This window comes from Malania oleifera, chromosome 11 (genome assembly GCF_029873635.1).
Source record: "Malania oleifera isolate guangnan ecotype guangnan chromosome 11, ASM2987363v1, whole genome shotgun sequence".
Taxonomy (NCBI): domain Eukaryota; kingdom Viridiplantae; phylum Streptophyta; class Magnoliopsida; order Santalales; family Ximeniaceae; genus Malania; species Malania oleifera.
The window spans coordinates 29,368,144-29,651,933 of NC_080427.1; the positions used below are offsets into that span (position 1 = coordinate 29,368,144).

Sequence of the window (283,790 nt, forward strand, 5' to 3'; positions counted from 1 at the left end):
AGATGAAGTCGCCACGCTGGATGTCAAACGTTTCCGCCAGGTATGCATCATCAAAATGGATATCTGTCTCCAATACCCTGGTGTAGTACCCCTGGCCATCTTGAGCAAGATTGCCATAGAAGAGCCGGATGAGCAGCAGATATATCCCCCCGGGCTGAAAGGCTATGAACTCGTACCATCCTTGATATCGAAACATGTTAAGGACATTATTGAAGTGAGCTTGCATGAACTCGATATCAAGGATTTTTCCCAGAATGGGATCCTTGAGGCGAAAGACCCTCTCATATTTGATTCGCTGATCGGGCGTAGGAAACCACTATTCCAAAGGAACACTCGCGGCCACACGTCTCTGGTCTCTGGCCATAGAAATAAATCTCACACAAAACTAGGAAGGATGTGGGAGACAAAACTAGGAAGGCTCTTAAGGAAATGGAAGAAATGAATTGAAATTCGCGAAGAACCATATATATCAGCGCGGTTCGGGCGCCTAAGCCTTGGTTCGGTCGCCCGAACAACTTTAATTATGAGGGGTCACTGAGTTTGTTTGGCAGCCTGAAGCCAGGTTCGGTTGGCTGAATTTCAAGCGCCATTTTGTATTTTCGAGGGTCGGCCGCCTGAATAGATTTTGAACTGAATCAATTGGTAGCTCGAAATGCTCAGATCGATAGCCCGAATATTTATTTGGGGACCCGAAGACAGTTTGGCAACCCGAACAGATATGAACACGAAGATTCAGCCGCCCGAAATATGGTCAATGGCTTGGTCAACCTTCTGGTTCGGTCAACCAAAGTACAAATGTACTTAAGGGTTTGGTCGCCCGACTTGGGTCTATTTATTCTTATTTGATCTGTTTCTTGAAGCAAGAGATTCTATGGATTATTTGTAGGGGTTAGGACAATGAAATGACTTCAAGGTAAGATTGGGATGTGATTTATGACTTTAGTTCCAAATCTTAAGGCTGAACAATGGACTGATTATGCTTAACGAAAGATGTTCATATTTGAGCAAGGGTTTAAGCAATTTGAAGTTTAAATGCAAGGCACTCATGCCATGTCAATTTAGAATATAATTTTTATTTAAACAGCCAATGATATATATTTAAACCAACAAGAATATTTATTTGGGACAGATTGGTTTTGTGCTTCATTTAAAATATTGGCTTAATTTTCCAAGATGCTTGGTATGCTTTTGAATAATGAAATTACAAGATTTCATATTAATTAGTCCCAAGCCACTACCTAACCCTTTAGAGAATGCTACCCCCTACAGCTAATCCTAACTACTAAGGAAGAGTTATGTGATCATATAATTCCAGTTTGAGCAAGTCCTTCCTTTTCTTTCTTAACCATCGATACCATTTTTCTTCTTTTTACTTTTGAGGGGTTAGGAGTTGGTGATTCTTTGGCTTTCCATACTTGTTTAGGTTTCACGCTGTCACGCCCTGAACCCGAAGGTGGGTCCCAGGTGTGAATTTAGTAACCTAACCTGTCTATGTATCAATTTAAAACATACATGATACAACACAAAAAAAGGGTCCGACCCTGGGGGGTGAACGGATGCCCCATATGCATACACATAAACATCCATACTCATCAAAATGCGTAGCGGAATATGGTCTTTTTATACATATATAGTATCATACCAGAGCCTATACAAGCTAGGATATACATTCCCATAATACCAAGCATACCCCAGGTGTCCACAAAATCATCCCGACAACTTGAATGCCAAAACTTGTACCTAACATATACTAGTAGTAGCTAACGACACCCTCGCTTCCAGATGCTAGGATGCTAATTACGGCTACCCGAAGGACCTAAAAAATATTGTACGTACATTCGGGGTGAGACACCTCTCAGTAAGGAAGAAAGCAGGTTATATTAGTGTCTGGCATACCAGTGTTATTTTACATACTTCGTAACACTATAAAATACGATACAGTTCGAAACATTTCCATACAGTTCCAATATTTTTACAAAACCATTACAGTACATGCGATACCCAAAACATACGGTCAGTGTCATCACACTAGTACGCAACTACACAAGGTCACCTAAGTCTCACAGTGATTACATTGCTACATACACAACTACGCTGCAACGACCGAGGCCCACAGTGATTACATTGCTCTATAGGCAACTACACAAGGTCACCTAAGTCTCACAACGATTACATTGCTACATACGCAACTATGTTGCGACGACTGAGGCTCACAATGATTGCATTGCTCCATACGGTGTAGAACACACCCATCGGTGACCAGTCGGAACATACTGGTGATATTTCACACCCCGGATATAGAGTCGGCCACTCTCGCCCACGGTAGTTAACCGATACATGGCGCAGCGTATGGTAATTAGCCGTCACATAGCTGTTTTGACGTACGGTAATTAGCCGCCCCTAGCCGATTTCACAAAACCTAAAGTCATTTTGGAACTCACGTTCCTATACATTTCAGCATACGATAATTGGCCGCTACATAGTTGTTTTACAAATACCTGGAACAATTTCATACAACCATACATACCAAACTTATTTGGTTTACGGTAAATCATATTGTTTTCCATTTCAAGTATACAGTTTATGCAAAGATGGATAATAGTCATCTCAATAATACAGTTTAAACAAAACGAACTGTTTTCCAAACAAAGTAGAGATGATACCTGAAATCCCCAAATTTTTTCGAAAACTGTAACCCGAAAATCCTGTATTTTACCCAGTAGATTTCCCCAAATAAGTTACCAAAACATACATACGATCTTAGCCTACAAGCTTACCGATCTCGATTTCAAAAATAAACTGATATAAACAGAATCCCGTTACCTTAACTTGAATTCCAATTACGAATTCTACGGTCCCCAAAACTACGAACCGAGACTCCAAAACCTACAAACCACAGTACAATACATGCTTACAATCCATACTACTACACATATTCTGAATCAGAAATGAAAACCAAGCCTTACGTCGATTTTAGCCCGAATTTCATTCCGATCTGCGAGAAACGTAAAGAATCCTTCCTTGATCCTCGCGGTAACGTCTGATTACGAATCAGGCGGCAAATGGCAAAGAAAACGAGGAGAGAGAGAGAGAGAGAGAGAGAGAGAGCTTCGAGTTTTAGAGAGAGAGAGAGGGGATTTCCAAATCTTAGCCAAGAAGCAACCCCAAAATATCTTTTAAAGGCCTTTGACCCGGGTGGATTCGTCGACGAATTGGCGTCCTTGTCGATGAGTCCGCCATTACTTTTGTCGACGAAGAGGTGGCCTCGTTGACGAGCCAGATATTTCCAATTTCTCCAAACCTCTCGGCATTCCCACGTTGACGAGCATCTGAATTTCGTCGACGAGGAGCCTTCAACCTTCGTCGACCAATGATGGCCTCATCGACGAAGTCTGTACAATTACCTTTTTACACTTCTTTCCATGTTAAACCCACATACTACAGTTTGGGTTCTTACACACACCTTTTCTTTTAAACGGGCAATCAAATTTTGTGTGCCCCCTCTTTTTACATAAGATGCATGTAGTGTGAATGTATGGACTAGAGGAGGTACTGACATAGTGTTTCAATTCTTTTTCAAAGTACCCTATGTATAGGTTCTTTATTTTCTTATTTTTAATCCCATTATAACCTATACCTTCTTTATCTAAAGTCATCTTTTGTGCACCTAGCAGTTTATCAAAGTTTTCCTTGCCTCTAGTGAACGTATAAATGATCTTAGATTGGTCTTCTATTTTCTTTTCTAGATCTTCAATTTTTTAGTTTTCCAAATTTTTGCAAACATTCTGAAGTTTCAAAAGTTCTTTAGCCATGTTGTTTGCTTTACTTTCAAGATCTTCTATCAGGTAATCTTTATTATCATCATTAGAAGTTTTAGATTTCAAAACAGTTAACTCATTTTCTAATGATTCATTCTTGCTTTCTAGTCTATTGATTTTCAAAGTATTTTCTCTTTCAGTAAGAACTTTAGAGTCACATTCTTTCATGCATGCTTCATACTTGTTTTCCAAAACAGAGTATTTCTTATTACATTTAACAAGTAACTTATGAGTCCTAAGATATTCAATTTGCAATTCCTCATAAGTAGGCATGCTTTCACTATCAGTGCTATCATATGATTCAGTATCAGATGTAGTATTTAAATCAGCACATGAATCATGCTCATATTCATCTACTAAGACGGAAGGAACTGAAATGACCTCATTATTGGTTAAAGCTACATAACACTGGTTACCTTCCTTAAGATCAGTGGAGCCTCAGTCGCATGGAGGGATGACTCCCTTTTGCATGGACGCACCATATCTCCACTCAAGTTCGTCCCTGAGGTCCGTGTAGGTCCCTAAAGTTGAACTATGGTCATTTTGAGCATACCTACCTACCATGCATGATGCAAATTATTACAAGCCATACACGCGCACAGTTCATAATAAATTACACCCTAGAATGAAGAAATAATCAAATAAATACAAAAATACAACACATAAATCTTCATTCTTCGGCAGAAACACCTCACGCCATCATGATATGTCTTTCAGTCCTAAAGCGCGTACAAGGTGAACATGCATGCAATTCTCAGTACAATCATCAGTACCAAAAATATTTGTCATAATCAAAACTGGGTGTGACCAATGAGGTTAACAACGTGTCCGACACCCTAACTACTTGGTCTACCGAACTCATAGTTCAAAATAGCCTTGGTTGACCAAACCTCAAAGATGGTCAACCAAACTTTGTCTTGGTCGACCGAACCCATTAAGGGTTTGAAAATCGCTCTGAGACGATCAACCAAATCTGTAGTTCAAAATTGACACGGTCGACCGAACCTATTAATATGGTCAACCAAACCTTTTCTATAGTCAACTGAATTTCTTGGGTGTCGAATTTTTTAAGGACTTAAATGTAATTAACTTTTAATTAAACAATTTGGAAAATACCCAACGTGTCCCCAACGGTCAAAATTTTTAAAAAATCTATAAATACCCCCTCATAACTCCAAATTAGTAACGTTGATTAGCAAACTTTTTCTCCGAAATTTTTTACTTAATCAAAGTTCCCCCACATACTCTTTTATTTCAAAAATCATTTCAGGGTTAAAGTTTTCATACTCTCCAACTCTCTTTGTTACATTCTTTGAAATTTTTTTTAAAGAGAGTATTTTGTTTGGGCATTTTTTTTTTTTTTGTATTCATTGCACAAATATCTCTGAACTTAACTCCTAGATTCTCCAAATATTTTTCATTTGCAAAAATCCTTGTTTGAGGACATAATACTTATTTTTCATATATATTTTATTTGTGTTAAAACTATGTGAAAAGCAAACCGTATGTTCTCCTACTTAGTACTGAAAATATTTTTTGGAGAAGTATTTTATTAGGGTTCAAATCTTTGATGCATTTTATCATATATATCTTTCATCAAAGATTGAAATATTTGTTGTACACCCTTACTCTACTGAGCACAATTTCATTTCATATTAGAGTGTGCATTTTATGAGCTTAAATGTGTACATCCTAACTTATTTTTGAAGTATGTTATATGTATGAAAATTATTTTTATTATATCGGTTGGGTTTAACTTGGAATTAAACTGAGGAGACTCAGCCCGTAAGTGAGACCGATTGGGTTCAGCCTAAAAATTAAAGTAGGAAGTCTCAACCCCGTAAATGAGACCAGTTGGGCTCATCCTTGTAATTGAGCTGAGGTTTACCTCGCCCCATAAGGAGTGGTTGTAACGGCTTCTGCTCTGCCTGTTTAAGTGAGTAGAGTTAGTGTAATCCTTGGGGGGTATTGCCAAGGCGAGGATGTAGGCTGGTTTGGCTGAATCTCGATAACAAATATAGTATGTCGCTCTCTCCTTATCTCATTTAATTTATGCACTTTAAATTCAACATATGTTTGCTTGTTCATTTATGGTTATAACAATTTGCATGCACACATTTATTTTAAATGAGATACACGTGTATGTCTGTACATATTGTTTATTTAGTTTTTACATACTCTACCATAATTTAAATGAGATATGATATGTGGTGAATCAGCTAAATGTTTAAATTAGGCAAAATGTTTTAAAACCCAATTCATCCCCTCTTGGGATCACACCAATTCCAACGAGATGGTTGCAAGAAGATATTGAAGAGATATTGAAGGAGAAAGTTAACTCATTTGCATCGATTGATATTTAATCCACATACTACAAAGACCGCGTGATTCAAATCCTTTGAAAATTAATGGATTGGTATAGAAGATGAATAAAAAAGGAAAGTGGAGAGATTGGGGAAGGAATCCAATGTGTTATTCAACTAGGCACATCCATTTATAAAGGAGTTGCGCCGCGCTACTATTGGGGTCCTACAAGCTACGAAAAGAGATGAGAGACACCACTTAAAGTCTAAGTAAAGGGGCAGAGCTAAGAGGCGACTAGTAGGGTTGCAAACGACTGAAGGGGCAAATTAGATTTAGGGTTTTAGTTTGAACTTTCAGTTTAAATGCTCAATACAACAACATCATTTGCAATTTGGACTAGGCTTTTAGATTTCATATTGGACCTATTGGTATTGTATAGTCGTATAGGCACTTGCCGGTTGGGCTTCAGCCAACCTTAACCCTTGGCCTTGGGTTAGGCTTAGCCAATTTTAATTATAAATATAATAATTATTTATTAGTGAGTTGTAATCAAGCCTATTTATGAGCCCACTACCGAGCCTCTTAACAAACTCATTTGAGCCTATAACCAAAATGCTCACTAGCCGAAATGAGCTGAACCCATTTATGTTCACACTCAGATCGTTTATTAACCGGGCCTAAAAATTGGGTTTAGGAACCAATCATAAAGATAATGAACAAGCCTAAATGAGTCCTTATCAAGCTCTTGAGCTGAGCTCCTGAGCATTTTGGTTGTTTCACAACCCTAATTGTAGTATTCTTCTTCTTCTTCTTCTTCTTCTTATTTAGCTTGTAAATAACTTTCCTCCAGGTGAGAAGTGGGTCAAACCATTGTGAAACCTAAGGTGTAGTCCCAAGAGGTGGGGTGAATTGGGTCTTTTAAAAATTCCTTAGATCCTTTTTGTTCCTTTTTATAATCTTTTAAGGCTTTCTTGTATTCTTGTTAACCGGGCAATCCACACAAACTCTTATTTCCTTTAATTAATCAACAATCACAACAACCACAATCAATCAATCAACTATTCAAGCAAAACAATCATACACCAAGAAATCAATTTGGAATATTTAGCGATCCTGTATATGAATGTGAAGTTCCTGTATTTGGCTTTTGAATTTGAATATTAAAATGAAATCCACACACCTTTTTAATATCAGAATTTAAATAAACCTTCAGCTAATAGGTTTTGGGATGTTAACTAATCAACGTACTTCCTTTCGGTTTTAGCAAAAGATCAATTAACCAATGTACTCCCTTTCGGTTTTCGCAAGCCCAAAAACAAATTAAACTTTGGGTTTACTTAATTTTTAATATGCGTTATTTTATGAAAAAATATTAAAACATCCACGCAGGTTATATCGTTGCTGAAATGTAAAAAAGAGTAAGGGAAAGAGAGTGACACCACCACTTTTACAAGGTTCGACTTACCCTAGCCTACGTCCTCGCCTTAGGTCAACCACCTAAGGAATTCACTATACCTTGTTCCTTCCAGGTGGAACAAAAATCTTACAACAATTACCCTCTTTTTTATGAAGAGAAACCTCTCCAAGTAACAACTTATGTTTGGTCCAACGATCCAATAAACCTTTGAACCGTCAAAGATCAAGATGAAAGAAATATATCTGCGTACAAAAACACTCTCACAATTCAGAGCAGGTTGTACAAATTAAATTCTAAATCGTACTTCAAAAACCAAAGTTAAATAGAAAATGTGAAGTTTTAAAAGTTTAGAAGTCACCAATGGTTCTTAAAAAAAATTGAATGCAACTCGGAAACAATCTCTTGTTTGTCAATCCACCAATATCATATAGTTTTTCTCCAGCAAAATGATGTAAGCACACAAAAACTTTTAGGAGAATTTCAGTGTAGGGATCGTATATAACTTCGACGTATTGCTTGTTTGATCTTTTTGCTACTTTTGCTTATGGATTTTTTCATTGCTCAAATGAGGTATTTATAGACTTTTTCAAAGAAAAGTTTTCTCATTTAACATGAAGCATTTAGGTAACTTTTCAAAAAGTATTAAATTATAGAATTAATTTTGAAAATTAAATTATAAAATTAATTTTGAAAATTTTCCCACAAGTTTGAAATTCAAAGATTTTTAATTTTGACAATCTTCCCACAAGTCAAAAATTCTCAATTTTGACAATCTCCTTGCAAGTTTGGAATTCAAAGATTTTTAATTTTGACAATCTTCTCGCAAGTCAAAAATTCTCAATTTTGACAATCTCCCCGCAAGTTTGAAATTCAAAAATTCTCAATTATGAAATAAGAATGACCAACATGAAATATGATATTGAATTTTGGCATGATTGAGAAGTGTGTGATTACATTTTCTATTTAGCTTTGGTTTTTGAAGTACGGTTTAGAATTTAATTTGTACAACCTGTTCTGAATTGTGAGAGTGTTTTTGTATGCAGATCTATTTCTTTCATCTTGATCTTTGACGGTTCAAAGGTTTGTTGGATCGTTGGACTAAGCACAAGTTGTTGCTTGGAGAGGTTTCTCTTCCTAAAAAATAGGGTAATTATTGTAAGATTTTTGTTTCACTCGGAATGAATAAGGTATAATGAATTTCTTAGGTGGTTGACCTAAGGCGAGGACGTAGGCTGGGGTAAGCCGAACCTCGTAAAAGTGGCGATGTCACTCTCTTTCCTTACTCTCTTTTACATTTCAGCAACGATATAACCTGCGTGGATGTTTTAATATTTTTTCATAAAATAACGCATATTGGAAATTAAGTAAACCTAGAGTCTAATTTGTTTTTGGGCTTGCGGAAACCGAAAGGGAGTACGTTGGTTAATCGATCTTTTGCGGAAACCGAAAGGAAGTATATTAATTGGTTAACATCCCAAAACCTATTAGCTGAAGGTTTATTTAAATTCTGATATTAAAAAGGTGCGTGGATTTCATTTTAATATTCAAATTCAAAAGCCAAATACGGGAACTTCACATTCATATACAGGATCGCTAAATATTCCAAATTGATTTCTTGGTGTATGATTGTTTTGCTTGAATAGTTGATTGATTGATTGTGGTTGTTGTGATTGTTGATTAATTAGAGGAAATAGGAGTTTGTGGATTGCCTGGTTAACAAGAATACAAGAAAGCTTTAAAAGATTATAAAAAGGAACAAAAAGGATTTTAGGAATTTTTAAAAGACCCAATTCACCCCACCTCTTAGGACTACACCCTAGGTTTCAATTGGTATCAGAGCCCGATTATAGCAAAACCTAACAAGTAGTTATATAAATATCAAAATGGCACAAATAGGAGTAGCTCCCTTTGGTGAGGGTCAATCCTCAACTAGGCCACCCATTTTTTGTGAATTAAATTACACCTTTTGAAAGTAACGAATGAAAATTTACCTTCAAACAATGGACTGGAAGACATGAAATGTTGTCACAAATGGAAATTTAATCCCCACTAAACTAGTTGATGGAAAAGAAGTACCTAAAGAAGATAAAGAACTAAACAACTCAGATTACAAAATGTTGCAAATTAACTCTAGTACAATAAATGTCTTATACTATGCACTTGATACAAATGAATTCAATAGAGTAATGACGCGTAAAACAACCAAAGAGATTTGGGATAAATTGGAAGTAATTTATGAAGGCACGGTAGATGTTAGGGAAAGTAGAATCGATATGTTAACCAATGAATACGAAGCTTTTAGGATTAACTCCGATGAAAGCATAACAAGCATGTATACTAAGTTCACACATATCATAAACTCACTAAGTGCATTAGGGAAAAGTTATTCTACCCATGAGATGATCTGCAAAATTTTAAGAGCACTTCCACTTATTTGGGAACCAAAAGCCACGGCCATTACAAAAGGGATAAATCTTAAAACAACTTCCTTAAATGAACTCGTAGGATCTCTTCTAACCTATGAAATGATGTTGAAAGAAAGAAGCACTGAAAACAAAAATAAGAAGTCTATAGCTCTAAAAGTTTCGAAAGAATATTCAAGTGAGGAAGATAATGAATCTAGTGAATTAGAAAATGAGGACTTAGCTCTCATAATTAAAAGACTTGGAAAATTCTTAAAAAGAAACAAAAAAATCGCTAGAAAATTTAATGGATCAAAAGCTGAAAAGGGAGAAAGTAATAAAAAAGAATATAAAAACAAAAATGATCCTCCCACTTGCTATCATTGTAAAAAGGTCGGGCACATCAAACCGGAATGCCCATAACTCAAGAAGAAAAAGAAGAAAAAGAAGCTTGCAATGAAGGCAACTTGGGATGACACTAGTTCGAGTGAATCAGAAATTAAGTCAAGTGATTGAGAAGTAGTAAACATGTGCTTCATGGCGCATAACGAAGAGGTAAACTCTTATTATTCTCTCTCTGAAGATTCGTGTAATGAATCTTGTAGTAATTCGTGTGAAAGTATGCCTTCTTACAAAGAACTTCAAGCTGAATTACTCTTTCTACATAACAAGTTTATTAAAGTCTTAAAGAAGAACACAAGCTTGAAACAACAAAACGAAGCACTTAGAAATCAACTTGAATATGCAAAACTTGTTAAAGAAGAAAAAGACTTAAATATTGAAGAACTTGAGAAGAAAGTAGATAACTTGTCTCAAAAATTAGCTAAGTCTCAAGTAAATGAAGATAGTAAAAATGTAACGACCCGAATAAAATGGTAGTTAAATAATAAAAGAAAAGGGATATGGAAACCGAAAAAAGAGGAGGCCATTAACTTAGTTGACAAATGCTTCGCGTTCGTCGACGACATTAAACTTTGGAAGGACTAAAGGAAAGGGGGTCAGCAGGGCTTCGTCGACGAGAAAATATCGAGAGGGGTTCTGAGGCAGCCTGAATTTCGTCGACGAATATAGGGTATTGTCAACGAAATTTGTGAAGGACTCGTTGACGAAGAACGGGCTCGTCAACGAAATCCTTTATTTTATATATATGAAAATCTGAATTTTTTTATCTTATGAAAGAAGCCATCACTCTCTTCTCTCTCTCCCCTTCAGCTCTCTCTCTCTCTCTCTCATCATTTTTGGGCCAAATATACGTCGGATCGACAATCCGAAGTCACCATGACGCTCCTGGCGGAGTTCTCTCCAAATCTGCTGGAGCGCATCGTGGGAGAAAGTTAGTTGGAAATCATCCCAGAGTTGAGGTAAGGCTTTTTAAGCCATATTTGGTCTTGCGCTAGTTATAAGAAATGTTGTGCGCATGAAAATACTAAAGTTTAATACTGGGGGTTTTCAGTTCCGGAGCATTGGTCGGGGAACCCCTCAGGTGTTAAACTTGAATGCTTTTGGGTGAAAGCTTTCTACTCAATATTTGGGTTTTTGGCAGTTGAGGAAAATATTGTATGCTTCGAAATACTGAACTTTAACTCTAGGATTTTTCATTTTCAGGGTTTTGAGTTAGGAACCCTGCGGGTGCGGGGCAGTGTTATTAGGGGCTTTCCAGGAATCAGGTAAGGGGATAAACTAAGCTAGTATTGTTTTGGAAAATGCCTATATATATATAGTTATCATTTGATTTATGGAAAATGTATATGTTTATATATATACGTTTTATATTTGCAAAATACTGTGAAAATGATCATATGTAGAATATGTGGAAAATCTACTGTGTGGCATGAGTAAAAATGTTGTGAAATGCTGATTTTCAGGAATGTGGATGATATGAATTTTTATGATGGAAAATCGGTGTACGGGCCGAGATGTTTATATATATATATATATATATATATATATATATACATATGTGGATATGTTTGCCGGCGTACGGGTCGTGCTATGTGGTTTGCCGGCATATGGGCCGTGCTATGTGGTTTGCCCACATACGGGCTGTGCTATGTGGTTTGCTAGTGTACGGGCTGTGCTAAAATGTGTAATACCGGCGTACGGGCCGATGATTTTCATGATACATGTATATATGTGAAATAATATGATTGATATGAAAATAAATTATATGAGATATTTATATATCACGATTTTAGTATATGTATATGATATCAGAACCTGGTTGGCTTGGTTTATGCTAGCACTTGCACGGTACCGTAGCTATGTGTCCATGGTCTTCGTGATCATGATATTTGTGTTAACGCCGCTGTACGGAGTGGTGTGAGATTGGATAGTCGATGTGGTTATTTTCAAAAAGTGTGCTGTTATCGCCCCTAGTGTAAGGAACCAATCTGGGTAGACCCATTAGACCTACAGACTAGACTATTGACTTGGCAGTGGTCGGCTAACCATTGTTAGGTCCCGCCTTCGGGCCACACAATCCAGTCATGTGGGGGTAATACATGACAACAACCAGCCAACCTACCAGGATTGTTTTATATTATTATTATTATTACGATATGAGATATGAGATGAGATATGTTATGAAAATGCAGTATGTTCTGCCATGTTGATTTATATATATATATATATATATATATGTTTTCCCAGATTTGATGAAATAGTACTAAATGTGTTATATATGATATATGTTGAACACGAATTACTCATGTTGCCACAAACTAGTATTAGTTTATTTCCCTTACTGAGAGGTGTCTCACCCTTACATCTTATTAACTTTTCAAGAGCCTCGGATAGGAGAGCGGGAAAAGCCCCGCAGAATTAGTGTTGTTCATCTGCCCTCTGTGAAGGGTAAGTTTTGATAGGGACAGTCAAATTTTTGTGGGAATTGTCCCTAGATTTATTTTTGGGATGTATATACTGAGAGATAGTGTTTGTAGTACTCTGGTATATGTTATGCATATTATGATGAGATGTATATGATTTTATACTTTCTGCTGCGTAGACCTCTGCTATAAATTCTGTTATATCCCTGGTACCCACGGGTCTAGGTGGATGGTGACCTGCTGAGTTGGAGTGTATGATGTTGATTTTTATTGATTATAAAAAATATATATGTGAAAATGGCCAGGTCGTTACAAAAAAAGTGCAAGAAATAAATGATCTCAAAAACCAAATTCAATAGAAATAAAAAGTCATTTACAACTTTACCAAAGGTAAAGATAACTTCGAAAAGATGATAGGACAACAAAGAATGGCAAACAACAAAGAAAGAATTGGTTATAATGGAACACTAAACAAAAGAAAGAAAAACTTGCTTATGGGATATTTTGTAAATCAATCTAAATATTATGCAAGCACTTTATCAACGAATATTTATGAGCACACCACTTGCTACATGTGCAAAAATAAAGGACACAAAATGTTTAATTGTCCACTTAAGAAAAAGTATATTAAAGTAAAGAATGAGTGGAAGATAAATGCTAAAACCAGGCAAAATTTAAAGAAAGTTAAGAAGGTTTGGCTTCCAAAAGTAACAACTTAAATCCTTTCTTGTAGGTTTGTTTTAGGACCACTCCATCTAAGGATAAATAGTACTTGGACAGCGGATGTTCAAGGAATATGATAGGAGATAAATCTAAGTTCACCTCTCTCACTCAAAAGGATGGAGGATTTGTAATCTTCGGTGACAATGCAAAAGGCAAGATCATCGGAATTGGTAAAATAGGTAAAAACTCTTCACTTACTATAGATGATGTCTTGTTAGTAGATGGTCTAAAGCATAATTTACTAAACATTAGTCAACTTAGCGACAAAGGATTTGAAATAATGTTTAAGAGAGACATATACATAATTCAAATTTCTAAGGATCAAAAGATATTATTCACTATACTTAGAATGAACAATGTATATTGCATAAACCTTGATAGCTCGATCTCTCAAGAGATAACTTGCTTAGCAGCCATGAGCGAGAATAGTTGGCTTTGGCATAGGAGGTTAGGACATGTAAGCATGGATCTTATATCCAAGCTCTCTAAAAATAATTTAGTTAAAGGCTTGCCTAACACCAAATTTGTAACGACCCGGATAAAATGTGGAATTTAGATAATAAAGAGGGAGGAAAAATGGAAACAGGAACAGAAGGAAGCTACCAAGCTTCGTCGACGAACACAAGGTTTCGTCGACGAAGGCTTTAAGGATTTCATCGACGACAAGGCTTCGTCGACGAAGAAATACCGAGAGCCGGTTTGGGCTGCTCTGAATTTCGTCGACGAACACAGGGCTTCATCGACGAATTTACTGAAGGATTCGTCGACGAAGTGACGTGTCTCGTCGACGAATCTAGCAGTATAAATAGTGAAAAACCAGGATATTTTGTCATTTTCAGTGCCTCTCTCTCTCTCTCTCTCTCTCATCATTTTCGGGCTAGATTTACGCGGGATCGACAATCCGAAGTCACCACGACACTCCTGGGGAAATTCTCTCCAAATCTGCCGGAGTGGATCGTTGGTGAAACAATATCGGCACGAGGCCGTATTTATGTTATCGGCACGAGGCTGTAATTATGTTATCGGTACGAGGTCGTATTTATGTTATCGGCACGAGGTCGTATTTATGAAAATGAATAGCTCGAGGCTGCTATTATATCATTTATTATATGTTATTAGAACCCGGATGTTAGTTTAGTTTAGTTGAGGGACACGATACCGTAGCTAATAGATCAGATGTTTATGATCAGATTAGTGCTAACCGCCCCACAAGGGGGTGGGAGATGGATAGTCGATGTGGCTTTCAGTAGAGTGTGGATGTCCACCTGGCAGTCCGGACCAGGGTGTGGCGGGCCCATCGTACTTGCAGATATATTTGACTCGGTTGTGGTTGGCCAACCATTATCGGGTCCCGCCTTCGGGCTGCACAACTCGTCATGGGGGGTAATACATGACATCAGCTAGCTATTCATCCTGGGTATATTTTCAGTATTACAGTTATAACAGATGTTTTATGTATGTTATGATTTATTAACAAATATGAAATTATATGATTATCCAGTATGATATGATGAATGTTTACAGAGTTATGAAATGTACTATATACGTATAAGTGCCTTAAATATTCATGTTGCCACACAACTGTATTTAGTTTATTTTCCTTTACTGAGAAGTGTCTCACCCCCGAACATTAAATAATTTTCAGGAAATCCAAAGAGACCGGCGGGTCAGGGCCGCCATTGAGTGATTGGAGCTTCCCTACTAGAAGGGTAAGCATTGAACTAGAATCAAAAGTTTTTATTATATGATCCTAGTGTTATTTTGACTTTTTGGAGGTTGTATATAATAACATTATTTTGATGTTATAGTACACTCTGGTATTATGTTTTACAGTTGGATGTTTGAGGTTTTTATATTTGCTGCTGCTTAGGTTTCCGCTGTGATTGTCAGGTGTCCCTGTTACCCACGGGTTCAGGTCGACTTTTCTATTTATTATGTTATATTTCTTATTAAGAAATTGAGGTCGCTACAAAATTTTTCAAAATGAAGTGTGTGATGTTTGTCAATTTGGAAAACAAATCAAAAAAAGCTTCAAAAAGAAAAAACATATATCAACTAGTAGACCCCTAAAACTCATACACTTAGACTTATTTGGTCCTACTAGAACCCAGAGTTTAGGAGGAAAACAATACGCCTTTGTAATCGTTGATGATTACTCAAGATACACATGGGTGTTGTTCCTAACTAATAAAGAACATATGATCACACACTTCCCTTGCACTCTTTTACATTTCCCTTTTTGAGCAATACAACATAATTATGAGCATTGGTAATATTGTCATGATCTTGGTTTTTGAATGATGTATTATGCATGACAAATGTAATTTTTTTAATTTTTTTTTCACAAATATGAATGTTAGACACCATATGCATTATTGAAAATTCAAAGATGTCACAACACACATGAAATAAAAATGCCAAATAAGAAATATGATATTGAATTTTGGCATGATTGAGAAGTGTGTGATCATATGTTTATTTGAATGTTTACCCTTTTTGATTGATGTCAAAAGGGGGAGTAGTGTTTGAGCAAAAAATTTGGCATGATTGAGAGCATGATATTGAATTTTGAGCATGTTGAGCATGATAGTGAAAAATCATATTTGAGCATGTTGAGCATGATAATAATGAAAAATTGAGCAATGAGCATGATTGGTCTCGAATCTACTAATTGTTAAAATAATGCTTATTGTAAGGGGGAGTAGAATAATGCTAGTTGTAAGGGGGAGGTGCTCGATTGATCTTTTTGCTACTTTTTCTTGTGTATTTTTTCATTGCTCAAATGAGGTATTTATAGACTTTTTCAAAGAAAAGTTTCCTCATTTAACATGAAGCATTTAGACAACTTTTTAAAAAATATTAAATTATAGAATTAATTTTGAAAATCTTCCATTTAGGTAACTTTCCATAGAATTTTGTTTCCTAAAAAACCAAAAAACTAAAGATCTTCCTAAGAAGTGGCATGTGCCACTTGTGTTTTTTCTATCTATCTTACAACCGGCATAGTCCGCATCTGAATAACTGATCATTTCAAAACTGGTGTCTTTAGGGTATCATAGTCCTAAGTCCATAGTGCCTATTAAGTATCTTAGGATTCTATTAACAACTATTTGATGTGATTCCTTAGGTGCTAATTGAAAACGTGCACACATACACACACTAAATACTATATCGGGTCTACTGGCTGTTAGATATAATAGAATTCCAATTATACCTCTTTTGTGACGACTCGAATAATAATGGTATTTAAATAATAAAGAGGAAGGGAAATGGAAATAGTAATAGAAGGAGGAAGTCGACTTCGTGTTCGTCGACGACATTGTACTTTGGGAGAAATAAACTGAGGAAATTTATCAGGTCCTTGTCGACGAACACAGGGGATTCGTCAACGAGGGTATAAGAGGGCCTCGTCGACGAAGACTAATTTCGTCGACGAGAAGATACTGAGAAAGAATTTTGGGAAGTCTGAAATTCGTCGACGAGGGTGTAAATTTGTCGATGACCTTCTTACAGGACTCGTTGACGAGATGACATGTCTCGTCGACGAATCCAGCCTTATAAGTAACCCAAAATCTGGATTTAAACGTAAAAATTAAGAAATCTCTCTCTCTCTCTTTCCCTTCGATTTCTCTCCCTTCTCTCCTCAATTTCGGCTCCGTCGCTTGCCGGATCAACGATCTGAGGCCACCATGACGCTTTTGGGGAAGTTCTCTCCAAATCTACCAGAGCAGATCGCTGGTGGAAGCTAGTTGAAATTCATCCCTTGGTTGAGGTAAGACTTTTTATACCAAATTTGGTCTTACTAAAGTTATAGGAAATGATATTCACGTAAAAATACCGAAGTTTAGTTCTGCGAGTTATTGTTTTCAGGGAGTTGAACAGGGAGCCCTGCGAGTGCAGGACTATAAATTTTAGGGGGTTTCTTTTAGTGTCAGGTAAGGGAATAAACTAAAGCAGTGATTTTTCCATGCAAATTATTATTATTTATTAGTAAATTAATTTTCAGGAAAGTCTGTATTATATCTGTATATTATGAAAGAAATGCACATTTAGAAAAATACTACTATTATGTTGAAATGTATATATATGTATGAGATGCCAAAAATTATGATTTTTAGAATACAATGTATGATTTTATACAGAAAATGTGGGGCATGAATATTACTTTACGTGAGAAGTATTACGATATGACTATGTTACGAATGAAACATGTTTTCAAGAATATGAAATATTACAGTACAAAATGATGTTGAAAATACATGATAATTGATTTATTATTTAGAATGATATGTATGAGATATTCGGTGCAAGGCCGTGATTGATAGCCGGCGCAAAGCCGTGTTTTATGTATGATTTCGGCGCGAGGCCGTATTTATTAAATGTTTGGCACGAGGCCATATTTATGAAATGTTCAGCGTGAGGCCGTATTTATGAAATTATAGAAATACTATCAATCTATTTATGTTAAACGTTATATTATCATGTATTATATGTTATCAGAACCCAGATGTTAGTTCAGTGTAGTTCAGGAGCACGATACCGTAACTTATAGATCAGATATCTATGATCAGATTGGTGCTAACCACCCTAAGAGGGGGTGGGAGATGGATAATCGATGTGGCTTTCAGTGTAGAGTGTAGACGTCCACATGGCAGTCCGGACTAGGGTGTGGTGGGCCCATCGTACTTACAGACATTTTTTACTCAACAATGGTCGGCTAGCCATTGTCGGGTCCCGCCTTCGGGCTACACAACCCGTCATGGGGGGTAATACATGACTTCAGCTAACTATTCATCTTGGGTATGTTTTCAGTATTATTAGTTATAACGGACATTTCATGATCAATATGAATTATTAGAAAATATGAAAGTATATGATTATTCACTATGTTATAATGTATGTTTTTATATATATGAAATGTACTGAGTATGTATAACTACATTAAATATTCATGTTGCCACATAGTTGTATTTAGTTTATTTTCCCTTACTGAGAAGTTTCTCACCCCTGAACATTAAATGATTTTCAGGAAACCCAGAAGGACCGGCGGATCGTGGCCGCTGTTGAGTTTAGTGAGTTACCCCGCTAGGAGGGTAAGTGTTGTGCTAGGATCAATGGTTTTTGTTGTATGATCCTAAGAAATACTTTTTGGTGGTTTTGGGTATTTTGGGTGATTGTATATAATACAGAACATGATGGTTTATAATTAACTTTGGTATTTTATATTTTATGGTTTTGAGAATGTGATTTATATTTACTGCTGCTTAAGTTTCCGCTGTGAATGACAGGTGTCCCCATTACCCATAGGTTCGGGTTGACTATTTTATTTATTATGTTTCATTTTATATTAAGATAAGCAGGTCGTTGCATCTATAGTTCTTTGTGTCTATGAATTTTCCCTTTTCATCTTTTTTTTTTTTTTATTTATCAAAATGGGTAAATATATTGATAAAAGAATAAACACTGTACAAAGGGGAGAACCCCTATCATGAATACAAGGTAACCTGGGCATACCTAGGGGCCAAACTGGCCATCCAAAAGTAAACATCCAAAGTACAAGCTAATCCTTACTCATAAGTTCTCTAGTTAACAAACTACAAGCCATATTTGTCAAAAACAATTCTAAAGACATGTCTTTGGATCACCCTGACCAATTCCTCATTGGATATATCAACCCCTTCAAACTTCTTCCTGTTCCTAAAATGCCACAAAAAATACACAAAAGTAGCAAGTCCAACTCTCCTTCCCACTGCCTGGTATCCAGTTCCTTTTATCTCTTTATGGAGCCATTTAACAGCAGCTTTAAGAGAAGTCATAGCTCTTTTCAGTCCCAGCCACTCTCTAATCCGATTCCATACCATTGATGAAAATTTACACTGAAAGAAAAGGTGGTCGCCTGTCTCAGCTTCCTCACGACAGAACAGCAAGCGCTATCAACCTCATCGCCAACTAGTTTGTCATTCGTGTTCAACTTCCCTTTTAATCCCAGCCATAGAATGAATGCATATTTGGGTGTGCACCCACTCTACCAGACTTCCTTCACCCAAAGAAACTTAGTTCCTTTAGTTCGCCAAAAGTCATAACACTCTCGGGACCTATTAGCCAAGCCCCAGCTCGACAATACTTTGATAGCCTCCTCAATACCTCCACACTATTGCAGCAGCAAGCACTTGATTTCCACCATCTTCTTAAAAAGTGGAGAGTCACCATGTTTAGAGGTAATTCCCCAAATATCAGACTTTGAAAGGTAAATCTGGTGTATCCATTTTATCCATAGCGAATCCTTCTTTGAATGAACATTCCAAAGAGTTTCGTAAGAAGAGTAAGGTTCCAAGCATTCAAGTCAAACACTCCTAGCTTTACTTCAGATTTAGGGAGGCAAACTTCCCTCCAAGCAACCATGGGCTTCCTTTTCCCACCCCACAGGAACACCCTACAAAGTTTCACTATCTTCTCAAGAACATTCTTTGGAATAGGAAATATGGCAAGCTAGAAGCATTCCACACCCTGGATTACTAAGTTAATTAACTCCAATCTTCCTGTATATGAAAGTGTCTGTCCAGGCCAACCTTTAAACAGGTTATCAATTCTACTCACTAGCGGAGCATAATGAGTACAATTTAGTCTAGAGGCAGCTAATGGGATAACCAAATATCTGAAAGGAAAAATCCCATTACTCATCTTAGATAACTGTAACAGATCCTCTAAATCCTGCTCCTTCACTCTAGCATGGAACATATTTGATTTCAGCCAATTTACAAATAACCTAGAGCAGCAAGCAAACAAATTCAGACATTCCATTAATAAGCCAACAGAGAACTGTCCCCTATTGAGAAGAGCATTACATCGTCTACAAAAGCCAAATAAGTAATTCTCAGACTTTCACACTTCGGATGAAAGTGGAACTCTGGTTTCCTTTCTACCACTTTCAGCAGTCTGGAAAGGTACTCTAGACAAATGACAAACAGGAGTGGAGATAAAGGATCCCCTTGTCTGAGACCTTTTTTTCCTTTAAAGAAGCCATGAAGCCTGCTATTCAGGGAGATAGAATAGGCAGTGGTAGTGACACACTCCATAATCCACCATATCATAACAGAGGGGAACTTCAGCTGCAGCAGTGTATCATTCAAAAAAGACCAAGAAATAGAATCATAGGCTCTCTTGAGGTCGATTTTAAACATACACCTAGGGGAAACCCTCTTTCTTGCATATCCCCTAACAAGTTCTTGAACTAAATAAATTATTTCGGCCATACTTCTTTCTTTAACAAAAGTAGCCTGAGCAGGATTTATAATTTCCTCCAAACTAGGTTTTATTCTAGCAGCAATCACCTTCGAAATCACCTTATATATCACATTGCAACATGAGATTGGCTTCTAATCATTAACCACAGCAGCATGGTTTGTCTTAGGAATAAGGGCAATGCTGGTATGGTTGATCTGCTTAAGTAACTTTCCACTTTCAAAGAATTCCTTCACTGTATCTGAGAAATCTACCCCTATGGTGCCCCATGATTTTTTTTAAAAAACCTATAGAGAAACCATCAGGTCCAAGAGATTTCTCATCTCCAATGCTGAACAAAGCCTCATTAATTTCCTCATCAGTGATAGGAACAATGATTTGGGCACTCAGAGAATCACTCAGTAGAGTGATGGTGGCACTCATAGGTGTGCCTATGGGTTTACTATTTTCCATACCAAATTTTTGTATCATTTCTTTTTTGGATTGACTTATAAAAGTTCAATTCTTTGCTTGTTTAATTTGTCAGACCACCAATGTCAAATAGTTTTTCTCCAGCAAAATGATGTGAGCACACAAAAACTTTTAGGAGAATTCCAGTGCAGAGATCGTATATAACTTCAGCGTATTGCTCGTTTGATCTTTTTGTTACTTTTGCTTGTATATTTTTTCATTACTCAAATGAGGTATTTATAGACTTTTTCAAAGAAAAGTTTTATTATTTAACATGAAACATTTAGGTAACTTTTCAAAAAGTAATAAATTATAAAAATAATTTTGAAAATATTCCATTTAGGTAAATTTTTTTAAAAATATTAAATTATATAATTAATTTTTGAAAATCTTCCATTTAGGTAACTTTTCAAAAAAATATTAAATTATAAAATTAAATTTGAAAATTTTCCCACAAGTTTGAAATTCAAAGTTTTTTAATTTTGACAATCTTCCCACAAGTAAAAAATTCTCAATTTGACAATCTCCCCGCAAGTTTGAAATTCAAATATTCTTAATTTTGATAATCTTCCCGCAAGTCAAAAATTCTCAATTTTGACAATCTTTTTGCAAATAAAAAATTCTCAACTTTGACAATCTCTCCGCAAGTTTGAAATTCGAAGATTCTTAATTTTGACAATCATCCTGCAAGTAAAAAATTTTCAATTTTGACAATCTCTAAAACTTTAGTTTTCTTGAAAAATTTAATTGGAACACTTTAAAAACATTTTTAAGAGTTTTTCAAATAATGATATCTGGGTCTTTGATTCTTAAGGAGTTTCACATATCTAAATAGCATTGACTTTAAAGTACTTACAACAATCATTCTAATCATGGTTTTCTTAATCACTAAGTCCTTCAACCTCGTTTAGCCTCTCGAGGTTCACTTTTGACTTTAAGATTTGCTTGACCTTTAACCTCTTTATTTGTCGTTAATTACTTCAATATTCTGAAAAGTTTCCACTAAATTGACACTGATCTTTAGTCTATCAACCATGAGTGTCCTTTTACCTAAATCTGAAATCAAATCACTCAACATCACATGTTAAAGCATAATTTATTTTATTATCATCAAAATAAGATTGAAAAGTCCAGTTAAGCTAACACATTACAAAAAAGTCCATAGCAGAGAGCTTTGATTAGCTGGATCATGGAGACAAGCATAGGTCATGTTTTTATTATACTTAATTTATAAATATTTATTATTAGTTAATATTTTCAGTAGTCCTTTAATTTTTATTTTTAATTTTCTGCACATATAATTATATTAATATATATTTTAATTATGTATTATAGATATATGTACATTATCTCCTTCCCCAATGCCGCATCACAATCGCTCGCCTACCATCTGCTCAATTGATCACCCTACGCACATTGCATATTCTTCTAGTTATAAAAAATTGACATAATGTATTAATATTTCGACAAATTTTATGAGTCTCATCTTTGTCCATGTATTAAAAATGCGAACAACTTCATCACTTATTCATTTTTATTTTTTTGTAATCATTATTTAGTAAAAAGGTTGAAAGTTTTGTGGTAGTTTATATAAATTAAAGAGTCGTATCATTGTAAAAAATTAGAGAAACAAAAATAAAAAATCAAAAACACAAATTAAATACTAAAAATGAGAAATTAACAACTTATTTGGTTAATGTTTATAAAACTAATATAAATTAAAAAATTAACTAAAAAATATTCATTTCCATATTTAAATCAAAATATTATAAAAATATAATTAAAATAATAAAATTACAAATAATATACATTAAAATATTAATATAATAAAAATAAAATTTATTATAATTATTTTACTTAATTGTTCAATTTTAAAAATTTACTTTATAATAAAAATTTTACTAAACATGATAATTGAAAAATAATAAAAGTATTTTGTAATTGACTTTATTATTATTTTTTAAAATTTATGTATATATATTTAATTATATTTAAATTATATGGTTATTTAATTTTAATTTTGAATTAAAAGTTAATAAAATGAATAATTTAATTCAAAAAAATAATTTATGGATATTAAAATTTCTAACAATAAATTGTCAAAATAATTGAAAATCATAAAATCTAATTTTAAATTTTTTTGATAAATAGTTAAATATCAGCAATAAAAATAAAAAAATTACAATAAAAAAAATATTTTTATAATTTATTTTTTTTACAGTAAAAAAAATTGAAATGAAAAATAGGAAACAACGAACGAACCGAGGGCCGGGGCAAGTTCAAAACGACTGATGGTGTTTAGCTGCATTTTATCCTAAATAATAAAATCGCAGAGGTTTTATAAAACCCTAAAGCGTCCAGCTTCTTCCCCCTCCCGCGATAACTTCTTGGTTCCTCTGGTTCTTTTACTTCCTCTTCACTCTTCAGGGTGTGTCGGCGGACTCGCTCTCTCGCTCTCGCCCAACTTCCAGAAAGCTTGAGTGTTCATCTGCGTGTGTTGTAGGTTGTTCCTCGACTGACTGTCTCGCAGTAATCTGCCATTGCTCAACTGAACAGGTCTCTCTTTCTCTCTCTCTCTCTCTCTCTCTCTCTCTCTCTCTCTCTCTCTCTCTCTCTCTCTCTCGGTTGCTTAAGAGCAGTTCGAGGGTCCTATGTTTGTGTGTTGTACATGTTTGCGTAAATGTCTGAGTGAAGAAACACTGAGCAATACCAGCATATGAGTGCATGTCTCTCTCGTTCAAAATCTGTTTGAGGGTTACCCTGTTTTATGTAGTTCCCCTTTCGCTATCTCTCTGTACAGTAAATTTTCCTTCGGTCAGAGTTTTATAGGACCATTCACTACAATTTTCTTTTCTTCATTTGCGTTTTTTATTAGCATCGGAAAACACAAAACAATGTGTTACGCGGCCCCTTTTTTTTTTTTTCCAAATGTAATTGCAGAAAAATAGACTTTGGAATTCTATCTATTATTTTTCTATTTAGTAATTTTCTTTATTTTAAAAATGTGGTTTTGAAATTCAATTGAAACTCAAAAGTGCCTAAATCTGGTTGAGTGGTGTATTCAGTATGGTATGCCACCTCACCAGGCATTGTAGATGGCCCCAACGGATATCCAACCAATGCATATGCATTAATCTTGCTGTAACATTTCCACGGGCTTTGTTTTATTTTTCTACTGGAATTTTTAAGTCAAAGTTTTGAGCAGGAGAAATTTCAAGTAAAATTAAATCTCTATCTTCTCCTTTGTTTTTTTATTATTATTGATTTAAATTTTTGTTGATTCATTTATATTATTCTTTATAATTTTATTAATAATTAATTCTTAAAACTTTTCAATAATTTATAGGGAATTGTTATGCATGATCTGGACTCTGGTGAGCAGTTATTAATTGGAGTTTTATTTGCTTTGTACCCAAAATGCACGCCTTCCCATTACCCCCTCAAATTAATTTTTATTTTTTTTTCTACTAAATTTTTTTCATATAATATTACTGATTTTTATTTTTTTTTTTCAATTTTTTTTTATTCTTAGGACTTGTGTGGGCTTGTTCAATTAAAAAATTATTCTTCGTATATTATACTATTATAGACCTATGTTGAATTCAAAGAAGTTGTTGCCACTCATTGTAAACTTACAAAGTTGAATTATATTCTTAGGATTTAGAATCTCCAAATCTTGTAGTAAGGTGCATTTATGACAAGCTTTCCCCAAAAGGAAAAATTGATTTATTCCTTTCTTTTAGTATTTTCTAGCTGGAACTTTGAATTGGAAACATTACTTTCCTGCAATTGTGATTGGTAAGCTTAGAAATGTTGCTTTGCAATTTAGGTATTGAGTTGAGTCTAAGAAACAAAGTATGGAACTTAATCATTAGAATTTTTTATTTCTTAGCTTTCCCTATGCAATTCCAACAATCAAAATGAACATTCAAAAATGAGAATTAGGGCAGTCTGTAATGCTATAAGTTTTATGCTCAGGGTATTGAAAAATTGGGTTCTTATATTTGATAATTATTGTAGTTAGTGTTGCCACATTGCCATGGGAAATGGATATGCTGAGAATGCGCTAATGGTTAGTTAAAAATTAACTTTGAGCTTGACTGCTTGTATTCAACATCTAGGGTTTCTATCTCGCCAGTTGTCATCTTTTGGGCCGGCCATTGAGGGTGCTCATTCTCAACTCACCATGTGGGCTCTTCGTCAAGCTTCAAATCCTGTCAGGTAACCCTCTCTATCCCTTTTTCTATCTTGTCCATTAAATTTCGTTTCTTATTTTTATTAATCTCCATTGGCTTGTCATATTTTCCGCATTTGTTGATTTTTCACCAAGGAGTTGTTCATTTGGCATTTCCATACTGCTTTTTTATGCTTTTGTTAAAAAAATTGCATTCGTTTTAGCTTTTAAAATTAAGCAAACAACTTTCACATGTTTGACACATAGTGCCCAATCATATATGGTAAGTTTTGAGGTTGTGGTTGTGGGTGTGGGTGTGGGCATGGTGGCTAGCATGCTATTTTAAATATAAATTTTAGAGGAAAGGCGTTTGGTCGCATTTTATTTTATTTTAACTGAACAAAATGAAAATAAGATTGTAAGAAACAAAAAAGAAAAGGAGCATTTATAAGTAGGAAATGAAAATGACAAATTTCTAAGAACATGATTACTCTTGCTCTTGTTTGCTTGTCTCCTATTTACTTATATTTTTTTTTATTTAGCTACATATTAATGTAGTGTATTAGCATAAGCTTTTCTTGTGTATGTGTGTACAACATTGTCATATATCAGTTGCTTAATAACTTAACGTTCCATATAATTGTAGAATAAATTATGTTTGTATTATTTCAAATCCATAGAAACTCACGCAAGGCCAAGCTTTGAGCCTTGACCAATGCCCTAAGAGTCTAAGATTGATAAAAAATGGGAGCAAATAGGTAGGTTTGCTAGCTTCTTTGGGAGCTTGATATACGCTATATTGTGTACTTGCCATGACATTTGTTTTGTTGTGGATTTGGTAAGTTGTTACCGTAGTAACCTATGCACTACTAATTGGAAAGTTAATAAGGTATGCTGATACTTACATGATACTTAAATCTTGTCGTCTCTTGTCTCAATAGGATTGGTGTCTAGAGTAGGAGTAGAGATGAGTGCATTTTATGATCACTCACAAACATCAGGAATAGAGATTTTCAACTATTAGTTAAGCATCAATAGAATACCACCCTGTAGTCCAAAACGTCAACCACTTTGTAGAGTGTCACAAACATCAAGAATTACATTATGATCATTCACAATTTTTCCACTATGCCAGTTGGAAACGACTACAATCCTCTGTTCTTTGCAAATTTGAAGTGGAGTAATTGTATGTTTGAAGGTTTACTTATTTCTTTCTTTCTAAGCACACCAAAAGATGGCAAGAGGGATGGGATTCAAAGGCTTTAGCTTTTTCTTGATGGATTTGATGCCTTCCCAAGCCCAAATCTCCCCTCCCATAGAATTTGTAATAACCCATCGATATCTAGTCAAGGACAGAGCCATGTTTCCCACATTTATTGTCCAGGGGTAGTGGAAAATGTTGACCCAAGTGGCAACCTAAGAGGGTAGGGGAGTGAATTGGGTATAATGAAAATTAATTGCTTGATATCAAATTTAAAAGCAAACTAAGCAAACCAATCAAATACACAAATATACATCAATAAAAATAGAGATTAAGGGAAGAGAAATGCAAGTGATTTTTATAGTGGTTCGACTATCCCTACCTAAGTCTACTCCCTCAAGGTTAACCATCTTGAGGGTTTACTACTATCCTTGCATTAATGGTGGCAAGGTCACCAATTACTACGAGATTTTGAATACAAAGAGTTATTCCTCACAAGGAAAGTTTTACAATTTGAAGCACAAAACAAAATCTCAAAGAATATTCAAAATATAGGTACAAGAGTATTTTAAGACTTTCTTTCAAGAATGAGCAAATTAAAGCTCAAATATATTTTGAGAGAGAGGAGCGTTTGAGCTTTTGAAAATTCAAGATAGATAGCTTGGCTGATGTTCCTTGGACTCCGAAGGACCTATTTATATAGTTAGGAGCAAAACTAGTTGTTTTTTGCTTGTGAGATTCAATTTTTAGCCCGAACCGTTCAACATGTCTCATAGGCTGGTAGATCATGCACTAGCCCTTAGATTGCGAAATTGACCTTTGGGGTCTTTGAAAAGTTGAACGGTCAATTGTTGACCTGGGCCAGTCAATTGCTCAAGCTTTTTGCCTAGGTTAATTGATCTATCTCCATTGAGTGGTTGATTGCCTGGGTATTCTGCCTAGATCGGTTGACTGTTCCATAGAGACTGGTCAACTGCCCTGGCAGGAGACTGAATAGTCTTCTATCTTTGTTTGCATTTTTCTAGTTTTGAGTTCTTTAGTGCCAAGACCCAAGTATTCTAAGAAATATACAACTTAAAGAACATTACAAATGAGATAAATAAATACAAATACAACAAACAAAATTTTCAAATCTTCTCTCAAATCTTCACACCTAATGGTATAACTTGTTGAATCACAACTTCAAATACAAAGCCATTAGTGCAAAATAGTTTGTTATCATCAAAACTAGGTTAATGAAACCTTGAGGCTAACGTAGTAGAATGTGGTTGACTGATTTTGCATCAGTCATACAAAGAAAACATCTATTTGCAACTGTAAGCCCCCTTTTCTGTTGATTGTCTAAGGTTAAAATATTTCCATGTGTACCAAACAAAAAAGACAACCTTCAAAGGGGCTGCTGTCCTCCAAATATGAATCCAAGGGTTGTCGTTGCAATTTATTCCCATTAGAGAGAGCTTCTAGTGGAAAGATCTAACAATGAAAACACCATTTCTGTTCAAAGCCCATTTTTGGTTTGTTGGGGATATTTTGGTATTGCATATTATAGAGCTTGCTGTGAAAGTCAGAGAGTGTATGAAGTTTCCATTCTACCACATTCCTAGTGAAAGGAATATTTCAGAAAATCCCCTAATCAATGATTTGGAGATGATGAGTGATGATGGCATCTTTTGTCACCAGACAAACTTTAGATGGAAGCAAAGGTAGCTCTAAATTACCGTTTTCATGCCACGTGTCATGCTAGAAGTAAACGTTGGCCCTATTCCCCACTTAAAATCTCACATATTGGAAAAAATCATCCCATTTATTGTGTTATCTAATCATTATTCTCTAGCCCATATTTAGAAGCTATAATTTATCATCATAAGTCTTTCTCCTTCATGAACCTTTACAACCATTTCCTGAGGTGGGTTTTATTGAAAGGTCCCAAACCCCTCAAACATATGGGTTGTTTAACCACTCCCCATCTAACAAGGTAATATTTAAACTCCTCCTCTAAGCTTCCCAAAGAAATCTTCTCAGTATACCCTCTAGTCTCCTAGCAATTGAGGTTGGTAAGGGTAGGAGGGACATGGAATAGACCAGAAGATTTTTCATTGTGCTTCTAATCCCATCTCACACCTAGAAGACCAGCAAGGAAGGATCCCCCCCCCCCCGCGGGGCCAACTCCACATGTTCTCTCCAATTGGGATGGGCTCACTTTTGCCAAGGCTCACTTGCAAGCCTAAGACAACCTAAAACCCTAACAAAAATGCATTAGAGGGTTGAGGATATGATGAGACCATCTTCATTAATGATTGTATCATTTGCAAAAAGGAGATAAGAAACTTCTGTTAGCCTTCCATTTTTGCCCACCTTGAGACCTCTAAAATCCCTTCTTTAGTAGCTTTCATCAGAATAAGGCTTTGCACATTCTTCTCCAAAATAAACATAAATGGGGACAAGCGATCCCTTTGTCGCAGGCATCTTGAGGAGCAAAAGAAATTAGAAAGGCAGACATTTATGATCCTTGTTTATCCTCAAATTTTTAAGGATAATCAATCAAATATTAGAAGTGCATATGTAAATTGTTGCCTAAATGAGAGTCATAACTATGTTAATGATTTGCATATGAATAGTGCACAATTTTTTGATTATTCTCTGGACATGAGTCATGAGTCTTCTCAAAATAAGGCTTTAGACTTGTATTAACATTGTTGGTGCCTCTAGGCTAGGCATGAACCTTGACTCGTCATGAAACTTGATTGTTGAGTCATGCAATGAACTTCAAGATGAGTTGCCATATGCCAACTATTGGGAAAGATACATTTGCAAATGACCTTGCTCCTCAACCTCAATTTTCCATTTCTAATTCAAAGAGTAAAAGTTTGTTGAAATTCTTTAATCATGGATTCTATTGTTGAAAATCCCCTTGTGATTGTTTCTTCTCCATCGAGTGAACTTGTGTCTACATCCCTTGCAACTTCTCCTTCCACATCTTCCTTAACCAATTCTAGTGAAACAATTATCCATCATCCTAGTATATGGACCGACTGCATATTTCCATGAGCTGCCAATAGATTTGCTTGGTTTCTTGGTTGGAGTGCTTGTTATTTTATGAGAGGACATTGCAGCTGTCTATGGTACTTGCAGTTGGACGATCTTGTAGATTCTGATGGGGATTGATGATGCAAAGCAGATCGTGCCTCTGCTTTAAGGTCATTTTTTTTTTTAAACAAGTGGGGTTTGATGGAGAACACCAATGGAGAAGTTTAGATGTTTATTTGGTAGGGATTTTTATTATAGGTTGGGAAAATTTCTGTTATTTAGAAATTTGACTTAGTTTAGGGTTGTTTTGTGTATTTAAGTACTTCGTGGTTGTTTCATAACTTCTTTTTTTATTGGGGTTTTTATGTTGGTATGTGTTTTAGCTAGTAGTGGGTTTAAATGATGGGCTTGAAAGTTATCTGGACAGTTATCTGATTTTACTTCTTTTCTGTCCAGTTTCCCTTTCTCTTTTCCTTCCTTCTTCTTCCTCCTTCTCCTTCCCTTCTCTTCTGTTCTGTTCTGTCATGTCGCCAATCCTCTGCTGCCCAGCAGCATTCTTTCCTCTTCTTTCTAATTCTCGTCCATGAATTTCTCTCTCTCTCTCTCTCTCTCTCTCTCTCTGATTTCTGAATTTCTCTTGCTGTCCTACATCACCTTGTTAGACAAATAATGTAAATGTGCACAGTGGTCTTTTTTGACTTCATTGTCATATGGCTTCTTGTTAGGTGTTGCAGGTGGGTCTGTGATGTTGATCAAAGGTCTCTATTCTTCCTTGTTCATTTAGTACATACATGTTGGATCTTTCTATGCCAAATGTTATAATTTGATCTTTCTTCTCTCTCCCCCCCCCCTTGATTAATCTTCTCTCTCTCTCTCTCTCTCTCTCCCCCCCCCCCCAAACAAACAACAAAAGCGAGTCCTATTGCAGTCATTGATGCCATGTTTCACTAAATTCGTTGGGGAAGGGGGGGCATTTGGGCATTTAGGGCTAGTTCCATATTTTGTTCCACTCTACACAAAAAGTTTTGCTACCATTCATCACTAGTGAAAAGACTACAACATTTAAACCCAATTAATACCAATTTCATTCCCAAGTAGTTTACCCATCAAGGTTAAAAGGGACCATCCTTTTTATTCCACAATTTTTATGAGTCAAAATTTATCGATTCATTTAAGCTGTATGATTTGCTTTGTTTCCTTGAAGTTGTATTGGGTTTCTATTTGCATATGCAAAGATAAAATCCATTCAGCTTTATATAAGAAATAGATGATTTGATAAAGTTTCTTAAATGGAATACATTATCTGATTAGGAGGCTTCTCCTTCAAGCAAGCAAGCTGCTACTTGGGTTGATGATTAAATGAAGAACAATGTTCTTATTAGAGTTGGAAACAACGATTTCTCTTCCCCTGAGGTAAAGGATAGAAATATTCTAATCAATCTGGTTAGATAAGGCTCCCATTACTAGCTTAGATAAGAACCCTTAAAATAAAGGTTCTTCATAAATATCTATTTTGAATGATATTTCAAAGAGAAGGGGTAAGGATATATTATAATCTCAGTCAAAAGAAGATTCTTGTGTCCATCAACTGAATACTAGAGCATTGAGCAGATTATGTAATGTAGGCCATTGGAAGGTGGCTCAGCCGCTCAAACCCTGTTATTCTTTGGAAGTCAAATCCAAAAAGAAAGAGAGGAATAGTAGATCTCAGGGGAAATGTGAACCTAATTCCAATTCCAATTAATGTCAATGTCAGTCTCATTGGGGCACTGGAATATTAGAGGTTTGAAAAAATCCCATATGCAACATGAAGTTTCCTCTGATCAAGTATAAAAAGGTTTAATGACAAAGGTCAAGTCTGTGAACTGTGAACTTCAGCTGAATTACTTCTAAGCCTGTGAACTGTGAACTTTAGCTGGATTACTTCTATCATAAATAAAGGTTGGATATTCCTTCACAATGACTGTAGTGATCATTCTACGGGCTGGCTCTAGGTGGGCTATGGTCCTAAAGTGTTTGTTGTCTTAGCTATGTATCAAAGTTCCCTATAGTATTACAGTCTAAAATTTGGTTTGCCTTGCTTTTGGGTAGCTTCCACTTATGATTCTAACTCTGTTTGGGATTGGAGGAATCTCTAAGGGCTATTTGAATAATTTCTTATTGTAGGTAAAGGATTTCTGTTGACTTTGGTGTAATCCCAAGAGGGGGAGGGGTGAATTGGAAATTTTAAAAATTCTTCCTAGGTTTAGCTAAGTAATACACAACTTAGGGTCTGTCTAAGCTTTTCCTAATATCACAGAAAAACTATTGAGCAAATATTTAAACAAATAAACCAATCTTAGTATTACCCAGTCATTCAAACCATGTATGTAAAATAATCAAGACAATAAATAATAGCATACATGTAAGGAAATTGAAGTGCAGAAGACAAGGGAACACACCATATGATATCGGGGTTCGACCAATACTGTCTACGTCCCCGCCTCAAGTTCACAAGTAAGAGGATTCCACTAATGCTCACTTACCGGGTGGAGTGACATCGGTTACAACCTCCTTTCCTTACTGGGTGAGGAAAACCTCAGGTCAGATTAACAGGGTTGACCCCAACCTTTACAACCAATCCTTACGGGTTAGATCAACACCCACTCAGGCCACGCCTAGAATACAACAATGAATATAAAATTTGTGTAAAATTCAAATGCTTCTCAACAAAGCAAATATGTATCAGCAATAAGCACAATATGATCAATGCACTCAAGTATGATAAGGAATTAATGCTCATGTGAGTATGTCAATTATATCTCTCAATCAAATAAGGTGTATGATAATGTGAGAGATGCAAATAAATAAGTTCCTTGATTCAAAATAAGATGCACTCCAAATATTTATCAAAACACAATATTATATCTACTACAAATATATTTTTACAATGAAGTATGGGTAGCTGTAGAGATTAGCTTCAAAATAATTCTTCAATAATCAAAAAATGAAGTCTTTGAGTCTTGCAATGAAAATGCTAAGACACCCAAGCTATTGAGAGTTTTTCTCAAGAGAAATAGATGTATCACTTAAAATCAATGGGAAGAACTTTTAGAGAATACTCTCAAAAGGATTTTAAAATATTTAGTATATGAGTGATGATTTTTCAAACAAAGATTTGAAGTACACAGTGAAACCAAATCAAATTCTTTTCTATCTTGCAATTAATTTGCATGAGAGGATTACTCTCTTTCCAAAATGATTTTTGCAAATAAGAGTTTGAGAGAGTATGAACAAATAGACTTGAAAAAATTATGGAGTATGAGCAAATAGGAGTATAAAAATTTGAGAGCGCTTTTGGTAATCTATTTGCTAATCTTGTTGCTAATCAAAGCAAATGAGAGAGTATATATAGGTAGTCCACAAAATATAACCGTTGGGGACTCATTTGGTATTTTGAAAAAGTTTAATTAAAATTTTAACCCCAATTACCGTAGTTAATTTTCATGAACCTGAGAGGTTCGGTTGCCCGATTCATAGGCCGATTGTCCAAACAGACAAATTCCATTATATTGGGTTCGGTTGGCTGAGAACAGGACAGGTTGGCCAAGCCAAGACAAAAAACCAAACCTTCGTAGATTCGGTCGCTCGGGGATTCGGTCTGCTGTGCTTAACAATTCGGTTGCTTGGGGTGATTTTGAACTATAAGTTCGGGTGGTCGGAGCTAGTAAAAAGTGTCAACATTAAGGTTTGATCGACCGTGGAAGTTTAGTTCAAATCTCGACCGGTCGCCCGAGCCAAGTCAAAGTATTGACTTTTTACTAGTTTGGTCGGCCGAGGCTTTTTTAACGCCCTATGTTCGGTCAGTCGAAGCCCTTTCAAAGTTCATTTTAGGTTCTGATTTTTATTAGAATTCACCCCTGTTAATAATGGTATAACTCTTAAGTTACAGAGGATTTTTCATGAAGTGTTTATGGGGACCTAAAGTCAATCTATGGTCATTGAGCATTAAAACCCTATCATGCATGTAAATGCATTATTACAGACCATATTAATATTACAGACCCAAAATAAAATGCAATTACAATAAACAAATGGTCTTCATTTTTTTGTTCTTTTACCTCTTTGCCCTTCAAATGCCATATGTGATGTGGTCTTTGCGTTCCTTATGGCTTCCTTGTGTTCCTACCCTTAGTGCATGCAAGGGATGATTTTGTTCAAAGAACTTAGTGCACAAGTAAGAACCATTGTATTTGTCATAATCAAAACGGGAAGGACTCATAGAGTCAACAACTTCCCCTGGATTGTTCTTGGGGATTTAAATACCATAGGGAATTTATCTGAATGCCATGGTTCCTTCTCAACCACCTGTCTTGCAGGCCTTGGAGATTCCAATAACTGTCTTTTAGCTACTGGGCTTAAGGATAATCCCTTTTAATGCTCCCTTATTTATTTGGTCAAGCAAAAGAGAAAGGGTTTCTTGTCAGCAAACTTTATAAGGTGATAGCTTCTCCTGTGTGGTTTTGTTTCCTTCTCAGGCATGCTGACTGAATTTCTTTCTCCTCGTGTTTCTGACCACTCTTGCTGTTCTGGTTATTGGAAAGGATTCTGTTGCAAAAGGCTCAAAATTTCCCTTCAATTTCCTTAATTGCTGGACTTGTAATCCTGAGTTTGAGGAAGCTGTAAACATGGCTTGGAATCCTTGTGACCCCGTCAGTCACTCCCATGTATAGATTCTGCATTTAAAGAGGTGAAAAATTCCCTCAAAGATTTCCACAGAAAGTATTCTGTTGGCCTTTGGAAAAGGGTATATCAAGCTAAAGAGAAAATGGAGCCCCTTCAAAGAAATTAGCTTTTGAACTCTTATCCCTTTTCTTTAAGGATGCCAATAATATCCAACTTGACTTCATTAAAATCCTCCACAAGGAAGAAAATTTTTCGAAACAAAAATCCAAGGCTAATTGGCTCAAACTTGGAGATAAGGACAATAAGTTTTCTCAAATGTTGTTAAAGATTGACATAGCGGAACTCAGATAAAATTTTTTCTTCAATTTGATGGCTTGAAAATAACCTTGTACGATGATATTAAGAAGGAGCTGATTAATTTCTACTCTGATCTGCTGGGAAGGATGAATGAAGAGGTTATTCCTTGAAACCCTTCCCCCCCCCCCCCCCCCCCCCCCAACAAATCTGCTTCCTTCAGTTGGTCTGAAGATCAAAAAACCTCTCTGGCTAAGCAAGTTGAAAGGGACGAAATTAAGAAGGTTGTTTTCTTTATGTCTGCTGATAGAGCTCTTGATCGAGATGGTTTTAGTGCTAAGTTCTTTAAATCTTGCTAGAATATCATTGGGACAGGTCTAATTGAGGCAGCTTCTTTTCTCTTCAATGATTTGAGGCTTCTCAAGCAGACTAATGGCACTGCATTATCATTGGTCCTAAATTTCCTATTCTGATTTACTATTTTAAAACAAAATCACTAATTTCTAAATCTTCAAATGAAATATGATGATTAAGAAAGTGATCCTCCATCACAGGGGGAAGGGGTGAAAGAGAAATTAAGCTGCTGATTGCTGAATGTGCATCCAACAGATTCATCTAGTTATGCTTCTGACAGTTGCTAAAACCTATATTCAATTTATTATGTAATTTTTGGTTCTAAGTTCTACGATTTTGTTTGGACTTTGGAACCTTGGAAGTTTATGCATTTGAGTAATTTTTTGTTGCCTGGCTGGATTTCTGGGATTTTGTTCTGCAAAATCTGCATTATTCAGCTCTATTCTGCAGTGATTCTTATAACTTTGCTTATGTGTGGACTATGAACTATGATGCAATTATGCTACCCTATATTGAACCCCCTTTTAGGCCTGAATTTAACCATATAAAGTTTATATAAATTTATGTATTTGCTCTTCATCTGGGATCGGATCAATTATAATCTGAAGAAGTTGTTCCTCAATTTGCTTCTTGTGAACCATTGGGAGAAGCTGGGAGGCAATGTGGGGCTGGAGAGATTCGTCAGATATAGCCAACTGACTGATGCAATGCATGCACTCTGAAAAGCTTGCCAACACATCACATTCACTTTGAAAGGAGGGACTACAGATAATGGAGAGGGACCAGGTGCCATCTTTGTATCTGATTGCAATGACAATCCAAGATTATAGCAAGACTTCAAGACTGAAAATTTTTATGCTCAGAATAAATTACTCAAGCAGATAGCCTCCAAGCAAGAAGACCTCTCCTGAGAAATTTATGTAATTTATATTAATTATATAATTTTTATTTCTCTCATTTATAAATAGGGGAACCCTAGCCCTAATTTAAGCTAGGTTTCCATAACATATTTGGACACTGTTAAGGCTTATCCTAGCATTTAATGGAGTTGGAAAATACTCCTGGCTATGATGCCAATGCTGGAGAAACTAGTGGAAGTTTCCTTGAATGTTATTAAAATGGACATCTAAAATCCGTATACTTGCAGATGTCATTTGATATTCTTGAGTCTTGAACTTTTGTTATAGCTCCTTTGTGCAATCCAAATAATCTTCAATGATGCTAAGAGGGCTACTAGAGTTCTTTTTTGTGTTCCCATGATGCATGGCCTAGAGCATTCCAATGGTGGCTCAAGGGGGCAGGGAGGAGTGAGAGAACAGCCAAAAGGGGGGGGGGGGGGGGAGAGTGTGTGGGGAAGAAAGAGTACATGGGAAAGCTTCTCAAACTCAATAACATGTCCTTTTAGGGCTTTAGTTTAGTTATTTATAAATAGGGGAACCCTAGTTTGAATTTAAACCATAACATTTTTGGAGACAGCCTTTTGGATAAGAGTTATCTTAATTAAGGATCAACCCAATCAAAGCTTATTCTGGAGGCTTGACATCGAGGATCCACAGCCGCCCAATAACTGGATCTGATTTCCTACACATACCTTCAAGTTGTGAGGAAAATGGCTTCTTTTGTATCCACATACTCGATGGTGATTTTTATTTCTCTTTGCTAATGTTAATCAATTAAACTGCATAATTTATTTTTCTATGCTTCAAATTACAGATGCTTTACCTTCAACTGCCAAATGTGTAGTTTGCAAGATAATTGCCAATGATTATTTATTTTAATAACCTAATAATCTAAAACTATTCTTTATATAACTATATTATATATAGCTATTCTTTGTATAACTATATTATAGATAGCTATTCTCTATATAAGTATATTATGTATTAAAATATTAATACTTTTATGAACATCAGGAAAAGAAAGCTTTTTTCCAATTTTTTCTTCTGCTGGGAGCACAATTTGTGGTCTGAGTCCTCTGGTGACACCACGTTGATTAAAATCTTCTGTCATTTGCGTCTTATTATTGACTCCATGGGAAGCATGGGCTTTTGACTTCCACAGGATCACTAGCTTTTCCAATTGTTAATCTAATATGGCTTACTTTTGTTTTTTAAATTCATAAAAATATTTATTTGGGTAAAATCCCATATGCAAATAAATTCTCTTGCTCCTTTTACATGGTTTCACTCAATATTCTTTGCAGGCTAAAATTTACTTGTGGCATTTTCAGGAATCGTGTTTTTAGCATAGGAGCTTCTCGAGTTTGTTGTGCGAAGTCAGAAATAGCAAGTACTTATTTAGATGACAAGGCAGACATTTCGGAGCCTTCCCTCTTATTATTTGATAGATGCTTCTTGTTGAAGAAATATTACCATGCTACACATGCTTTTCCAAAGTTCTCTGTGTGGAGGCACCATTTTTCTTCAGAGGCTAGTGCAAAAAGCAGTGGAGAGGAAGATGGCTTGGAGGATGGGTTTTCTGAGCTTGAAACATCAGCTACTGCTGATGTGGGTCGAGAGATCACAGATAATGGGAATGAAGATGAGTTAATTTCGGAACCTGAATTTTCTTCTGATGATGAAGTTGAAGGTGGAAACTTAGAATCACGTTCTCAAAACGAACTGGAATTATCAGATACTGAGACAGTTGTAAGTGAGAAAAAACCAGATAGTAAAAGGGTTCCTTCAGAACTGTTCAAGGCTGTTATGGCTGCTCCTGGCCTATCTATTCATAATGCCCTTGATAAGTGGGTTGAGGAAGGAAAAGAGTTGAGCAGGGCAGAGATATCGCTAGCCATGCTCAATCTTCGGAAGCGTCGGATGTATGGAAGGGCCTTGCAGGTGTTTTGACTTGATACTTTGTTGCATATATTTCATTAACTTTATCCTTTATTTTCACTTACACATTTTATTTAGCTTAGCTTAAATATTTTGCTGTATTGTGTAAGCTTCACAGCTTTTATTTATGAATTTTAGTTGTTTGTAAATATGCATGTATGACTGAGGTACACTTGCTATTGTTTTTTTTTTTAAAGGAAGTCCCTAAAATTGAATTTTGGAAGAGTACTGATTCCATATTTTCAAATTTTTCTGGTAGAGAAGTTCACGTTTATGGAAGCTTTGCTTATCAGCTGAAATGATGCCCTTTTCATCATGTGCAAGGCAGTTTCTCAAAGCTAGAGTTAGCGTGTTGTCCTGTTATCTAATGGATGCTAGCGATTAATTATTTTTGCTCTCTTGTTCGATCTATCTTTTGAATATGCTGTACTATGATTTAATTTTAATGAGGTTTAGGGAAATGCAGAAATATGCCTATGTGAATTTCACTTGTCACGAGTCACTAATGCTTCCTGGTTTACTACAAGATTATATATTGTAAATCAGCATATATAACTTGCTCTTGCTTCTTTAATAATAATAATAATAATAATAATTATTATTATTATTATTATTATTATCGACTTGATATTCATGGCTTTGGCAAGTTTTGCTGACCTCAATTTGCATGTTTTAAAATAGTAATTTTTTGAAATTTCCTATAGCTGATAATCTGGGACATAAGTTGAAACAGACAGGTTCTTCTTAATGAAAACTTTAGTTGCCAGATGTTTCACTATTTTATGGTTACTTTTTGGGATAAAAAAAAATGAGATAAAAAAAATATGGGTGCTTTATAACTGCTTCCAGAAGATTTGTAGTGCAATTCTTTTGCCGTCCTAATGAATTGTATTTTGTTATCTTGTTCACCCTTCTTTGTACCATCTCCTATGAATTTTTCTAGAACAAGCATTTAGTCAGATAAGTGGTATTTGACACTATTAACACTGATCTCCAACTCTTGTTTCTTAAAATGTTTCTGGAGTTTCTTTTTTCAAATACCCCAGCAGCAGGGTTCTATTGTTGATTTTCTCCTTGCACCTAAGGCATTTGACTCTCTAGTTGTAAAGAATATCTGTGTCGAGGCTACAAGCACCATTGAAACTTCAAGCCAATGGCGAATGATAGATCATATAGAAGACATAATGCAGGAGACCTTGGTGCAAAGATGCATGACATAATGGTTTGGGAAGCTTGATGGTATTGTGACGTTTGTTTTTGGATGCAAATGTTTTTATTAGTTAAAGAATCAGGATTACCTGGCCTTTTTATCCCTGGGGGTTTCTCCTAGCATTTTCATGACTTCTTTTTGGGGGGACATGCTTATTATTCTCTTTTCTTGTTTTATTTTTACAAAAATATGCATTTCTAATGAATCTCGACCCTTATTTATCTGTTCCTATTTGCTTCTGGTGTCTCCTAATTTTAATACTCGCCTGTTACTTTCACATTTGAATTCTGCTTATCATTATCCTTGTTTTGGTAAGCGAAGGTATAGCCTTTTTAAAGAATATCCAGTTTTGATTATACTAAATTTTGTTTTGCAGCTGTATGAATGGTTGGAGACAAATAAGCAGATTGATTTTGTTGAGAGAGATTATGCTTCTCGTCTTGATTTGATTGCGAAGATTCGAGGTCTGCAGAAGGCAGAGCAGTACATTGAGAAGATCCCCCAGTCCTTCAGGGGGGAAGTAATCTATAGAACCCTCTTGGCTAATTGTGTTGCCACCAGCAATGTGAAAAAAGCAGAGCAATTGTTCAACAAAATGAAGGATCTAGAATTTCCAATCACATCCTTTGCTTGCAACCAGTTGCTTCTCCTCTATAAGAGGATTGACAAGAAAAAAATAGCTGATGTGCTATTATTAATGGAGAAAGAAAATGTGAAGCCCTCTCTCTTCACTTACAGGATCTTAATAGACACCAAAGGCCAATCCAATGACATAACTGGTATGGATCAAATTGTTGAGACAATGAAAGATGAAGGGATTGAACCTGACATAAGCACACAAGCCCTCATAGCCAAACACTATATCTCTGGTGGGCTTAAAGAAAAAGCTGAAGCTGTTTTGAAGGAGATGGAAGGAAGCAACATAAGAGAGAATCGTGGGGCTTGCCGCGCCTTACTTCCTCTTTATGCAGCACTTGGGAAGGCCGATGACGTGGGAAGACTTTGGAAGGTCTGTGAGGCTAACCCTCGGCTTGATGATTGCATGGCTGCTATTGAAGCATGGGGAAAGCTGAAGAAGATAGAGGAAGCTGAAGCAGTCTTTGACAGGATGGTGAAAACGTGGAAGAAGCTGGCATCAAGGCATTACTCGGCACTCTTGAAAGTTTATGCCAACCATAAGATGCTGACGAAGGGGAAGGATCTTGTGAAGCGAATGGCAGATAGTGGGGCCCGTATTGGCCCATTAACTTGGGATGCACTTGTGAAGCTGTTTGTGGAAGCAGGAGAGGTGGAAAAAGCTGACTCAGTTTTGCAGAAGGCGGCCCATCAAAATCAGTTAAGGCCAATGTTTTGTTCATTCATGGCGATAATGGACCAGTATGCAAAGAGGGGTGATGTCCATAACTCTGAGAAGATCTTTCACAGGATGAGACAGGCTGGGTATGTAGCTCGGGCCCGTCAGTTCCAGGCTCTAGTCCAGGCGTATATAAATGCCAAGGCTCCTGCTTATGGAATGAGGGAAAGGATGAAGGCAGATAATATATTCCCTAATAAAACTTTGGCAAGTCAGCTGGTGCTGGTTGATGCATTTAGGAAAACAGCTGTGTCTGATTTGCTTGATTGAAGAGTTTGATAGCTTCCCAGAGACGCTTCTCCTGATTTAATTGAGTTGTCCCAGCAAAGAAGCTTAGTGAGATTATCTGGAATTTGTCAAGTTGTCCCAGCACAGAAGCTTAGTGTGACTATCCAGCGACTGTTATTTAGAATTAGCTTCATGATTTATGCATTGCTATAATCAGTAGTGTTTGGAGATGAATTATTTTTCGTTGCTATTGTTTCTGTTCTTTTTTGCTCTCAGCATTTCCACCTGTTTGCTTCAGTGGGATAACACTCGGATGTATTATTCTGGTCAACTTTATCTAGGTCTTTCTTTCCAACCACACTACCTGATTGAAATGCTCCAACCAAAGATGCGAAATATAAAGGCAAATAGTATTTTTAGCTGGCAACAAACCATTCCTTTGCTTTTTAGTTGAATTCGGTTAGGGTAAATTTGGCAAATGAAGCTATATGTTCTTTTTGGTGTTTGGTTAGAATGAAAAGCTGACATTTTGCTCAATTGTTGAACTACACAAATCTTCTGCCCTGGTTGCACATTTGAACTGTTATAAATTGCCCCATTCATTCTTTCCTCTTATCTGTTCTTATTTAATTATTGATATTATTTTGGTTCCCTATGGAATGCAATGCTAATTTCAGTAGGGCAACTTTGTGGAGTTATTCAACACTATAGGATTTGTTTTCTTTGTTTGCTATTGTTTTTGCTTTATTGTTTGCATCACATTAGAGAATGCCAATGGAGTGAGAATTGCCAGTCAAATTGGGCAGCACTCGTATTTGCTTTTGCTTTGGTTGGTGTTGGCTTCATTTCATTTCTCTACTGAAACAGTACTAGTTCGGTGTTCATAAGAAAAAATTAAGAAAACCATACGTATGAATGAAAACTAGTAATGGGTTAAAAACCAGGCCTTGTTCCATTAGGTTGGTAGGTAGGGTTTGCACAATTTATAACTTGATTATATTCTAAGAATATAAAAACAAATAAAAAAAATCAATTGTTTTCATTTTTTCATTGAATTAAATGATAATTATATCATTATAATATTTGTTTTGTTATTTATGTAAGAGTAAGATTAACCTAAAATAATTAAATGAATAAAGATGTCTTTATTTTTCAAACGGAAGATCAAACGTTCTTAAAATTAATTAAGTTCAAAGACAAAATGATGGTATCATTTAGATAAAAAAATATTAACAATATTAAAATTAAGAAGTATTTTTCAGATTACAAGTGATAAATTTATTTGTACTTGTACATAACTCACTAATTGGCCCTAGCAGAATTAGTATCTATAAAGATCTTAATTAATAAATAATAAATGTTTAAACTACTTTTGCTTTAAAAAGGGTTTTGGATAAAAATTATTGCATTATATTTGTAAGACCATTTATACAATATTTAACGTATCAATATTATGCAAATTTGGTGATGGATAAAGTAGAAAAAGGGATCCCTTGAGATGTAAATCAAGGAAATTAAAGAAAAGATTATCCGAGGACCTATAACCACTAAATAAAGGGGAGTACAGGGAAAGTAATTCCCACAACTTTTTAAAGGGTATTTGGTAGTAATGTTGCAACTATAGTAGGACTTTAGGAGGGAGGTGATGGGGGACACAGTTACGAACTCTCTATAATATTCCCTATTTCTCAGTACTTCTTTGATCTTGACTGAAGTGTCTCTAGAGATCATTGGAGGTCTCCCAAATTTTCTTTTTCTTCTTAGTTGCAAATGATTCGTGTTGGAAATGTGACTCATATTTTGACTGAAACGCAAGCATCAGGAGAAAGTATCGTGAAGTGAGGAACAAAGAGAGAAGGATGCAGGAGGTAAACCGTCGACAATTTCAGGTAGTGCTGCATGAAATTCTTCTCAACTTCAAACCATCGACGGTTTATGCTTGTAGACGTCATTTTCGAATCGGAAATCAGTAGATTGAGAGTTTTTGGAGGATTTTTCTTCCAGGGGGATTGCTATAGAAGTGTTTTAGATATTGTAGAAGTCTTTTGTACACGTAGGATTAGTATTTAATCATTATTATGCAACCCTAGTTTGATGAGCTTCTTGTAAGCTTTATTGTGATAGTGAAAAACAGTTGCTGCTCTTGTGGACGTAGGCAAATTTCTGAACCATATAAATTCTTGTGTCTTTGATTGTTGCTTTTGTTTATTCTCATTGTTGACTGATTGATGTAGGTCATGATTGGTCGACCTATGTCCTATGTTTCAACCCTCACAGAAGTACATACACTCAAAACACTTTAAATTAAGAATTTAATTAACCAAACGTAAACACTATAAATCATGAAATATTTCACATGTTCAAGGATTTTGAAAAGGTGTATGACTTGTCCAACAATTAAGTCCCAATTGGTTCTTTCACAAAGGAATCAAATTTTATGCTGAAAAGTTGCTATTTCAAAGATTCAAGAATATAAGTTCTATGTTAGCAAACTAACATTCATCTAATTGATTTAAGCTAGCAAGTACCAATGTTGCAATCTATGGATTCAAAGGGTTATTCAAAGATGTGATTTAATTTACTAGCAAGTGTTCACAAAATATTGCAAAGGATTCAAACACAAGTGCTGAGATTACCAATATAATTGTTCGGATGGCTTGACGTTGTTCAACACAAGTTAGATAACGCCAAAGTCCTTCGTACAATCTTTGAATCACCAATGTAAACGCATCAATGGAGTGGGGGAATAGTGGTCATGTGGGGGGTATTTTGGTGGTGGCCGTGTGGGCGACTGGGGAAGATGAAGATGGAGTCGATGGATAGAATAGTGGTCTCTTACCACTTGATTTTCGGAGAGAACACGTAACCTCACACTACACAATCAAAATGATTGGACAAAGCTAACAAGCTTCACAAAGGAATTTCCTTTCAATATTCAATATTCAAAACTTAGCTTCTTTCTTACAATGATACAAAACATATATAGACTTAGCAAGGGGAAGGAGGAGACAAGACATTAACTTCTTAGCTAGCATGGGGGGAACAAACCTTTAAACACACTTGCACTTCTCACACAAGCATGGGAGACAAAGGACATAAATACACACAACTTACTAACACATTAAATACTAAGCACAACTTACTAACACACACATTAAACATTCTCACATGCAAGCTAAGCTTATATGTCTTGCATTTTACAAGTTAAATATAAAACATATGTCAAGGGAGACCCAATCTGTGTGAGGCCCACATGACCATGTGGGGCTCATATGGTTCTTGGGCTCGAACTTGCTTCGGCATATCAACTGGGGTCTTCACGCATTGAAAGTATTCACGTAATCCATGTGTACTTACAAAATAGTTACGAACCGAAGTGGACATTGGGAGGTCTTCCATGTGTCATCATGTCGGCAAAGGAGTGGACATCGGGAGGTCGTCTACGTGTCATAATGTTTGCAAAGAGAAAATGGGCAGGGTATGTTGATCCCCATTAGTGATTGCTTGTTGAGTATAGTTCATCATTGAGTGCTTGCTTTGCTTGTTCCATTGATTGTTTAGAGAGTTTGTGTGAGGTCATTTGCTTGCACACTCCGCACCAACAATTGGTATCAAAACGCCAGTTGTTTACAACAATTGGTATTAGAGCTATTGGTTCATAATGGCTGGGGTTTCTTATGTGAGGTTCGAGGTTGGTAAGTTCGATGGAACGAAGAATTTCAGGCTTTGGCAGAGGAGGGTGAAGGACTTGCTAGTGCAGTAAGAGATGGTGTAGGGTTTATACGGAATGAAGCTGGAAGGCATGGATGACACAAGTTGGAAGGAGTTGGAAGTGAGAGTTGTGTCCACTATTAGGTTATGTCTGGTTGATGACATGTCGTATCATGTCATGGATGGAGAATCATCGACAGTGGTTAGGCTGAAACTAGAGAGCCGCTACATGTCCAAGTCATTGACAAACAAGTTGTATCTTAAGTAAAAATTATATTGGCTTAAGATGACATAGGGTTCGGACTTTACTCAGCACATCAACACATTTAATCAAATCATTAGTGATCTGGGGCGAGTTGATGTGAAGTTTGAGGAAGAGTTAAAAACGTTGATGTTGCTAAATTCTCTACCTACATCGCCTATGTACGAGAATCTGGTTACAACGTTGACTTGAGGGAAAGAAACCCTAGAGTTAGAAGACATCATAAGTTCATTACTAGGGTTCCATCAAAGGAAGAAGGCTAGCGATGAGGGTTCACATGGTGAAGGGCTCGTGCAAAGGGTAATCAGGATCGTGGGAGAGGCAAGTCCTGGAGCGGATTAAGTGGTAATAAAACTCAATCATAGTCTAGGAGGAGGAAAGATGTTTGTTGTTTTAAGTGCGGGAAAATAAGACACATAAAATCAGAGTGCTTAGAGTGGGAGAAGGGGAAAGCAAAAACTCAAGAGGGTTCATCAAAATCCGTGAATGTAGTGGAAGAAGGAGAGTCAGGGAACAGTAATTGTGAGATGCTTTCTATTTCATTAGGTTTAGAACACCTCATGGATTCTTGGATCCTAGACTCAGGATTTTCTTTTCACATGACGCCCAACAAAGTCTGGATCACCACTTATATATTGGTGAATTCTGGTTCCGTTCTAATGGGAAACAATGCAATCTGCAAAATGTCAGAATGGAGGATATCAGGATCAAGATGTATGATGGTGTGGTAAGGATGTTATGTGGTGTAAGACATGTACCCGATCTATGGAAAAATGTGATATCATTGGGCACTTTGGATTGTAACGAGTATAATTACAAGTCTGAAGGTGGGACAATGAAGGTGTGTGAAGGTGTTTTAATGGTGATGGAGGGACATGGGATAGCAGTGAATCTCTATACACTGCAGGGTAACACCATTGTAGGTGGAGTTGCAGTTAAGAGTTTTGAGTAAGATAATACCATTTTGTGTAACACAACCACACACAAAATAGAGGGTATTCTTAACTACATTGTTTTGGATTTTGGGGACTGATGAGGGTACTATCATGGGTCGGACATAGGTATTTCATGAGGATATCACGAAAGGTCTAGGGGTATCTCATGCGACACAAGTTGGAGATATTTGCCAAGTGTATCTTGTAGCTGAGGTGGAGTACCAGATTGGGAGCGAGTTCCTCAGGTCAGATATTGGAGCTGAGTACGCTGGTGTTCAAGGAGTTTTGCGAGCATGACATGGTGTATGTAGGGCTTGCAAGGAACTTTTTAGTAAAGTCAGCAAGTATAGCGTGTTTATCGTTTAATCGATCGCCAAAGGTATCTAGATGGGAAAGTCGTAGGAGAGGCTTGGACAAGTTATGCGGTAGACTTCTCTGGTTTGAGAAAGTTTGGAAGTCCAACTACGTATGTTTCTAGTGAGGTGGGATCTAAACTTGGTGTGATGTCCAGATGGTACATCTTTCTGAGGGTATAAGAAAGATGGGTTCAAGATGGGTGATCTAATGGAAAACATGATGGCGATTGGTGGAGACATGGTTTTAGGTGTTAAAGCCATGGGGTAGCGTACTTAGGTAGATGAAGAGAAACAGGTGTTAGAAAGCTGCAACAACAACGAGCATGTTGTGTAGGTGGAGTTGGAGACTCAAGGGAGAAGTGCAGAGAGTTCTAACTTAGGAGACTTGCAGTATCATAGTATAAACTGGAGAAGAAAGGAGAGTGTGGTGCACTTGGAGTTACAAACTCAAGGTAGAGATGACATTGGTCATAATGCAGGGAGTTTAAGCTCGGGAGACCAGCAGGATCACAATGGGATCGGAGGCACTATCAAGCCACCGCCTAGGTATAAATTTGATAATTTGATGTCTTATGCGTCCATTACTACCAGGAAGGATCCTACTACCTTTTAGGAGGCAGTGCACGGTCAGGAGAAGTGTACGTGGATAGGTACCATAGTGGAGGAAATGGAGTTACTGTATAAGAATGAGATGTGGGGGTTGGTGGAGCTCCTAGAGGGGGAGAGGGAGATAAGATACAAGTGAGCAATTATTCTGTTGTTTTATGTGAGTGACATGTATATTGCTTGGAAGGTTTCGATTGAGGTAAATTAGCCGGAGACTCTGTTGAGAAAAGAAGTTGACAAGAAGGTTTTAAGTGAAGGGTTGGAGATTCACAAGGGATAAAACTACAGGAAGATTGAGATTATCTCAGGGTGGCTGTGTGGACAAAACTATAGGGAGATTGTGGTTATCTTGGGGTGGTTTTGTGGAGTAGGTGTTGGAGAGGTTTAGCATAGTTAATGTTAAATTCGTCATTGATATACCGTTGGTGAATCAAAGTAAACAGCCAACCGCTCAGTACTTGAAAAGCAAGGTGTAGTCCCAAAAGGGGAGGGGGGGGGGTGAATTGGATTTTAAAAATTTCTTTTAATTCCTTTTAAGATTCCTTAAACTTCTTTTATTTCTTTTAACCAATTCTTGACTTGTTTGTTTAATTTTTTAATCACAAAAGAACTTACTTTCCTTTATCCAATCAACAACACAATTAAACAACCAATCAATTAAGCACAAGCTCCAAACCAAACAACCAATTTATTTGCCAAGTATAAGTTAACTACAACCTATTTGATTGATGAAAGATTCAACACTCTTTGGAATATAAACACAATCCACTCAATATAAAACTTTAAACCATTCAAACACAATATAGCTTTTGTTGTCAGCCCTGAGTATATAAATTTGATCCAGCCCAGTAGTGAATGATAATTTGTGTTTGCTAATGTAAAGCCTTGTATTAATTAATTTGCTTAATATGATGTGTAATATAAAATCCAACACAATATTCACACTCTTCCCAATATTCAAAATCCAGATAAACTCTCAATTAATTTATTTTTGGGTGTTTAACCAAGTAACGTACTCCCATATGGTTTCCGCAAAGAATGGTTTGATCAACCTACTCCCTTTCGGTTTCCGCAATCCCAAATCTAAATTAAAATTTAAGTTTACTTGATTTCCAAATAAACGTAGTATATATGATATCCAATTAAACGATTCACGCAATTTAAATATGCTGAAAATAAATAGTAAGGGAAAGAGAGAGTGAGACCGGGATTTTTACGAGGTTCGGCTTATACCCAGCCTACGTCCTCGCCTTTGGCAAACAACCAAAGGATTCACTAAACGTGTTCCTTTACCAGGCGGAACAAACCTTTACACACTCCTTCGATAAGCTAGAGCCCGCCTCTCAAAATGATGTACTCTCATTCGGTCACTCCTTCAAATAAGGCTAGAGTTCGCCTCTCTGAACAATATCCCTTTGCTTAGCCAATAATCAAAACAATCCTTTGAATGTCAAAGAACTACAAGAAACAAGATATAATCTGCGTACAAATATACTCTCACAAAGGGCAAGTTAGTATAATTTCAGCACTATATACTTCAATGTAGAAATATCAATATGAAATAGAATGAAGACCAAGTGTAGAATTCACCAATATCCTTCTTAGATAAGGGTTAGCAGTAGGAATTAAGAGAAGGAAGGATCATCACTTCAGTATATCTCAGAAAAATAGTTTTGTAATGAGTGAACAAGAGAACTTTGTAAGAACAAGAGTGCTTCTAGCTTCTCAAATGGATTTTTCAATTCATGATTTGTTTTGATTTGCAAAACCATGTATTTATAGGCTTTCAAAAGGGTTTTCTTGTTGCTTAAGTTTACTTGGAGTATTTCCTAAGTTTTTAGAAAGTTTGGAGCCTAAGCAACTAATATTTAAAAAGTAAAATTTTTGAAAAATATGCCCGTTAACAGTGTTCAGACGTCTGAACTTTCGAGCTCAGTCGTCTGAGGTGGTTCTGCCTCTTTAGAAAAATTTCAGGAAAATCTTCAGATGATTGAACTTAATCTTCAGTCAACTGAAGATATTCTTTAGACGACCGAGGTTTAAGGGTCAGGCAACTGAAGTGTCCAGTTCAGTCTTCTGATGTTCTGCCGTGAATAATGTTCAGTTGGCTGACAACTTCGACCACACTTCAGTGTTTTAGTCATAACATTTTCTATAGAACTCCAAATTAGGTGTTATTAGTTTCAAACGAAAGCTAAGAAAAAATACTACAACTTTAATGTTGAACACTTTTTAAAATAAGGAGTTTGTGATAAAGAAAATTGCACTTCAATGCGGATGTATGAAAAATGATAATAATTGGGAAATCCTCTTTTTGGTGTTTTTCATTCCAAAAATGATTCTAACTTTTTTGAAACAATTTTTAATCTTATAAAAATATTTTCCAAGTATGTTAAAAGGTGTTAGGTCCAAGAAATTAACTGCAGAGCTTCATAATATTTCAAACAATATTTAAACATTAAAGTACTTACATAAAGACTTCTAAAACTTTTCACATTCTAGGTTTCTTGAGTCTTCATGCTTTGTCTTTCTTTGAGCTCTTTCTCTTTGCTTTTATTTTGCTCTTTTGACTTCTAACTTTTCTTTGGCTTATCATACATGTCCTCATTTTCTTCAAACTTTAAAATATCATCTTTAAATCGACGCTTTGACTCTTTTAAGCTTTATTTGATCCTTGTGAGTACTTTGACCTTGTTTTCTCATATATGAGCCCTGAGATAACATTACTCACACAAATACGTTAAATTCCACTTGTTTCTTAGCATCAAAATAAGATAACAAGATTTTAAACCTTGTAAGGCCAACAGTCTCCCCATTTTTGACGATGACAAATAAGGAGCAAAAATTTGAGTAAGCCTTAAAAAGGCTCCCGCTTTCAATAAGCATCATATTGACAAACTTAACAATATCATGATCAATTTCAAAAACTCTTTTACTATCATGCTCATATATCAAAATCACATTATTCAATATTAATATCAATCAACATCAAGTATTTCTCCTCCTTTAGATATATCATTTCTATAAGCTTCCAATTTTTAATATCATGCTCAATTTTTGCTGCCTAAAACTTCTCCCCCTTTTGACATCGATCAAAAAGAGTAAGACTTTAAATACTAAGGCTATGAGCAATAATAAAAAATATAGTTCTTTAAACTTCAGCATGCATAATAATTCATGATACTAATTATTTATTCCATGATTCTAATTTAATAATTAGGGAAGAAACATAATACAAGCAATAAGTCATAATACTCCCCCTAAATTTAATACATTCAAATTTGATACCAATTATGTGTTTAAGTTTATTATCCATGCTTCATATATTGATTCATATCTTGTATGTTCTCATGAACACACTTATCAAATACCAATATCATGTTAACATCATTATCATAACATGCTCATGAGTTCAATTTTGCTTATCATTCTTAGATATCAATTTGTGATACCAATTGACCCTTTAAAATTGTGATACCAATTATAATTTTTAAAATGTGATACCAAATATACTTTATAGATACCAAAGCTCATATCACATCATGCATAGTTCATGGATAAATATCATTCAAAGCTCATGGAGACCAATATAAAGAGCAACACAAGACAAATTTATTCACTTGATTTAGCATGCATAATCAAAAATTAATTTTATATCAAGAATCATGCTTATGCTCAATAATCTCATGCTCAAATTCCATAATCAAAAATTAATTTTATATCAAGAATTATGCTTATGCTCAATAATCTCATGCTCAAATTCCATACTTCTTATATCAAGATTTAGCTTCATGCTCAAGTTTGCAATATAATGAGCCATACATTATTAATATGAGTCAAGTCATAATCATACATGTAGTATATATAGAAAATTAGCATAACATGTATTTCATTTTCATTTGCTTTGTTATATTGCTCACGTTGTCTTCAAGTATCTCTCATTCTTAAAATGTTTCTTATCAAAACATTCATGTAATATGTTTGATTTTTGCTTTCATATGAATTTTCTTTCCAAATTTTAAAACTCTCTATTTTAAGCTTGTATGAATCATTCTATGATTTTGGTCAACAATGTTATTTAATTTTTATGTGTTTCAAAAAGGTAACCATACCTTTTTGGGTCCGGTAGGTTTCACAAGGGATGTTTCTTTTACTCTCCATATTTGTTTAGTCTTCACACCCTTTCTTTTAAATGGTCATTCAAACTTTATATGTCCCTTTTTCTTACATTGATAGCATATGGTGTTAGTGTAGGCATTAGAGGATGTGCTAGCATAATCTTTGGATTCTTTTGAAAAATAACTTATATAAAGATTCTTTTTCTTCATATTTTCAATTCCACTAAAACCAATGACTTCTTTATTTAGAGTCATCCTTTGTGAGCCTATCATTTTGTCAAAGTTTGTTTTTCCTTTTGTAAAGTTATAAATGACCTTTTCTTTTATCTTTAATATAATTTTTGAGATCATTTATTTCAATGTCTTTCTTGTTATCATCCTTCTTTTGTGATTTCTCTAACTCTAGAGATAATTTTCTTATTTTATCCTCTAATTCAGAAATATATATATCTTTCTTATATTCTATAGAGGATAGGGATCGAAGGTCTTCTATCATCTTTTCATTCTTGCTTTTTAATTCTTTAATTTTCAAATCTTTTTCATTTTCAGCAAGATTTTTAGATTCTAGCTCTTTTGTCATAACTTCATTTTTACTTTCTATTTTCTTTATTCTTGAATCCTTTTCCCTTTCAACAGTTTTAAGTGATTCTAACTCTTTCATCATTTTTTCATTCTTGTTTTTCAATGATGAGTTTTGTTTGATTACTTTGATCAGCATCTTATGTACTCTGAATAAGTCATTTTGAAGTTCTTCATCAGATGACATACACTCATCATTGGATTCACCACTACAAGAATTATTTAAAAATTTAGATGATGAGCTTTCCTCATCATCTCAAGCGATAAAGCACGTATAAGCAACCTCTTGGTTATTTGATTCATTTTCCAAACTACTTGTACTCATCATGTCACAAGTAGTGGCTTTCATGACCTTTTTATTTTTCTTTTTAGACTCTTTCTTTAGTAGTGGACATTTTGGTTTTATATGTCCAACTTTGTTGCAATTATAACATGTGGGAGTTTTATTTTTTGATTTCTTTGTATTAGTTTCTTCTTCTTTTTATTCGGAGTTTTGATTTCTTCTTTTGAATTTGTTTCTCCCTCTTAGTATCCTTGCCAGCTTTTTAGATTTGAAGTCTACTTCATCTTCATCCATTTCTTCTTCACTACTAGAGTTTGAGGCTTTGAAGGCTATAGATTCTTGGGCTCTAGTTTTTCCACTTCTTTCATTTATTGCCATTTCATATGTAAGTAGAAAACCTATTAACTTAGCTAAGGAGGTGGTTTTCAGATTTCTTCCTTTAGTTATGGCAGTGACATTTGGTTCCCATTTTGGTGGCAGCCGTCTAAGAATTTTCCTAATCATCTCATAAGTAGTATAGGTTTTTCCTAGTGCATTTAGGGAATTTATTATGTGAGTGAACCTAGTGTACATGCTAGTTATAGATTCATCTAGGTTCATCTTAAAAGCTTTATATTCACTTGTAAGCATATCGATCCTATTATCTCTAACATCTATAGTTCCTTCATATGTTACTTCTAATTTTTCTCATATTTATTTAGCTGATTTGCAAGCCATTATTCTATTAAATTCATTGGCATCTAAAGCACAATATAAGACATTCATGGTACTAGAATTAACTTGCAGCATCTTAAAATCTAAGTCTGTAATATCAATTTTCTCTTTGGGAACTTGTTTTCCATCTACTATCTTAGTGGGGATTAAGTTACCATCCATAACAACCTCCCAAGCTTTTCAATTCATAGTTTGGAAATATATTTGCATTCTTTTTTTCCAAAAGGTATAGTTTTGTTCACAAAAGATTGGTGGCCTAGTTGAAGATTGTCCCTTTCCAAAGGGAGCTACGCCTAATTGAGCCATTAGGATCTTTTTATAACTACTAATTAAGATATGATATAACCCCTCTCTGATACCAATTGAAAAGTAAGGTGTAGTCTCAAGAGGGGGGGGGGGTGAATTGGATTTTAAAAATTTCTCTTAATTTCTTTTAAGATTCCTTAAACTTCTTTTATTTCTTTTAACTAATTCTTAACTTGTTTGTCTAATTTGTTAAGCACACAAGAACTTAGTTTCCTTTATCCAAACAACAGCACAATTAAACAATCAATCAATTAAGCACAATCTCCAAACCAAACAACCAATTTATTTGCCAAGTATAAGTTAACTACAACATTATTAGATTGATAAAAGATTTAGCACTTTTTAGAATATAAACACAATCCACTCAATATAAAACTTTAAACCATTCAATCACAATATAACTTTTGTTGTCAGCCCTGAGTATATAAATTTGATTCAAGCCTTGTAGTAAATGATAATTTGTGTTTGCTGATGTAAAGCCTTGTATTAATAGCTTTGCTTAATATGATGTGTAATATAAAATCCAACACAATATTAACACTCTTCCCAATATTCAAAATCTAAATAAACTCTCAATTAATTTATTTTTGGGTGTTTAGCCAAGTAACGTACTCCCATATGGTTTCCGCAAAGAATGATTTGACCAACGTACTCCCTTTCGATTTCCGCAATCCCAAATCTAAATTAAACTTTAAGTTTACTTGATTTTCAAATATACGTAGTATATATGATATCCAATTAAACGATCCATGCAATTTAAATATGTTGAAAATAAAGAGTAAGGGAATGAGAGAGTGAGATCGGGATTTTTACAAGGTTCGACTTATACCTAACTTACGTCCTCGCCTTTGGAAAACCACCAAAGGATTCACTAAACCTGTTCCTTTACCAGGTGGAACAAACCTTTACACACTCCTTCGATAGTCTAGAGCCCACCTTTCCAAACGATGTACCCTCGTTCGGTCACTCCTTCAAATAGGCTAGAGCCCACCTCTCTGAGCAATATCCCCTTACTTAACCAACAATCCAAACAATCCTTGGAACGTCAAAGAACTACAAGAAACAAGATATAATCTGCGTACAAATATACTCTCACAAAGAGCAAGTTAGTACAATTTTAGCACTATACACTTCAATGTAGAAATATCAATATGAAATAGAATGAACCCCAAGTGTAGAATTCACCAATATCCTTCTTAGATAAGGATTAGCACTATGAATTCAGAGAAGGAAGGATCATCAGTTCAGAATATCTCAAGAAAATAGTTTTGCAATGAGTGAACAAGATAACTTTGTAAGAACAGAGTGCTTCTAGCTTCTCAAATGGATTTTTCAATTCATGATCTATTTTGATTTGCAAAACCATGTATTTATAGGCTTTCAAAAGGGTTTTCTTTTTGCTAAAGTTTACTTGGAGTATTTCCTAAGTTTTTAGAAAGTTTGGAGCCTAAGCAACTAATATTTAAAAAGTAAAATTTTTGAAAAATATGCCCGTTAATAGTGTTCAAACGTTTGAACTTTTGAGTTCAATCGTCTGAGGTGGTTCTGCCTCTTTAGAAAAATTTCAAGAAAATCTTCAGATGATTGAACTTAATCTTCAGTCAACTGAAGATATCTTTAGACGACCGAGGTTTAATGGTCAGACGACCGAAGTGTCCAGTTTAGTCTTCTGATGTTCTGCCATGAACAGTGTTCAGTTGGCTGACAGCTTCAACCCCACTTCAGTATTTTAGTCAAAACTTTTTCTATACAACTCCAAATTAGGTGTTCTTGGTGTCAAACGAAAGCTAAGAGAAAATCCTACAACGTTCATGTTGAACACTCTTTAAAATAGAGTTTTTGATAGAGCAAATTGCACCTCAATGCGGATGTATGAAAAATGACAACAATTGGGAAATCTTCTTTTTGGTGTTTTTCATTCCAAGAATGAATTCTAACCTTTTTGAAACAATTTTTGACCTTATAAAAATGTTTTCCAAGTATGTTAAAGGTATTTAGGTCCAAAAAGTTAACTGAAGAGCTTCATAATATTTCAAACGATATTTAAACGTTAAAGTACTTACATAAAGACGTCTAAGACTTTTCACATTCTAGGTTTCTTGAGTCTTCATGCTTTGTCTTTCTTTGAACTCTTTCTCTTTGCTTTTATTTTGCTCTAACTTTTCTTTGGCTAATCATCCATGTCCTCATTTTCTTCAAACTTTAAAAATATCATCTTTAATTCCATGCTTTGACTCTTTTGAATTTCATTTGATTCTTGTAAGCACTTTGACCTTGCTTTCTCATATATGAGCCCTGAGATAACATTACTCAGACAAATACGTTAAATTCCACTTGTTTGTTAGCATCAAAACAAGATCACAAGATTTTAAGCCTTGTAAGGCCAACAGGTATCGAAGGACGGACAGTGATGTTCGGGACATGTCAAAGGTTTCCTACGTCATTGCAATGGGGGTACTTCGACAAGCAACAGAGTGATTCGTCAGCTGTGAGATTCATGGATGTAGACTACACATGGGACTTGGATGAGAAGAGGCCTACAACAGGGTATGTTTGGGGAAGGCCTTGCTGTTGGAAGTTCAGGGTACATTCTCAGGTTGCACTAGTTACAACTAGATCAAAGTTCTTGGAAGTGGCTGAGGCTGCCAAGGTAGCATTGTGGTTTAAATGATCGTTTAAGGAGTTGGGTGTTCAATTAGGTGGAGTTCCTGTTACCACAGACAAGTTCAAGCATTACTTGGGCTTGGTTTATGTCTCTAGGTGTTAGATGGGAGGCAATCCCAATCTACTGACCCAAGTGGAGTAGTGGGGTTATGCTTTCGAATTTCTCCTAAGTGGTGAATATTCACTAAGGTGGAGATTGTTGGGGATGTGGCTCATATTTTGAGTGAAACGCATGCACCGGGGGAAAGCATCGTGAAGCGAGGAACAAAGAGAGAAGGATGCAGGAGGTAAACTTTCAATGATTTGGGTGTATTCGTCGATGGGTTCAGGCAGTGCTGTAGGTAATGCTTCCCGGCTTCAAACTATCAACGGTTTGGCCTAAACTGTCGACAGTTACACTCACGTACGTCACAAATTTTCGAATCGAAGATCAGTAGATTGAGAGTTTTTGGAAGATTTTCCTTTGAGGGGTTGCTATAGAAGTGTTTTAGATATAATAGAAGTCTTATGTATGCATATGATTTGTAATAACCCGAACTTAGAAAATAAAATAAAAATAAATAAGAGAAGAAGAAAATAAACAAAGGGAAAGAAAAAGAAAATTTGAAGGGCAGCACAGCAGGGCCTCATCGACGAGCGCCCTGCACTCGTCGACGAGGAATTACCGTGAGCCAGGAATTTCAGGTTTTTAAGGATTCGTCGACAAACGCATTTTTCTCATCGACGAATGTCCTTCTATGGCTCATCGATGAGTCTTTTCTTCTCGTTGACGAATCCACGTGGCATTGCAAATTATAAATTGACCTTGGGTCATTTTTCTCCAAAAAATCTCTCTTCTCTTATTTTCTCTCTCTAAGGCTACGACCCCTCCCCCTTCTTTCTTCGATTTCGGCTCGAATTCAGCCCGAATCGACGATTCGGAAACCACCACGAGGTTCTTGGGGTCATTCTCTCCAAGTTAGCCGAAGTAGAATCTTGATTTGGAGTTCTTGGGCATCATTCCAAAACTAGGGTAAGAGAGTTATTTTTGATATTTATTAATTATTTAATAGGTCTTGTAAATATTAGAATATTGGGCTTCTGGGGTTGAACTGACTAAGTTAGGATTTTTGGAATATAGGGTCTTGTTTTCCGTTCGGTTTAGGCAGAATTTTGAGGAACAGGTAAGGGAAAAAAAATTATACGGGGCTTTATTTTAATTTGAATTGGTTACCTTTGGGTATAAAAGTCATATATTCATAGTATGATTTTCTAAACAGTTTAGCTGTGACGACCGGCTAATAAAATAAAATCTTTTTCCCTATTTTAATATCAAAACATTAACCTGAACAACGGAAAGCCAATCATATAAAATAAATCCACACATAATACAATACCAGAGTGTCAAATCATCCCACGATATACAAACATCACTGTTCTCTCGAAACTACCCTTACTGATACTAAGGGTTTATAAAAACATGCCACCCAAAAATAAATACTCACTCTCAAAAAGGGCAGTACAACAACCCCTTTACCTACGAGGTTGCTTCGCTCGCCTAGCTGGTTCACCTGAAAAACAATTTAACACTTGGATGAGCCAACACTCAGTAAGACGAAACATGCTATTACTAGTGTGTGGCCATTGAGCTATAGTTTTGTAAAAATAATCTGATTTAAGAATAGTAAGAATAACTGAACCTAAAAATACTGATGTTACATAACGTATAATAAAACCATTAATTACATAATTTAACATGTTAATCTGTACGAAATTACTTTTAATATTAATACTATTATTCCTAAAAGTCTGATAGTACTCATAATATCTGAGAAATTTCCCTAGATGATTGTATGTCATGATTTAACCCCTCATTATAGGGTTGTGCGGCCCAAAGGCAGGACCTATCCTGGCTGGCCTACCAGGGTAAGTCAATTGAACTTTGACAGTTTGATCGTGTAAAAACCCAAAAAAAAAAAAAAAAAAAAAAAGATATAAAAGATTAGTGGATTGATTTCTAAAAAAAAAATAAAAATATAAAAAAAATAAATAAATAATAATAATAAAAAATTAAAAAAATAATTAAATAATTAAATAATAAATTAACTAATTAATTAAACGAATTTAAAAAAAATTAATTAATTAAAATTTATTTTTATTTTATTTATAAAATATAATAATAATAATAATAATTAAATTTATTATTATTATTATTATTATTATTATTATTATTATTATAACCATTCTGTAATTTAAATTCACGCCCCCCCCCCCAAGATTATCTTCTTCTTCTTTATTTTTTCTTTTCTTTATACTATTTCCTGCAACCTGCAATCTCTCTCTCTCTCCTCACGTTCTCTCCCCCTCTCTCCTCGATTTCGTGACAGATTTTCGCCCGATCGAAAATCTGAAAATACCACTGGACTCCATTCGCCGCTGCCAACATTTCTACCGAAGCGGATCGGTGGTAGGAGCGACGTAAGCGTATTCCCTGGGGTAAGTCATTTTTCCCTTTTTCTTTAATTTCTTGCAAAATATAAGTCCAATTGACGAACGGACACCACCACGAGAATCTAGGGATGATTCTCTACAAGTCTAGTAGGATAAAATTCTCGTGGGGGTGTCGGGCCAAAACCTCAAATTTGGGGTGCGGCGATTATTAAGGGGCTTAATTTTAATTAATTAGTATTAATTTAGAAATGCTAAAATATTAAGCATCTGAAACTGAAGTAGGATTTCTGAAATTTAGGACTCGGGTGAGCGCCACGGGTATAATTTTGGGACCCGCAGGCAAAATTTGAAAAATTAAGTAGGGATATTAAATAATAGTTTAAATATTAATTTGAGGTATTTGGAGCCTAAGGAAGGTTAGATGAGTATTATGTTGGAGAAATAGATTAATTAATCTGGGGAAAAATGTAAATTTCAGGAGTTGAATTTCGGGCGCTAAGGGCATAGGATTTGGGTCCTAAGGAATTTCTCAATAGTCAGGTAAGGGAATAAACAAAAGCAGTAATTTTTCATACAAATTATTATTGATTATTTTTAAATTTATTTTTAGAAAAGCATATGTTATATTATGTATTACGAATAAAATGTACGATTGGGAAAATACTGCTATGATGATTAAAATGTATATGTATGTATGAGATGTAAGTAATTCAAGATTTTAGAATATGAAGTATGACTTTTAACAGCATATGTGTGGCATGAATATTATTTTGTGTGAAATGTATTATGATGTGAAAGATTTTACGAACAAAGCATGATTTCAGGTATTATGAAAATATGAGTTATGTTGTGATGGTTTTGACGATTATGTGATAAATGTTGTATTTTCAGTATATATATACCTGAAACGATTTTGGCGCGAGACCATATATTTATGTTATCGGCACGAGGCCGTATCTATGTTTTTGGCGTGAGGCCATATATTTATGTTATCGGCACGAGGCCGTATTTATATTATTGGCGCGAGGCCATATTTACTATGATTTTGGCGCGAGACTATATGTATGATTTCGGCGCGAGGCCGTATCTATGTTTTCGGCACGAGGCCGTAATGATGTTAAGTATGATCATGTATTATATGTTTTCACAACCAGGATGTTAGTTTAGTTCAGACCAGGAGCTCGGTACCGTAGCTATGGGTTCATTTTGGCACGAGGCCTTATTAGTGCTACCGTCCCACGAGGGGATGGGAGATGGATAGTCGATGTGGCTTTCAGTAGAGTGTGGACGTCCACCTGGCAGTCCGGACCAGGGTGTGGCGGGCTCATCGTACTTACAGACATATTTGATTCGGCAGTGGTCGGCCAGCCATTGTCGGGTCCCGCCTTCGGGCTGCACAACCCGTCATGGGGGGCAATACATGACACTAGCTAGCTATTCATCCTGGGTTTGTTTTCAGTACTACAGTTATAACAGATGATTTTATGTATGATATGAATTATTAACAGATGTGAAAATATATGTTTACCCAATACGATATGATGATGTTTATGGAATTATGAAATGTACTATATATGTATAAATGTATTAAATATTCATGTTGCCACACAGCTGTATTTAGATTATTTTCCCTTACTGAGAAGTGTCTCACCCCCAAACTTAATTAATTTTTCAGGAGCTCCTGAGAGACTAGCGAGTCAGGGCCGTCGTTAAGCTAGTGAGATTACCCTATGAGAAGGGTAAGATTTTGAAATAGTGTCAGAGTTATTTTGTGTTTGACCTTAGAGATATTTGAATGTATGTGAGGATGTATAGAATGCTCTGGTATTATGTTTTATGATTGAATTTTTGAGATTTTATGTTTACTGCTGCTAGGTTTTCCGTTGTGTTTGACAGGTGTCCCTGCTACCCACGGGTTCGGGTTGACCATTTTATTTATTATATGATATTTTATGTTAAGAAATTGAGGGACGTTACATTTGGTATCAGAGCCTAGGATACTAGGTTCTGTAGACTCTAGAGTGCAGCAGTAATAATACCAGAGTATAGGATAAGAGGATTTGAGGTCTGGTTTTGTAGTCTAGATGCAAGACTTCCGTGGTGGTTTGTATGATTTTCCTGGGGTGACGATTTCAGGAAATTCATTGTAAACTATCGTCGGGTCGGGTATCTAGGTTGCAGGATTGAACCTTGAATTAAGATTAAGAGTGATAAGTTAATTAGGAGAATATACTATATGAGTTGGGGGATGCACGTAGGAAAAGAGGTTTTGAGTTAAGTTATTTCTTCTTTCAGGATGGACCACGGTGGAAATAGTGCCCACGCCAGTGGGAGTGAGGCTGCTAGACCCTCAGGCGTTGCGGGTAGTGATTCAGATGCTGTCTTACGCAGCGTAGCACAGCAGGTTATGGCAGAAATTGCCAGGAGTTCGAGAGAACAGGGTGGTTTGTCTGTAGGCCACGGTTGTACGATCGAGAAGTTCATAAAGATGAATCCTCCAGCTTTCTCAGGAGGAACGGATCCTGCAGTCGCTGAGAATTGGGTGCAGGAGATGGAGAAAATATTTGCAGTACTGCAGTGTTCAGAGGAGCAGAAGGTGCTGTTTGCCACCTACAGACTGACTGGAGAGGCCGAGAGGTGGTGGTCAGCGATGAGAGTATTAGAGCAGCAGAGGACTATACCTGTAGAGATGAGTTGGGAGCGATTTAGAGAGATATTCTTCAACAGGTATTTTCCAGCCTCTTCCAGGGAGGCTAAGATTACGGAGTTCCTGAATTTGAAGCAGGGACAGCTGTCAGTACAACAGTACGCGGCGAGGTTCATCGAGCTATCTCGCTTCGCCCCGTACATTATTCCAGATGAGACGAAGAAGGTACGACAGTTTGAAAGAGGCTTGAGGAGAGAAATTTACAAGCAGGTATCGATATTGAAGTTGCAGGACTTCATCGAGTTAGTTGACCGAGCCACTATATCAGAGATTGGTGAGCGATTGGAGGCTGAGGAGCAGAGGCAGAAGAAGAGATCTATACCTTCTGATTTCTAGAAGGGAGCCGACCGTGCCACGTGGAAGAGAGGTGGCTATTATAGGGACCGGAGACAAAAGACTGGGAATCGCGGTTTCCAGGGTGCACAGCCATCTCCCGCTTGCCCATCTTACGGGAAGAGACACCTGGGAGAGTGTCGTGCTGGGCGAGGTGTCTGCTACAGGTGCAGGGAGCCAGGACATATGATGAGGGAGTGTTCGACACAGATTGGTACTATTCCTAGACCTACACGAGGAGGTTACCAGGCACCACGAGGAGGCCAGCAGAGGAATACGGCCCCAGCCAGAGTTTTTGCTTTAACACCGGACGATGCTGAGGCGGCAGGAGATGTGGTGACAGGTACTGTTTCAATACTGTCATTTAAAGTTACTGTTTTGTTTGATTCTGGGGCGACACATTCATTTATCGCCTGGGATTATGTTAAATTGTTTGGGTTTGAGCCTCAGCAGTTAGAAATTAGTTTGTCTGTTGCTACGCCAACTGGGACTGTAGGGGTATGTAGGAAGGTACTCAAGAACTATCCAGTGGATATTCAAGGGAGGTATTTGTTAGCTAACCTGGTGGTTTTAGACATGCATGGGTTTGAGGTAATCTTGGGCATGGATTGGCTAGTTGCCCACTATGCTAGCATTGATTGCCATCAGAGAGTGGTAATGTTTAGACCTCTAGAGGGACAGGAGTACAGATTCGTGGGATCACGTGTGCGCACCCCACCTCTGTTATTATCTGCTATTCAGGCGTGTAGATTGCTATCAGAAGGTTGTCAGGGATATTTAGCCTATGTGAAGGCTGTATCAAAAGAGGAACTGAGGGTGGAGGATATCCTAGTGGTGAGGGATTTTCCTGATGTATTTTCCGAGGATTTGCCGGGACTACCTCCTGATCGTGAGGTAGAGTTTGTTATTGATTTGGTTCCGGGGACAGCACCAATTTTGAAGGCGCCGTATAGAATGACACCGGTAGAGCTGAAAGAATTGAAAGAGCAGTTGCAGGAGCTGTTAGATAAGGGGTTTATTCGGCCCAGTGTGTCACCCTGGGGAGCACCAGTTTTGTTTGTGAGGAAGAAGGATGGCTCGATGAGATTATGCATTGACTATCGAGAAATAAATAAAGTAACTATCAAGAATAAATACCCACTCCCACGTATTGATGATTTGTTTGACCAGTTCCAGGGGACACAGATCTTTTCGAAGATAGATTTACGCTCCGGGTACCATCAGGTGAAAGTCAGGATGGAAGATGTTCCGAAGACGGCATTCAGAACACGGTATGGTCACTATGAATTTCTAGTTATGCCGTTTGGGTTGACGAATGCTCCTGCAGTGTTTATGGATCTTATGAACAGGGTTTTTCACCAGTACTTGGATCGGTTTGTGGTAGTATTTATTGATGATATACTGGTGTATTCGAAGAGTCCAGAGGAGCATGAGGAGCATCTGAGTATAGTGTTGCAGGTATTGCGAGAGAAGAAGCTATATGCGAAGCTCAAGAAGTGTGAGTTTTGGCTGGAACAGGTTACCTTCCTTGGACACGTTATATCCAAGGGTGGTATTTCTGTTGATTCGGGTAAAATTGAGGCGGTAGTTGATTGGGTACAACCAAAGAACGTGCATGAGATTAGGAGTTTCCTGGGATTGGCTGGGTACTACCGCAGGTTTGTTGAGGGCTTCTCTTGATTGTCAGGCCCGTTGACCAGATTGACCAGGAAAGGAGCGAAGTTTGAGTGGTCTGATGAATGTGAACAGAGCTTTCAGGAGTTGAAGCAGCGACTCATCATTGCGCCTGTGTTGACGATTCCTTCAGGAGAAGAGGGGTTCATAATTTACAGTGATGCGTCCCATAAAGGGCTCGAATGCGTGTTGATGTAGCGGGGGAGAGTGATAGCCTATGCCTTACGACAGTTGAAAGAATATGAGAAGAACTACCCTACCCACGATCTAGAGTTGGCGGCGGTTGTTTACGCGCTGAAAATTTGGAGGCACTATCTATATGGGGGTAGGTGTGAGATATTTACTGACCATAAAAGTTTAAAGTATTTCTTCACGCAGAAGAAATTGAATATGAGGCAGAGGAGATGGTTGGAGCTAATAAAGGATTACGACTGCACTATTAGCTACCACCCGGGAAAGGCTAATGTGGTTGCTGATGCTTTGAGTCGGAAATCAGTGGAATCATCTATATCTGCAGTGGAGATTCAGCATCCGATTCAGATGGATCTGGAGAGGCTCGGTGTGGAGCTGGTAGAGGGCGATCACCAGGCATTCATTGCTGACTTGGTTTTGCAGCCGACTCTACAGGAGAGGATTAAAGCAGCTTAGAGGAATGATGCAGAACTAGTAGAGCTTATGGGAAAGGTACAGGATGGTCAAGAATCAGAGTTCAGCATTTCAGATGATGGAGCCCTGAGGTTCCATACCAGGTTATGTGTTCCTACCAGTCCTGAGATCAAGAAAGTCATTCTGGAGGAAGCACATCGATCCCTATATACTGTACATCCGGGTAGCACTAAAATGTATAGGGATCTCCGAGAGTCCTTCTGGTGGAGCAACATGAAGAGGGAGATAACTCAGATTGTGGGTCAATGTTTGAGGTGCCAGCAAGTGAAGGCTGAGCATCAGAGACCGGCGGGATCGTTGCAGCCACTCCACATTCCTGAGTGGAAGTGGGAGCATATAGCAATGGATTTCGTCTCAGGATTACCGCCAGCGTTGCATGGACAGGACGCTATTTGGGTAGTGGTGGATCGATTGACGAAGACTGCCCACTTTTTGCCGATCAGAGTTAGCTACTCCATGGACAGATTGGCTGAGTTATACATCCAGGAGATAGTTAGACTCCACGGCATCCCAGTGTCCATAGTTTCAGATAGAGACCCACGGTTTACATCTCGTTTTTAGAAAAGTCTGCAAGGGGCCATAGGTTCTCAGTTGTCATTCAGCACAGCTTTTCATCCTCAGACAGATGGACAGACAAAGAGGACGATACAGATTTTGGAGGATATGCTACGAGCATGTGTGCTGGATTTTGGAGGTCATTGGATGCAGTATTTGCCACTGGTTGAGTTTGCGTATAACAACAGCTACCAGGCCAGCATTGGGATGGCACCGTATGAGGCACTGTATGGCAGGAGGTGCCGATCCCCGTTGTACTAGGATGAGGTTGGAGAGAGACAGGTATTGGGGCCAGAGTTGATACAGCAGACTCAGGATAAAGTCAGACTCATCAGAGACAGGATTAGGACAGCGCAGAGCCGGCAGAAGAGTTATGCTGATACTCGTCGGCGAGAATTGGAGTTTGACACAGGAGATCACGTGTTCCTGAAGGTGGCACCGCTGAAGGGTGTTATGAGGTTCGGGAGGAAGGGTAAGCTGAGCCCTAGGTATATTGGACCATTCGAGATTTTTGAGAGAGTGGGTCCAGTTGCCTATTGTTTGGCATTACCACCGGTCCTATCTAGGATCCATGACGTATTCCACGTTTCTATGCCGAGGAAATACGTCCCAGACCCCTCCCATGTGATTAGATATGAAGCACTGGAGTTAGGCGATACTTTGATTTATGAGGAAGTGCCAGTGCAGATTCTTGACTGGAAGTGTTTTCACTAAGGAAGGGAAACAGGGGAATGGCAAATTTCGAGGACGAAATTTTTATAAGGATGGGAGAATGTAAAAACCCAAAAAAAAAAAAAAAAAAAAAAGATATAAAAGATTAGTGGATTAATTTCCAAAAAAAAAATAAAAATAAAAAAATAAAAAATAAAAAATAATGATAATAAAAAATTAAAAAAATAATTAAATAATTAATTAATAAATTAACTAATTAATTAAACGAATTTAAAAAAAATTAATTAATTAAAGTTTATTTTTATTTTATTTATAAAATATATTATTAATAATAATAATTAAATTTATTATTATTATTATTATTATTATTATTATTATATATATATGTTAACCACCTGAAGCTTCTTGAAGCTTCAGGTGGATTCTGTAATTTAAATTCACGCCCCCCCCCCCCCAAGATTATCTTGTTCTTCTTCTTCGTCTTTATTTTTTCTTTTCTTTATACTATTTCCTGCAACCTGCAATCTCTCTCTCTCTCCTCACGTTCTCTCTCCCTCTCTCCTCGATTTCGTGACGGATTTTCGTCCGATCGAAAATCTGAAAATACCACTGGACTCCATTCGCCGCTGCCAACATTTCTACCGAAGCGGATCGGTGGTAGGAGCGACGTAAGCGTATTCCCTGGGGTAAGTCATTTTCCCCTTTTTCTTTAATTTCTTGCAAAATATAAGTCCAATTGACGAACGGACACCACCACGAGAATTTAGGGATGATTCTCTACAAGTCTAGTGGGACAAAATTCTCGTGGGGGTGTCGGACCAAAACCCCAAATTTGGGGTGCGGCAATTATTAAGGGGCTTAATTTTAATTAATTAGTATTAATTTAGAAATGCTAAAATATTAAGCATCTGAAACTGAAGTAGGATTTCTGAAATTTAGGACTCGGGTGAGCGCCACGGGTATAATTTTGGGACTCGCAGGCAAAATTTGAAAAATTAAGTAGGGATATTAAATAATAGTTTAAATATTAATTTGAGGTATTTGGAGCCTAAGGAAGGCTAGATGAGTATTATGTTGGAGAAATAGATTAATTAATCTGGGGAAAAATGTAAATTTCAGGAGTTGAATTTCGGGCGCTAAGGGCATAGGATTTGGGTCCTAAGGAATTTCTCAATAGTCAGGTAAGGGAATAAACAAAAGCAGTAATTTTTCATACAAATTATTATTGATTATTTTTAAATTTATTTTTAGAAAAGCATATGTTATATTATGTATTACGAATAAAATGTACGATTGGGAAAATACTGCTATGATGATTAAAATGTATATGTATGTATGAGATGTAAGTAATTCAAGATTTTAGAATATGAAGTATGACTTTTAACAGCATATGTGTGGCATGAATATTATTTTGTGTGAAATGTATTATGATGTGAAAGATTTTACGAACAAAGCATGATTTCAGGTATTATGAAAATATGAGTTATGTTGTGATGGTTTTGACGATTATGTGATAAATGTTGTATTTTCAGTATATATATACCTGAAACGATTTTGGCGCGAGACCATATATTTATGTTATCGGCACGAGGCCGTATCTATGTTTTTGGCGTGAGGCCATATATTTATGTTATCGGCACGAGGCCGTATTTATATTATTGGCGCGAGGCCATATTTACTATGATTTTGGCGCGAGACTATATGTATGATTTCGGCGCGAGGCCGTATCTATGTTTTCGGCACGAGGCCGTAATGATGTTAAGTATGATCATGTATTATATGTTTTCACAACCAGGATGTTAGTTTAGTTCAGACCAGGAGCTCGGTACCGTAGCTATGGGTTCATTTTGGCACGAGGCCTTATTAGTGCTATCGTCCCACGAGGGGATGGGAGATGGATAGTCGATGTGGCTTTCAGTAGAGTGTGGACGTCCACCTGGCAGTCCGGACCAGGGTGTGGCGGGCTCATCGTACTTACAGACATATTTGATTCGGCAGTGGTCGGCCAGCCATTGTCGGGTCCCGCCTTCGGGCTGCACAACCCGTCATGGGGGGTAATACATGACACTAGCTAGCTATTCATCCTGGGTTTGTTTTCAGTACTACAGTTATAACAGATGATTTTATGTATGATATGAATTATTAACAGATGTGAAAATATATGTTTACCCAATACGATATGATGATGTTTATGGAATTATGAAATGTACTATATATGTATAAATGTATTAAATATTCATGTTGCCACACAACTGTATTTAGTTTATTTTCCCTTACTGAGAAGTGTCTCACCCCCAAACTTAATTAATTTTTCAGGAGCTCCTGAGAGACTAGCGAGTCAGGGCCGCCGTTAAGCTAGTGAGATTACCCTGTGAGAATGGTAAGATTTTGTAATAGTGTCAGAGTTATTTTGTGTTTGACCTTAGAGATATTTGAATGTATGTGAGGATGTATAGAATGCTCTGGTATTATGTTTTATGATTGGATGTTTGAGATTTTATGTTTACTGCTGCTAGGTTTTCCGCTGTGTTTGACAGGTGTCCCTGCTACCCACGGGTTCGGGTTGACCATTTTATTTATTATATGATATTTTATGTTAAGAAATTGAGGGACGTTACAGATCGGCCTCCTCAATCCATATCTGATGGAGAGCCTGTCCTGACGTGGGTGTAGACACCCTATTTTTGCCCTAACCAACTAGAACAAGGGGTCTCCTCTTATTATTTTCTTAATATTATTATTATTATTATTATTATTATTATTATTATTATTATTTTCCTATATTATTAGTACTTTACTATTATTTTGCTTGTGTTTTTATTATCATTATTATCATTATTTTTCATTTTTTATTATTATTACTAGTACGTTTATTATCTTTATTTTATTTTTACTTTACTATAATTACTTTTATTTTTCATTTATTTTATTATTTTTGATATATTATTTATTATTTATTATTATTATTGTTATTTATTTATTTATTATTATTATTATTATTTTTATTATTTTTAGTAATGTTATCATTATTATTATTATTATTATTATTTATTACTTTTAATAATAGTATTATTGCTTTATTTATTAATATTAATATTATTATGATTATTATTATTTTTTTGTCTTCATTTTTATTTTTACTATAATTATTTATTACTATTTACTATTTAGTAGTATTATTATTACCTTATTGATATTTGTATTATTATGATTATTATTATTAATATTGCTTCCCTCTTCATTATTACCAAAGCATAAAAAAATAAAATAAAATAAAATCAAAAAGGGAAGGTTTGTTTTAGGGTTGCCAATTTTTTTATATATGAGGGCAAGGAGGAACACAGCCAAGGGGGGGCTGCGCACAGCACACAGCCGGGAACCTAAAAAAAAAAAACCTAATCTTTCTTCTCTCCCTCTCTCTCGCGCACCCAACCCCAGTGTCTCCAGCCTCTCTTCCATCTCTCTCTTCTCCGTCCTCACCCTGCAACACATCTCAGAGCAGCCGAACATAGCCTCTGCACCTACCCCGGCGTCGTCAAACCAGTCCTCTCCATTCTCTTCGGCGACTCAGCAAAGGCCATCATCACCGCGGGCACCCCCGCTGCCAACCTCCATCTCGGGCCACCCTCTCACTCGACGGCCAGCACCACAGTCCCCTGCTCCCATCTCTCTCACACTCTCTCTGCACAGTCACCGCTGTAACAGCTTCTCACGGCCACCATCCTCCGGCAACCGCCCGAAGATCCCGCTCCAGATCCTCCCTGCTGCACCGACCAACACCGGTGGCATCCCCTGCAAACACCGACGGCCACATCCATCCCCGACAAACCTGCAAGCACCCAAACACTTCCAGCACCAGCCGCCATCGTTGTTGCCACTCGCCGACGCTGTTCGCTGCCACGCACCAGCCATCTTCCAGCCCACCATCACCACAGCTGCTACCCAAACTCCACCTGAACATCACAGCAGAGTCGAGACCCTCTTCCTTGGGTCACAGCCCCGGCAAAGCTCCTAGCCACTCCCCATCCGGCTCTTGCTCCCGGCGAGTCCCTCTGTAAGTACCCGCTGCTAGCCCCTCTGTTGGTAAGTTCTCTGCTCAGCCGCCGACGCCGTCACCGTCGCCGCCCATTAACTCCGGTGGTACCCCCCCATGGTAAGTCCCCGGTGAGTCTCCCTGCACAGAACACACACACACAGGCATGCAATTTCATTTTATTTTTGTTATTTTGTTTTATTCTGTTTTTATTTATTTCTCTTCTAATTTTGGTCTTTACTAATATCTAATATTCGGGTTTTTGTTTTGTTTTGTTTTTTTTGTTTTTTATTTATGCAGGTATGTGTAATATTTAGTGTCTTTGTTTTGTAATATATAGCTTTCATGTTTAGACTCTTATTATATGTATTAGTATTATTGTTGAATTATTATTATTTTTTAATACCTTATTACATGTCCATATTTATTGTTTGAATATCGGTGCAAAGTGTTTATATTATCATTGTATTTTCAATCATTGTGATATACTTATTTGTTATTTAGGGTATCTATGTTATTGTTGTTTACTATCTTGTGGTATGTTATTTATTTTAGTATATATTGTGTATTTAGCGTTTAAATTATTACGTGCTGTATTTAGGGTTTTAATGGTATATTTAGGGTTTTGTTCATCGTATGCTTTATTTAGGGTTCGATTGATCTCTCATATTGTCATAATATATTAATGGTAAGGTTTTAAATTATTCCCATAATTATCGTCGCGTGTTTTATTTATTAACTTTAGGGTTTAAATTGCTTTCGGTAATATTACTTGTGTAATAGTTTCTATTATTGTATATATTGCATGTGTATTATAGGGTTTAATTTGTTTCCACATTTTTATTGTACATTAATGGTAAGGCTTCAATTATTTCCATAATTATTATTGCATATATTGTATATTTATTTTAGGGATTGGCTAATTCCATAATTTCATCTTATTTGTTTCCATGTTTGTTTTTAACTTTTAGGGTTTGATTTATTGGCGAGTTCTTAAACGTTTCCTTTATTCTTAATATTAGGGTTTTGTTAGTGCTATGTTAAAGTTTTGATTAGGGTTTTTCCATGTATTTGTTAAAATGTATTATTATCATATTGTATAGTTATTAAAATTATGATATATATGTATTATTAGTATAGTAGTATTATTATGGTATAATATTAATATTTACGTATTAAGATATGTATATTATTGTGGTATATGTGTATTAGTATTCTAGTAGTATTGTTATAATATATGTGTATTACTATCGCTAATAGTGTGATATAGGTATATTATCATTCTAATAATACTATTATTGTACAATGTTAGTACTTACGTGTTACGATATATAATATTAAAATATTGTTTTAACATTTATATGTTATTAATATTATGAGATATATATATGTATCACTATCATAGTAGAATAGTTATTACATGTAGTGTATTATCATTATGATGTATTAGCCTTATTATTATCATATATACATATATTTTTTATTTTTTACTATTTTCTATGTTTCTATTGTATTACAATATTTACTATTTCTAGTATTTTTGTATTATTGTATTAAGTATTTTCGTATTTATATCCCTATGATTTTATTGCGGGGGTATGAGCCTTCGGGCATCACGTACCCTAAGCTCTGAGGGAATATATATATATATATATATATATATATGTATATATTTATTTACTTATTTATTTTTTACATGTATTTATAAATTCATAAAAAGGAGTAATTTAAAGACTTGTTAGATTAACTTAGGGATAATTTCAAATTAATTAGGTACCGTTCGTAAGAACGGGCGCGTAGGGGGTGCTTGTACCTTCCCCTCGCGTAACCGAACTCCCGAGCCTAACTCTGGTAACGTAGACCCATTCTACCCCTAACGGGGTAGTAATCACGTGTTCTAACTGCACTAAAGGTTAGTGGCGACTCCGATATCCATGTTTTTCCATGAAAATATTAAAATTGATTTTAATTTCGCCGCACGGGGCACACGCGCTCCGGGACGCCGCGACAGTGGGCACGATCGACCTCATACCACTTACTATCTGAATAAAGTGGTTGCACTCTAAACTGAATATTTGTAGCTATGGTACCATGCTCTGCTGAATCTAATCCATCAGGGTTTGATACTATAGGTAGCTGATATCTTTAACATACTATTTTACCATGATTTCTGAAATAACCATAACCCCATAGAATTTATCTGAAATTCTAAATTATTTGACTGAAAATTTGATTTCTGTATAACTGAACTATTATTTGTATAACTAATTATTGGGGTGTTATGATACTAAAAAACTGATTATTCTGAAATTACTGAATATATATTTTTCTGAATATATTGTATACTGAAAGTCCTTTATTTTATAAACATGTAAATATTATGGTATTTTTGTTCATAAATTGTAATCATGGTATTCATGGTTTATATAAATATGGTACTGTACTCTAATAAACTCAAGTCACACTAATAAATATTATTATAATCAAACTTTAAAAACCGCATATATAATTTGAATAATAACTTGAAAACAACCTATATTTTGTACTAAAATTGTAATGAAGTCTTCTAGTATAGCATGTTCCCCTTACCTGATTATTGAAATGCCCCTATTGTATACTGATCCAACACCCGCAGGGCTTCCTACTCAACACCCTAAAAAAAATATTCGCCAGAACAGCATATCATTATTTCTTTGCCTCCATCATTTCTTACAACTGTTAGAAGGCCAAAAACTGAATAAAAGACCTTACATTGATTTTGGGATGAAATTCGACTTGATCCCACTAATGATTCGCCCCAGTAGACTTGAAGAGAACTCCTCCAGGAGCGTCATGGTGGCCTTATATCGTCGATCCGGTGAACAATGGGACCAAAATCGAAGAGAGATGGAGGAGAGACCGTAGGAGAAAGAGAGAGAGAGAGAGAGGAAGGTTTGCGTTGAATTTCTGCGATTAAACCAAGTTTAGGGCTATTTATATTGCGACCTTCGTCGACGAGCCACGTCATCTAGTCGACGAGGTCCAGAAGGAGGTTCGTCGATGAATACCACCTCCTCGTCGATGAAATTCAAAATTCGAAAAACAGCCGCTCGGTACTTTCTCGTCGACGAATCCCTTGTGTTCATCGACGAGGCCCTAGGAATATTCTTGGGTTATTACATTCCAAAATTCAACATCATCGACGAACGCCCTGCCTCCTTCTGTTTTTGTTTCTATTTTCCTCCCTCTATATTATTTAAATACCATTATTCTTCGGGTCGTTACATTCTCCCCTCCTTATAAAATTTCGTCCTCGAAATTTACAGTTTATATAACTCATCGTCCTTTAAACGCAAAACGGTCTACTTATTTTATTACCTACCCTCACTTATGGCGGAGGAATACCGTGGTTACATGGGTAGTTATGGGAGATTACAACTATAAAAGAAAATTTCCCCTAAAACTAAAATATTACCTATCCTATACTATATTACAATTACACTATGCTAAACAAAATAAAATTACTACCCTAAAGATATACATTACTACTATAATTCGTCGAATAAGTGGAGATATTTCTGTCTGATTTCATCTTTAAGTTCCCACGAAACTTCCTCTATCACGTGATTTATCCACAAGACTTTCACTAACGGTATTCTTTTGCTGCACAATACCTGTTCTTTTCTATCTAGGATCCGCACCGGAGCTTCTTCGTATGCTAGATCACCACTGAGTTCCAAATCTGCATAGCTAATGACATGTGAAGTATCTGGGACGTATTTTCTTAACATAGAGACATGAAACACATCGTGAATCCTGAATAAAGATGGTGGTAGAGTTAGCCAATAAGCCATTGACCCAATCTTATCAAGTATCTCAAATGGGCCAATGAACATAGGGCTCAACTTACCCTTCTCCCCAAAACTCATAATCCCCTTCAATGGTGCTATTTTCAGAAATACATGATCACCCACTTCAAATTCCAGTTCCTGACGGTGAGTATCCGTGTAGTTTTTCTGCTGACTCTGTGCTGCACTGATTCGATCTCGAATGAGTTGGACTTTATCATACGCCTGCTAAACTATCTCTGGTCCTAAAACTCGTCTCTCACCCAGCTCACTCCAGTATAAAGGGGAATGACACTTCCTACCATAAAGTGCTTCATAAGGAGCCATACCTATGCTAGCCTGATAGCTATTGTTATAAGCGAATTTAACTAGCGGCAAAAATTGAGTCCAGCTACCCCCAAAATTCAGTACACATGCTCGCAACATATCCTCAAGTATCTGAATCGTTCTCTCTGTCTGGCCGTTTATCTGAGGATGGAAAGCGGTACTGAGTGCTAGCTGAGTCCCCAATGCCTTCTACAAGCTCCTCCAGAACCGCGATGTATAACATGGATCACGGTCTGAGACTATGGATATTGACACTCCATGGGGTCGAACAATCTCTTGTATGTAAATTACTACTAACCTGTTCATAGGGTAGCTAACTTTAATGGGCAGAAAATGTGCTGTCTTCGTCAACCTATCAACCACCACCCAAATGGCATTCTGACCATGCGGCGCCGACGCTAGCCTAGTAACAAAGTCCATGGATACGTGGTCCTATTTCCACTCGAAAATAAAAAGTGGCTGCAACTGACAAGCCGACCTCTGGTGCTTAGATTTAACCTGTTGGCATGTCAAATACTGCTGCACAAATTCTGCTATTTTCCTCTTCATGCCACTCCACCAAAAATACTCCTGCAGATCCCTATACATTTTCGTACTGTCAGGATGAACAGTGTATAGAGATCTGTGTGCCTCATCTAGAATCGTCCTTCTAATGCTATCATCTGCAGGGACACACAATCTAGTGCGAAATCTCAAAGCCCCATCGTCAGAAATACTGAATTCTTCCCCCTAACCATCCTATATCTTGGCTATTACTTCTACCAATTCTAGATCATTCCCCTTAGCAGCTTTAATCCTTTCATAAAGTGTAGGCTGTACAACCAAACTGGCTATGAACGCCTAAGGATCATCTGTTACTAGTTCCACGTCGAGCCTTTCCAAGTCCATTTGAATTGAGTGCTGAACTACTGCTACTAGCTGTGCTGTATTTTCTGATTTATGGCTCAAGGCATCAGCCACCACATTGGCTTTACTTGGGTGGTAACTAATGGTATAGTCGTAATCCTTGATGAGTTCTAACCACCTCCCTTGCTGTATATTCAATTCTTTCTGCATAAAAAAATACTTTAGGCTCTTATGGTCAGAAAATATTTCACACTTCTCACCATATAAGTAATGTCTCCAGATCTTCAGTGTGTGCATAACCGCAGCCAATTCTAAATCGTGAGTAGGGTAGTTTTTTTTCATATTCTTTCAACTGTCTGGAAGCGTATGCCACCACCCTACCATGCTGCATCAGCACACAACCAAGTCCTTTCAAGGATGCGTCACTGTAAATCACATACCCATCACCTCCTGATGGAATCGTCAAAACTGGTACAGTGAAGAGCGGCTGCTTTAGCTCTTGAAAAGTTTGCTTGCATTCTTCATCCCATACGAATTTGGCATTTTTCCTTATTAAACGTGTGAAGAGGCCCTGACAATGCTGAAAACCCCTTAACAAACCGACGGTAATAACCTGCCAGTCCCAAGAAACTTCTGACTTCTTGCACATTCCTCGACTTGACTCATTTCACCACCGCGTCAATCTTGCTGGGATCTACTGAAATACCATCTCCTGAGATCACATGGCTCAAAAACGCAACTTACTCAAGCCAAAACTCACACTTACTAAACTTAACATAAAACTTCTCTTCCCCAAGTGTCTGCAATACCTGCCTCAAATACACCTCATGATCCTCAGAATTCTTCAATTATACCAGTATATCATCAATAAAAACCACCACAAACTGATCTAGATACTGATGAAAAACTCTATTCATCAAGTCCATGAAAACAGCCGGGGCATTCGTCAGACCAAAAGGCATAACGAGAAATTCATAGTGCCCGTACCTGGTCTTGAAGGCTGTCTTTGCAACGTCCTCTACCTTTACCCTCACCCGATGATACCCTGATCTGAGGTCGATCTTGGAATATACCTGTGTACCCTGGAGTTGATCAAACAAATCATTTATACGGGGTAGAGGATATTTATTCTTAATAGTAACCTTGTTAATTTCGCTGTAATTAATATACATTCTCAATGACTCGTCTTTCTTTTTTACAAACAACACTTGAGCTCCCCATGGTGAGACACTGGGTTGTATAAAACTCTTATTCAGCAGGTCTTGCAACTGATCTTTCAACTCTCCTAATTTAGCTGGCGCCATATGGTAGGGAACCTTAGAAATCAGTGCTGTCCCTGGAGGTAAATTTATGGGAAAATCCACCTCGTATTCGGGAGGCAACCCTGGTAACTCCTCTGGAAAAACATTTGAAAATTCTCGTATGACCGGGGTATTGTTGAGCTTCGATTCATTCTCTGACGCTTCCTTTACAAAAGCCACAAACCCCTAATTTCCATCTGAGAGTAGTTAGCTAGCCTGTATAGCCGATACTATTTGCGATGGAGCACGTACACGAGAGCCAACAAACCTGAATTCTTGCTCACTAGGGGGTCTGAAAATTACTTCCTTCTGAGAACAATCAATATTAGCGTGATTAACAGCCAACCAATCCATACCCAGTGTTACATCAAATCCACACAACTTAAACACAATTAGGTCTGCTGGCAGCACTCTCCTATGAATTTCTATTGGATAACCTCTGAGCACCCTTTGACACTGTATCACTGACCCTGACAGTGTAGTTACTGACAAGTCCATATCTAACAATTAGGTCTCACTTCCAGATAATTTAACGTAGGATGCAGAGACAAATGAATGTGTAGCACTTGAGTCAAATAAAATAATATCTGGATATAATAAAACAGTAAAAGTACTTGTCACCATATCCATGACAGCCTCCGTATCACCCGGCGTCTGAGCGTAAACTCGCGCTGGGGCTACATTCCTCTGTTGGCCTCCACGAGGCGCTTGATATCCTCCTTGAGTTGCCTGATATCCTCCCCAATAGGGCTCGGGAGCTGAAACTTGGTCCTTCAGCCCTGGGCATGCACGTGCCATATGGCTGGGTCTCCCACAACGATAACATGCACCTTTCCCTGTCAGGAACTCCCCCAAATGACGTCTCCTGCATGTCTGACACACTAAAAAGGTCTGTATACCCTGGTACTCCCGAGGTCCTGCCATTTGCCTCTGATCTCCTCTATCATGGCCTCCTCTCCATGGACCCCTACTGGAGACAGCCTGGAAACCCTGAGGCACAGGCCTCTTCCTCTGACTCTGAGCTGCTAAACCCCTCTGAATACCACTCTTAATGATCGCAGCTCTGTCTACAACCTCTGTAAATGTTCGAGCTCTGAAACCAATCACCTGCTCAAACAGGTTCTGCCTCAGTCCCTCTTCAAACTTGCTTACCTTTTTCTCTTCATCGGGTGCTAGATGTGGGGAAAAACGCGACAACTCGATAAACTGAGCTGTGTATTGGGATATGGTCATTTGTCCCTATACCAGATGTAGAAACTCTGCTGTCTTCGCGCTTTGAACGACAGAAGGAAAATATCGCTCGAAGAACAGCTCCTTGAATCGGTCCCATGTCACTGGTGTTGGAACCAGCCTTTGCTCATCTATCAGTCGCGCTGATCTCCACCAGCGCTTCGCCTCCTTTGTCAGTTTAAATGCTGCAAATACTACCTTTTGCTCATTCGAATAAGGAAGCACCGCCAATGCCTCTTCAATATCTTGGACACATTTCTCAACTACAATCAAGTCATCTCCTCCAGCAAAGGATGGGGGCTTCATCCGCGTAAACTGCTCGATCGTGCAGCTACGTTCCCCTGAATTCTTGACCATCTCAACCATCACCTATTGGGCGACGCTACGCAGTACTGCATCGGTATCACCACCTATGCTGGAAGGTCCTAACCTATCTCCCCTAACATTCATGCCACTGCTTCCTGGGTCCATCCTGAAAAACAAGAACACACTTAAAAATCCTATCTCCTGCACATACCTAATCCATTTTATTCTACTCAAATCCTATATTAATTAACTACCCTCCCCAATCTTAACTCAAAATTCAGTTCTGCCACCTAGACACACGACCCGACGATAGTTTACTATGACTTTCCTAAAATCGTCACCTCAGGAAAAACACAGAAACCACCACGAAAAATCCTGTATCCAGACCACAGAACAAACCTCAAATCATTTCCTATACTCTGGTATTGCTTCCGTTGCACTCTAAAGTCTATAGAACCTAGCAACCTAAATTCTGATAACAAATTGTGACGACTTGCTAATAAAATAAAATCTTTTCCCTTATTTTAATATCAAAACATTAACCTGAACAGCAGAAAACCAATAATATAAAATAAATCCACATATAATACAATACCAGAGTGTCAAATCATCCGACGATATACAAACATCACTATTCTTTCGAAACTACCCTTATTGATACCAAGGGTTTACAAAAACATGCCACCTAAAAATAAATACTCACTCTCAAAAAGGGCAGTGCAACAACCCCTCTACCTGCGAGCCTGCTCCGCTCGCCTAGCTGGTTTACTTGAAAAATAATTCAACACTGGGATGAGCCAATACTTAGTAAGACGAAACATGCTATAATTAGTGTGTGGCCACTGAGCTATAGTTTGATAAAAGTAATTTGATTTAAGAATAGTAAGAATAACTGAACCTGAAAATACTGATATTACTTAACGTATAATAAAACCATTAATTACATAATTTAACATGTCAATTTGTATGAAATTACTTTTCATATTAATACTACTATATCTGAAAGTCTGATAGTACTCATAATATCTGAGAAATTTCTCTGGATGTATGATTTAACCCTTTATGACAGGGTTGTGCGGCCTGAAGGCGAGACCTATCATGGCTGGCCTACCAGGGTAAGTCAACTGAACTTTGACAATCTGATCAGTCCCCTCAATCCATATCTGGTGGAGAGCCTGTCCTGACGCGGGCATGATCGACCTCATACCACTTACTATTTGAGTAAAGTGGTTGCACTCTGAGCTGAATATTTGTAGCTACGGTACCGTGCTCTACTGAATCTGATCAATTAGGGTCTGATACTATATAGGTAGCTGATATCTTTAACATACTGTTTTACCATGATTTTTGAAATAACCATAACCTTATATAATTTATCTGAAATTCTAAATTAACTGACTAAAAATCTGATTTCTGTATAACTGAACTGTTATCTGTATAACTAATTATTGGGGTGTTATAGTACTGAAAAACTGATTATTCTAAAATTACTGAATATATATTTTTCTGAATATATTGTATATTGAAAGTCCTTTATTCTATAAACATGTAAATATCATGGTATTTCTGTTCATAAATTGTAAACATGGTATTCATGGTTTATATAAATATGGTATTGTACTCTAATAAACTCAAGTCACACTAATAACTATTATTATAATCAGGCTCTAAAAACCGTATATATAATTTGAATAATTACTTGATAACAACCTATATTTTGTATTGAAATCGTAATGAAGTCTCCTAACATAGCATGTTCCCCTTACTTGACTATTGAAAAGCCCTTATTGTATACTGATCCAACACTTGCAGGGCTTCCTACTCAACACCCTGAAAACAATATTCATTAGAACAGAATATCATTATTTCTTTGCCTCCATCATTTCTTGCAATTGCTAGAAGGCAAAAAACTGAATAAAATGTCTTACCCTGATTTTGGGATGAAATTCGACTCAATCCCACTAACGATCCACCCCAATAGACTTGAAGAGAACTCCGCCAGGAGCGTCATGGTGGCCTCAGATTGTCAATCCGGCGAACAACAATAGAAGAGAGATGGAGGAGAGACCGTAGGAGAGAGAGAGAGAGAGAGAGAGAGAGAGAGGAAGGTTTGCGTTGAATTTATGCGATTAAACCAAGTTTAGGGCTATTTATATTGCGGCCTTTGTCGACGAGCCATGTCATCTCGTCGACGAGGTCTAGAAGGAGGTTTGTCGATGAATACCACCTCCTCATCGACGAAATTCAGAATTCGAAAAATAGCCGCTCGGTACTTTCTCGTCGACGAAATGCTTCCTTGTCGACGAAGTCCTCATGTATCCTCGTCGACGAATCCCTTGTGTTCTTTGACGAGGCCCTAGGAAAATTGTTGGGTTATTACATTCCAAAATGCAACGTCGTCGATGAACGCGCTGCCTCCTTCTGTTTCTATTTCCATTTTCCTCCCTCTATATTATTTAAATATCATTTTCTTCAGGTCGTTGCATTAACAATTGAAAATAATGATTTTTGATTAATATATGTATATATATATTTGGAAAAATGGTGTGACATGAAAAAATCCTTTTTAATTAACTAGTTGTTAATAACTGTTGGTTGAGAATACTCTTGTTTGTGAATAATGTACACTTGAGAATGCTCGATTGTGAATACTACTTGATTGAGAATACTGTCTAGTGGTGAATAATGTTGTAAATGTCTTGGATGTGTAATGTGGTTCATATAAATTGCGATATAGCGTTGGCAGTAGTATGAGGAGGTCATTATATCATACCTGATATAAATCACCATATAACGTTGGCAGTGGTATGAGGAGGTCGTTATATGGTCATTTATATAAAAGGGGTAAAACGTTGACAGTGGAATGAGGAGTTCGTTTTACCGATTGACTATGAACATGGTTGTTTGTGGAATGGTAACCTGTGTGGTTGTGTATCCTATGTGGACATGGACCCTGTGTGGGTGTGAATGAAGTGTGTGGTATCCTGTGTGGATATGTGAATCCTGTGTGGATGATTGATGTGGAATGTGATGGATATTGAATTGAGTATGAATATTGATATGTGAATTTAATTTTATAAATATTTATGACGAAGTAAATCTCTGCACCCAAGGGCTTGTTGAGAAAGGAGAATGCCCTGGTAGTTGTAAAGGTACCAGAGCAGAGGAAAGTTACATGTATGAGCGTGTAATATTCCCTATTCTCGGAGACTTCACTTATAAATATAACCTTGAAGGCTTACTGAGTAAGTTGAGTGCCTTGATAGTTGTAATGGTATTAGAGCAGAGGGAAGATACATGTATGAGCATGTAATTTTCCCAATCCTCAGGAACTTTCACTATAAATATTGGTTTTGTTTGTGTGACTACAGTTTGTATGTGTCTTGCCAGTTGTTGTTGATTAATAGATGAGTTTATTTTGTGTGTATATATATATATTAAAACTTTTCTACCACACACTGTTATAGTTTATTTCTTCCTTACAGAGAGGTATCTCACCCCGAGGATTTATTGACTTTTTAGGTCTTTCTGGTGATCAATCTTAGAAAGCTCAGGGGCAGGGCTAAGAATTTTGGGTAATTTTTGGGTGGTAGTAAGAACTGAAATATGTATAATTATGTTTTAAAATTTCTAGTTATGTAATATAAAGTGAAAGGATACTCCTTTATGGGTTGTATATAGTACTCAAGTATTTTATTTGAGGTTGTTCTTTATTTTTCCGCTGCGTGAATGGTATCAGAGACGACGATTAGTCTTATCACACCCCGGGCCCCACCTTACAGGTTAGGGGGCATGACATGATTAGTATGTAATCATTATTATCTAACCCTAGTTTGATGAGCTTCTTGTAAGCTTCATTGTGATAGTGAAAAACAACCGCTGCTCCCGTGGACGTAGGCAAATTATCGAACCACATATATTATTGTATCTTTGATTCTCATTCTCGAGTGATTGCTTATTTAGTAGTTCATCATTGAGTGCTTGCTTTGCTTGTTCCATTGATTGTTTAGAGAGTTTGTGTGAGGTCTTCCATTGTGCACACTCTGCACCAAAAATTGGTATCAGAGCGCTAATTGTCTACAACAATTGGTATCAAAGCTATTGGCTCGCAATGCTTGGGATTTCTTTTGCAAGGTTCGAGGTTGGTAAGTTTGATGGAACGAGGAATTTCATACTTTGACAGAGGAGGGTGAAGGGCTTGCTAGTGCAGCAAGGGATGGTGAAGGGTCTATACAGAAAGAAGCCGGAAGGCATGGACGACGCAAGTTGGAATGAGTTGGAAGCGAGAGCTATGTCCACTATCAGGTTATGTTTGACCGATGACATGTTGTATCACGTTATGGATGAGAAATTGCTGGCAGAGGTTTCGCTGAAACTGGAGGGTTTGTACTTGACTCAGCACATCAACACATTTAATCAGATCATTAGTGATACAGGGTGAGTTGATGTAAAGTTTGAGGAAGAGGACAAAGCGTTGATGCTGCTGAATTCCCTACCTACGTCGCCTATGTATGAGAATCTGGTTACATATTGTTGATTTAATTCAGATATTATTTTATAAAACTTTAGTTATGCATTACATGTTGGAGAATGCTAAAATTTTATAGACTTAACATAGCCTATTTTATAAAACTCAAATTGAATTTCGGACTTTTAGGAACTTTAAAATTGATGTTATGTAATAAACATATTTTGCATTGGGCCTTTATATTTCAATGAAAGTGGGACTATATAAACAGAATGAGAGGTCTCTGCCCTCACATAATGCTATTGTGATCTCCCATAAAGTCACAACTTGCTCTTTGCACACATGCACAATTTAAAACTCGAATAGGAATCCCTCTATGGATTCCATGATGCAAGGTATGCCTTGTTTACCTTTGTTTAGTTTTGTATTCATAGGCCAATAGATTGATTTGACATGGTTTGTTATTCTTTATTATGAGCAATAAAAATTCATCCTTCTTTGGATTATTATCAAATAAGCTATTCAAAATATTGGAAAAGGTTGAAATAATAATAATAAAGGAAAAAAAAGCACCAAACTTTTTTAAGGTTTGACTAAAAAAAAGTTTAAAAATCTCATACAACTCTCTAAAATTTTTCAAAAAATGTGGACCTCTCTTGAAATTTCAAACATTCTATAGACCTCCTTAGATACTAGATTTACATGACAATGATACCTCCTCGAGAACTTGATGATAAATTATCATAGAAATACAAGTTCAAAAAACTAAATGCCTAATGAAATCCATGAGGCTTTTGAAAAACTTTAATGAGGTTTATATCTGTTGTGAATTATGACTCACATTCTAAGTGAAAGTATGAAGGAAATCAGGGTGCAACAGTGCAGTGTAGCAATGCAATTTACATACTACCTGAAAACGTTGATGGTTTGACCCAAACCATTGATGGTTTGGCTCGGGATGTCCAGCGCAGATTTCAAATTTTGAATAAATGGACGTTAATATGGTTGGGTTTCGGGAAAAAAACTCCAAGGATGCTTATATATACATAGAATACATTGTATATAGTAAGTCTGGTGTGTTGGTTGATAGTTGTTGAGAGAATTGAAAGGGTTCTTGTATTACTTTTGTAATTTACACAAGAAAATAGTGAATCCTTACTGTTTGCTCCCGTGAATGTAGGCATTGCCGAACCACATAATTCCTGGTGTCATTATTATTGTTATTGATTTCATTTACTTGATGTGGTTGTGGAATTGTTCTGTATTCACCTTTTAGATTTCTGCATTGTTTGTTTGATCCTTATACAAATATATATTCCGCTGTGCATATTTGCGGGTTTTTTACACAACAATAGGTATAAGAGCATTGTTGTAATGACCTTTGGATCTTCATATGCAAAATTTGACGTTTTCAAGTTTGATGGAATCGGGAATTTCGGTTTGTGGTAGAAAAGGGTGAAGGATCTTTTGATGCAGCAGGGGATGGTGAAGGCATTATATGGAATTCAAGCGAAAAGCATGGATGAAGCAAGTTGGAATGAATTGGGGGTAGCAACAGTATCAACCATACGACTTTGTTTGGCTGATGACGTGTTGTATCACGTCATGGATGAGGATTCTCCGACATTAGTTTGACGAAAACTAGAAAGCCAATATATGTCTAAGGGTTCGTCAAAAATCTGAAAATATAGTGGAAGAAGACTCGGAAAGCAGTGATGGTGATATGCTATGTGATTCATCGGGTTCAGAGTGCCTCACAAATGATTCTTGGATCTTAGATACCGAATGCTCTTATCACATGAAAACAAATAGAAAATGGTTCAACACCTACATGTTAGTTTATGTTGGTTGTGCTTTGATGAGAAATGATATTTCATGCAAAATAATTGGTATTGGAAATGTCAAAATCAAAATGTATGATGGTGTTATAAGAACCATATGTGATGTAAGGCATGTACCAGGTCTAAGGAAGAATGTAGTTTCATTGGGCACTTTAGATTGTAACGGGTATAGCTACAAGTCTAAAAGTGGGGAAATGAAAGTGTGTGAAGGTGAATCGATAGTGATGAAAGGAAAAAAGGTAGCGGAAAATATTTTTGCACTGTAGGGTGTTACAATTGTAGGTGGAGCTGTAGTTGTAGAATCTGAATTAGATGTTGTGTGGTATATACAGTTAAGGCATATGAGTGACTACATGTATTTAGATGTTTGGGGATTGATGAGGAAAGCATCACGGGGTAGACATATGTTTTTCATGGGTTTAGCATGAAAGGTCGCAGTTTATCTCATGTGGCACAAACCAGATGAGTTTCCTAGGTTAAACTTGTGGTTGAGGTGGATTACTAGATTGGGAGAGAGGTCCTTAAGTCAGACATTGGGACTGAGTACACTGGTTTTGTTCAAGAAGTTTTGTGAGCAGGACAGGTTACATACAGGGCTTACAGGGTATTTCTTGGTGAAGTCAGTGAGTATGACACGTTTCTTGTGTGACTGATAGCCAAAAGTATCGTTAGTTGAGAGAGTTGTAGGTGAATTGTGGGCAGGTTCTGCGGTAGACTACTCGGTTGTGAGTGGATGTCTACTGTTGCACTATTCTAGTGATGAAGGATCTAGGCTTTGTGTTATGTTTGGACAATACATCCTTTTGGGGTATAAGAAAGGTAGGTACAACTTGGGTGATCCTGTGGTAAATAAAGGGGTGATCGAGGATATGACTTTTGGTGAAAAAGTCATGGGGCGACGTACTTAGGTAAATGAAGAGAAATAAATGTCGAAAAATTGCGGTAGCAGCGAACATGTAATTCAGGTAGAGTTAGATACTCAGGGCAGAAATGCGAGGAGTTCTATGTCGGGTCAATAGTATCACAGTATTAATGGGCATGTAATGCAAGTGGAGCAACATACTGAGGACAAAGATGACATTGCTCGTATTACAAGGAGTTTCAGTTCGGGAAACCAACAAGATCAAGGTTGGCCTATGTGCACTATCAAACCACCACTTAGGTATAAAGTTGGCATTCTAATGTTATATGCATTCATTACTACTACCAACAGCAAGATTCCTACTATTTTTCAAGTTGCAATGCATGATAAAGGAAAAAAATAAATGGATAAGTGTTATGGTGGAGGAAATGAAGATATTGCATAAGAACCAGGTGTGGGAGTTGGTGAGGCTTCTAGTGTGGAAGATGGTGATATGATGCAAGGGAGTGATGTATCTGTTGTGTGTGAATGACATGTTATTGGCTGGGAAGACTTTGACTGAGACTAATCAGTTGGGAACTATGTTAAAAGTTTTTGACATGAATGTGTTGGGTACGACCAAGAAAGGTCTTGGTTTGAAGATTCGCATAAACAGGGTTGCAGGGAGGTTGGTGTTATCTCAGTGTGGCTTTGTGGACAAAATTGCAGTGAGACTTCGTTTTCCATCTAAAAGGGGTTCTGTGGAGAATCATTGTGAAATATATGACGCTCTATGCCCAAGGACGAACTATGATTTTTGGGATATGTCAAAGGTCCCTCATGATAATGTAATGAGGTGTTTCAGTAGGCAACAAAGTGGACCGTCAGTTGTGAGATTTGTGGAAGACTATGCAGGGATCTTTGGTGACAGAAGGCTTGGAGTAGCGTTTGTGTTTACTGTTATGGGAAGACCTTGTTGGAAGCCTAGGGCGAAGTCTCAGATTGCTGCATATACAACTGTATCAAGGTTGATGATAGAAGCTGAAACTGCCATCGGTAAGTTCAAGCGGCATTACTTGGACTTGGCGTTTGTCTTCAGTTGCTAGACGGGAAACAGTCCCAACCTAACGTCCCAAGTTCAAAGTGGAGTAACGGGTTTATGTTTTTGATTTCTTCGAAGGGGCATACGTTCGCCAAGGTGGAGTTTGTTGTGAATTGTGGCTCATTCTAAGGAAAAACATACAGGGAAATCAAGGTGCAGTAGTGCAATTTACATACTGCCTAAAACAGTTGACGGTTTGGCTCGGGATTCCTAGTGCAAATTTCAAATTTTGAATAAATGAACATTAATACGGTTGAGTTTCGAGGGGAAACCTCTGAGGAGGCTTATATATACATAGAATACGTTGTATATAGTAAGCCTAGTGTGTTGGTTGATAGCTGTTGAGAGAATTGAAAGAGTTATTGTATTACTCTTCTAATTTACACAAGAAAATAGTGAATTCTTACCGTTTACTCCCGTGAATGTAGGCATTGTCGAATCACGTAATTTTTGATGTCATTATTATTGTTATTGCTTTCATTTACTTGTTGTGGTTATGAAATTGTTCTGTATTCACCATTTAGATTGCTGCATCGTTTGTTTGATCCTTGTACAAATATATATTCCGCTGTGCAAATTTGGGGGGTTTTTTACACAACAATATCTTTTTGTAAGTCCATAGAATGCTTGTCGAATTTTCAAAATCTCAAGAAAAAAAATATTTATTCATTTATTTTGGCCAAATCTTAAAAACGAGGTTTGTGCCTTTTGTGATGATAAAGAATTTGCCCAACAACACCTATAGATGGAGAAGAACAGTCAGCAGTAGGTGCATGGTTCTAGTTAGAAAACAAGGTTGGATTCATTCTTGGTTGGGGCGACTTAGAACAGAACCGGAATGACGGTTAGATTCAAATACGGGATGTACATTTCGCACATTCAAAATGAATTCCTCCCATCTTCAAGCCCACATGCATTTCAAAAAATAAAATAGAAAGGACCATGTTATGCCCCCCCATCAAAATTTAAATTTAAATTTGTGTAGACTTATATGAAAGACAATACAAAATTATATTAAATTTTATAAAATTTAAATTTAAAGTCTAAAATTGGTGCTTCTAAGGCATTTTTTTTAATGATTGAGGTTTATAAAAATGAATAAAATAATGTTACGTTTGTTCACAAGAAAAAATGAGAATGAAAAGAAAATTTGAATAGAAAACACGATGAAATCAAATGATGAATTTGGCTCCATTGTTCCTAATTCCATTCTATTCATATGATCAAATAGTATTAAAGTAAACTATTTTACATAGTTTATCATGTTCCATGTTTAAATTGTTGTCTATAATTTGACAAGACAATGATTTCAAATACCAAAACATTTTCAATAAAAAGAACTAATACAATCCAATCTTTGTATAAAAGTTCATCCACTCATGACGGAGAGAGAGCTTTAACTATTATTAAGGTTTTTTTGTCACACTTCATAGTTATTTTATTTTATTTTTATTTTTTTATGGTAAGGTTTTTTTGTCACACTTCATAGTTTTTTTATTTTATTTTTATTTTTTTATGGTTCGGCCAAATTAAGAATACATATATCGATTAATCCAACAAGAATGTTGGTGTTGAAAAACTTGGTGAGAGTGCATAATCATTCCAAGGAATGAGATTTTAAACTTTTGAAATGTGAATCAAAGCGAAAATATTCAAGAATCATGAGAATTTTCAAAAACCATTAGTTGAATATGTGAACTAAACAAACATCATTAAAATTTGGTCACTAAAAGATTATAATAATTTTTTTTCTTTTTTATAAAATAATACCTGTAATGGCCCAACGATCCAAAGACACAGAAATTTATTTCACTAATAGATACCTCCACAAAAAAATATTAAAAAAATCTAAAAAGATTTAGGGAAAATATCCAAAAAGCAAAGGCTACATTTGATAATATAGAGGTTCGTTTTAACTTACAAAAGATATATTTTAAACATAAACTAAATTACAATATAAAAATTTGTATAAATTCATAATATGATATGGAATAATTATTTTCAAATTTAATCATGTGAATATCTATTTCTAAAAATATTATTTTGGACAAAACAATATAAATTTTTTATAAGTTTTTTTTTTAAAAATTATTAACCTTTATACAATTTTTATAATAGTTATTTTATTCTTAAAAAAAAAAAAAACATTCTACAAGCTAAATACAATCTAAAAAAACAAAAATTCATGACCGAGGCTCTACCGGTCGAAGCCTCTACTCGTCCGAAACAGATCACTGCAAGTGTCATTTGAGAAGTAAAGATTTCAATTTTCAACACCCTCAAGAAACAACTTTGAAGATTCAAGAAAGGAAGCTAAACAGAATCTACAAGCAACAATATTCAGAACAGAGACGCGACCCATTTTTAAATCTGTAAAGGCGATCTCATTCTCATCCTTCTACTCATTTGATCCCAATATGGCAACTGTTGAAGTCATCAAAAAACACCATAAGCGCCTTAATAATCCCTTCCCTTCTACCCCAAAGTCACTCCCTTTCGTTCAGGGAAGCCTGTTCTTCAATCCTCAAGACCTCCCTACTAATGAAATTCTCTGTGTTGGGAAAGATTTTCAGCTAATTTGGAGCTCCGACAATGGCGGGTTTCTTTCAATTTTTCATAAAGCACAGCCCGACCGACCCATATGGTCAACCATCCCGGGACAAGCCTTCGTCTCCGCTGCATTGGTTCAAACAGAGGTGGAAGAAAGCAGGGGATCCTTTGTTATAAAAGATAAAGATGTTCATTTGGTCTGTAATCATCAGACTGTTGAGGAAATTAAGGTAGTCAATGACTCTAATTGTTTTGTAGAGGCAAGAGGTCATGATTTTCCGTTGGGCTTTTCAGATCAAAGCTTGGGTTTGGAGGATGCCCGGTTCCCTGTTTTGCTAGTCACAGGCAGGATTTTCAGTATGAAGAAGAGATTCCTTGACTCCAGCATTCATGAAGCTTTTCAGTTTGAGGCACAAAAGGGTTCTCTTACTTGTGCAAGGTATTGGGTTTTGTTTGATCAGAAAAGCAGCAATCAGTTTGGTTTCCAAGTGAAGCTTGGGAAACCCAACTTTGAATTTCACCCAAGAACTTCTCCAACTGTTTCCAGAAGGTACTGCGGTTTCAGGTGGAAACTGGGTCACATTCGGAAGCGGCGGATTGGGTGGTACCAGTTCTTTTCAAAGCCTAGAGCATATGCCAATGTTTCATCATCAGAGGAAACGAGAGAAATGAAGGTTGCAGGATCTACAGACTTCAACAGGGTCTGTTTTACTTATTCAAGTGAAAAAACTGAGAGATTTTATGGTTTTGGAGAGCAGTTCTCTCATATGGATTTCAAAGGCAAAAGGGTACCCATTCTTGTTCAAGAACAGGGCATTGGAAGAGGAGATCAGCCAATTACATTAGCAGTTAATTTGATTAGCTACAGGTAGACATACTAATTCCAATTCTTCCGTCATTGAAATTCCACCCATGATCTGCACAATGCATTCAATTTTAAAACCTCGATTGTATTGCAGGGCTGGGGGTGATTGGAGTACGACTTACGCACCTTCACCATTCTATATGACCTCGAAGATGAGGTCTCTTTACCTTGAAGGATATGATTATTCAATATTTGATCTAACAAGACAAGATAGAGTTCAGATACAGGTAATATTAGATAATAAATGCATCTTATGGTCATAGTGACAATTTGAGATTCAGGCAGTTGTTTCCATGTTCCAAAACAATTGGAAGTGCATCATGAAGGGAAAAATGAAATTGAATCTCGAAGAAGAAATTCATCTTAGAAAAGAAGCATTTCTTATTATTGTAGAATTATTCAAAGATTGTTCAATGGATTAGCGATATTGGCGCATAGAATAACACATAACATAGCACCTGCGTGATAAATTTGGAGTAACTGATTTTTTATAGATCAAGTGGAAATAGTTTTGGTAACATATTTTATGCTCTATTTAGATTTCACACCTGCAGCAGTTCATTTTCTGTACACTGGATTTTTTTCCTTAAAAATATTTGTTCAAAAATCATCCTTTGTGTATTCTGTATAAGCTTGCAGATATATGGTGACACGGTACAAGGAAGGATATTGCATGGAACCTCACCTTCCGAGCTCATAGAAAACTTCACAGAAACTATTGGAAGGCCTCCCAAGCTTCCTGAATGGATTATAACTGGCGCTGTGGTTGGAATGCAGGGTGGCACAGATGCTGTGCGCCATGTTTGGGATGTACTACAGACTTATGATGTCCCCATTTCAGCATTTTGGCTGCAGGTAACCTCTGTGCCCATATGAACGCATAGAGAAATGAGTTCAAATCTATATAGTTTTTCCTTTTAGCTTAAAAAAAAAAAAAAAAAAACTTTAGACCTAGACATATAGAGAGAATTCCACTGTGTTGCGATTATTGTGCAGGATTGGGTGGGGCAGAGGGAGACGCTAATTGGATCACAACTATGGTGGAATTGGGAAGTGGATAGAACAAGGTATTGGGGATGGCGGCAACTTATTAAAGATCTTAGTGATCAACAAATAAATGTGATGACATACTGTAATCCTTGCTTAGCTCCGGTAATTTACTTCTCCCTTGCTGATGTTCCTGCATTTGCATTAGTGTGTAACCTTTAGACTTGCCAATGCACTAACAACCAAAGAATGTAACATTGGTGTTAGAAGAGTCAAACCATCATGTGATGAAAATTGAGGAGGTGAAAAAAGAATTCTTCTCCAAATTTTCCCTTTACAAAAGTGATAAAATGATGGCAATGCTCCTTTGTGCATTAGTCTATTGCACCATGATTATTGTTAGAGTTTATGATTTTTTTTTGAACTTTCACTCTACCACAGACTGATGACAAGCCAAACAGGAGGAGAAATTTCTTCGAAGAGGCAAAAGAGTTGGACATCTTGGTGAAAGACAAGAATGGTGAGCCATACATGGTTCCAAATACTGCTTTTGATGTTGGAATGTTGGATTTGACGCACCCAAATACTGCAAGATGGTTCAAGCAGATTTTACATGAAATGGTAGACGATGGAGTCAGGGGATGGATGGCTGATTTTGGTGAAGGTCTGCCAGCAGATGCCACAATATATTCAGGTTTTTAGATCCCTATTCCTTTCTTATAAAGAGTACTGAACATGTCACTAACTGGAAGATTGCAAGTGAAATGAGTGCGCTGAGAGTCTGCTTGGTTTCACAAAGACTGAAGCAGGTCCGAAAGCTTTTTAGTGAGAAAACTTCCGGCCACTAAGAAAAGAAGCATCTTTGAGGTCCTGTTTAAGCTGATACAACTTCTAACTAAAATTGACTCAAAAAGAAGAAAAAAAAAGTGCCAATTTCAACTACAGCTCCACCTAAAGCTTACATAGATTAATTATTTAGGTGGCTGGATTTCTCTTGTTTGTACTAATTATGTGTGTGCATGAATTCTGAAAGAAGGCAAAAGTTGCCAAGTAAACTACCAAAAAGGAAATTTATGTAGTAGCACTAGAAACAGCATCTTGTATTAATGTGATATCCTTTGATGACAGTGGCATGAGAGGGCAGTATGTTGCACATGTAATGCAATATTGTTGTTAAAAAGGAGTTGTGAGCAGTTGCATTAGGGATATATTTTGGCTACTTGGGTCTGCTTTTGTTTCAGTTTGCATGACTGCATGAGTGAAATGAGGACCTGTTTACACAATGCCAACTAAGTAACCAGCATTAACTAAGTGCGCTCACTATTTAGGTGAGGATCCAGTATCTGCCCACAACCAATACCCAGAATTATGGGCCCGGTTGAATCGGGAGTTTGTGGAAGAATGGAAAGATACCTGTCGAGGCAACGCAGGAGAATGCCAACAAGAAGGCTTGGTCTTCTTCATGAGGGCTGGTTTCAGGGATAGTCCCAAGTGGGGAATGCTGTTTTGGGAAGGGGACCAAATGGTAAGTTGGCAGGCTAATGATGGGATAAAGAGTGCTGTTATTGGTTTACTAAGCAGTGGACTTTCTGGTTATGGTTTTAACCACAGTGATATTGGAGGCTACTGTGCTGTAAACTTACCTGTCATACGGTATCGAAGAAGTGAGGAGTTGCTCTTAAGATGGATGGAGCTAAATGCATTCACCACTGTTTTCCGAACTCATGAAGTAAGTTAACATCTGTGACCTCAAATACTTGAATATCATCATCATCATCATCATCACGTTTGGTTGTTAAAGAGAATGAATGCTTTTCTCCTCCTACAATAACGTGTTTAATTTCTCCTAAAATATTCAAATTACATAGCTTCTTTATGGAGTCATCTTAAAAATAAACTACTTAGAAGCTAGAAAAGCTGGAACATGATAAGAATTTTACCTGGAAGATTGGTTGTACAGGTTAATTTCTGTATTCTGGATTTGGAGTTTTAATCCTTAGAATAGCCACTTGATTCGCTATATTGCATCCAAACAAGAATAGACGATTTCTATATTGCATTGGAGAATTTGGAGCGCTTGACATCTAAAACCAAACAGAACCACTAAAAACTTAAATTCTGAACTTTGTCTAGAATATTGTCTTCCTGATCTGTATTTTTTTTCCAAACAGGGAAATAAGCCATCAACTAACAGACAGTTCTACTCAAACCACCAAACTTTATCACAGTTCGCACGCTTTGCAAAAGTATACAAAGCTTGGAAGTTCTACAGAGTCCAACTTGTGAAGGTAATAACCTGAAGGAGACGGCTTGGGTTAAGTTCCCTAAGTTTTTTTCTCGTCCTGTTCTCCAATAAAAGCATGACATATGATTAAAAGAAAAAACAATAGTTAATGTACGTCCTACTATATCGACGCACACTGTGTTGTTCCTAAAGGAACAGGATGAAAAGGATGTTGGTAACTTTTCCCATGTTATTCGAAGCTAAATATTAATTTATAGTTCTAATTGAAAATCAAAAACATTACCGTGGAGACTTTAATAAATTCTCTCTCTCTCTCTCTCTCTCTCTAAACAGGAAGCTGCTCAGAGAGGCCTGCCTGTTTGCCGCCATCTATTTGTCCACTATCCAAATGATGAACATGTGCATAAGATGAGTTACCAGCAGTTCCTGGTCGGCACTGAGATCCTAGTAGTGCCTGTCCTTGACAAAGGCCAGAAGACTGTTAAGGTTTATTTTCCTGTAGGGGAAGATTGTTCTTGGCAGCATATTTGGACAGGGAAACAATTTACAAAGCAAGGTCTTGAAGCAGGGGTAGAAGCTCCGATTGGCTATCCAGCTGTATTTGTCAAGGCTAGCTCTCTTGTGGGAGAAACTTTTCTCAGAAACCTGAGAGATTTTCATATTCTTTAAGCAAGCATTCCTTAACCGTGAAACAATTAAAAATGTTTAGGATATTGAACTGTTCTGATTATGCAAGGCACATCTTCTTTCCCCACGCCCCCCCTCCCCTCTTCCCACCCAATTGTTGATGGCACGTTTATTTTTTTGATTTAACGAATCCCAAACCATTGGGACAAAGGCTTAACTGTTGTTGTTGTTGTTGCACATTCTACTAATAGAAGCAGGCTTGTTTGTGCTGCTGATGCCTTATGTTTTGTTTGTGCATTCTATAAGTATTGTTCGATGTTACTACTTCAAAGACAGCTTATTGCTTTTTAATAGGAAAAAGGTGGGAATTATTGCTGAACTTATTTTTCCCCAGCATAAAGGTCAAAGAGACATGATTGAAGCATGTTTGTATCACCTATTTGTTGTAACTTATTAAAATAGATGTATGTTTAAATCAAGCTTTGAGCCAATAAGCTTATTGTCTACAAAAACTACAGCTTGCTTGAAAAATCCTTTCACGCAAGCCAAAAACTTTAATCCTCCACAAATCAACCTCAATTTCCTTCCTAAACAACCACTCAGTTCAGCAATCATCTCATATGTTACAACCATATAAATTAGATATTCCTCAAAGTTAGATTTTTTTTTCCTCACAATCTACCTGCTCTTTATTTTCCTGTCTCTTTCTCCTTTTTTCTTTGCCGCCCCATCTGTTTGGAGGTTACTTTGTGGGGAATGGCCTCTTTCTCAAGCACAAACAGAGGAAGTATCCATTGAGCTTAAACAGAGCAATCCATTTACGACCGTATACTATGATTCTACAGCAAACAGCATAATTCTTGAAATTGCATTTCGACCGACAAACAGAATCCCACTTCAGCAATTTATCAAACAACTGTTGTCCACGAAGTAAAACAAATTCAAACACCACCCAACGCCTCATTTCGGCATCCAAAGCAGAATCAGGGAATCAAGTAAGCAAACAGTTTCTTGCTGCTTTTGGTTTAATTTCAAACCATGCAGCAATTGAATCCAGCTAGAATTTATCAATCGCCAGAGAGTTGAGAGAGAACGAGACTTACGTGCACGAATTGATTAAGACTGGTTCTTGTGGCAGAGAAGAAGCACCAGATGGGCTGGCTTTCAAACTCTGGAGCGCATGCCGGGACGATCATGAAGAAGAAATAACTGCATTTGGATGGATTCGTTGTTCTTTGTTCCAAACTATCAATTCTTCACAATGCAAACTTCAGGCTTTAAACTCTGGTTGGTACTCGAATGCTGGAGGTATATTCGTGAGTCGATTCCCCAGTCCCCACTGAATCTGGTTGCATATGAGTCAAACACGAGCCGAGCCGAGCCGAGCCGAGCCGAGCCGAGCCGAGCCGAGTAAAGTTATGTTTAAATCATTTAATAAATGAACTTTTAAAATGGTGCTGGAAATAGACTCATTAATTAAGGATGTGTTAGGTTATTGGTATCATTCCTATTTTTATTTATTTTTGTTTCTATTTTACACAATAAATAAACATATAATAAAGTATGTTGCCAGTTTTTATTTTTATTGTTGATTTTTAATTATTTGCGAAAAAAACTAAAAGTTATAGTTGTTATGTTAGAAAATTTTAATATTCATAAATAATTTTTTAGATTAAATAATTTATTTTATATATACTTTTTAATTAAAATTAAAATAAAATGATAAAATAAGCTTAAATGAAATTAAAATTAAAATATTCGTTAATTTTAAAAATTTAAAAATAATAAAATTAATTATAACATATTTTTACTATTTTTCAATTGTCATGTATGATAAGATTGTTATTGTAAAGTAAATTTTAAAAATTAAATAATTAAGTAAAATAGTTATAATAATATTTATTGTTGACTCTATGTGTGATAATGACAAATCACTTTGTTTCTTACCTGTGCACTGAGTTTTTTAACATGATTAATTCTTAACATGCACGGATGGTAAGGACACAATGGAAGCCATAAGAAATTCAAAAGCTCGCACCATATGATGGCTATTTGAAAAGCAAAGGGAATGAAGACATATTGTTTTTCAATTGTAAAAGCATTTTTTTTTCTTGGTCTGTAATAATTGCATCTCATGCATGATAAAGATTAAATGCTCAAACTCAAAGGCCATAGATTGACCATAGGATCCAATACCCTTAAATTAAAATGCCTGTGCGAATAAGCTATGATAAGGATTAAATGCTCAAACTCAAAGGCCGTAGATTGACCATAGGATCCAATTCCCTTAAATTAAAATGTCATAACTTACTCATACAAGGTTGAAAAAGTTTAAGGAACAAAAACAGGGCAAAATCTTTAAATTTAAAGAGCCCTGGTCTACCAACCCATACATATTAAAATCACCTCAACCAACCGAACTTGCCCCGAGGGCAAAGTTGTATTTTTGGACATGTTCGGCCGACCGACCTCATATTGAACTAAAGATCCCAGCTGACCAACCATGCATATATGGCCTCTTATCCAAAGCCTCGGCTAACCATCCTTTTAGTTCAAATATGTCACGGCTGACCGACCTACATGAACAACCGATCGACCTTGTGCCTAAGTCACCCGAACCTATGAAGGGTTCAAAATTGCCTTTGGCCAGCCGACCAATGGTTTCCTCAGCCAACCGAGCCTCTTAGAAAATTCAAATTTTTGACTTGACCCGGTCGACCGGCTATGCCCTAGGTCGACCGAACCTCTCGAGTTCCCAAATTTTTACTGCGCTAATTAGGGTTATTTTTTATTTAAAAAAAAATCTAAAATTTCGATCGTGTCCCTAACGGTCATAATTTTTAGGAAACTTATATATACCCCATCATTTCTCCTGATTAGCAACTTGATTAACTTTTGATTAGCACAAAAATCCCATGAAAATTCTTGAGCTATTTTTCTCCTACTCACATATTTGCAAGCACTTATTACTCTCTTTCTCATTCTCTAGTGAATTTTTTTTTTTAAAGAGAGCTTTGATTCTCAATCTTTATTTTGCAAGTTATTGCACTTGAAAGATTGATTGATTGTTATTGTGAGCTTCACATTTGTTTTAAAAGTCTTTACTCTCACATGTTCATTTACCTTTTAAAAATCCTTTTGAGAGTAAAATCTTGAAGTTCTTCCCATATTATTTGATTGATACGTATATTTCTTTGGGAAAAACTTTCCATAGCTTGTGTGACTTTGCATATTCGTTGCAAGACTCAAAGGCTAGCTTTGTGCTTATTAGAAAATATTTTTGAAGCTTATTGCCATTATCTCCTATACTTCCTAGTTTGAAAATATTTGTTGGCCGGAGATATTGTTACATAATTTATTTGTTTGAGAGATAAAATTATGATACTCTATTGAGCATAAATCTTTATCATATAAGAGTGAATTTGGTATACTGTGGTACATATTTGTTTAGTATAGAAACACTTGTATTGTTCACAAAATTTATACTTGCGGTTTTATTCCAGGTGTGGCCTAAGGAGATGGTGATCTAGCCAGTAAGGATCAGTTGTAAAGGTTGGGCTCAGTCCTATGAATGTGAGCTGAGGTTTTCCTCGTCCAGTAAGGAGAGGATGTTTCTCTCGCATAGTTGCTGAACCTCGATAACATATCGTGTGTCATTGTTCTTTTATTTCTCTTTAAATTCCCGTGCTTACTTACTTTATGGTATTTGTTGGATTCATTGCACTAATATTTTGATACATATTTGTGTTTGCTTGAGAAATACTGGGCTTTATCTGTTTAGCTTATCTACTTATCCTTGTATCTATTGAATTGGAAGTATCTAGAAAAGACCTTAGATTGAGTTATACTGATTGTGGATTGAATTAGAATAGAAGTGACCTAAAATTTTTAAATATCCAATTCACCCCCTCCCCTTTTGGGATTACACCAATTACATCAATTGGTATCAGAGCCTCGTTGCACTAGACCTAAACATTTTTACAAAAGATCGCAATGGCTCATGTTGGTGTAACCCCATTTGCGGAGGGACACTCTTCCAGACGACCTTCTATTTTTTGTGGTGTTAATTACACCTATTGAAAATGGAGAATGCGTAATTTTCTTCAAAATGCTAATTAGTGGGTGTGGAGAGTTGTCTCCAAAGGAGATTTTGTCCCTATGAAAACTGTAGAAAGAGTAAATGTACCTAAGACTAAAGAAGAATATACAGATGATGACATGAAAGCAACTAAAGTAAATGCTACTGCCATGAATCTTTTATACTATGCTCAACAAGGTCATGACATGCACCTCAGCTAAAGAAATATAGGATAAATTAGAAGTTACATATGAGGACACTAGAGATGTAAAAGATAATGAATTGACATGTTAACTAGTGAATATGAGGCATTTAGGATGAACCCTGGTGAATCCATTCAAAGCATGTACACTCGATTCACACACATCACTAATTCATTACATGCACTTGGCAAGACTTACCCAACATACAAAATGATTAGAAAGATTCTCAGGGGACTACCATTAGTCTGGGAAGTGAAGGCTACAGTCATAGCCGAGGGTAGAAATCTAAAGGCAATGACACTAGATGAACTTATAGGATCACTCATTACGTATGAAATGGCCATAAATGAAAGGGTGAGTGAGCATAACAAAGCTAGAAAAGTGATAGCTTTGAGAGCGTCTACTAGTGGCTCTAGTATAGATAGTGATGAGGAGCCAAAAGAAGACATGGCTTTGATAACCAAAAAATTCAGCAGGCTCTTTAAAAAGAATGTGAGGTCCTCCAGAAAATTAAGGAACTCAAAAGTGGAAAAGGGCAAGTTGAGCAGGAAAAAGGTAAAGGCAGATCCTCCCATATGCTTCAACTGCAACAAAGTTGCCCACATTAAACCTGACTGCCCACTAATGAAAAAGGAATCGAAAAAGAAGAAGAGGGCGATAAAAGTCGGCACGTCTTGGGTTAAACATAGTATCAGTGGTTCAGACACTGAGTCCAACGACACTGAAGTCGCAAATCACAGTGACCACTATGTGCACGTTGTGACACACATGCCTACATATAAAGAATTGCAACTTGAATATATTCGTGTTTGTAAATCTCTTGAGAAAATGACTAAGAAAATTAATGATTTGGAAAATAAATGCACAAATTGGTCAAAATAATTTATAAATTCACGGAGAGCCAAAACAGTTTTGAAAGACTCCTTGGGGCCCAAAAAATTCTCTTGATAAAGAAGACCTTGGTTTTAATGGGATAGAAAATAGGAGACATAAAAATATCTACATGGGATACTTTGTAAAGGAATCAAAATCAGTTATCCCGTCTAAAGACTCCTATAGGCACACTACTTGTTTTAAATGCAAAAATATAGGCCACATTAAATTTGATTGTCCATTTAAAAACAGAAATGTAAAAATAGAGAAAGTCTGGAGAGTCAAAGGAGTATTAGGGACTAACCCCTATGGACCCAATAGAATTTGGGTACCAAATCAGTTACTTGAGTGTCTTTTGCAAGTTTTCCTGAGATCGTCCTCCTTCAAGGACAAATGGTACATGGATAGCGGCTGCTCACAACACATGACTGGCAATAAGGCCAAGTTCGCTTCCATAGCATCCAAAGAAGGTGAATTCGTGACCTTCGAAGATCATCGAAGTAGATAAAGTTGGTAAGGAACCCTCTCTTGTCATAGATAACGTTTTACTTGTTGATGGATTGAAGCATAACTTGTTGAGTATAAGTCAGCTATGTGACAAAGGCTATAGGTTGTCGTTTGAACATGACAAATACATTGTAGAAAATAAATCTGACAACAAAATTTTATTTACTACTGAGCGTCATGAAAATGTGTATACAACTTGTTTTGATAATTTAGCCTCCCATATGTGACATATTTTTCTACTTTGAATGAGGCTAGTTGGTTTTGGCATAGGAGACTAGGGTATGCTAGTATGGATTTACTGTTAAAGCTAGTAAAAAAGGAATTAGTTAGAGGCTTACCAAAGACACAGTTTCTAAAAGATAAAATTTGTGATGCATGTCAATTAGGTAAGCAAACTAAATCTAGCTTTAAGAAAAAGAAAGTCATCTCCTATACTCGGCCACTTCAAATGCTACATCTAGATTTACTTGGTCCTAATCAAATTCAGAGTTTAAGAGGAAAATCATATGCTTTTTTAATTGTTGATGACTATTCTAGATTCACATGGGTATTATTCCTAACTCATAAAGATGAAACATATGAAAATCTTGCTGGATTATGTAGAAAAATCCAGAATGATAAAGGATATAAGATCTCACATATCAAAAGTGATAGAGGAAGAGAATTTAATAATAAAGATATGGAGGAATTTTGTGATCTTCATGGTATATCTCATAATTTCTTTGCACCTAGGACTCCACAATAGAACCATGTAGTTGAGAGAAAGAATAGGTCTCTACAAAAAATGGGTAGAACAATGCTCAATGAACATAAATTACCTAAATACTTCTAGGCTGAAGCTGTTGGCACTGCATGCTATGTTATGAACAAAGTCTTGATCAGGCCCACTCTTAACAAAACCCTCTACGAATTGTGGAATGGTCATAGACCTAACATTTCCTACTTTCATGTTTTTAGCTGTAAATGTTTTGTTATAAGGGATGTTGATTAAGGTGTAATCCTAAGAGAGGGGGTGAATTGGATATTAAAAAAATAATTCACTTAATTTTCTTTTACACACTTCTTATAAGTTTACCAACTACTTCTAGTTGCTCAATTATGTGTGAGTGTGACAATCATATCTATGCATGCAATATACTCAATTTAAATATAACGCAGAAAATAAAGAGTAAAAAGGAAAAGAGAAGACAAACGCGATTTTACGAGGTTCAGCCGACTTGGCCTACGTCCTTGCCTTGAGCAACCACTTAAGGATTCACTAAAAATCCTGCTCCTTAAAGTAAGACGGAGCTTCCCTTACAAACCGGTGCTTACAAGAGGTACAGCTCCCTCCTTATTCGCTGCTCACAAAAGGTACAACTTCCTCCTCACACCCGGTTCACAACCCGAACCGTGTTTACAATGAAATATGAAAATAATACTCAAAACAATGCTTCTAATAAAAGCTTGTGAGTACAATTCAATTTCCTAGTACATTAACATATGATATAACTTGAAACTCAAGAATGTATGAAAAACGATACAATCGTTTGATGTATGATATGTGTCAACACACAAATTTGTATTTAAACAAAACTCCCAAGTGAAAATATATTTGGAATGCTTTGGAGTCCACTAGGGTTTTTGATTCACTTTGTAAAGATACTCAAGTATATTTGAAGTGAGTTATTTAACAAAAATTTGACTTGAATACAACTCAATCAAAAATCACAAAATTTTCCTTCAAGTTCCAATATTTTAATCAAAGTAGGTTTTTCAATAAGAAGCCTAATGAACAATATATATGAATATGTGTTATGTATTTCTTGAATTTCAAATCAATCAACCAAGCTAACAAGTTTTTCTCAAAACATGATCTTCCCGAAAATCACTTTTTATATGTGAATACACACTTTAGATCAAAACCTCTTTCTAAGGATAAACACGTAAAGAGATGAGAGGTTCTTGAAAAATAATAACTTGACAGATCAAACCTTAATACTGGATCAAAGTTTAGTTGGATGAATGAATGCCCTTTTGATTTCAGTAGAGATTTTCCCAAACGAAGATGGAAGAAGATTAAAGTGCAGAAAACCGGCTCTGGGGTTCAAATCTTGCAATGAGATGTATATCTTTCTTGTTGTATCTCTTAGCTTGTCCTCTAGGGTTTAGATATTCATAATATATATTAAATACCCTTAGAATTAATCTTAGCCATTGGATCAAGAAGATACTTCGTGTGTCTTTTTAATAAAGAGCTGATTTTTAGGCTTTCCCGCGAGTTCAGGCAACCGAACTCGACTTCAGGCGCCTGAGGTTCCAAGGTCAGGCGACCGAAGAGCCTTGGCCAGGTTCTGTCTTCTCCATTTAATTCTTCAGGCGACTGAACTTAATCTTCAGGCAACCGAAGAAATTCTTCAAGCTACTGTGGTTTGAGTTTAGGCGACCGAACTCCCTATTATCTCAAATTTTCATTTCTAACTACAAAATCTGCTTGGCTTCTTTTCTTGGGTCGTTCATAAAATATATTTTTCATTATTTTGAAAACATTTCAAGGTCCATGAGAGTTTCCTAATGATGTACATGAAATGCATGAATCCTAAAATCATTCTAAGTTATAATGAGTCTCAAATTAAATCATATGAAAATGTTAATACATGAGTTCTAAATACCCATTCCCAAGATATTCTTGAATTTTGCCGCTTGCATCTTGATTCCCGTACTCTTTGAGTTTCATGGATCTTTGCCAAGATTTGTTAACTTTCTGTGCATACTTAGTGTAAGTCCTGTTCACAAACTCAATGCACAGATCAAATATCAAGTGATTTGTCATTATCAAAACAAGATTGGACTTGTAGAGTCAACAATCTCCCCCTTTTTGATGATGACAAATGCACGAGTAAAAATATATATATATTAGGTTACGCCTAATAAGGCTCCCCTTCAATGAATGACAATATGCTCATGTTAAATATGAAGTATGCTCATAATGAATGTAATATGCTAGAAATTATTTTTGCTTTTCCAGATTTTCTCCCCCTTTTGACATCAACAAAAAGGTTGTAAACAAATAAAGCATGAGTAGATGCAACCTTATGTTCTTTTCCCTTTAGAGATCATAAGGTTTTGAATGTATCCAAATGTTGATACCAAATATTAATAATATTAATAATATGCACGTTCAAGTGATTAAGTCGTAAGAGATGTTGCTCCCCTTGAATTATATCATTTAATCATGATTCTAAGCAACCTCTCGACTATGCATGAGACCTAATTCACATCTAATTTGTATAAATCTATCCTCTGCAAGTGGTATCGGCCCATTGTTCATCTGTGCATACAAACTCAAGTCTTACATCCCCTTTTTGTATATGGTCACGAAGAAAGTGATGTCGTATTTCTATGTGCTTAGTTCGTGAATGTAATATGGGATTCTTTGAGATATTTATTACACTTGTATTATCGCATCTTATGGGAATTGTTTCATAACTTAATCCAAAATCTTTCAGTTGTTGCTTCATGTAAAGCGTTTGAGCATAACAACTACCTGCCGCTATGTATTCAGTTTCAGCTGTGGAAAGAGCGACTGAATTTTGTTTCTTGGAAACCTAAGAGACCAAGGAGTTTCCTAAGAAGTGACAAGTACCACTAGTGCTCTTCCTATCCACTTTATTACCCGCATAATCAGCATCTGAATAACTAAGAATCTCAAATGATGTGTGCTTAGGATACCATAACCCAATGTCCACGGTTCCTATCAAATATCTAAGTATACGTTTAACAGCTAGCAAGTGAGACTCTTTTGGAGCAGACTGAAACCTTGCGCACAAACATACGCTAAACATTATATCTGGTCTACTGGCAGTCAGGTATAAGAAGCTACCTATCATTCCACGATATAGTTTGACATCTACTGGTATACCTTGTTCATCTTTATCTAATTTCAATAAAGTGCTCATAGGTGTACCTAGTATTTTTTTTGTCTTCCATGTTAAAATTTTTGAGTAGGTCTCTAACATACTTTGATTGATTTATGAATATTCCATGATTTGCTTGTTTAATCTGAAGTCCTAAGAAAAAAATTAGTTCACCCATCATGCTCATCTCAAATTCATTTTGCATTGTATTGGCAAATTTATTACACAATTCTTTATCAGTAGCGCCAAAGATGATGTCATCTACATATACTTGCACTAGGAGAATATCATCTTTCTTAGCCTTTATGAACAGGGCTGTATCTATCTTTCCTCTTATAAATCCATTTTCTAATAGAAATCCGCTTAGCCTTTTATACCAAGCTCTAGGAGCTTGCTTTAAACCGTACAAGGCCTTTGTTAGTTTATAAACATGATCTGAGTTCTTATGGTTTTCAAACCCAGGGGGTTGTTCTACATACACTTCCTCATTTATGTAGCCATATAAAAATGCATTTTTTACGTCCATTTGATATAACTTGAAATCCTTAAAAGCTGCGTATGCTAATAACATTCGTATGACTTCCATCCTAGCTACAGGGGCAAATGTTTCTTCAAAATTTATACCTTCTTCTTGGTTATATCCCTGAGCTACTAATCTATCCTTATTTCTCACAACTATTCCATTTTCATCTTTCTTATTCTTATATATCCATTTGGTCCCTATGATTGACTTATCCTCTGGTCTGGGAACTAAAATCCATACTCTATTTCTTTCAAATTGATTTAATTCCTCTTGCATGGATAGCACCCAGGATTCATCCTCTATAGCTTCACTCACATTCTTAGGTTCTTCTTGTGATAAAAATGCACAATGACTCATCATGTTCCTAAGAGAGGAGCGAGTGGATACTCCTCGTAGTGGTTCACCTATTATTTGATCTATGGGATGATTCTTTATGTATTTCCATTCTCTTGGTGGTGCATTTACCTCAGTTGTAGTTTTTTCAATTTCAATGGATGGTTCTCTAAGTCCAATTTTTTTTTTCTGAATCATTCTCAATTGATAGTTCTTTTAGTTCCTTATTTAATTCAGGTTCATCTTCATCAATTCTTTTGGAAAAGGGATTTGTCTCATCAAATACTACATGAATAGATTCTATGACTGTCAATGTTCGTTTATTACTCTAAAAGCTTTACTATCTAAGGCATACCCTAGGAAGATACCTTCATCAGATTTTACATCAAATTTTCCTAAATGCTCATTGTCTCGAAGCACAAAACACTTACAACTAAAAACATGAAAATATGATATATTTGGTCTATGGCCATTCCATAACTTGTAAGGAGTCTTATTAAGTGATGGTCTAATTAGAACTCTATTTAGTACATAGCAGGCGGTATTCACTGCCTCGGCCCAGAAGTATTTGGGTAATCTATGTTCGTTAAGCATAGTTCTGACCATTTCTTATATAGATCTATTCTTTCTTTCAACTACGCCATTTTGTTGTGGTGTTCTAGGAGCTGAAAAATTATGGCCAATTCCTAATGAGTTGCAATAGTCTTCCATGCCTTGATTTTTAAACTCTCTACCCCTATCACTTCGAATTTTGGTAATTGTGTATCCTTTTTCATTTTGTACTCTCTTGCATAGATTTATAAAGTTTTCACATGCTTCATCTTTTTGACCTAAGAATAGTACCCATGTGTATCTTGAGAAGTCATCAACTATGACAAAAGCGTATGATTTTCCTCCTAAACTCTGAATTTGGTTTGGTCCAAATAAGTCTAAGTGCAGCATTTGAAGTGGCCTAGTAGTGGAGATCTCTTTCTTCTTCTTAAAGCTTGTTCTTGCTTATTTTTCTAGTTGGCATGCATCGCAGATTTTATCTTTCACAAATTTTGTCTTGGGCAGTCCCTTAACTAATTCTTTCTTAACTAATTTTGAAATTAAATCCATGTTTGCGTGTCTTAGTCTCCTATGCCAAATCCAACTTATTTCATTCATAGCAGATAAGCATGTTACACTTTGTGAAGTTAGATTATCAAAACTTGTGGTGTATACGTTTTCATGTCGCTTAGTAATGAACAGTGTCTTAATATCAGTTTTGTGCTTAACTATACACTTGTCGTGTTCGAATGATACTTTGTACCCTTTATCACATAGTTGACTTATGCTCAATAAATTGTGCTTTAGACCTTCAACTAATAAAACATCATCAATAATGAGTGAGGAATCATTACTAACTTTACCGATACCTGTGATCCTTCCCTTAGCATTATCTCCAAAGCTAACAAACCCTTCATCCTTGAGTGTGAAGGATGTGAATTTTGATTTGTCTCCGGTCATGTGACGTGTGCATCTGCTGTCCATATACCATCTATCTTTTGAAGAAGTGGATCTTAAGCAAATCTGCAAGATACAATTAAACAACTAGCTTTGGTACCCAGATTGTCTTGGGTCCAGGAGGGTTAGTGCTAGTTTGACCTTTCACCTTCCATACTCTCTTAATTTTTACATCTTTATTTTTTAAAGGACAATCAAATTGTATGTGACCCAACCTTCTACATTTAAAGCATGTAGTATACCTATAATGATTCTTAGTTGGGACAAATGACTTTGATTCTTTTGTGAAATACCCCATGTAAAGTTGTCTTTTCATTATATTTTCTTTACCATTAAAACCAAGCCCTTCTTTTTCTAGAGAATTTCTTTGAGATCTTAAGAACTTTTCAAAGTTGTCTTGTCATTCGGTAAATTTACAAATAATTTTAAATTTGTCTTTCAAATCTTTTTCTAATTCCTCAATTTTCAGTTTTTTATCCTTCATGAAAGATGCATGAGATTCATTTTGGTGTTCAACAAGATTTGAAAGTTCTTTGACTTGACTTCTTAACTCAGAGATTTTCTTTGTTTTCTTTTCGAGTATTTTAATAGTGTATAGGTATTCTTGTTTCAGTTCATCATATGACATCATATCATTTTCATTTTCAGATTCACTAGAGTAGTATGAAGATGATGAACGAGATGATAGTACCTCAAAGTCATCATGTGCCATTAGACACAGATTGGCAACCTCGTCGTCGCTGGATTCATATTCTGAACTGCTAGTGCTGTGTGTATCCCAGCCGACTTTCAGCGCCTTCTTCTTTTTCCTTGAAGCTTTCATGAGTTTGGGGCACTCGGGCTTGATATGTCGAACTTCTCGGCAATTGTAGCATGTTGGTGGATCCTCCTTCATTTTTTTCATGCTTTGCTCTCCTTTTTCTGATTTAGAGTTTTGAAATTTTTTGTTGAACTTTTTGTTCTTCTTTAATAACTTTCTGAACTTCTTTGTTAGCAAGGCCATGTCATCATCCGTTTCGGAATCGCTTCCTTCACTTGAGTAGCTTGATGATGCCTTAAGTGCAGTGACCTTCTTAGCTTTGCTTTTTTTATTTTTCCTCTCGTTTATCGCTAGCTCATAGGTGATAAGTGAGCCAATGAGTTCATCCACCGACATCTCCTTGAGGTTTCTCCCTTCTGCTATTGCAGTAGCTTTAACTTCCCACATTGGAGGTAATCCCCTGAGTATTTTCCTAATCAACTCATAAGAGGGGTAAGTTTTTCCAAGAGCATTTAAAGAGTTAATGATGTGTGTGAATCTAGTGTATATGGATTGTATGGATTCATCAACCATCATTTTAAATGCTTCATATTCACTAGTGAGCATGTCTATCCTACTATCCTTGACTTCCTTAGTGCCTTCATATGTAACTTCTAATTTGTTCCAAATTTCTTTAGCTGAGTTACATGCCATTACCCTATTAAATTCATTGACATCTAGTGCATAGAAAAGTATGTTCATGGCTGTGGCATTACTTTGAACTAACTTCCAATCTTCTTCAGTATATTCATCTTCAGTTTTAGGTACATTAATCTTATCAATTACTTTCATGGGAATGTGATTTCCTTTAGTCACAATTTTCCAGACCTTCCAATCTACGTTCAGTAGATATATGCTCATCCTACATTTCCAATAGGTGTAATTTACACCACAGAAAATGGGTGGTCTAGTGGATAAGTGTCCCTCACCAAATAGAGTTACACCAATATGTGCCATGTGATCGTTTTACAAATTAACTATTAAGTCTAAGTAAATCCGCTCTGATACCAAATGTTGATTAAGGTGTAATCCTAAGAAAGGGGGTGAATTGGATATTAAAAAAATAATTCACTTAATTTTCTTTTACACACTTCTTATAAGTTTACCAACTACTTCTAGTTGCTCAATTATGTGTGAGTGTGGCAATCATATCTATGCATGCAATATACTCAATTTAAATATAACGTAGAAAATAAAGAGTAAAAAGGAAGAGAGAAGACAAACGCGATTTTACGAGGTTCAGCCGACTTGGCTTACGTCCTCGCCTTGAGCAACCACTTAAGGATTCACTAAAAATCCTGCTCCTTAAAGTAGGACGGAGCTTCCCTTAAAAACCGCTGCTTACAAGAGGTACAACTCCCTCCTTATTCGCTGCTCACAAAAGGTACAACTTCCTCCTCACACCCGATTCACAACCCGAATCGTGTTTACAATGAAATATGAAAATAATACTCAAAACAATGCTTCTAATAAAAGCTTGTGAGTACAATTCAATTTCCTAGTACATTAACATATGATATAACTTGAAACTCAAGAATGTATGAAAAACGATACAATCGTTTGATGTATGATATGTGTCAACACACAAATTTGTATTTAAACAAAACTCCCAAGTGAAAATATTTGGAATGCTTTGGAGTCCACTAGGGTTCTTGATTCACTTTGTAAAGATACTCAAGTATATTTGAAGTGAGCTATTTAACAAAAATTTGACTTGAATACAACTCAATCAAAAATCACAAAGTTTTCTTTCAAGTTCCAATATTTTAATCAAAGTAGGTTTTTCAATAAGAAGCCCAATGAACAATATATATGAATATGTGTTTATGTACTTCTTGAATTTCAAATCAATCAACCAAGCTAACAAGTTTTTCTCAAAACATGATCTTCCCGAAAATCACTTTTTATATGTGAATACACACTCAAGATCAAAACCTCTTTCTAATGATAAACACGTAAAAAATGAGAGGTTCTTGAAAAATAATAACTTGAGAGATCAAACCTTAATACTGGATCAAAGTTTAGTTGGATGAATGAATGCCCTTTTGATTTCAGTAGAGGTTTTCCCAAACGAAGATGGAAGAAGATTAAAGTGCAGAAAACTGGCTCTGGGGTTCAAATCTTGCAATGAGATGTATATCTTTCTTGTTGTATCTCTTATCTTGTGCTCTAGGGTTTAGATATTCATAATATATATTATATTACCCTTAGAATTAATCTCAGCCGTTGGATCAATAAGATACTTCGCATGTCTTTTTAATAAAGAGCTGACTTTTAGGCTTTCCCGCGAGTTCAGGCAACCGAACTCGACTTCAGGCTCCTGAAGTATCAACTTCAGGGACCTGAGGTTCCAAGGTCAGGCGACCGAAGAGTCTCAGTTAGGTTCTGTCTTCTCCATTTAATTTTTCAGGCGACTAAACTTAATCTTTAGGCAACCGAAGAAATTCTTCAGGCTACTGAGGTTTGAGTTCAGGTGACCGAACTCCCCATTCTCTCAAATTTTCATTTCTAACTACAAAATCTGCTTGGCTTCTTTTCTTGGGTCTTTCATCAAATATATTTTTCATGATTTTGAAAACATTGCAAGGTCCATAAGAGCTTCCTAATGATGTACATGAAATGCATGAATCCTAAAACCATTCTAAGTTATAATGAGCCTCAAATTAAATCATATGAAAATGTTAATACATGAGTTCTAAATACCCATTCCCAAGATATTCTTAAATTTTTCCGCTTGCATCTTGATTCTCGTACTCTTTGAGTTCCATGGATCTTTGCCAAGATTTGTTAACTTTCTGTGCATGCTTAGTGTAAGTCTTGTTCACAAACTCAATGCACAGATCAAATATCAAGTGATTTGTCATTATCAAAACAAGATTGGACTCGTAGAGTTAACAAGGGATAATGGAAACTAAGGAAAATTTGATTTGAAATCTGTTGAGGGTATATTTCTAGGTTATGCATTAGATAGTCAAGCCTATAGGGTATATAATAAGAGAACACTGACTGTAATAGAGTCCATCCATGTAGTGTTTGATGAATCTAATCCCTTCTTTAGGAAGACTGATGAGGAAGATATTGAAATAACTAAGGGTTTAGAGAAAATTTCCATTGAAAATAACACTGAAAAGAGCATAGAAATTAATGAAACACCTGCTCAAGATAATTAGGAAGAGAATGAAGTACACGAGCTACCTAGAGAGTGGAAATTTGTAATAAATCATCCAATAGATCAAATCTTAGGTGAACCCTCATGTGGAGTTGCCATCCGTTCATCCCTAAGAAATCTCGTTAGCCACTTTGCATTTTTATCAAGAGGAATCTAAAAATATAAATGAAACCATAGAGGATGAATCATGAGTATTGTCCATGTAGAAAGAGTTTAATCAATTTGAGAGAAACAAAGTCTGGACCTTGGTTCCTGGACCTGATGATCACACTGTTATTAGAACTAAATGGGTCTATAGGAACAAAAAAGATGAAAATGGAATTGTAGTTAGAAACAAAGTTAGACTAGTAGCCCAAGGGTACAATCAGGAGGAAGGTATAGACTTTGAGTAAACATATGCTTCTGTGGTTAGGATAGAAGTCATTTGTATGTTATTAGCATATGCTGCTTTTAAGAACTTCAAATTGTATCGAATGGATGTCAAAAGTGTCTTTCTAAATGCTTACATTAATAAGGAGGTATATGTGGAACAACCTCTAGGATTTGAAAATCATAAATTTCCTAATCATGTCTATCGATTGACTAAGGCCTTGTACGGATTGAAGCAAGCTTCTAGAGTTTGGTATGAGAAGTTTAGTGGTTTTCCATTACATAATGGATTTTCTAGAGGAAAAATTGATAAAACACTATTTATAAAAGTTAAGAATGATAATATGCTCCTAGTACAAATTTACATAGATGACATCATTTTTGGAGCTACAAATGATGAGTTGTGTCATGAGTTTGCCAAATACGTACAAAATGAGTTCGAAATGAGCATGATGGGTGGACTTAACTTCTTCCTAAGATTGCAGATAAAACAAGCCAAACATAGAACATTCATATGCCAATCAAAATATGTTAGAGACCTGCTCAAGAAATTTATTATGGAAGATGGTAAAATTTTAGGAACCCCTATAAGATCTTCCAAAAACTTGACAAAGATGAGTGACGCATACCAGTAGATGTTAAGCTCTACCGTGGGATGATTGGTAGCCTATTGTACTTGACATGCGAGCCAACCTAACATTATGTTTAGCGTTTGTATGTGTGCTAGATTTTAGGCTGCACATAAGGAATCCCACTTGTTAGTAGTCAAGAGGATACTTAGATACCTTATTGGAACTATTAAACTTGTATTATGGTATCCTAAGTACACCTCTTTTGAGATTGTCAGTTATTCTGATGCTGACTTTGTCGGTAGTAAGGTAGATAGAAAAAGCACAAGCGGCACTTGTCGTTACTTATGCTCTAGTTTCTTAGTTCTCCAAGAAATAGAATCTTGTTACTCTATCCACAGCCGAGGCTGAATACATCACAGTTGGGAGTTGTTGTGCTCAAACGCTTTATATAAAACAACAACTCTTGGACTATGGATTGCACTATGACATAGTACCCATAAAATGCGATAATACTAGTGTAATTAATATCTCAAAGAACCCCATCTCATACTCACGAACTAAGCACATTGAAATTAGATATCACTTTATTCGTGACCATGTGCAAAAGGGGGATATGACACTTGAATTCGTGTGCACTATGAACAATGGGCCAACATATTCATGAAACCTCTTCAGGAGGATAGATTTATATAGATTAGACATGAATTAGGCCTAATGCACAATAGAGAAATTGCCTAGAGATATGATGGAGTGCATAAACTGAGGGAGAGCAACTAACTTAAATTAACTATAGCTTTGAAATTCTTTTTACTTTCTCACACTTATTTATGTACTTAATGTCTTGTGAGGAATAAAATTGCCATCTCTATTAAAATGCATGTTCAAACAATTTTATGGATCATAGCGTGAACTGCCTTGGACTATACTAAATACTTTGCATGCGTGTTTGTAATGCCTCTTGCATTGCTGATGCAGTGATATAAGTTGCATGCTTGATTTGAATGATGTGCAATACTGTAAAGTATTTACTAAAATCAATCAGGACTTTGATGTACATATTTTTTTTGGGAATTGCTCTATTTTCAAACGGCACGCTGCCGAAATTACATAAAATTTTTCCCAACATTAAACCATGTACTTGAATGACTATGACTCAATGTAGACAATGATTGTGTTCAGATTGATTATACTTTTACTTTAACACTTAAGTTGATGCCAAAAGGGGGAGAGATAACTTAGCAAAAATTGGGGAACACAACAACATATATTTGAGCTATGCCAAAAATTGAATGCATGATTAATTCTGTCTTCCTTCTTCATATGCTTGAACTACAATGATAAGTTTTTTTACTTAAATGCATATTCTTAGGGGGAGTTTTTTTTTTTTGGCTATACCCATTTTTTGCTCGTGTATTTGTCATCATAAAAAAAAAGGGGAGATTGTCGATTCTATGAGCCCTATCCTGTTTTGATAATGACAAGTCACTTTGTTTCTTACCTGTGCACTGAGTTTTTGAATAGGATTAATTCTTAACATGCATGGATGGTAAGGACACAATGGAAGTCATAAGGAATTCGAAAGCTCACACCACATGATGGCTATTTGAAGAGCAGAGGGAATGAAGACATATATTGTTTTTCAATTGTAAAAGCATTTTTTTCTTGGTCTGTAATAATTGCATCTCTTGCATGATAAGGATTAAATGCTCAAACTCAAAGGCCATAGATTGACCATAGGATCCAATATCCTTAAATTAAAATGTCATAACTTATTCACACAGGGTTGAAAAAGTTTAAGGAACAAAAAAAGGGCAAAATCTTTAAATTTAAAGAGCCCCGGTGACCGGCTTATACATATTAAAATTACTTCAGTCAACTGAACTTGCCCTGAGGGAAAAGTTGTATTTTGGGACATGTTCGGCCGACCAACCCCATATTGGAGTAAAATGCCTAGTCGACCGGCCATGCGTATATGACCTTTTATCCAAAGCCTCAGCCGATCGTCCTTTTTGTTCAAATATGTCACGACCGACCGACTTGCATGAACAACAAACTGGCCTTGTGCCTAAGTTGACCGAACCTACGAAGGGTTCAGAATCACATTCGGCTAGTCGACCAGCGGTTTCCTCAGCCAACCGAGCCTCTTAGAAAAATCAAATTTTTGACTTGGCTCGATTGACCAGCTATGCTCTGGGTCGACCGAGCCTCTCGGGTTCTTGAATTTTTATTATGCTAATTAGGATTATTTTTTAATTGAACAAATTCTAAAATTCCCACCATGTCTCTAACGGTCGTAATTTTTGGGAAACTTATATATACTCAATCATTTCTCCTGATTAGCAACCTGATTAACTTTTGATTAGCACAAAAATCTTCTAAAAATTCTTGAGCTATTTTTCTCTTACTCACATATTTGCAAGCACTTATTACTCTCTTTCTCATTTTCTTGTGATTTTTTTTTTTTAAAGAGAGCTTTGATTCTCAATCTCTATTTTGCAAGTTATTGCACTTGAAAGATTGATTGATTGTTATTGTGAGCTTCACATTTATTTTAAAAGTCTTTACTCTCTCATATTCATTTACCTTTTTAAAATCCTTTTGAGAGTAAAATCTTGAAGTTCTTCCCATATAATTTGATTGATACATATATTTCTTTGGGAAAAACTTTCCATGACTTGTGTGTCTTTGCATATTCGTTGTAAGACTCAAAGGCTAGCTTTGTGCTTATTAGAAAATATTTTTGAAGCTTATTGTCATTATCTTCTATACTTCATTGTTTGAAAATATTTGTTGGAGATATTGTTTTGTGTGAATTGAAATCCTCGATATTGACTTATAGTGCATTACATTTTTAATCAAGGATTACACTCATTAGCATCTCTAACATTGTTACATAATATATTTGTTTGAGAGATAAAATTATGATACTCTATTAAGCATAAATCTTTATCATACAAGAGTGCATTGGGTATATTGTGGTACATATCTGCTTAGTATAGAAACACTTGTATTGTACACCAAATTTATGCTTGCGGTTGTATTCCAGGCATGGCCTGAGGAGGTGGTGATCTAGCCTATAAGGATCAGTTGTAAAGGTTGGATTCAACCTCGTGAATGTGAGTTAGGGTTTCCCTCGCCCAGTAAGGAGAGGGTGTTGTAAACGGTGTCGCTTCACCTGTTAAGTGAGCATTAGTGGAATCCTCAGGTTGGTTAGCTAGTAGCAGGGACGTAGGCACAGTTGTCGAACCTCGATAACATACCGTATGTCACTGTTCTTTTATTTCTCTTTACATTCCGTGCTTACTTGCTTTTTCGTATTTTCTGGATTCATTGCACTATTATTTTGATATGTATTTGTGTTTGCTTGAGAAATACTAAAATTGTTTTATCTGTCTAGTTTATCTAATCATCCTTGTATCTGTTGAATTGGAAGTGTCTAGAAAAGACCTTAGGTTGAATTATACTGATTGTGGATTGAATTAGAATAGAAGTGACCTACATTTTTTAAATATTCAATTCACCCTACTCTTGGGATTACACCAATTACATCATTTATTTTTATGATAATATTTTAAATTTGTACTATATTGCACTTTTATTACTTAAGTCATATATTTTTAGATATTATTTGATTGAAGGATGAAAATGAGCAATTTTCAATTAAAATGTAAATTTATTTTTGCTTTACTAATATTAAATAAAAAGGTCAGTGATTTTCGATTTTTAATTTTTGTTCCTAATTTTTATTTTTATTTTTAAGTTTCATTTTCATAAATTTTGACAATGATACCAAAAGACTCCTAAATAAGTGGAACTTAGTTTTGCTTTTACTCTGATAATTTATTAATTGAGTTTAAAATGAACTTAAATAAATCTAGTATAATTCTTTAAATTTTCATCGTATACTAATGAGTTTACAATTAAAGATCATTAATATAACTTTACAATTAGATGCATTAAAAAGATAAATATTATTTTGACTTATGTTTTACTCTCTTATGTTATAATTTTTTTTCAAAACTAAAATATTTTCACTTATGGTTTATTCTGTAGCTTGATGAGACTAAGTATCAATTACATCATGCTCAACTAGTTCATTCTCAAGTTTAAAATCCAATCTTGAACTTGACTAATTTTATTTTAAAGAATGAGTTCAAACCAACCATTATCAATTAGAACATAGAATATCTAGAAAATGGGTCACCTCATTTGTAGCCCTATTCAAGAAATAAAATGCAACAAAAGTGGTCTGTATAATTTTACACATCCGTCACCTAATTTTAATTTTTATAATTTTATATATTCCATATATAGTTTGATATGCTCTGTTATGAATTCTATGTTTAAAAAAATTATGATCTAAAGAATAACCACTGATAATATATCATATACAGGAGTATTAAAATTTGTAAAGAAAATTTCCTGTTTACATGACATCATTGTTCATTAAGTTTTCTATTTGTACATTTATGCAAGGTAGCAATATTCACTTTCTTTTGAAATAGAGTTGAGGGCTCTCCCTCTCTCTCTCCCATAATTTTACTAATGAGCATGTGAATACTCAATTTTGTTTTCCTTTAAAAATAACATCCCACATCTTGATGTGCAGCTCACTCAAATATTAACAAATTATGTTGTGAAAGTTGTAAAAATAAGGTATTAGTCATTAAACTCGGTCACATGCATAAACTTTTATACAAATTTCTTTTCTCTGAAGTATATCCAAAACATTAATGTCAATCCAGGGGAACTTTGTATAGATTTCCTTTCCTTGAACTCTCCCAAGTAAAAAACATTCTTCCATGACTTTGCATTCTTGTGTTACATTTTTAAAAATTAGGAAAGACCTATATAGTAGGGGTGTACAAAATTTACCGAAAAACTAAAAACCGGACCGAAACCGAACCGTTTGAAGCTTCGGTTCGGTTTTTCGGTTTCGATTTTGAATTTATAAAAAACAGATTTTCAGTTTCACTCAAAAACCGAACTGTAAAAACCGAAAACCGATTATAATTTTAAAATAATTATTTTTATCTTGTGGAATATATTATTTTTTTAATTTGAATTATTGTCTTGTACTTTCTCAGGGAGGGGGGAAGGATTTTATATAGGAGGCATGAGATTCATGCCTCCCAATTTTGGCCATGTGGGATGACTGGATGAATGCTATACTGCTATGGAAGAAGACTGAAGCCTGAAGAGATGCTCAATCCTCCTGGCTCCTGGTCTTGAAATCCTGGTAAGTGGTAACCTGCGAATGCCATGCCCTCCGACGCTCACGGCCACACCAATGCCGAGTCGCCCAAACCTTCCGTCCTCGACTCCTCATAGCACCTCGCCACCTCCCGCTTCCTCCCAAGTCCCACCCCATGCTGATGCAGCGACGCTCACGCCCACGCCAATCGCCAACACCCACATCTCCACGCCGACGTAGTCACACACAGGCACACAACAACGCAGCTCACGCCCACTGGTGCGAAATGTGTTTCTAGTCTTCTAATCGTCCCACATCGGTTGGAAATGGGAAGAAAAAAATTTCCCCACCCTATTTATTGAAGTTGAATTTGCTCATCCCCTTCCGTGTTGGGCTTTGCAGTCAAAGCCTTGGTCCAGTTAAAATGATATAGGAGGCTGTGGGTTGTGGCCTGGCTTTAAATAATGTTTTTTTTTTTTTGTTTTGTTAGTTTAAAATTTGGTAAAACTGAATTAACCGAACCGAACCATAAAATAAACGGTTTGGTTTGGTTTTAAACCGACGATATACGGTTCGGTTGCGGTTAAGTAGTTTTAAAAACCGAGAGGTTCGGTTCGGTTGACGATTTTGGCAATAACCGAACCATGTACACCCCTACTGTATAATAAGAAAAATTTTGATTTGGTTGAGTTTAGAGAAGCTCTTTCAAAGGTATGTTTGGATTAAGGGATTTGTAGTTATGTTAATAATGACAAAGAAGAAGAAGGGGATTAATAATAATAGTAATACTAATAATAAGAATAGGTAAAAACAGATTTTTTGAAACTTAACAAGTCAAATAATCCTGCACTCAAATTCTCAGGTAATTTCCCTTAGGGCAAGATCATGTTCCCCAACATTATACAACTAGACTAATTTACAATGCTCTTAAATACCTTCTATGTTTGGATAACCTTTGGATTTGGATGAGTAATACAAAATTGCATTAAGATTTGTTCAAATTTGTCTAAATCCAAATCCAAGATCCAAAATACATGCATTCGTGTATGGCAACAAGCTGAAGGATATGCAAGTACAGATTCACAGAATCAAAAATGAAACATAATATTCACCTTTAGAATCTGAAGGCAGTTGGGCCAACCAGAAAGAAGAGTCGTTGCCTCAATAAATGATATGGAGCATTTGAAATCACAGCAATAGGTGGATGTATCCAAGAAGCTTGTGCTTTACCAAGGAACACTATATAAACAAGCCTCCACAAGGTAAAAAATTATCCATTCCTGCATCGAGTCCTTCATATATCCAATTGATCGAGGTTGATTGTGCTTGCAGAGTTCCGTATTAGTTCCTTCCGGCCATCAACCTAGAGGAAGGACAAATGGCATGATTTATGTTAATATAGAAACTAACACAATGACAAGCATCATGAAAACAAACACTGAAACACAGATGCAGGCAACATTCTGCGAGGACAATTCACTAGCACAAGAGAAGTCTATTGACTTTGATTTTTCAATAAATGCGCGCACACAAATGATTAGCTTGGGCATTTGGCAGGGCAAGGGCCCTTGCAAACAAGAAGTACAATACAAAAGGCTAGTTCATCTGATCAGCTTATCCTTAGCATTTGTGGATAAAGAAGACAAGACTCTTCCAAGGGGAATGTTTCCGAAGGCTTTGAAACAGTGAAGAGTCATTGTAGTGGTGTAAAAGTTTGCAGACTCAGCTGCCCAAAATAAAGAAAAAATGCCTAAAATGTAATAAGCAGTTCTAGACAAAAGCAACAACAAAACTGCACATTTATGTTGTCATAATATGGCTCAAACATGCTAGATATGTATGATCTATTTACCCGGGCACCCATAAGGGAGGAAAACACAACATTAGCCTCTGCTACATCCTCAACCACCAACTGTTTTAGCATCCTGCGCTCTGGATCCAATGTTGTTTCCCATAATTGTAAAGGCATCATCTCTCCCAAGCCTGTATCCACCATCAAACAGAAAAAATAAAATTTTAACAATTTCTATTACAAATATGTACTAAGTTCAGTTTTCAGTAAAAAATCAACCAGCGGATAGCCTATACTAATGAAACCAACAATTAACATGATATATTCTTAGCAAATATAGAATGGGACATAACAGACAGGGATTAGAAACTTGTTAACCATCTTGTTAAGTTTGCCAACCCTTGAATTCACCACAACACACTAATAGGTGGAAGAATATAACTATCACGTCACATTTAAACACATTGTATGCCTGTTGAAGGATGCTCCAAATTGATGGGTTGCACCAACTGCATTGAATGGAAGCCATAAAAAATATGCCTAAAGTATGTACATACAGTAGATGCCAAAATGAACGAGCTTTTTGCTAGATATGGAGTGCTCATTTCGAGTGACAAAAAAGCATCAAATGATATTTGAGCAAGCGGATTCCATGGAATCTAAGACACAGTTAGATAGTACAAATTATTGAAAAACATATAAATAACACCTAAAAAAAATATAAAAAGAAAAGGTAGAATCGTAGAATGATGTTTTATTCATGATTTTACTCATTAGGAACTTATCCCCAAAAACAACGTGCAAGTGTCATAGCGACAGCAAGGAAAATGTAATGCAAACTCCAAACACTAGCATTCAGATTCAGCATGTACATAGGCTGCCACATTGCAATTATCTGAGGAAATTGACAAGGTATCAGATATAAGAACATTCGTTTGTCTAACCTTTAAACCTCTGAATGTTGAATGATGCATTCGGAGGGAAGGAACTCCGTAACTGCTTAAGTTCAACCTCATTATGACAATAGTATGCTTGCTTGCCCCTCTCAACCTGGCATTTCAGAAAAGGTAAATTCTATTGTAATGCAAGTACTCTGAAAAAATCATTTGAACCAATTGAAGCTGAACGCAAACCTTGTAGAGAGGTGGAACACCAACATAAATGCAACCTTCATCAAATAGAGCTCTCTGCAAGCGTGAAAATGCCATGAACTTACGATCATTCTACATCATTAAACATCTGGAAAATTTTGCTGTTTTTCTATTTATCAATTCATAGTACTAATTCAAAGAAAAATTCTCAGTTATCTACCTGATATCTAAAGAAAAATGTCAACAGCAGAGTTCGGATGTGAGCACCATCAACATCAGCGTCAGTCAAGATGATGATCTTATGATAACGAAGAGCCTCCTTCTTAAAATCCTCTCCCTGAAAGCAGGAAGAATCAAACATTAAATAAGCCAAGCAGCTCACAAGAAGGAAAATAGCAAAAACGAACTTAACCTTTACTCCTAGTCCCAAAGCAAGAATAAGATTTTGAATTTCCTCATTCTTGTACATGGCTGCCTCGTCCTTCCTTTCAACATTTAAAATCTTTCCCCTCAAAGGAAGAACGGCCTGCACCAACAAATTTCAGTAATCAATAATTTTATACAGAGCCAGAATACATTCATTGTTATCATAGTTGGAGATTGTTAATGGTTATTTTACTCATTTAGCAATATTAGTAAGTGCTATGTCAGTGTGAATTAGTAAGGGTATTATGGTCATTGGCATATACTTGAATTTATTATAAATAGAGGGAGCGGCCTATCCCTGTGATTAGGTCTTCCATTTTTTGCTAATATCTTTAACATGGTATCAGAGCAAGATCCAACCTAAACCCTATGGCCAAACCAAACCCTAAACCCAATCATCCTATATAATCCTGCCATCACAGGAGGATCAACAACACCTCTATAGCCTAGGAACTAGTCCAAGGATTGCCAGAAAACTCAGCAGTTGCCAGAAAACAACCTGGCTATTGCTGCCCTTCTTAGAACCATAAGAATCCTTCCATATTTCACAAAAAAAAAAAAAACCCTCATAGGTTGTCACAGTACCCTCCTATCTATAGGCTTGTGAAATATCATTTCCTTGTGCTATCAAATGTATCTTTCTCGACTATTCCTATACTGAAAAGGGATATTGATGTTATAGCCCTGCTGTACATCAATTCCTTGTCTCTATTGATATCACCTTTTTTTCGAGATTTGTTGACCTTGACGAGTCCCTTCCTTTGCCTAGCCTTCAAAATATTAACCTATTCACTGCCCAATCTTCCTACATATTTGTCTAGTTTGAGTCCTTCTCATCACTGGGATTGCCCCAAGTTGCAGGTGTATGCACAGTGACTCAAGGGAGGAGAGACTCCTCTAGCTTCCACTTTTACACCTTTAGTTCCCTCGTTAGATGATCCTATTTCCCAAGACGTTGACCTTCCTATTGCTGATTGAAGAGGTAAACACACTTGTGCCCAACATCGAATCTCTAATTTTGTTTCTTACGATTTTTTGCAACACTTATATTATTGTTTTGTTAGTACTCTTATCTTTTGTTGCTCTTGCAATATCTATTTCTGAAGCCCTGTCCCATTTTGACAAGAGAATTGCAGTGATTGAATAGATGCATGCACTATAGGATAATGATACTAGGGAGTTGGTATCACTACCACTTGCTTAGCTTGTGGTTGGTTCACGCTGATTGTATATGTGAAGGTCAATCCAGATGGTTCTATGGCTTGATTGAAGGCTCATTTTGTTGCTAAGGGATATACTTAGGTGTATGGCTTGGATTATTCAGACAAATTTTCCATGGTTGCCAAACTTGCCTAAATATGTCTGTTCATCTCCTCAGCCACCACATACCATCAGCCTTTGCATTAGTTAGATCTGAAAAATGCTTTCCTATGTGTTGATCTTCAGGAGGAGGTCTATATGGAGCAGCCACCTAGATTTGTTGCTCAAGGAGAGCCAGACTTAGTGTGTCATCTTAAGAAATCATTATATGGTTTAAAACAATCTCCTAGAGCATGGCTTGGTAAATTCAGTATTGTACTACTTGAGTTTGGCCTCCAACGTTGTGCAGTAGATCACTCTGTATTTTATTGTCTTCGACAATATTTTGCTTATTGTGTATTTAGATGACATTGTGATTACTGGGGATGATGATCAAGGTATACAATGCCTAAAGCTTTTCCTACAGACTAAGGATTTGGGACCATTAAGTAATTTTTAGAAGTATCAAGATCTTGTATGGGAATCGTCTTATCACAGAGGGAGTATGTTCTTGATCTTTTAGATGAGATTGAGCTATTGAGATCCAAACCTGTTGATACCGCCATGGAACCAAAGTTACCCAACAGTAAATTAGTGCTAGAAATAGGTGATTTGTTGCCTAACCGAAGACATTACCGCAGACTTGTTGGGAAGTTAAATTAACACACAATCACAGGATTGGAAGTGTTGTCAGTCATTTTCTTGATTATCCGAGATCAAGTCACTAGGATGTAGTTATTTGCATCTTGAGATATCACAAAGATGTACCTAGGAGAGGTCTTTTATATCAAGATCACGATCATATCATACTTGGGAATATATAGATGCAAATTGGGTTGGGTCAATTTTTGACAAAAAATCCATAATTGGGTATTGTATGTTTGTTGGTGGTAATTTGGTTTCTTGGAAGAGTAAGAAACAAACTATGGTAGTCAGGTCAAGTGTTGAGTCAAAGTATAGGTCCATGGCTCATGCTACATGTGAACTTGTTTGGTTGAAGAACATGTTAGAACTGAGTTTTCCACATTATCAATCTATGGAGTTAATGTGTAATAACAAAAAATCACCTCCCAATCTTTCATGAGCGGACAAAACACATTGAAGTTGATTGCTACTTTGTTCGGAAGAAATTTGAGCAAAAGCTCATTACAATCACTTATGTGAAGTCTAATTTGCAACTTGTTGATTTATTCACCAAAGGCTTTGGGGATGCTCGTGTTAAATTCATTTGTAACGAGCTAGGAGCAGATGATACATATGCTCCAGCTTGATAGGGAGTGTTAATGGTTATTTTGGTCATTTAGCATTATTAATATGTACTAGTGTTATGTTGGTAAGTGTGAGTTAGTAAGGATATTATGATAATTGGCATGTACTTGACATTTATTGTAAGTAGAGGGAGAGACCTACCGTTGTGATCAGATTTTCATTTTTACCTAATATCTTTAACAAAGATATCATTATCATTGTTGAAGTATTAATGAATTATTTCCAAAACTAAAGCATATAACAATTTACCCTTAATCAAATTTAGAAAGTCATTACTTTTTCCAACCACAAGATCTAGTCCACCATGAAATATGTAATATGCAAAGGAATTAGTTTATGAAGTGTGGCATTGCAATGGAATAAAGGGAAACCAACTTTGTTAATGGTTATTTGGTCATACAACATTACTAGTATGTGTTAAGAGTTAGGTTAGTCAGCGTGAGCTAGTAAGGGTATTATGGTCATTGGTTTGTACTTGACATATATTATAAATAGAGGGAGAGACCTACCATTGACGTTAGGTCTACCATTTTACCCAATTACTTGACATGGTATTAGAGTTGATTACCAGGAGGTGTTGGGTTCTAGTCTTGCTACCTGCATTTATCGTGTGATGTTTAAAAATTATTGTACACCCTGTGATGGGTGTTATTTATTGTTTGTTTATCTCTCCACGTGCTATCAGGCTGCACTTGCGCGGGAGTGTTAAAGCTTGATAGACATTGTTGACCTACAACCTAATAGGTTAAGCTTTTAGGTAAAGCGGTAATTTAACATGGTATTAGAGCTGGTTACTAGGGGGTCTTGGGTTCTTGTCTCATTGCCCGCAGTTACTGTGATGTTTAAAAAAATTATTGTGCTCCGTATCATGGGTGTTATTTATTGTGTGTTTATCTCTTTACATGCTGTTGGGCTGCACATGCGAGGGAGTGTTGAAGCTTTATATACATTGTTGGCACACAACCTAATAGCTTAAGCTATTATAGAAGCTCATTACAATCACTCATGTGAAGTCTGATTTTCAGCTTGCTGATTTATTCACCAAAGCCCCAGAAGGAGCTTGTGTGAAATTCATTTGTAACAAGCGAGGAGCATGTGATATGCATGATCCAGCTTGAGGGGGAGTGTTAATGATTATTTGGTCATTTAGCATTATTAGTATGCGTTAAGTTAGTAAGGGTATCATAGTTGGTATTGCACTTAACATATATTGTAAATAGAGGGAAAGGCCTGTCGTTGATGTTTGATCTTCCATTTTACCCAATTATTCAACAATTTTGTTGCAAAGCTTCCTCATTTTAGTGGTGCTAGAGGATCAACATCTACATGTGAAATCACTGCAAATGGAACATCTTGTTGGTCACCTAATGTAATGAACAATGAGTTCACAGTGTATTTGTAATGTCATTTTATAGAAAGCAACCTCAAAGAATGTGTCTTCAAATTTTTCCATGAGCAAAGCAAGGACTACATGTACCCCCTAGTTTGAAAAACAGAGACATACCTATTTTTTATTTTTAATAAAAGAAGAATTTCACTAATAGAGTAAGAATATACAGCTAGGAGAATAAGATATCTCCTTAACATAGTATGGAAAATCCAGATAGAAAACACAAAGAAACAACCTGAAAACTACAAAACAAAAGAGAGAAAAACCAAGTAGTACTCAGAGAATGCCATTATCACTCCTACAGCTGTTGTCATGCCAAAACCAGTACCATCTATTCAACACTCCAAAGCCAAAGACTCAAACCATAAACCAACAAAATGCTGGTAATAGAACATTGGTTTTCTCATATTAGAATCGCCAACACCTATTTGCCAAAAACTTCACAATAATCAAATATTATGCCGATGAACATTAATCATATGACAAAAGAGCCTCAAACATAAAGATACAGACTAGATAACTTGGGGGTAATGATGAAGCACCTTATGAAACAACAACATTTCATCAGCAGATAACCAACTAAGATTTATTGTGCAAAACACAAAGGTATACCACAGGGTTTGTATCTTTATGTGCAAATATATTAGACGAATGACATTAAAAACAAAACAGCAAAAGTTACAAACAGTAATGCTGGCAAGAACATCACTATCACCATGAAAACATCTTTGATAAGGATCCAAGCTACACAGACTACCAAGTGTGTTGGAGAGTGTGTCAAGGAGAGGAAACTGCCCACTCTCAGATTTGGACAGAGACAACTAGGTTCAGAAAATGGGGGTGAAGTGTCAAAGATATGCCTTCAAAACCCTACGAAACACATCGCGCGGATTTCTTTAACATTTCCTTCCTTATCCAAAAGATGCAGCTGTTTCTTAATTGTTCTGTTTCTCCGTATTCAAGGCGCGTCAAGTTGTCCATGTATCAGAGATGATAACACCTTTATTCATGCATACATATAACATAAATAAACAACATGGAAACAAAAACTGGCAAGATTTTCTATCTGACACTGTAAAATGAATTTTGTTTAATTGTCCTACAGTATGATACTGTTTGAAGTTATAAAATGAATTTTGTTTAATTGTTCGACATTAGGTTATTTGATTCTTTGTTTCATGTGATATATTGATGCATAAAACATTTGATGCATAAATGCTTATTCCAGTTACTTGGGATAATAAGCTCACAGGTGTGATGGATGAGCCAATAGGGTTGTATTCTGTGTCAGCCTTGTTAGATGTAAAAGCTAAAAGTCAGTGGAGGGCTGGCGCTCTACTTCGGTTTATGGGCCTAACTGTCTAAGGCTTAGGGGTTTTGAGGTGTTTATGACTCTGTGGTTTATCTTCTCTTTATTGGTGTCTAGAGGTAGACTTTACTGTTATTCGATCTATGGGACTAATTGTCCAATGCTTAGGGGTTTTTGTGGAACTGATTGTGGTTTATGGTTTATGTTCCTCTTAATGGTGTCTAGAGGAAGATCTTAATATTATTCACTCCTCCAATGAGCAGTTTTGGAGGAAAAAGGGGGGGGAGGTTCTAGGATTACATTCAGTATGAGGGGGGTTTGATTCTTTTATTTGTGTGTGATTTGAGAGATATCCTCCTTTTATTGTGTAGTTTACTTGGTTGACTGCTGGTGGTTGGTATGTTGCTACATAAACTGATAGATTTTTGTTCCCCATATAATACAGGGATGTTTTCCCAAAACTCAGCAGGTACTCTCCAGAGTGGTTTCAAACCATCGTTGCCTAGTGCTTAAGTCTAACCTGCTGAGACGAGACCCTATCCTTTTTGGTTCAAGAACATGTGGTTGACTCTAATATGATTTTCATAGTTGGTTAAGGAGTGATGGGGTCACTGTGTTGTAACCATGGTCTTAAATTTGCATGACGAACTTTCCATCGAAATTTCCGCTTTCCATCACCCTTGAAATCAAAATGGTAGTCGATTTACATCTTACGTAATTTCCATTGAAATTTTAATGAATCATCTGAAATTTACTGAAATCTAAAAAATTTTAGCGGTAGTGAAATTTCTCTCTTAATTTATCTTATTTTTCCTATTGAAACAAAAGATTATTTTAAGGGCTTTTGAAACTATATGAAAAATTAAACTTAAAACAACATTTTATTTAGCCATTCATAACTAATTATCTTTACTTGTATAATAAATAATAATTAATTTATGAATTTCATTTATATTAACCGTATATGTTTAATACAACTATATTACAAATATGTTTAATACACAAGTTATATTACACCTTCTACACTGTTAACGGAAATAATTCAGGCAATTAGGCAGTAAATAATGCTGACACTGAAAATCTGGCAGCATTTAAGTGCTGAAAATCAGGCAAAAACTATGTAAATCTCTTCTATATAATGAAAGCAAACCTGATGGAAAGGGTATTCAGACCAAAATTAACATGGTATCAGAGCCCCTCTTCTGATTCCATTGTTTTGGTCTTAATCACTGGGTGCGATTCTCATCGCTGTTTTTTTTTTTTCCCCTTTCTCTCAGTTTCAGCAAGTTCTTTCTTACTTTTCGTGGGCGTCAGCCTTCTCTGTCGTGTCCACTTTGGTGGTTTTGAGTTTTGTTTGGGGCTGCCGGAATTTTTTTTAGTTGCGCACGCTGTCCTTCGTTGCAGCCTACTAATCTTGGTGTTTTTTTGCGTGGTGGCTGCGCATTTTGTGGCTGTCAGCAGTTTCGACGACTCCTGGTATGATTGACGAAGGTGCTGTTTTTCTTCCTATGCTGTGTCGTTTTTCACACAGGGCAGGTATTTTGAGTTAGGCTTCCATGTTCGATCCCTTTTTTCTTTTTCCCTGCTGGGCTTTTGTAATCTGGTTGTCTATGGACCTCTTATTATTTGGATTTGGACCTAATTTGAGTTAGACTTGCTGTTTATTTGGTTGACTGCTTGAGCTTATTTTTTTTTATTGCCTTTCATCATGTCTATTGAAAAGACTATTGTTCAATTTACTGGAAATAATTTCTCTGTTGACTTTATGAGTCCTATCCTGTTTTGATTATGACAAATCCAAAGTATCTCACTTTTACATCTAGTGCTTGAACAGATTTCCTATTAGAAGGCACGTAGAGTCAAGGTGCGATCAATGCCATGACGAGCTAAAAGTGTACTTCAAACCAGCATATGGCATGGCAATCAAAAGAGCAAAAAGAGAATGAAGATGTTTTCTATGTTATATTGTAATTGCATTTAATTTTAGGTCTGTAATAATGCATTCATGCATGATGGGATTGACAGCTCAAAGAAAGACCATAGACTGACCTTAGGTCCCAAAACCTTTCATGAAAATTCCCCAAACTAAAATAACATGCTCATACATATAGGGGTGCATGTTTTAAGGACAAATCTTTGGATTTCACCCAATTCAATCGATTGAACCTTTCCAGTTCAAATCAACTCAGTTGACCGACCTTGCCTTGAGGGCAAATTTGTAATCTTATCTAGGCTCAGTCGACCGACCTGATTTACTCTTGAAATGACTAGTCCACCAGCCATGATCTCTTAGAAAATTTTAATGCACAGTCAACCGAACAAAATGAATTGAATTGAGCCTCAGTCGACCGAACTCATGAAGGCTTGGAAATCGCCTTCGGCTCGGCCGACCAATACCTTGCTCAGTTGACCGAGCCTCACTGAAAATTTGAAATTTACACGGGTCAGCCGACCGGTGCCTTGGTCACCCAATCGACTTTCTTTGAATGACTTAAATTTTCGTGTGGTCGGTGTCAGTTGACCGACCCTCTCAGATTGTCAAATTTTTCCAGTGCTAAACATGATTATTTTTGTCATTAAACATTTCTAGAATTCCCACCGTGTCCCTAACGATTATAATTTTTGGGGAGTCTATATATACTCCATTCCAAAATGTGATTAGCACTTTTGATTAGCAAAGAAATTTTCTCAAAATTTTGTGTGCTATACTTGCTATTCACTCACATACAAGCATTCATCTAACTCTCTTTTATATATTTGTTTGCACATTCTTTTAGAAAGAGAGCAATATACTTATCTTCTTCATTTGCATATTGATTGCAACTTGAAGCTAGATTGAGTACACATTTTCGTGAGCATTACACATTCATTTCAAAGCTTAAAACTCTCACTCATTCTTGCATTGTTGAAAAATCGATTTTTAGAGAGTAAGCTTAAGTTCTTCCATAATATTTCATTCATAAATATTTCTTGGGAAGACTCTCTTTTCCTTGTGAATCTTTGCATACTAATTGCAAGATTCAAAGGCTTGCATTGTGTTTTTGTTGGAAAAATATTTTGGCAAGCAAAACCCTAATATCTCTTTCACCTCATATTTGAAAGATATTTTTGAGATATTGCTTGAGTTATTAAAGATCTTTTGATAATACTTTTAGTGAACATTATATCTTGAATCAAAGATCATACTCTCACACACTTATATAATATATATATATATATATATATATATATATAGAGTTATAATATAAACTACAAAATCTCTATTGAACTTAATCTCCCATCATACTAGAGTGTATTTGAGCTTCATTGTTGTACACATTGCTTATTGTAGAAGCACCTCACTTGTACACAAAGTTTTATCATTGTTGTATTCCTAGCGTGTGATCGTCGAAAGAAGAAGGCACTAACCTGTAAGGTGCACCGGTGTGGCTCAAGCCCAGTTAGGTGAGCTAGGAAGCACCGTCCTATAAGGTGTAGGTTGTGGCTCAGCCTCGTAATTGAGTTGGGGAGTGTCCACCCCGTAAAGAGAGGTTGTAAACGGCGTCACTCCGTCTGTTAAGTGAGCATTTAATGAATCCTCTTGCTGGTGAGTTTGAGGTGGGGACGTAGGCACTGTTTGCCGAACCTCGATAAAAACCCTGTGTCACTCTTTACATTCCAGCACTTGCTTGCTTATTTTACTTGTTGATATTACTGCTTGCATACTTAACAGTTAATTTGAGTTTGATTGGGAAATACTGACATTGTTATATTTGCTTTGCTTATATTGACGTTCATATATAATTGTTGGCTTTGTGATTGGATTAGAAAGACCCTAGGTTGGGAAATACTGATCTTGATTTTAGTTTGACCTAGATTTTTTTAAAAATATCCAATTCACCCCCCCTCTTGGGATTACACCAAAAATCACATTCTCTACGTGGGAATTCCAATTTAAAATGTTCTTAAAAGGGAACGAATTATCAAATCATATTGATAGTTCTGCTCAAGTTCCCACTGATGGAAAGGGATTTGCACAATGGGAGGTCAAGGATGCTAAGGTGATCACTTGGCTTTTGGGGACGATTGAGTCTCACCTTATGACCGATCTTCATTGTTTTACTACGGCTCAGGCTACGTGGGATTATCTCCACCATATTTACCTCCTAGATCATAGTGTTTGGAAGTTCCAATTGGAGTTGGAAATGAGTAATTACAGTCAAGGTAATTTATCTAATGAACAATTTTATTTTGGTTTTATTAATCTTTGGAGTGAGTATTCTACTATTGTTCATGCTAAGGCTCCCACTACCGCAAATGTGGCTTTTCAAGCGGTTCATGCTGAGAGAACGCAATCCTCTTTTGATGAAACTCCGACCCGAATTTGAGCCTGTTCGAGCCAATTTATTGAACTGTAATTGGTTCCTTGTGTGGATATTTGTTTGGGAGATTTATTGTGTGAAGAACAACGGTTATCCACTCAGATGGGTATGACTTCTGAGAAGGTATTTTCTGAGGCTGTAAATGTAGCATATGTTGCACAAGGGAGAGGGAGGAACAAGTAGTAGTGTTTCAGTTGCAAGGAGTTTGGTCATATTGCTCGTAACTATCCTAAGAAATTTTGTAACTATTGCAAGAAAGAATGCCATATCATCAAACACAGTCAAGTGTGGCCTCAAAATAGCCAATCCCAATTTTTTCAAGCTGCTGTTCAGTTCTCTTCTTCTTCTTCTACATCACCCACAGTAAGCTTTGACTCGTCTGTTCTCACACTGGCAAGTGTCCAATAGATGATTTTTTCTGCTTTTACGGACTTAGGCCTACAAGGTACGGCTACTAACTCAACTTCTTGGATTGTTGATTCGGGCGCTTCTAATCATATGACTGGTAATATGACGGGCTTCCATGGTGTTCGCAAGTATAGAGGCACGCAAAATATTCAAATTGCTGATGGCAGTACTCTTCCAATTACAGTTGTTGGTAATTTGGGCTTTTCATTTCGCGATGTTTTTGTCTCTTCTAGATTGTCTACCAATTTGATTTATGTTGGACAACTGGTAGATCATAACTGTGATGTTCATTTTTCTCATGGTGGTTGTCTTGCGCAGAATCAGGTGTCGAGGACAGTGATCGCGAAAGGGCCTAAAGTGGGATGTTTATTTCCTTTACAGTTTTCTATTCCTAATGTTGTTTCTCTTGCTTGTACAGCTACTGCCAATAATAATGAACTCTGGCATAAGAAATTGGGTCATCCAAATTTTGTTGCCTTGGCACATCTTATGAAACATGGGTTTTTGGGCAATAAAGATTCCTTTTCTTCTTCTACTGTATCTTTTGATTGTGCTACTTGTCGTCTTGGTAAAAGTAAAACTTTACCTTTTCCTGCACATGGTAGTCGTGCTTCTAATGGCTTTGAGATTGTGCATACTGATGTTTGGGTTGTGAGTCCTATTATTTCTTATGGTCAGTTTCGTTATTTTGTGACATTTATTGATGATTATAGTCGATTCACTTGGATATATTTTCTCCACTCAAACGCTAACATGATTTTTGTCTTTTCAGACTTTTTTTCAGCAAAAGGGAATCAATTCCCAGCGTTCTTGTCCTTATAACCCTCAACAAAATGGAGTCACTGAGTGTAAGAATCGTCATCTCTTAGATGTTGTTTGTACTTTGTTGATTGATTCTTCTTTACCTTCTAAGTTTTGGGTAGAAGCTTTATCAACTGTTGTCTATTTGATCAATCATTTGCCTACTACCACTCTAAATTATAATTCTTCTCTATTTTTGATCATTTGGCATATCTGCTTAGTATCAACCCTTTCATACTTTTGGGTGTGTTTGTTTAGCTTGTCTACCACCTATTGAGCGTCACAAGCTTGCTGCCCAGTCTGTCATGTGTGCCTTTATGGGATATAGTCCTACTCAGAAAGGATTCTGATACTCTTATTACTATTCTTCTTGCTTTTGATGATGTGTCTTCTTCTATTGAGCAATTTAAACCAGGTGTGGTGTATCATCGACGTCCTCCTTCTTCAACGCCCCTTCCAGACACTGATACGTCATTTGATTATGCAATTCCTCGGCACTCCTCCCGGGTTACACATCCACCAGATAGGTATGGTTTTCCTCATACCTTGCTTACTGCAACTCTCGACACTGTTTCTGCTCCACGCTTATAAACCCAGGCAGCCACCCAAGCATGCTGGCAGCAGGCCATGCAAGAAGAAATCCAAGCTCTTCAAGATAATCACACTTGGGATCATGTGACTTGTCCCTCTAGTGTCAAACCTATTGGATGTAAATGGGTGTAGTCAGTCAAGTATCGGTTTGATGGGTCACTGGACAGATATAAGGCCGTCTCGGGGCTCTTGGGAACCGGCAGGAATATGGTACTAATTATGAAAAGACCTTTGCACCTGTTGCCAAATGATTACTGTGTGGATTATCTTAGCACTTGCTACGTCACAAGGGTGGTCTCTCTGACAGATGGATGTGAAGAATGCTTTTCTACATGGGGATTTGAAGGAAGAAATCTATGTCTCCACCTCCCAACACGTTTGCTAGGTTCCTTAAAGGTTTTTCGGCTACGCCAATCCTTGTATGGACTGAAACAAGCTCTGCATGCATGGTTTGATAAATTTTGCTCTACTCTGCTTGCTTCTCTTTTTCCTTCGCAATACTTCTGGAGGAATTGTATTGCTTCTGGTATATGTAGATGACATTGTAATTACCGGCTCTGATGCTAAGTTAATTAAACAATTACAACAGCATCTCAAAGCCCCTTTTCACATGAAATATCATGGTCGCCTGCAGTACTTTCTTGGCCTTGAGGTGGAGCTTACTCCAACTGGTATGTTGTTGTACCAGCACAAATACACGCAGGAAGTGATTTCATTGGCTAGTCACCAATGGAGTAATTCTGTTCTTACTCCATTGGAGGTAAATCTTAAGCTTCGTCAAGAGGAAGGCGAGTTTCTATCAGATCCATCCTTGTATCGACAGTTTGTTGGGAGTTTGAACTACTAAACGACTACTCGTCCTGATATTTCTTTTGCTGTGCAGCAAGTCAGTCAATTTATGCAGGCTCCCCGTCATCTTCATTTAGCCGTTGTTCGTCGCATTATCCGATATCTGAAGGGCACCTCTACACGCAGGTTGTTCTTTCCTAAGGAATCTTCCTTACAATTGGTGGGGTATGTTGATGCTGACTGGGTCGGATGTGCGGATGCGCGTCGCTCTGTTATTGGCTGGTGCATGTTCTTAGGCAATGCACTCATTTCTTGGAAGAGTAAGAAGCAAGACAAAGTTTCCAAGTCCTCCACTGAGTCTGAGTATCATGCTATGTCTTCCGCATGCTCTGAGATCACATGGCTTCATGGATTATTGGGTGAACTTGGTTTTTCTTAGCTTCGTTCCACTCCTCTTCATGCTGATAATACCAGTGCTATTCAGATCACCGCTAATCCTATCTTCCATGAGCGTAGAAAACATATCGAAGTCGACTGCCATTCCATAGGTGAATCCTTTGACAAACGAGTGATTACTCTTCCTCAAATTTCCACCGAACGTCAAACTGCAGACATATTCACTAAAGCTCTTTCTCGACACTGGCATCAGTTCTTGGTTGACAAATTGATGCTTCCTGATTTACCAGCATCAATTTGAGGGGAGATGTTAACCGAGATAATTCAGGCAATTAGGCAGTAAATAATACTGAAAATCTGGCAGCATTTAAGTGCTGAAAATCAGGCTACAACTATGTAAATATGTTCTATATAATGAAAGCAAACCTGATGGAAAGAGTATTCATACAAAAATTAACATACACAACATGATGTATTTAATTTATAATGTATTATTAGTCCTAATACTTACATTATTCTGTCGATTAACCACTTCTAAAATTTCATAAAAGAATTTAATTGTTTACTACTAATTTCCATAATTTTTTTCAATATCGAAATCAAAATTGACATAGATTTAAATTTAAGACCTTGATGTAACAGGGTGGGAGGGTCTTTGTTTCATGAATAGACTGAAGTAAAGGAAAACCCAAAAAGTGTGGCCATACTTTTGGAGCTTCAAAATTTTAGTAGAGATCGGAATTTAAGACCTTGAAGTAACAAGGTGGGAGGGTCTTTGTTTCAAGAGCAGGCTGAAGTAAAGGAAAACTTAAAAGGTGTGCAATGTGGAGGAGTTTGAAAAGAAGTTCTTATGAGAGAGGCTTGTTGGAGGCAGAAGACTAGCATGAAGTGGATTTAAAGATGGGGATTGTAATACGGGGCTTTTTCATAGTAGTTGAAGAAGGTGTCAACGCATCCTAGAATAGGACCCCCATTGACCCAGATGGCGCCCAAGTGATTAATGAAATGAGATTATGGGTGTTAAATGTATTCAATGAAGTCATCATAACTAGTTATTTGCCTAGGTGTGGTTAGATCAAGGTTTGAGAGTACGTTTATGCAAGTGGAAGATATCAGCCCCCCCTACACACTCATTCCACAAATGTACCTAATTAGCCTATGATTACCCTTTTGAACTCAATTAAAGAAGACTCTGGACTCTTTTAATATCGAACAGCCCCGCCATTAAAAAGAATGCTTTCACCTTGAGAATCTTGAAAGGACGCCATTGCCCCACTTCTAATTAAACATTTAACAAATCAAAAGAAGAAAATACAAACAACCATGCAAAACATAGAGAAATATAAAGAACATGCAAACTAATGTGCAAATCATGTAGAAAGGTAAATATTGTCTAATACAATCATCGACATAATCCAAGGTAATTAAAGTAGACAAATTGCCCCCTTGGAATTAGATAGGTGAGGTCTAAAATACTCCATCCTTGATTCTTCGGCTATTGTGATCTTTCAAACATGCATGTAAAAGGTGATACCATGATAGAACAATAAAGGGAGCAAAATGACACGCAAATGCATTTAAATCCAATTTAAAAGCTAGGACTATTTTTTTGAAATTCTATTTGAATTTTTGGACGACTTAGTTTTCTATAAAAATGATGCAAAATAATAGTGACCAGCAATAAGGAAAATGAAAACACATTTTTTGGGGCTTATCAAAAACTCACATACGCATATTTGTTCATGCTTATGCATATGCATGAACACTCACATACACATATGCATGCTCTCCATATATGACCATGCACACACAATCACCTAATTCCATGCAAGTCCATTTGCATGTATGCATGAAACACAATCACCTATTTCCATGCATGTCCATTTGCATGTATGCATCATTCATGCATACATGCAGTCATGCACACATACATGCATTCACATACCATTCATGCACAAAACACACATTCATGCAAACACATGCATGTGTATAAAAATTCCCCCACATGCATACACATGCATGCTTAAACACATATATGCACACACATTTTTACACATTCTTATATGCACATACAATCACATACATATGCACCACATCCTTGCATTTATGCATGCACATTAACACACTTGCATATGCACCACACATGCATTTCACTAAACATGTTCACATTCATATGCATACTCCTATGTTATCATGCATTCATGCAAAATCCCACATGCATCTACATGCACACATACTCTGCCATGCATGTTCACATTTATACACAAATAAGAACTCATGCTGTCGGCCATATGACCAAACACACATGCACTCTTGGACGCACATATGCATGCCATGCATCCCAGCACATATACACACTTTCTCATTTATACACACATATTCTCACATCCACAGTCGAGAGCAACACATACAGAGAGAGAGAGAGAGAAGATAATAACTCACAGTAGGGGCTGGTTTTTTGGTTTTGGGATTTCTAGGAACCAGTGAGGAACCAGGGACAGAGAGAGAGAGAGAGATCTAGCCAAGAGATTTCAAGGGTGGTTGAGCCTCCTCAAGCAGCTGAAAGGGTCCTTTGGAGGGTGTCCGGGTTGGGTATTGATAAAGAAGAAGAGAAAGAAGAAAATAAAAGAAAGGGTCAAAGATAGTAGGTGGGCGATTGGACAACACATTAAGATGGTGTGGCTGGATTTGAGCTGCCTCAGGCATGTGAGATTTCATGGAAGAGAGAGTGTTAGGGGAAGGACAAAAGTGGAAAAATGACGTTGGCATCAAAGGGAAAGGGGAAGGGTCAGAGGGGCTCACTGTTGCATGGGAGAGCACCATGCTGCAAATAATGGTGGATTTCCCACTAGAGTTGCAAAGGGGAGGTGACCAAATGGAGGCATGCACAGGCAAAGGGGAGAAGGAGACAAGGGACAAAACAACATTAACTGGCCCCTGAAAAATAATTTTTTCAACGTTTAAACCAATTAGTGAATGGAGCTGTTTTGGGCAAGGTGGATGTAATTGTGCACTTGCCTGCATGTGGGCTCCACATGCCGGCACGTCCCTACACACATGCTGTTTTTTATTTTCAAATAATCCAAGCTAGACATCTAGGGGTTCCGTGTGCATGCCCATGGGTTGCCATGCATAGGTGTGTACAGCCATGCACCAATTAATTAATTAATAATTAATTTTGCACCAATTGAAGAAAAACATAAATGGAGCCTAGGAAAAATACCCAAAAGTTATCAAAAAAATCCAAAGGCTAAAAATAGCCAAAAAAAACCTAAGATAGGGATTTTCTCAACTTTTGTGCAAAATTGTTGGAACCCCACCGGGCTATTCCGAACTATTTTGGACCATCCTAAACCAGCCGAAACCGCTAAAATAGCTAAAAGAAGAATGGAAAATGCCTTGAACGAAAAAAATTGGGTAGAGAGAGAGCACAATCAAGGCTCATAACGTCCTGATTTCTTGCGTGCAATGTCAAGATTATCCCAGTTAGAATTCAGTGCTAATAGGAGAAATTTTATTAAAGAACTAGAAAATGATACAGGTGAGGTGGCTAAGAAATAAAAACCCAAAGTTTATTGCAGAGATGATAGTGACTTTTATAGAGATTTATTTCAAGAAGAGGATGAGGGTAGAGCCATGATTGGGTGGTTGGATTGGTGTCAAATTGTCAAGGATAACTCTGCTTGGTTAGAAAGGTCTTACGATGACCTATTTTTCAGGACTGCCAGGACTTTTTGAAGGACGGTCTTTTAGAAGTGTTTAATAAACTTTTTTGATAATGATGTGGTTGGTAAGAGCATTAAATCCACTTTTCTTACCCTTCCACCTAAGAAGAATTGGGCCATTAGGGCCAGGGATTTTATCCCATTAACTTGGGGATAAGGTGTATATAAAATGCCCCCACCCATCACAAACAGGTTGGCTGACTTTGTGGAAGACGCTATTAAAATAAGGAGGAAAGGCACTGCATTGAGATAAGGTTTTAAAGAGGCATAGGATCATGTTTGGATACAGTTTCAGGAAGGGCAGGCTTTGGGATGAGATTGAGAAAGTGATTTAGTGGTCGTCTTTCTTTCTTTCTTCGTCTATTGTGAATGGAGAGCCTAAATCTTTGTTTAAAGCATCAAGGAGTGCCAAACAACGGGTCAGCTTTCTCCTTTTTTGTTGAACAATAGTTGTTGACTTTTTGAGTAGGATGATGGAGGGAGTAGCAGATAAAGGCTTAGTAGAGGGAATTAGGGTGGGCTGTGAGGATTCATCAATTTCACAATTGCAGTTTCTGGATGACACAATTCTTTTCTTATTGGATGATTGTGGACAATTTTTCTAATGTGATAACCATTATGCAAAATTTTAGGAAAGTAACCAAGATGAAAATTACCTTTTCAAAGAGTGTGATAGAAAGATATGGTTTGGGATCACATGCTCTCTCTCATTTTGCAAGGGTAGCAGGTCATTGTGTCTTGAGTTGATCTATTACTTAGGTGTTCCCTTAAGTGGTAATCATATTGCATCTTATTTTTGGGAAATCAGCAAGTGTGTCTAGAAGGCCAAATGGACGAAAAGGAACCCTTTTTACATTAGGGGGTTATATTACTCTCATTTAGGCTTGTATCACTTCCAAGTTCATTGTATTGTTTGTCGGTGTTTAAGGTTCATGTAAGGGTGGGTGGCTTCTAAGTTTAAGAAGTAGATGATGTAAAATATAATGTTAGGCATGGAGGATAGGGAAATAGGGGTGTTGTAAGTTGGAAGATACCAAGCAGGTCAAAGAAAAAGCGAGTGTTGATTCTTTAGGTAATTTGGGATCCAAAGGCATTTCCTCAGTGGGGAAGTGGTTATGGCAGTATCCTTTAGATATTGACTCTCTTTGGGAAAAGGTAATTCGTAGTAAAAATGGACTTCAAGAGAATGGGCAGGATGCTAAAGTTAAAGCTAATATTACTTAGGAATCTCCTTGGAAATTCGTTTTACATAGATATGCCATCTCTTTTTGCTTCATGTTCTTTGCAAGGTTTGTAATGAGGAGAAAATATGCTTTTGGGAGGATCATTGGCTTGGGGATGCTCTTTTAATACAAGCTTTGCCCTAACCTTTTCCATGGAGTTTGCGGAATATTGCATTCAGAGTTTTTGTAGGGAATTGAATTTTTCCTCCTTTGGATGACCTTTGTGGTGTTTGTTTTGGAAAGGAAGCAAGGAAAACTCTTTGGAGATGCACTGTTTTTGCAATAAGTTGGTGATTTTGAATGGAGAGGAAAGCTAGAATTTTCAAGGTTATAGTCACTTATCATATTTTGGTTACACAGAATGCTTTTTTCTTGCAAAGTTGCTCTGCGAATGGCTTTTTAGAGGCATCTCTTTAAGTAATATGCAGCCAGACTGGAATGTGCTACTTCATTGTGTTGTTTTGTGGAAAATTTTTCATTCCGTCTTGTTGTTTCCTTTAAGTGGTTGGAGGATGCCTTGTCCTCCATTTGGCATCTCACTTTTCCCAATTAAATTCATTGTTTATTACCAAAGGAAAAAAGGAAAAGAAGAAGGAAAAACCCACAACTTGAATACAGCTATTTTTTCCACTGATAGTAGCAATGTTACTGGAGAGGCAATAATGTTGTATTGATGATAGTATGGGCGCACTGCCAACAATACAGGAGCAGTAATGGTTACAGTCAACAATGGCAGAATTATACACTCCTATAATTGTATGTTGTCAAGAAAAGCGAAAAAGTGTGTCTCCAAATTCCATCAATCATCCAATTAAACTATCACACTAACGAAAAATGAGTTAGAAGCTTCACACACCACAGAACCACAAATTCATCACAAAATCCAGAAAATAATAATAATTGCTAAGGTCTTGGCTAATACACTCAAGCAGGAGATGCTGAGTGGAGTGGAGTTGTGGGACCTTTCTAAACTGATTTCATGGAGGAACACCAAATCCTTAATGTAGCTCTTACTGTTAACAAAATGGTGGACATCCTTTACAAGGTGGTAGCAAAAGGGTTTTTTCAGGATCAGAAATGGAGAAAGCTTATGACTATGTCTTGTGGAGTTTCCTATTGCTTATTATGTACAGGGGATGGGCTTCAGTCCTTACAGGAGGAGATGGACTGGAGGGCTTGTTTCATTGCTGAAGCTCTCCATATTTACTAATAATAGAGTTCCCTCTAGTTTCTCCAAATTTTTGAGAGGTTTAAGGCAAAGAGATCCTCCCTCACCTTTTCTTTTCATCTTAGGACGGATGTAATTAGCAGAAAGTTGACTAGAGCACAATACAGCAGTTTCATTTCTAGTTTCCCACTCTCTGACAGCTTGCTGGATAGGAGAATTTCTCATCTTCTCTGTGCTAATGACACCGTTGTCTTTTGTGGGGCTAAGATTGAGGAAATTTTGAATCTAAGATCTAATCTTTTGTGCTTTGGAGCAGCTTTTGAAGGTTAACCTCAAAAGGGGACAGATGAGGATTTTCTGGCTGAAATGTTAGGTTGTAAGGGAAGGAACCTCCTGCTTCCTTATTTGAGTCTCCCTCTCAGAACAAAATTCAAAGATAAGTTACTTGTCTAAGTGAGGCTTGGGAACTGGTGGTGGAGAGGATTGAGAAGAAGCTCTTAGTGGGAAGAGGAATTACTCGTCAGGGAGAGGGAGGCTCAATATTATTAGAAGTACTTTATCCAATTTACCGGTTTATTTAATATCCCTGTTTCCCATTCCTTGTTTGGTGGCAAAAAAGTTGGAGAAAATAGAAAAAAGATTTCTATGAGTTAGAAGAAGGAAAACCATAAGTTCCAAGTGGAAAAAACCTCTTAATCAAGGGGGTTTGTGTACCAAAACCAATACCACTTTTAAAAAAGTGTTGCTTCATAAACGGCTTATGGAGGACAAGGAGCAAGTATAGAGGAAAATTGGAGGATAAATATGCTCAGAAACATATTGGTACATAATGGATGGATTATGCAGAGGCTGAAGTTTGATCAGGTCTGCTTTGAGAAGGCAAAGGGTGACTCAGTGCTGTTCTAGCAGAATTGCTGCTGCAGAGTACTACCTCTTTTGAGGAAGTTTCAGATCTGTTTAATATTGCCAGTAATAAAGAAGCCCTTGTAATTTTATTTTTTTTTTTAATTTTTCAAAATAAATTTATTAAGGAAAGAGGAAAGAATTGCAATCTAAGACTGAGAGTGGAGGAGATCTTCCCCGAACAAAAAAAAAAAAAAAAAAACAAAACAAAGACAACAGAACATAAAAAGATTGTCTAACCCAACTAATTTGAAGAAAAAAAAAAAAAACCTGTTTTAAATCCCTTCCTATCACAATTCATAAAATGCTTTAAATTGGATAACACATTTTGTCCCGTTTCATCTTACTCTTTCCAAAATCCAACTTAACCTCATTCCCTCCTTGATGCATTGCCTACAGACTCTTCTTATCTAAATTCTAAAGTTCTTTTTTTATCCTCATGCCTAACTTCAATTTTTGTACAGGAGGGAGTGGGCAAAATACCATCTCCTTACCCAGCCACTGGCTCTTTATCTGATCATTCTAAGTCTCTTTAGTATGACCCTAAATCTTAAAGATATATCCCTCCCTAAACCCAAGGATTAGAGGTATGACCATAGTGCTGATGAAATTCACACAACAAAAGGTCATTATCACACTCATAAAAAAAAAAAGAAATGCCCCTCATCATCACCCTCGCCCCATCTCTTTCCCACCAAAGTCACTCTTCCTTCACACCCCTTCTCCCCAGAATCACTCCTTTGAAACAATGTGGTTTTTCACTAGAGAAAAACTGCAATCCTGATTTCTTCTCAATTTTTTTTTGGGTGCCTGAGCCAGGTTGTCATTCAAAACTTTTCTTTTCATGTCAATACCAGACTGCATCGCCTTAGGGTAAGAACCATCCTTCCCAGACCCATCCAAAGAAGCTTGTTAACAGTATTATTGCATTGCTTCCAACATCTACATCTGAGTTCCAGATCCTCTTAAATTGAATCGCCTCAACATCACCTTCGCCAGTTTTCTCCCAGATCTCATTAGGCTTCACCTGATGTAGGACCAATTGGCACGAGAGGGATGAAGGACAATAGAGGAAACCAGTGTTTTAAAAGGCTCAATCGAGGCTCGCCTCAAGGCAAAGCATGCTTAAAACACCTTGAGGCTCAATCTAAAATACCAAATTCCAAAAAGGCTAACACATTACATGCTGAGGCTCACACATTTTTACAAAAAACATGCCTTTTATGCCTTTTTAGTTGAGGCTTATGCATTTTGGGTGTGTGATTCTCAAGTTAGAATTGGTCAGAAAATTTTAACTACATGTTTGTACAAAAGGAATGCCATAATATGAGTTTATTTGTAAAACTCTTGAACCTCAACCTTTCCAAAATAGCAGGATTTAAATCTTACGTCATGAAAATAGTTTGAACTTTGTAACGGTATAGCTATCTCTTGTCATGATTTATGTTATATTCAAGTTAGCAATTTTTGAATGGCCAACAAGTATTTTTCAACGTACATCTATTTTTTATTTTTTACATTATATTAGTGATTTTCTTAATTTTTACTTCATTTTAAATATATATAATTTATTTAACAAATTTTTATCTTAAAAAACAAATTCTCAAAAGGCTCACGCTCCAACGCCTTAACGCTTACGCCTTGCCTTTCGCCTTCGCCTTTTAAAACATTGGAGGAAACAATAGGAAACTAAACAGGAAATTAAAAGAGAACATAAAAATGAAGATAAAACTCAATACGGCTGAATGCTCAATATTCCAATCTGTCACTCATGGTTACACATCAAGCATAGTTTATACAGGCTTTTTCCCAATACTAATTTGGTAAACAATCTCTAGAAACTACATCAAACCCTAATCAATGAAACATAATTTTTTTTTTTAAAATAAAAAGGGCAGCTTGGTGCACAAAGCTCCCAGATATGGCGGGTCCGGGGAAGGGATGGATCACAATGAAACATAATATCAAATACCTAAAAAATAAAACAAATAAATGGAAAATCTATAAATCATAAAAAACCCTATATAATCATAAATTCCCTAGATAATCTACTACTTTATTAGCTTATAAAACCTAATATAACACAGGAAAGATCCTAAAAATAATAAACTACAGATTCCCTAAAACTTCGAAAAATGCAAACCATTCCCATTGCAGGCCTTGAAGCTCATATTGCATCATCAACCCAATTGAATGATCTTTCTTTGTCATGCAGAGCTCCATTGCCTTGAACTGAAACTGCTTCTTGCAGCCTATCCCCTTCCCAATTTTTCAAACTTCTACTTATAAATCTCAACAGACCCTCATGATGGTTTTTAGTGCGATTCTTGGCAGCTCAGCATTCGCCCCACCCCTTACTCTCTGACAGATCTTGAACTCACCTGCAACTACCATGAAAAGAAGAATAATGACCATCCAAGACATTAATCCAGGTTACGGTTCATCATTTGACTCCAAACTTGTTTTCGGATTCAGCCATCAAAACACCAAGATGAGCTTTGATGCTTCTAGCCTGAGAACTTTCCGTTTTAAGCACCCAATATTGAGCCTCATGAACTTGCAATCTGCCCGAACCTTGAGCCTGTTCAGAATCAAAGGGCAGGCTTAAACTTGGATTAGCCCCTTTACTCAATATACTGGCCCAAAACCAACACAAAAGTCAATGATCCAGGCCTAATCCAACCTATCGTCGACCCTTGGCTTACGTCTTGCGAAACCCAAGTGGCCTAGCCACCTCTGCCCTCTGCTGATTGCCTCCTGCAAATACTCTTTGTTTCTCACCTTTTACTGCTGGTGCACACTTGAGCACTTCTTTCCACGCTATATCCTTTGCTGCAGCAAAGAACCATTGTCATTTGCCACATGAGGAACTCCCTTGCTTCTACCATCAATTGGAGTTCACAAAACTCCTGCATCCATCACCACAGGAACCTTTTCCGGTTCCAAAAAACTTACCTGTCAGCCTATTTTCCATTCAATAATCAACCTTCCAAACCTTTTTAACGAAAAGACCACCCAAATTAACCTAACACTAAAGATAGACAATCTGAAAACCATTTCACTGCCACCAAAGAAAAAGAAACACACTTTCCCACTTTCACTATTCACAAATTGAAGAATTCCCCTTTGACCTGGACAGTTCGCATAGCAAAAAGAGTTAAAGGTGCGGCAATCCCCTGATCCACAACAAAATAGATAGAACTTGTTGTGGCAGAATTTGAGGTACAGGAAAGCTTTTGGTGATGGTAGTGGCAGTAATATAGGGGAAAAGAAGTGTGTACACCTTAATGGAAATAATTTATGCATCCAGACAAAATCTTTGAGAGTGGACTGGTAAAATTTACACCATATCCAAAATACTTTTTTAAGTTTCAAGGTGCATTCTCCAGCAGTTCTGCCTTCTTTTTTTACTTGTTCTTTTGCGCATTCCTCAAATGCAATTGAATGATTGCATGGGATCACTGAATATAATATGCTCAACTAACAGAAGCTAACTTTAGAAAAATAGAGGGAAAGCAGGAAAATACAACACATGTCCTCATATTGTAAAGGACCGTTGCGGCCCGCTGGCCTAGTAACCAGTAAGAGTAAGCTAAATTTTAACCTGAAAGCGCCTATCACGGCCTTGTTTTGCACTTCCACCAGCTGAATCTCCTTCAACTATAAATATTTCTGCAGAATCGAAAAAAGAAGATTCAATTCTATTGTTCAATTCAAAAGCAGCTCCAAATGCTATAAAACATCTACCATGTATGATGAACCAGCTATTCAGAATCCAAATTAACATGATATTAGAAGACCAATTGCTAAAAGAACTATCATAATTAGAATTTTGATTTATTTCTTCACTCACATTACTGTGAAACAAAACTAATGGAAAGAAATTCTCCATTTCATTCAAAAAAGAACTACAGAGTTCAGTCTGCTTCAAAAAATTATTTCAAAAAGCCTTATATTTGTTTTCAAAGAAGCCATATGGTTTATGCAAAAATGAGATATTTTCAATCTTTCTTGATTATTACTCATGCAACCAATATACACGTGGAATGAAGCAGGATTATGCATTCAAGATTGAACAGGAGACTACAATAAAAGTAGGAATTTTTCGCTCTATGCATGAAAAGCTGGGGATTTTTTTGGATATAGAAAGAGATTTCATTACGAGAAGAAAGAATATACAGGGATTACAAATCCTCCTATGCTAAACATTAGAATAAAAAGGGGAAAAAAAAACCAATATAAGCAGAAAAATGAAAAATAAATCAAGCTAACAGAGCCAATTAATCTTGCTGAATATCAGAAAATCACACATTCCCAAAACATCAAAAAAAGACAATCTGGTTCTAAATCATATCAATGCACAACAACTGATCAGCCAAATCCCAAATGACATGAGCATTTCTATCTGGAAAAAGTGCTCAAACAACACAAAAAACTGCGCACCACCAAAAATTTCCCATCCTTGCACCTCTCAAATCCTGTAAGGGCAATCAATAGAAAATCATCCAAAGAACTAGAACAACCCAACACTCCCCAACCATTCCAAAAAGTTTGTTCCATAACAACCAAGCAACAGAATGATGAAGACATGACCATGTGTAGCACATCACATGCACATGAGGAGACAAAGCATTACAAGGACTTCTGATCTGTAACATATTGTTGGTGTACTCTATTAAGAAGGCCATTATCAACAAAAATGAAGGTCCCAAGAAAGATCGTCATTAGTAACAATCATTAAGGAAGAGAGAGGCATGTTATGAGTCTTATGACAGAGTGAAAGACAAAACAGTAGACGAAGGGCAACGGAAAAATACTGCTTCCTAAGAATCCTCCAAAAATAACCCAACAGCAAATTAGTTAAGAAAGGAAATGGGGAAATACTTGTGAAAATGAATTTCCATTGGGTTTCATGAATCATGAGTAACTCTTAACTCCAATATTTTCATCCATCCATTTATTTGCAAGCCAAAATTACTGTCGACTACACTGCCAAAGAGAATTAATTTCCAAAGGATAATGCCATAACCATTTACCCATCAGAGCAGTTTTCCTGGAAACCAAAGAAGAGATATTTTTTAAACATACTTGATCAAGATTTGTGCAACCAAAACACACATGGATTTAACACTGAGAAGTGAACAGAGGCTTCAAGGAAACGTGTTCACCCCATGTAGGAGAAGATCAGGATTCTGATCTTTTACAAACTAAATAACATCATGCTACAGTGAAATGCACTATTACTTCCATGTAGCATCTGTGCACTGTCATGTCACACAAAACTCAAACACAAACAGAAACTGTCAAATCCAAAAGAAATATTGTATGAACACCCGTTAGCTATTATAATAAGAATTTTCATTTATTTACAGTCACATTTATATTGAAAAACAACATTAACTGCCAGAATGCTTCAATTTCATTTACAAAATATCTTGGAGTTCGGTTCACTCACAAAATTTCTAAAAGCCATATACTTGTTTTCTCAAAGGAGAAGATTATTCTTTTTACGTAGATCCAATCACGATCTTATAATAAGAACAAGAGATCTTTCTCAATCAATCCCTTTGCCCCCCATTCTTCGAGAATCATCTCCATGGGGGTGGTGAAGGGAGGGCCCCAATTGGTAGAAAAAAACTAACAACCCTGCTTTTCATAATTTTTTTTTTTTGTTCATCCACAATTACCAATAATAATTTCTCTCAACCCAAATAATAGAATTGGATTTGCGTTTGAAAGGTTTTTTATAATTGTAGAAAAAATAAAAAATCGTGGTCAAGAAGGTTATAGTAGCAAAAGCCCTTCAAAGATTTAGAAGACCTCTATCCTATCTATTAGACAATGGGTGCTTTCTTTTTTTCATTTTTTTTTCTAATATCAATTTTCATATTGTTCGGAAAAAATGAAACTCAAAAGGAATCGACGGGGGCCTGCAAAAGCGGTGGAGCATGTGGTTTAATTTGATGCAAAGCGAAGAATTAAATAAATTATTATTATTATAATATGATTTTTAATATCTAGATAATTTGTGTTATGGGTAACTATCGATGACAAAAAAAAAAAACACATTATGAGAAACCTTGAAGGCTTGGGGATAAAGATAATTTTTTTTGTGAAAAAAATTTTGCTTAAATTATTATTATTATTATTATTATTATTATTATTATTATACAGAATCCCTTTTCTTTTTTTTAAAGAAAGTGTTGAAGGAGTGGGAATTATTGGCGGATAGCAAGTTACAAATTTTTTCTCGGTAGGACATGTATTTCTATTACTATGAAATTCGTAAATGAAGTAGTTAATGGTGGGGTTACCATTATCCTTTTTGCTGCCCATACACTGATAAGGGATGCATGGATTGAGGATTCTCAAGAAGAGAGGAGCCATGGAGGTCCCCCCCCCCCTTCGGGACCAGGCCGAGTTTAATTGCAATTCAAATAAGGGAACGAAGAGTAATTATTGGATTCCAATACAAAGTATCCATTGCTTCGAATTCCTATGGCTTAGCTAATATTATTACTACAAAATTAAATTGAACAATTAGAACTTGACCCGATTTTAGGTGTGGTCATACTCGTATCGAATAGAACATGCTGAGCCAAGCGCAATCAATACTCGTATCGATAAGACCATTCACTATTTCCTTCAAAAATGGTAAAATCTTTGGCACAAGAGGAATTGATTCAGAAGGTTGAAAAAAAAAATTAAATTTTTATTCAATGCAATTCTAAGACAAGGCAAAAAATAAAATGAAAGAAAAAAGAAAGAAGCATTGCACAATCTCCAAGATCGTTTTTTTTTTTGGGGGGGGGAAAGGAGAATGGATTCTACATTTTTATGTTTGTTGAGAAGTACAAAATCGTATGGATATGGTCCTCATCAATTGAATCGTGCGGGACCTATCACAAGAATATTTTTTTTAGTGGGTATTTGGTTCACTACTTTAGGTATCAACACTATGGCCAAAGGGATATTAAATGAATGGAATTGGAATATGGATGGAATATAATGAAATAAAGCTGCTTTGAGGTTCCCTATGAAATGAGGCATGGAACGGAGCCACTACAAAGAAGTTTTCAATGTGCTTGGGGAGCCTGTTGATAATTTAGGGTCTGTTGACACTCGCAAGAAGTTCCATGTTAGTAACCCAATCAATTCTTATAAAATATATTCTATTAAGTCCCTCTATCCCAAGAAGAGAGGAGCCATGGTGGTCCCCCTCCCCCCGGGGGACCGGTCCGAGTTTAATTGCAATTCAATTAAGGGAACGAAGAGTAATTACTGGATTCCATTACAAAGTATCCATTGCTGCTTCGAATTCCTACAGCTTAGCTAATCTTATTTCTACAAAATTAACTTGAACAATTAGAACTTGACCCGATTTTAGGTGTGGTCATACTCGTATCGAATAGAACATGCTGAGCCAAGCGCAATCAATACTCGTATCGATAAGACCATTCACTATTTCCTTTAGAAATGGTAAAATCTTTGGCGCAAGAGGAATTGATTCAGAAGGTCGAAAAAAAAATTAAATTTTTATTCAATGCAATTCTAAGACAAGGCGAAAAAAAAAAAAGAAATGAAAGAAAAAGGAAAGAAGCATTACACAATCTCCAAGATCATTTTTTTTTGGGGGGGGAAAGGAGAATGGATTCTACATTTTTATGTTGGTTGAGAAGTACAAAATCGTATGGATATGGTCCTCATTATACATCTTGATCAATTGAATCGTATGGGACCTATCACAAGAATATTTTTTTAGTGGGTATTTGGTTCACTACTTTAGGTATCAACACTATGGCTAAAGGGATATTAAATGGATGGAATTGGAAATATGGATGGAATATAATGAAATAGAGCCGCTTTGAGGTTCCCTATTAAATGAGGCATGGAACGGAGCCACTACGAAGAAGTTTTCAATGTGCTTGGGGAGCCTGTTGATAATTTAGGGTCTATTGACACTCGCAAGAAGTTCCATGTTAGTAACCCAATCAATTCTTATAAAATATATTCTATTAAGTCCCTCGATCCCAAAAAAGGCCCATTTGATTAATCTAAGAAAAACCAGAGGTTATTTGTATTCCTTGGAAAACCCCACCAACATCGCCATTCAATATTTCTTGGAAAAGAATAATAAATAAGGAATTCTTGATTGGATCAGGAATCCGATTTTGGATTTATATTTTGTCTTTGTGCACCGAGGATAAAGGAGAAAAGGGGTTTAGAGAAAAGATTAAATCAGAGGATTAAGGAGTTTCAAACTTTCTATTACATGATTTTCTCAACCAATATTTGGGTTTTCGGCATGAGCTGTCGCGGGGTTGAAACCAAAAAATATTTATGACTTTCCCAATGTTTTCTCGCACGTAATGACATATTACAGCCATACTATTAAAAGTTTGTGCTAAAACTGGGTTTCGTGGATTTGTGATAATTTGTAAAATACATATGTTTGTGACAAAATTGTGAATTTAGGTCACCAGCTTCCTTGACCTTCCGACACTAGGTAGGCGTCAGCCCCTATACAGATGATCCAAGGAACTCCATGTTGGATTTCTAAAATGAGTAGTAAACCCCACTTAATGCTCAATTTGTGTTCGAATAGCATCTACTAACATCACCGAAAACATTGTAACCCCTTAATCAATTTTTCCATCAATTCATAGATTTGGTTTTTTATTTTAAAAATGAGTTTGTTGGGTGAGCGGTGATACAAAAAGTATTTTAGTTCCTACTGCTTTTTTACTTAACGAAAGTTTACAGCTAACCCAATAACGAAAGTTTCGTAGGGAACTGGAGTGGGCTATTTTTCTCATCGCTGGTCATATGTATAGAACTAACTTTGGGACAACATATTTTTTTGTGATTTCTTTTCATAAAAAAATCATACGAATACGAATGGTAGATTAAGTATCTTGTGTCATAATTGAGAAATTCTATGGCTCCAATATTTAGTATTCTCTTATTTATTATCTATGTAAGATTTTCATGAGGCCAATCCTCAGCCGCCATCCAAGCACGAATACCTTTGTTTAAAAGAATATTTTTGGTGTTGAAAGTCTCAAATTCCGAAATTTATGGTTTTCCATTGGTGCAAATTCAATCACCTCAATTTACTTGAATACTTAATTCGGGCATTTGTCGAAAAGAGGCAATTGCTTCGATCTATGGTCGATTCTATAACAAAACAAATAAATAAAATAAATAGGAATACATACTCATACCTCGTGCAAAAAGACTTCGAGCCGACAAGAAATTCCATTAATAACTGCCTATATTGATCCTTTGGAATAACTCAGTTCGGAAGAACACAGGTCTCCAAAACCCGATGTCATAGGTTCAAATCCTATAGTGCGTGATTACGTTAATGCATTGAGAAAGGGCAAATGTATAGAACCTTTCAACGAGATAGTGCTTTTCCAACTCCCCTGAACACAACTTACAACTTTTATCATACTGTGCTCTCCAAAGAGCAACTCTTCTCAAATCTAATATGGAGAAGACAAAATTGTTTCAAGCACCGAAAGAACCGGAAGCACCCCTTGTTTCAAAGAGAGGGTGTGGGAGCTTTTACTCGAGGGAGTGCTCTTGGATCAGTGAATATCGCTTATTCTAGTGTTTATCAGTGGTGGTATACAATCAGTTTACTTGGGTATTGAGCATTTACCTATAAGAATTGAACTCCTTGCAATGAGTAGTTGCAACTCTGGAAAGAGAATGCAGTCAACTTTTTTCTTACGTATAACCATTCGAACCATGGTTGGTCATATTTCTCTTTATCAAGAAATCGAAGAAGCTAAAAGGGGTTTGTCAAGCTTGCTCATATGGTACCTAAATCCTTAATATATATTCCAAATTTATGAATTTTTATATTGTAGAACATTTCAATATAGTAATAGTGATAGTCACACCAATCCAATTTTTGGTTTGGGATAAAAAAGACCTTTCTTATCAATTATTTGATAATTAAATCTAGGGAGCCATGTATTTTAATACTATCATGCTATAGTAAATGCACTTCCATGTATATTTTGTGTCCAGTCACATGATACAAATCTCAACCATATACAGAAACTGTTAAATCCAAGACCAAGATTGCTAAAATAAAAGGGCATCCCTAGGCCACAAGACTCCCTATTTTGCTAGGGCAGCGCAAAGTCCTCACCAATGGAAATACTAGATCAACAGCCTTAAATTAGATCAAGAGTCAAGAAAACTTCAATCAAAATTTTTCTTACAATTTGCAACAATAAAACCAGGGCATAAAGCCACATCCAAAAAAAACACAACACATAGGATTCATCCAACCTTTATAAACACCCAAGCAACCACCTTATATTAAGTATAAGAAAAAATAAAAAATGTTGGCTTCTAATTTCATTTACATTTGAAGGTTAATATTTTAGATGCAAGAAACATATAAACAAAAGTGGGTCCCAGGAGGGGGATGGGGCGTGTGCAATACAAACAACTTAGCAGTTGTATTGAGTGTCTAAGGCAACAAAATCAATAACATAAAGATACATGTGCTTGGTGCAATACAAAAAACTTAGCTCACAATAATTGCTTTCCACAATATGTCCAACAAGTAACCATGACAAAAGACAAAGAGGGTAACATGGCAAGTGTTGAGAATGAGAATGTTGCCAAAAAAAAGATTTAAATTTTATGCTTGGTAGAATTTATTTTGATAAAATGTGCTCAATAGTATTACATAATCTATGTAGCCAATTAGTACATTTATTCCTAAAAATTTCCAAACATTCAAGTATAAATATATAAGTGTCAATAATATGTAAATAATTTGTAAGGTAATAATGCATGCATGAATGACATCAGGCTATGTGTCCCCCCCCCCCCCAACAACACAAACATACACACAAAATAAATAAATAAAAAAGGAAGAAAAATAAAGAACATGCCATAAATGTAATAGCGTCATGGTGAGCATGTTATACAATTATAGGCATTTTAGGAAATTATGATTTTACTAAGTACCATATTGTCATATGTCACCTTTGTTCATCCCAAAAGAACACTTCTATACATAAATCTTGCAATGTGTGAAAGGTCTATTGACTTGGATGATTTTCTTTCAAAAGGTTCAGAGTGTAACAAAGAAATATTCAATGAGTAAATATAAATGTACAACTTATGAAAGATATAAAGAATGTACCAATAGCCCAAGTTGACTCATATTAGGGAAGAAAAATGCACTACTCATATGGTTGATAATTTTAAATCAAAGCACAGGACAAAAATGCAATTACACTATGAGGGCGTTTGTTTCACGGCATCTTTCAACATTCCTGAGAATGTGACACTCATGGCATCTCATTCCATCCATAAACCCCATAATACCAAGAAAAAGCCACACTTCCATAAAGTTGCCTTGTCCTTTCTTCTACCAAAGCATGTGAAGGATATTTCTAAAAAAGTCTTCCACCAAAGGAGGACAAACCTAGCTTTCTCCCATAATGCAAAAAAGCATATTCCAAATACTCAAAGCAAATTTGCATTGCAAAAGAAAGTGAGAAGGTGTCGCAATGTTCTTGTAACAGAGCACACATACATTGGGAGAGAGAGCCTTCATAGGGCTCCTAACTTGCAACAAGTTATTAATATTTATCTTATTAAGCACAACCAACCAAGTGAAAGCCTTTATGTTAGGGGGAACCTTAGCCTTCCAAATAATAGAGTATAGCGAGAAAGAAGAGTTGGAACAAATTAAAAAATTTTAAAAATATTTGCAAGAAAACACACCTGACTAGTCCAAAGATCAAGAACGAATGTCCCTCCCCAAAGAAAGGTTACTCCCACTCAATAAAGACAACAAAGATGACAATTCCACCATCTCCCGATCGTTTAGATGTCTCTTGAAATGAAGATTCCAAGAAACCAAAGGACTACTCAATTCACCAACAAAAGAAGAAATGGCATTATTTAGTTCAAAACTTAGATGAATAGGATGTGAGAAAGAAGTAGAAAATGGTGCATTTCCCAGCCAAGGGTCTGTCCAAAGGCAAATATGAGAACCCCTCCCTACCTCAAATTTAGTGTGAGGGATGAAAGAAGGATAGATATGAGAAATGGATCTCTACGAACTTTTCAAAGAGCATATTAAATTAGCACTTTAATTGACATTTGTAATTAACAAAGAGTGTTAATATTTATGTTAATTAACATTTTAACTAACATTTGTAATTTATTAAATAAAAGTAAGATTATTATTGTTTTATAAAAATTTAATATAATAGTCAATACCTAGACACACTATAATGCCCTCAACTATTTCAGTTAAAGTTATAGTTGTTGAAAATTTTAGGATATAGATTTAATTAAGTACACATTCTTAATAGGTTTTTTGTGTTGAACAATATAGTTATTCTTCATATATTTGTTACATACAAGTCAAGGGTATGATGGTCATCTTCAAAAAATACCTACTAGGATTCCCACGTTGAACCAAATATTGACATGGGAATCCTGTGTACATTCCTAGAAATCTTACAACGTGAACCAAACAAAAATATTCCCATGAGGCAAGCATCCTATTCCCAAGAATGAGCTTCCAGGTAATGTATTCCATGGGAATATTTCTTATGCCACAAACCAAATTGCCTGTAATAGGCTAAAGATACAATATGACAGAGTCATGAAGTTTTGAATGATTAATCATCCAGAAAGTGTTTTTCACCAATTTCAATTAAATGACGATATTGCTCCATGAAGCTCAAGCAGCATGTTTTGCATATGAAAAATATATATATATATACCTGATTCTTCAGGATTTGTGGCCGAGCAATCAGCTAGCTTTCCTGGAAGAGATGATGATCTCAACACACTCTTTTGTCTCACCAGTTCCCTTGCTCTCTTCGCAGCCAGAGCTGCCTAAACAGGGTAACAATAAGTGTGAGAAAGTTTAAGCCTTCAAATAATATGGGCAGCAGACCTATGTAGTCCTTGAGGAGAAAATTTTAATTCAGTAGTATGATAATTAATTCAAAATAATGTTGTCATGAGTGATGGCATGGGCACCTTGAGAGCATTCAAAGACTTGGAAAGTATTGAATCAAGTACATCTGGATGTAATTCCAAGTATTCAGTAAGATACTCTTGGACAGATTGATCAACTACTCTTCGAACCTCTGGATTTCCCAACCTTGTCTTTCAAAAACAGGCAGAACAAGCAGGGGGATAAGATATTAGCAATATAAGAGCAAGCAATCAAAATGCCAATTTCAAGTTGGCCAAAGTAATCAATGCCTGTGACATTACTAATTTATAAGCATAATGAACATAGAATACCTTTGTTTGCCCTTCAAACTCTGGATTTGGAACTTTGACAGAAATAATGCATGTTAACCCCTCTCTTACATGTTCACCACTTAAAGTAATATCCTTCTCCTGAAATGGAACAGAAAAACTTTCATATTAAAAGCTATGATTGCTCATATGTAGTTTTTTTTTTTTTTTTAGATTTAAATGCATGTTCCACTTGAATAAAGACTGTCAGCTGTCAGGAAGTGGCTTAAACGTTATAATTTGATGATACAATACATCTCGTTCTGCAAGAACATGCACTTGCACTTTAGTTCAAACAGATCAGTTTGGCACCTTGTTTGGTGGGTGGACATGAAGTATACACCTTGCAAGTGTTGGACTTCTCTTTCAATTTGCATCATATACAATGTAAATTTATCAAAATTCCAAAAGAATGGAACAAAATGAGAAAGTAAAAGTGCAAAGGTAGCATCAGGCAAATCTGCTAAAAAAACTAGCATCCACAACAATGTATGCATTTTCATATGATTTAACAGTAGCCAACCAGCGAACATACATTGGAAGACGAAGCATGAAAACACATAGCCACCTACAATCTCAGGAATCATGTCGACATGATAGAAACACAGAGAAACAAAACTATTTGTAAAATGTAGGATATAAGAATGCAAAATCAGAACAATCAGGTGCACCTCTACCTCAGGGGTTCTACATTGGTTTGGCCAGTGAAATATTACTGCATGTGTTTCATATAAATGCTAAAACCCCAGCCAAGAACAGATAATCATATGAAAGCGTAGTTATATGAAATGGGTGCGGGTGTGAGGAAGCAGGGAAATGGAGAAGATCAAAGCTTATGTGAAAATGGCGTCTTTATGTAGTAGTTAATATGTTGGAGTTTGCAATATTTCTTTTTAAAAGTATTATATATTAATTTGTATCTTATAGCTTTTATAGTTTATGCATATTTCGCCAATACTATATGTAACTTCATCTCGTTTGATTCCAAAAAAAAAACACACCTAGGCATATGGCCCACTAAATTTGAGGGTTATAGTGATGGGAGAGTGAGTTCAATCATGATGAGAGCAAGACTATCATGATTACCAAGTTCAATTAAGATCCAGTGCAAGAAGTGCCCTACCAAGGTTTTTCATGAGTAGTGCCACTTAGTAAGGATGCTCATGTAAGTAGTATGTGACTAAGTATGAAATAGCAGAAACCTTGAAGTACTGTGCTACTGCAGCAAAACTAGGAAGAGTAATCTTGAGAAATTATCTATAAGAAAAGCCACAGAAGTATGCTATGATACAAATCCATTGTGAAAAAATAAATTTAGTCAAGGCAAGTGCCTAGGTGGTAAACTGGAGTGAGCATTTGCAAAAATGCCTCAAGACCCTTTTAGATGAGGCAAGGTTAACAAGTCCTCACCTAAGGAGGACTGCCTTCCCAGGGAAATTTATTTGGAAAGATCAAGCTCCTTCTATGTCCAGAATGCACCACACAGTAATTGATCATCTGCTTTCTGAAAAATATGGTGAGAATAACCACTGTATGCTGCTTTTGTACATTAGAGTCAGAAATTGCCAACCTTCTATCAGTCTACTTCTCCATATAGCCAGTTGGGCACAATTTGCTTAAATTCAACTTCTGATGGGCCTTTTGTACTCGACAAAAGCTTTGGACATAAATCTCTGACTTTACAAATGCCTTCAATAAGACAGCTTATGGTTTTTGGGCAATGGAGTTAAACATTTATTATGCACCATTGAATGCAAGTCACATCAGCATCAGCGTTGTTCACATAGTGCACTTCGATAGAAGTTGAATCCCCTTGGTTGTCATGTATCTCTGTAGCTCATATTGAAAAGCAGATAGCTGAATCAGCAATCTTTTTCCTCCCTTTTTTCTTACGAAGCCACTGCTTGTACGATTTGTTCTATGTTTAGTTTAAATTAACTGCCTACTCCAGTAAAATAACCTCACAGTTCCCACAGTTTAAAGATCTGAAACTAATCACTAACATAACACTTGGTTTGCATGATGGAACGAGGTGGGAACAGAATGGAATAAAAAACTGAATAAAGAATATGTAATAATAAAGTGACAAATTCAATTCCATTCCATTCCTACATTGACGCATATTAAATCAAGCAAGAAAAGAAATCAGGGGGCATTGCTCTAAGGGGAATAGTAATAACAAAATTGGGAAGCAAAGCAAAGGTAAAACACCCCAATCTAACCAACAATGCAAAACGGGCTGCAAGTGCATCCGCAGAAACATAAAACATAAAACATAAATCTAATCTTTGGTAATCATTTTCCCAAAGAGATCTCTCAGATCAACTTTGAAGTCCAATAATCAATTAAGAGCATAATGAGAAAAATGCTGGCAGGGATTCTACTAATGTGTTTGTAAAACATGGAAAATGCACTGAAAATGACATAATCGCATTTCACAAAAGCATCCGGATCCCTTGGGAAAATGTGCTAATCAATAATGCTGTGGTTCCAACACTCACCAATTATAAATCATAATTGAATGCTTGGCGCAATAATTGATTCAGCAACCGTACAACTCAATTCCCTGAGAAGCTCCATGATTAGTTCCTACCTTGTTTCTTTCTTTCTTTTTTCTTTTTTTTTTTTTTTTTTTTTTATAAGCAAAGAGAAAATTCAATAAAAAGGCACCAAGGGGGTGCCACCCATGTATAAACAAGAAAAGTGAGAGGAAAGAAAATGATGGATCAACAATGCAACAGAGTACCCAAGACATCAAAAATTTAATGAGTCACCAGAATCTAATGCCCCACTGAACTAGCTTGAAAGAGAAGCAAGCCATCTACTCTAGAGGATTGTGGGAGAAGTAGACTCATCCCCATCCTCATTCATTCAGAGAAATACAACATTATTTCAATTGATAACCAATAAAGTTGGAATACTAGGGAATTTTATATGAATGAGATAAAAAATGCTGTAGATCAAACTATCAATAAAAAGTAAATGAAATTGAAGAAAAAATAGTTTTAATTGATGGGACTAAAGAAAATGACCAAACAGGCTAATAGTTAGATAAGGCTGACACCTTGATAATCTTTGACTTCTTCCCAAGGTTATTAAGAGTTCTTGTTAACGAGGCTTTCACACCATCAATATGAGTACCGCCATCAATTGTGCGTATGCTGTTAGCATATCCCAACATCATATCTGAATATGCATCTGAACACCTAAGAAGGAATAAATAGGGAAGTTAAATAACGGTGAAACATTCACGGAATGTGCAAAGGAAATGTAGGTAAAACGCCACTGAGGTTTTACCATTGAAAAGCCACATCAATGGTGATTCCATCTGTTTCTTTCCTGAAACCCACAATGTCATGAAGTGGTTTCTGGAACATATAACCATTAGTCACTATTTGGCACAACATAAGGCAAATACAAAATCAAGAGTTACTACAAGTCCCCATAATCAGCTGACTAAAGAAAACAATAAATTTTTTCTCTTCCAAGTTCTTATTCATCAATCCACCCTTATCACAGAGGGGTCAGTGGTATCAAGCTGCACAGTTAAGATCCCAAAGGTCAAAAGGCAGATTAGAGGACAGGAGAGAAGGCAGCAGAGGTTTATCATCAGGAATAACCCAAAGGAAAAGAAAATAAAAGTAAAAAAAAAAAGCTATCACTTTTTTCCAACAAATAAAATGAAATGTGAAAAGGGAATGTAGATGCAAAGAGAGAATATGCCTAATGGCAGATTGTTTTTAATGACATCTAAATAATAAAATGGAGCTTTGTAGTGTCATCAAAGAATCATGCAAGCATCAGATTCTAATATAAATACTTCACTCATTTATGTGTGTTTATGCAACATCATGATTATGTATTATCCATATATGCATGTATCAGCATATTGTCACAGAAAAAATGCATCAAGATGTCAATCCTTCAAAATTAAAATCAAATTTTAGAGAATTTTAGATCAGTTGGCATATTATTCTAAAATCTATCACTACGGATGCCAAGTTGCCACTGCTCCCTCACCCACCCTACCACCACAATGAAATCTCCAACCACCTTTACCACCACTACCAACCCTCCCAAATACCCAACACCATCACCTCCACGACCAACACCATATTAACCAGGACAGATCACTGTGGATTCATTATGATTCTATGCACTCATCCAAACATGTTTATTTTTTTCTTTTTTTCTAATAGAAAAAGAAAACTTTGAAAACATCCTGAAAACAAAGAAAACCAAAAACAAAATCCCCTAAAACATCCTGCGCTATATAAGTCCTGAAGAGAAGCCAAATACGTTGTCCTATCCCAAGGAAGCCCCACTGATAATCTCTTTTCAGGAAAAATTCAATCATTATTCCCATCTAAATTCTCCAAAACACAGCAAAAAAAAGGGCACCTCCTCATTCTCTTCTCATTCTTACCTTTTCCAGAACCAGTAAAAGATATAGCCAAGAGCTCCTCCTCCAACTTTGGACAAACTCACCAAAAATTCCAAAAAATGTATTCCACAATCCCAAGCAAAAGAGCAATGTAAAAACAAATGAGACACGTCCTCAAAACTATTCCCACACATGAAAAACATATCCAGAGACAATGCTGTATAAGGCCTCCTACTCTGCAGCAGATTGACAATGTTAACTGCCTAAAGTGCCACTAGCCAAATAAATCATAATTTTCATGAAAAAAAAAGGGAAAAACATTTTCCATTTCATATTTTTCAAAAAAGAAATACATGGAACAATCCCAATAAACCCTACAATTTTAAACTTAACCATGACTATTGAACATAATAATATGTCACTAATCATACAATTTTTTCTGTTATTTTTCTTTAATAGGCAAAAGGAAAAAAACATACAAGGCTTAACTTGTTCCCATGCTGATGAATGAACTTTTGAAAATAAGCTGAGTTATTTAGGCTGCTGTAAAATTGTTTGCAAGCCCCCCTCCCCGCCCCACAAAAAAAAAAAATCTATTGAAAAGGAAAGGATGATTCTTGACTGTTTGGCAACAAATTTGTAAATTTTATGAAATCTCTAAAATGACCGAAATCTTTAAAAAATCAATTTGTTTACCTTCACTTATCCTTTTCTGTACATAAGCAAACAATATGACTATCTTCAAACCCTTTGAATGGTACCCCCAAGGTCTTAAATTTTGATTTCGACTCAAATTTCGAAGCTCCAAAAGTACAGAAATTTCGATTTCTATGTCAATTTCGATTTGAAAAAATAACGGAAATTAGTAGTAAAACAAGGAATTCTTTGTGAAACTTTAGAAATAGTTAACAAACATAAAAATATAAGTTTTAGGACTAATATATTACAAATTAAATACATCTATGTTTTTTATGAGATGGAAAAGTTGTAAAATAGTATATGTATCAAACATATTTTTAAGATAATCTACATTAAACCTATTCAGTTAATACAAATGAAATTTATAAATCATTTAAATATTATTTATTATACAAATAATGATAATTTAGACATGAATGGTTAAAAAAACATGTTACTGTAACTTTATGTTTTCATATAATTTCAAAAACACTTGTAATAATATTTTGTTTCGATAAAATAAATTAAGATAGAAATTTCACTTCACTCCTAAATTTCTCATTTGAATTTTGACGAAATTTCATCATATAGTTAAAATTACTACAAGTTTCGATAAAATTTCGAGATTTCGATAAATTTTGGATGATTCGTTGCGATTTCGACGGAAATTATGCAAGACGGAAATCGAATGCCATGTCGATTTCTAGGGTTGCGGAAATCGGAAATTTCGACAGAAATTTCTACAATTTCATGGAAATTTAAGACCATGGTTGGTGCTCAAAAAATTTTGGATGATATGGGAATGTGGCTAGCTGATTTGGAGGGAATGAGGTTTGATTAGATGGGTCTAAAAGAAAAGCAACTAAAGGTTGGCAAGAACCAGCAAGATTACAAAGCTCTATCAAATATGAAGGGAAGGACTTGGGTTTTATAAATTAGGTTTGTTAGTTTTGTTTGTTTTTATTTCCTTTTTGGTTTCCTTTTTCTTGTTTTCATTTATTTTTTCTGCAATGGGGAACTGTTGCCCTCTCCTAGGTTGTAATTCTCTCTTTTCTCATACTTAGTATGTTTATTTTGTAATAACGGGAAAAAAAAAAAAAAAAAAAACTGTACTCTACGTAACTCTCCCTGTAACCTGCTAACACTTAGTAATGGCCTTTCAATATTTGTTGATACGGGTTGGCCCAGTCACAGTTTTATTTTGAGCTCAGTTTGAATTCTAGTTTTAGGCTTTAAACCATGCTTAGCCTGGTGAGAACACCCCAAAAGTTATAAATAAATAAATAAATAAATGAGGCGGCTGTAGACTGAGAAAAATTGTCATGCCAGATAAGTGCAATTTTCAAACCTATGTACAGTTGGACTTTGGTCAAATATGAGTAAGCAAGCCCCAGTACTTTTTGAAATTCCAATATCAGGTGAAGTCTTTATAGGTTCTGACTGACAAAATGCTCCCTCTGGTTTGCAATATTTTTGCATATTGTTCTATGCTATTTCTTGATGGGACCGTGGCATGCTGCTGATGAATATGATGGCCAAGTCAGAGAGATGACATTTAGATCCTTGTGTAACAGTCCCATGTGCCCTCCAGACACAGCTGTGACAGAGTGGCAGCACTATGTTTTGTCATCAGATAAGAAAGTGCTGGTGCGATTTCCAATTTTATCCTTTCTTTTAGTTTCCTAACAGCAAATTTTGAACTTGTCCTTTTTCTTTTTGGCTGCTCTCATGAACTCTTTCTGCCATGAGATTATCAGGCTCTGTGTGCATGCATGCGTGCTTTTGCATGTTCATCTGCTTATGCATTGACAAGAGCTATATTTTCTTGGTCTAGGTGTTTGAAACTGTTCAACAGGCACATGATGTTCCATTTGGGTCTTATGTTGAGGTATGAGATGCATTAGACATCTTTATTTTACCCGTTCTTCCTTTGCATGGTGTAGTAATTGTTAAGAGGTTATACATGTCTTTTATTATAATAATTATTGAGTGTGTTAGTATGTTAATTAGTGAGAGTTCGTAAGGGTATTATTGTCATTAGATGTATTTAATTTGTATATAAATAAAGGAAGAGACCTATCTTCAAGTTAGGTCATTCATTTTAATCAAATCTTAACATGATATCAGAGCATGATCCAACCTAAACCCTATTCCCCTCAGCCATCGCCAAAAAACACCATTCCTGAGGCTGTTCTTCCCAAATCCACCTCCATCCCATATTATTTCATAAATCCAACCATATACCCATAAATAGCGCCCCCCCCCCCCCCAAAAAAGGACCCACCCCACAAAACCTCATTGCCAGAGGACACCTCACGCGCCCTCAAGCGCCAGCCAAATGTCAGGGGCTGACCCCTTGTTCCGGTGCAAGTGAGGTTCCAACTACTTTTTTCTGCTTTTTCCCTCTGACATGCCCTGATTCCTTCTTTGGGCTATATTATCAAGCTGTTAGGCCAGTCTTTTGCTAAAAAATTCAACCTTTTTCGACCATGTACTCACGGTATTCCATTCATTTCTGTTCAGGGTTTGTGAAAGCTTCTTTGTGAGTTTTTTGGAACCGTGGCAGCATTCGTATGTTCAGTTGTGAGGTTGTGGTGGCGCTATCCCATCGGTGAGTTTTTCACCACGTCTGTTGTTGTGTCGGTGCTTCACATAGTTTGTGATTTACCCGATTAGTTTTGATTATTCTTTTTGTTTTTGGTGTGACTACCGATTTGTGAGTGTTGGGATGGAATCTCTGAATTCCAATGATTTGTTTCCTACATCACTGTCACAAATAACGACTCAAAAGTTGGATGTAAAGAACTATGTTCAATGGTATAAAGCTATTCGGATTTATTTAGCAAGATTAAAGAAATCTGACCGCCTTCTCCAATCTAATTCTTCTGATGATGAGAGAAAAGACGTGTGGGTCCTAGAAGATGCCTTAATTGTTTCCCTTTTTTGGAATTCAATGGAGCCACAGATTGCATAGATGTGTATGCATCTAGATACGTGCAATGTCAAACTTTTATACTTACACGTATGTATGATTTATCCTAGGAATACTTTTAGTTACAACAAGGAGGTAGGAGTATTGAAGATTATTTTGTAGAGATGAAGTGTATTCATGAGGAGCTTAACGTCATGCAACCTACAACTGCCAACATTTGTGAGATGCAGAAGCAGCAGAGAGAACAGATGATAGTTCTTCATGTTCTAGCAGGCTTGAGACCAGAGTTTGAGATAGTTTAGTCTCAGATACTCAGTAGTGCCGAGCTACCATCATTTGCTGATGTTTATTCTCATTTCCTTCATGCTTCCTTTAGCACGCATTCTCCTGCTCTAGCATCTGACTCTAAGAGGACGATCTTTGCTACATAGGGTGATTCTAGTTCTTTACCAAATAACCGCAAAAGTTATGGCGGTGTTCAAGTGGTTGTAGTGGTAGAGACGGACAAGCGCAAGTGCACTTATTGTGGACGAAATAATCATACCATTGAGCAGTGTTGGGATCTTTGCGGCAGATCTTCACATGTTGCCAATGCAGCCACTACTGACTTCACACCTTTGGAGGCAGCCAATGCAGCCACCACTGATTCCTCACCTTTGGGGTTGTGCAGGGGGCAACAAACTGTATTCCAAAGTCTAGAAGTATCAAGCGTCACAACAAGCTCCTCCTCCCACTGCATCTCTTGCCCAAACAGGTAATCACACAATATGCCTGTCATCAAGTACTTCTCGTCCTAGTCCTGGGGTCATAGACTCCATTGCCACTAATCATATCACAACTATACTTAGCTTTTTCTCCATTGTTCAATATCCTGCAAATTTACCTTGTGTTACTGTTGCTGATGGATCTACTATCAAGGGAATTGGGACTGTAAATCCCACTTCTTCTATTTCTCTTCCTTCGGTTTTATATATTGCCAAATTTCCTTTCAACCTTATGTCCATTACCAAATTACTAAATCCATGAATTGTTTAGTGACATTCTTCCCTAATTTAGTGGTTGTTCAGGATTCGAAGACGAGGAAGACGATTGGTGGAAGGCTTGAAGCTGGTGGACTCTTATCACTTTGAGCTGCTATCTCCTTCTACCGCCTGCACTGCTGCTGCCACACCTTTTCAAATTCATTTTGGCCTAGGTCATTCTTTATTAGAAAAGTTAAAATGTTTTGTTCCTATTTTGAGTTCTGTGTCTAGTCTCAATTGTGCGTCTTGTCAATTGGAAAAGCACCATGGTGTTTCTTTCGCCTCTGGAGTCAATAAACGAGCTGCAAGCCCTATTATGTTAATTTATTCAGATGTTTGGGGTCTTAGTAGGATTGTGTCCGAGTTGGGTTTCCAGTATTTTGTAACCTTTGTGGATGATTATTCAAAAATGACTTGGTTATATTCAAGGTCTTAAATTTCGATTTTGACTCAAATTTCGAAGCTCCAAAAGTACAGAAATTTCAATTGAAATTTTGATTTCGATTTCAATTTGAAAAAATAAAAACAGAAATCAGTAGTGAAGCATAGAATTCTTTGTGAAACTTTAGAAATGGTTAACAAACATAATAATGTAAGTTTTAGGACTAATATGCTACAAGTTAAATACATCTATGTTGTGTATGAAATGGAAAAGTTGTAATATAGTATGTGTATCAAACATACTTGTAAGACAATAGTAAACATATTCAGCTAATACAAATGAAATTCATAAATCATTTAAATATTATTTATTATACAAATATTGATAATTTAGACATAAATGGTTAAATAAAATGCTGCTGTAAGTTTATTTTTTCATATAATTTCAAAGGTTTGCAATAATATTTTGTTTCGATAAAATAAATTAAGAGAGAATTTTCACTTCACTCCTAAATCCATTATTTGAATTTCAAAGAAATTTCATTGCATAGTTAAAATTTAGACAAGTTTCGCTGAAATTTCGAGATTTCAATAAATTTCGAGATGATTCGTTGAGATTTCGGTGGAAATTATGCAAAACAGAAATCGATTGTCATTTCAATTTCGAGGATGACGGAAATTGGAAATTTCAACAGAAACTTCGACAATTTTGTGGAAATTTAAGACCATGGGTACCCCCAGTACCCTGCTCACCATCCTCATTTTTCAGAAACCCTCTTAGGAACATATTTGCTGCAGCCATCACTATCAAAAACCCTATTCACCATTGAAATCACCCCCCCCCCCCCCCGCCCGCGGGGGGAGTTCACAGTTGACAATGTGGAGAGAATCCATCTAAACTCAACCTCCAACTCTCTAGGTATATAATCCCACAGCATTTAATGTTTTCTGAAATAGCACCTATATCTTCTGAAGCCCAGACCCTCATGTCTTCCTCCCTGCTTAGATAGAAATCCTCCTCGATAGCGTGTTCAAATTTGATCTGCTCATCTGCCCTTTTTGTCTCTCCTTCAACAACTTTTATATTTGATCTAGAGCTAGAGCATCTTGAGCTTGGGCGAGGTTTTTTGGATACATCAATATAAATTTCGTTCAGCCCTGCTGAGATTAGATTTGGGCAAGCTTCCCCAGAAAAAGCCAACCCTCTCAATTTCAGCCCCAAGAACCTGCTTCCCTCCTTGGTAGCATGTTCAAATTTGATCTGCTCATCTGCCCTTTTTGTCTCCCCCTCAATAACTTTTATATTTGATCTAGAGCTAGGGCACCTTGTGCTTGGGCCAGATTTTTTGGATACGTCAATATAAATTTCGTTCAAGCCTGCTGAGATTAGATTTGGGCAAGCTTCCCCAGAAAAGTGAACCCTCTCAATTTCAGCCCCAAGAACCTGCTTCACCTTATCATTAAGGCCCCAAACCACCAATCCCCTAACTCTCTAAAGCCTGTAAAGATACAGTGCTTATTCTGGCCCAACTGTTTGAGATTCAAATTTGGAGGAAAAAAAAAAAAAGATGTAAAGTTCTCCAGATCCTGGCCCATCCCATCTGAGTGCATGACCAGCACACATCTTCTTGCTCTTCCCTTCTTCACTGGCCTATAACCCTAGCTACATACATCACAAACCTCTTTCCATAGCTTGCTACCGCACTCAGATCAAAACCACGTCTATGGAAACAACCAGAGATTGCAATCTTGTAGCCCTTTAGAAACCTCATTTCTCTCCCTTCTCCTTACCAACATCCATAGCTGTGCTGCCATTACAGCTCTCCCCTCCGGGCCCCTCAATATGTTTCTCCTCCTCCCTCACCTGACAAACTATGCCCACAGTTCCTTAAGCTTTTGCACCACCATCATGCCTCCACTAACCTCCGGAAACTCAAGAAAAATGTCTTTCCCATTCCTCTTCCGCATCAAGTTAAGGGTTCAATCTCCTTTGTACATCCTTCTAAACTAAGCTCATCAGCCCTAGTAGGCCACAAGTTTCCCCATGCCTGAATCAGCCAGCTAAAATCCTCGACATCCAAATAAAGAGAGATTCTCTAATTTCTCTTATTTTCAGATATTCAAATCACATCCTTGACTTCTTCAATCATAAAATCAAAGGATTTTTACACTCAACACTCATGAACCTCATGCCCTTGTTTGTCATCTCCCTTCACAAACAAGAAGGATCTATATAGGCTCCTGCTAATTTGGAGAGAAAATATTCATATGATTTTATTAGTTAAAAACTATACAAATCCATAAATTGTAAGGCATTAGTACAAAACTGCTTTCATAGAAGCAATATTAAAGCTTTTAGCAAAGTTCATCCTACTCAAATATCATGTGCAGTGTATGTGCACAGTAGCGCAATTTGGTATAATACAACAATCTATAACAACCATTTGAGTATAAATTAGGTACAAACATGACATAACAATCTTTTTATACACAGAAAATTATTGAGAAGGAGAGGATAACATATCCTCCTACAGCAAACAAAAGAAAATGACAAAACTAGAACAACGTCTAATGTAACAAAGCCCCCCCAATCTCTTTTGCATATCAATGAACCACACTCATCCAAACAAGTCAAAAGGCAGAGTGTTAGGGTGTGACAATGTAATGGGGAAAATGGGGGAGTGAGATATTGCTATAATTGTATTCTTCAGAGATTTAGAATGAATATATGAATATCTGTGTTATCGCTTGTATGGTGATTCTCTTGTAGATGAATAATACAAGTAGTTCTTTTCATTGTGGTGTTCTATTGCCTTGGATTATGATGTCTCTGATTGTTATAGTCTTATTCGGTGTATAAGAATATATTGCTCATGTGAAATCCTATTGTTCCTTGTTTTCCTTGAGTATTGAGACTCACCTGGTGCTCGTACTTGCAGGCTTGAACGTGTGAGAGTTGGCTGACTTGTCGAGGGAGAGCTCTCAACGAGTGCCACACGGCCCTTACTTGAGTCCCATTTTGGGGGTCCGTGACACAAAGCACTAATGTAAACAAAAAAAGTTACTCTACTCCAGATCAAATCAGGACACATCTATTGAAGATTGTAGAACTACTCTCCGACCAAATACACCAGACTGCAGAAAAAATAATGCATCTCTAGAGATTTATCTGCTCCTCAGTCCTTACCACAACCAAAGGGCTTAAATTTCTGGAAAAGAACCTTCCACTAAAGGATGCACAAAACAAAGAAAAGAAGTATATAGCATGTCACTTTAGCATTAACTAAGGGGAAAAAAGTATCAACTGTCAAGGTGATTATAAAAGAAAATCAACTATAAGATGTAAAACTACTGCACCAAATTGGATGCCATGGAGCAGATCTAAGAACACCAAACTGAAAAATTAATATAGTTCCACAACTATATAATTTCATCAAAATTCATCAAGACTATATAGAAGTCTTCATACTCTTCTAGAAATATAAAGAGGTGTATGCTCAAAGTCAAAAAAAGCTAACAAAAAACCAACAAATCAAGAATAGCAACGGGAAGAGGTCAATCATATATCTTTTTTTCAAAAAACAAACAAACAAACTTTATCAGTATTCAGCCATTTCACGTACTCAATCAGTCCCCCAGCACAACAGTATTCGTTATACTGGTTCTTAAGTCAATCATATATATTTTTTTATTAAAAATAAAAAACATACTTTATCGGTATTCAGCCACTTCACGTACTCAATCAGTCCACCAGCATAACAGTATTCATTATACTGGTTCTTCTCCGGTTCAATGTCCTCCTTTCTAAGAGTAATACGAACCTGCAAGGGTTGAGCCACACAGAGTAAGTTGCAAACAACGAAACAGTGAGCTTCAAACTGGTACTGCATTAGGGAAATTTAAAAATATATATATGAAAAATTCTCAACAAAAAAAAACTGGTTCATTTAAACCTCAAATGCCAATAAAAAAACTAAGTGATAATTATTAACCAGAAAAGAAACCAAAAGAAAAAGAAACCTTCAAGCACACAGTGATGGCTGTGCCCTGAGGTTTGGCTCCAGTGGACATGGGCAGGCTGCAAATATCCTGATAATAGGAGGTCACAGGTTCGATTCTGCATGGGAGTGCATTATCAACTGACCTGGGCGTGATTGGGGGGCAAGCCTCTGCAACTCCCCCGCCCCCCCCCCACCACCACCACCACCACCACCACCACCACCACACGAAGGGTCCAAAGAGCATGTCCAGGCTCCAGAGTTCAGAGTTGCAAAAATAAAAATAAAAATGCGTGCCCCAGCAATTGCAGAAAAGAATACTGACTCAATCCTTCAACAGCCTAATTTTGTTTCCACCCTCAAATAAATCCATTATTGACACTGAGCAAAGCAAGCAAGATTTAACCCTTTTTTATAAAAGAAAATGATATTATTAAAGCCACGAAGAAGTACATGATGGAGGACAAGAAGTCCTCTCTGAATAACAAGAATTACAGGAAAGAAGCCATAATACACCAAAAGAACATAAAAAAATACAATACAAATATCAATTATAAGAGCGCCGCCCTCCAATCTCTCATGAGGATGAACAGAAGTAATCCCTAAAAAAAAAAATTCAAGAGACTGCCCTCAAAAGGAAGTGATGAAAGAAGTTCTATCCCATAATAGCAATGATCAAGTTGAGCGAACTTTAAAAACCCTAGCATTCCTCTCAATCCACATGGTCCAAAGGACGATGAGGACAGCCGCATACCAAAAAGCTCTACCATTTCTATTCTTTCTGAAACCCTTGTAGTTAACCAATAACAAGTCACCCACCTTTACCAAAGCCACCACTCTTCCCCCACAAATAAAACAAAGGGCATTCCAAAGCTCCAATGAAACCCTGCAATGCATAAAAAGATGGGCATTCGTCTTGTAGCTTTCATAGCACATGGAGCACAAGTCAGGACTGAGAGCTTATTAGGACCTTGAAGCAAATCATGTGTGTTAATCCTTTCTAGAATCACGGTCCAGACAAAGGCCTGAATCTTCCCAGACACTTTAGCCTTCCAAAGAATGTGGTTTGAAGGAAAAATGTTAGGGGAAGGGGTAGCAAACCTTATTTCATGCATAATATCATCATTCATAATGCCCTCAACTGTTCCAGTATGTTCCTTTCTATTCATATAACACAAGAAACAGCGAAAGGAAAAGAATTAATATCCTCAAGCAATCCACAGTCCCCTTAGAGTAATAAACACAGCACAAATGATTAAAAATTCAGCCAACACCCAGGCCAAAAAATGAAAAAGAAAGCTATTTTTTGCTGCAAATTTACCCTCCTTTTACTTGATGCTAGGTGGCTGGAACAAAAAAATTGCAATATAATTTTGACCACCGACCCATCATTCTCCAACTCAAAATAAATAAATAACTACATTCAAGTGTGACAAAGCATTGCCAATTTAAATGGATTGGCATTCAATTAATTGTTCCTAGTATAGAATCTCATTATTTCTAGCATGATTCTGTTTAAACAGGTGTTTGCATAGGTAATCAAGTAATCAGATGCATAGTCTTATGATTCTTATTCTCCATTTCAAAGAACAATGCATCTTAAAAACCATTTGACATCTAGTCTTATGACTCTTATTCTCCATTTCAAAGAACAATGCATCTTAAAAACCATTTGACATCTGTTACTGTCCAATTGCCAAACAGCTCCTAGAATATTAAAAAATGAGGAGGGAAAAATGAGACTGAAATTTTCCTGAAAATGAAAGAAGAATGACTCAGAGTTAAGCATGTGGCAAAGAACTATAAAGCATAACTTTACCTCAGGGTTTAGAAAAGCAAGCTCTCTAACTCGTCCAGATATTGTGTTGTAGTCAAACTGAATTGCAGTAGTGAATACTATTTAAAAAAAATTAAAAAAAGGACAGTTAAAAAAGCATGTAAAAACATCCAATTACAAGAATCATTCGAAAACTGCAAATGAAACACAAACACAAAACCATCAAAAACACATCAAGTTCAAAGGGGCAAACAAAACCTTCCTTGTCAGGCCAAAACCTGATGCGAGTTCCACAACGATCATTTGATTCAATAGGAAGCACACGGCGTTTTAGAGCAGTCAGTGGCTTCCCACGGGAATATTTCTGCTGATATTCCTTTCCATCACGCCAAACAGTAACTTCTAATGTCTATGAAGCAAGACACAACCAAATTAAAAAACCTCTAAATGATAAGGGACAAAGGACCAACAACCAACCACTGAATGTATACAAGATAATTCAACATTGTATTGTGGGGCAGTCCATGACCATATTACACAATGTCAATGCAAAAGACCAATAACCATCAACTGAATGTGTATGAGATAATTCAACATTGTATTGTGGGGCAGTCCATGACCATATTACACAATGTCAATGCTAGGCAGAAATAAATCTGCCAGTAAAATTGAAGAGCTTAAATTTAACCAAATACATGTCTTAAATTTCCAAAATTGTCAAATTTCCATCGAAATTTCTGCTTTCCATCACCTTCACAATCGAAATGGAAGTCAATTCCATCTTACAAATTTTTTGTCAAAATTTCAGTGAATCAACCAAAATTTATCAAAATTTAAAAATTTGAGCGAAACTTGTTGAAATTTTAACTACAGAATGAAATTTCCTTGGAATTCAAATTTATTATTTAAAAGCAATGTGAAATTTCTCTCTTAATTATCTTTTCTTTTATTGAAACAAAAGATTATTAAAAGGGCTTTTGAAATTACGTGAAAAATTAAACTTAGATTTTAGCAACAATATTTTATTTAACCATTCATGTCTAAATTATTTTATTTATATAACAAATTTTATTTAATTAATTTATGAATTCATTTATATTAACCAAATGACATATTACAACTATTGCACCGTATACATAATATAGATGCATTTAATTTATAATATATTTGTCCAAAAGCTTACATTCTCAACCATTTTTAGAGTTTAATGAAAGAATTCCATGCTTTACTACCAACTTCCATTGTTTTTTCAAGTCAAAATTGAAACTGACATCAAAATTGAAATTTCCATTGAAATTTCGGTGATTTTGGGCGCTTGAAATTTTAGTTGAAATCAAACACATGGACGAGATACCAAAAACTCCATCTTACCAATTTCTGGATGGCAAATAGAAAAGAGATGTTCCAGAGTCCCACTTAAAAGTGTTTGCTTCAGGTGAAAATAGGGGTTATATCAGTGCCCCCATAAGCCTTGAATTAACCCCAAATTACAATAGGGGTTGAGGCAAGCCGCCATTCAAGAGGCACGCTGATGTGCACCTCATGCATTTTTACCTTACACTTTATCCCCCCCCCCCCCCCGCCCCCTTTTTTTTTAATCTCAACCATCCAATTTGAGTAAAAATCTAGTAGACCACGCCATTGCAGGTATAGGGAAAATGTGTGAAGATGATCAGTGGAACTGACCTAGAAGAACCACCTGCAGGGTAGGTGAAACTAAAGAAGCTAAACTGGTTCAGTCTAAACATTCTCTTCAAGATTCAGTAATCTGGAATTTAACTCCTTAGGCTCGATTAATTTTGCTTCTACCTCAGATCACTTCAGGGGAAAAAATCACTATATTAGTTGCCATTCAGCTGTCTGGTTTAAGTCTTAAACTCCCAGACATGCTTCTATCAGTTGTTGGTAGCCTTGGGCAGACTGTACACCCCAGACAAAGGAAGGCCTGGAAGAGGATTTATTCTACTTGTATTTTATGCAATCACAGTTTGGAGACTATGGATCATGTATTATTTGCTTATGGAGTTACTGGTTCTCTTTATCACAGAGCCACAGCCTCTATTAAATTGCCCACTCAATCTACTTGTTGGCAAGATGAGCTTAGCAGGTTGAGTAGTGAGTACTTAGGGGAATTATTCTGAAGCAAGAATAAGAAAAATCTGTCGGGCAGCTTAAATCTACCACATCTAGAGAGCTCAAAATATTTTAAAAATTTCTGTTAATATGAATGAAACCCTTCATTGTATATTGTTTGATATTAAAGGAAAAATGTCTGGATTCTACAACTTTTAGGAAGTTAATAATTTATTTGTACTATTTTCCCTTTGTGCTAATATATTCTCTCTCACCTTTTCCCCAAAAAATAAAAAATAAAAATAAAAAAATGTGAGAAGCACTGAATAATATCATATTTGTCTTGCATCTAACAGCTCTCAACTCTCGGCATTCACTTGAACATAAACAATTTTCAGCATTCTCAAGAGAGGCAGAGTTGTGATCGAAGGCCAACCATAGATTCCATCACCAATGAATTATCAAGCCATGATTGAAGGACAACTCTCAACATGTGATCAACCACACATCCAGAATCCATCCAGCTGTGAAAAATTAGGTTAATCTTCTCTCTTTTCTTCTATTTCTTCTTCTTATTATTATTCTTCATCAACCAGGTAATACTGTCCTCATTCTTCTTCTTTCTTCTTCTTCTTGATCAACAAAAACCAGTGGTTCTGCTGCTCTGCAGCTCTTGGTCAGAGCCCCTGTGACCCTCCCTCCCTCTATTTTTTTTTTTCTGGTTTTTTTTTTTTGGAATTTCTGCTAATTTTCCTGAAATTTCTGCTGCGCTTGCTCTCTATCTTCTTCTTCCTGCTGCCTTCAGTCAGGCTGCCATGAACCCTCTTTCGATTTTTTTTCTTTTTGGTTTTCCTTTTCTTTTTTTTTCCCAAGAAATTTTACCTTCACAGCTCTCATTCAGAGCTGCAGCAAGCCCCCTTTTTGGTGCTCCTTTTTTTTTCCTGTTTTACAGTTCTGTTGCTTTTTCTTTTTTATGGAATTTATGCTGCATTTCTGCTTCTGTTTTCTTGGATTTCTGGCATGAACACCGTGTGCAGTTCCCCTGTTTTTTACAATCGTTTTTTTTTTTCAAAAAAAAAAAAAAAAAAATATTAGTGTGTTTACAAATGAAGAACCCATTACTTTGGGCATTTAAAACAATATTAATACATGTGTACCCCCTTCCCCCTCCTCCTTAGTGAGACGCATGGTTTTGCCTTGCACCAAGGCTCCAAATACCTTTTCCAAATACCTTTTGTGCCCCAGTGCGCCTTAAACCATAGACAACTATAATTACACATACTAACAATAATGTCAAATGGATACATTAGCAGACCTCAAAATAAGGTAGTTCGGGAAAACAGAAAATAACATGTTTTTAACAAAAATTCTTTAAACCCAATTAGTTTGAACCCAAACACTAAACCTACAAGTGGCGTGGATTAGTTTCTAAAATCAATGGAATAGAGTACAATTTTGCAAATGTGTGGAAAGAAGCCATAGCCAGCTTACTGTTATGGTACATTTGAAAAGATTTCCTAATAATGGTATAAAGATGGCAAATTATTTTGGAGATGAAGGTGAGGATGGGATCAATGAAATTGGCACCAGGCCTAATCTCAATTTTTCCAAATCATCTCATCAAATTTATGAGATTATCATTTTTTTCTGAAAATGAAAAGATTTCGGGTTTGAAGATCAACTCGTCCAAGAGCAGGGTGGCTGTTTTCAATTTGAGCAGTAGGGACTTAGAGAGTTTTAAAACCCTGGCAGGTTTTGTTTTCTTAGAATGACCACTTTCTTATCTTGGTCGCTCTCACGGGGCATTCCTAATCCTGTGGTTTTTTTGGGATCCAATGATCAAGAGGTTGGTGCGTGCGCGCGTGGGAGTGGGGGAAGTGGGGTGCGGAGGCATGGTCTTAAATTTCAATTTCAACTAAAATTTCGAGCCTACAAAAAATATGGAAATTTTGATATTGAAGTCAATTTCGATTTTGAATTTAAAAAATGATGGGAATTACTAGTAAAGCATGAAATTTTTTTATCAAACTCTAGAAATTGTCAATAAACATAATAATGCAAGATTTAGAACAAAAATGTTATAAAATAAATACATCAATGACATGTATGTGGTGTATAAGGGTGCAATAAGTGTAATAATGTTATTTTATTAAACCTATTCAATTAGAGTAAATGAAATCCATAAATTAGTTGAATATTATTTAGTATTAAATACCAATAATTTAAATATAATTCACCAAATAAAATGTTGTAGCTACTATATAACTTTAATTTTCCAAACAATTTCGAAAGTATGAAAGCAATCATTCATAACCTTCCTGCAAGAATCTTTAGTTACAATTAAAAATAAAAAGAAAAAGAAAAGGATTAATCAAGAGAGAAATTTCTATATGGGTTTCAAATATCAAATTTTAAGTTCAAGTTAAAATTTCGCTCAAATTTTGAGATTTCAATCAATTTCATATGATTCATAGAAATTTCGACAGAAATTTTATAATATAAAAATTGACTGCCATTTCGATTTTGAGGGTGGTGGAAAGTGGAAATTTCGAAGGAAATTATGACAACTTTGCAGAGATTTAAGACGATAGGTGGGGGAATGGAAGAGAGCGTATTTGTCTCTAGGGGGTCATGTTACAATAATTAGTGCCTCCCTCTCAATCATTCCTAGTTACATCCTTCAACTTTTTAGAGTTCCCAAAAGCATAGCCAAAACTCTTAAGAGGCCAATGTGTCTCCCTGGTTGGGTTCTAGGAAGATTAGGACTTAGAAAACCCAAATCTATAGCCTGAAGGGGCACTGGGGCTTGGTGATGTGGTTCCCAAAAACATCTTCCTAATTGCTAAATGGTTGTGGAATTTCCCTTAGAGATTAATCACTATGGAATAAGGTGATAAAAGTAAATATGGACTCCATCCAAATGGGTGGGAAACTAGAGGAAGTGGCATTATTTCTCATGCTAGCCCTTGAAAGTTTGTTTCTTAGGTGACATGTCTATCATCTCCTCTCACTTGTTTCAAAGTGGGTACCAATAATAGGGTTTGGTTTTGGAGGATGTTTGGGTAGGTGATAATTCTTTGGAGTGTACCTCATTTGATTAAGCTTTCTACTCTTCACAATGCACCTATTAATTCATTTTTTCTTCTAAGGGGATGATGAGAGGGCTTGTGAGGGCGATTCTTCAGGTCTGTACTCTTCAAGATAGTTTTTCCTTAGCCTCTTAAAATCCATTTCCCCCAAATTTTCCCTTGGAACCATATCATTTAAAATACAAAGGTTCCTTTGAAGATTCAGACTTGCATTTGGACAATACTCTAAATAGAATTAATACACATGATTTATTTCAGACAAGCAGATCCTCTAGGTCTCTTAGTCCTCATATGTTATTGATGTGTCATGCGTCCAAAAAAAACAAATGTGCACCTTTTCCTCCATTGTCAGGTTGCAACACACCTTTGTAGTACTCTCTTTTCTAGTTTCAATGAATCTGGGGTGGACCTCAAGATATGGGAGATCTCTTGCTTGAGAACAATTGGGTCTTGGCCCAAGTAGGAAGATTTGTGTCTTTGGTGTGGTGCTATCTTCGCTATCTTGTTGACCTTTTGGATTGAGAGTAACATGAGGACCTTCAAGATTGCACAAGTCCTCATCTATTATGGATAGGGCAGTGTTCATGACTTCCTTTTGGGCCATTCATTCAAATTCTTTTGGGGGGGTTTATTACTGTCCAACCTTCAAAGGAATTGGAATGCAGGTCTTTTGTAATCTCTTTTGTTGTTGACCTTTGTTTTTTAGAGGACACCTAGTCTTCCTATTGATGTACCCTGTTTTGGTCTTTAAAATTTTCTCCCATCTAGAAAAAAAAATAATGCAATTTCCCACTCACTGATCTTTCTTAGGGGTGGCAAACAGGTCGGTTGTATGGATTTTTAGCAGGCCATAAATGGGTTCGTTATGTAAATGTTCATTTACCCATTTATAACCTATTCTATAAAACAATTAAAATGCAAGTCCAATCCAGACACTACATTAGGGCAGACCCAGGCCAAACCTGTCTGACAAACCCATGAATTCTATTGATACATTAGAACCCCAACGTCAACAACCACCAAAACTTATTCCAACCAAGTGGGGTCCGTCCGCCATAGTAGTTAGAGGCGCGAGGCGAGCCGAGGCGCAAAGGGTCTTTGAAGCCGAGGCGCGAGGCACAAGGCGAAGGCGCGCGCCTCATGAAGGTGAGGCGCACAATTATTAAAATGGTGTAAAATATCTATTTGGGGTAATTGATATATGAACATATGAATATCTAGTAATATTAGAATTTAAAATGCCAAAAAATTCAATTACAAAATTGAAAATTTAGCCCAAAAGCATCAACAATTCAACATAGTTCAACATCAAAAGAAAAGAGTACAAATCAAAAAATAGTAGCTAAATTTCAATAAAATAAATAAATATTATGTATTAATTATAATTTATAAACTCACATTAATTAAACTAAATATTACAAATTAAAAAATAGTAGCTAAATTTCAGTAAAAAGAATAAATATTATGTATTAGTTATAATTTATAAACTTGCATTAATTAAACTAAATATTTAATTAGTAATTACATATAAAGAAGAAGAGGAAAAAGAGTAGCCAAATTTCAATAAAAAGAATAAATATTATGTATTAGTTATAATTTATAAACTTACATTAATTAAACTAAATATCACAAATTTAAAAACAGTAGGTAAATTTCAGTAAAAAAAATAAATGTTATGTATTAGTTATAATTTATAAGCTTAGATTAATTAAAGAAAATATTTAATTTATAAGCTTACATATAAAGAAGAAGAAAAAGAGAAGCAGCAGGCAGCAGCACACAGCATGCAGCAAGCAGGCAGCAGGAAGAAGAAGAAGAAGAAGAAGAAGAGAAGCAGAAGCCAGCAGGCAGCAGGAAGAAGAAGAAGAAGAAGAAGTCGCGAGGGCTCCTGCTGGTTGGAAACGAAGTCGCGAAGGGTCGTGCTTCTTAAAAATGTCAAAGACGAACTCACGATCCTGGTTCGAAGCTCAAAGACGAAGTAGTGAAGGCTTCCGTCTGGTTCGAAGGCTCGCAGACGAGCTCACGTTGCTGGTTCAAAGGATCGCGAAGGCTCCTGCTGGTTCGAATGTGCAAACGAACTCACGAAGGGCTTCAAAGGGCTGAGAGGGGCTAGGGCTATGTCCGTTCGAGTCGAATGAGGGCTACCGGTCTGGCTGTGGCTATTTCTCTACTTTAAATGACTAAAAATTCACAAGGCGCAACTCACTGCACCTGTCGCCCCAGTGCGCCTCGTCTCGCCTAGCGTCGCCTCTTGCAGGTCGCCTCGCCTCACCTGGTTTGAGGCGCAAGCCTCTTCGCTTCACTGCGCCTAGGAGGCGCGCTTTTAACTACTATGCCGTCCGCTACATGAATCCTATTCTGCGATTTGCATGATCTAGGGCAATATCCTCTAGAAGCTAGAGTGCTGTCAAATCCTCATTCACTATTTTGGAAAAAGTTGTTCTAGGCCTACCTATCTCCTCCTACTGCCACTAGCATTAACTAGCTCAGTCCTCCCATGGGTGCTTTATTTGGCATAAATTGCAAGTGCCCAAACCATTTGTCCTTCCCTTATCTAAATTCCTACTGGTACTAGACCCAATCTACAACTTAAACAAATGTGTTCATTCCTTAATTTATCTTTTAGATTTATATGAATCATCCACCTTAACATTCTCATTAAAAAGCTTTTACTTTTTTAATATGTTGCTTCTTAGTTGCCCAACATTCTGACCAATAGAGCATAACAGTTTTTTTTTTTTTTTTTGGAGACAGGAAAAGAACTCCATTAACAGAAACGAGAAAAAATTACAAAGAACAGAGGATAAATATCCTCCTAAAAAATAGAAGAGCAGCTACAATAAAGTCGGCCCCCACCCCTGAACCTCAAATCCCTCTGAAATCATACAACAGAACTCCCAAAAAGAACACAAAAGTATGAGCCCAAAAGGAAGGAAGGAAGGAAGGAAGGAAAACATCTTATCTCATAATAAAGAGCAAAAGAGAGCAAACAAAAGCACATCTCCACAAAACCATCCCTTTCTTACTCCTCCCAAAACTTCTATTCCATACCAGCAAAAAATTGTCAACTGTCATGGAAGCACCATTTATTTGTCAAAAAATCATAAAAAAAATTGGGCAAAAGCTGCTGAGTTACCGGACAATAAAATAAACAAATGATCACCAGCTTCACTCAACTGTAAACACATAATACAAAAGTATTCAGACTGATTGCCCTAGAAGACCTCCTCACTTGCAACAAATCATTAGTATTAAGCCTATTATAAGCTGAAGTCTAAACGAAAGCCTTGATCGTGAAAGGAACCTTAGCCTGCCAAATTAAATTATTCAAGGGAAAAAATAAGAAGAATTCGAGGTTTTCAGCAGCTGGGAGAATAAAAGATTTTGTAGTAAAGAACAAGAATCATCCCCAATCCAAATTCTTAAATCATTACGCACTCAAGGAACAAAAGAACCAACACCCCACAAAATGAAAAGGTCATCAACATCTCTTTCAATGATATTTCTAAAAAAGTGAAAATCTTAAGAAAGAGGCCACCCCCCAATGAATAAAAGCATTAATTGAGGCCATTATAAATGGAAGACTGCAACAAAATCTCACCCATCCGACTGTCCTAAAAATGAATAAGATTCCCATTTCCAACTTGGGGTCAAGTAAGGAGGTGTAAGAAATGAGCAACGTGGGAATAAACTATCAAGGGTTTGCATAAGAAGCATTGCCACTACCTCCAGCATCCCAATCATTCCGATGTAAACCATACTTGCTTCTAATAACCTCGTTCCACAAGGAGTCAGCCTCCAAGGGAAATCTCCATAGCCATTCCCAAACCAAATAAGTATTTTTGGACACCACATTCCCAAGGCCCAAACCCCCTTCCAACGTAAGTCTTCTAACCTTATCCCCTCTAATCCCTTGTCTTCTAACCTTATCCCTTCTAATCCCTCTTCTCCTCCCCTATACCCCCATAAAATCTCTCATAAGCAGGGTAGCGACCTCACTGCAAGAATTTTGAAAAAAGAGAAAATAAATGAGGATATTAGAAAGAGAAGGAGAATAAAGTGACCTCCTAAGGATAAATAAGCCCTCCAACCAACTCTCTGCTGGCTCCACCATCAGCAAAAAGTAGAGGAATTAAGATTGCCTCCAATGCTCCAAGAGGAGTACCCAAATAAGTCAAAGGTCAGTCTAAAATAGCACAACCAGAAAAAACAGAAAAATGCTCTCTAACTCACCCTACCCACATTTACACCTGTCACCCAACTCCTAGAGATGTTGATCCACAATCTTGAAATTTTCTCAAAAATCTTAAGGTTAAAACCTCTCAAATTTTCACAACACCATATTCAAGAGAGGAGGGTATCATCAGCAAGTGGAGATGGGACACAACAACCACCTGCCTGCCTACTTTAAGGCCCCAAAAATCACATCAAGTACTTGAGAATGGCTAATCTCCTACTCAACATGTCAAATTACGTCATGAACAAAACCGGGGGGGGGGGGGGGGGGGGAGACTCCCTTGTCTTAACCGCCTCGAGACCTAAAACTACTCCCTAGGTTGACCATTGACTATTTTATAGTCACTGCAGATAAAAATCCTTTAATCCATTTTCTCTATACCTCCCTGAACTCCTTTTTTTTTTTTTTTCCATCATCAAAGAGAAACTATATAAAAAGAGGCATCAAGGGGATGCCACCCAAGTACAAAGAAACAACAAGAGAGAAACGTCCCTTGCTGAAAAGTATCAAGGAAATCAAGAATTACAAAGGAGCCACTTTCAGCTAGCCCAGAATGCCAACTATAGGTAACAACCATCCAATGGTCCATGACAGCCTGAATAGGAGAGATAATTCCTTTAGAGGCTCTTCTGTTCCTCTTTCTCCACAGAACATGGAAAATAGCAAGGGGAACAAGGGAGAGAGATCTTCTCCCTTCCTTATTTGGTCCAATCCCTTTCCAAGCCCACAGTTCACCTCCCAATATAGCTATAGTGACCCACTTCTGATTTACAATGGAGATGGCTAACTTCCACAATTTCTTTGTCCATGAACAATTAATGAGGATGTGATCAACTGATTACTCCTGCTCCAAACATAAAAAGAATCTATTGACAAGAGGGAGACCTTTTTTCTAAAGATTGTCTATAGTAAGGATTTTTCCAATAGTAGCTTTCCATGTGAAAAAGGCAACCTTTGAAGGGGATGCTTTTCCAAATCAGCTTCCAAGGGAAGTTAGTACTGCTCCCACTCAGAGAACTAAGGTGCTTATAGAAAGAGTTGCCAATGAAGTTACCATCTCACTTCAAAACCCATTTGGGCTCATCAGAATTGGCTTGACAATGAGACTTATAGACACCTGAAAAAATATGTAAAGTATCAAGTTCCCAATCAAACGCATTTCTATTCAAAAGACTATTCCAAACAATCACTTGACTGGTGTTAACTAGTAAGGGTGTCTTTGTTGCTTGAAAATCCAAATATGGAAGGGAAAGAGGAGCTGAGTTGTCAATTACCGCACCAAATATCATGCCAGAAGAACATATCAGCTCTGCTCCCCACATGGTAGCAGATGAGAGGGAAGAAATTCTCCCATACCCTTCTAACATATCTCCAAACACTAGTACCATAAGCTCCCTTTGAAACTTTTGAGGTCCAACCATTATGATAGAGACCATACCTGATAGTAATGGCATCCCTCCGAAGGTGATTTTTCTCAGTCATGAGTCTCCAAAGTCATTTCCCGAAAAGGGCCTTATTAAAGATAATAAGGAACTGAAGCCAAGGCTGCACTTTCATAAAGGTTGTTTAACCAATCCAAATTTAACAAGATGATGTTTGAAAACCTCGCCCATATTCCCCCAAAGAAATCTTCTTTGGATACCCACTAATCACTTGGCAAGTGCACTAGGATTACAGAAAAGAGACATGAAGTGAACGGGAAGATTGGACAAACTACTTTTAATGAGAGGAAGTTTGGAACCTTTGGACAAAAAGTTCCTTTTCCAACCAATGAGTTTCTTTTCAAACTTGTCAACAATGGGATCCCAAATACCCTTGTCCTTAAACTTTGTCCCCAAGGGGAGGCCAAGATAAGTGATAGGGAAGGCACCGAGTTTACAACCTAGGATACTTGCAAGGTCTTAAATTTCGATTTTGACTCCAATTTCGAAGCACCAAAAGTACGAAAATTTTGATGAAAATTTCGATATCGATGTCAATTTTGATTTCAATTTGAAAAAAAATAATGAAAATTAGTAGTAAAGAATGGAATTCTTTTATGAAACTTTAGAAATAGTTAATAGACATAATCATATAAGTTTTAGGACTAATATATTACAAGTTAAATACATTTATGTTGTATATTAGGTGGAAAAAGTAGGAATATAATATGTGTATCAAACATATTTATAAATAATGTGCATTAAACATATTCTCAGTTAATACAAATGAAATTCATAAATCATTTAAATATTATTTATTATACAAATAATGATAATTTAGGCATGAATGGTGAGATAAAATGTCGTTGTAATTATATTTTTTCATATAATTTCAAAATTCCTTGTAATAATAGTTTTCTTTCAATAAAAAAATAAAACAAATTAAGTGAAGAATTTCACTTCGTCCTAAACCTCTAATTAAGATTCCAAGGAAATTTCATTTTATAATTAAAAATTCGACAAGTTTCACTATAATTTTGAGATTTCAACAAATTTCAGATGATTCGTTGAAATTTCAATGGAAATTATGTAAAACAGAAATTGACTACCATTTTGATTTCGAGGGTGACGGAAATCAAAAATTTTGACGAAAATTTCAACAATTTCATGGAAATTTAAGACCATGGATACTTGCAAGTAAGAATGATTTCACTCTTTTATATTTAATTTTAAGCCTAAAACCGCTTCAAAACCAAGGAGGGTGCATCTAAGATTAAGAATTTGCCCCCGACTCATCCTCACAAAAGATGATAGTGTCATACGCAAAAAGGAGGCGGGTGATTTTCATAGAATCATTGTTCCTTCCAATGCTAAGACCGTTTAGAAGGCCACCTTCATTTGCAATAGTTATCATTAGAGTCAGCACTTCCATGACCATGATAAATAAAAGGGGGGAAAGGTGGTCACCTTGCCTTAGACCACAAGATGATCTGAAGAAATCAATAGGACATCCATTCACCAGAACTAAAAAAATGGTGTTGATATGCTGTCAAATCCATCTACACCAAGCCATTCTTGTGAGAATGTACAGTAGAAAACTCCAGTTAACTTGGCCAAAAGCCTTCTCCATATCCAGCTCGCACATTGTTACTCTTTTCCCACACTTAATGTATGCATCAACAACTTCACCGGCCATCAAGGCAAATAGAGCAGCACCCATGATTTGCCTAAAGGCATAATAGTGCTTATCGACAACTTCTAAGATTGCATGTTCGAGCCAAGTTGTCAAGACTTCGGATGGGATTTTGTATAAGCTTCCAAACAAGCAAATTGGGCAAAAATATTTGATGTTACAAGCATTTGGTTTCTTAGAAACCAAGGAGATAAAGGTTGAGTTGATGTTAGATACAAAATTGTCAGTTCTAAGGAAGTCTTTGAAAATCCCAACAATGTCTTCATTGAGAAAATCCTAGTTCCTTTGGAGGAAAGTCATATTAAAGCCATCTAGACCAGGCAATTTATCCTATTGCAACTCTTAAGAGCTTAAATAATGTCTTGCTTTTTTTATTAAAGCCTCTCAAGCCATAGGGCTGTGGAGAGGCTCAGGTTTCTAAACATAATACCATCAACTGTTGGTTGCCAAAACTCAGGTTCAATGTATAAGGTTTTAAAAAAAGTAGCAAACGCGACTCTTGATTTCATCCACCAACATCTCTCCCTCCACTTCCACTCTTGTTATCATATTAAATTTACAGTGTGCATTAGCCGCACGATGGAAGAAACTAGTATTTTTATCCCCCCTCCTTCAGCCAAAGAGCCCTTGATTTTTGCCTCATGATATGGGCAAGATCTCTTTTGAGAGCTAATCTTTTAGTTTCAGCATTAAGACCCTCACTGATTTCCTTGACATCCAGCTCCTAAGATATTAAGAAACTCCTCTTTTCTCAGAGTGATGTTGCCAAAAACATTTTTGCTCCACCATTTCAGTTTTTCTTTCAGCAATTTCAGCTTTGAGGCAACCGCAAAGCTGGCCTTCCCTTCAACTTGCAGCTCAAGCCACCATTTCTTGACTTGTTCATCAAACTCTGCATGTTTAATCCACATGTTCTCAAATTGGAAAAGGATTGGCCCTCACTTGACTCCCCCTGTATCAATAAGGATTGGGAAGTGGTCTGGGATAGGGTGCAGAAGCAAGGATTGGGTAATCTTCAGAAAGTGTTCCTCCCAAATAGGGGAAATTAAGAATCTATTAACCCTAGAGTGTGACCTCGAGTTTGACCACATGAAAGGAACCTCTCCAAACCCCTTCTTAGCCATCACCTGGTCCAGAAAACCCTAAATTATAATATCATAGCCTTTTTCAAAATCCAATTTGAGAAAACTCCCTGCTCTCCCCTCCTCCTCACATCCTCCACCACTTCTTTGGCAGCCTAAATAGCATCTAAAATATGTATCCTTGATGAAGGCAGATTGTTTCAGAGCAATTGTGTTCCCTAACTAAGTGGCCGCCTTTGTTGGGCCTAACTTATCAGCCCAATAATCTTTGAGGATGGCCCAGCCTGACTCCTGTTAAGAAGCCTTGCATGGATCTTAGCTGTGCTGTATTTGACCAAAATTGGGAAGTGGATCTTGCCATCCTACGCTCAGCATTCAAGTAATTTTCTTTCTTTGGGCAAGGATTAAGGGTCTTGGGGATAAACTGCTGACATTCTCCTTCCATAAAATTTGAAAAAATTTCTGCTTGAGGCTATAGAATTTGCTTGCAACAACCCAGATTTCATGCCTTGAAAAAAACTGCCAATGTTGAGCTCTTTCCTTCCTCATCTCCCCTCACTGAAAAACTGCCATTGCCACCACAAATGGTCTTCAATTGAAAATTGTTTGCCTATGGCCCTCATTAGCCATTTCCAGACACCGGAAACCATTGGTCACCATTGTAGAACCATAGTCCAAAGACCTGCGCTGCATTTCCTCTACAACCTTATGAGTAGCATGCCTTGCTTCCCCACTGGACAACACTCCAACCTTCTTGCAGATCTTTCATCCTCAGGCCTCCTTACCATTCGGTACACACATCATGTGAATTGCCCCCTGATTCTTCTCCAGCAAGAGGAAATGACCATAGTTGTTTGCTTGTAGCAGTATAATGTAATGGTTTGGTGCCCTCAAAGATCTCGCCCATGGATTTGGGAGTTCTGGGGAATAAAAATAAATGTAACTCCTCCGTCAGCCATTGTCATTCTTCAAACAATGAAATGATGGGAAAATGACGTTGTTTGTTGTTCTCTATAATGTTGAAAGTTCTATCTTTTCCCTAGAAAGAAAAAAAAAATGTTGATTAGAATGGTAAAAGTCCCCATAAAATCTCAAAAAAGAGCAACAAAGTGGTTGATTTTGGATGACCAGGAGTAGTGCGAACTCTATTCTACCATTTAGAAAATCACGACAGAGACTAATTGGAAGCCATTGTCAGACAAAATCCTAAGCTTGTTTCTCTTGGTCTTTTCAATACCAAGAAGCTACAAAATGGCCACCAACAAGAGATTTTAAGTGTTTATTGAAATTTTTGGGTGTTACGAAGCTAATAGTCAATATCATCATTCACCATTGAACTAAATGACATTTTGTTTCTTTAGAACAAGTTCAGGAAACCTAAGGGCCTGTTTTTCTAGATTTTCAAATAATTAAAAAAGGCACTTTTCCAATTTTCCAAGATTTATATATGAAAACTAAAAACAATACAAAATATTGTTCCAACTTTACTATGCAAATTTGGAAAACTAGAAAGCAAGGTAACATTTTTTGTAATTATTTGAAAATTTGAAAATGGAAAATAAAATTGTTTACCAAAAGCAAACAGGGCACAAAATTTGTAAAACAAATCACAACAAAGATTAAAGAAGAAAGGCTTTGTTTATTTAGATTCTAAAGCCCTTGCAAAGGCTTTTTTAGCATAGTTAGTCCTATAGTAGTCCTATAGAACTTTCTTTTAATTTTACCAATATTCTACATTCACATAACACACCTAAAGCACTTCTCCTTTTTTATCCAACTAGCTTTAATCCTATGTATTACATATTCAATTTCTCCTTCAGCTTGAATAACGTATCTAAGGTGTCAAAATATACTATAATATTCCTCCTAAAATGAAAAAAAAAACCACGTTTCATGTTTGTTGTATCATTTATACTAACATAAAAATTTCTAGATTCTAAAACTTCTCATGATAATTCCAACTTAGATTCCACTCCACCCTAGCTTTATCAATCAAAATAATATCATCTACAAACATGCAGAAACTTCATTTTGGACATTCCTAGTGAGTTCATCCATCACCAAAGCAAAAAGATGGCTCAAATTATACCCTTGGTACACGTATTACCAAACAGAATCCTCCTCCTTCACCCAAGCTTGGGACTAGTGGTATGTGGAAAGAATAAAAGCATTAAGTGCAACATAGGTGGAGTTTTAAATTCATGAATATAACTAAATTATCATTTTTCTCTTGTAACTTGTAAATGACAGATTAGCTCTTTCAAGTATGATAAATAACCAATTTGCACTTTACTTTTCTCCCTTGTTTAGTTTGATAATTAAATAAATCTGTTGAAATGATATTTTAAAAATAAGAAGCAATTTTGAGAATTTCAAAATCCAGAGAAACCCTCAAAATTGCCACCAAACTCAAATCAAAATCTTCAAGGAGTCCTTGGAGACAGAATTATTAGTTTTACAATTGAGACTATTTTCTAAGGTAGTTGGCTACAGCCAGCAAGTCTGCCAACTCAATCGAGACTTGGTCAGAGGACAAGATCTATTAATTAGCCCTTGTGCTGATGAAGTTCGGAGTTGGGCTGAAGACTGCAGAGGTACGATGAGGAAGATATTTTGTAGTTCTATGCAGAAATCAGGATAGACAAGATCAGATCAGACCGGATAATACATGGCGGATTGGGTGGATAATGTAGTAACCCGAACAAAAAATATATATATATATCTTGGAGGAGATATTTTTAGATATTTATATATAAATATCATGGAGGAGATATTTATATATAAATATCTTTTAGATTACTTAAGGACTAAGTTATGTTTATTATATAACTCTCTCTCTCTCTCTCTCTCTCTCTCTCTCTCTCTCTCTCTCTCTCTCTCTCTCTCTCTCTACCGCGAATTCACTCTCTCTCTCTCTCTCTAAGATCTCGGGCGGCTCATTGCCCGAATTAACGATCCAACAATACTGCATGGATTAGCGGGTGAATCTTTACAAGTCCTACGGAGTAGAATCTCAATTTGAGGATTTCCGGGTTTTTACCCCGAAGTTGAGGTAAGGGTCGAAACGAGCCTAGTGACTTGTAGATCTGTACTAAATAGGGTGATATTGATGTATGGTCTTTCGGTTTTAGGATTTGGGAATCCGTGTGACTGTTTCAAGCCGTTTGGAGTTGTGTTTCGGTATTCGGGATCAGGTAATGGGATTTGTTTATATCGGTTATTTTTAAAATCTGATCCAGTAGAACTGTAGGTTATGTTTATATGGATGTTTTGGTTACTTGTTTGGAAAATTTCACCAGGTGAGATTGCCGGTTTTTCAGGTGTGCAGCTTTCGGGAAAATTAGGGTTTCAGGTATCAACTCCGTTTCTTTTGTAAAATCTTTTATTTGAATAAAACTAAAGTATAGAGATGACCGTACCTTTATTCTATATTAAACTGTATTTCCGGATCAATTATCATATGATTGTTTAATTATCGAAATAGGTGTGGCAGGAGAGGATATTTTGTGATGATTGAGTTGTGATGTGTTTGAAATGGAATATAGGAACTAGAGTTCCAAACTGTTTTCAAGAATGGTTGTTACTAACATGCCAGTTTCATTACCGTGGGGTCAATAATGACATGCCGGTTTGATTCCATGGGGTCGAGACATTCCGGATTAATACCGTGGGGTCGTAAGACATGTCGGGTTAATACCGATGGTCGTAAATTGCTGGTTTATGCCGAAAAGAGTGAAAACACTAGATTTATGCCGACTCAATACCGTGGGGTCAATAATGACATGCCGGTTTGTTAGATAATATCGAGGGTTGTGGAATGCCGATTCAATACCGTGGGTCAGTAATGACATGCCGGTTTTCCAGATTATGGTTACTAAAACGCCGGTTCAATACCATGAGGTCAATAATGACATGCCGGTTTGCCAGATAATATCGAGGGTTGTGGAATGTTGGTTCAATACCATGGGTCAATAATGACATGCCGGTTTGCCGGATTATACCGATGATTGTGAAATATACTGAACTATTTGTGAAAATACTGGAAATGCGAAATGCTTTGTTTCTTAATGGAATAACACTCATGTGCCCACACATTGATAAAACCTGATTCTCCCTTACTGACAAGTGTCTCACCGCAATCATACAAATCTGTTTCAGGTCCTTCAGGTAGCCGAACCTAGCATTCTAGAGGGTTCTAGAGCGTAGTATTTTGTTAGTTTTTTTAGGTGCTGTTGTGAGTAGGGTATTCGTGTGCCCTATCGAGTTGGACTCTCATATTTATTGGTATCATGGATGTTTGTATGATACAGATACAAGTTAGATTCTCATATCAAACCCTGGGGCCCACTTTCGGGGTTCGGGGCTTGACAGATAATCAATCCATAGCAAATTTATTTAAATGATTGATTAATGGTGGTCTGTGTCAAATAATCAATGCTAGTTCACCATGTTTATACCATAAAGATTGCATATATATATATATATATATATATATAAAAGAATAAAATTGTCTTCTATTTGAACAAAGAATTCATTTCATAATATAGTAATTGCAGATGTCTTTGGATTTATAATTTGGTAAATTACAAAATATTTGGTAATCATTAAACTCTTATTCACGAGTCTAAAAAGTCAAAACATTTCCAATAATTGGTAATTTCATAACCAGGTATCCCTGCTAATGAAGCACCTAGGAAGAGGAGAACTATTGATTGCTAGCCATTGTAACAGGGTTTGGGCCTTTAAGGCAATTAAGTCTTGGACGTTGAGAGCAGAGTTGTGAAAGAGTAAGACTGGGAGAGCCAAGAGGAATTACTCAATCAATGATCAAGGTTTGTACTTCTAAGAATTTAGGGCAAAATGAGAGCATTTGCTTTTTATAGGGGCATGTGATTACAATATATGAAGGTTCAATGTTTTTTTTTCCCCATATTGATTGGTAAGTGGCTTGAAAGGCATCCATGGTCTAACTGAATCCATCTGTTTATAAAGCAGATAAAAAATATAAAAATTGGATTTGGAGTGTTTATTATCAAAATTATATGATCCAGTTTAGGTGGATCAGATATGAACTGAATTAAATGGATTTCTAATCATTTTTCCAGGTCTAGATTCGGATTAATACACATGTTCAAGGTGCGGGTGAACAGCAACCAATGCCTGAGGGAGGCTGCATATGAACTTGAGTACCAAAATTATCAGTCAATAGAATAAACAAATTGGATGGGATGCATTGTATACCTACAGGCAAGAACAAGGACTAAGAAACAAATAGGCTCGATGGGCGCATGAAAAACCATTTATAAAAAATAAAAAAAAATAAAAAACACCTAGTAGGACTTTAGACTTAGTTTTGCTGTAGTTGTTGTTGTAAAGAAGTTCATTGAAGGGCATTAAGGGGATGCCACCCAAGTAAAAGCAAAGTATATCACCCAATCATAGGGTGTCAAAACATTCAAGGATTACATGGGTGACATCCAGAAACAGTGCACTGCAAACAAGAAACAGTAGCAACACAACAGTCTTTGCCAACATGAAGGGGCGTAGCAGATCCTTCAAAAGCTCTCCTTTTTTTTTCCCTCCACACTGACCAAAAAATGGTAAGGAGAATGAGGGAAAGAGCTTTCCTCCTCTCCTTGCTAGTCTGGGTACCTTTCCAAGCCCATAATTCACCCCCCCCCCCCCAAAAAAAAAAAAATATTCTCGCAGTCACTGCTGCCTGAGAAGGGAAATGGCCAGGTTCCAAAAACTTCTACTCCAACAGCAATGCAAGAGGATGTGCTCAACAGATTCAGTATAATCCTGACACAAGTAGCACCTATTAACCAGAGATAGACACCATTTCTGGAAGTTGTCAATGATAAGAATGCTTCTTTTGCCTTCCCCTTGAAGAAAGCAACTTTTGTGTGGGCTACTGTTTTCCACGTGGGCTTCCAGGGAATTTGCTGCTGGATTCTGCCTGAGAGGTTAAATATTTAGAGTAGGATCTGACCATACAATTGGGCGTAACCCGTTTAGCCCATATATCAAATAAGTGGATTATATAACTCATCTAACATGGGTGAGTAAATCGGTTGGGAAAAATTTTGCCTGATTTTGTAAAATGCCTGGTCTTTCCAGTCACCCATTTTAGCAGCAAAATCTCTCAGCTCATTTTACATGTGCACTGGTTCTAGATTCGCTAGTTCGTGAACCACAAAAAACAACAACAATTACTATATTTGTCTTAGGCAATAAGTCAAGGTATTTAACGTAAGGTGGAGGGTCAAACTGTGTAAAATAACTTTGATAGGCTTTAATGACGAGGTAGCTCAAAATCATCCATTACAATTGTCCAATAGTGCATATTTAGTCAGATGCAAAAGAAGTAACTCTGTTAACCAAACAACCAGCAAATGTTAAGAGGAGAAGGGTCTTCATTCTCCTCGCAAATTTGCGTAGGTTATTTTAAAGGGGTCTTGTGCTTAGCTTTTTCAAGAAGCTCAGCTCAAAAATAGTTCATTATACAATGACTTTGGGAAGTAGGTCAGTCATGCCTTCCAATTTGAAGATTTTCCTAATTTTTTTTAAAAGTACCCAATATTACAAAATTATAGGTTTATTTTATAATAACTTGCAACACACAATGACACTGCTGAAATCAAGTGCGGGGATTGCTCTCTACCAACAACTATATATATATAAAAAGAAATTAGTTCACAGCGGAGTCATTGAAATTTAATCCATAATTGACAACAAGTATCTTCAAACAATGAGAAAATGATTAAATGAAACCATTAACATTTTAATCATGAGAAGAGAAATTGCCAACTAAATTTTAAAAAAAAAAAAAAAAAAGAAGTAAGCACGCACCTCAGACAAGGCATTAACAACAGATAAACCCACACCATGCAATCCACCAGACACACTATAACCACTACTTGAACCACCGAACTTGCCACCTGCATGTAAAACCTGTAATATTTCATCATAAGTAATTTGCTCCATAATAATGCAATTTAAAAGCAATTAATTAATTAATGTAATCGTCCATATAATAAACCAAAGAATTGATGACTATTTGTCTGCCTATGCATATATATCATTTAAAAAAACACCCTATATAATGCATTAAATGAGTTGGGAAAAAAAAAAAAAAAACAAATCAAAATGCAGCAATCCAAATTCAAATTTTTAAAAAAAAAAAAAAAAAACACACACACACACATACATTATTAGCATTCAGAAACCACACTATATATGCATAGAATCAATTTCTACAAATACTCAGGGTATTATAATCTTATCCACTAAATAGTTTTTTAATTACACATTGAACTTAAATAATTAATAAAACAAGGGCAATATTACTCTTAAATAATTAAAATAATTCAATTTAAATCAATTAACTTTTAGTTCTATTCTAAGCCTTATTTAAATTCAACCATATTAATGTTAATTAATTATTTTCATATTTTATTCATATGATTTAAAATAATAGTGTTGAAATTTTCTCCTACGCTAATTGAAAATTTGTAAAATTGACAATGAGCAAGGTTTTTTGCTAGTAAGAAAAGCCTCGCTAACATTTGACATATGAAAACTAATTAGGGTTAAAAGGATTGTGTCTTATTCATAATCGTCAGAAATTATTAAACAGTACAGGCAACAGCTTTTATTTGAGAATAATCTAGCATTAGACAATTCATGATAGAAGTATAATAATTTTCAATTCCAAGAAAATCATAATTGTGTCACACACACACACATTTGAACTGCTAGTAAATCTAATCAAAGTATAACCGTATGACCCGCAATGATCCAAGACCCAGAATTACAGTCCATATTCACAAGCTATAAAACTACTAAAATGCCCTTGACTCTCAGATCATGAAAATTAATCAAATCAACTCTAACGACTGGCATAGACACTTTCCTTAGGACGAAAAGATCTTCTTGCGTGGTGTTGTGGCTAAAAATATCATTTCAGGCATCCAAAATTGGTATGCCTTGTCTAACTAAAATCCTTACGTTATGTATGGTTCGCAGAGTAGTTATTCCTAGAAATAAGACGAAACGCAATACAAATTTGAGAATAGACATTTTCACATGGTAATAGTCATTCCTTCCTATTCCTTATTAATCCATCCAACATGGAATAGCAAAGGAATAAGCGTTCCCATGGTTAAATTTGGGAATAGTTACTCCTCGTCTTTTAGAGTCATAAAAATTCTGGTATTGTTATTTGCTCTCTATTACTGATATATATTTTTTGTATAAATGACCAAATCCTTCTATTGTAGCCACTCCATTCCTAGGAATAGACATGGTGTTGACCAAACGTAACCTAAGGGTATAACCACATCCCAATCATGTGAAGCCAAAACAAGTTTTATTTGTCCTATCCGTCTATTTTAAAGAATCTCCTCCCTTCCTATAAAAATAATTTGTCCTACCCCCTCCCCAACAAGAAAACCACATTTTCACCTTGTTGAAATCCCATCCTTGTCCACCTCCTTCCGTGCTTTAAAAAAAAAAAAGCTTCACTACATGATGGGGGATTGTTCATGGATAATTTCAGGGAATCATATTCTACTCGGATATTAAGAAACTTCAGATTTTGCTTTAATTTGGTTCATATGGATGTTTTAGGATTTATATTTAATTTAGGCATTGTTTTGGATATTTTTAGTTATGTTGGGATAGTTTGATGCACCACACATTAGCCTTGAACCAAGCCAAGTTTTAAGTCATCCCCAACCCAGCCCCTAACCCCATTTCAAGCTCCCCAAACTTGTTCCAGCAGGCGGAATGTTGTGGAGGGAAGGAGAACTTTGTTGCACACAAGTAATGGTTGTTCTAGAGAGGGCCCAGAGAACCATGCAATTCCCAAGAAGCTCAAGCGTGGATTCTAGAAGTGAAGGTTTTCTAATGGCCCAAGGGACTCCCTGGACAAGAAAGAATCCAAAGTGGGGAGTAGAGAGAGAGGGAGAGAGCTTGACTTTCAAGTGTTGAAAAATCCCACTTGATGAATAACTAAGAGTATTTATAGGAAAGGCAAAATGGTGCAAGATGTCATCCTTCAATAATAAATTGGCATGTCATGTCTCAATTAATGAAAAATATGGATTTTTGAGCAAATCTGATCATGACACATGGCAAGGATTGTGTGCGTGCGGACTCCACTCTCGCGAGGATCAACTCATGCCAACGAGGACTCCCTCTTGCGAGGGGTCAACTACCACATGGGGAATGTGCGCACAAGGACCCCCACTATCGCAAGGGGTTCGACTTCTGCAAGGATTTTGCAAAAATGCTAACCCATTTAAAAAAAAACGTAAAATATTTTTTTTAAAATATTGCAAATCCATTTTTCACCTTTTCTTTTTAAGATGCAAGAACCCCTTCAAAAATCAAAGCAAACTTAAAAGAAACCAAGCCATAATAGAAAGTAAAACTTCCCTATGTATCTTCCATTTGCTTAAATTGATTATATTAACGTTTTTCTTCCCTATTCAATTTGGATTGTAGGATCCACATCATTCATGGAGATGGCACATGTAAATGTTATAGATATGAAAAGTTGTGAATTTTGATGAGAATGATTCCGCGTGAAGACATTCTAGCTTAGAAAGATCACTTCTTTAACTTGAAGTTTTCCATAAGAAGAAGATTTCTTGTTTGAGAGACTGCAACAAAAGATAATTATTGATCCTTAAGCCTAGTGGTTTTCCAACTACCCCAAAAAAAGAAATTTGGCAAGATCATACAATCTCAAATGATTCTTTTTCATTAGGGATGGAGAAAAATAAAGATATAGACCACCACAAGAAGGCCCCGCACTACAGATTTTTATGTATGAACCAAGGCCTAATCTCCATTTCTACATTCTGGAGAGTTTCATTGCTGCGTTTCAAGATGAAGCGAGGTGAGATACCGCTCTCTACCACTAACTTGTTGGAGCATTTCTATGGAAATCTAGCAAAACATCCTAACTCATTGGAGAATTTCCACTCATACCTTATTGACAGCATAGGATGAGATTAGGTTCACCCTGGTGTCTTGGAAAAAGAGATTTAAGGAAAACTAATGTTCTATCTCAAGCAGATCAAGCAATTATCACCCTTGAGGATGCATCCAGAAATCACAAGATACAATCTACCACTACTAAGAAGGTTACCTTCGTCCATTGGATTTCCCTCTTTTATGGTCATTATGATAGCAAGTCAACCAAGTGGACACACCTAGCCCAAAATAAGGGGCGGGCTTGAATTCATAGCTTTCTCAAACTTTTTGGCTTTCAAGTTTCACGTTACGCCTTTTCCAAGGTGTCCAAAGCAAGGGACTAGTCCAAGGGTTCTTCTTACAACTCTAAGAATAGCAAATCGCCACTATTTTGCATTGGGAACCTTTTACATGGGTTTTATACCGTAGGCAAGATTAGTACCATGAAGGATATAATCAATGGATCGCTTTACAAAAATGACCTATGTTGACTCCTCATTTCTGCAAATGTTTTTTTGGGAACTGTTCAAAGGGTGTGCTTGTGCATGTAATTCCCCTTTTGCCTTCATTTCAAGGAGGGTCTCCTTCAAATCTTGGTCATGGTCCAAGGTTTCTTCCAAGAGGTGGGCCAAGATTACATTGATCACAAGAAGGATTTCACATTCCGCCTATACATAGATGGCCTCTCTAGTTATGAGAGTTTTTCATCTACTATTTATTGTCGCATCACAGAGCATCTTGACATCATTTCGCTTGTGGATTTTTGAGGATTGACATCTAAACTTCTTTAGTTGGAGGTACCCAAGATGTGTGCTTCAATGATAAAATCATGTAGTGCAAGTATTGATCGAGATGAGAAATTTGTTAGTTATATTCCCCACACCGTGTAGCATGCCAATTTGGCTATGACCAAGGTGTACCTCAAGAGATTGCTTTGCAACTCAACTTTAGCAGGTTGGATGAAGTTTTCAAACAATCATAGGAACAAAACTGCCTCTGAAACCATTCTTTGTATCTTCCAAGAATGAAACAAGTAGGCGTGTTACAGTGGGTTAGACCACCTACTGGGACGATTATCTGCATGGTTCCAAGAATTTGTTGCAGCCCCACCTCCAATTGACCCTCCACTTTTTGATGTATATAGGGATAATCAATCATTCAAACTGATTCATCTTCCTAAGACCGATAAAAGGATGAATGATGAAGAGGTGACAACCATGGATCTCAAACATCTTCACATTCATCAAGAGGGGAAGTCTGCAAGGCAAAAAATGGTCATATCACTGAGGTCAAATTCCACAAATGAAATTTCTTTTATTAATTTTTTCGTATTTTGATGCATATACCATTGATCATTTTCCCCATTGCTATTTGGAGGAGGTACCTGAAGGTAATTCCTATAGTTTAGATATTCCTTGAGATGAATTGGTCAATATTATTGGTGACGCAGACGACAAGCGAATAGAAGATAGTGTTCAACCACTATTCTTGCTAACATCAAGAGAGTTCCATCAAATGCATCATCCCTGATCTCCATCAAAAGCATCATCCCTGTTATTTGGAACTGTTGAGTAATTGGATAAAATGGAAGACCTAAACTCAATGATAGGTCTCTTCCTTTATTTATAATATATGTAAGTACAATAGGAATGACCATAATACCCTAGCTAACTCACACTTATTACTAACAAAACTCTAACCATTAACACTCCCCCTCAACTGGAGCATATATATCATATGTTTCTAGCTTGTTACAAATGAATTTCACATGAGCACCTCCTAAGGATTTAGTGAACAAATCAGCAACCTGAAACTCAGACTTCACATGAGTGGTCGTAATGAGCTTCTGTACAAGTTCCTCTCGAATAAAGTGGCAATCAACTTCAATGTGCTTTGTCCACTCATCGAAGACAGGGTTAGAGGCAATATGAATACCAGCTCGATTATCCCACATCAACTCCATAGGCTGAGAATATGAAAAACCTAGTTCTTTCAATATGCTCTTCAACCAAACAAGTTCACATGTAGTGTGTGCCATAGCCGTATACTCTAACTCAGCGCTCAACCTAGCAACCACAATTTGTTTCTTATTTTTCCAAGACACCAAATTACCACTGACAAAGATACAATACCCAGTTGTGGATCTTCGATCGAATGGTGACCTGGCCCAATCTACATTTGTATAACCCTGAATATGAGTGTAACCCCAATCCTAATATAAGAGACCTCTCCCTGGTACACCTTTGAGATATCTCAAAATGCGAATTATTGCATCCCAGTGACTTGTTCTCGGCGAATCAAGAAACTGACTCACAACACTTGTTGAGAAAGGATATGTCTGGTCGAGTGACTGTGAGATAATTCAACTTTCCAACAAGTCTTTAGTACCGACATGGGTTAGGCAACAAATCACCCATATCTGACATTAACTTACTATTGGGATCCATGGGTGTATCAACAGGTTAGGATCCCAACAACCCCGTCTCATCTAAAAGATCAAGAACATACTTCCTCTGTGACAAGGCAGTTCCCGAACGAGTTCTCGATACTTCTATACCCAAGAAGTACTTTAATGATCCCAAGTCTTTGGTCTGAAACTTACTCTGTAGAAAAAGCTTTAAGTCCTCGATGCCACAATCATCATCACCAGTGATCACAATGTCATCCACATATACTATAAGCAAAATACTACCTGATGAAGTTTGAAGATAAAATATAGAGTGATCAAATGCGCACCGTTGAAGGCCAAACTCAAGTACAACAACACTAGAACTGCCAAACCATGCTCTTGGAGATTTTTTTAATCCATATAATGACTTCTTGAGCCAACATACTAGGCCTAACTCCCCCTGAGCAACAAACCAGGGGGTTGCTCCATACATACCTTCTCATGAAGATCACCATGTACGAAAGCATTTTTCACATCTAACTGATGTAGAGGGCAATGCCGAGTGGTGGCCAAGGAAATGAACAAACGTACCGAGACAAGCTTAGATACCAAGGAGAATGTGTCAGACTAATCCAAACCATACACCTAAGTATACCCTTAGCAACAAGGCGGGCCATTAGGCGAGCCACAGAACCATCAGGATTGACTTTCACATTGTACACCCAGCGACAACCAACCACAGACTTGTCAAAAGGAAAAGGTACCAAATCCCAAGTATCATTATCATGTAGTGCACCCATCTATTCAACCATTGTTGTCCTCCACCGAGAATAGGATAGGGCTTCAGAAATTGATCTTGGAAGAACAATGATGAGTGCATAAAAGTGTACTCTAAACATTACTTTTTCTTATTTATTTGCTAATTTATAAGGAAAATTTGAATATGTTAGTGGTAAGTTTCTAACTTGATCTTCATTTTATAAATTTTTTAATTCAAATTAATTTTCAATGATTTTTATCATAGGAATGAAGTTAAGAAGATTTGGAAGTCAACCCTTAGCATAAATGAAGAAGATCAACCACCTAGATAGGAGGAAAGAATATTGGCTATGATAGAATCCCGTTTTGGAAAAGTCTTCACGCACCATTTAGTATTTTCATCATAACAACCTCATCCGATATCGGTTTTGGGTGATTCAACGTTGAAAACCTTACATAATGGGCTACAATTTATCCTGAAATAGCATTTTGCTAATTCAGACTTTTATTAGGTCAAAAATGGGTCGCAATACGAGCCCAAAATCCTGAAGTTATTTATTCCGAATTTCTTTTATTATTCCGTTTATAGGGTTTCGTAGTAAGAACTATATAAACAAAAACTCTTATTTTGAGTAGCCGTCCTGGTTTTGTCAAGGTTTTCTTTAGAGTTTATTTTTCTTTCATCTTATTATGAGGAACTAGGAATGAACTTGATCAAATTAAGGTATTTCAATTTGTTTTTAATTCATATTGTTGGTCTTCAATGTTTTAAATTTTCTATTTATTGTGCATCAATTATTATTTGTTTTATTGCGCGCTTGAATATCCATATTATCGCGACGTCCCAGACCAGCCAAAACCACTTGGCACAGATGTGGCTGCGAATGGGGAAAAATGGATGGTGTGAATATTGAAAAGAATATTTTCGTAGAAAACATGGTATATAAAGTCGCCACTAACCTTTTGAAATGTGGTTAGAACACTTGATTGCTACCCCGTTAGGGATAGAATCGGTCTGCGCTACCAGAGTCGGGTTCAGGAGTTCAATTACGCGAGGGGAAGGTATTAGCACCACCTACGCGCCTGTTCTTGCGAACGGTACCTAATTAATCAAAAAACATCCCAAAATAAATCTAATATGTCTTCTTATTTTACTCCCTAAAAAGTGTGAAGAAAATGTACAAAATAAAATACTAAATAGATATTCCCTCAAAACTAGGGCATACCATACTCTAAAGAGCTCAATGCCTCCTTTTGCAATCATCGAGATGGAAAATCGAGAAAATAGAGTACAAAATACTCTCCCAGGGTTTTGAAATCTTTATAAAATTTTCTAAGTGAAAAGTAATATTTCGGGAGGTTTTCGGACTTGTTCGGGATGAAAACAATTTTTTGAAAATGTTTTTATGATTTTTCAATATTATTACCAAAATTAGAAATAGCACAAACAAAATTAAGACAAAAACCACGAAAGTAAGTCAAAAAAAAAAACTTGGAAATTTTATGAATTTTTCTGAATTTTTATGGATTTTCTGTGAATTTTCTAGATGTTTAAATAATAAACAAGTGAAGTGAAGAAAACCGGTGCGAACCAGTTCAGGGAATGATGAACCAGTCAAATGTTGACCGGTTTCGGAGAAAAACTAGTTTAAGGTCTTGGTCGAGACCATGTCAACGTGCAGTGCCCACAAGGTGCATGTGTTAGCGTGTGTTTCAGCGTGTGCATGTATGAATGTGCACGTGCATTGAGGGTGTGTGTGCATGTGCATGAGTTGTGTACGCGCATGAGTGTGTGCACATGCATGACTGTGTATGCATGAGTACGTGAATGTGAGCATTGCATGCACGTACATGCATGAGTACGTGAATGTGTGTGTTTAAGTGTATGATTGCATGCATGTATATGCATGAGTGTGTATGAGAGTGTTACGTATATGCATGTACGTGCATGAGTAGGTGATGGTATATGGAAGTGCATGCACGTATGTGCATGAATGTGTAGCATGCATGTGCATGAGTGTGTGAATGTATGTGTTGCACGCATGTTCATGCATGAGTATGTGAATGTGTGCGTATGAATATGGTGTACATACATGAATGCATGGATATGTGAGTGTGTGTACATGAGTACATGCTTGAGTAAATGAATGTGTTGCATGCAAGCATGTTTACGTGTGTGAGTGTGTATGCATGTTCATGGTGATAGTATGCAGGCATGAGAATCTAAGCCGTTGTAGAGGGGGTTGAATCGCACGGCTGCCTACAGGGTAGGCACGGATCGTTGACGTGTCCTCATCCAGAGCGTTGGTAGAAAACACACACTGAATGGTGATGGGGGCACTCCGCAATTCATGTGGATGCAGTGATACCACATGTCAAGCATCAACGGTAGGTCTGACACCACGTGTCACAATCCGCCGGCTCCAAAGCTGCAAATACTTAAGCTCAATTTTTTTTTCTCTCTACCCATTTTCAGTCCTTCATTTTCATAGCTACCCCCCTCTCTCTCCTCTCATGACCAGCGGCCATCATCCGTCCTCACTTGCACACGCCCTCACCAACCCCATCTCCGGCCACCCTGCACTATCTCACGGTCAGCACACACTCACTCTCCGACATCTCCTCGCGGTTTTCACATACTCACAACAGAGCAGCCCTCAAACACTCTCCAGCACCTCTCCCTTCTCTATTCGCAAACAAACGAAACCCTAGGGTTTCGGGTCTATTACCTGCACCTCTCTCGAAAGTTTTTCATTCTCTCCCTTCCTCCTTTCTTGTTCTCCTTTCAAATCCTAAAGAAAAAGAACCACATTCCCCTCTGTCCGTCCTCCCAAGACCCCTGTTTGCTGCCAATGAAAACCCGAGACTCCTCTGCGATGGGAAACCTAGCTCTTGACAAAACCCTCTCTAGCCTCCGTGATCACATCTGATCGTTCAAGGGGTACATCGGTGATGCTATGGTGACCGGTAAAAACCGGGAAATGTGTCCATAGGAGAGATCGATGTGGAGAGTCCCCTCAAATTCTAAGAGGATGCCCGGAAAGAGATAAGTTTTTTTTTTTTCTTTTATCTTGATCTTTACTTCCTGCTTGTGGTTTGGAATATGATTCGAACATTGTGATTCGGATTTTGTGATGATCGTTGTCCCAATCTTGTGATGATTTTGATTATTGATGTTCTGGTTGTGTGGTTTGGGAATTAGGGCTAAGACAGAGGTTGAAGACGAGTGGCCTTGTCTTCAAACCTAGTGAGTGAGCACCAAGGTTGACTCACACAAGTCAACCCGGTGAGTTATGTGGCCTTGGGCAAGCCAAAAGGGATTTTTTATGGTGTGGGCTTGATGTTTTTTAAAAACATGCCAGGGGTTAAAAAAAAAACTTTTATGGGCTTGGATGGTTTTTGAAAACCGGCCAAGGGTGTTTTGAAAACAATGGGCCTCAAGGAATCTTAAAATGGGTTTGGGGCATTCAAACACGTTGAGCCTGGTTTAAAACATTTTTATGGGCTTGGATTAAAACATTCCAATGGGCTTGGGTTAAAACATTTTAACGGGCTTTGAGTGTCAAGTCAAAACAGGGTTCGGATCCAGGAGGTGACTCGAAGCTGGTTCGGGTCTGGATTGGTTATGGGGTGAGTTAGGGGGCCCGAACTCAAGTTCGAGTATGGGTGGCTTTTCAACACGGGTTCGAACCCGAATTCAGATTCAGGTCAAGGGTCCAAGAAACTGGGATTTTGGTTGGAGGGGCTTTGAGACTGTTAAATGGGTTTTAACCCGAACTTCTGTTCAGAACTAGGTGATTGGGGGTTTCCGAGTCAAGAGGATCCGAACCTGAGTTCGGGTCTGGACTTGAGAGGCTCGAGTTCAGGTTCTAGGACGAACTTGAGTCTTGGGAAAAGGTACCTACACTCACAATTATGTTTTAATCCATGCATGCATGCTTAGAATGGGGGAAAGGAAAATCATATTTACCTTAACTTTTAACTACTCTGATCTTCTTCCCCCTTCGTGCATGCCCAAGTGTCTGCTTTTGGGTGTGTCTGCTCCACTTTCCTAGCTCCTCTGCTCTCAGCTTCTACAGGATCTCCTTGGCTCTATAGACAGTCTAAGCTTCTGAGTTGCTATGGATTACTGTACCCACCGAAAAGCTTAGTTTCTCTCAATTTCTCTCTGATTTTTCTTTGTTTTCCTTTGCTCTCTCAATTCCCACAAAGTATTTCTATGCTCTCTAAGGGGTTCCTCACTTTTCTCTCAATTTGGGCAGGGTGCTACTGCTTTTTGAGGTCTGCTGTGGGTGAGGGGGGTGCATGCACGAGTGATGGTGGCCAGAGTCGCCGGAGATGGATGGTGGTGCGACTAGGGAGGACGAGGCAGAGGAGCTGGGTTGTATGAGGGATGGTGGCAGGTGACGAAGGGAGAATGGAAAAAGGAGATTGAGAGAGTGAACATTGCCTGCCCTCTCTGTTCGTGCCCAGTGAGTGAGAAATGGAGAGCCCCCCCCCCCCTTGGTCTATTCCTACACCAAGACTCTCTTTATAGAGAATAAATGGCGTGCAAGGCCTTTGGGAAGCAGGAAATAAAAAATCCCAACAGAAAAATATTCTTCCCTACGCGCGTGGTTCGATTAGTGGGGTTTGGGAGGGAATTAATCATGTGCATGCTTTTCCCTTTTATTTTTGAATTTCTTATTATTTATTTTTGTTAGCCACTTTTATCTTCCCAACAGGAAGAAGATAAATATTCTTCCCTACACGCATGGTTCGATTAGTGGGGTTTGGGAGGGAACTAATCCTGTGCATGCTTTTCCCTTTTATTTTTGAATTTCTTATTATTTATTTTTATTGGCCACTTTTTTCTTCCCAACAAGTCCCAGTGCTTGACTCTCGAAAATAGAAGGACCCGGACTCAAAAAAACGACTCAATAAAATACTCGATTTTAAAATCAAAAGACTCAATTCAAAAATTTAAAAACCCAATCCATTACAAAAATTTGAAAGACTCAGTTAAAAATTGCATACTCAATTAAAAATTGAACAACTCAATCTAAAATTAAAAGACTCAACTTGAAAATTCCAAGACTCAATTTAAGATTAACAGGACCTTAATTAAAGACTAAATTTCCAAATTAAAAGACTCGATTAAAAACTTAAAAGGACTCCATTTTGAAAATATCCTGAACTCATTTTTGAAAATAACCGGGACTCGATTTTAAAACAGGACTCCAATTTAAAACACCGGGAATCAATTTTAAACACCAGGACTCAATTTAAAACACCGGGACTCAATTTAAAACACCGGGACTCGGTTAAAAACAACGGACTTTCCAAACAAGGTCCTCCAATTTCCGGGATTCAAAGTCAACTTTTATTAAACCGAGTTTTCTCGAAAATGACCTGATTAAAATTGAGGTGTCGACACATATATCTAAATCTCTTCATGGATTCAGTCATGCTTTTTCCATAGAATTGTAAGGATCCATGAATATGTTCAAGACAAACTATTAATTTTATTAAATTACTCCTCTGCTACAATATTGTCTCCGACTATATTGTCGTCGTTAGATTTATTTAACAAAGTTAATCACTTTTGAGTTTTTAACGAGATGAATAATATTTAGAAAATTTACTTTTAAATTTATCAAAGATTTGTAATTCTACATCATCCGATTGGGGATTTGGGATGTGAAATCTCCAATTGAGAAAACCAATGGGTTAAAAATAGATTGATTATATTATTTGTGAGAGGGATTCCTAATGCCTTGGCACTTGCAAACTTGATTTTTCATCTACAAAAATAATCTTAGTTTTAAATCTTTCTAAAAAGAAGTAAATTATTTTTTTTTTAAAAATCATTTACTATTCTTTTTATCTTTATTCGCCCATTTGTGTTCCTTTTTTCCATCTCCCTATGGAATCGACACCCCAAAGTTGTGCTACAACTACTGCATTATTCTTTGGGAGTAATCAAACAACAAAAGACAAAGTACTAACAAAACAGTAAATGGAGGGTAACAAGAAATCATAACAAACAAAATTAGAGATCAAATGTTGGGTACAAGCATGCTTACCTTTTCGAACAGTTATTGGAGGATCAACATCACGAGAAATAAGATCAACTGACGAGGGAATTAAAGGCACAGTAGAAGCGCTAGTGGATGTGAGAGGAGTTGGGGCACATTTGATTAGGTTCTTAATTCTTACAAATGCCATGTTGTTCTCATTTCACTCAAATATGAAAATATCTTCTAATATCTAAAAATTTAAATGGCTTAAACTCAATTGTAGATTCATACAAAAAAGAGGAATAGATTAGAGCACAAGAGATTGAATGCTCTAGTTTATGTGAAGTACAACACCAAACTAAGAGAGTGATCTCTAAGAAGAAGACAAAATTATGATCCAATATTGGTGGAGGAAGTAGATTCAAAAGATGAGCGGATCACCTAGAGGGAAGAACCTGTCCTCCCAAAAGATACTTCTTGGTTTGATGATGAATATCTCTTCGAAGTTGATGCTATTAGAGCTTTGCCAGTGGTAGCTCTTGAAGGAGATAATGCTCAAGCAACACAAGATTGTGGTAGCTCGCATTCCATAATTTTTTTTGCAAAAGGAAGACTAGTGATTATTGCGAGAACTGAAGTATCAATAGTCATTTTTGAATCTACTAAATTATCATTTTATAATTCTCCATTTCTCCTAAGTCCCAACCTAGAGCTTTATTGAATATCTAAGCACTCAATACAAAGGCAAGAGGCCAAAATGGGTCACAATAGAGGAAGACGATGATGTTGAGGTGGGACAGGGGGAATTTATATGCGAAAGAACTCCTACTATAGAAGAGTTTGATAAAGACGAGGACTTTGATGAAGACCTTGATAGTTCCCTTTGAACTCTGTTAATTTACATTTAGATTCTTAGAATCTTGGATGATGAGATATTCTGATGCTTCAATTTGGCTTTTTCTCTTCTTTTTGTTATGTTTATTTAAGAGTCTAAACTTGAAGCATGAAAATGGTGTCCATTTTGTGATGCTATGGCTCAAGCTTATCTTTTAACATGCATTTTTTGAGTTTGTTAGCTAAAATTGGCATATATAATACTTAAGAATTATGTATTAATTTTTTTTCTGCATTATTCTAAATTTTTTCTCATTTTTATACTATACATAAATTTTTGTTATTACTTATTTAAAAAAATACAATCCCAAATGGCTTACGCCTTAATGCCTAGCTCACGCTTCACCTCGCAGAGAGTAAAACGCCTCACTTTATGCCTTTGCCTTTTAAAACTTTGGTGAATACCAAAATTGGACATTGATACACATGACAAGGTCTCTATCAATTCTGATCTTGCGAAATTCAACAGAGTTTTGGCTTAGTGGGCTCGAATCAAGATCCACTAAAGGGAGTCCCTACCATTTGGCCATTTCTTAAGTTACTCAAGCATCCTCTTATCATTCGTAACACGTGTTTTCTTTTATTCCCTCCCATCCTTTCTCTTATTTTCTCTCATCCTAAACATGTGCCGTCACTAGATTCGCTCAAAAACCCATAGTTTATTAATTGACAAGACCTAAAAATCTATTATTGGACCTCTCTCCTATAAATACCACCGATTATCCCTAAGGGGGGACCTTATTAACACTTTGGAGATTCCAACCAATCCACGGAATCCCTTAAGCCATCAAAATACCAAGGAGGAGGGTAGCTCCATCAACGATATCTAGATATTGGCTACTATTGGCCAACCATGGAAAAGGATTCTTCAAGATGTGCAAGGAAATGTTGGGCTTGCCAATTTCATGGTAATGTCATTTCGCACTCTTGCAGTTGAACCTCCATAGTTTGGTGACTCCATGGGCTTCTCACACTTGGGAATTTGATTTGATAAGACCTATATATCCATAGCCTAAAGAGTATACATGGATCTTGGCAGCTACTAAATGTTTTACCAAGTGGGTAGAGGGCTAATTTTAGTCAGGAAAACATCATTTGTCAATTTGGAGTTCCAAAGTGTACCTTATCTAACAATGGAACTCCCTTCATTAACTCAAAAGCGGGGGAACTCATAACTCATTATGACTGGATCATGTGGAATCAACTCACAACTAACCTAAAGGGTAATGGACAAGTTACTCAGCAAATGAAAAGCACCGCCTACCTACTTAACAGTGTGATGTTTACACAATTAAATTGCATGTTCTCGATAGTAAAGCAAATTCCATGTAATCCATACAATCTATTCAAAGGAATTTAGAATGGAAAGGCTAATATCTGTAACATTACCGTCAGCACAGTCTCCAAGGCAGATTTCTTTGTCGCTGAATGCAAGCCAGTAGGAATCTGCCATGTGCACAAGAAACATGCAAACAGCCATAAGCAGTGTGAAGCACTCATTAAAGGCATACATAAATTACTTTTAATGAAAATTATCAGAATATTAACATTTATTAACACGAAATCATCTACCAAAAGGAAAGTACAAAAATTTTGTTTTAACAAGTCGTGGCCCTAAGAATTTGTACGCTAAAATAAATTATCCCTAAGAAAATGTACGCTAAAATAAAATTAAGTCAACAACTTTATCAGAAGCTAACATATCAAAACAGAATATGGCTTGAATTTGCATCTAGTTGGGGCTTATCCTTATGGAACTAACAATAACAGAAATAGCCAGTACAATATTTCTGAATGTCATAAGAAATATGAGGTACCATTTGCTCAAATAAACTGTTACAGAGAGCAAATTATCTTGTCGGAAATTTTGAACATGCTCAAATATGCCAGTACAAAGAGGGTGGCTAAGACTCTAGTCAGCAATTTTGAGGAGCTTAGCAAGCAAAATTATCTCGCATTGGAAGGGTGTTAAACAAATATAGTACTGATTAATATCAATATTTATTTGATCTACGTATGGAATGAGATCTTCAAGGTTTCAACTAGTGAATAAAAGGCCTGAGCAAGATGGCTTCCGGATCTCTTCTCTGATGAACTCTATTGTTATTTCACATCATCTTCGATCATCTTTGTTCACCTCTGTTAATTACGATGAAGTCCTTTGTCTTTCGATTGCAAGGTCTTGAATTTTTATTTTGGCTCAAATTTTGAGGCTTCAAAATTATGGAAACTTTAGTGGCAATGTCAATTTTAATTTCAACTTTAAAAATAATCATATTAAACATATTCAAGTCATATAAATGAAATTCATTAATCTGGCAGATAATATTTACTATACAAATACAGATAATTTAGGCATCAACAGTCCAATAAGTGTTGTAGCTAATATCTACTTTTAATTTTTCATATAATCTCAAATGTCTTAAAGCTATTCATTTCCTTCTATAATGGCCTTTAGCTTCAATCAAAAAATAAATTAAAAAATAAAAAATAAAAAAAGACAGACAATTTAAGAGAAAATTTTCAACTGGATAAGAAATGTATACGCATAATTTTATAATTAAGGATAACTCGGTTACAATATGTACGTAATTATATAATTATGTATATGTAAGTAATTTGATTTACTTTGATTTGTCAACCAATTAAGATGCATGCATGTACGTAGTTTACATAATTGGTTCAATTTAGATATGTCCAAAATTTTATCGGTATGTAATTATATTAATTGTTGACTATACTTATTATTTGAAATTAAATTACATAATTACGTAATTAATACCGCTATTCAAAAATATATGTACATAATTTTGTAATTATGAGCAATTATAAATGTGTACAATTGGTTTGGTTTATATGCATACATGTCTGGCTTGATTTAAAGATGTTTGTCACTATGTAGTTATGCCATTAAATAACAAAATCAGGTTGTTAATACTATAGTTTGAAAATGTATGAACATAAGTTTATTATCATGGACAATTCCATTTATATATGTACGTAATGACACAATTATGTATGTACCTAGTTGATTTGATTTGGTTTTTAAACCAATTGATATGCATGTATGTACGTAATTACGTAATTGATTTGATCTAGATATCTCTGTGATTAAATAAACATGTAATTATAGTTTTAGTTATACATATCATTTAAAATTAAAATTCATAACTGTGTAATGAATTCTATGATTCGGATGTCTATGTACATAATTTTGTAATATGTTAATAGTTTGGTTCGAATATGCAAGTACTTACATAATTATATATACATAATTAGTTTATTTTACTTATGAGTGTACGTAATTATGCAATTATGAGTGTACATAATCGGTTGGATTGTTTATGCAAACCAATTAATATGCATTCATGTACGCAATTGCATAATTGGTTGATTAAGATCCGTAATTATTGTGGATACATTGGAATAAGGAGGAATTTGGGGATGTTAAAATAAGAAAATATAATATTTTGGGCGAGTTAGCTTCTCTGGGTAGGAAGGACCAGGAGTGTAACCTTATGGAGAGTGAGGATATTAGAAGAGATTCCCTGAAGCTAGAAGAGGTGATCTTCCAAGAAACAAGGTCTGGAGAGAGAAGACCAAATTCAAACGGGTCAAGGATGGTGATTGCAACTCTTCTTTCTTTAACAGGCTAGCTAATGGGAAAAGGAGTAAAAATTTTATTAGGGAGTTAGATGTGAGAGGTGGGAGAGTTACTAACTTTTCCAGAATTTGTATTCGGAGGAGGAACACAGCAAACCGGTGATAGAGGGTTTAGATTAGAACACTATAACTTGTGACAGATGTGTTAGTTAGAAAGACCTTTTGATGAGGAAGGAGGGGGCGGTTTTTGGGATGGAAAGGGATGAGGCTCCAAGTCCAAATGGATTTAACATTGCTTTCTTCCAAGATTGTTGGGAAGACGTAAAGGATGATTTGTTAAAAGTTTTTATTGAGTTCTTTGAAAATGGGAGTTTTGAATAAGAGTATTGACTCCACTCTTATAGCCTTGGTGCCTAAAAAGTACAATTCTATTAAGGTAGAGGATTTTAGACCTATTAGTCTTGTCTCTAGCATGTAAAAGATTATTTCTAAAATTTTAGCTAATAGGTTGAGTGTGGTGCTTGTTTATACTATCTCTAACGCTCAAAGCGCGTTTGAGGGAAGGAACATAATCCAAGAGCAAGCATCCCTAATGTCTAAACATCTCACAAAGCCTGAGAGACCAAGAGAATCTATCACTTCATCACCATCTGAGTGAATGAAACATGGAACTCGACACTGCAGTTTATGTCAAGGTTCAGATCTACTACTACTCAAGGGGGGTGCGAAATTGGATACTGCAGATGGTTCCCTTCCTTTGATTTTCAACCCATTCAAAGTTGCCATGCAAAGTTATCAATTATCGCAAGAGAAGAAAATGTAATTGTGCATGCTTAGTTGTAATCATCTTACATGGAAGATTTCGGGTGCTTGGAAGACAGCTGAGTTTAGATAATCTGTGTAACGTTAACATGACCAGTGTTTAGTTGTTCCATAGTGATGCCTTACAACTGCCAAGTTCTCTTTAAAAAATTTAATTTAATTTTTTATAATATACTACTGAATTAAAAATAAGTTAATAATTCCTTAAATGAACTTTATTAAACCTTAATTATTCTTTTTTCAATTTGAGTTTAAAATAAATTTATTATTGCTTTTATTATTAATTAAAAATCTCAAATTTATTATGTATTAATAAGTTTTATCTAGGTCAATAACTCTATGAAATAATTTCAAATGTTATTAAAATTATTTTCCTTCAATTTAATTTAATTTGAATTTTAAATCAAATGTTATTCTTTTAAAAATTAAAGTCTATGTTATTATTTATTAAAAAAAAGACTAAATAAATCTCAGTTAATAATTCTAAAAAATAAGTCCATATGCAATTAAATTAATCACTTTCTAATCAAGTTAATTTGAATATAAATTCATATTTATGAATTTTTTTAACCAAATCTAATCATAATGTCAAACAAATAAATTTTTTAACTTAAAAGAAAAAAATGAAAGAGTAGTGAGGGTTTTGGTTTTACCATATCAAAATGTCAGATATGTTTTATTAGTCCTAAAGTTTTGTTTATTCCAATACTCATTTCAGTGTTATCATTTATGTTAGGGGAGATGTTGCCAAATTTTTTTCCTACATTTTTAATATTTTAATTTTCTGTAATGACTTCAGTTTAGATTAGCATATTGATCTTAACTTATAATCATAGACATACCAATAAAAAAATATGCTGAAATATCTGTTTATGACCATGGATCTCTAAGAGTTTTGGGTAAAAGTATTAACTCAACTTAAGTCACTCCAATGCCCAAAAAGAGTAGGTCAATTGAAGTTGCAGATTTTCAGCCTATTTGTCTAGTGACTAGCGTGTATAAGATTATTGCAAAGGTTTTAGCTGATAGGATGAGTTTTGTGATAGGAAATACTACCAGGAGGCTCAAAGTGCGGTAGTTTCAAAAAGTAGATTGTGGATGCTATTTTAATAGCAAATGAGGTTATTGAGGATGTTCCAAGAAGGAAGGATAAGGGAGTTGTTTTTAAAATAGATTTTGAAAAGGATTATGACCAAATAAGTAGGAATTTTCTCGATAAAATTTTTTATAGGTAGGGATTTGGTGAAAGGTGACGATCTTGGATGAGATGGTGTTCATTTCGTGCTTCTTCCTCTGACATTATTAATGGGGAGCGTCAATCTTGGTTCAGAACTTTGAGGGGGGTAGGCAAGGAGATTCTCTTTCTCCTTTTTTGTTCCTTTTTCAGTAGATTGGTCTTTTGGGCTGCAGTAAGAGGGTTTGAGGGAGGGATAAGGGTGGGGAATGAGGGGGTTTGCAGTTACTCATCTTCAGTTTGAAAATAAATTTGGAAAAGAGTGGGATAGCTTGGATTAATTTGGGTATTTCTTGTTTAGAGTTTTCCTCTTTAGTTGGGCGTGATATTCTTGATTGGCCTCTGATTTTTTTAGGTTTGCCTATACGTAGTAACATGGTTATTAAAATCGCAATCTAGATCCTAGAATCATCTGATTCTACAATCTAGATTCACCCAAACGATCCAAGTTGCAACAAAAATCAAAGTCAAGTAGAATCATGGTAGAATCGTAAAAGAATCAGTAGAATCATAGAATCGGAATCATAGAATCGTAAGTAGAATCGAACAGATCCTACTCTGTTATCCGGATTATGATTTTTCCCTCTTTTTAGGCTTCAAATAATGTGGCCCAGTACATGTTTTTTTATTCACCCAAAGGCCCCAAAAGGTTTATGTTTGGTCCAAAGTCTTCTACAACTGGGGCAAAATGGCTCCCAGCCTCCCATTGAACAGATTCAGCAGAATCTGAACCTGATTTCCCTGGAGTTCGACACCTCAGTCCTCTACTCATTGAAATTCAGCAACCCTGCACCTGAATTTCACTCCTGTTCAACAACCCGAGAGCCCTCCATCTGGTGACTGGGTGATTGATCAGCAGCAGCTAGCAGTCTTGCTGTTTGATCAACAGTTCTTTGGTGTTAAACAACCAGAGTTCCTGGGGTTCAACAAAAACTCAGTCCTCAGTCCTCTTCCTTCTTTGGTGTTCGACAAGAAAACATCAGTCCTCTTCAACACAGAGTTCTTGTTTGATCAGCAGCAGCCAAGAGAAGAGCCAAGCCAGCTGGCCCAGCAGAGCTGCAGAGATATGCTTTGAAACAAATTCTTTGCTCCTTGAAAAGACTCAATAGTTAGCACTATTTTTCTCCTTCTTCTTCTCCTTTTCTTGCTCTTCTTCTTTTTCTTCTTTTCATTGTTTGAACTTTTTAAGGTATTTTCAACTTCTAGTGCTTACTAAGTTAATAACTAAGTTTTCAGTCTTAAGACTTGTCAAAAAGTTCCACATATATTTTTTTAATATTTATTTTACATTGAAAATAGAATATTGCGATTCTCGATCCAATTCTACAATTCGATCCTGCAGACCCCTCCGACGATCTCACTTAGACTCCTGATTCTAACAACCTTGGGTGGTAATCCTAGGTCAGTTGGGTTTTAGGATATTGTGGTGGAGGTGTCAAGAGGTTGGAAAGATGGAAGGGTGCTTTATTATCTCTAGGGGGTCAATTACCTTATTCAAGCCTCCCTCGCTAGTTGCTAGTATTCCTCTTTATTTCTTCCCTATTTATAGAATTCTTGTGAGGATAGCCACTAGCCCGTAATATTGAAAATCATGAGAATTTTCAAGGCTTGGGTGGGGGAGAAAAGTATCATTGTTTGTACATTGTACGTCTAGAAAGAAGAGGGGATTGGGTCTTGGTAAGTTAGTGTCTAAGAACAATGCCTTAATGGGTAACTAATTGTGTCATTTTCCCTTCGAGGAGTCCTCTCTTTGGCACGAAGTTATTAAAAGTAAATATGGTGTGAAGGGTAATGGGTATGACGCTAATTTGGGGTTAACATGTTCTTGTGTCTATCCTAGCAAGGGTATTTCATAGTTATATCTTGTTTATTCCATTGGGTGAAACATGTACAGTAGTTGGTTTTGGAAAGATATCTGGGTAGGGGGTTCTCTGCTTTGCACATCTTTTCCTCATTTGCAATGTCCTCTTTGCACAAAATGAATCTATTTCTTCATTCTTTATTTCAAATAGGAGTGATTCTCTCAAAATTTCCATTTCCGTAGGGCTCTTAATGATAGGAAGGTGTTGGAGCTCACTTTATTAAGTATGTTGGGGCTAGTCTTCTTTCCAATAGAAAGGGACTACCCTTCTGGATTATTGATTCTTTGGGGGAGTGCTACAGTAATCTTTTCTTTCTTTGGGTAGTATTTAACCAATAAAAACATGTCCTTCCTGCTTCATAGTCCTATTGGAAGGCTAAAGTCCCCTCTAAGACTAAGGCTTTTATTTGGTTAGTTGTTAGAGTCAACGCTAACATTGCGTTTGGGTGCATGGATTTTGGACCTTGGATTTGGATTTGAGTTGATTTGGACAAATTTTAATAAAATTTTATATTACAATTTATCCAAATCCAAATCCAAACCCTCTCCAAACATAGTGTAAGAATCTGTTGGAGAGTAGGAGGCCTTTTAAGGCTTTATATCCGGATGTTTGCACTCGTCGTTTTTTGAAAGTTCAGATAGACTCTGCCTGTCACCTGTCCCTACGTTGCTCCTTTTCATCGAGGATGCGGAATAATCTGCTCGGCTTATTTGGAGAGAATCGGGTGCATCTGGAGTCAGTTGAGGATTTATTGGCTACATCATTTTCAGGTTTTAGCAGGGATAAGGAAGTTTTGGCCTTGTGGAGGTGTGCAATTTTCGCTGTTCTGTGGGGAATTTGGTTGGGGCGGAATGCTTGAATTTTTTAAGGAAAGAGAATGTCTTCAACTACTTTGGGATAAGATTTAGTATCTGGCCTCTTGTGGGCATTTGCAGCAGGATGTTTCAGAGGAGCCTTTTTCAGACTAACAGCGTGATTGGCTAACAGTGCTGTTTTGATATTTTTATATGATTTCTTATGCCCCTTGTTGTACTTCTTGTTCTCCTTAAATAAAATCTCTCCTTTTTCGATCAAAAAATACTGTTATATGGAGCATTAAAATGTGCCGAACAAATATAAAAATATAATTGCATGTAAATTATATGATAAATAAAATTCTCTAAAATTGCAATTATCTCTGCTGAGAAATTCTTCTATGCCCCTATTTTCACTAGAGTTTAATACTAGCACACAGAACATTGAGCAAAAATTGAGAAATATTGATTCCACACTGGAAACGCATATCAAGTAAATAAGTGCATATCACCCAACCAAAAATAAAGCGCATGAGCTGGATGCAGGTTTGGGGTTCAATTTTTGTCATTTGTCACTCAGCTTTTTATGTGAGAGAGACAGACAGAGAGCAAGAATACTGAACCAAGCATCCACGCTAAGAGGCCTGAAGACTTCTTCGCAGGATATCATGATCACTTCTACTGCACAATGTTTTCAACAAAGGCAAGCTCCATTCATCGGAATAGAATAAAAGAAGATGGTCCATACCCCACGGCCATTGTCTGTGATGCTCACAGAATTGTCCGCAAGTAAAACGACATCAATCTTTGAAGCAAATCCTGCTTGAGCCTCATCAATAGCATTATCCAATATTTCATAAACCTAGAAGGAAACACAACCATTGAATTTAGCAGGCCTTTTTTACTCGGATTACCCCTTCAGCATACTTTTAATGCCACCAACACAATAGAAAGGAAAAAAAAAATACCAGATGGTGCAAACCACGAAGACCAGTGCTGCCAATATACATTCCTGGTCTTTTCCTCACAGGATCTAGGCCTTCCAATACCTAAATATACCATACAGCCAGCATGGCATCAAATGAAAATGAAGGTGCCATCAATAATTATGAACAGTGAGACACAAACTGCAATAAAACCTATAACTGGGTAGCCATTTCCACTCTATCATAAACATCTTGTGCACTGATAAACCTGGCATGCATCACCATTCATGAACCCAATGATTCTTATAGCATTTTCACCTTTTTTTTGGATTATTCATCTCTCTTTACTTGATTAATCTAGACAATTGAGACATGGTTTTGCATAACAGCTGCAACTGTTATGTAATTCTGTTACGTTACAGTTTTTTGGGTTCCTGATACCATTACACACTGCAAAATCAGTGGGAAGAAAAATCACGGCTGTAGCGGCTGTTACGGACCGTGACGGTTACATAACCGCTACAAGACTGTTACAGAAAAAAAATTTATCATTATTTTTTTTTACTTTTTCTTCTCACTTTTACCACCCCCCCCCCCCCAATGACCCCTTAAATAAATCATTCTCATTATACCATGAAGAGAGCAGGGGAAAAGGATTATAATGAGGATGATAATGATATGAAATTTACTATTATTTAAAAAAATATTCACAAGAGATGCATTTATTAACAATTTGATAATACAAGTTTGTTAAGAAAATATTTCATTTTCATAATATTAGCAATTTGATCTTTATGTTCTATATTTTTCAACTTCAACCTTTTTTTCTTCTCTAGTTACTGTATATTTGTACTATTTGTATGTCTTATGTGTTTAATAGATTAATGAAGTGTATAATGTATTTTGTTTTATTACTTAATTTATCTCATAAGAATAATGAAAAAGCATAAACACACACATACACGTGTAATTTCTCTATCAATGGCGGTGTAAAAAAATGTAAATTTCTTGCCAAGCCAAACAACTTGTTAGTTGAAGTAAATGATCCAAAATACACTAAAACTCTTTCTAATAACCATTAAAAGTTCAAAACATGCAAATATACTAATATGCTTAAGGTTAGATGTGCTTGAAAAAAATTCATGACCCTTACACCTGCTTCCCATTATTTAACATCTGCTACTCCCACTTCCCACTACACCCGTTACCACTGTTATGCTACCCACTACCGCAATTCAAAACCATGACTGAGAAATACAACTATGGGAGTCTTTCATGTACTTCCCACTAATCAAAGCCATTAAAGAAAACACACAACATGACTCATTGCAGTGCATTATTTTAATTATAAAACATCTGCAAGATAACACATGAATAAAATGCATAAGCACCATTGGGAATTGACACAGATATTCCTGCAATTTAAAGAGGTACAGAATGACTAATCTCGTATTACTTGTGAGTTTATCATAATCTTCTACACATTTTGAAACCAACATATTGATTTTTATTTTTTTCACTTCTAAAACCTATAAGAAGATTTTTCAGCAACACAATGAAGAAGGACTAACAGAACATGGAGAAGGCTTTTGATGATCATCTCTCAATCCTTCAACGCTTGATAGGATGTAACTTTGAATATATCTGCACCAAAACCATTCCATTGATTCAAAAAAGGCAGCAAATCTTCTGTTGAAAATAAGAGTGAAAGGAAGGGCTGGAGTGATCTGTTTCACAGGATTCAATCTTATTAACAAATTAAAATTCATTGAACCTATTAAATGGATGACAGACTTTTGATCAAACCCTATCAAGAAGTCCTCCAAATTGGGACTGAAAAATAGAGAAGCATGCTGATTGGTCAATTCTATGGTAAATCCCCTCCCTTCTCATGTGCCAAAAATATTGTTGAAATTATCTGGAAGAAGAATGCTGATATCGAGATTTTCTCCCTTTCTAATGTTTCTTACATATTCAAGTCCTGTAACATGGAAGATAGAGACTGGACCCTTGACTATGGACCTTGGTCCATTGGAAACAATACTCTTTTCCTTTCTAATGGGGAACCCTCTGCTGAGAATAAGAGCATTATGCTTGAGAAACCCAATTTGGGTCAAATTCTTTCATATTCCATTGATTCACTGAATCCATATAAGTTTAAGCTGCATTGCTAGTGTTGTGGGTACTAATTTACAACTGGACTTTTCAAATTGATGTAAATAAGGACTTAGCTGATTCCATAGAGATGTTCTCTCCAGAAGGTGATTTCCCAATTGTCAATATTGAATACTCATGGATCCCATCCAAATGTTCCACTTGCTCAAAAATGGGCCATACTGCAAATCAATGCAGAGTCCAAAAGAAATGAATGGAGAAGTAGCCCTCTACTTCTGCTTTGCATATTCCTTCATGAAATTTTTTTCTGTCTTTAAATATGATAGCGATTTTTTTGTTAAATGTGAAGATGGCTGTCATACTGACGAAGATCCAAGTATTCCTTCCCAAGATCATTCTAAAGATGGCTGTTTTAAAAATAAATAAATAAAAATGGCTGCGTGATATTTTTGCTAAGACTTTGGAACTGCCAGTAAAAGAAATTTTGGGAATGAAATCAAGTTCACAATAGGCCAGGTAGATTTCTCGGGTTGGAGGATTTACCCAATCCAAATTCTGCTCACATGTTAAGATATTAACTTGAATCATCTTTTTCTGTCAAAGTTTCATAATAAAGGGCTCACACAGCCGTCACCATCACTAGCCGTTAGGCTCCTCACCGCCACTGCGAGGCCTCTCTGGCACGGGCGCCTCTCTCTCTCTCTCTCTCTCTCGCCACAAGGAATCACCACCGCCAAACTCCTCTCTCCACACCATTACCAGTGGCGTGCGAGCTGCTGGCACCACCAAGATCTGCACCATCTCACCGCTCATCAAAGCCTCACCGCCACCACAGCGCCTCCATCATCATGTTGTTGTCGCCTGCTGTGAGTAGCACCATCATCTACATTGCTTCGCAGCACACATCCGACGCCACAAAGCCCCTACAAAAGTCACACCTAGGGGCAGTAACAAGATGTTTCTCTCCCTCAAGCAAAGAACCCTCACTCACTATCCTCTGTCAATTGAGACCATGGTGTTCTTTGGCATGTCATATGGGGTTTCATTCAATCCAGAACGAAGGATGTGAGATTGGATAAACTAGGTTAGGTTGGAGCTTTGTTCATTCTAGAGAAGAATCGAAAAAGCAATTGATATGTTCGATTTTCATCAACTGCAGCGAAATGGTTCTCATAGGGGTTCTCATCTCTTGCGGGAAGTTTAAGCAGGGGTTTTCGTAGCTTTCAGTTGGGATTTGTTGATTATTGGATGGTGATTCATGTGACCAGAGCTGGAAAATTAATAGAATTAGGGCATGCATGAAGAGGCAAAGATATTCCATCTGTCCCTGAAAGATCCAAAGGCGTGGTCTAGGTTTGGGGAAGACTTTGACACTTCAGTGAGTTCTTAATGCAAGAGAAGATCTTGTCGACAACTCTTCACAATCAATCCACTTTGTTGATGGAGAAGGTTCCGGCAGAGAAGGCTAGATCAGAGGCGACTAGGGTTTCTTTCATGGACGAAGGGATGGTGAAGGTTGGGTGGGTTGGGTATGGGTCTTTGACAATTAATCTAAATATAGGCCGAATGTTCCAAAGTAACAAAGTTCTTTTAAATTTCTTGATGGCATGTTGGTTAAGGAGGCCCAAGAACAGAATTTCGATTCTATAATGGGCCAGTTTAGGGAGGGGAATATTCAACAAGGTAAACCGCACTTGAGCCAATCAAATGGACAGACCCAAATGCTTAGTGAAGTCTCCAGTCAAAAAAAGGCCTTCTTCTAAAACCTTGTGAGGCTACGAGAATTAATATCTACTCTGAACACAAAAAAGATGCAGGCGGTTCAGAGCTTCGATCATGTTCAAACAAGATCTATGGTGGTCAAAAGGAGAGAAGCAATTGATCTAAAAACAAAAAAGATAAGGCGGCAAAATCAGATAGATGGGTTGCCAGAAACTCTACTAATTTTCTAAAGTGATGTGTCTCCTTTTCTGGAGAAGAATGATAGTAGGCGTGATGTAGGACAAGACACAAGACCTTGTGAAGATCCATGTTGGAGACTACTTAAGAAGAATTGGATTGATAATTGTTTGGTTTAATTAGCAGTTTATTATATTATGTGTATTTTGGGGGCTTGTTTGTTATATTTGTGTAAAGTAGGGGTTTGCTTGTAATTTATGTAGTTTTAGCAGTATGTGTGCAATTTTATGTGTTTAGGCTTTCTTATCAATAGCGTGTGAAAGCCATGTTGTCGGCAGTTATTGATGAATTTGAATTGGAATTAAACATGAGTTCCCCCTTGGTATCTCCTCCCTTCTCTTTCCTTCCTCTCTTCTATTTCTTCTAAATTCTCCCATGGCTGCAGAACCTTGATGCTGCCCCTGCATCATCGGTTTCAGAGTTGGATCTCCAATCTTCCATTTCACTCCCTCCATCGTCCCCTTCTCTCTTCTCTTCTGCCCTGTTCTTCACCCCCCCCCCTTTTTTCTCTCCTAATTCTCTAAATTCTCTCTGTTTCTGATTTCTTCTCTTCTTCTCCTTTCTTCTATGTTCTGATCTCCTGCTCTGTCCCTAATCCTTTGCTGCTCAGCAGCCTTCTGCCCTCTTGTTTCTTCTCTGTTTCTCTTCTTCTTCATCTCTTTAATTCTCCCCCGTAACTGCCTCAACTCTCTTTCTCATTTCTGAATTCTGTGGCTGTCTCTTAGCAGTTTCTGTCCAGCAACTCTGTGAAACCCTTCCCCTCAAAATTTCATCACCAATCGACCAGCCGTGAAGCCCCATGCACCATCTGAAATTCTCCAACCACCACCCTTCAAAATTTACCATCACTGGAGTTTTTTTTGACACATCACCACCACCATTCGACTCACCACCTTTCAATCTACCACTCACCAGAAAATCATTGCTAGAAATCCGCCGCCGGCGACTCACGCACCCCATGTGCCAGTCGCCGGCGACTGCAAGTGAGGATTCTGCTGGACTTCTGCTGCCAGAATCACAAGAATCGGTTCTCATAATGAGAAATTGGTGTTTTCTCCATGATATTTTGATATGCAGCAAGATAATCTGATTGTGGACACTACATTGCAATCAAGCACGACGCAAAACCCTAGAAATTGTCACTCCAGTATTAAAAATCAGGTTTTGTTGCTGTAATTGGTGAGTTTTCTTTGTGAATTTGATTCATTTCATCAGGACAAACAATATCATAGGTGTATTGAAGATTGTTTTTGAGAAATTAGAAGTAAGGGTTATGGGAAATTGTTTTAAAGGGTTGTGATATATAGTTGCAGCATATATATATATATATATATGTGTGTGCATAAATTCAGCAGCATGGTGACAAATTATAGGACAAAGGAATGCCATTTATCATACCTTGGGCACAACTTCAAGTGCTTCAACATCTTTCTCAAATGCAGAGAAAAGGTTTGCAAAATCATTATTGATAAAATATATCCAATGAATGTGGTTTCCATAAATGGAGTCACTCGAATGCAGCTTCATCCGGAACCTCACCCGTAGCCTTATGAGATGTCTTGGGTTGATAACTCTATTGTACATTTTTTATAAGTAATAAGTTTATTGATATCAAAAATGAACACCAAGTACACAAGGAGTGTACATGAGGTAAACAAATCAAAAACAGAAATTACAAGAATCTAGTAAATCAAAAACAGAAGAAAATGATTGGTTTCGCAAAGCAGCCATCCAATAGCTTCAGGTACGAAATGAATCTTTCCTTATCTTCAAAACACCTACTATTTCTCTCCCTCCAAAGACACCACAATAAACAATGAGGAACTATCAACCAAATAAACCCATTTCGATAACGACCAAATCTGCCTTACCAACATGGTAGAAGTCCTGCTACAGATTGTGGCATAACCCAGCTCACTCCAAACAAACCCAACACCATAACCCACAAGTCCATTGCAAACGGACAATGAATAAAAAGATGATCAACCGTCTCATTATTACACTTGCACAGGTAGCACCAACCCAATATCCAAACCTTTCTTTTTCGTAAATTGTCAATCGTTAAGCATTTCCCTAAAGCAGCAGTCCAAACGAAAAAAACTACTCTAGATGGAATTTTCTGTTTCCAAACACTTTTCCAAGGAAAGCCACAATCTTTGGAGCCCATTAAAATACCATAATAACCTTTAACCAAGAAGCCTTCTCTCTATCAGATTTCCAGCACATCTCATCCTCACCGAACCCCTTCACCGATGCACCATATATGGTATCCATAAAACCAGTCAAGGCCTCTAATTCCTGAAGATGCATACCCCTAAAGAAACTTACATCCCAAAACAAGACTCCATTATCAAACTTCATAAGCTCAGCCACGCTAGCCTCTTTATTGCGGCAAAATCTATACAAATCAGGATAGCTGACTGCAAGAGACATCTCACCACACCAATGTTCTTGCCAAAATTTCACCTTAGACCCATTTCCAATATCATATAGAATGGCAAGAAAAAGAAGACCATCCCCGACTAATATTTTTCCCCAAGCCAACACCATGTGGACCATTAACAAGCCTGGTACACCAACCACCCCATTCACAGCCGTATTTCAGCTCTATCACTTGCCTCCAAAGAGCAGCCTTCTCCATCCCAAATCTCCATTGCACATGTTTATGAAAGATGTCTGGTTCCCATCCAAATGGTTGAATATTTGGCTAATGTTTGGAGTAATATCCTGCCTATGAAGATTGACCATGCACTCCTTGGTTCTCCTTGGTTGGATGATTTGGGTGTGACTCAAGGACATGAGAACGCATGTTTTCCACTATAATGGAAAGAAAATCGTTTTGAAGCTTGCTCCACCAGCTAAGCAGGACAAAGAATCTGAGATTATCGATCCTGTCAAAGTTACCAAACTTGAAGACACCACCACAAGCAAGGCAAAAAATGTGTTTGATAATATCCAATGTCCTTCAAACATTCCTATTGAAGAGTTTGTCATCCCCGATGAGTTCATTGATGCTAATTCTCAAGTCAAATCTATGGTGCTGCCAATGAAACATGGTTTCTTGCCTCATCAAGTTTCGGCTTTCTAAAAGTCCAAGCTTGCTTCTCCATTTTGATTCTCCAACATTTCAAAATTTGAGGCCGAATTTTTTCTAATTGGGGGAGAGTTGATGTAGGACACGGAAGATCTTAAAAAGATCCATGTTGGAGACTACATAAGAAGAATTGGATTGATAATTGTTGGGTTTAATTAGTAGTTTATTATATATTTAGTTTAATTATTATAGTATTATGTGTATTTTGGGGGCTTATTTGTAATATATGTGTAAAGTAGGGCTTTGCTTGTATTTTATGTAGTTTTAGGGGTATGTGTGTAATTTTATGTGTTTAGATTTTCTTATAAATAGCAAGTGAAAGCCATGATGTAGGCAGTTATTGATAAATTTGAATTGAAATTGAAGGTGACGATGATATCTCCTCTCTACTCCCTTCCCCTTCCTTCCTCTCTTCTATTTCTTCTAAATTCTCCCATGCCTGCAAAACCTTGATGCTGTCCCTGCAACAAGGCGGGATTCCAAGATTTGAGTTTCAGGGATCTTCTTCTAAGAATTTTTTATTCTTGTTAAGTTGAAAATTAGGAATTTATTGTTGGTTCAAAAGGGAAGTCAGATAATAAGGGAGTTAATTCGGATAATTTTAAGAGCCAAAGGTTTACGCTTGTCGTAAGGGTGTGCATATGGATTTTGAAAATAGAAAGTATTTTGAAGATAATCAGGATTTGTTTGGTGACAAAACCCAAAAAAGACAAAAAATCTTAAGAGAGATTCTAAAGGTGTTTTTAAGTATAGTGGAGGAGCCAATTGTTGAGAGGGTCAATACAAGTAAGGATAGTAAGATATGGGGGTATGTTTCAGATGATGATAGCGTAGGTAGTCGTGATTTTGAATGTGACAAGGGTTTACTTTGGGATCAAATTTGGAAGCAGCAAGGATTTTCTTCTAACACTTCTTTTGATTGGCTCGAGGATTTAACTTACATGCTGCCTCCTCCTCTGGAAGGTTTAGATGGAACTAATATTTTTAAGGATGATGTTTCTATAAAAGAACTGAAGGTAAAAGATGGAATTCTAATCCAGTTCAAGTATCAAATGATAAAGACAGTCAAACTCAGAATTTGTTGGATAGCTTGGGCTTCACATTGGCTGATCATGGAGGATATGAAGATAGGCTCGGTGGTGAAAAATCTAAGGCGAAGAAGGGCCAGAGGGAATTAGCAAATATGAGGTGTTTAGTGAATTATGATGGGAAGGGATTAAAGAGGGGCTTTCTTGGATAATTTCATCTTTTTATTTTTTTATTTTCCTTTTGGTTCTTGATTTCGTTTTTTTATTTTTGAGGATTTAGTATCCTCACTCTGATTGTAAATTCTCTTTTTTAATATGCCTTCTTTTCTTTTATTATCAAAAAAATCATTCTAAGGCCTCTAATGAGGCATGTCATGTGTACATCTTTAACATCTGTTAAACCTTTTCCTGGGGTAAATAATGAAGTACAATCCCAAATATGCCTCAATTCTGATGGCTCTAAATCAAAATCAAGGAAGGTGTTGTCTAAGACCTCTCTAGCATTAGAAATCTATTGGGCCCAAATATAACAATCACGTCCCTGAGAAATCTTCTACTCCTAGTGATAGGCTGGAGAAAAGGCCAGGGTTGCTCAAGACTCAGGATTGTGTTCGTTCCCTGTACAGGAGGTAACTCTACATGGCATTGAGACTCAGTCTACTCATCAGACCTCTACAAGTAATTTAGAAGAGATTAATGTACCTATTGCTGTTAACTTTGCAACTAGCGATGACAATAAAGATTTCAAAGGCTGTTAGGCCTCTATCAGAGAAGGGGATCAAAGTTTCTTCAAAGGAAGCTAATGCATCTTCTATTAATTCAACGCAGACCAATCCTGAGAAGTATGTCTCAAGCAAATCAGGGGAGAGAAAGGTAGAAAGGAAGATATCCTAAGGATCAAGCCAAGCTTAGAGAATCTAAATCTACTGTTTCTAAATGAACAGAATTTCTATTGGTAGCTGGAACATTAGGAGTCTTAATGACTCGAGAAAGCAAGGAGAAATTGGTAACTTATTTACGTCCTTTGGCTACAACATGCTCGTGATCTACGAGGCTACGGTTAGTGCTGCAAATTTTGCTAGAATCACTACGTAAGTTAATAAAAATTGGATTTTAATCCATTACAAAAGCGATGAAGCTTCATTAGGTTTTAGTCTAGGTGGACTACAATCCTAATTTGTTTACAAGGCGTTCCCACCTAGACGGGCTCCTAGGTGAGACAAAGGTCACTGCAAAAATCATGCACCCCACAAGTGCAGCCAATCTAGAAGTAACCTGAGGCCTCGAATTAATAGCAGCATGACCAAACTTACCTAAATTAATCTTCAGCTCTGAAACTAACTCAAATACCTGGAAAAAAAGTGAGAATGTTACAGAAAGAGCTCCAACTATTCGACAAGAGAAGAACTGCATCATCAGCAATCCGTGGCAATGCCCTGGGCAAGACCCCTATCAATTGCTCTCTCAACCCTCCTACTCAACACATCAGCAACCAAGATAAACAAAAAAAGAGATAAAGGATCCCCTTGCCTCCTCGCATGGTCGCACCCCCTAGAGGCCGAAAATCAAGAGTTAGTTTGACCATTAATAATCATAGAAAAGGAAGTATAAGTGATATAACCCCTAATCCAGCCCCTCCATCTGGTACCAAAATCCTTCCCATCCAAGACCCAATTCAAAAACTGCCAGCTGACTCGTAGGCCTTCTGAAAATCAAGCTGAAAAAACTAAACCCTGCTGCTTACACCTCACAAAATCCTCCACAGCCTCATTAGCTACGAGGACAACATCTAAAATAAATCTACCTCCCACAAAGGCCGCCTGAGAACTAAAAAGGAGACTTCCCATTACTTCTTTAATCCTATTGGCAAGAACTTTAGCAATGATTTAACAAACACTTGTAGTCAAGCTAATAGATCTAGAACCACTAACTCTAACAGAGCAACTTTCTTGGGGACTAAGATTATAAATGTGGAATTCATATTCTTGGGGATAACCCATTAGCATGAAACTCCTGAGACGCCTTAAACAAATCCACTCCAACCACATCCCAGCAATTCCCAAAGAAATCTAGATTAAACCCGCCCAGACCTGGAGCTTTTTCCCAATTAAACACCACAAATGTGATTTCCTCTTCCTCAAAAGGTCTATCCAACCAGACCAATAGGATGTTGGAAATGAAGCACCAATTCATCGCGATTGGATGACTTTTCTAACCTAGTCTTGGTTCTCTTCTTGTATTAGCTTTTTCTGTTTCTTTTATGCCTCTCAAGGATTTCTCATCATCTTCATACATTCTTCTTCCTTAATATATTTCTTTTTCTATCCCCAAAAGATTGGAGTAATCACTAGGTCTCATTACCAATGACCCAGGACTTTGTCGCTTTCTGGTGTTCTTCTATGCTTCCAATAATGTTCATTATAGTTTCAACCTCTGGCACGACATACTCTCCTTTTTTCTAGAGGTGTTCAGAATCTTGCGTGATTTGTGTTTGGTGATTTCAACACTACTAAAGACCATTCTGAGAGCAGTGGCTGCATTTCATTGACTAGTCTAGCTACTTGACTGTTTTTTCGCTGGCCCTTATTCCACCAGGTCTAATAAAAGGATAGAGGGATTTATCTCATGGAAACTAGAGAGTGCGCTCTATTATCCGGCTTGCAATCAGATCTTCCCTTATCTCTCTCTTGATTTCATCCCACCAGGAATCTCTGAACATTTTGCTGCTGCTGTTCTTTACCTAAACTCTATTACTCCTTCAACTTTCTAAATTGTTGGGACAATCAGGAAATTGTACAGGAAGCTTGGAATTCTACCTGCCATGGTTCTCCATTGCTTACTCTATCAGAAGCTGAAATTCTTAAACTAAAGATGAAGTCTTTCCATGAGCAATTCTTTTCTCACATTAATGAAAGGCTTGACTCTGCAAAATGAGCATTGAATCAGGCTCAACTTCAGATCCTGAACTCAAACCCAGCAGCTATATCTGACTATCTGAGGCTGCCATCAAACAAAAGGCTTATCTAAATGTCTGAGGCATTGAAGAAAATTTTTTGAAGAAAAAAGCCTGGGTGTCATGGCTCCAAATAGGTGATCACAACAATAAATTCTTCTCTTCTTCTGTAAATAATAAAACAGTTAAGACTCAAATCAGAACCCAAAACAGTGAACAGATAAATCTTTTGAGGAAATCAATAATGAGCTTCCGAAGTTCTATTCTGATCTGCTTGGCTCTCCTAATGACAAAATTCTGACCTGCAATCCTCTCTTTTAAACTCTCTTAAATTTATCCTAGGCAAATCACTTCATAAAGAGGAGCGTAAAAAGCTTCCTCCTCCTTCTCATAAGAGAAGGCTCCTGGCCCTGATGGTTTTAGTGCCAAATTTTATGAGAGTTTCTGGTACATCATTTATCTGATGCCACGGCTACTGTCCTATCTTTCTTCAATGACTCAAAGCTTTTCAAGCAGGCAAATCCCACTCTTTTAACCCTTGTTCTTAAAAATAAAAACCCTGCTTATCCTTCTGATTTCAGGCCTATATCTTCTGCATTATTCTGTACAAGTGTATTAGTAAGATCCTGGCCAACAGACTCCACAGTTGCTCGAGTTCTTTTGTTAGCCCCAGTGAAACAGCTTTTGTCAAGGGTTAAGTTTGTAGGTAGGCATTTTCCCATTTACGTCCTTGAAAGCATTGATACTCCTTTATGTTTCATTGGTTGGATTAAAGAATGCTTGACTACCCCATACATTATGTGTCTAAGAATAGATCCACTGGGGTCTTCTTCAGGGCATGAGTGGCTTTAGAAAAGGTCCTATGTAATGATGATGGAAATCCTTTCTAAAATCCAAAAATGGGTTGCTATTGAGAGAGATATATCTTTTCAAGTCAATGCATTGAACTTTGTGTGACCGACCTCTGCTTTGCTGGTGATCTATTGATATTTGGCTGGACATCAACTCAGCTTGAAGTATCAAAAATGTTTTAATCCACTTCTCTCTTTTCTCAGGCAGTCCTCAATCCTGCTAAAATCTGAGATTTACTGCTCTAACATCCATGAAGTTATCAAATCAAACATTTAACATCCTTGGGTGCTGCTGAAGGTAAACTACCTATCGAATACTTGGGCTTCATTTGGTTACTAAGAAAGTTGGTAAGCAATACTGCACCCTTTAAATCAAGAAGATTTCTTCCAAGATTCACTGCTGGACCCGTAAGTTCCTCTCATATGCTAGTAGACTCCAGCTCATCAAATCTGTCCTTTATAGCGTTCTAAACTATAGGTTTTCTGCCCTTTTCTAACCTCAGGCTGTGGTTAAGGGCTTAAAAAGACATTCAATGCTTATCTATGGAAGAGTAAGGACCAGAATACGAGCAATTGTAACATCAAACAGATGGATGTCTATCAAGTATCAACCTCCTAAAGAAAGTGGTTTAGGCATTAAGCTTGTCTCTCATTGGAATCAAGTTTACGCTCTAAACACTCTGGAACATCTTTGTTTCTGAAGCTTTTCTTAGAGTTCAATGGATACACACTTATAAGCTGTAGAAGTATCTGGTCCATCAACTCCCCTCCAAAAGGGACCTACACCTCGAAGAAAATCTTAAAAGCAAGGGATGTGGCCTACCCTTGCTTAAAGATTCTTACCAGTGATGTTAATAGCTCCTTTCTTTTATATGATAATTGTCATCCTCATAGCCCTTTAACATAGTCCCTTGGCATAATATGTAGTGGCTCATGGTCCTGGCCAAGAAGAATTTTGAATAATGTTGCTGCTGTCACATCTGCTGTAGATTTCTCTCCCTCCCCCCCCCCCCCCTCCAAGGCGCTAAAGACACAGTCCTTTGGTCCCTAGCATTCTGAGGCTTGTCCTCTTCCTCATCAGCCTAGAACCATATATGATTCAAGAAAAAAAGGAGGTCTTTGGCATTGAGCCGTCTGCTTTAACCAGGCATGGCTTCATATGCCGACTGGCTATTTGGAACAGAATTTTTTATTTTGACAGAACCCTTCATTGGGGAAGAATAAACTCCATCAATTGTCCTATATGCAAAGAAGATTGAGAATGCCCATATCGCATGTCCTTTAATTGGAAGGTCTCTAGAGAAGTTTACACCAAAGCAACGAGTTTACTGGGCTATCCAAAACGTCCTCTCACATGGAATGAAGACTCTTCTATTGTAATTGACTATATTGTTCATAGGGTTTCTTTTGATGTCAAGGCTAGCTGTTCTCCTATTCTAGTCTATGACAGTTTCTTCTCTTCTTTACTTCTTCTAGGCTTTACACCTTCTCTTGTACTTTCCCTCTTATGCTTAATATATTGACCTAACTTCTTCTAACCGTGAAAAAAAAAAAAAAGGACTGGCTGCCAAATGCAGACAAAAGGCAGATAATTACGAATGCAACAACAGGAAAGAGGATGTCTTCAATTATGCTTTGGAACAAGATCCAGTATGTGGCCTCCTTGTGGGCTTTTGCAGCAGGAAGTTTCAAAGGGTTATCTTTTCCTGATTTATAGTGTGATTTGCTAGCTGCGCTGTTTTGATTTTTTTTATTTTTTTTGTCTTTTGTTCTTGCATCTTTAAAGGAGGATTTCTTATGCTCCTCGTTGTACTTTTCCTTCTCTTTAATAAAATATCTTCTACTTCAATAATAAATAAAACAAAAAATTGCTATAATGGATTACAGATGACAACAGTATATGCATCCTAGCAAAAAAGACAAACCCAGGATTAGTAACTTCAAAATGGAAACTAAAACCACACTAAATGTCTGTGCAAAAGCCTCAGCAATCAAAAGAACAACCACAAATACAATAAGACTTCTAAGCCACTTTTTCGTATTTTTAGAGAGGTCTGCAAAACCGAAAAATCAATACTGTTCTTGCCACACAAAACATAAATTTAAAAAATGCTAACCAAATGATGCCCAAAAAATTACCTGAATCTGATCAGACCCATAAGCTTTTGAGCCCGTACTTCCCTCAAATGCTTCGGTGGCAATGCTTGATGACTTAAAAGCCCTTGGCAATTGCACATTTTGAATTAAAAACCGACTTGAAACCTTTCTCAGTTGAAGACTCGTCCTAAAACAATAATTTATGTCAATATTTAATACCCTAAAAATTTTGTTGGTTGCCAAGAAAAAAGTCGGAGTAAAAAGAACGAAGCAATCAAACCGTATAATTTACTAGTTAACATCTTTCGAACCCCAAAAAAAGTAATTAAATTTTCTCTTTGTTCTTCAATGTTCTCTATTTTCGCCGATACAGAGACCGTAAAAGAGATTCATCAGTGTCTAAAAATGTAAAAGCGCTATTTAGTAGGTAAAAAGAACGACCATAAATGCACAACACTACCGGAAATTTTAGCCAGGGAAACCAAGTAGAACACACGATTTTCAAATTTTAGTTTTCTAACATATATTCTTCCGCTCTGTTTTCTCGGAAATCAAACAGACAGCAAGGAAAAACAAATAACGCATTAAAAAGAAAAGAATGACCTGGTTTTGAGTAAAAAAGCGGAGCGAGATAAACATGCAGACGAGGAGAGAGAAGAAGAATGAGAGCGTAAAGGAGCGTAGTTGAGGATGCGAGAGGCCATGAAACGAAATGACAGAAGCTTTGGAGGAGGGCTCAGAAGCGCCATTGATGCTCCTCTGCAGTGCGTACTTAACGGGAGCAGAGAAGATAAACCCCTCGTTTCTCCTTTCCCTCTAAACGCTAAACCCTGCTCATTTTGACATTTTTCAAAACGCTAGATTCGGACACGCTTTGTTATTTCGTGCCCGGACCTGCAGTGTTGTCGTTGTGGTTTTTTTTTTTGTCACAATTTAATTTATAGGAGTATGAGAAATAAGATGGTGACAGAATAATTTTAAAAATAAAAATGTAAGCAAGTGGCATTCAAATTTTTGGCTCAATTTGTCTATCTATAAAGAGGGTCATGATTTTTCTATCTTTCCTTTATCACATATACTCCACCTCTTATTGCCGGACACACAAGAGAGGATGCCTGATTTTCACTCCCCCAAAACCCTCTCTTGACTATTCCCATCACATTCTCTCACTCTCTCTCTTGCACGTGAGGAAGGCAGATAAAAAAAGTCAAACCCATGTCATTCACTCCTCGGGTCTTCCTCTCTCTGATCCTCTCTTGCACTCACATAGGAAAAATCTATTTCAAAATTGCAGAGTCACACACACTTCCTCGTACAGAGCCAACTCCTCTATAAATACAATGTGAAAGCCAAACATTTACTAATACCTTTGGAAATTTCTAGTGAAGTCGTCAACATTCTTCCTAAATCCTCTACCAACCAAACACCAACAAACAAAGCCCTATTATTATATAACCAAAATTTCACATTCGAAATCATTCAAAAAAAATTCATTGCTTCGTTTACGTTTGAGAATATGTTGGATATGTGGCTCTACTGAGTAGAACGCATGCACCGAGAAAAGCATGGTGAAGCAAACAACAAGGAAAGAGGCTACAGGAAGGAACCGTCGACGATTAGGTCGATGGTTGCATCGACGATTTACTCTCATGAGATAACCATCGATGGTATTGTTTGACACAGATCACAGATTTTGAATCAAAAAATCAGTAAATTGAGAGATTTTGAAGGTTTTCCTCATAGATTTGCTACATAAGTGTTTTAGATGCATTTAAGTCTCCTGTGCACATAGAGTTATAATATAAACAATATTTTGTAATCCTGTTTGTAACCTTTGACAGTTGATAGTAAAAATCAGTCGCTTGCTCTCGTGAATGTAGACAAATTGTTGAACCACGTAAATTCTTGTGTTTTTTGGTTATTTGTTTTCCTTTATTCCCTTTGTGATTAATTATTTCCGTATATATTCATCGTTGGTTGCTTGCATTGCTTGTCCGAATTCAATTTGTGTTTTTTCACAGTGCATTAGTATACTATCACTCTGCGCAACAAAATAAGTTGATAATTATATACTCTCTCCTTGAATATGTTCTTTCTACCTATGCAATCTTTTAACCTTGTGTTTTTTCTTTATCCCTTTCAGTCAAAAAGTTTAATCGTGTCCTTCAGTTAGAAAGAAAATGAATTTTTTTTATTAAAACTCTCGATGTGATGTTCTTATATTGTTACAATGGATATTAAATGATATAAGTAGTTATAAAAATTTTTAATTCAATTATGGTTGGTGATTATATAAAATTTTAATCCAATTATTATTACTTTTTACAAAAGTTAAATTACAAATTTATGGTACAATTTTGAAATATTAATAATTTATTTATATGTTAGTTTGAAATATTAATTAACTTATTAAATTATAAATCTATTACGTAATTTTAATCCAATTATTATTACGAAATATTTGAAAAATTCGCATAATTACTTTGAAAAATTCACATAATTAATTTATGTCAACACTTTATGACTCTATTATTAAATTTTGTATTTACCAAGTTATATAAATTATTTGCCTCATTCATTTAGTCTCATTTAAACGTCTTAAAAAATAAGTACTTTTCAAAAAAGTACTTTTTATAAGTACTTATTTCAAAAAATAACTATGAATTCAAACTCTAATTTATTAGTGTTATTAATAAATTTTATACCTTACAATAATAAAATCAACAAATAATTATAAATAAAGGTACACTCTCATTAAAAAAAAATCTAATAAGTCGGCTAGACTTCAACATATATTAGTAGTTACATAAATTTAATTTAATTATTAGTTAAATGATAAGATATATTAAAATTTAAATTATGAGGTGATTTCAAAATGTTAATCATTTTATTATAAGTTAGTTATGAAATAATATTTATGAATAAAGTCATCTTCTTACTAATAAAATGAAAAATATCTATTAAGGACAATTGATATCAACTTATATTGACTATCACAAACAAATTTAAATCAATTACAATTAGTGGCTATAGAAAATTATAATCCAAATGTCACTGATTTTTATAAAAGTAAAATTATAAATTCAAATTCCATTTATAAATATTAACTTTACATATGAGTAAATTTTGAAATATTAGTGAGCCTATTAAATTTAAAATTTATTGGGAAATTTTGGATTATTAAATACAATTTTAAAAAAATAATCCAACTACATATTTCCACCAAGTTGGGCGTAAGATAAACATTTGAAATATATAAAGATATTGCCCAAATTCTACTTTAATGATTTTATTTAAGATTTATTGTTGATGTAGTTGTTATTGTGGAAATATTTTAGATTGAATTAATATTAATTTCTAAAATTGTCAAACAATAACTTTAGGAGTTGTTCAATATTACTATAAAAAAAATTATCAAAAAAAGATGAAAATTAAAAAGCTAAAAAAACATTGAAAATAAAAATTAGCAATTTTTTTGGATAATATTTTTAAAATTAAAATATACTAGATGTAATTGAAAAATATTCATTTTTTCCTTAAATCAAATAACAATTAAATTATGAATAAAATAATAAAATATAGAAATTAAAAATTAAAAATATTATATTAAGAAAGTAATATTTATTATAATTATTTACCTTTATTATATTTCAAAATTGATTATTTAGTGCTATAAGTAGAATCCTAGTGCATGACAATTTAAAATGAGAAAAAATATTTTTAAAATGACTTCTATTAAAAATTTTCTAAATTTTAGAAAATATATGAATATTTTATTTAACTATTTAAATTTATATTGTCATTTTATTTCCTTTTATTTTAGTTAAAAAAATACATACAAATTGAATGATTTAATCCAACAAAGTTAAATTTGGATAAAACCGTTGATAACATGTTATCAAAACAATCGACAATCATAAGGAAAACTGGTCTTGTTGTGTCTCAACTAAAAGTCAAATTATTTCACAAAGTGTTTAGTGTTGAATATTTAGAAATATTTCTTAATTTGTGAATCATGTCTTGAATATAATTGAAATAGTTACTAAAGCTATATGCTATAAAATATGTTAGTGCTAGAGCAACTAACTAACTAACTATTAATACATGTGTGAGATAGAGTTTGGGGGATAAGGAGAAGTGTGGCATGGAGTATTGTAAAATTTATACTTTTTAAGGACAAATTATAGCCTTGGAATGTACCTCTAAATAAATTATCAATTTTATCTTAATTTCAGTTAGTCTATTGAGAGGCTTACCAAATAAGGCCAATTTTTTAGATCATTACGATAACAATTTATTATATTCAGAAACAGTTAGAGTGAAAAAAAAGAAGAAGAAGAGATTTCAGAGGGCTTTTGATAAAATTAAGTGTTAAGTATTGAATATCAAATTATAATTTGATTTTACGAACCAATTTTAATTTAACTTGAATAAGTAAATGAATCTAAATATTAAGCTATTTCAACTATTTGACGTCTAATATTTAAATACGTGTTATTTTTCAATTTTAACATTCTCAACTATCAAGAGTATAACTATTTGATAGAACTAATAAAAAAATACATAAATAGAAGTTTTTAATTTAATATGAGTAATATTTTTCTTGTCATATATTTAATTAATTATTATAAATAAAAATAATACAATTTATTATTAGACAAAAATAAAATTTATTATTTTAATTTTATTTACTCCAGTGTCGCATTTTTTGTCATTTTTATTTTTCATAAGGGATAAAATTGGAGATGTAAAAATTTCCCATTGTTCAAATTAGTCACGTTTCCATGTATGGTTTAATTAGACAAATTTTAAGAATATTAAGAATTGCCACCAAATGTTATGACATTTGACCAATTCACCTATTTTCCGAATTGGATTCAAATATAGTAGGGTCATTCAAATTAGCCATACGCGCCCCTTAGTATTTATGAAAGAGTGAAACTTACTAAAGTTCAATGTTGTGTTTGGTCCACAAATGGAATGTAATAGAAATATAATAGCTTAGAAATGAAATGTGTTGCGGGATAAAAATAGTAGGGATGCTCCCTCGACTCTCGTTGACCTGAAAGAGGAAGAGAAGAAAGGCTTGGAGGACCCGGGGTGTACTCCAGGGGATTTCTTCGATGCCTAAGTAAGAGGAACGCTTTTAGGGAGGCTAAACGCAATAGTAAAATAATGTTTTGTAACTTACCTTTGCCTTTTCTCCAAATCCCTTCTTATAGGGGCTTGAGTTGACCGCTGGTTGACTCGGATTTATTGCACGGGGGCTTGAATCGCTCTCCAGCAATAAATGTGTGCTCCTATTACTCGGTTATTAAGAGCGTTGGCGTGGATCTCTCCTCCTCTTTATTGGGTCGGAGCTAATCACTCGTCAGAATGTCAGACCCAGAGAAAGTACGAGATAGGCGTTGACCTGCCCTCATTAGTGTGATTTATTATGGGCATATCAGTTGTCTCCCCCTCAGTTTCAAATTTCTGGATAGAATTTTGAATAATGGTTTTGTCTGCATCTTTCCCTTTAGAGGGTTTAACGCTCCATCGTGTTTCTTTTTTTTTTGGCAGAATAGTTGAGCAGCTCGTACTGGGCTGTTTTGCCGAGCTGCTGTGGCCGAGCTGTTCGTGTCGAGCTGTTGAGCTGTTATGGCCGAGTTGCTCGTGCCGAGCTGTTCGTGCCGAGCTGTTAGCCGAGCTCCTCGTGCCGAGCTACCGAGCTACTGGGTCCGAGTGGCTCGTACCTAGCTATTTTTCCGCGCTCTTCGTGCCGAGCTGTTTAGCCAAGCTTCTAGTGCCAAACTGTTTTGGCGAGCCGTTTTGGCGAGCTGCTCGTGCCGAGTTGTTAGACGAGTTCTTCGTGCCGAGCTGCTAAGGTCGAGCAGCCCGCACCGAGCTGTTTTGCCGCACTCCTCGTGCTGAGTTATTTAACCAAGCTTCTCGGGCCGAGCTGTTTCATCTGAGCTATTTGGAGAGTTGTTCGGGCCGAACTATTTCGTCCGAGCTCTTTGTAGAATTGCTCGGGTCGAGCTGTTTTGCCGAGCTATTTGGGCCGAGCTGTTTCGTTCGAGCTCTTTGAAGAATTGTTCGAGCCGAGCTGTTTTGTCGGGCTATTTGTGCCGATCTGTTTCGTCCGAGCTCTTTGAAGAATTGCTCTGGCCGAGCTATTTTGCCGGGTTGTTTGTGCCGAGTTGTTTCGTCCAAGCTCTTTGAAGAATTGCTCGGGCCGAGCTATTTTGGCAGGTTGTTTGTGCCGAGCTATTTCGTCCGAGCTCTTTGAAGAATTGCTCGGGCCGAGCTGTTTTGCCGAACTGTTTCATTCGAGCTTTTTGAAGAGTTGCTTGGGCCGAGCTGTTTCTTCCGAGCTCTTCGAAGAAATGCTCAGACCGAGCTGTTTCGTCCGAGCTCTTTGAAGAATTGCTCAGTCCGAGTTGTTACAAGGAGGGAATTTGACCGAGCTGTCCGACCTTTTCCCTGGAGTGAAGCTTGGACGAACTGTCCCATGGAAGGACTTTTTTCGACCTGTTCGTCCTACTTTATAAAGGGGATTTGTCAATCTATCCCTTGGAGGGAAATTGGCTGAGCTCTCTGACTCTGTGAAGGGAATTAGTCCGACCTGTCCCGTGGAGGGAAATTGGCTGAGTTGCCCGACTCCATGAAGGGAATTAGTCCGACCTGTCCCATGGAGAGAAATTAGTTGTGCTGTCCAGCCTGCTCGGCTGTTTAGCCTTACAAGTCATGCTCGTTATTTGGGCCTTTGCGTCTATTAAGTCGTGCTCCTTTGATGGGCAGTTATGGCCTTACGAGTCATGCTCGTCAGTTTGGGCCATCCGCCTAATGAGTCGTGCTCATCTGTTGGGTTGTTTTGGCCATACTAGTCGTGCTCATCAGTTTGGCCTATCCGCCTGATGAGTCGTGCTCATCTGCTGGGTTGTTCTGGCCATACGAGTCGTGCTCGTCAGCTCGGCCTACTCGCCTGATGAGTCGTGCTCATCTGTTGGGCCGTCTTGGCCATGCGAGTCATGCTCGTCTTTTGATTGTTTTACCTTTCCGAGGCGTCGTTGCACGCTTCTGTCCTGTGAGAGATACATAAAAGCAGGTTTTAAATGCGTTCTACCTTGGAAAGTGGGTCGGAGGAAAGTTCTCATTTATGGTCATTCGTCTAACGTTGTGTCCGAGGCGATGTGGTCTTTCCGAGGTAGCGTTTGTCCTTGGGAAGCCGTGTCCATGCATTTGTCAGAGATTTTCTATGTCCTTTTCCTCCCTCAAGATGCAATCCTTTTTGTAAATGGAAATTCTTGAGATTCCCTCCACAGGGATTCGTGCCCTCCTCTCTTTATAAAGGCCAATGGACTCTTGCATTCCACACTCGTCTCATTTTGAGAGGACTCCTTCCTTCTCTTCTCTTCTTCATTCCACAAGTCCCCCATTTGGTGTTAGGCACGCTTTCCCTCTCTTTAGCATTTTGGATTTGCTGTTCTTCATGTTCTTTGTTGTTCTTGTGCTAACTTTGTATGTTTGATCTTCTCTTGTAAGATGGCCTTGCTGTTTGTGTGTGACATTTTACTGTCTTGATCTGTCTTGGCATTTTTTCCTTTTTGTTTTTGCTGGTGCTTGCTCGTTTGATCCTTAGGTATAGGTATTGTTTTGTTCAGGCTTTGTTATTCCTATGGAGTCTTCCTCACAGCCTTTGAGAGTTCCTACTACAGTTCGGAGCGCTCGTTGTGACCTCACCTCTTCCGACTTGCAGAACGTTCGTTATTTTTTTGCCATACCATCGAATATTACTGTTAGGTTGCCATCTGCTTCCGAGTCAGCTCTTAACCAAAGCTCCGAGGAGCTCTGCCTCTATACCGATTATCTAAATTTGGGTCTTAGGCTTCCTTTTCCCTCTTTTGTCTCTAACGTATTACGTTTTTACCGCATAGCACCTTCACAACTTGTCTCTAACTCTTATCTTTCGCTCACCTGTTTTGCCGTGCTTCTGCTCCGCTTGGGCCATCAGCCTACAGTTCCTTTTTTTAGAAGTTGTTTCCAAATGCGATCCCATTCTGCGGAGAAGGAGCTGTATTATTTCAACTCTCTACCAGGCTATAAACTTTTTCCACCAGGCAGTTCTTCCATCCATAACTGGAAGACTTGTTACTTCTTTGCCTCGGGAGAGTTGAATTACACGGGCTCTTTGATCTGGTCTTCTCCTCTTGATGGTAACGTTGTTTATGTCTTTTCCACCCTCTTTTGCAGGGTTTACTAATAGGTTATCCACTGACTCATCTTTTCTCCTTTCATCCCTTTTTCCTTTGTAGTTTTGGTGTGCCACCTCCTTCCCAGACTTTCCCCTGAAGAGCAGGCCAGGAAGCAAAGGGTGAGTAGGAGTAGGAAGAAGAGAAGGGAGATCGAAGGAGAATCCTCTCAAAGGGATGCACCTGCCATAGGTGATTCCGGCGCCCTTACTGATGAGGTCCATGCTGCTCCTCCTCCGACCACGCAGATCCATATTGAAGCGATTTTTCACGAGCCGACCCGTTCTGCCTCTGCTCTCCGTCGGGCTGTACACGCTGAGGATTTTGTGCAGGCCAAATGCACCCTTCCCGACGCTCTCTCAGCAAGGAACCGCCATACCTCATACCAGGTATCTATTCTTTTGACTAGCTTTATTCTTCTGGACTTGTACATAGTCTTGTTAACTATTCCGTACTTTGTATTCTTCCACAGCTGGCGACGATGGCTCTCGCTCAGGAGGAGAAGGTTTCCGAGATGTATCGGCAGACCCTCGATGTCCAAGAGAAGTATGTTCTTACTCAGAACGAGCTGCACGAGGCCGAGGTCCGTGAGCGGGCTCTGCAAGCTGAGGTCGATTGCCTTCATAGGGAGGAACTACCTTCCAGAGAAGTTGCTGCTGCTGCTGCTACTGCTTCTCGATCTGCAGTTAAGGAGTATAAAGACTCCAACCAGTTCGTTATTGATACCTCGAAAGCCTATCGGGTGAGATTCAGGAGGTGCCGGGATCAAGTAAGGACCAAACATCCTGAGCTTCCTCTGGAAGGTGTGAGCTCTCATGGTTACGGCAAAGAGAGTCCTGAGTCTGTGGAAGATCTGGAGGAGGATGAAGAAGGGGAGGAGGAGGAAGTTGGAGAGGGGAGTAAAGTCAACTACTTTGTAGGAATCGAACTTGTATTTTGAATTTTTCAAAATTTATTGATGTAGTGCAACTATTGTAATGGATACTTTTATTACAGCACTGCAAGAAGCGATTTTTAAGAATAGTATTTTTTTAACATTTCCGAGTTCCATGTGTTCTTAATTTCTTTCCCCCCTACATCTTCCAACTTGTATGTCCCTGGTTTTATCTCTATTGTGACCCTGTATGGGCCCTCCCAGTTGGGCTTTAACTTGTGCGACCCTAACTCGGACGAGTTGTTTCGTGTCTTCCTTAGGACGAAGTCTCCTGCCTGGAAATTCTGCACTTTGATGCGATTGTTGTAGTACTTCGTTACCCTCTACTGGTACGCTGCAACTTTTAAACTTGCCTGATCTTGCCTCTCTTCCAACAGGTCTATTTCTGATCTGAGTTCCTCATTGTTAGTCTGCTCGTTGAAGTACTACCTTCGCTAAGAGAGTATCCCTACCTCTGCTGGGATGACTGCCTCTGCGCCAAAGACAAGCATGAAAGGGGTTTCCCCTGTTACTGCTCTCTTGGTGGTGTGGTACGCCCATATAAGGGAAGGGAGTTCCTCTGCCCACCTACCTTGCATGGATTCGAGTCGCGTCCTCAGTCTATGCAGTATCATTCGATTCATGTTCTCTACCTGTCCATTACTCTGGGGGTGCGCCACTGACGCGAAGAGGAGCTTAATAGATAGGTCTGAACAAAACTTTTTGAAGCAGTCATTGTCGAACTGCTTCCCATGGTCTGTAACTATCGCCCAGGGGATGCCATAACGGCAAACCACTGATGTCCACACGAAGAGTGTAATGTTCTGTCTGTTATGGTGGCTAGAGGTTCAGCCTCTACCCACTTAGTGAAATAATCTATTGCTACCAATAAAAACTTTCTTTGACCTATCGCCTGCGGTAGAGGTCCAAGGATGTCAATTCCCCACTGTGCGAAGGGGCAGGGACTGGTTAAAGGGGAGAGTAAATTAGAGGGTACGTGTGGTACAAATGCACATCGTTGACATCTGTCGCATTTCTTGACGAGCTCCACCGCGTCTTTCTTCATTGTAGGCCAATAAAACCCCTGCTGCATAGCTTTGTGGGCTAGGGCCCTACTGGCAAGGTGGTTTCCACACACTCCTTCATGGATTTCTCTTAGTACGTATGTCCCTTCCTCATCGTTTAGACAACGAAGGTAGGGCAGTGTTAGAGATCATCTGTACAGCTCCCGGCCTATCAGCGTATACCTTGCCACTTTCCTTCTCACTTTCCGAGCTTCCTTGTTGTCTTCTGGTAAGGATCCGTCCTGGAGAAATAGGAACAAAGGCGCCCTCCAATCATTCTTGTTGATTTCGGACTCTACCGAGTTAACTTTTTCTTCCTCGTATGATGGTTTCCCTATTCGCTCCAGATAAATAGCGTTTTTCCATTCCGCCCCAGTCGCCGAGGCCAACTTCGTGAATGCGTCGGCCTTTTTGTTTTCTGCCCTTGGTACGTGTTCTATATCGAACCGAACAAATGCTTTCTCGTATTCTTGGGCCTTAACGAGATATTTCTTCATTCGAGGATCCCTAGTTTCAAATTCTCCTTTCAGCTGCTCTACCACCAGCTGAGAATCACTCAATACCTTGATTTGTGCCACCCCTAATACTTCTGCCAAGCGCAGGCCTGCTAGCAAAGCTTCATACTACGCATCGTTGTTGGTTGCTGCGAACTCAAGCCTCAGTGCGAAAAGAGTTTTAGTGCCATCAGGGGCCGAAAGGATGAATCCAGCTCCCCCTCCAGCAGCGTTAGATGACCCATCAACATGTAGTGTCCATACGTCTGGTACAATGGATGAGTCGGAGAACCTTTCTACTGCAAAATCAGCGAGCACCTGGGCCTTGACCGCAGGCCTTGGTTGATATTGTATGTCGAACTCACTTAACTCGATCGACCATTTCGTCATCCTTCCCGAACTCTCCGGTCGCTGTAAAATTTGTCTCATTGGTAGGTTTGTTAATACAATTACCTTGTGGGCCTGAAAGTAGGGCCTCAATTTTTGCGCTGCACAAACGATGGAGAACACGACTTTCTTGGCTTTGCAGTAGTTCTTTTTAGCTCCACTGAGCACTTTGCTAGTGTAGTAGATGGGTTGATGCTTCCTGCCTTCTTCCCGAACCAGGACAGAGTTGACGGCACTTTCTGTGGATGCTATATAAAGGTAAAGGTCTTCCCCATTTTTTGCTTTTGTTAAAAGAGGAAGGGATCCGAGGTACTGCTTGAGCAGTTCAAAGGCTTTGGCCTGCTCCTCTCCCCATTCGAATCCTTCCTTCTTCCGTAGTGCTTTGAAGAATGGTAAGCCTTTGTCCCTTGAACAGGAGATAAACCTGCTGAGGGAGGCTATCCTCCCCGTCAAAACTTGGATCTCCTTTTTGGTCTGTGGGGCCTCCATCTCCAACAGCACTTTTATTTTATCTGGGTTTGCTTCTATACCTCTACGAGTCACCATGAAGCCCAGGAATTTTCCTGTAGAAACACTGAACACACACCTCAATGGGTTTAGTTTCATGTGGTACCGGCGAAGGAGTTCGAATGTTTCTCTCAAGTCTTTGCAATGTTGTCCTGCTACCAAGCTCTTTACCAGCATGTCGTCCACGTACGCCTCCATTGTTTTTCCGAGCTGATCTTTAAAGATCCTGTTCACCAAGCTCTGATATGTGGCTCTTGCATTTTTTAACCCGAAGGGTATCACCCGGTAACAATACAAACTCTTTTCGGTAATGAAAGATGTTTTTTCTTCGTCTGCTCGACTCATGGGGATTTGGTTGTACCCTGAGTAAGCATCCATGAAGCTTAGGAGCTCGTGCCCAGAGGTTGAATCCACCAGTTGGTCGATTCGGGGAAGAGGGAAGCTGTCTTTTGGGCACGCCTTGTTCAAGTCAGTAAAGTCTATGCAGGTGCACCATTTTCCGTTCGGCTTTCTTACTAGAACCACGTTGCTCAACCACTCCGGGTAGTCTACCTCCCTGATGAAGTTAGCTTGTACCAGCTTCGTCACTTCCTCATCGATTATTCTGATCCACTCCATTGCGAAGCTCCTTTTTTTCTACTTCACGGGTCGGTGGTTAGGGTCGACCTGCAACCTGTGTTCTATCACTGCAGGGTCGATGCCGGGCATATCTACGGCCGACCATGCGAATAAATCAGCAAATTCGTCCAAGAGTTCGCTTAGCTCCGCTTTCAAGGTGTCGGGTAAGTGATTCCCGATCTGTATACTTCTCTCCTGGTGGCCGTTCAATGGTATGTGCTTGACAACTTCATCTACTGTACTGATCTGAGGATACTCTCCTCTTACTTTTAGATCTTCCACCATTAGAGCTTCTCTAGCCTCTATCTTCCTTTTCAGGGCCATTACATAGCAACTACGAGCAGCGGCCTGATCTCCCTTGGCAAATCCTATCCCTTGTGGTGTAGGGAATTTGACTTTGAGGTGGTATGTTGACGTTACCGCCCGAACTGCGTTAGGGAAAGGGCGACCCAAGATGACATTGTATACCGAAGGTCGGTCGACCACCAGGAATTCTGTCAACGTCGTTACTTGCTGCGGGGTCGTCCCTATTGTCACCAGTAACGTGATTGTACCCAAGGGGTGAACAGTGTCTCCCCCGAATCCTACCAAGGGGGTCGAGACCGGCTTGAGTCGTTCCTTGTCAATTTTCATTCCAACCAGGACTGACTAGAACATGATGTTGGCCGAGCTCCCGTTGTCTATCAGTATGCGTCTGATCATGTAATTGGCCACAAGTAAGGAGAGCACTAATGCATCATCATGTGGATGCTGCACCCCTTCTTCGTCTCTGCTGTCAAAGCTTATAACGTCATCTTTTCTGTTTCGCTTGCTACTGGTTTCCCCCTTCTCCATCATCAGCACCTGTTTAGCGTATCTTTTGCGTGCACTCCCACTATCCCCTCCACTAGCAGATCCTTCGAAGATCACCGCAATTTCCCCTATGGCCTGCTCTACCTTCTCTTTTGCACCATGCCTCCTCTACTCAATTGGTTCCCTTTGTGAATTTTCTTTCTTTATAAACTTTGACAGATGTCCCCTTCTTATTAGGATTTCGATTTCTTTCCTCAACTGAATGCATTCTTCTGTGTCGTGGCCGTGATCCCTATGGAATGCGCAGAATTTGGACATGTTCCGCTTATGTACAGGCGTTCGCATAGGTTCAGGCCACGAGATGTAGTCCTTCTTTTTTATCTGCATTAGTAACTCTAAGCACGGTACATTTAGGGGTGTGTAGGTGGAGAACTTGTTGTGTTGTCCTCTCATCTTTGGACCTGTCTGCAGCGCACTAGTCTCATGCCTTTTTACAGATCTATAGGAGTCTCCAGATTCTCTGCTATTGTTTCTCCTTTTCCGCTTAATGCGATTTCCTCTCGTATCCATCATCTCCTCCAGGTTTATGTATTTCTATGCTCGGATCATTAGCTCCCCCATGTCCACCGGCGGTTTTTTCCCTAGGGAGTATGAGAAGCTTCTAGGTTGAAGAGCCATTGTCAAGGCAGCCAAAGCTACCCCCATGTCTAAGTTGCGGATTTCTAGGGTCGCTATGTTGAATCGATGCATGAAGTTCTTTAGAGTTTCCCGCTCCCCTTGCACCATACTCATGAGATGGCCTATTGTTTTAGCAACTCTCCGGCTACTAGGCCAGTGAACATTTGCTCCATCTCTTGGAAGGAACCAACAGATCCTGGTCGAAGAGTTCGATACTAGTCTCTGGCAGTACCTTTAAGGGTGGTTGCAAAAGCTCGACACATAATGGTGTCAAGAGCCCCTTGCAATTGCATCAACATTTTGAAATTATCCAGGTGATCAATGGGGTCAGACAAACCTTCGTATCTTTCAAAGGTGGGCATCTTGAATCTATTGGGCAATGGAGCCTCCATGATTTCTTTGTTGAATGGAGGCTTTGAGGACCTTAGGGATACTTCCCCATAGTAGGGCCTGGTTCTGCCCTCTTTCATCATCTTTTCCATATGCTCTATCTTCTTTATTCTTTCCTCAAGCTCCGTGGATCTTTGTTGGTTGACGTCCACGCTATTTGCATCTTCTACCTTCTTATTGAGATGAGTTTTCTCCTTTTTCTCCATGGGTTTGTTAGCTTGCTTGTTTGCATTGGGATTCTCTCGCAGTTGGGGGAGGACGTGCCCTTCTTGACTCTTTTGTTGTAAGAGTTGGTTGAGCATGTCCTTCATTTCCTTCTGGAAAGCAAGGAACTCCTCCCTGCTAACACCCGATGACTCTACCGGCGTGGATTGGATGGATTGAGATGGTTCTTTTGTAGCAGGGAAGGAGGTAGAATTGTGTGAGGTCGGCATGGCTAGAATGTCGAAAGTCGAAAGCAAGATAATATCGCCTCCTAAAAGCAGGTTCCCACAGACGGCGCCAACTGTTGCGGGATAAAAATAGTAGGGATGCTCCCCCGACTCTCATTGACTTGAAAGAGGAAGAGAAGAAAGGCTTGGAGCAACCGGGGTGTACTCCGGGGGATCTCTCCGATGCCTAAGTAAGAGGAACGCTTTTAGGGAGGCTAAACGCAACAGTAAAATAGTGTTTTGTAACTTACCTTTGCCTTTTCTCCAAATCCTTTCTTATAGGGGCTTGAGTTGACCGCCGGTTGGTTTGGATTTATTGCACGGGGGCGTGAATCGCTCTCCAGCAATAAATGTGTGTGCCTATTACTCGGTTATTAAGAGCGTTGGCGTGGATCTCTCCTCCTCTTTATTGGGTCAGAGCTAATCACTCGTCAGAATGTCAGACCCGGAGAAAGTACGAGATAGGCGTTGACCTGCCCTCATTAGTGTGATTTATTATGGGCATATCAAAATGTAATACTCATTCAAAGACAAATTACCATGCAAAAATTAATTTCATTCCAACATAATATAATGTAAGAGTAAAAATGTGTTTTTTGGTTAAAAAAAAAAAAAACAAGCATCTTTATTACCAAAGAAGGGAAAGATGCAAAGTTTTATACAAAGATTGGGTTACAAGCAAAATCAACTAGTTAAGCAAATTCTTACATTTTTAGTAGTTTACTGCTTTATACAATTGAGATAAGGTCTATACTATTGTAGATTAAGTCATTTTTGACTTCCAAATGTAATAAACTATTGTAGTCCATAACATGGCAACCTTTCTTCTTTCCTTCGAATCTCTAATAGAAATAAGGAAGCCTAGTTTGCAACCCAATCATGAACACAACTCCTTCAGTTGAACATCCCAATCGGAAGTATATAGAGTCGGGGGGTGAATGGACTCTTTTCGCGTATTCAAGATTTTCTCTACAAAACAAAAGTTTTGACAAGATGCAAGAAATTATACCACAATATAAATATAAATCATACACAAGATAAATATAAAGAGTATAGGGAGAGAAAGCTTAACACCAGAGATTTAATGTGGTTCGGCACCAGACCTCTATCCACGTCTTAGCACCAAGTCAAGGATTCCACAATCCACTATAAAACTCCTTCACTGGCGGAGCAAGCCTTACAACTTGGGTACCAAACCCTACACTTGAGAACACATCCCTACCTGCTCACAAAGAGCCTTCGATTCACCAAGAACCTTTATCAAACGGTTCACAAGGAACTTTTACAACCAAGAAGATGATTTGCACAAGACGCTCCTCAAATGAGCTGATTTGCAAGTACACAACAAACCTCACACTTAATCTCTCAAGTAATGAATCACACAAGATTAGTAAGCAAGATAGAATTGAGCACTTAAAATGAAGAACTAAGATGCAAAGTGCTCAGTGCTTAGATTTTGGTTTTCAAGGATATAATTCACTAAAATGATCAAGAACCATCATAAACAAGTCTATGGACCTGTATTTATAGTCAAAACCCCTTACTAGCCATTGGGAGCAATTCCCAAACAAAAATAGCTGTTTTCTATACATTTATTACAGTCTGCCAAAGCTGCTGGTTGACCGTTCCCCTATACTAGTAGACCAGTCACACTTACTGGTCGACTAATGTCCTGCACTGGTCGACTAGACACCTGGTCCGCGAGAAGAAATTATGTGACGACCTGCTTAATTTCCACATTTTTTTTCCATATTACAAAATCACAACCCTCAACTCAGCAGATCATAATCCACCTGGACCGTGGGTACTAGTAATACATCAGAACACATAACGGAAGCCTAAGCAGCAGGAAACATACAATCACAATATTATAAATACAAAAACATCCATCACATTACCATAAATACCAGAGTCATTATGTCCACTGTATTTCAGTATATGCATCCCAAAAACAAGATCTAGGGACATTTTTCACAAAATCCAACTGTCCCTACTAAAACTTATCCTTCAAAGAGGGCGGACAAACAACACTAGATCAGCGAGGCTTTTCCCGCTCTCCTATTTGGGACTCCTGAAAAGTTTATAAAATTTTGGGGTGAGACACCTCTCAGTAAGGGAAATAAACTAATACTAGTGTGTGGCAACATGAGTATTCCATGTTATACATATACCATACAGAACATATTCAGAACTGTTTTGTCAAATCTGGGAAAACATATATATCATCAAAACATGGTAGAACATACTGCATTTTCATAAACATATTTCATCTCATATAATAATAATACAAAAACATTCCTAGTAGGTTAGTTGGTTGTTGTCATGTATTACCCCCACGTGACTGGGTTATGTGGCCTGTAGGCGGGACCTGAAAATGGTTGGCCGATCACTGCCAAGTCAAAAGTACAGTCTGCAAGTCTGATGGGTCTGCCAGACCTAGTCTGTACACTAGGGGGGCTCACACACTTCTTAAAAACCGCATCGACCATCCAATCTCACACAATTCCGTACAGCGGTGTTAACACAAATATCATGATCATGATGACCATGGACACATAGCAACGGTACCGTGCAAGTGCTAGCCTAGACCAAGCTAACCAGGTTCTGATATCATATAACATATACTAAAACTGTGATACATGGATATTTCATATCATTAATTATCAAATCAATCATATAATTTTGCATATATACGTATATCATGAAAATCATCGGCCCGTATGCCGGTATTTCACATTTTACCATAGCTCGGCCCGTATGTCGACAAATCATATCCATATCTTAGCCCATACGCTGGCAAATCACACCAATGGCTCGGCCCGTACGACGAAAAATCATACATATAGCTCAGCCCGTACGCTGGTAAATCATTTCCATAATTCGGCCCGTACGCTAGCAAATCATACACATAGCTCAACTCATACGCCGGCAAATATATCAAAATCTTGAACTGTACGCCTGTTTTCCATTATAAAAATTCGTATCATGAACACATTCTTAGAAATAGTATTTCATATTAATTTCTACTCATGCTACACTAAACAGGTTTTTCGTATATTTAACATATCATCACTTTCAACAGCAATTTCCCAAATATAAATCATATATAAATATATTTATTTTCCTGAAATCAAATGCTATAACAATATACATCTTTTTCATAAAATACTAGCTTAGTTTATCCCCTTACCTGATTCTTGAAAAGCCCTTAAGAAAATCTGTACTGCACCCGTAGGGTTCCCAACTCAACACCCTGGAAACAGCATTCCCCATAACTAAAGGTCAGTATTTCTATGCATATAACAATTCCTACAACTATCAAATAACCAAATACTGAGTAGAAAACCTTACTCTGAATTGGGATGGTTTCCAACTCAGCCCCACCGACGATCTGCTCCGGCAGACTTGTAGAGAACTTTCCCAGGAGTGTCGTGGTGGCTTCAAATCATCGAATTGGTGAAAATCCAGCCCAAAATCTTAATGAGAAGGAGCAGAAACCGTATGAGGAGAGAGAGAGAGAGAGAGAGAGAGATTCGGTGCAGGAAAATAATTGAAAATTCTCATTTAACCCTATTTATACTGCGGGATTCGTCGACGAGACACATCACCTTGTCGACGAGTCTTATAGAAATTTCGTCGACGAACTTCAACCCTCGTCGACGAATTTCAAGTTTCTACAAATTCTCTCTCGGTATCTTCTCGTCGATGAATCCTGTCCTTGTCAATGAGCTCCTCCTATACCATCGTTGACGAGTTCCCTGTGTTCAGGTCGTTACAAATTAGCTACTGGTTAATCTAATCGATCAGACCCCTGAATTAGAAAAAATCAACATAAAAGTTGTGAGATTTTTTCTTAACTTTTCATAGACACCAAGATCGTGCTTTTTGGACTCTTATAGCAAAAGTTATGCCCCCAATACCAAATGGTATTTAGGAAATTTGATAGATGCATAACTGAGGTTTTAAACCCAACCAAAAAGCCTTTTAAGCACTTAAAACATCCTTGGAAAAAAGTATATGAATATATTAAGTTTAATTGTAGAGATCTGAAGGAATTATATTAATTAAATATGTTGGCTTTACCGTGAACCCAAGAGGGGGGGTGAATTGGTATTTTTAAATTTTATCTTCTAGGTATTCCTCCTGGCAGTAGTATGTTCATAAGCCTAGGGTCAATCTAGTGCAAATAAGGTAAATACACCAGAAATTAAATAAAGCAGTTTAAACACTCATTCAAGCACCAGAAAGCAGTAAAGAGAAGATGACACGCAGATATGTTATCGAGGTTCGGCCAACTGCCTACGTCCCCGCCTTGGCTAACCAGCACAAGGATTATCACAATACCTTACTCACTTAAACGGGTGGAGCGGCACCTATACAAACCAGGTCAAATTACCACAGGGCTAACCTCAACCTTTACAACAATCCTTACCGGGCTGGATTACCGCCCCCTCAGGCCACGCCTGGAATCTCTCAGATTTACAATCAAAGGTACAATACAAGAGTGCTTTCACGTAAAGCAGATTTGTACCACAAATGCGCACACACACAAACACCACAGATGATTTAATTAATGTAAGCTCAGTGTGGTCTAGATGGTTCGACTCTCAAATAATTTTTCTATCAGTGAAGTACGCACGTGAGAGTGTCAATAATAATCTGCGTACTTCAAAATATTCAATTAAGCGTGTTCATACAAAGTATCAAACAATCCTCAACATAATCAATCAATAGAATGTGTCAATCATACGAATGTGTATATGCTTGGATTGCAAAATATATATAATCTTTGTTTTCGGCAGATGATATATATATACTTATATAAATGATATCACAAAGATTAGTGTAACAAGCACAAATATCTTTTCACAAATAGTTCAATAAATTCCACAAGATATTTGAGCAAGCTTGAAATATGTTTTTGCAAATCAAAACAAATACACACTTCCAAAGATATTGCAATGATAATGCAATACTTGGGAAGTCACCACAAGTCTTTCTTAGGGTAGGCTTATTGGCAAGGCCTCCTAAGAAGACTTAGGTTATGCTCTCAAAAATTGATTCAAATATGCAACAATATGGAGAGCTAACCTCTAAGCAATGATACTCAATACACTTACATATGATTTAGATAGATGAAGAAGGTAAGCTTGAGTAAGTTTCAAAAGAGGTGTGAGTAATGAGAGGTAAAAATGAGTATTTTGGCTTGAGAGAAAATTTCTTAATCTTTTTGCTAATCCGTGCTTAAACCACCAAATGAAGGAGTATATATAGACATACTAAAAATTTTGACCGTTGGGGACTTATTAGGGATTTTTGGGAAAGATTAATAACACTTAAGAAAATTTAACCCTGTTAAAAAATTATTAACTGCGGTAAAAAATGGGAGCAACCCGAGAGGTCCGGTTGACCAGAAATGGTTCGGTCGACCAGGACTCAAGTAGCTCGGTCGACCAGGGCAATTTTGAACTGAGTGGCTCGGTCGACCGGAGAGGGCGATTTGCCAAATTTCCAAGGTTCGGTCGACCGGGGCCTTTTTGAACTACAGGGCTCGGTCGATTAGGCCGTTGGGAATTCTCCCAAGACCTTTCGGTCGACCAGGTAGTTGGAGTACAAGAGTGCTCGGTTGACCAGGAAGTCAAAATGTTGACTCCCAAGAGGTTCGGTCGACCGAGGGTAAATGAACTGCATCGTCTCGGTCGACCGGGACTGGGTCAAATAGTTGACCCGGACCGGTTTCGGTCGACCGGGCCAATTTGAACTGAGTTGGCCGGTCGATCGAAAGTGCACCAAGTGTGCATTTCGGTCCCGAATTGACCCAAATAAGTCTATTTCAAGTGCCTAATAAACATATGTGCATATGTGCGTGTCCTAAGGTCACTTGGGGTCCAATTTGGAAACACCGAAAAAGTCCGGTGTCGGTCGACCGAAGGTTCACCCTAAGGTCTTTCTATGGTTTGGTTTGAGCTTACAAATTAAATCATGCATGTGATGTGTGTGTGAGCTTATTACAAACTGAAGAACCCTAATTACTATTACAGACAAATTTCACTGAAAATGATTACAATTAAGAGAATGAAATTGTCTTCAAGCTTTGAGCTTTCACGTGCCACTGAAGATATGCTAATATAAACCTGCACATCTAGCTATTTATTAAATACAATTGTATTTGTCATTATCAAAACCAGGGTGTGACCTATAAGGTCAACAAAATAATAAAAGGAGAAAGAAAGGAAATTGTAAATAGGGGGTCACAGCAAGTCCTTGTCAGCGTTCGTCAACGAAATGGCTTATTGGGATCGTTGATGGGGACACATGTCTTATCGACAAGAAGATACCGAGAGGCTATTTTTCAACTCTGAATTTCATCAATGAGAAATAGCCATTCGTCGACGAACTTTCTTCGTGGCCTCGTTGACGAGTGCAGGTGTATAAATAGCCTAAACTTGAATTTTTCTGCAGATTTATGTGCAGATACCCTCCTCTCTCTCTCTCTCTCTCTCTCTCTCTCTCTCTCTCTCTCTCTCTCTCTTTCTCTTTTCTCTCTCTCCTGCTCATTCCCTCCCCCTTCTCTCTAATATTTTTGGCCAAATTCTAACCGGTTCGACGATTCAAAGCCACCACGACACTCTTGGGAAAGTTCTTTTCGAGTCTGCTGGAGTGGATCGTTGGTGGGGCTGACTTGAATTTCATTCCAAATACAAGGTAAGACTTTTTAATTAGTATTCGGATTTTCCATAGTTGTAGGAAATTAATACTCGAAGAACACTGAAATTTCGTTCAGGGAGATATTGTTTTCAAGGTGTTGAACGGGAAACCTTGCGGGTGTAGGACTAGATACTGTAGGGGCTTTTCAGTAGTCAGGTAAAGGAAATATGTAATGAATCGAGGAATAATGGTATTTAAATAATAAGAGAGAGAAAAATGGAAATAGTAACAGAAGAAGACAGTCGAGCGTTCATCGACGACGTTGCACTTTAGGGTGTAATCTAAGAAATTTTTCCAGGCCTTGTCGACGAACACAGGGGTTTCGTCGATGAGGGTTCTCTAGGATCTCGTTGATGAGGTACCGTCTCGTCGACGAGAAGATACCGAGAGAGGATCTTTGGGAAGTCTGAAATTCGTTGACGAATGTGCAGGTTCGTCGACGAACTTTCTACAGGACTCGTCGATGAGGTGACGTGGCTCGTCGACGAGGTGATGTGGCTCGTCGACGAATCCCGTAGTATAAATAGCTCGAACTTCATTTTAAGCTTAAACTTCGACGCAGAACCCTCTCTCTCTCCTCTCTTCGATTCTCCACCCTTCTCTCTTCGATTTCGATCCGAATTTCTGCTAGTTCGAGGATCTGAAGCCACCACGACGCTCCTGGATAAGTTCTCTGCATATCTACCGGAGCGGATCGTCGGTGAAACTCCGTTGAAATTCATCCCTGAGTTGAGGTAAGACTTTTAATGGCAAATTTGATCTTTTTGTAGTTATAGGAAATGATACTTACGTGAAAATATTGAAGTTTAGTTCTGAGGATTGTTGAATTTAGGGTATTGAACGGGGAACCCTACGGGTGCAGGACGAGTGAAATTAAGGGGTTTCTTTTCAGTACCAGGTAAGGGAATAAACTAAAACAGTTATTTTCCATGCAAATTATTATTATTTATCAGTAAATAAATTTTCAGGAAAGCATGTATTATATTTGTATATTACGAAGGAAATGCACATTTGGAAAAATACTGCTATTATGTTGAAATGTATATAATTGTATGAGATGCCAGAAATTATGATTTTAGAATATAAAGTATGGTTTTATACAGAAGATGTGTGGCATGAATATTACTTTACATGAGAAGTATTATGATATGACTATGTTATGAATGAAGCATGTTTTCATGAATATAAAATATTATAGTACAAAATGATGTTGAAAATACACGATAATTGATTTATTATTTAGAATGATATGTATGAGATATTCAGCGCGAGACCATGATTGATAGCCGGTGTGAGGCCGTGTTTTACGTATGATTTTGGCGTGAGGTTGTATTTATTAAATGTTCGGCACGAAGTTGTATTTATGAAATGTTCGGCACGAGGCCGTATTTATGAAATTATAGAAAATGCTATCAATCCATTTATGTTAAACGCTATATAATCATGTATTATATGTTATCAGAACCCGGATGTTAGTTTAGCTCAGTTCAGGAGCACGGTACTGTAGCTATATATATATATATATATATATATCAGATATCTATGATCAGATTGGTGCTAACCACCCCACGAGGGGGTGGGAGATGGATAGTCGATGTGACTTTCAGTGTAGAGTTGTAGACGTCCACCTAGCAGTTCGGACCAGGGTGTGGCAGACCCATCGTACTTACAGGCATTTTTGAATCGGCAGTGGTAGGCCAGCCATTGTCGGGTCTCGCCTTCGGGCTGCACAACCCGTCATGGGGGGTAATATATGATATCAGCTAGCTATTCATCTTAGGTATGTTTTCAATATTATTAGTTATAATAGACATTTCATGATCAGTATGAATTATTAGAAAATATGAAAGTATATGATTATTCGCTATGTTATGATGTATGTTTTTAGATATATGAAATGTACTGAATATGTATAACTGTATTAAATATTCATGTTGTCACACAACCGTATTTAGTTTATTTTCCCTTATTGAGAAGTATCTCACCCCCGAACATTAAATTATTTTCAGGAAACTCAGAAGGACCGGCGGGTCGTGGCCGCCGTTGAGTTTATTGAGTTACCCTACTAGGAGGGTAAGTGTTGTGCTAGGATCAATGGTTTTTGTTGTAGGATCCTAGGAAATACTTTTTGGTGTTTTTGAGTATTTTGGAGATTGTATATAAATACAGAACATGATGGATTATAATTAACTCAGGTATTATGTATTCTATGGTTAGAGAATGTGATTTATATTTACTGCTGCTTAGGTTTCCGCTATGAATGACAGGTGTCCCTGTTACCCACAGGTTTGGGTTGACTATTTTATTTATTTTACTTATATTATATGAGTATATAAGCAGGACGTTACAAAATATGCTATGCTAGGAATTTTAAAATATTTTCCAACAAAATTATATATGTATCAATATTATAGTTTAGTTTTCCAGAATTATTCTATCATTATATCAGGAAATGTAAATTTTAAAGCATGGGAATTTAATTGCTTAATTGTGTGGCATGAGTTCCTAACAGTTTAATAAAGTATCACTTCAGTTTTACAAATAACATGTCTTATGATATACTAGTAGAAGACATCAATTTGCAGTTCCCAGAAAACATAGTTTATAATATTATCAGAATACCATGACAACTAAACCATAACACTCAGTTATACAATTATTCAATTATTCAGATATTCAGTTATTCAGGCAGATATACAGAGTATGCAGATCAATTTTGAAATGTTATGGTTATTTTTACATTATGGTAAAAACAGTAAGATAATTATATATATGAGTACTATTTAGTATCATTCCCTGTGGAGATATTCAGTCAAATTCAGATAGGAGAGCATGGTACCGTTTCTATTTCAGATTAGAGTGCAACCACATATCTTAGATAGTGTGTGAATTTCGTCTAATCGCGCTAGGAGAGATTGCAGTCTCCCCAGAAAGCTAGGTTGAGGTGGCTGGTTAGATGAGACAAAGTAGTAGTATGCCTGGAGAGACTGTAGTGGGCTAGATTGTCGATAGAGATATGGATTGACCTGCCTGGTAGGCCAACTAGAGTAAGTCTTGCCTACGAGTCACACAACCTTGTCATGAGGGGTTAAATCATGACATTTAGTTGTCAGGGTATTATCACAAATGTTTCTATATATATATATATATATATATACACATATACACATATATACATATATACAATGCAGTAGTTTTATTATATTATTAGAATTATGCGTGACTGGAAAATTCAGCTATTCAGTCGTATTTTAAGTTATACTAAATGTGATTTGTACAGTATACTAAACTAGCAACTTTACAATTTCGGTATTTTATTAGTAATTTAAATATGTAACTCAGTTGCCACACACTAGTAATAGCATATTTCCTCTTACTAAGCGTTGTCTCATCCCAGTGACTTACCATTTTTCAAATGATCCAGTTAGGCAAGCGGATTAAGCTCGTGGGTAGAGGATTTCTTGGGCTGCCATTTCTGGAATGGTAGGTGTTTCTGTGGTGTCAGTGGTTTGGGGGTAGATCCCAAGATTTTTATGACTTCACTGGGTATTTTTATGATGTATATTTTGGGATTTTTTAGATTTCTGGTATGGTATATAATTGTTTAAAGTTTCATTTATAGAGTTTCCTCAGTGCTCCTTTGGGCCTGAGATGTCTTAAGTAGTATTATAAACAAATTTGCTATATGTTTTATATATATATTAGGAAAAAAATTGGTATATATTAAGTAGGTCGTTATAGTTTGGTATCAGAGCCTAGGTTGCTAGGTTCTGTAGACCCTAGAGTGCAGCGGAAACAATACCAGAATATAGGAACATGATTTGAGGTTTTGTTCTGTGGTCTGGATACAGGATTTTTGGGGTGGTTTCTGTGTCTTTTCTGGGGTGGCGATTTCAGGAAAGTCATAGTAAACTATTGACGAGTCGTGTGTTTCGGTTGTAGGATTGGATTTTGAGTTAAGAACAGGGGGAATAGTTAATAGTAAATTTGAGGTTTTAGTTGAATGAAATAAATTAGATCTGTATGAGAGATAGGATCTTGAAATAGTATTCTTTGTATTTTCAGGATGGATCCAGGGAGCAGTGGTACGGATGCTGGAGGTGATAGACCAGGACCCTCCAGTATGGGAAGTGGAGATATAGATGTAGTATTGCGCAGTGTCACCCAGAAGGTGATGGCTGAGATGGCTTGGAGCGAGGGAGAGCGTGGCTGCATGATTGAGCAGTTTATGCGGATGAAGCCTCCATCTTTTTCTGGAGGAGCTCACCCAGTTGTGGCTGAAAATTGGGTTCAGGATATTGAAGAAATTTTGGCGGTGCTTGCATGTATAGATGAACAGAAGGTGTCATTTGCATTATTTAAACTGACAGAAGAGGCAAAGCGTTGGTGGATATCAACGCGATTGATTGAGGAATAGAAGCCTGATCCTGTGCTAGTGACATGGAGTCGATTCAAGGAGTTGTTCTTCGAGTGATATTTCCCTACTATCACTCGGAGTGCGAAGGCAACGGAATTCCTACATTTATCTCAGGGGCAAATGACAGTATCGCAATATGCAACACGATTTATTGAGTTGTCTCATTTTGCCCCACAATTGGCACACAATGAGGAGAAGAAAGCAAGGAAATTTGAGGAAGGCCTAAGGTAGAATTTATTTGAGCAAGTCATCAGTTTTCAAGCTTAGACATTCGCGGAGGTGGTGGAAAGAGCTGCTCTTATCGAGAGTGGCATACAGAGAGGTGCCATAGCTCAGAGTCAGGGAAAAGGCTTACGCCTCGAGATTTTCAAGCGAGTTTTAGCCGGGGCCCATGGAGAGGAGACCTATATGGAGGTAGTCAGGGATGGATGATAGGGCGTAATGGTCCTCACGGTGGACGGACTATTCCTACTTGTCCTAGATGTGGCTAGAGGCATCCAGGTGAATGTAGGATGGGAGAGGACATCTGCTATCGTTGTAAGAGACTCGGGCATCAGTCTTGGTCATGTCAGGGATTGCCGGCACAGGGACCAGCTCCCAGTCCATTTTGGGGTGCTTATCGGGCGGCCCACAGAGGCCAACAGAGGAACACTGCACCGGCGTGGGTCTACGCATTGATGTCAGGTGATGCCGAGGCAGCTGGAGACATAGTTACAGGTACCCTTATTACTTTTCCATATAAAGTTGTTGTTTTATTTAATATAGGTGCCACCCATTCTTTTATTTTGTTGGTGTATGCTAAATTGAAGGGTATAAGGCACAATTGTTAGAAGTTGGGTTGGTTATAACTATGCCAACTGGATCAGTGGTGAGATGTAGAAGAATACTTAGGGACTTTCCAGTGACCATTTGGGAAAAATGTACTGCCAGCTGATCTTGTGATATTAGACATGCAGGGGTTTGATATAATTCTGGGTTTGGATTGGTTGGTAGTTAATCATGTTAGTATTGATTGTCATTTGAAAGAAGTGGTTTTTCAGATCTCCTGGTGAACAAGAATACAGATTTCTTGGTTCACGTATGCGCTCTTCTCCACAACTTGCGTCAGCTATTCAGGTAAGGAAACTGATTCAAGATGGTTGCCAGGATTTGTCATCTACATAAAAGAATTTCAAAAATAAGAATTGAAACAAACCGATATTCCTGTGGTCAGAGAATTCTCAGACATTTTTCCAAAAGAATTACCTAGTTTACCCCTAGATCGTGAAGTTGAATTTACCGTGGATCTTCTACCAATGTCAGCACTAGTATCTAAAGCACCTTATCGAATGACTCTAGCTGAGTTAAAGGAACTGAAAGATCAATTTACAAGAATTGCTGGATAAAGGATTTATCAAGCCTAGTGTGTCGCCCTGGGGAGCACCAGTCCTTTTCGTGAAGAAGAAAGATGGGACCATGAGGATGTGTATAGATTACAGGGAGATAAATAAATTGACAGCTAAGAATAAATATCCTCTTCCCAGGATTGACGACTTGTTTGATAAGCTCTAGGTGATCCAAGTCTATTATAAAATTGATCTTTGGTAGAATTACCATCAAGTGAAAGTTAGGGCAGAAGATATTTTGAAAATGGCATTTTGAATTAGATATAGGCATTATGAGTTTTTGGTGATGCCATTTGGGTTAACTAATGCGCCAATAATATTTATGGATTTAATGAATCGGGTGTTTCATCAGTACTTGGACCAGTTTGTTGTTGTATTCATTGACGATATACTGGTCTATTCGAGGAGTTTGGAGGAGCACGAGCATCATTTGAGACTGGTGTTGTAGACATTGAGAGAGAGGAAGTTGTACACAAAATTCAAGAAATGTGAATTCTGGCTGAGGCAGGTTTCTTTTCTTGGTCATGTGATTTCTAAGGCAGGTGTATTGGTTGACCCGAGTAAGATAGAGGCAGTGGTGAATTGGGTGAGACCAGGGAATGTCCAAGAAGTTAGAAGTTTTCTAGGTTTGGAAGGCTACTATCGACGCTTTGTTGATGATTTCTCCAGACTTTCAGGTCTGCTGACGCGACTCACGAGGAAAAATGTGAGGTTTGAATGGACTGATGACTGTTGAATAGAGTTTTCAGGAATTGAAGCAGAGGTTGGTCACTGCCGTAGTGTTAGCTATTCCACAGGTGAGGACAGGTTTGTGATATACAGTGATGCGTCCTTGAAGGGACTTTGGTGCGTATTGATGCAACACGGCAGGATTATTGCTCATGCTTCAAGGCAGCTTAAAGAATATGAGAAAAATTATCCTGTGCATGATTTGGAGCTAGATGTAGTGGTGTACGCTCTCAAGATTTGGAGGCATTATCTATATAGAGGAAAATGTGAAATCTTTATGGACCACAAAAGTTTAAAATATTTCTTCACTCAGAAATAGATAAACACGAGACAAAGAAGATGGCTGTAACTTATTAAAGATTATGACTGCACTATCGGCTACCATCTAGGGAAAGCAAACGTGGTGGCTGATGCATTGAGTAGGAAGTCAGTGGGGGTGGTAGTATCAACAGTAGAGATTCAGCACCCTATTTTGATGGATTTGGAGAGATTAGGTGTAGAGACCCAAATAATTATCGTAATTTAATTATAAGAGGAGAATAGGAATGAAGGAATTTAAACAAGGTCTCGTCGACAAACACAAGGAGTTCGTCGACGAGCACACATGAGGGGTTCGTCAACGAGGACATGTGTCTCATCGACGAGAAGATATTGAGAGGCTATATTTCAGTTCTAAATTTCGTCGATGAGGACTAAGCATTCATCAACGAACTTCCTTCTTGACCTCATCGATGAAGTGACGTGTCTCGTCAATGAAGGCTAGTGTATAAATAGCCTAAACTCGAATTTTCTGAAGAATTCTCACACGAAAAACCCTCTCTCTCTCTCTCTCTCTCTCTTTCTCTTTCGTCCCCTCCCCCTTCTCTCTAAGATTTTGGGTCGGATTCTTACCGGTTTGACAATCCGAAGCCACCACGACACTCCTGGGAAAGTTTTCTTCAAGTCTGCTGGAGTGGATCGTTGGTGGGGCTGACTTGAACTCCATCCCAAATTCAAGGTAAGGATTTTTATTTAGTAATTGGCTTTTCCATAGTTGTAGGAAATGTAGTACTTGAAGAAATACTAAAATTTTGTTCTAGGAGATATTGTTTTCAGGGTGTTAAATGGGGAACCCTGCGGGTGTAGGATTAGACACTGTAGGGGCGTTTCAGTAGTCAGGTAAGGGAAATATGTTATGCTAGGAATTTTAGAAAATTTATCAGAAGATTTTATATGTATCAGTATTATTATTCAATTTTACAGAATTATTATTATTATTATTATTATTATTATATCAGGAGATGCAAATTTTAAAGCATGAGTTTTAATTACTCTATTGTGTGGCATGAGTTTATTACAGTTGAGTATAATATTTATACAGTTTTGTAAATATCATGTTTTATAGCTTATTAGCAGGAAAATATTGATATCAGTTTTTAGAAATATGAATTAAAGTATTATTCAGTATGCCATGACTTCAAACCCATAACACTCAGTTATTTAGTTTATTCAGCTATTCAGTTAGAAATTCATATTACGCAGAGCAGGTTAAAGATGTTATGGTTATTTCTATATCATGGTAAAAACAGTAAGATATATATATATCAGTTCTAAATAGTATCAGACCCTGTGGAGATATTCAGTCAGATTCAGATAGCAGAGCACGGTACCATTGCTATCTTAGACTAGAGTGCAACCATATATCTCAGATAGTATATGGATTCCGTCTAACCACACCAAGAAAGATTGTAGTCTCCCTAGAAAGTTGGGTTGAGGTGGCCGGTTAGACGAGATAGAGTAGCAGTATGCTCGGAGAGACTACAGTGGGTTAGATGGTTGATAGAGATATGAATTGACTTGCCTGGTAGGCCAACCAGAGTAAGTCTCGCTTATGGGCCGCACAACCTTGTCAGGAGGGGTTAAATCATGATATTCCGTTCCCAGGGTATTATCACAGTTGTTTATATATATACAGATGTACAAATCAGAAGCAGTATTATTATAATATTAAAATTATATGCGATTAGAAAACTCAGATATTCAGTTGTATTTTAAGCTATAATAAATGTGATTTGTGCAGTATACCAAACTAGTAGCTTTACAATTTCAATACTAAATTAGCAATTTAAATGTGTAACTCAGTTGCCACACACTAGTAATAACATATTTCCTTTTATTGAACGTTGTCTCATCCCAGTGACTTACCATTTTCAGGTGAACCAGCTAGGCGAGCAAATCAGGCTCGTGGGTAGAGGAGTTCTTGCGCCAATCTTTCTAAAAGGGTAGGTGTTCTGTGGTGTTAGTGGTTTGGGGGTATATCCTAGGATTTTGATGACGTCATTAGGCATTTTGTGATGTATATTTTGGGACTTTTTAGTTTTCTGGTATTGTATATAATTGTTTACAGTTTCATGTTTACCGCTGCTTAGGATGTATTGTGTACAGAGTTTTCCTTAGTACTCCTTTGGGCCTGAGATGTTTTTAGTAGTATTACAGACAAATTTGCTATATGTTTTACATTAAGGAAAAAAATGATGATATATAGTAGCAGGTCGTTACATTAGGCGTGGAGCTGATAGAGGGTGATCACCAGTCATTCTTTGCTAACTTGGTGATTCAGCCTACATTACAAGAGAAGATTAAAGCTGGCCAAGATGTTGATCCAAAATTAGCAGAGTTCATAGAGAAAGTGTGAGATGGACAGGAGGAGGATTTCAGCATATAAGATGACGGAGCCCTATGGTTCCGTACTAGACTATGTGTTCCTGCAGATGCCGAGATCAGGAGAACTATATTGGAGAAGGCTCACAGATCCCTGTACATCGTACATCCAAGTACTACTAAAATGTATCGGGATCTACGAGAATCCTTTTGGTGGAGCGGTATGAAGAAGAATATTGTTGAATTTGTAAAACAATGTTTGACGTGCAAGTAGATAAAGGCTGAGCACCAGAGACCCGTGGGGCAGCTGAAGCCACTCTTTATTCTAGAGTATAAATGGGATCACGTCTCTATAGATTTTGTTACTGGGTTACCACTAGTGCAACAGGGAATGAATGCTATTTGGGTAATCGTTGGTCGTTTGACGAAGACTGCTCATTTCATCCCTATTAAAGTCGGCTATTCCATGGACATGTTGGCAGGAATATATGTTTAGGAAATAGTTCGTGTCCATAGTGTACCGGTATCCATAGTCTCAGATCGAGATTCTCAGTTTACTTCACGATTTTGGAAAAGCTTTCAGGAGGCTATGGGCACACAGTTAGCATTCAACACTACTTTTCACCCTAAGATGGATGGTCAGACTGAGAGGATGATTCAGACACTAGAAGATATGTTTCGGGCGTGCGTGCTAGATTTTGGGGGTAGCTGGACCCAGTTTATGCCGTTGGTTGAGTTTGCTTACAATAGCAACTATAAGGCCAGTATCAGCATGACACCTTACGAAGCATTGTATGGTAGGAGGTGTTACTCTCCTCTTTTCTGGGATGAAGTAGGTGAGAGGTGAGTTTTGGGTCCATAGATAGTACAACAGGCGTATGATAAAGTCAGACTAATCAAAGAAAGAATCAGTACCGCGTAAAGTCGGCAAAAGAGCTATGCAGACACTCGTCACTGGGAGCTAGAATTTGATATGGGGAATCGGGTATTCTTGAAGGTAGCTCCTCTGAGAGGGATTATGAGGTTTGGGGAGAAATGCAAGCTAAGCCCTAGGAATATTGGCCCTTTTAAGATACTAGAGAGAGTGGGATCAGTTGCCTACAAGCTAACTCTGCCACTAGCTTTATCTAAAATACATGACGTATTCCATGTAACCATGCTAAGGATATACATCCCAGACCCGTCCCACATAATCAGTTATGCAAAAATAGAGCTTAGAGATTCACTAGCTTAAAAGGAAACACTAGTATAGATCTTAGATCGAAAGACACAAGAATTGTGCACCAAAGAAATTCAGCTGGTGAAAGTTTTGTGGAGGAACCATGCTATAGAAGAAGTTTCATGGGAACTTGAAGAAGAAATTAAACAGAAATACCCACACTTATTTAATGAATTATAGTATTAGTCAGTATGATTAGATAAAGATAAAGTTTGTCTAGTGTAGAGGGATATTTATATGTTTTTATTTTAGATTATAGGATAGGTAATGCTTTGGTTTTGGGAGAATTTTTCTTTTTGAGTATATTTGTAATCTCCCAAGACCTTGAATGTAACCACGGTATTCCTTCGCCATAAGTGAGGGTAAGTAATAAAATAAGTAGACAATTTTCTTCAGAGAGTGGTGTATGGAACGAATAATAAATTTCAAGTACACAATTTTCATAAGGAGGGGAAAATGTAGAGACTTAAGAGAATTATATTAATTAAATAATAAAAGGAGAAAGAAAGGAAATTGTAAAGGGGGGGTCATAGCAAGTCCTAAGTGGCTTATTGGGATCGTCGACGGGGACATGCGTCTCGTTGACGAGAAGATACCAAGAGGTTATTTTTCAGCTTTGAATTTTGTTGATGAGAAATATCCATTCGTTAACGAACTTTCTTCGTGACCTCGTTAACAAAGTGACGTGGCTCGTCAATGAGTGCAGGTGTATGAATAGCCTAAACTCGAATTTTTCTACAGATTTATATGCACAAAAACCCTCTCTCTCTCTCTCTCCTATTTGTTCCTTCCCCCTTCTCTCTAAGATTTTGGGCCAAAATCCCAAATTTGGGATACGGGCGTTATTGAGGGGCTTATTTTTAATTTATTAGCATTAATTTAGAAATGCTAAAATATTAAGCATCTGAGACTGAAGTAGGATTTCTGGAATTTAGGGCCCGGGTGAGCACCGCGGGTGTAATTTTGGGACCTACAGGCAAAATTTAGAAAATTAAGTGGGGATGTTAAATAATAGTTTAAATATTAATTTAAGGTATGTGGAGCCTAGGGAAGTCTAGATGAGTATTATTTTGGAGAAATAGATTAATTAATTTAGGAAAAATGTAAATTGCAGGAGTTAAATTTCGGGCGCCAAGGGTGTAGGATTTGGGTCCTAACGAATTTCTTAGTAGTCAGGTAAGGGAATAAACTAAAGCAGTTATTTTTCATGCAAATTATTATTAATTATGAGTAAATTTATTTTTAGAAAAGCATATGCTATATTGTTTATTATAAATGAAATGTGCGATTGGGAAAATACTGTTATGATGATTAAAATATATATGTATGTATGAGATGCCGGAAAATCACGATTTTAGAATATGAAGTATGACTTTTAACAGCATATGTGTGGCATGAATATTATTTTACATGAAATGTATTATGATATGAAGGATTTTACGAACAAAGCATGATTTCAGGTATTATGAAAAGATGAGTTATGTTGTGATGAATTTGGCGAATATATGATAAATGATTTATTTTCAGAATATATATGTATATATATATATATACTTGAAACGATTTTGGCGTGAGGCCATGTATTTATGTTATCGGCACGAGGCCGTATTTATGTTATCGGCACGAGGCCGCATTTATGTTATCAACACGAGGCCGTATTTATGATATCGGCGCGAGGCCGTTTTTATGCATGATTTCGGCACGAGGCCGTAATTACTATATTTTTGGAACGAGGCCGTAATGATGTTATATATATAATCATGTATTATATGTTATCACAACCAGGATGTTAGTTTAGTTTAGTTCAGGGGCTCGGTACCGTAACTTTATGTAGATATCTACGCTCAGATTAGTGCTAGCCATTCCATGAGGGGATGGTAGATGGATAGTCGATGTGACTTTCAGTAGAGTGTGGACGTCCACCTGGCAGTCCGGACCAGTGTGTGGTGGGTCCATCGTACTTACAGACATATTTGACTCGGCAGTGGTCGGCCAGCCATTATCGGGTCCCACCTTCGGGCTGCACAACCCGTCATGGGGGGTAATACATGACACCAGCTAGCTATTCATCCTGGGTATATGTTTTCAGTATTACCAGTATAACAGATGTTTTATGTAAGATATGACTTACTAGAAAATATGAAAGCATGTGATTGTTCAGTATGATATGATGAATGTTTACGAAATTTGAAATGTACTGTATACGTATAATTGCATTAAATATTCATGTTGCCACGCAACTGTATTTAGTTTATTTTCCCTTATTGAGAAGTGTCTCACCCCCAAACTTAATTAATTTTTTAGGAGCCCCTGAGAGACTGACGGGTCAGGGCCGCCGTTGAGCTAGTGAAATTACCCTGTGAAAAGGGTAAGATTTTGTAATAGAGTCGGAGTTAATTTGTATTTGACCCTAGAGATATTTTGATGTATATGAGGATGTATAGAAGTACAATTTAATAATGTTATAGAAAGCTCTGGTATTATGTTTTATGATTGGATGTTTGAGATTTTATATTTACTGCTGCTAGGTTTTCCGCTGTGCTTGATAGGTGTCCTCGCTACCCACGGGTTCGGGTTGACCATTTGATCTATTATGTGACATTTTATATTAAGAAATTGAAGGACGTTACATCTGCCCTCAAGTTTATGAAACAAAACTCAAAAGTCCTAACAATATCTTGATATACCCGTTCCTATCCTCGTCCTAACTCGAACCTATACTCTGGTATTAATCTTCCCAAAGTCTGCAGAACTTGTTTCCTAAGCTCTGATACCACTTTGTCACGCCCCGAACCTGCCGGGTGGTGCCCGGGGTGTGATGAGACAATTCATGTGTGTCTCTGATACCATTCACACAATGGAAAATAATTAATTATACTCTAAATAAAATACTAGAGTACTATATACAACCCAAAAAGGGGTATAACAAATTCTCTATATTACATCATTAGAAAAATATAAAAACATAAATTGTACATATAATTGTTCTTCCCACCACTCAAAGTTACCAAAAACTAACCCTGCCCCTAGAGCCTTCTAAGCTCGATGACCTAAAGAACTTGAAAATGATAATAATACACCGGGGTGAGACACCTCTCAGTAAGGAAGAAGTAAACTATAATAGTGTGTGGCAAAAGGATTTTTAGTAGATACAAAATATATTCATTAATTAATCTATAACAACTGGCAAGGCGCATACATACTAAAGTCATACAAACATAACCAATATTTATAGAAAAAGTTCCCGAGGATAGGAAAGATTACACGTCCATACATGTACCTTCCCTTTGCTCTGATACCGTTTGTAACCTTACCCTTTAATTTGGGCGCAGCTACAACTGATACTGATCACGACACTCATCTTACTTGGCAAGCCCTCGGGTGGAGAGTTTTACTTTGCCATAAATATTCATGCAATTAAATTCACATACCAATATTCACACACATTCCAATATCCATCACATTCCACATTAATCATCCACACAGGATACATTACCTTCCATTCACATCCACACATGATTCACATATCCACACAGGATACTACACACTTCATTCACACCCACACAAGGTCTATGTCCACACATGATTCACAACCACACAGGTTACCATTCTACACACACCACCCTGTTCATAGTAAATCGGTAAAATGAACTCCTCATTCCACTACCAACGTTTTACCCCCTTTATATAAATAACCATATAATGACCTCCTCATGCCATTGCAAACGTTATATGGTAATTTATATCAGGTATGATACAACGACCTCCTCATACCACTGCCAATGCTATATCGCAATTTACATGAACCACAATACACATCAATAACATAACCAATCATCCAGGCACATCAATGCATTCATCACAGTATTCACAACCAACCAAGCAATATTCTCAATCAAGCAGTATCCATAAACAAAGTTTTCATAAGTAGACAGTATTCCCAACTGAACAATACTCACAAGCAAACAGCATTCACAACCAGTTAAATATAAAGGTTATTCTCATGCCACACATTTTTTCCCCAATTATAAATTATATTCAAAACCATCATTTTTCAAATGCCTAAACTATTCCAAAATCATATATATATATATATATATATATATATGAATTTTATACTGGAAACTAACCAATTCAAAATTAATAAAAACTGGTATAACTTACTCCTTTTACCTGTTCCTCAAAGTTATGCCTAAAACTTTCCAAAATCCTGAAACCTAGCTGCTCAAATTCACCAAGGATCGACTACCTATGAGTTGGGAGAAGGAAGAATGGATCGTGGAGCACCTGACAGTATTCTAGGAAACTTAAAGTAGAGAGAGAGATGAGAGATATTCGGAGTAGAGAGAGAGAACATCAATTTCCTAAAAAAAATGACCTAAGATCTATTTATAAGTGAGCTGTCCCCACCAAAAACCGTTAACGGTTTTGTTGGCCATCCTGAAACCGTCGACGGAAAACCTGAACTTAGAGATCTTGAGAGCCTTTCTAGAGGAAACTGTCGACTGTTTTGTTTGGGGTTCCCAAACCGGCGACGGTTTTGTCCTGTCCTGTCCTTCTCCAATTTCTTATTTTTCCTTTCCTTTATTCATTTCTCCTTTTCTTTTATTTATTTTTCTTTTATTTTCTAGGTTCGAGTTATTACATCTATGGTCTTTTGAGCATAGGTTCCTTACCAAGCATGTGATGCAATTATTACAGACCATATAATTACAGACCCAATAATTTAAATGCATTTACAAATAGAAATGAGAGTTGTTTTCATCCTTTGCTCTTCATGTTGCCATTCTAGAAGTGATCTTTTGGCTCCTCATGGCTTTGATAGTATCTCCATTCCGGAAGTGATCTTTGAAGCTTTCACTTTCATATTTTTATTAAAAGATTACATTTTTGCAAAAGCTATTTGAGAGCAAACCCTAGGATCTCCAACACATATATTATTTGAAAAATCAATTTTTGGTGATAGCATTGGGTTTAGATCTTTGAAGAAACTCATCATACATATTTTTATTCAAAGATCATATAATCTTTTATTACAAAAATCATATTGAGATCAACACATTTACTGAGCTTCAAGTTATATCATGAAAGAGTGTTTAGGATTTCATTGTACTCATTAGCTTATTGAGAAGCATCTGAGTGTATTAAAAATTATTTGTCATCACTTGATGGTTCGGGTTGTGAACTGGGAGGAGGAAGATGCTTCTTGTAAGCAGCAAATTGTAAGGAGGTAGCTACACCTTTTGTAAGCAGCAGATTGTAACGGGAAGCTTCGTCCTAGGTTGAGGAGCGACATAGTGGAATCCTTGGGTAGTTTTCCCAAGGCGAGGACATAGGCCGGGTTGGCCTATCCTCGTATAAATCTTGAGTTTGCATCTGTCTCCTTTATCTCATTTTATTTCAGCTTGCTTTTGATTATTAATTTCATATCTGCATTGTGTATGTCTTAAATATCTCTTGCACATGTGATTGATTAATTGGTTGTGGAATACATAACTTGAATCTATTAGGTTGTGTAATACTGAAATCTGTGTATCTCCAAACTTGTGTTTGTGTGGTCATGCCATCTTAAAATTAGGATTTAAAGTTTTAGAATTTTTAAAATACCCAATTTACCCCTCTCTTGGGAATACACCTAAATTCACACTTAGTGCTTAAATTTTGGTTTTCAAGGATATAATTCACTAAAATGATCAAGAACCATCCTAAACAAGTCTATGAACTTGTATTTATAGTCAAAAACCTTTACTAGCCGTTAACTAGCTGTTGGGAGCAATTTCCAAATAAAACTAGCCGTTTTATATACATTTATTACAATCTGCCGAAACGGCTGGTCGACATTCCCCTGTATTGGTTGACCAGACACCTAGTTGAAATTAGCTACTAGTTAATCAAGTCGACCATTCCCCTGTTCTGGTCGACCAGACCCCTGAATCAGAAAAAGTGATCAACATAAAAGTTGTGAGATTTTTTCTTACCTTTCCATAGACACCAAGATCATGCTTTTTGGACTCTTGTAACAAAAGCTATGCTCCAAATACAAAAAAGTGTTTAGGAAATTTGATAGGTAGATAACTGAGATTTTGAACCCAACCAAAAAACCTTTTAATCACTTAAAACATTCTTGAACAAAAGTATATGAAATATATTAAGTCTAATAAAGTTTAATACTTGTCCAAATGAGTTTCCCTTGAATATAAGATATTTTGATATTAAAAACACATTTGAAAACTTGTTTTGATATCTTATATGTTTAATATGTCCTTTATAAAATATTCTTGACTTTCTTAACACTTTAGGACATAAAGCTCATTTTGACTCAAATGAGACCAAGTATGAAAATGTTTATAAAACCAAGATGTTTGAATACTTGTCTCTTTGAAAACATATTTTGAGTTTAGGATTATTTTGACAAACTCTTCATTTTAACTTTGAAAACTAGGAACGTGAGTTTGCAACTTTATGTGAAATCCTATAAACTTGTGTGTCCTAGTGTGCATGCATTGCTCAACTCTTGCTCAGAAATCATGCAAGAAGAAAAACGTAAGAGTTACAACATGAACTACCACACACAACCCTTATTACAAATAATTCAACAATAATCTTCCTTTGGTTGTGCTCGGATCCTTTCCGAGTACGTGTCCATCTGATCTTTCCTTTTCAACGTCTACTTGGTCCGATCTTTGCCTTCGATCTAGTACTTTATGAATTCATCATTGGAACTTGTATTAAACATGATCTGCAAAGATAGGAAACACTAGGAACAACATATAGGTTAATATCATCAAAACATATAAACATGATTATATAACCCCCAAGGCTAACACCTTCTACTCTCCATTCATTATTTAAACTTGAATAAATTTGTCTAGTCCAAAAGCAAGAGCAAGTAAAAAGCAAGTGATCTTTTGTTTCAACTTCAATTTTACATAAGTGGCATAAGTTACAATCACTTTTTTCCCAAGAAGCAAGCCTTTCCAAAGTCGACGGTCTATCAAGAATAGTCAACTAGCTTATAAATGTAGGCCCAAAGGCAACCCAAGAGAGGTAGTGAATCGAGTCTATAAGAATTAAAGCGCTTGTTGTAAAGATTTAAAGCAAATTAAACAAGCAAGCAAATACACAAATCGAAAACCAATTCAATCAAAGGGAGAAGAGAAGAGAGAAAGTAAACACCTTTTTATGATAGTTCAACAACCGACCTACGTCCACTCTCTCAAGGCCAATTGCCTTGAGGTTTTATATCCCTTGCTTTAATGGCGGCAAAGACACCTCTTATAATTTCCTTTGTTTTTTATGGAGATAAGGAAACTAATTTTACCCGAGAAATTACAATTGAAAAGTTCCTCACTAGGAATGATTTACAATTTGAGCTCGCAAAATAATTCTCAAAAAATAATCAAAAAGTTCAAGAGTTTTTTAAACTATCTCTCAAGGATAAGCAAATGAAGATATAAAAAAAGTAAGAGAAATTTTCAAGGTTAGAGCACTTAGACATGCAATGTATGTATCTTCTCTTGCATTCTCAAGGCTTAGGTGGGCACATACAAAATATGGATAAAAACTAGCCATTTTTCGCCCACTAGAACCTTTTTGTTTCAAGTTGGCTGACTGCTTACTGGATTCGGTCGACCACTAACTAGTCGTTAGTTTGGGAAAACAGATCGTTAGATGCAAGATTTACCAAATCGATCGACCACCTTTAGGGCCGATCGACCACCCCTAACACAAAGCCGAGATTTGGTCTATTATGTGTTCCCATTTTACCAGTTTAGGTCCATTAGTGTTTTGCCCTATGTTTTCTCAAGATTTTACAAATTAAATTACAATATAATTGAGAGAAAAACACAACAAATTCTCAATTTTTCTTTTTTCCTCTAACTTCAATGACTTGATTCCTATAGAAACACAACTAAAGAATATAAGTTATTAGTTCATAATAGCTTGTTATCATTAAAACATGGTCAATGAAACCTTAGAGCTAATAATAAAACTATGTCTTAGAACATTTATTATTGCCCAAACAATAGGAGCTCATATTTTTGAAATCTTGCCTCTATCTAAGCTATAAGTATAGCTAAAGTTGAAGTGAAGTTCCCATAATTGTTCCAACTCGACAAGATCATTAGCAAAAGAGTTAGGATAGAAATTAATATGATTAATCAAATCCTATACATTCCTTGTAATTCTCTTTGGCTATTTCCAAATTTTTCCTTGAATAAAATATTCAAAAAATCAAACTTCAAGATAGCTAGATCATGTTGAATTTGGGGTCCATAATGATAAGAAAATAAGACTAACCTAAACCCTAAATTCTAAACCTGCCAACTATCAAGCAACAAACATATTGATTTTCCATAACTAACCTGATATTTTATGAGAGGATAGGATAAGCCTTATTTCTTTTAAATCTTTCTCCGGCATCATTTGAGGATTCACCAATTCCCCAAAATTCCTTCCTCTAATTTTGTAAAACTGCATCCAAACACCCACAAGAATTGCTTTGAAGAGCATAATTGCTGAATAAATTTGAGCAAAGTAACCCTGCCCCAATCAGCTTGCAATTTCATGTCCAAACCACCTTCATCGTAAGGCTTGCATGCATCTTTCTATTTTACTCTACAGCAGGAGCCTGAATTTCAATCATTTTCTTTCCAAAGAAAGGATTTAAACTTTCCTTCGATATCATTTATGACAGATAAAGGTAGTTTCACGAGTGAAGACCAATATAAGAACAAATACCCCCCAGATAAATTAAAATAGAAACTCAATGCTTTTCAGATCAGCTAAAAAATAATACCAGCATTGTCATACTTATTTTTTTCTTAAATTAAGACTTGTGTACTATGATACTCATACAATGATGATAGGCTTCACCCTCAGTTATTTCATAAATCAAACTCAAGTGTTTATAAAAGCTTGAGGGGGTTATGTGCCAACAAGGTTAAAAACACTCTGTAAAGAATCTAACCTAATTATTTGGAAGACCAAAAATCTTTAATAAAAGAATGCTAGAAAACGACAACTTAATTCTCTCATGACTAGTCATTGTTGACCGATGAGAAGGGAAGAGGGAATCTGATCATTCTCATACCCTGCACACGGACCATTTTCAGACCACCCAAACAATAATCCAATACCGACACAAAACAAAGGCTGGCTCTACTCATCAGTCATCGCCCGTGATGGTGTCAGCTCATGACCATCACGGGCATGTGATGAACAACATGACTCCAAAACCAAAAGGAAATTCCTTTTCATTTATCCACACTATTCCTGCATTACACTGTGAAAGTTCTCTTGCTTTTTTGTGTAATTTTTGGCACACGTTACTTGAGATTAATTGTTAACAATAATAATACTATTACAGAAATATACAAGACTGGAATCAGGTCCCCAAAAATCTTGAGTCAGTTCTTCACAAATTGAACAGTTGGTCAAGAGTCGAGACAGCCGAGGGAGATCCGGAGGAAGAAAAGGGGAAAATCATGATAAAATCATACAAATGTATCAACAGCAGAGTGGAGCTGCAGAACTAAGAGATGACTTTGACCAATTTTCTGCAAACTTTGTCTATGCATTTCGCACATTCCTGAAAATGAACCATATACTAGTTATACTCACAAAATGCTGCATACCCACCAATATTTTCCTAATTGGAAAATGCTGCCATTATTAAGAAAAATATGAATTTTCCATGAAACCAAGGCCAAGCAGCAGCATGCAACAAAGGGAATGGAGCGATTTGGTACCCAGTTCTAAGCAAAGCCAAGCAAGAGTGACTGTCTGAAAGAGGCTATTGATTTTCTCGTTACATGTCTTCGGTTGACCATGGTTTTTCTGGGCAAACTAAGAAAGCAACAGTAGTTTTGATGATGAAGGTGCCACTGCCAAATTCATGATAGGGCATCGCGTTTCATCCCTTTGTGACAGTTCCCTCCATCCACTTTTTTCAAGAATTGATGGGGGCAAGCAGTTCAAAGAACTGTTTCCCTGCTTCAATAAAATTCAGGAAACTGAATTGCCACTTAAAAAATCAAGAAGCAACCAAAAAGTTCTATGAAGAAGGTTCTCTTAATTAATGATTAGTAACATATTCTCTCCTCCTAAGAGTTTAAAGCAAAGAACAGGCTATGCAAATTCAATAAATGGCGCCCAGTGTCTCAAAATCAATGAGATATGCTTATTTTACAGCTCAGAAAACATGCATAGTCATCAGTTTTCGGGTAATCATATAAAAAGCAATTCATAATAGGCCTGATATGTTTAATCCCCTTCGCATTAAACACAGGTAGATAAGTAGAGAACTTTCACCTAGTGGAAATTGATTGGGTGCTATTTAAAGCACCCCTGGGAGCACTGGCACGCCGTGCCCGCATATCATGCTCTTTGCTAACACGCATAGCAGCAATTTCCTTTTCCATGGCAGCTACTTCTCTCCGCATCTTTTTGGCCTCCACCCCCATTGCTTTGTTCAATGTATCAACCTTCTTGGCCAACATCTGGTAAATTCGACATCAGATGTAAGAAACACACACACACACCTGCAACACTAAACAACGCGAGTAACATCAAACCTCAATTGCAATATCCTTGTCATTGAGGCTTTGATCTTTCTCATGGCACGCTTTCCTCAAAGATATGACGTCTTTCTGTAAAATATCATACAGCAATCCTGAAACATAATCTTCATGTTCTATTTTTGTTTTCTCAATTGGATTTACTTCAGCTGCCATATCTGTACCAGTCACTTGAGTACTTTCGGTCGGGTTACCATGATTGGTGGGTGCATTATTCTTCACATTTGCATCTGAAATCAATTTATCTCTCTCTAGTGATCTACTACCACCATCAAATGATCTTGAAGAAATCTTGGCATTCTTTAACAATGCACTTGCACTGTTGGATCGGAAGGATCCATATGGTGAATTTGATGTTCTCTTTGGCATAAAGCCATTAGAGGATGATCTGGACAAATTTTCTGCCCCACCAAGAGACTGACGTCGTGAAGGCCCATTACTTATGCTTCTACCTTCTGAGGTAGTGCGGGAATTACCATTTGAAGATGCTTTAAGTCTTTCTTCCAAAACTTTAAACCGTAGTTGGTATTTCTCCTTAGTAATTAGTCAATCAACAGACTGTTAAAATGAGATGAATAGACCAAAAGGAAGAAAAATGACAGCTCATCTGCTCAGGTTTGTATCCTCACCTTTAATTGTGCTTCTGCCCTTGCAGTGCGCTCAGCAACAGCCAGTTTGTCTCGAAGCTGCTGCATTTCTCCCTACACAAGCATAGCAAAAAATCTGCAATATAATCCCTACTTCATATTCATATTGCTACCAGAAATATCAATGTGCATGGGGCCACTATGCAAGAAACAAGGAACTTCGTCTCAGCTGATTCACTGAACATTTCTCTCAGTTTTTATTTTCACTTTAATTCTCATTTAACAAAATTTAGAAATAACATATAACAACTTGGGAAAGAGACAGGTCACTCAAGTTTTCATCTATGTTTCATAACAGAAGCCTCTCTGTTTAGGCTTTATCTTGTTAAACTGATTAACATCTTACATGTGACATGATAACCATTCTATATTTTTATGTACTTGTATATTTGTTTCTCTGGGATTTTTCAATGTACTTTCTTTGCCAAGACATCATCAGGAATTTAATCTATGATTATTAAGCCTACATCCAGATTAATTCAAGAAAAAGATTTGCATGTCAAAGAATATAATGAGGTGAAAATAAATCCCAATTCTGTAACATGCCTGAAAAAATCTCCGCTCTTCAAGCCACTGTTTTACAGGCATTACTTTGTCATTAGCATCCTTCCATTCATTTGCAACGACAACAGCAACCCGATTGGCAGTAACCTTCGTACGAGCTAATTCCCGGTCCAGGGTTTTTCTCTCCTCCTATATGAGCTTTGAAATTAGAAGCATCTTGCAACATCGTAACTTAGGATAGCAAGCATGTATCTTTATATTACTATGATGTTTGAAGAATAATAATAATTACATTCATCTCTTGCACTTTCCGCCGGTAGTCACGTACAGCATTAGCAGCAGCTCCCCCAGCCAAAACAGCCTCTTCAAGTTCGCGAACAGTTTGTGTTAGCTTTTCAACCTCTGCTACTTTTTGCCTATGCATTTTGTCCAGAATTTTGTTCTCTTCCTAATACAAGAGCAACACATTAAAACCGTGTGCAGCTAGTGTATTTTTTTCTTTTTCCAAAAGAGTGCAGCTCATACATAAGTACATGCTTTCATTATATGAATAGCACAATAAAGCAGAACTTGAAAGGCAAACCTGGCATATTTCAATCTGCTTCATTAGTTCTTGGTTTTTGTTTTGCAGATCATCAACCAAAGATGCTTTTGCCAAAGCAATCTGAACAGATTTCTCAGCCTCAAGAAGGGCAGCCTCCTTAGATTTAGTAAGTCGATCCAGTGCTCTATTGTCATCTTGCAGCTTGGCTGCCTAGCAAACAAAAATGCACCCCTGTTACTCCTCAATCATATGAATGAAACAATATCCCTTTTACAATGATTACAGTGCTCACATTCATGTCCATAATTCAAATGTTGCAAAAAACCTTCACATGGATAATGGACACAAATTACAAAATTTTATGTGAAGAAGACAAACCTCCAGCCTGGCCAGCTTTAGCTCTGCCTCCAGTGGTGTGATGATGGCCTCAATTGGGGGCATCTCATCATCTTTTTGGGCAGCATGGACCCTTCGAAGTGTGGCTTCAGCTGCAAATTGTGCAGCCAGAGCTGCCTTTTTCTCATCATTTATCCTTTTAATCTCAAGGTTCTGCAAAACAACAAAGTAGCCATCACTGCATGCAGAAAACAATTCACTAGGACTAGGTAGATAAAAAAGTATTATCAAGCAATAGCAATAACAAAATATTTTACCTTGCTTTCCAAAAGAGCTTCTGTTGCTTTCAGCTTCTCATCCACTTTCTTTAGCTCATCAGTCAGCTGAAATAGCATTACTTAACAGAAATAAATGAGCAACTTTCTAAGTATTTGTAGGCCAGCATGTAACTATTTTTTCCTAGGCAAGAAACCCAGCTTTTAACAGAGATGTGTAATTCTAGTATGCTTAAGTTCCAGATAACTTACGGCTAAAAAATTGGTGCACAACTCAAGGATTGACCAACCCCAAAGAAAAACCGGCATCTCAAGTATCTTACATAAGGATAAGCCTCATATTATTTTCCCTTTTTTTAGAACAGAAATAAATTTTACAATTAATGGCATAGAAAGGGGTATTCCAGGATATTTCTGTTACTGATTTGATATATAATATAGGAGACAATTATTCTCTCTCTCTGAGAAATTGTAAAAAGCAAATTAAAACATTCTTAATGCCACAATTGTTTTGATGCTAAACACAATCACACGGAAATTGGTTGCATATATCATGACCAATACTGGTTGGCTATTCAACAGTTTGGTTTTAAGTGAGCAACTTCCATAGGGAATTGTTTAAAACTATGAACAGAAACCATAGTAGTTAAGGAAGTCCAACAAAGGAGTGTCAGCAAAGAACCTGGTTTTTAATTTTTATAGATATGAGTGAGCCCTCTAGATGAAAGATAAAAACACAAACTAGCATCAAAATGTTGATGAATCCCTAAACAATAAGCTATGTGGAGAAAAGAACTAATTTCTTGAATGAAACAACCACCCCATGGTAGGTCTAGAAAAAAAAAAAGGTTGCTAATTAATTTATTGGTAGAAGCCAACAGCATGCAAGAAAGAAACTATAAATTTAAAGATCTAAAATACCTGCTCTAAGAATCTCATCTAATCATGATTCCTTTATCTTTTTTCTCTTTTTTTGAATAAAAAATTTCTGAATAACTAGTAGTAAGAAAAAATAAGAGCTTTGAAGGCCAAGTAAAAGAATTCAAAATGACAGGGAATCCAAAAATTCTAAAAAGTAGCAATCACAAATACTTCCATATTTCTCTTTAGCTCAATTTATGCTATTATCAAGTTCTTATCTACCAAACATGACACTGGCATAGAATATTAAAAAAAACAAATAGACTTTCCAGATGCCAGAAGTTATTGCCAATTCAACCACCAAGAAAGGTCATCCATTTTGAAAAGGTAAACTAATTTCTAACTAACATAAGAAAGGAATTGACATCAACATTTCATTACATCTTCACTTAAAATGTCATTGTAAAAGCAATAAACACATATAAACCTAGCTAGCTTTGACATAAAAACAAATATCTGATGTTCATATTAAAACAAGTACCTCTTCAACTGCTTTCTCTTTGAGACGCTCTGAATATTTCAAAGCCTTGATTTCTGCATGTGCATCTCCCAATTCCCTATCTTTGTCTGAAAAATGAAGTGAAAAAAGTCTAGTCAAAATCCTAACTTCCATCCTAAATTTATTATAATCATTATTTTGTCAAATCACTATAGATAATTCTTAAGAGTTGTAAAAGTTTAATATACATTGTTGGCCTACAACTTAAGAGCTTAAAGTGGTATTCTAACTTGATACCAAAGCCGGGTTACCAAGAAGTCCTAGGTTCTAGTCTCGTCGCCCGCGTTTATTATGTGATGTTTAAAATATTATAGTATTCCTTGTAATGGGTGTTATGTATCATGCATTTATCTCTCCACGTGTTGTCGGGCTGCACGTGCAAGGGAGCGTTAAAATCTTAATATATATTGCTGGCCCACAACCTAACAGCTTAAGTTTTTAGGTAAAGTGGTATTCTAACTAAAGTGAAGTAAACAAACCATAACATTGTGCTTACGATATTTTTCAGTTAAGAATGAAAGATATATTAACAAAGAACAAACAAGCTACAATGAGAGGCCTCCTTATAGTTTACATGGGCTCCATTATGAGGCCCTTTGAATAGACCATGCAGCTTACCCCCTTCTTTTCTTAAAAAATCTCATTAACATTGACATACTGTCATGTTGCTCTGGGCTCTCTCAACATTGGGCCTGTAAGTCATGGATATCATGCTTATACACCCATTGAGTATTTTACCAAAAACAAATTCGAATCTGAAATTTTCCTTAAAAAAGATAAATCTCTGTTCTGAAATTCCGTGACGGCCTTGTTGGTCAAACTTTCCTTTCCTGAATCTCCTCCTTTCCCTTCCAAGCTCCTCAGAGCTCCTCCATTTCCAGCAAGGCGGGGTTTCAATTCTTGAAAAGACTGACTGTTGCTTGTGCTTATGATCACTGCCCACATTTGAAGAGCTGCAATCAAGGCACTGCAGCTTCGATTTATAGTTGCTTCCCATAATTTCTTTCACCCGATGCTTCCATTCTGTCTGGTATACAAATCGCCTGAATAGCCCCCTTTACAAGTATCCTTCCTTCAACATAAATCGACCAAAGGCATTTGCTCTCAATCGTACCATAAAGAAGTGGTTGGGTGACCTCGAAGTCTTCACCCATGGCCTTGATGTTTTTGACAAGAGAAATAAGTGCAAGCTCCCTCAACAGCCATCATTGCTCCTCTGAAAGAGAGATGAAGAAGAGATGATGGTCGATTCTCTCTATAATAAGCACAGATTTTTGTTTTTACCAAAAAATAAAATTTTTTTTTTTTGTTGATTGTGACAATGTTCCCCTCTTGACACCCATGGGATTCATTGGCTTGGAACATTCAAAAAAGATGAGGAAAAGTTCAAAATTGTTGATTGAAGGTCAACAAGATGGGTCCCATGAAGAAGTTCAAAATGCTTCGGTAATAGATTCTGTGTTAAGGCCAAGTGAGGTTGCAGACACAGACACGATGACACAAGGAAAACATTCTGAGCTTATGGTGGAATGCTTCAATGATGTACATCCCTGCAACATCCATCAAATTACAAAGGAAATGGAAGTTCCAAAGAGGCAAATCCTCTTTGTAAGAGAAAAAAAAAAACAACAATAGGAGAATCATGAAGAGTAGAGAGCATTCAGCTTACAATATTGGGGACATAATTTAATAGTGGGAAAGACATGAAAATTTTGAGTGGATTAATGAGCAAAATTACTTATGCTGCATTTGAGGGTATGAATTTTGAAATTTGGATTTGGATTTGGGTGGATTTACAAATTTCAATACAATTTCAAATTACATCATGTCCAAATCTAATATAACTCCAAATTCAAGGCCTCTCCAAGCATAGGGTTAGTATCCATGTAATCACATAATTTGATCCCTCTCCAATTATTGGGAAAAAAAAGTGGTAAAATGGGAAAAATGGTATGAGATAATTTTCACCAACAATAATGGCCCCATTAATTATTATTTAAACTGTACTGTTATAAAATGTTCATCCTCCAAAGCTCCACTTTTGCTTTTCAAAGGTTTCTTTGATGATTGGCCCCAGACCAAGGACATCCTTTACTTAGATAGGACTCAAACGGGAAGTCAAATTATCCTCTAAACCAAAGTTAACATCAAGTACGGAGTGAAAGGTAAAGAGGGCTCCAATTCCCTATCAAAATGTGGTCATGTTGCATCGACTTCATCTAGAGGCAGAGGAGGTCTGATAAAATTGCCAGAAATATTTATTCACTTTTTTCGGACTAGTGTCTGGTATTTTGCATTTAGTGTAGAGATATCTACTTTGGGGCCTCATGCAATGAGTTGCAATGATACTACCTCCAATGATGACAAATTGTGCTTTGCTAGAAATCGTAGACCGTGAACCCAACCCAACCCTCCGCTAGGCCACTGCAACTAACGATGAAGGCACAGGCTGCCTTTACACAAGCATAAAAATGTAATAACGAATCCCATTAGAAAATGAATGACAGAAAACTCGTCAGTTTATTTTCCGTTGAAATTTTGCAGTTCAAATTAAACGCAACAAAGAATATTATGGCAGTGGAATTTCGCTGTTAAAAATATCCAAAAGGCTCCCTTTTGATATCGAAAATACTTTCTGAGGAAAATGTGTAAAGACCTGAAGTTTCATCTTTTAGTGTTGGATCAATATAAATCGGACCTTAAGACCCGTGTTTCTGTGGTTGCCCACTAAATAAATAAAAAATGGAACTCAATTGCAGCGGACTACAGTTTCCTTAAAAATTTTCCCTTGGGATATCATGCCTGCATAGTTTCTTGCGCTACAATAATATGTACAAGCATCAACATGATGCTTTTGTAGGGAAATATGCAAATAAATTCACAACAAAAAACAGATGCGCACACAAAATTCCCGTAAATCTTTCTAAGCTTACGAGAAAAATATTCATGATAAAAAAGAAAGAAAAATCACAGGGATGAAAATTTCAAAAAACTCAAGATAGAGCTTTTGTTCGTTTTCGAGAAAATGAAGGACAAAGTAAATGGCAATTTTGAATCTCGGGCTTAACACATTTTCAAAAGATATGAAAACAAAACTCGTTCACTCCACTGACATACAATTCAGCTCCGACAAACTTCTCTCACCTATAATTTGTTTTTTTTTTTTTTTTAATCAGCGAAGAAACAACCGTCAAAACACAAATTTTCTAAGAAAAATCCATGGGTGAAAAAAACAAGCAGAGAAGAGGAGAACAGAATGCGGACCTCTGACCTCGTTCTCGAGGCGGTTGAGCTCGACGCGCACTGGATCGGAGCCCAAGAGGTTGATGATGTCGTCGACATCGGAGCCGGCACGGGAGATGATGGGGCTCGGCTTCTTCCTGGCCGCCCCCTTGAATGAAGCTGACGTTGTAAGGACCGCCGCCGGCTTCCCGGGCTCCGAGCCCGGCGTCTCCTCCCCGCTCCTACCGCCAATGTGGGTAGTCGCCATAGAAGATCCGACCCCGTACGCTCAAATAATCTTCATCCCAAACCTAGAAAGAATTCCCAATATAGAGAGAGAAAGTAGAGTGAGAAAGAAGAGAGAGACTGATAAGGACAAAACCTGCGCCTAGACAGGGAGGAGAGAGAGAGGTTTTCCTTGATGTCCGAGCGAGCATTTACACATGGAGCTACTAAGCAGGGGGTTTAAGCGGGGTTTAAATGCCGAGGGAACAGAGATTTATTTTTAAGAGCTAAAAAAGAGAGGAATACACTGTAGCAAGGTTCACGTGAATGCAGTGGGCCCGCAAACGTATGCGATCGGACGGTTGGAATCTTGCAACAAAACTCGGTTTCATAACATTAATTAACATCCGTCTGCGGGACCCATCTTATTGTTGGAAGCATTCCTCTCAAACGGACCCACGGTTAATAGTCTCGGTCATCCCATCGTACGGCTAGCATTGGTTTGATCTCCATCCGAAGATTCAAAATCAAGGTCGTCCCGACGGTGTTGGCAGGCCTGCCATGGCTACAGTGCCACGTGGTGGACAAGATATGATGAAGGTGGGGTGGCGAAGCAGGGGAACAAGAGAGAGAGAGAGAGAGAGAGGTATGGTTAGGAAGGCAAGTAGGGACAAGGGCACATGCCCTATGAGAGAGGGAGAGAGTTGAGGGGCAAAGCGTGAAGCCATGGGAAAGAAAGGGTCCCTTCCCTGTTTTTCTATGACACATACCCTTCACTTCAACGCACGTGCCCCTACACACGAGCGGATGGAAGATGGCAAACTCAGCCGGCTCCATATTAGGCTCTTAGCTTGAAGCATGCGGCATGCCCATGTCCACATTATAAGATGATTCCAACTCTTTATAATAATAATATAAATGCCTTTTTGATTGATATAAAATTAAGATGTGAAGTTTGATCAAAATTGTTTGGAGAGAGAAGGAGAATGATGTTTAATTATAGAAAAATCAAATCGAATTAACCATTTTTTCGGTTTGGTTTTGATTCGAAAATTTGGATTTTCTTGGTAATCGGTTTGATTTCGACTAAAGTAAGTTCATTAACTCTGGTTAATTGAATGTAACTGAAAAAATATATATACTCACGAAAATTAATGCTATACACGGTATATTTTAAAAATAGATTTTATATAGCATAATTAAATTATAAGTCCATAAAAAATATAAAAATTTAATTTTGTGTGTTTATTATAAAATTTAATCATATAATTAAATATAAGCCTCAAAATTTTAATAATATTTTCCGTATTTCAAATATTTTCCTTAAATCTAACTTTGACAAAAACCTTAAGAGTTAGCAAAATAAAAGAAAAATATGAAAGAATCAAACTTTTCATATTTAGTTATAAAATGAAGGAGAGTGAGAACATAAACAAAATATATAACAAATTAATAGACAACATTTTGATTTTAAGCATTACTAACATTTGATTTTTTTTCTTGATTTTTAATTATATTAAAATAAATTTTTATTTTTTGGTAATATTTTATGTGGGAGAATATATAATAGAAAAATAGCTTTGTTTTTTAAGCATCACAAACTTTTGTTTTTTCTTAACCGTTAATTATATTAGAACATATTTTTATTTTTAGTAATATTTGGTACGAAGAGCAAACATAATGGACAAATCCTAAGTGTTGAATTGTTTTTTTAAATTATTTTTAAATTTTAAATTGCCCAATAAAATTTGTAATTTAATAAGTTGATTAATCTATAAATAGAATTATTAATAATTTAAAATTGTATTATAAATTTATAATTTAACTTCTGTAGCAAGTAATGACAAACTAATTAAAACTTTCTATAATTAAATCTTATTTTAGTAATATTTGGTATATAGAGAAAATAAAGTAGAAAATAAGTCTTCTTCTTATTTAGGGTCCGTTTAGATCATATATTTTACTTAAGAAAAGAAAAGGAAAGCAGGATAAGCAGGAAACTCAATTTTTATTTGATTTTTCTTATATATTAAATATTAGTAAAAATGGAAATCGATTTTAATATGATTAAAAATTAAGAAAATTTTAATATTAATGATATGTAAAACTAAAATTTTGTTCATAAATTTAGTATTCTTTTTTTAACTTTCTTTCTCACTTTCCGTACTAATCAAACATGAAAATATAGATTTCTTAATATTTTCCTTTCCTTTTCCTAACATTTTCTTAGTTCCAAATGGGGCATAAGTATTGAGCTGCTTTTCAAAATTATTTAAAAAAATTAAAATTACTCAATAAAATTTGTAACTTAATAAGTTGACTAATAATTTGAAACCGATTCATAAATAAAATTATTAATATTTTGTGTATGATAAATTTATAAATTATTTTTTTAGCGACTAATGATAAATTAATTAAAATGTTCTCTAACCAAATCGTAATGGGACTAAAATTAATAAGAATTTAATGCCTTAATTAACCATAATATAATCTTGTAAGGTGGATATGTAAATCAAACTTGAATTGACATGTATTGTGTTATAATAATTTGAGGATGAGAGGTAAATTAGTTCTAAAATATGGTTTCAAAATTTGTAATCTTCCCAATAAATCGTAATTTAATAAATTGATTAATATTTTGAAAATGACTCATAAATAAAAATTTTAATATTTTGTAGTAGCAACATAAGTATATAATTTAACTTTTTAACAACCAGTGATAATTAAATTAAAATTTTTATAACTTGACAATCTAGGTATACTCCCAAGAGGGAGGGTGAATTGGCTTTTTAAAAATTCTTTGCTTACCTTGTATTCCAAAGATTCCATAATTGAACTTTAATTTCAACAATATATACTTTCAGCAAATTTCCAATAATCACAATACTATAGATAATCACTTACGTTTAATCAATATTTAATTTTAAATTCAAATCTTTGATGTTGAAACTTAACTGATAAATTTCAAGATTCAAGATAGGAGAGTTTAGAAACTAATCTCAGATTCTCAGATTTTAAACTCAAAATTTATTCCTTCAATGAAATATAATTTTCGGAGCTTTGATCTTTGTAGAACTTTCAATTTAAGAATACTTTTCAGTTGTTGATATTTAAAAATCAGAACTTTAACAAATGTATTAAACCATCCAACAAAGTATTGTATGCTGATACTTAAACATGCATCAAAATCAAGATTCTAGAAATTCCCAAAGTTCAGCAAGATGTAAAAATCATACATGCATTTAATATTCTTGCAAAAAATAAAGAGAGTAGGGAGAAGAGCTTGGAACAAGATTTTTACAAGGTTTGACAAGCGGCCTATGTCCTTACATCAAGCAACTGCTGTGAGGATTTCAACTTTCTTTATTAGGCCAAAGTTACAATCTCTCTCCTTCTCAGGTGGAGTTTCCTCTCTAACGAGAATCCCCTCTTGCTAGTCCAATGATTCAATCCCTTGAATCGTTAAAAAAAAAACAACAAGAGGTACAAGAATAATTTTGTGTACAAGAAACACTCTCAAAAGAGCTTATTAGTACAGTTAAAGTCAGAATATACTTTAGCAATTTATCAATATAAAGAGATGAAACTCAGAGTAAATATTACCGGGGTTGTTTCGATTTGAAAAAACTCAGTTTAAAGCACAAGAACCGCGAGCTTTAATTCAGTAAGACTCAACAAAAAGCTTTCAACGAGTGTATTCAACAAGATATAACTTTGAAAGTATGAGAATTAGATTGATTGCTGCTTGTTGGTAATTTAATTCTTGGGTTAATCATGTATTTATAGATAGAAAAACTTAACTTTCGTATTCCCCAAGTTACTTTCAATATTACCCAAGTTTTCACAAAGTTTGGGGTCCAAGCAATCTTATTTTGGAAACATTCCCTCGATGTTTTAATTTTAAAATTACGAAGGTCAGTCACCTATGCCTTTAAATCATAGCGAATTTGCAAACACATAATGATGTTAGTCGCTTAATCTTGTAGGGTTAGTCTCCTAATGCTCTTCGGTTTGCTCAATTTATGCAGCATATAAATTGTCAATCAACTGATCATATATGGTCAGTCGCCTGAGCTTGCAATTCTTCAAACACTTTAATCTTCAACACTTTATCCCTTTGATTTTGAAAAACTTAAATGAAACTTAATTAAAAACATTTTCCGAGGTTTTCAAAATCAGGTCTCTAAGTCAATAATAAATCCTAAGAGCTTCAATCATTCATATTGAAATTTTGCGAAGTACTTACATGAGACTTCTTAAAAGATTATGACTTTTCTAATCACTAAGTCTTCATGTATAACTTCTTTTATTCATGTATTGCTTGATTTCAAGCTTCGATAGTCTATAGCTTTATAAGATCTTCTTTCTTGAAGTATAAGCTTTCAATAAAACTTGTAAACACTTGATCTTGTATTCGCATACTTGAATCTTGAAACATCACTTAACCAAACATGTTAAGTTTCCTTAATTTGTTATCATCAAAATAAGATCCGTAAGCCTTATTACCTCAACATAACTATTTTTCATAATAGAATTAAAAATTACATAACTACTAATTTAAATTGATTTATACTCTCTTTATTACACTGTTTATTCTATTCATCAGTGAGAGCTTAAATTTATTTATAATTATTATCTTGAAACTGCCCTAAGCCATAAAAAATAAGTTCATTTGGAATCTATAATTTAATTTTTGTAGCAACTAGCAATAAATTAATAAAAAATTTCTATAGTTAAAATCATAATTGGATTAAAATTCATACAAATTTTTAGAATTTAATTAATTACATCATGAGCTTGTAAGGTGGATATATTGATTGAACTTTGTGTTAATCGTTGTAGCTCGGGAATATATATGTGTGCCCCATAGCGGATATATAATATAGAGTTAGAGGGGGGTGAATGACTCTTTTTGCATATTCAAGATTTTCTCTCTACAAAACAAAAGTCTTTGCAAGATGGCAAGCAATTATATCACAATATATAAAATATAAATCAAGCACAAGACATAAATTAAAGAGTATAGGAAGAGAAAGCTTAACACCAAAGTTTTAACGTGGTTCGGCATCAAGCCTACGTCCATGCCTTAGCACCAAGCCAAGGATTCCACAATCCACTATAAAACTCATTCACCGGCAAAGAAGCCTTACAACTCGGGAACAAATCCCTACCATGCCCACCAAGAGCCACAAGTATCACCAAGATGCCTTGCTAGTTTGGTTCACAAATAACTTTCACCAAATGGTTCACAAAGAACCTTACAACAACAAGATGATTACAAAGAAATGCCCAATCACAATGAGCTGATAATAATTACAACACAATCTCACACTATAGATGAACAACGGGCTGACATTTTCAGAAAACCTCTTTCAGAGGATAGGTTCATCTCAATACGACGAGAATTAGACTTATTACATAGTAAAGAGGTGATTTGATAAGGAGACATTAATACGAATGAGTGGCTGAGTTAAAAGAATATGTAAGTCAAAAATACCAAAGGTCAGGCGACTGACCATTCATCCTTAGTCGACTGAACCTACACCGACTTACTAGAATTTAAGGTCAGGCTCATCAGGCGACCTACTCTTTGAGTGCAGTTGACTGACTTGCTACCAACTTGTAAAATTTAGAAGAAATACACAGGTCATGTGACTGACTCTTCGAGGGTAGTCGACTGACTCGCGACAGTATATATATTTACAGTTCATAAACCCTAATTTTTCACACCTCAATCTACTGACCCTGTTTTCCACATTCTCCCTAAGCACTCTCCTTCGTCTCCAAGTCATTTTTCACAAAGATTCAACCGATTAATCTTCAAAAGATCCTTCAATATTTCATTCCCACTTCATTTTGAAGGATTCAACCGGTCATTTGCTTGAAAATCATGCCTAGAACCAAGCACACGGCGAACCGAGTTCCAACCTCTGGGAGGGATGATTTAAATGACATTAAGCGATGGTTGATGACACCTCACGCAAAGAAAGTCTATTGGGAACATCTTCGATCTACTGAACCCGTCTTCGGTAAGGTTTTAGATATTGACTTCTTTAGAAATGATTTTTCAAATATTTTACCTATGTTCAATGCTTTGGGTTGGGAACGGTTCATAACCTATCAAGCTAGAGGCATGTATCCAAATCTTGTTAAGCTTTTCTATGCAAATATGGTGAAGGGAGAAACTATGTGTTCCACCCAAGTTATGGATAAATATTTTGCAGTAACCCCACAAACTTTAGCCACTAGACTTAGAATTCAACATGGAGAGTTTGAATGTCCACATATAGGTTCATCTTGGATAATGGCACAAGATTTTACCCCTGAGAAGTTTTTACCATTGATTATGACGGAAGCTCTTGTATATTTTGGTCATCCTCTACTATGTCATCAGTTGAACTTGCAGGCCCAAATCTTATAGAAACTCATCACGTATAATATATTACCTAGGGTAGGGTCACATGACCATATTTCCTACCTTGACTATTTTTTGATGTGGTGTCTATTAAAGGGGAAGAAGCTTGATTTACCTAACCTAATATTAAAATAGATGATTACCAGAGAAGAGGCTAGAAGGGTAATTTTTCCATATGGAGGAATTTTAAATCTCATTTTTGACCATTTCGGCGTTACCACACCATCCCCTTTATTCATAAAACGAACCCACTATGAAATGTAATCCTCCACTACGGTTAAACAAATGGTGTACGTAAAATATGAAGGACATGGCTGGTTGCCAAAAGGCAGAAGGGGACGTAGAGAACCTCAACAAGCACCTGAACCCCAGCAAGATGCACCACCAGCAAATGATACCCCCTCATGGTTTTCATTTTATCAGCAGTAGGTGAATGACTTCCGTAGTGATGTACGTACTAGTTTCAGCTCACTTCAGTCAAGTCTTACTGGTCTTGATTAGAGGATTAGATGATTAGAGAGCTATATGGTAGGCTCATCTTCTTCACGAGGGAAAGATCCTATGGAAACGAGCTTTGGAAATGAAGATGATGAATATAATGATGATAAGGAAGGAATTGAATCAGATGATGGCGAAGATTAGCTTTGTTTTATTTTTGATCTTTTAAAACAATTTGTGTTATAATATTTGAGTTGCTTACAACTCTTAACACTGTTTTCTTATCTTCTCTTAGCTTATCTTGGATATGATTCTTTTCATGCTAGAATTTGATTCTATTGAATATATTTTGTGTTGGAATTGGTGTATTCCCAAAAGGGGGGTGAATTGGGTATTTAAAAATTTCTGCCTAGATTCGGTTCAAATCACAATTTAGTAAAACACAACCTAGGGTCTTTTTACGCATTTCCAAACCCAACACAATATAACTGAGCAAATATTAAAATCAGACATAGCAGACTCAATATTTGCCAATCATTCACAATATTTAAAACATGTACGCATTCATAATAAATTTAACTATAAGCATACATGTGCAGGAGTTTAAGTGTGGAAATTAAATAGTCCACAGAAAGAGAAAATGACACACAGTATGATATCGGGGTTCGACCAATACTGCCTACGTTCCCACCTCAAGCTCACAAGCAAGAGGATTCCACTAACTTTGCCCACTTACAGGTGGAGTGACACCGATTACAATTACCCTCTCCTTACTGAACGATAAATACCCCAGGTCAGATTACAGGGCTGACCCCAACCTTTACAACTACACCTTAGAAAGGTACTCCTGATTTTCCTAACCGGGTCTAAACCATCCGGTACTTTCTTAACCGAGTCTAAGCAATTTGGTGCACGTTACAGGCCAGTGCAATCCTCTTTCGACCACACGTCAAGAATACAACCAAAATCAAATATTTTTTGTACAAATAGTGTACTTCTAATCTAAGCAGGTGTGTACAACATTAAGCACAATACACTCACGTAGGATATGAATTTATAGCTCGGAGAGGATGTGAATTTTCTTAAAATGTTTTAAACTCTTTGAATGAGATATTTATGATAAACACTTCAAAAATTTAAACCCAACTAAATTTCTCTAAAAATATTTTTAATAAAAGGTGTAGGAGAACCTAGGGATTTGCTTTCAAGCAATTTTTGTAAGATAAAGATTTATCAATAAAATCTCAAATACAGGAAGACTAATCCAAGCACAAACTATATGAATGTAAAATACGTGTTTAAGTCTTTCAAGAAAAATCAATAAAAATTTTATCCAAAGAAATATTTGTCTAGAAGATGTGTGGAGAAACTCTAGATTTACTTTCCAAGAATGATTTGTAAACTGAGATGTAAAATGAAAGTAAATGCAAAAATAAATCTTATGCCTAAGGAAATAATCCTCCAACAATCTTCAAATGCAATTGATTTGCAAGTGAAGAAAGTGAGTAAAATCAATGCTCTCTTTCAACAAGAATTTTTCTAAAGATTTTTCAAGAGAATAATGAAAAGAGAGTAAAGAATATGAATAATACACAAAAATATTTAGAGAGGATTTTCTATTTAATCGCATTCTTAAATTTGAGTTATAATGGGGTATATATAGACTCATGGAGACTTTTGACCGTTAGGGACAAAATGGGAATAATTAAAATTGTTTAATTGAAAATTAACTACGTTTAGCATTGTAAAAATTCATTTTACCGAGAGGTTTGGTTGACCGTCTTAAAGGGTTGGTCGGCCGAGCCAAGGCAATATTCCAAACTTTCATAGGTTCGGTCGCCTGGTCTTAAGCCGGTTTGCTGGTTCATGAAGTTCGATCGACCGACAGAGGGTATTTTTGAACTGAAAGTTGGGTCGACCGAGGAAGGTCGAAAAAGTCAAGTTTGAAGGTTGGTCGATCGTGGAAGATAAGTTCAATTTAGGTCGGTTGCCTGAGGCTTGTCAAATATTTGACTTTTGGTCTTAAGTGTTGTCAGTCGACTGAGCAGATTTGAACTAGAAGAGTTCGTTGACCAAGGCTTTTTAATTAAGCCAAAAAATTCTTTGTAAAATAAATTTTGGCCCTATTTTTTGACCCTAAATAATTTTCCTGAAAATATGTTGGTCACCTATAGTCAGTCTATGGTCATTAATGAGCTTATCACTCATACCATGTATGTGAGGCATTATTACAGACCAAAATATAAAAACAAAATGCAATTACAATTAATTCAAATGTCTTCATGTCTTTTGCTCTTCACTTCATGGAATACATCAGGTGTATGTGATCTTTGAGTTCCTTCTAGCTTTCATGACCCTCTTCCATGTGTGTGTTTAAAATTATAATATGTTCAAGTATTAGGCACATACATTAGTTCCAAGTGCTTTGCTAGTATCAAAACAGAGATCAGACTAAAAAAGTCAACACATTTTGAAGAAAGTTTGACTTGAGAAATTGTATGCTGACTTATGGACTATACTTGTGAACTGAATTTTGATTTTAGGTCCTATGTTGCAATGCATGCTAATTTTATTCAGTTACCCTTTTTGTTGATGTCAAAGGGGGGAGAAATATTGGAAAAATGAGAATTTATGATTGAGATATGAATATAGTAATAGTATGTTCAAGGGGAGTTATAATGAAAGCATGATATATATTGAACATTTTGAATGCTTGAATGATATGAGTATTGAAAGCACGCTATATATTGAAAATTTTGAATGCTTGAATGATATGAGTATTGAAAGCATGCTATATATTGAAAATTTTGAATGCTTGAAACTGCTCTGATATGAATGTTGAAAGCGTGATATTCTGAACGCTTGAAATATTCTTATATGCGTGTATGACTTGTTAAGGATATGCTTATTGTAAGGGGGAGCCTTTTTAAGGCTTTCTTATGTTTGCTTCTTATTTGTCGTCATAAAAAATGGGAATATTGTTGGCCTAACAAGGCTTAATCTCATTTTAATGATAACAAATTAAAGTTACTGAACATGTCTATCTAAGTTTGAGTTTCAGAACTTAAGTGTTTTTGTGAAATCAAGTGATCGTACTTGAAGAACTTAAATGAAATGTACACTTAAAGTCATGAATCATGAAGGATATAAAGCTTCAAGTAATGTGGGATATGAAGTTCATTGAAGCAATGCATAAAGCTCAGAAGAATCTTGGAAGTTTCACTACATGAAGACTTAGGAACTTAGATAGAATTATTGTATGAAAGTCTCATGTAAGCACTTCAAATTTCAATATTGAATGATTGAAACTCCTAGGATATATCATGGACTTAGAGACCTATTTTAAACATGAAAAATATTTTCTTAAAGTCCAAATTAAGTTTTCCAAGTTATGAATTTAATTTTGGAACCAAACATTGAAAAACAAGTGTTGTTGAAAGGACAGACGACTAATGATATTTCATCGGGCGACTGAGGTACTATTGACTTTGAAAATATGTAAACAGAATAGGCACAGACGACTGACCTATCGGGACCAATCAACTGACCCCATTCTGACTTTCAGAAAGTGCTATTTTTAAAAGAGTTCAGGCGACTGACCCTTCGAGTCCAGTTGACTGATGCGTATGTTTAAATGATTAACAGCGCTGATCTTGTTTCCAAAACTTGCATGATTGGTTTCTAGATTGAGAGAAAATTTAAGGGAAACTTCTTGAAACCCTAGAGCACTATTTAAACTTAATATTCTTGCACATTAGGGAGAAGAAGAGAGAACGACACGACACACTTTCTTTCAAAAACCTTATGGTTATACTATTGAAATAATTTTCTGAAGAGGTTGTTGTGTTCTTGCTGCAAACTCACGAAATTCTAATTTGATCTTTTGAAACTCATATTCTTTAAATCAGATTTCTGGTGATATACTTTTGAGCTTCAACTTCTATATTGATTTATTTGAAGTATTGTGATTCTAATGTGTACTAATATGTTCGATTGAAGAGTAATTTTCTATACAAGCCATAGTGCTTTCTTCGTGTTGTTTTTGACGATTCAGAGACTTTGAATCATTGGTTAACGATAGGGTTGTTCTCGTTAGAGAGATGAACTCCACCTTGAACGAAAAGAGGCTTTACTTCACAGGGTAATGAAGTTGGAAAGGAAATCCTCACAGTGGGTTGCTTGAGGTAAGAACATAGGCTACAGTTGAATCTTGTAAAAAATACGGTGTTAAGATTCTTCTTCCCTTAACTCTTTGATTTCCACAAGATATAAACTGCGTCAATCATTTTATAATCTTTGAATACTTGTTGAATATTTGAGAACTTGCTGGACATTGATATTGCTGAATATTGGAGAATCTGTTGAATGATAGGAAACAAATTTTTGGTTGAAATAAGAACACCTATTGTTTACTGATTGTATGTTGAATTAAATATTCAGAAAAGCAAAAGTTTTTGAATCTTTGATTGAAATGGTTGTGGTAAAAGAGTTGGTATTTATTCATACTATTGAAGTATATATGCTAAGATAAACCAACTTCCAATACTGAAATTGTTTTTGAAAATATCATTGATTCTAACTAAAAATTAAATTTTGCAATATTGATTAACTGAATTCATTAAAGTTTGGTTTTGTATTGTAAATTCAGATTTTATATTTATCTTCATATCTAGGACTCTCGATTGGTATAGTACGGTCGTTGCGTAGAAATATTGTTTATGTAATTGTTAAAGGTAAAAATAATTAAGGGTTAAAGTAAATAAGAATTCCACAAATAAATTTTAAATAACCCAATTCACCCCCCTCTTGCGAATATATCTTAATTTCAAATAGTATTTACAAAAATTATATATAATACATAAAATTTTAAAGATGTTATGGGCATGTACATTGTGGATGATAAAAATTTGCTTGTGACATGATAATTTAAGTGTGAAATTAATTTAGAAAAATAAAATACAAATATAGACCATACTAATAATGAATGAGAATTTCAAATGTAAAATTTGGGTAAAATTTAATTCTGCACATTATACTAAATATTTATAAATAAATAAAATAAATCAATAATACATATTATGATCAAATGTGTATTTAATTAAAGACTACTTATATTAGGAACACATTTTTTTTAACAATAAAGTAAAATTTCATATTAAAATCATGTTGTGATAGGTTAAAACATTGAACTTTGAAAATACAATAGTTTCATGGAGTTGACATTTATAATTATTAAATTGTACTAATAATTTTAATATCAGTTAACTATGCTATAATTTAGCTATTTTTATTCAAATATAGCCAATATTTTAATAACAATATCAATTTCTAAGATCCAATTGGTTAAATGTATAATTTAATAATAAAATAAAATCTATTATAATAAATTATTAGATAATTTGAACCCTCAATATTCAAAAATTGTGTTTTAATATCTATACATAATTTTTAAAATTTTTTTTTTCTAAAAAAATTAATAATCAAGGATGTAGTCTAAAAAAGAAAAATCCAAACTCTTAAAAGTATGACACAATTCAAATTTCAAATCTCTACCTAAAATACCCATGTAACTACCAATTACTCTTCTAAAAATGATCCTATAATTCATCATAATTACTCTTTTGAATAAATTTAAATATTTTTCAACTCAGAATTATTTTTAAAAATAAATATAAAAATCTTATAAAATACATGCATGGTGTGTGT

The 283,790-nt window shown here is 36.6% G+C and overlaps 5 protein-coding genes and 1 long non-coding RNA gene across 9 annotated transcripts; 2 read left to right on the forward strand and 4 right to left on the reverse strand.

Moving 5' to 3' along the window:
* Positions 1–19,756: 19,756 nt before the first annotated feature.
* LOC131167442 (uncharacterized) lies at positions 19,757–21,154 on the reverse strand. The gene is made up of 5 exons (XM_058126246.1): positions 21,031–21,154; positions 20,878–20,987; positions 20,303–20,598; positions 20,087–20,255; positions 19,757–19,978 (listed from the first exon to the last, which is right to left on the reverse strand). Exons 1-5 carry the CDS (start codon positions 21,152–21,154, stop codon positions 19,757–19,759), a joined length of 921 nt encoding a protein of 306 aa, XP_057982229.1.
* A 2,292-nt stretch (positions 21,155–23,446) lies between these two features.
* Positions 23,447–40,956, forward strand: LOC131143486 (pentatricopeptide repeat-containing protein At1g80270, mitochondrial-like). The gene is made up of 4 exons (XM_058091823.1): positions 23,447–23,737; positions 25,303–25,402; positions 37,127–37,736; positions 39,320–40,956. The coding sequence occupies exons 2-4, from the start codon at positions 25,368–25,370 to the stop codon at positions 40,565–40,567; spliced, it is 1,893 nt and encodes a 630-aa protein (XP_057947806.1). The 5' UTR covers positions 23,447–23,737; positions 25,303–25,367; the 3' UTR covers positions 40,568–40,956.
* Positions 40,957–86,403: 45,447 nt separating this feature from the next.
* LOC131143487 (uncharacterized) lies at positions 86,404–91,767 on the forward strand. The gene is made up of 8 exons (XM_058091824.1): positions 86,404–87,636; positions 87,728–87,860; positions 88,273–88,488; positions 88,630–88,785; positions 89,062–89,314; positions 89,949–90,349; positions 90,792–90,908; positions 91,199–91,767. The coding sequence occupies exons 1-8, from the start codon at positions 86,636–86,638 to the stop codon at positions 91,532–91,534; spliced, it is 2,613 nt and encodes an 870-aa protein (XP_057947807.1). The 5' UTR covers positions 86,404–86,635; the 3' UTR covers positions 91,535–91,767.
* LOC131143488 (uncharacterized) lies at positions 88,094–93,045 on the reverse strand. The gene is made up of 2 exons (XR_009133510.1): positions 92,596–93,045; positions 88,094–88,495 (listed from the first exon to the last, which is right to left on the reverse strand). It is a non-coding gene; the product is annotated as an uncharacterized LOC131143488 (long non-coding RNA).
* Positions 93,046–114,297: 21,252 nt separating this feature from the next.
* On the reverse strand, positions 114,298–222,784 carry LOC131143489 (DNA gyrase subunit B, chloroplastic/mitochondrial-like). Its single transcript, XM_058091825.1, has 21 exons — positions 222,476–222,784; positions 221,915–222,059; positions 207,818–207,898; positions 207,598–207,711; positions 199,924–199,980; positions 185,362–185,463; positions 165,173–165,323; positions 164,957–165,033; positions 162,850–162,960; positions 153,040–153,110; positions 152,807–152,948; positions 149,746–149,844; positions 149,476–149,604; positions 149,214–149,328; positions 140,042–140,109; positions 116,792–116,905; positions 116,600–116,716; positions 116,422–116,475; positions 116,233–116,338; positions 115,349–115,479; positions 114,298–114,859 (listed from the first exon to the last, which is right to left on the reverse strand). Exons 1-21 carry the CDS (start codon positions 222,619–222,621, stop codon positions 114,791–114,793), a joined length of 2,199 nt encoding a protein of 732 aa, XP_057947808.1. The 5' UTR covers positions 222,622–222,784; the 3' UTR covers positions 114,298–114,790.
* A 39,930-nt stretch (positions 222,785–262,714) lies between these two features.
* LOC131143490 (microtubule-associated protein 70-2-like) lies at positions 262,715–271,490 on the reverse strand. Of its 4 annotated transcripts, none has more exons than XM_058091827.1 (11): positions 271,049–271,490; positions 267,767–267,852; positions 266,407–266,472; positions 266,132–266,302; positions 265,793–265,963; positions 265,502–265,657; positions 265,252–265,398; positions 264,688–264,759; positions 264,056–264,592; positions 263,793–263,980; positions 262,715–263,070 (listed from the first exon to the last, which is right to left on the reverse strand). In XM_058091827.1, the coding sequence occupies exons 1-11, from the start codon at positions 271,272–271,274 to the stop codon at positions 263,052–263,054; spliced, it is 1,839 nt and encodes a 612-aa protein (XP_057947810.1). In that variant the 5' UTR covers positions 271,275–271,490; the 3' UTR covers positions 262,715–263,051. The 4 variants fall into 4 exon arrangements, with proteins under 4 accessions (XP_057947810.1, XP_057947812.1, XP_057947813.1 ...); XM_058091829.1 differs by having other exon boundaries at positions 263,793–263,965; positions 271,049–271,475; XM_058091830.1 differs by having other exon boundaries at positions 266,407–266,486; positions 271,049–271,067.
* Positions 271,491–283,790: the final 12,300 nt, after the last annotated feature.

Excerpts from the sequence above, each read along its gene's own strand:
- LOC131143487 (XM_058091824.1), top strand. The coding sequence starts at position 86,636 with ATGGCAACTGTTGAAGTCATCAAAAAACACCATAAGCGCCTTAATAAT. Across the intron at positions 88,489-88,629 it reads TTTCAGCATTTTGGCTGCAG|GATTGGGTGGGGCAGAGGGA; the intron begins GTAACCTCTGTG and ends ATTATTGTGCAG. Across the intron at positions 88,786-89,061 it reads GTAATCCTTGCTTAGCTCCG|ACTGATGACAAGCCAAACAG; the intron begins GTAATTTACTTC and ends ACTCTACCACAG.
- LOC131143489 (XM_058091825.1), bottom strand. The coding sequence starts at position 222,621 with ATGGCGCTTCTGAGCCCTCCTCCAAAGCTTCTGTCATTTCGTTTCATG. Across the intron at positions 149,329-149,475 it reads AGTCTTTGAATGCTCTCAAG|GCAGCTCTGGCTGCGAAGAG; the intron begins GTGCCCATGCCA and ends TACCCTGTTTAG. Across the intron at positions 116,717-116,791 it reads CTTTGGGACTAGGAGTAAAG|GGAGAGGATTTTAAGAAGGA; the intron begins GTTAAGTTCGTT and ends TCCTGCTTTCAG.
- LOC131143490 (XM_058091827.1), bottom strand. The coding sequence starts at position 271,274 with ATGGCGACTACCCACATTGGCGGTAGGAGCGGGGAGGAGACGCCGGGC. Across the intron at positions 266,303-266,406 it reads AAGCTCTTTTGGAAAGCAAG|AACCTTGAGATTAAAAGGAT; the intron begins GTAAAATATTTT and ends GTTGTTTTGCAG. Across the intron at positions 263,981-264,055 it reads ACAAGGATATTGCAATTGAG|ATGTTGGCCAAGAAGGTTGA; the intron begins GTTTGATGTTAC and ends CGAATTTACCAG.
- LOC131143486 (XM_058091823.1), top strand. The coding sequence starts at position 25,368 with ATGTGGGCTCTTCGTCAAGCTTCAAATCCTGTCAG. Across the intron at positions 25,403-37,126 it reads CAAGCTTCAAATCCTGTCAG|GAATCGTGTTTTTAGCATAG; the intron begins GTAACCCTCTCT and ends TGGCATTTTCAG. Across the intron at positions 37,737-39,319 it reads TGTATGGAAGGGCCTTGCAG|CTGTATGAATGGTTGGAGAC; the intron begins GTGTTTTGACTT and ends TTTGTTTTGCAG.
- LOC131167442 (XM_058126246.1), bottom strand. The coding sequence starts at position 21,154 with ATGAGTGCCACCATCACTCTACTGAGTGATTCTCTGAGTGCCCAAATC. Across the intron at positions 20,599-20,877 it reads AGACAAACCATGCTGCTGTG|CTGAAGTTCCCCTCTGTTAT; the intron begins GTTAATGATTAG and ends ACACTGCTGCAG. Across the intron at positions 19,979-20,086 it reads GTACTCATTATGCTCCGCTA|CTTGCCATATTTCCTATTCC; the intron begins GTGAGTAGAATT and ends GAATGCTTCTAG.